A 288,358-nucleotide genomic window follows, 5' to 3' on the forward strand; every position below is an offset into this window, starting at 1 on the left:
GTCAATTAAGGCATGGACCGGAATCCCCTCTGGCTTGCCAGGAAGGATCAGACGTGCCTCCAAAATCAAATGCCGTGGAGGTTCACAGGCACCGTCGGAACGGCGTCGCTCGGTGTGGTCGTTGTGGGTCGCCCGATCTATCACACCGTCTAGATCGGGCTCGGGCCGTTTCCCGACAGCAAAGTAGGGGACTTTCTCGGGGCAGGCTTGGTCACTGATGCCCGCTGACGCTTCTTTGGGCAAGAAGCAGCCAAATGTCCAGGGTCCCCACAGTAAAAACACAACCCCCCCGATCGTCGTCTGTCCATTTCCGTCACCGATAGACGGGACCTGGCGGCACCCAGCTCCATTGGCTCCTCCCTCTGGACTGGGGGCTCACGCACAACAGGGGCGGCAGGGGTCTGTGGGGTGGCACGGCGACTCTTTCGCTGCTGCAGCCGGGCATCGATCCGCAGACAAAGATGGATCAGCCCATTCAGGTCTGAGGGAATGTCCACGCGGGCCAGCTCATCCAACATCTCCTCCGACAAGCCATCCTGGAAGGCATCCACGAGCGCAGCCTCATTCCAGGCGGAATCCTGGCTAAGCAGCCGGAAATCGCTGATATAGGCCTGTAGGGGGCGTTGACCCTGCCTCAGAGCTTTCAGGCGTCGGGTGGCAGTCTGCGCCTTAATTGGGTCCTCGTACATTAGGCGCATATGGTCACAAAACCCCACAAAGTTATCCAACAAGGGGCTAGGTTGTGCCAGCAGAGGCGTGCCCCAACGAGCTGCATCCCCCGACAGAAGGCTTAACACAAATCCCACCTTATCCCGGTCAGTGGGGAAATCAGCTGCTCTCACGCTGATAAAAAGCTGGCATTGTCCCAGGAAGGCAGGAAACAGTTCTGGATTGCCAGCAAATTTATCCGGCATTGCTATCTGACATTTCCTCCTGGGTGGGGGTGCAGCATGTACCTGAGCTTGCAGTTGAGCCACCTGAGCTGCCAGCAAAGTGAGTTGCTGGGTGAGCTGAGCATTCTTGGCACGAAGCTGCTCCATCGTAGTAATAAGGGGTGGGAGGCTGAAAGCAAACTGTTCTGAACCAGCCTGCTACCGGCCTTGCAATAAGGCAAACCCCTGTTCAAACAGTAGAGACTGGAGAGCGTCTGAGGCTGAAAAGCGTCTGCCAAGATTTATTACTCAAACACCAGAACAAGAAACAAAAACACTGGAACTTGAATCCTCAAACGGAAGGGTTGCTTTCAGCAACCAGCCCTTCCCCAAACACTCCTTTTATTTAGAGATCAGGGCGTGGCCTCCCTGTGCCTCCTCCCGAGGAGTCCCACAGCCTTTCTCTGTTTGGTCCTGCTCGACTGCCTCCTGCGTCGGGCGTCCTTGAACAGGGCCAGCTGTGGGTCATCATCCTCCGCACTATCGGGCTCACGCAGCTGAGAAGAGGGCCCCGGCTGGGGGCTCTGCGAAGCCTCCAAGCCATCATCAGCCGGTTCGTCTTCCACACACTCCTCCTCCCCCTCATCTGAGTCATCCGAGACATCTGAGCTGGCTGCCGGACCCACAGGCTGGCCCTGAGTCACAACAGGTTCCTCAAAGAGCGACGCCGCGGCCCATTCGCGCGGAGGTACGCGCGCACCTCTCCAAACGGGCGGTGCCACTCTCCATTTGGAGAGGTGCGCGCGCACCACTGCCCGTTCGAAGAGGTGCGCGCGCACCAGGCGGCTGGGAGCCGCATGAGACGGCTCAAAGAGCCGCATGCGGCTCCGGAGCCGCAGGTTGCCGACCCGTGATCTAGTGCTTGACTATATTATTTTACTTTCCCTTTCCTACTTGACTCAAGATTGAGTAATTTTTACACCTAATCTGTTGGCAGTGCAGTTTCCAGCTGTTTTGCTTTTAGCTCAGTTTATTTGTTGATGGTCACAGTCTCTATTCTAGCATGATCTTCTTCTGATTTCTTAAATTCTGCTTCACCCACCTCAGCTTTTCCAAGATCTTCATAGTCAGAATGAAGTAGCGGTTTTCTCTAGAAAACTCTTCAAAAGGGCAGCCTTTGCACTTATACCATTCTTTTGCGACTAATCATAGTCACTAATAAATTACCAATATAACAGATTAGATCATGGGTGTCAAACTTGCCACATCACGTGATGTGTCGCGATATACCGTGACTCTTTTTGCATTGCCGGCAATGGGGTGGGTGCGGCTTTGATATGATGAAACCGGCCCATGGGCCAGCTGTTTGACACCCCTGGGTTAGATGATTTGACTTTCCCTGAACATTCTTCTACATTCTCTCTCTCTCTCTCTCTCTCTCTCTCTCTCTCTCTCTCTCTCTGATATATCTATAAAAGGTAAAGGTAAAGGTTCCCCCGCACATGCGTGCTAGTCGTTTCCGACTCTAGGGGCCGGTGCTCATCTCCGTTTCAAAGCCGAAGAGCCAGCGCTTGTCCGAGGACGTCTCCGTGGTCATGTGGCCGGCATGACTAGACGCCAAAGGCGCACGGAACGCTGTTACCTTCCCACCGTGGTGGTCCCTATTTTTCTACTTGCATTTTTACGTGCTTTCGAACTGCTAGGTTAGCAGAAGCTGGGACGAGTAACAGGCGCTCACTCTGCTACGCGGCACTCGGGATTCGACCCGCCAAACTGCCGACCTTCTGATCGACAAGCTCAGCGTCCTAACCCACTGAGCCACCGCGTCCCTTCTGATATATCTATAAATATACCTAAAGTGATGATAGATAGATAGATAGATAGATAGATAGATAGATAGATAGATAGATAGATAGATAGATAGATATTGTGCCTTTGATTCATTGTTGACTCCTGGAAACTGTGGAATAAGCCATATGTGTGTTTGTGTGTGTACACATATACATATATATACATATACATATTAACAAACAAATGAACACTGGGATAGAATTAAAAACTAAAACAGTTTTTATTGCTGAAAAATCAAGCTTTCGTTGGCCAACTGCCAACGTCATCAGGATGGAGATGCTGGGGTGGGGAGATTCCGTTTATACTGTTGGTGTCTGCACTCTGCTCATGGAGCATGCTCAGATTTGTTTGTTGAGGTCTGCCGTATTTCTTTGAGTTGTCGCGCATCCGTTTTTGGGATGTATTTGTCTCTGGGTATCTGTTGTTAAAAGTGAATTGTTTATAGCTCCATGTGTTGTAGCCATAACCCTGGTCATTGTCCGTGTTCTCATGCCAGGGATCTTAAATGGTTGTTGCTCTTCTTCCTTGTGTTCGACATTGCAGAGTGGTTGTGTGCTGGTGCAATCTTGGATTTGATGCAATGAGGTAATTTGTGAATTCTTGCGCTGTTTGTCTTCATGTCGGGCACGTCGTTGCTCTTCCCAATTTCTTAGTGCCTGGTATGCAGGGGGGAGGTCTATATGCCAGTTGATGGAGGAATGGTTTGAAAACCAAGCTTCCTTAAACAAGTGGCCGCCTTTAGTGTTGTCACTGGCAATTGCCTCAGTCCCTGCTAGATTAAAGGCATGGTTGTGTGTTTCATTTGTTTGTTAATTTTAACATGCCTGGGATTCGTATTTTTAATCTTATCAAGGAATACATATACATATACATATACATATACATATACATATACATATACATATACATATACATATACATATACATATATATATATATATATATATATATATATATATATATATATATATATAAAGGTAAAGGTAAAGTTTCCCCCGCACATGCGTGCTAGTCGTTTCCGACTCTAGGGGCCGGTGCTCATCTCCGTTTCAAAGCCGAAGAGCCAGCGCTTGTCCGAGGACATCTCCGTGGTCATGTGGCCGGCATGACTAGACGCCAAAGGCACACGGAACGCTGTTACCTTCCCACCGTAGTGGTCCCTATTTTTCTACTTGCATTTTTACGTGCTTTCAAACTGCTAGGTTGGCAGAAGCTGGGACGAGTAACAGGCGCTCACTCTGTTACGTGGCACTCGGGATTCGACCCGCCAAACTGCCGACCTTCCGATCGACAAGCTCAGCGTCCTAACCCACTGAGCCGCCGCGCCCCTATATATATATATACACATATACATATACACACACACACACATACACACATACACATACACACACGCATACATATATATATAAATAAATAAATAAATAAAAATATATATACACACATACACACACACATATATATATACATACATATCTATATATACATATATCTATATATACATATATCTATATCTATCTATATATCTATATCTATATATCTATATCTATATCTATATCATCTATACCTATATCTATATCTATATCTATATCTATCTATATATCTATATATGTATATGTATATATTCAGCTCCCTGATGTGTATACGCTCACCAGGGGAGCAACGATGAATAAAAAAACAACTTCTGATCCTGCAAGCAGGTGAAGAAATGCAGGACATTTAGAAACACTACGGTCATTTGAAGTCAATAGACCAGTGACCCGCTCAATGAGCAGGGTACAAAAGCAGCCGGCTATATAGGTAAACTCCCAGATCTCCTATTCTTGCTCTGAGGACCTCAGCATTTTGGCTGACAAAAGCTAAGTGTTTTGCATATTAAACAGTTTATTTTTCTATCCTGGTGCTCGATTCTTTTCTTTCTAACATATATCTATATATACATATATCTATATCTATATATACATATACACACACATACACACATACACATACAAATTTCAGAAGAGATTTGCCATTGTCTTTTTCCTAGGATGAGAGTGTGAAAATGATCCAAGGTCACCCAGATGACTTCCTGCCTAAGGCACAGTTAGAACACATCACTCTCATGGTTTCTGGTACAGTGCCTTAATCATTACATCAAAGTGGCTCTCTAGTTGTATCTGTAGTGATCTGGCAGGACCCCACCTGCTAGATACCTTGCTTTTTACCCAGGCACTGGGATCAAATGCAGACACCTGGAATTGGTTGGCAAGTATCCCAAGAGGATGACTGAAGAATCGGACTTTTATTTTTACATTTTTAGGGTTTTATGGTTTCTGGTTTTATTGTTACTGGGTTTTATTGTTGTGAGCCACCCAGAATTCTGTTTAAGATGGGAGGCCATTCAAATCTTTTAAACAAATAAATTTGTACTTTAGTGTACTGTACTTGTATTTTAATCACAACCTGAAAAATAGATTTATGGAATAGATTTATGTTTAAATCTATTCCTAAATCCCAAAACTAAACTCCACATTTGGAAATAAACCTACATCATAACTATATGCTTTAAAAATACTTAGAGTTAATTAAGTTTTATTCTTGGGTATTTGGAAAGTATTTAAATAATTATTTCAAATATAAGACTGTCCTGTTTTCAGATTTTCTTCCACTAAGGTTTATTGATTATAAAAACTTAACTGAGGTGACTGATCTATGCTTACATTTATTTATTTATATTTCACATTTCTAGACCACTCTTCTCCCTCAACTTGTGATATTTGCTAGAATATCACACCCACAGTTTCCAGACACCATAATATTGGGAAATATACATTTATCTTTGACTTTGGGAAAATTACATTCCTTAGCATCCTTTACATTTGGTAAGCTGCAATGGCAGTTTTCAAGTATTGGGAAAGAGAAGTGAGGAGATAGCCTGCATTTGGAACAAGTAGAAGGAAGAGAATTCTTTCTCTTTGACAGAAACAGTATACTTGTTATAAAAGAAGGCACCTATATTCAAGGAAAGACTTCCCATAGAGAGCTTTGGGTCAGGTTTGTAAATTGTCAGCCTAATCGAAATGAAACTATAATTCTGTTCCTGAAGCAATAATAGCTTTCTTGTCTTGAGGAAATCTTCTGGAAGACTTGTAAGATATTTTCAGCTCTTGAAAGAAAAATAAAAGAACATATGAAAAGCACTGCTTAATTGAATCCAGTTTTATCTTTTCATGGCCTTTTGCTCCCCACATTCACTACGCAGAGGTTGCCCACTAGAGGTGAAATAAATGAAATAAATAAATATTTCAAGTGAGGGAACCCCCTTACAATAGTTCTTCCTGAAAAGACCTTTCTCCAGGTAATCCCATTTATATATAAGAACAATTAGCAAAAACAATTAGCAAAAATTAAAAGTCACTAGAAATGTGGGTTTAGCTCTGAAGTGATTTCTAATTTGCTACTTAGATATAAAACTTTATAACTTTGTCTTTCACTGGCAAAACTGCAGTTGGTTTCCTCAAGAAACTGACTTCTACTTCAAGTGCTTGAAGAACGGAAAAAAGCAAAGAATAAAAAGATCAAAGAAGGGCTCCCTGTGAATATCCAAACACAAAGTCCAAACGATGTATCTCCGAACATTTTCACGGAAATTAACATAAGCTGAAATACAGGACTTTGTTCAAGGAATGAATAATAGTAATGCTCACACATTAAAGATCACACAGACTGATTATAAACAATGACATAATGCAATTGCCAAAATAATTCACTGGAAGATCTGTAAAAATTACCATGTACCATTAATTAAAGATTGGTGGGAACATATTGTCGAAAAAATGAGCATATTGTGAGGTTTTTGAATACAAGTTGATAAAGTCTCATAACATACCTGATATGTAAAGAAACTTAACAATTGTTGATAAGAAGAGAAAAAAAAATCTGGATAGGGGATGTAGCAGTACCTGGAGACAGCAGAACAGAAGAACAGAAGACAAAGAACTGGAGAAAAACCGCAAAATGCAAAACCTGCAAATAGAAGTAGAATGAATGAGGCAAAAGAAAGCAAACATTTATTTATTTATTTATTTATTTATTTATTTATTTATTTATTTATTTATTTATTTATTTATTAGTTGAATTTATATACCGCCCTATTCCCGAAGGACTCAGGGTGATTCACAGGGCAAGTTAAAAACAATACAAAAGAGAGAATAAAATTAAATTAAATTAATACAGCCCACAATTAAGATAACATTAAAAATTAAAAATTAAAATTATTTTAATTTAATTTAATTTAATTTAATTTAATTTAATTTAATTTAATTTAATTAATATAATTTAAAATCCCTCAGTCCAGGCCAGACAATTCAAACAACCAGGTTTTTAAGTCCCGGCGAAACGAGCGAAGGTGCCAATAGTAATAGGCGCCTTGGGTGCAGTTTGAAATAGCAGCATTGAACACCATCAAAACACTAACAAAATCACTAGTAGTCAGTTGGAAAAGGCAGTTTTATTTGGAACAGCTTATATCCTGCAATGATACCTTTATTATTAATAAGCAACAACATCTGTCTATTCCAGGTCTTTGGGAATGAATTGATGGCTGGACAAAATGCCAAATTCAGTTTAAACAACTGGATCATTATGTAATCAACCATAATACTAAATGTTATTTGAATTTATGTGTGTCAAAGTTATGGAGGAGCTCCTAGATAGAAAGGAATGACAATTGCATTTTGAAAGGCTGATCAGAATTTTCATTAATTGTGGAAAGTTCTCTGTAAAAATGCTTGAGACCAATCCTGCAACAAATAAGTCACTGCTCAGATTCAAACCCAAGCTTTGACAGATGCATCTGCTGACAAGGTTTTCATGGACTGAAAGCTATTTACCACTCTGTGAATAATGTCAATATCTGTAGAAAATAAAACATGGTGGGAAAAGTATGAAAGTTCTTAAAGTCTCTAACTTATGAAACCATGCTGTTGGATTGCCTTGGACACAGAACACAAATAAATCCTTCATAATGTTTATGAGTGTAAAATACTTCATTAAAGCCTGAATGGTCTCTTTTCCTTTCTTTCTTTAATTGTGCATTTTCAATAGCAATAAAAGAGCATCCCCATTTCTTCATCTTTGGAAGCATTGCTTACTAAACTTTCCAGCGTTATGTTTTCCGAACAACAAGAAATGAAGACCAGTCTTGAAGGCTATATCTGCATCCAGTGTACACCTGACTTCTGCTATTTATATAGTGCAACTATTTTCTGGCTGTTTTCTAGTCCAACAGAAAATAAGTATGGAGTAAAAATGTAGTCAGTCGTGATAAATACCTTACATTATATTCACCTATCCATGTTATTTCAAAATAGAAAATGAACAATCAAAATAAAATAAGCCATAATTTAAAACTTCAGTTTAAAAACACAGCCATGTCTTTTAAAATTCTTAGCAAAATATCCATTTGGATGCCAAGAGTAGAAGTGGGTATCTGATAGTGGAAGCGGCTAGGTTGACTTCCTTTACTAGGTAGTTGGAAAACCTGGGAATACCCACAAAGGTGAGTCTTACTCAAATCTTTGAAGAATATACTCTGGTGAAAGAAGGATTGTTCCCCAAATATTTTAACAGCTGAGCAGACGTATATCAATAAATGTAGTTTTTTGAACAGTCTGAAAGCTGGTGTGATGTTTAAAGTTGGGCTTAGCCCAGAGGTCCCCAACCTTTTGGAAACCAGGGACTGATTCTGTGGAGAAAGGTTTTCCTGCAGACTGGAGGGTGTGTGGTTTTGTGTGCTGCCTGCATCCTGTGGATGGGGCTTTGCTTGTTTGTGCAGACCGGTTGCTGGCATGCCATAGATCGGTACTGGTCTGCGGACCCGGGGTTGGGGACCCCTGTTCTATCCCACTGTTAGCTATGGAAACTATTGGATGAATATGTACCAGTCATCTTTCTCAACACAAACTTTCTCACTAAGTTGCTATTGTTGTGGGGACAGGAAAGAAGGTAGTGCAATGTAAATTGCCTTGGAGGAAAAGTGGATATAAAGAAAAATTGCTGGAATTGTGTATAGAAAAAAACAACATAATTCACTGAGGTCTGAAATAGATCAATAATCCAGTGACATTCTGCAGAGTGTAAGGAAGACTATCTTGATGGAAATATGCAAGAATTGTTACCTTAGGCAAAGAGAATTTCTTTTTAAGTTCAGTATGTAAAGTATGAATTTCTAACTAAAGCGAAGAAGTCATCACAGCACATAACAAACCATGATCTTTCTAGTTTAAAATTTGAAATATTTCATATATCTTGATTTGCAGCTGCTCCCTTTCTTTGGGTAGAAAATATTCTGCAAAAGTACAGTACATGCAAAACATCTCATTTTGAAATATTAAAGCAGACAAATCTATTTTTTCCAGACTCCTACAGCTGCTTCTGGCTATCTCTACATATATCATGGGAGCTGTCTGGGAAAAGACACCATAGGTTTAACAATTCAAAAAAATGGGTCTTCCTTTGTGATTCCAAAGCTTGCTTTCAAGGGATTTGCATACCCTTAAAATACTTTTTTTAAAAATTTTAATTCCATTTATATCCCGCCCTTCTCTGAAGACTCAGGGCGGCTTACAAGCTTAGCAGTAGCCTTCATTCTATGTATATGCCTGCTTATTAGGGCTTTCACACACACCCCCAAGCAGCATTATTACAAAGTCAGCTTAATTGCCCCCAACAATCTGGGTCCTCAAACAGAGCAATGAATAACAACACTCTTCAGCAACATTTAATTCTACAGGTTTGCCCTCTAATAATCTGACAAACCTTAAAATATATGTAATCTAATTCTGCAGACTCTCATCCAAGTAAAAGTTAAGCTACATCCTTACTACTTTAGTTATTTATATATTTTAAGTGCTTAGTCTTTGCTCCCCTGTGCTTCACATTAGCAATACATGATGAATATGGACTAGTCTAATGAAGAAGCACTGAGGCAATTGTACTCAGTGGTGAATAAAACATAGGAGGTGATTAGAAAAAGTGAATAGCATAATCAACAAATATTCCCCTGAATTCTAAAACAAGTATTTCATGATATATTTTATTTGCAATTTTTAAAGCAACCACTTAGGCAAATAGTAATTGATTTTGCAGGTGTGAGAGTAAAAGGCTGCTTGAATTTTAAAGATTAACACTGAACTATTTACACAATACACTGGTGGCACCAGTGTGGATCTAAGGCACCAACCATTGAGAGTGAATCCCAAGCCATCTCCATTCATTCCAAATGAAAACAAGACTGACATGTTACTTCCCTTGTATCTGACATGGTAAAGGATTTGGGGTATATATCTGTCTCTGTTTGTGTGTATGTGTGTTTGTTTGTTTGTGTGTGTATACACATATATTTCTTTTTACAACCCTGTAATCTCTTGCTTGGAGGTGTTGGAAGAAAAGTCTTCATCATGGTTCCTCCAAGCAGAGAATAAACATGGCAACTGCTATGGGAAGAAGGTTGTAGTTTATTGCAGAGGAAAGCCAGACAGAAAGATGGATCCAACAGGAAAAGAAGGGCTGAGCACATGTGGGTAGTGGGTTTTTATGCCCCATGGACTCTATTGTCTGGAGTTATTTATTTCCTGTTTCAAGCTTTGTATTTCCTTTGTCACATATTCTGTCCTGAGTCTAGGTGTGCCCCTCTAGGATTCTTTCTGGTTGTATGTCCCAGCCCACCTCCCTGGGGCTGGGGTATGTAGATTTTAGATGTCTGAAGTCTTCTTAGCTTCAACCTTCCTGAATGGTTTACATCTGCATTTCTGTAGAGTTGGTTTCTGCTTGGGGGAGGGAGACTTGGGGCTATTAAGAAAAACTGGGCATGCTTTTCTGCCTCTTTAACTTCTTTTTAGGAAATGTATTTTCCTGCCCTTTTAATATTTCCTTCTCTGGGGAGCTGACTTCCCACAGAGGTGAGGTTGGGTGAGTCAGTGGAGCTGGGCATTTACTAAGCCATGGTAGTGCAGTGGTTAGATTGCAATTCTGCAGGGTAATTCACTGCTCAATCCAGTTCAATTTTCACCGGCTCAAGGTTGACTCAGCCTTCCATACTTCCGAGGTTGGTTAAATGAGGACCCAGATTGTTGGGGGGCAATATTCTGACTCTGTAAACTGCTTAGAGAGGGCTATAAAACACTGTGAAGCGATATATAAGTCTAGGTGCTATTGCTATTGGCTGGATGCCCTTCCTGATTATCTATGTGGAATTTGCAGCAGATATTTTCTCTGCAGATAGAAACATCTGTTGCTGCCTGGGATTGAACTCTCAACCTTCTGAATGGAGATGAGTGTCTTCACCCTAGGCCAGGGGTCTGTGTCCTTGACAACTTTAAGACTCATGGACTTCAGCTCCCAGAATTCCTCAGTCAGCTATGCTGGCTGAGGAATTCTGGGAGCTGAAGTCCACGAGTCTTAAAGTTGTCAAGGTTGCAAACCCCTGGCTTAGGCCATCATAGCACTCCTGGCAAAGAATAGAATAGTATGATCAATAACGAGACATTTCAGGAAAGGATACAGAGACAAAAATATGGAAAATGTCAAAAATTAAAAGTGGCACTTGAAGATGATTTTTTATGATTTTTTTTAAAATCTTATCTTTATTTTTTTTATAAACAACCCAAAATGGATGTCATAAATTTATTTGGATTTATTCCAAAGGAGTAAATGCAAAATGTCTTCGTGCTGCCTTTGTCCATTCAGTTACAATAATAAATTCTGAAGTTCAGGAGCAAACCATGAGTTTCTTTCCCCAAACTGAAAGAAATTCCCCCCAAAATGCATACAGTTGTATTGATCCGTCTTATTCTTTCTCTTATCTATTTCTCCCCTCCTTGCCCTTGTAAAGTATATTGAGGAGAGAGTCTAATTTTTTTTTTAATCCCATTTATATCCCGCCCTTCTCCGAAGACTCAGGGTGGCTTACAATCTAAGAAGCACAAACCAATGTGCTTAGCAATAGCCTTCATTCTATGTATATGCCTGCTTATTAGGGCTTTGCCTCCCTAATAATTATTCTGTTAGATATGTTGGCCCAAATAAAGTTAATTAATAACATTTATAGAGGTAATATATTTTAGTACAGTATAGGAGGTAACCATAATAGCATCTAAGGTTCAAAGTCAACAAGATAATTTATTTTATTTTATTTTATTTTAATTCCATTTATATCCTGCCCTTCTCCGAAGACTTAGGGCGGCTTACAAGCTTAGCAGTAGCCTTCATTCTATGTATATGCCTGCTTATTAGGGCTTTCACACACACCCCAAGCGGCATTATTACAAAGTCAGCTTATTGCCCCCAACAATCTGGGTCCTCATTACACAACTCTCCATCAGGGAGAAAGAACAAGAGTAAACATTTTCATTTAGAATTAACTTTTTTATTTCTTTTTACATGTTTGTGCATCATCTGCTGTTAGTTAGTTGATAGTATGGGTATCTTCTCCCATTTTTTTCCTTTTCCACTTTCTTCTTCTTTTTCTTTCATAATAAACTCACATAGCAATCTATAATTCTGACACCAAATATTTGCAATCTGTCATACCTTACAATCCTTTCTAAGCCAGATCATAGGGTTTAAGTGCTTGTCCTTGATAACAAGGCATCTTCCCGATACCTGAAGTTGATTTTTTGTGTGTGTATGCGCACACACGCATGCGTACAATTAAATTAACAATTCCTGGCAACTGCCTGGACAAATCCCTACACATTTCTTGGCAATCCTTCAGAAGTGGTCTTCTTTTTCTTCCTAGGGTTGAGAGAGAATGACTGGCTCAAGATCACTCCGATGGCTTTGTGTAAGGTGGGACTAAAACTTGCAGTTTTCTAAGCTGGTACCTGCAAGACACAACTACTTTTACAGACTGAGCTTGCACAAAACACAGAGATAAAATGTGATTGGGTAAATATTTGTGGCTCAGTCTATTGTGTGTAGAGGAAGTACGAGTGAAGCAGGAAGAAAATCTGGAAGAGAATGAGGAGTAGGAAGAAGAAGAAGAAGAAGAAGAAGAAGAAGAAGAAGAAGAAGAAGAAGAAGAAGAAGAAGAAGAAGAAGAAGAAGAAGAAGAAGAAGAAGAAGATGATCATCAAAAATTATGCCACATGTTTCAGCTACAAGGTCTTCAGTTCAAAGTTACTGTAGATATAGATAATTGCATTTTATCTTTCCTAGGGTTTTAGTCCTATTCTTTTTATTCAGTCTATCCATTCAGCTTCATTACTCATCATTCAGAGAGGCATCAGCATGGCAGTTTTCTTCAAGTGAATAGGTCTTAATTGCCCATTCAAGACCAAGCCATCTCAAATTGCTTTGCATTACAATAAGGCTAGCCTTGCTGGAAAAATTCTTCTTTTTCCAAAACTAGAGTGAGGATTTTCACTCTAAGATCAGGAAGTCAGGAAAACTTTGGTGGAGTAAATGATGACCCAGCGACATGAACAATACCCAGCATTTTGTCCCTAGCATCATTGCAACACTGATAAGCCAAATCTAACAACGGTATTATGGATGAAATGAACTTTCTTAAAATTATTTGAAGAGATGTCTAACAATGGGTTTGATCCTAGATAACAGCATTTATTTATTTATTTATTACATATTTCTTAATCATAAATTAAAAAAATAAGCTCTATTCTTAATTAAAAGAATCTTGCATTGAATGGTTATGGCTCCATTGATGCCCATGATATTGGCATACTGGGCCATTCTAAGTTGTTAGTTGCAAAGTCCTGTCCGACCAATTGTTACTGCACTTTAAAAGGACTAGAAGGTGGAGCAGATTCAAAGAAAAACAAGTGGGATGATAATATGTTTAAAAAAATCAAATCCTATGAAGTATGATGAAAATTGCTCGGCCTGTTTAACTTGCAAAAGGGAAGACTTGGGAGAGAGATGATTGTGTTCCATGAACATCTGAAAGGCAATCATGTGCAATCCCGAGTAATCCAGGGATAGGACTGGTTCACTAAAAACCAAATCAAAAATGAGCAGCAAAATGACTTTTAAAATATAAATATAAAATATTTTATATAAAATATTTTATAGTTTATATTAAAATATAAAAAAGGCTACATACTAGGAGGATTTGCCAGAAAACAAGAACTATTGAACAATACAAAAATCGTGGATCATTCTTCACTGGAAGCTTTCAAAAGGGGACTAGATTTGTTGGTAGGGACTCAATGGGTTTCTAACCTACTGGACTAGGCAGTTAATTTTCAGCAACAGTTCTCCATTGCCATTGCATGCATCAACTTTCAGGAATAAATAGAACTGTTCTTTGGCTAAAAGCAGAAACACAGCTTTTAAAAGGAACCATAGAATGCTATTTGTACTATATAAATAAGAACCTTTGTGGGAAGGCATTGACCAATTCACATACAGTTCCACTCTTTGGTATGATTATATGGGCTGTTATGTTTCATTCCTGACAATATATATATATATTTAAAAAAATAATAATCCCAAGAGTTAATTTTGAATCTTCTGATATACTTCTGTTTATTGTTCTCTGAGTTCTCTTGGTGAAAAAACAGTGTAAAATAAATTTTAAAAACCACTGACTTGGGATTTTCTGAGAAAAATTGAGAAGGTTTAGTAGAAAATATTTTGATTCCAAGCTCTCAGATTCTGAAAGATTCTACATGTAAACAAACTTTTAAGTAATAAAGCACAGTTTTTCAAATAATTTTGAGACAAGTGTGTTTTTTGTAAAAGAGATAAGATAATAAATCACTTCATCATCAGGTTAGCGAATCCATTATTTATGGGCCTTGGGAGTGCTATACGTGCAATCTCACAGGATCCTTCTTTATCCTTTCTAATAATCTGAATTTTTCAAAGCCCCAAATCACTTCATCTGACATTACATCCTATATAGCAAAACAGAAAGTGAATTCAACAAAACAGTGAGTTATTACATCAGGTGCCATACGAACACCATAAATCAAAATAGCAAAAAAAAGGTTCATTAGGTAAACACAGCAGGGAAAGAAGAGTTTAAGTGGGAATAATTATATAGCCATATCTACTGAGTCATTGGTGCACAGCCATACCTTGATAGGGTGATAAATTGATCAAAATTAATCTATGTTCTGCAGATAAAGATACAGAGAATCAATCACTGTTTATTTTTAGGGGTAAAATGGAATTATTTAAGCACTTGAAAAAGTTAATGACATCAGAAAATATTGACTAGACATCCTGCATAGCTTCTAATCAGTTCTTTGTTCTCCACCTCTTCATTCTACCCTGTAGTGATTTACCATCTTGCCTGGTGAAAAAGTAAATGAATTGCTTTTGTAGAGTTGGTTGAATGAACACATTGCCTTAACATGTTTTTTGGCTATTTACAATAGCTTCTTTGAGTGACCAAGCCAATGTTTTATGTGAATATTTAGATCTATGGATTGTTTGTTAAAAAACACCATATACTTTAATTATTGTTCTTGTCATTTTTGAATCAATTTACAATGACAGTGTTCCTTTAAAAAAACTCCTTCCATCAACCTTAAACATCATGCCTTGATGAAAGCTGTAGCAGAATCATTAACTGTCACGTCATAATTAAAAGGGTAAAAAAAAGCTTTAATTTGCATGACCTTTTCTGGATATTATGATAGATCACCAGACTAATTTAAGTGAATTATTCCAGCCCACGAACTATTTTAGTGGTAACCAACTGCTCCTTCATTGTGTCAGTTGTTGATGGCCAAGAAGAGAACTCTACCTTGATATGTTAAGTTTGACATCTTTTGGTCACCCAGTTAACCATAGGGATTTTGGAAAAACAAGCCTTTTTAAAAATATCTCAGGATAAAAGCTATAGCAAGATTAGGCTATTTTTTTGTCCCAGTCTTATTTCAAATTTTCTGAACTTCTGGGAATACACCCACAAAATAGTATGGTTGCTACTGACCAGAAAGTGATCTAATCTCCAGGAATGCTCTCTATTGTACTCTCCTGGTTGGGTACATAAGAGCCCCAAAGCAAATAAGTGACAAATAAGTGACTGTGTTTGTACATCACGTGAATCACGTGAAGTACTAATACCACTTTACAATGCCTTGGTAAGGCCACACCTGGAATACTGCATCCAGTTTTGGTCACCACGATGTAAAAAAAGATGTTGAGACTCTAGAAGGAGTACAGAGAAGGGCAACAAAGATGATTGGGGGACTGGAGGCTAAAACATATAGGGAACGGTTGCTGGAACTGGGTATGTGTAGCTTAACAAAGAGAAGGGTGATGGGTGACATGATAGTAGTGTTCCAATATCTCAGGGGCTGCCACAAAGAGGGAGTCAAGCTATTCTTCAAAGCACCTGAAAGCAGGACAAGAAGCAACAGATGGAAACTAGTCAAGGAGAGAAGCAACCTAGAACTAAGGAGAAACTTCCTGACAGAACAATTAACCAGTGGAACATCCTGCCTCCAGAAGTGGTGAATGCTCCAACACTGGAGGTTTTTAAGAGGAGACTGGACAGCCATTTGCCTGAAATGGTATAGGGTTTCCTGCCTGAGCAGGGGGTTGGACTAGATGTCCTCCAAGGTCCCTTCCAACTTACTTATTATCACACTTAATTTAGTTATATTAACCTGTTTTACACAACATACTGTACTGTGCTAACATGCAACTTACATCCTTACTGCCACCAGCTGCTTTAGTTGAATTTTCAATGTCCTATGCATATATTCATTAGTAGCAGCCCAATTTGGATGACTGGAATATGATTCTCTTATGCCAGTGTTTATAGCACTACTATAATTTATATCAGAGACATCACCCTGTCAACAAAAGTGCGTATAGTCAAGGCTATGGTCTTCCCAGTTGCAATGTATGGCAGTGAAAGCTGGACCATAAGAAAGGCTGAGCGCCAAAGAATTGAAGCCTTTGTACTATGGTGCTGGAGAAGACTCCTGCGAGTTCCTTGGACTGCAAGGCGATCAAACCGGTCAGTCCTAGAGGAGATCAACCCTGACTGCTCTTTAGAAGGCCAGATCCTGAAGCTAAAACTCAAATACTTTGGCCACCTAATGAGAAGGAAGGACTCACTGGAGAAGAGCCTAATGCTGGGAAAGATTGAGGGCAATAGAAGAAGGGGACGACAGAGAATGAGGTGGCTGGATGGAGTCACTGAAGCAGTAGGCGTGAGACTAGATGGACTCCAGAAGATGGTAGAGGACAGGAAGGCCTGGAGGAACATTGTCCATAGGGTCGCGATGGGTCGGACACGACTTCGCAACTAACAACAACAAATAATTTATATGATCTTTCTTAAACTTGCAGTCCAAGAACTTTGGTAATTATACATTCACTGGAGTGTCCTAAAAGACTTTTGACCCTTTTTTTCTGTTACATCCAACATAGTCACACCCTATGCTTCCTTCCTACTCTCCTAGATCTCCACAACTTCCTTTCAGCTTCCCTACTAAATTTTATCAGCCACTGGGAGACTCCGAATTAATAATACTTTTACTAAACCCTCAGCTGAGGTCAAAGAAATCTTGGCTTGAAGCCAAGCATAGAGCAAGTATGGAGAGCTGTCTACATATGCAGTTATGCAGTAATAAAAACATTCTTGTGAATGCCAGACTGCTTAGTTGGATCAGATCACAGTCCTGTGCTAGATCAATTTATCTCCAGCCAGATGCCTAGGCAAAGTCCCAAACCAACCACAGCAAGAATAGCTGCATTTTCCTGACATTAGCACTTAGAAGTACAAAATTAGGACTGGCTGGGAAGCATTAGGTGAAAAAATGTTATTCAAAATGCCTGGCTGTCACCTATGAGTTCTTTCAATTAATGCATTTTATTTCTTTCCACAATACCTAGACAACATTTCATATTTTATGCTTATTCCTAATTAAAATTGTCCATAGGGTCGCGATGGGTCGGACACGACTTCGCAACTAACAACAAATTAAAATTCTTTGGACACCACTTCTCCATATTAGAATTTCCCTCAAATATTTTTGCAATACTATAGATCAGGGATAGGGAACCTTGGCTCTTTTATGACTTGTGGACTTCAATACCCAGAATTCCTGAACCAGCCATGTTGAAGTCCACAACCCATAAAAAAGAGCCAAGGTTCCCTACCCCTGCTATAGATACTGGTGTTTGTATTTTAAAAGCCTAAGGTTTGCTTGGTGTTGGTGGTGACTGGTTAAAAAAACAAAACAAAAGGAGAGGGGCGGGGCGGGGCAGGGAGGACAACAGAGAGAGAGAGAGAGAGAGAGAGAGAGAGAGAGAGAGAGAGAGAGAGAGAGAGAAAGATATTGGAAGAAAGATAGAATTCAATGAAAATATCAATAGAATATATAGCAATGGAAAAGGTGGCCAATTCCATGTTTGGAAATCTATATGAATTTTAAAAATTGCCAATTCCTTCATGCTGTTTTACTAATATATGGTAAGATTACTCAGTTATCATTAATTTAAAGAATATCAGATAAAGTTCTGATCAACTACACCTGAAAAGTATGTACATTTGTAAAAGTTGTAAAAAGGGGCAATCAAATGGTCAAAAAGTTCCTTGATGAAGCTCTTTTTAACTTAAAGCAAAGGGGAAGATAAAAGCAATCATAGAAAGTGATAGCAAATTATGCGTAGGATCAATGAATTCACAGATTTTAGAGTTGAATGAGAACTTTAGAAATTAACATTGATTTTTGACCAAGTTTTTGAGTCATGGAAGTGTTTTTCAGGCCCTAGATAAGTTATCTTGAAAAGGGGAAAGGAAAAAAGAAAGAAAAGAAAGGACAATTAAAGTGTTGTAGCCTAGAGCAATTCACCCACCAACAACCACAAAAGCGATGGTGCTGGGAAATGACAAAATGTGTGTCATAATGTAATCATGCAAATGCTGCAACTTAAATACTGCAATTGCATCTAACATTGTGACATAAATACTACTGCAGCATTTACATGGGGTGTTGCCACATGTACAGCATCATTTGGACGTCTTTGCAATTTACTGCTGCTGAACTTCCCAGTGAGAAAACTGGTGTTTGGTATCCTTTGGCTTGGAATAAAAGCAGATGAGGGAAGACATGTGAAGATATAGAGTATGTAAACTCCTGCTTGTGCAGAAAATCTGCCTCTTATTTTCTCTTGCTCTCCCATAGATAAAATTTCAGCTGCTGAAGTTAAGGTTGTGTCAGGTTTCTATCCATGGCCTGCACTGTTGTGACATGTGGTTTTTGATGTCTGTTACCAATTCCCATGGTTTTTTAAAATGAATTGGCTCTCAGAGATGCTAGAGTTGATGCCATATGAAAGGCAGAACCCTTCTTACCTCCCGATTTATAGGCAGCATAGCTTAAATATCACAGGCTGGGGAACAACAGTGGAAGAGGGGCATCACCATCCTGTCCACGTATTAAATGCATGATAAACTATTGTATGACATGGAAGGTTGATCTAGAACGGCATCAGGAATCAGCATCAGGAATTGGAAAGGAATTAAGGCAGAACAGTGTTTGTAAAACGAAAACTTTGCTATATAATATTACTAGAGTGTAGTATTGTAAAAGTAATTGAATAGTAATAGAGTATTGTAATTGTTATACAAATATGTGTAGTAAAATAGAAATAGTAATATAGGATAGGGACAATAGAAATCACATAGACATTTGATTGTACATCTTGTACATTTCATATTTTACTCCATTTTAAATAAAACATTTTCCCAACCCTATTTCTAGGGAGATATATATATTAAAAAAAACATCTACAGGGACTTTTGGGTGTCTGTTTAGATTGGGTCAATCTAATTGGTATAATTTTAAAAAGATCCCACGACAGTGTATGATATTATTGCTGTGCCATTAATTGTACATTTTTTATACTTTTGTATTTTAAACGTAATTTTAGTAATTTAACATGTGGAGTACTTCAATTATTGCATGGACTATAAACAAACAAAATGTTTATATGAAATAGCAAAATAATTCATTAGTGCAAAGAAAAAAAAGTGTCCCTAGTGTTTTTATTAAACTTGTCTCTCATTTTTATTTCTACATTTTCCCCTTTTTGTTTCTCTAAGATCCAGCCATATCTATGTATTTGCTTATGTTCCTGGCAACACTGTTATGTACTAGAGAAACTGAAAGTTTACATTATAACCAGCTTCTTAAGTTTTCTGAAGTACTATGATATTTAATTTGGTATAAACCAGGGGTGTCCAACATTGGCAACTTTAGGACATGGCTAGCTGAGGAATGCTGGGAGTTGAAGTCCACAAGTCTTAAAAGTTGCCAAGATTGGACACACCTGGTATAAACTTTGGTAGTCTGAGTTTCTTTCCTCTGGGATTCTCAGCTATCATTCTCTATATATGGATTTAACAGGGAAAAGTAGGAGAGGAGAACAGTTAAGTATCCATCGATGCTCTGCCTGCCATAATATTGTAGTTGAAATGATTGGAAAAATAATAATCTCACTAGATGTATTAGAAACAAAACAATAAAATAGATTTACCTTTGTAGAGGGATAGGAAATTTATTTTTAATCAGACCCAGTCATTTTTTAAAAAAAAAAATAGAATTGAACTTTCTAAAAATGCAACTAAGCATGTTAGACTTTACTTTCAGTTCCTTTGTTCTAGAGGGTTACATCAGGTCTACTATGTTAATAATTAACAACCACAGATGAGTAAATTGTCTGTACAGTAGTCCTCCACTTACAACGGTAATTGGAACTGCCAAATACAGTGGTAAATTGTGAGAGTCGTAAAGCAGGTCATCACATGACCAGTCAGATTTTATCTTTTTTTGTAGTAGTCATTAAGTGAAGCAGTCACTGTTTGCTAAGGGGCATTTTTGCTAGAAACTGGAAGTAAATGCTGGTTTTCAGTAAAAAAAAATTGTCAGTCACATAATCATGACACATTACTGGGCAGTTTACAAACATTAATACAATGTATTCATACATTTCTAATCCTTTATATTCCGTTTGCCACTGAGTGACTTTTTGACTAGAAATGAACATTCTAATGGGACTCCTATTTTATAGACAGAGCCAGTGTAGCATGGTGGTAGATCAGGGGTGTCAAACTCAATTTCACTGAGGGCCGCATCAGCATTGCGGTTGCCCTCAAGGGGCCGGGTGGGTATGGCCAGGGTGGGCGTGGCCTACTGGGTGGGCGTGGCTAGAGTGCGTGTGGCCTACTGGGTGGGCGTGGCCAGCTCTACATCGTTCACATCAAGTGGGCCTATGGGGGCCTGGGCAGGAGTGGGACAGATCTGAGGGTCTTTGGTGGAAGGAGGGTCTCTGGGCCAGGGCCAAGGCAGTGGGGGCCGTTCCTTCACTGTTTCCAGGATGGCTTCGCGGGCCACATGAAACCACTTCGCGGGCCGTATCTGGCCCCCGGGCCTTGTGTTTGACATGTCTGTGTGGTAGATGCACTGAACACGAATCTGACATACACAGCATCAAGGTTTCATTCAGAATTCACTGGTGAGTTTCAGATGTTTACTGTTTTAGCCCAGATAGCATCAAAAACTTGTTATGGCAGAAAAATTGAGGGGAAACCTCCCTAAGTCAGTTACACTGACTTCTCAGAGGAAAGGTAAAATAAATGCTCTAAATCATGGGTGTCAAACCCAATCATGTCACGTGCCGTATTGTGACGTATTTCAACATTTTTTGCGGTGCTGGGATGGGCGTGGCCTGCGCATGACACATCCGGCCTGTGGGCCGCCAGTTTGAAACCCCTGCTCTACATTAAAAAAACAAAATGCTTGTAGAATTTGAATTTGAGCTGACCTGCCTGAAAGGGGAAAAACAGTTGGGGAGATTCTAGGCAGTATATTTAGCCCAGCTAAGAAATGGAAAATGTGTCAGGTCACAACTGAAAACAAATCATTTAGAGTTCTGCAAAACTTGAATTTACTTCCTTACCTTGCACTTTGCTGGCCCAACATTATTTTCATCTTTTCTGAGTATATTGTTCTTCCTCTTGTATTGTTTTACTTGCTGTGGGCCTCAGATTTCACTCTTTATACCTCTTTTGTATTAGTTTTGTATTTTTAAACACTATAGTGTGTTCAAAAATTATATATCAGTTACAAGTTGGAAAAAAAGAAACTTTCTTCCTGTTTCTCCTTGACTCTTAAAACTTTCTCACATGGTATCAATAGCCAGTAAGGTTTGCTGGACTTTCAGTTGTAGGTGAATGTCAGACATGTAAAGTTTAAAACACATCCATTCTTAAGCACTTTTATTATATAGAGAACATTTAATTCAGCGTTCTCCAACATTTCAGACTTGGTGGACCAGTGGAGATAGCGGTGGTGGTGGTGGGGGAAAAAGGGTATGGTTTCATGTGTACACATGAGCTGCTTTCACAAATGCAGCTGTGTGCGTGCATGCACACACACGGTTGTGCTGGCCCACTACTTCCATGGCCTGGTTCCGAATGGGCTGCAGCCCAGCACCAGGCCACAGACTGGGTGTTGGGGACCCCTGCTTTAGTTGATAAAATGTCATAATAAAAATACAACTACCACTGTTTTTTTGTGCATTTGTTTTATTACAGGTATTTCTATACTGGTCAGTTCAACCTAAGTCTGGATAGCAAAGAATAAAATCTTCAATGGAAAGCCATGTAATTAAACAATAAATCATAGAAAGTCCCCAAATCTAACTAATTACCTAGCCATGAATGCCCAATAGATGATTATTCTCTGCCTTGCAGGGTGCCAAGTGCACATCTAGGGGTGCAGAGGAGTATAGAGATAAACCTTGCAGAAGGAATGCAAGGAAGAAAATTAAGCTGAGGGTCCTCCTAAACTTGCAGTTCCTGTTAGAACCACAGGTATAAACCATGGGGAGGGGATGCCAATTCAGCAACAAAATAATTCAGTTCTGGGAGAGAAGGTGTGAGAAGGAAACTCAAATCTGCAGATTCTGTTTGGTGTAAGAGGAGAAGAGAATACTGAGGCAAGCTTCCAAGGGTTGTTTTTTAAAATAAAATAAAATAAAAAACACCTGTTACTGTATTTTATAACCATAGAGTTTCATTCATCCTTATGTTGTCTGTGCTACTTAAAAGAGCTGACAGAAGGCCATAACCAAGAAGATCAGGCCATTCAACATCTCCAGTGCAAGCACACATAGGCCGGCCAGATCCACCTGGACAGAACAGTTCCCAAGGTACAAACAGCCATATAGGTCTTTATAAATCAAAAACAGAACTGTAAATTTTACTTGGAAACTTCCTGAAAAGCAATTGCAGTTTGAGTATCACTTGAGCAAAACAATTCGAGTATCACCTGCTAAACACCTAGCCATTGCATTTTGTCCTAATTGCGGTTTTTGAATCATTTTCAAAGACAGACCATGTAGATCTCATTACAATAATTTAATCTCCTGGTGAAAGAGAATGAGTCACTGTTGCTAAGGCAACAGATAGGCCCACAATTGGCATCTCCTCCCCATGGTTCCCACCTGTGGTTCTAGCAGAAACTGCAAGTTCTGGAGGACCCACAACTTCTGGAGGACCCTCAAGTTGCAGGCTTGTTCCTTCAGAGGGACAGTGACCCCTTCAAAACCAACACTGGTATAATTTTGAAGCCAGAAGGGCAAATAATAACTCTAGCTGGAATTTGGTCAGGGCGTGTTTTAACTCATGTTGTCAGGCTTAGTACAAGGATGATACAAACAAAGTTCCTGCCAAAGTTTAGTTCTTTATTTGCTTACACAATATAGACAGAATCTTTTTACTTTTTACTTTTATTAAATTTGTATACCGCCCTTCTCCCGAAGGACTCAGGGCGGTGAATCTTGGCAGGTTAAAACTGTGCTACCCTCAACTAGATACTCTGGGAAATTCTAGAGAGTGATGATCCTAAATCCCTTCCTCTTCTCATGATTCAGCTCCAGATCCTGCTGTCTCTTGTCTCACCCCTCTCCTTGGGATATGCTTCCTCTTTCCTGGGAACCTGCTGAGTTACTGCAGTCCATCATATCACCTCCCTCTTAGTAGACACATTCCATCACACATCCAGACTCTCACAGCCTCCAGACATTTGACAAGAACTTCCACAGCATCTCCAGTTTAGCCTAGGGTGGTAACACACAATTAATTCCTCATGCTAAACTGACTGATAACCTCTTCCCACTTGGTATGTTTTAGCTTTTCCTGCACTGTGTGCATGTTGGTAATTGCAACAACAGCAATGCATAACTTATCTTTCCTTTTTCAGCCTAGAGCAATGTACTTAACGTACACAATGCAAATTACATAATAGGCAAGATTGTAAAACAAGAACTGGCCTAACCCAATGAGCTTCCTGGCTGAGCAGGAATTTGAAGCCTACTTTTCTTAGTCATAACCTAACATTCTTCCTTTTCTCTCCTCACATACATGCATAAAATTTTCTGATGAAAACCCATTCTGATTAGAATGTTTTTTATGGTCCTATCTTTTCCTAGTAAACTTCCTAAGAACGAGGACAATTAACTAGTGAAATAACTTGCCTTCAGAAGTTGTAGGTCAGACATGTCAAACACGCAACATCACGCAATGTATCGGGATGGTTTTGCCATTGCCGGCAATGCGGTGGGCGTGGCTTCCAGATGACAAGTCCGGCCCATGGGCTGGCAGTTTGACACCCCTATTATAGGTGCTTCATCACGGGAGGTTTTAAAGAAAATACTGGGTAGCTTGTCTGAAATGGTATAGGGCAGGGGTCGGCAACCTAAAAAAGAAAAAGAGCCACTGGGAACCGGTTCCATCACAAATTAAAAAAAGAGGGAGCCGCGTGCGTGTGTCCATGCACGCGCATGCGCAAAAAGGTTTTTTGCGCATGCGCGGACGCACGCGGCTGCCATTTTTTAAAAAATGAGATGGAACCGGTTCCCGGTTGCCCGACGGCGACGGCCCGTCTGCAAAGCTGCCACTTTCGGCAGCTTTGCAGACGGGCCGTGGCAGCTTCCTCAAAGAGCGGCGCCCCTGCCCATTCCGAGAGGTGCGCGCGCACCTCTCCGAACGACCGGAGGTGCGCGCGTACCTCCGCGCGAATGGGCAGCGGTGCCGCTCTTTGAGGAAGCTGCCGCGGCCTGTCTGCGAAGCTGCCGCTTTCGGCAGCTTCGCAGACGGGCCGTGGCAGCTTCCTCAAAAAGAGAAGCGCCCCTGCCCATTCCGAGAGGTGCGCGCGCACCTCTCCGAACGACCGGAGTTGCGCGCGCACCTCCCCAAACCTTTGGGGAGGTGCACGCGTACCTCCGTGCGAAGGGGCAGCGGCGCCGCTCTTTGAGGAAGCTGCCGAAAGCGGCAGCTTCCTCAAAGAGCGGCACCGCTGCCCGTTCGCGCGGAGGTACGCGTGCACCTCCCCAAAGGTTTGGGGAGGTGCGCGCGCAACTCCGGTCGTTCGGAGAGGTGCGCGCGCACCTCTCGGAATGGGCAGGGGCGCCGCTCTTTGAGGAAGCTGCCGCGGCCCGTCTGCTAAGCTGCCGCTTTCGGCAGCTTCACAGACGGGCCGCGGCAGCTTCCTGAAAGAGCGGCACCGCTGCCCATTCGCGCGGAGGTACGCGCGCACCTCCGGTCGTTCGGAGAGATGCGCGCGCACCTCTCGGAATGGGCAGGGGCGCCGCTCTTTGAGGAAGCTGCCGCGGCCCGTCTGCTAAGCTGCCGCTTTCGGCAGCTTCACAGACGGGCCGCGGCAGCTTCCTGAAAGAGCGGCACCGCTGCCCGTTCGCGCGGAGGTACGCGTGCACCTCCCCAAAGGTTTGGGGAGGTGCGCGCGCAACTCCGGTCGTTCGGAGAGGTGCGCGCGCACCTCTCGGAATGGGCAGGGGCGCCGCTCTTTGAGGAAGCTGCCGCGGCCCGTCTGCTAAGCTGCCGCTTTCGGCAGCTTCACAGACGGGCCGCGGCAGCTTCCTGAAAGAGCGGCACCGCTGCCCATTCGCGCGGAGGTACGCGCGCACCTCCGGTCGTTCGGAGAGATGCGCGCGCACCTCTCGGAATGGGCAGGGGCGCCGCTCTTTGAGGAAGCTGCCGCGGCCTGTCTGCTAAGCTGCCGCTTTCGGCAGCTTCACAGACGGGCCGCGGCAGCTTCCTGAAAGAGCGGCACCGCTGCCCATTCGCGCGGAGGTACGCGTGCACCTCTCCAAAGGTTTGGGGAGGTGCGCGCGCACCTCCGCCCATTCGGGGAGGTGCGTGTGCACCTCTCCAAACGGGCGGTGCCACTCTCCATTTGGAGAGGTGCGCGCGCACCACTGCCCGTTGGAAGAGGTGCGCGCGCACCGGGCGGCTGGGAGCCGCAGGTTGCCGACCTGTGGTATAGGGTCTCCTACTTGAGCAGGAGGTTGGAGTAGAAGACCTCCAAGGTCCTTTCCAACTCTATTCTGCTTTAAATAGTTAAATTTAGCAAGCCCCCCCCCAATTGGACCTAGAGGCAGAGTCCCACCTGCAGGTTCATAGTTTGCCAACTAGAAATCCAGAAATGAACATAACCCTGTATGAAAAATACATTGGGGAAAAAGGAAATGCAAATAGAAGAAATGTGTACTAAGATGTATAAAGTTTTGTGTGAATTGTTTCAAATCGTAAACTGATGCAAACATCAGAAGACAAGTTAAACTAGAAAAATGAGAAATTGAGGAAACCAAAGCTGCTTCATTTGTGCATTCATAGTGATAGTCTGAAACAGATGTAACTTCAGCTGCCAACCATAGGTTTGCTACATTAACCCTGCAACATATGGAAACATAACACATTTGCCACCTGGGTTGGTTTAGCTGTTTGTAGAATTATCAGAGCAAATAGTGACTCAGAGTGATGATTCTTACATGCAAACATGATGGGTGGGTGCATTTTATGGTCTTGAACTAGGGCTGGGAAGACCAAGGTTCAAATCCATGACTTCCGACCAGTCACTCTCAGTCCACCTTTCACAGCCATAGGGAAAAATCAGAGGAGTTCAAGGTGTGTTACCTTGAAGAGCTGAAAGAAAGGCAGGTTATAAGGGGAATAAAGTAAATATACCAAAGGCAAAGCACGCGGTAATCCTTCTATCTAAAATCCTATTAGTCACCGCAGAGGGCATTCACTCATTGGGTTTACTTGAGGCGCCCATTGTTATTTTAATTCTAAGATTCTGCTTACCTTGTGGTGTTTTGCAAATCTGTTTGCAGCATTCCCCTAAATTCCTTTCCCAACATTATTAGTTTTCCACGTGGAGTTATTAAGATGTAAATGTTATCCTACCGATTCCTTTGTAGCTTTATGTATTATACCGAAATACTCTCCATTTTATTAAAAGGTAATCCGATTTCTTTTGCTCATCAATCCTGCAAAGAAGGATTTTAGCCTTACGACAACCCTGCAGAGGTTGGACAGGCTGGGACCAAGGTAAGCCGAATGTTTTCCCGGCGGAGCTAAACTGCCCGCCTTCTCCCCACTCTCTGGCCTAGAATTTGTCACTAAGCAATCACATTAACCTAACCTCTACGACTCGGTCGCTCTCAGCGACACCCACCGACGGCCGGCGTGCCAAGTCTACACACAGAAGCAAGGGAAGAGGGCCAGCGTTGCCGCGAAGCGCCCGTCCACAACGTGGGGTAGCCGGCGGGAGGCAGAGGGCGCGCGGGGGCTGTGCGTGTGCGGCGCTTTCCCTGCAGCAGCTCGCGCCTCCAGTCCCCACGCAGGCCTAACCTCTCAGCCCGAAAGGGGCGCCAGCAGGGCAAGACCCGGCGCGTCTTTGGAAAGGGGACTCGAGAATCCCTCCGCCCTTCGCGCCAGAGGCCACGCAGCCTTATAAGCCGCTCCCCGCTGCCCGGGTGACCCTTCGGGAGAAGCCGTGGACGGAGAAGCCAAAGGCTCCGCGAAGCAAGAGGGAAGCGCCGCCCGGGCGTCCGCCTCCAGCTCCGCTCCTCAGCCCTGAGCTGAAAGCAACAGTACGCGTAGCAGGCGGAGTGTCTGGGCTGGGAGCGGCGGCGGCGGCTAGGGGAGGGGTTTGCGGCTTGGCGTCGCTGCAGAAGTGTCGGCCTCTCGGGGAGCTGCCCCTGTATGCGCGGGTGTGTGTGTGTGTGTGTGTGTGTGTGTTTGTGTTTGTGTGCGTGAGCGCGCGCGGCGGAGTGACTTGCTCGCTCGCTCGCTTTCTCTTTCTGCCGGGAGCTGCCGCTGTTGTAATACGCCGCCGCCGCCTCCTCCTCCTCTTCTCCTTTCTCCCCCCGTCACTCCAGCAGCCCAGCGGTGGCGGAGGGGGAGCAGGAGAGCCAAGAGTCGCTGGGCTCCATCTCAATCTCCGGGGTGCTCCCCTTCCCAAGCCAGCCAGCCAGCCCGCTCGCCAGCCAGCCAAGCCACTGCCGGCGCCGAAAGCACCCCGAACCCCTTCTCGGATCTACTGCCAAGCCCGAAGGGAAACTGTCATCCACATCTGGGCGAGCATAATCTGGGCATGCAACGCCGATTTTTCCCGGATTCCGCGCGCACCCAGGAAGGAAAGCTTTTCCCCTTTCCTTGTTAAGCCCTCGGTCTTCCTGGAAGGGTTCCATTTTTGAACCGCTTTTTCACCGAAAAGGAAGCAAGGAAACGAGCTAGAGGGAGACAGCGGAGGAATCCCAAGGCGGTTTTTCTTTTCTTTTTTTTTAAATTTATTCCTTCCCCCCAGGGATTCAGTTCATGGGGATGTGTTCAAGGCAAGAGAGGATTCAGAAGGATATTGACATAGTGATCCAAAAGTGCAAGGCGGAAAAGGACTGCCTGTTTGCAGGTGAGTTTCCCAGCTTGGGTCTTTTTTCTTCCCATCCCGACTCAGTTGCTTTCGGACGGTTTTTCTCCACGGAGGGCAGTGGCTGGAGTTGGCTCCAAACATGTTGATGGGAGGAGGGTGACTGAACTCATTTGGAGAGAATCCTTTGGCGTCTTCTTCTTGGGTCTTCTCAAAGCATGTGACGACCTCCCCCCCACTCATCATAGATAAAGTAGCTATTGTGGCACTTAATTTGGGGACAGTTGGATGCTTGCTCATTGATTTCCTAGTTAGATTGGATTTTGGTTTACCTGTAAAAAATAAGCCAGCATCCATCTCAGCCTTCTTTTTCATGCACCTACTTTCCCTCCATGTTTTTAAGCCATTGCCTGAACAATAAACTGGGGTCCATCCATCATATTTTTCATGCGTGGGAAGGTGATGATCAAAAGTATATCTTCCAGGGTGGACTTAGGGACATTTGTATACCATATCGCTATCTTTATTACCTTTTATCTCCCTCCCTCCCTCCCTCTCTCGCTCCTTATTTCAAATCTTCAATATTTCAGGTTGTTACTGTCCTCAGATAATTTCTGATAATGTTCGATTTGCCTTGAGCAGTTTGCCTTGTTACTGCCTGTTGCCTCCACTGATAATGGAAATCTTTGTTGTTGCCATAGCACTGGAGCACTTGTTGCAGGGAGGGGTAGACTGGGGTGGTCCTCCTCCTCCTATATTATGATGATAATGGTTGCTATTTTTATTTCCAGCTTGAATTAATCTCTGATGCTATATGTGTGTACACTACTGGGGAGAGAGCTGAGAGTGCTGGGAGGTCAACAGACTAGGCAAGACAGATGTGGCAAACAAGCAAGATTGACCCATAGCAATACATCTCTTTTGTATTTCAGATTTCAGATACGCAGATTCCACTTTTACCTTCACCTACATTGGAGGATCCAAAAGGTATGAATTCCCTTTAAAACAGATGGATTTCTTTTCACTGGCTGGTAATACAAAAGCTGTTAGTAAGCTGCTTGTGTGGAATAAGTTGAGACCTGTGCTCTCACTGTCCCTCCCTTGGAAGGTAGCCTATGTTTTGAAATAGTGATGCCTTGGGGCATTTTTTTCCAAAGATATATTGACCTGGAACAGGTGTTCTATAGGGTGATTATTAGTCATCAGAGATTCATTGATTCTTCACTTCCTCCTCTTTGTCTCCTTCCAGTCTGCAGACTTTAGGCATTATGTTTGATGTGTGCAAATGGTAAATGGTAGAGGAACAAGGGACATGAAAAAAAAATTCCTATAGGCTAGGTGTGATACAAAGCAGAAGCAGGAAAGACAATATTTGAATGTTACCAGTCATGGAATTTGATATCTATGTCAACAGTACAGCACAGTGGAAAAAGGAAATTGCAATATATGAACTTGTTTGTTTATTCTTCTTCAATAAAGCAACTGTTTGGCATTAAAAATAGAATCAGCAAAGTTTATAGCGCATATACAGGAACCAAACACCGAAACAATGAAATTTCATAGTTTTTTTTTTTAAATGGAAATGTTTTTGGAACTTTGCCCCATCATACAAATATTCATATGAGTTTATTCATTTTATAGTTGTTTTAAATGGCAATTTTAGAATTTTCTTTATTTAAATGGTTGCTCAAGTTTATGTTACTTTAAATTAATTACATGAAATATTAAGAACAGTTTTGGAAATTAGTTTAGTACTATTACAGTCCCTACAGTCTGTATCCATTGTGTTGAATGTGACAGGTAGGGTCCTGGTAGGTTTAAGAGAAATATTCTAGAAGAAGATTTTTGCAACCAAATAGCTGTCCTCAGCTGTTTTTCCAACAAAAATATTCACAGGTCTTTTATCTTTTACAGTTGGGACAAGAGCAGAGGAAAGTATTTATTGTGACAGTGGTCTGGCTGGAAAAAAGTTTATGGTGTCTTTTGATATATACTACCTCTTTGTTAAAATTTGCAGCTCTTCTCCTATAACATAGTTACATTTAAGCAATCAAAGGTATATTATCTTTATATCTTGCCATCTCATTGAGGGAATTCTTTATTGAATCAGCAGCTTAGAATTGACCAGACAGTGCCAGTAGATGAGTTTTGACTTTCTGATTATTTAAGACAGTGGGTATTTCCCCCCCCCCAAATGCATCAACTTCAAAATTTGACTTCCTATCTGTTTCATTTATTTTGTAGGTGACATGGGAACAGCTGGGGTTGTATTAAGAACGTGTTTATGGAGCCATTGCATGAAGTATACTTAGCAATACTGGTGTAACTAATATTGCTTTTCTCTTTAACAGTTCAGTCACTGAGCTGTTGAACTCCTGGTAATTGAGGAGTTATCAGCTCACTGCATGGGGTAGCCTGACAGAAGATATTTCTGCAATTTTCCTAGAGGCTATCTTATCTTTCAGATAAGTGATGATAACTCTTGTAGCATTGGCATGGCTGATGCAAATGAGTTTCCAATATTTGTCCAAGGCCAGCACTCCTGTGTTTTCTCTTTGGCTAGCCTTTAAAAGTGCTTTAGAACAAAATAAAACATTAAATAATTTGCTTATAAAACTTGTATCTACATAGGCTTTTGTTCAAAGATTTCTTGGTATGCTATGCATTTCATACTGCAAGGTAGTTCAAGTTGGACCTCAAGAGATCGCTTGACGGCTGCACCAAGAAATGAGAAATTGAGAAGACATAAAACATGAGATCTGTTTAGCTACACTAGTCACAAGGGATTGAAAATTACCCAGTTTCTCCTATTGAGCTTTAAGGAAGGCAATGAGCTTGAATTTTCTATATTCTATACCTTCTATAGAAGGTGTAGAATAGGTATACCTTCTATAACTAATTTTTTATTATTGTAGGTAAACCCATCATCTCATTTTCCATAAGTGCTTGATTAATTTGGTTTATTGCTTTTGTGTATAAGATATTGAAAGCTCTTTACTGTACCCATGAATGTACCTGTGGTTGTGTGTATACACACACACACACACATCCTCAAACAGCAAAATAAAAATATCAAAAAATTGTAGAGGAACTGCAGTGGGCAGCCTAATCAAAGCCATACAAAGTCGTACAAATTGGTAGAAAAACAATACTAAAGGGTCATCTGAATCAAATTTAACAAGAGAGGCACCTTAAGTCTCTTTTGGAATGAAAGTTTCACACTCTGGGGATACAAGGCTTTCTTTGTCCATGAATCATTATTTAAATAATGCTCTTTATTTCAGAGTTTCTCTCAGCAGCCTTATCTCCAGCTTTTCCTTTTTTGAAGTATAGTGGTTTGAACACAGAAAAATACAGTACTATATAAGAAATTGCTTTAGACATACCTGTTTGTCCATCTAGTTTATTCCTGACTGCTATTGAAATTGACTTCAGTTTTCCAGTCAGAATAATAGTTGTTATCAACTAGATAGGTAATGTCAGAGGACTCTTTTCCCTTTATTTCCTGCTACGTGTTTGTTTAAACTTTAAATGCCGAATTTTGAATGCAAGGTGGCTGATTTACCACTGAGATCTGGTTCTTTGGGCCAGTTATTGACCTGACTTCCATTAACATTTCCTTCAAAAACATCTATGTTGTATGTCAAGAAGGAGCATCAGCACAGGTCTTGTTCATTTAGCTCTGCTGTAATATTGTCTTCCTCAGAAAATGGAACAATTCTTGAGTTAAACCAAATCCAGATACATAGTGGAGGCCCAAACCTCAATTAACTCTCTTCAATATGGATGGGTGTTTAAAAGCCCAAATCAAATTTTGACTGTAGCTAGTCAGTATGGACGTGGTATAAGACTTAAAATTTGCAAACTTAAGGTCTGGATTAGAAGATGTCTATTCATTATGTTATGTCTGTATATGTAGCTGTGTCTGAGCTATGAGCTATATTTGGTGTTTGGGTAACACACTGATAGCCACATTTTAAAAACTGTTAGAGAAAAAAAACAAGACACTTTTTGTTTTCCTTTCTTTTCACTTGCATTTATTTAAATAATCACTTGTTTGATTATTTTCTCCTTCAGCAACAGAAATAATACCATTTAATAACTTCACATGTTTTAGTGAAAGTTGGGAGACAGCAGATAGCCCAGTGTGATTTTGGGTTGTTAAGTATGCCTCTTGTATATTCATTTAGTAAATAAAACTGAAACATTAATTCAAACATGTTGCTGGCTCATGCCTTCATTCAGTATCAGAAAGGAGTAAGTAGTGAGTTAATATGCTTAATTCAGGTGAAGGACTATATATTAGCCTGTGTGTGTATATCGATAGATGAATGAAAATGCAATACAGGATTAAAAAGTGTTTATTCAGTGCAAAATAAATTAGCTTTGGTGTTAAAAAGCTCCCTTTGGAAGTTTGATGTAGTAGCTAAGGTATTGTAGCTCTAAACAAAAAAACCCCAACAGAACCAATTTTAAGCCACACTTACAGCTAAATATTTTAAGTAGAGAAGTTAATTAATTTGCTTTCTCATCATTCATGCAAAGATGCTTCATAGAAATTCTCAAGACTAAGACTTAATGACCTTTTAATACTATATGATTATTAAAATCAAAAGTTTTCAAAAATTTCAATGGATCTATAGAATCTTCAGAATTTGGTTAGCTTTTTAGTGTTCTTTTTTACATATACAGAGTAATAGAATAACAAACAGTGTTGGAAGGGACCTTGGAGGTATTCTAGTCTAACCCTCTCTCAAGCAGGAAACCTTATACCATTTCAAGGGAAAAGTTGGTTCTTAGCTATGATAGTTAGAAATCAGAATTTCATTCCTTGCATCTTTAATTTGCAGTGACACTTGTCTATCAAATCAAAGAATCTTCAGTGTTGGTTCACATAGATAAATATGATAATTTAATGTTTATATGTGCACTTTTGGAGAATTTATAGTACTCCCTCTTTATCTGTATATCTGTCTACCTACCTTGATTAATTTTTAGTTTTGTAAAATAGTTTAACCTCATGGTGGAGATAGGAAACTAAACCCAAGAGGTTCTAACTTGACTATGAGTATGTAATTAATTCTTGACTCTAATGAGACTTGAGCGGAGAACTTTTTGCTTACATTCTTAGTCAATCACTATATTGCAATTGCATCACTTCTGTAATTTGCTCCCATGTGAGCAGTTTCCTAAGATGCGTTTGCATGGAGAATGATAATGTATGAACTGAATAAGTGCTGAGAATGCTGACAGTGGTTTATGATTGTAAAAACAGCATAAGTTCTACAAGTCTCTTACTAATATATTAGTAGGTTAAGAGTTCAGTAGACCATACCAGGGCTGAAACCTAGATGGGGGAGTGACAAAAATCACCATAAAAGAAAACAGTGGGAAACACTTTTGTATGGCTGCTGATAAAACTATGTGGCTGTCTCCATGAAGTTATCAGAAGTCAGGCTTGTCTTTTGTTAAAAAACGAAAAAAAGATATTTATAAAAGACTTAAAACCTTATATGGTTTTGTTGAAAGAAGAAAAAAATAGAACGGATGATTTATGGATTGGGATATTAAAAAGGATCAAAGAGAAAGAGGAAAGAATAAGATGGCAATAACTTGATAGAAAGAAGATGCATGCTTATCTCTTGGAGGGAAGGTCAGCATGTGTGCATAACCATCCAGTGATATTAAGAGTCATGGTTCATTCTTCTGCATAGAATTAGGATTTTGTTATCATTCTTATGGTGTATCATTCCAGGAAAAAGAAAGGAATTATTTGAAAAACATGCATTTTTATTATTGCAGGGGTAAGAGGTTGAATTGTTGGTGTGACAGAGCAAAACTACAAGCATTGCTTTGCTTAGGTGCAGGGTTTTTTAACCTCAGCAGCTTTAAGTGGACTTCAGCTCCAAGAATTCCTCAGCCAGCTGGATAGGGTTTGATGTCTAGACATCTTAAAGTTGCTGGGATTGAGAAACACTGGCCAATCAAATTAACACAAAAGTATATGGAAGCTTTTTGGTCTTCTCAAAGTCTATTATATCAATAGCAATAGCAGTTAGACTTATATACCGCTTCAGAGTGCTTTACAGCCCTCTCTAAGCAGTTTACAGAGTCAGCATATTGCCCCCAGCAATCTAGGTCAGTGGTGGCGAACTTATGGCACACGTTCCAGAGGTGGCATCTATAGCCTGCTCTGTTGGCATACGTGCTGCCACCACCACCAGCAGGTCCATCAGGCCTCCACTGCTGCCTGGAGCAGGAGCCCCGCCCAGCACAAAGGAGGGGAAGCGGCCAACTAGCAAGCTCAAGTAGAGATGGTAGAGCAGAGGTCAGCAACCATTGTCGATTGGTGGACTGGAAGAAAAGGGAGGGGGAAGCATTTTACATGCGTGTGCGCACGCACGAGGCCGCAAGCATGCACGTGCTGCAAATGGGGCGGGGCTAGTGCCTGCGTGATACTAGCTCTGCCCCATTCTTGCGTAGTGCAGCGCCTTGCAGCACAGTGGCCCATTTTTGTGCCCCTGGTTTTTGCGTGCCAGAGGCGGCTCTGCGCCCCGCCCCCTGCAATAAATAAGTGGGTTTTGGGTTGTGGTTTGGGCACTCGGTCTCTAAAAGGTTCGCCATCACTGATCTAGGTTCTCATTTTACTGACCTGGGAAGGATGGAAGGCTAAGCCAACCTTTAGCTGGTGAGAATCGAACTGCTGGTAGTCAGCTGAATTAGCCTCCAATACTGCATTCTAACCACTGCACCACCACAGTTCTTACTATAACACTTTCTGAAATGTTATAAAACCAGAAAACCATAGAGAAAATTGACCTGAGAAATAGGAGGGAAATTTGTAGTCTTTAGGAAGTATTAGGGATTTGGGGAGCCCCACCAATTGTCATCTAGTCTCCAGTTTGGTATATAGTAAGTTAGCCAGTTCAGTTTTCATTTCTGACTATTTTCCAAGAGGCAATCTTGTCAGGTGTGTGAAGGGGAACTATGGGGGAAAAAAGCTGAAATTATGTAGATTCTATTCCTACATGTAAGAAAAAGTTTGTGAACTTTGTTTTACTTTCACCTTTAGATCATCACCTTCCCCTGAAGGCAAACCTGGTGGAAGGACCTGCTTTTCTTCTCTTTAGTAGCTGTAACACCTGCCAGGTCTTGGGAAAAAAAACAAAAACAAAAAGAAACTCTTGAAAATTAGTTAGGTTTTTGATGTCAAAAGGAAGTTTGAGCCAATTAACAAATGATGTTTTTGCTATTATAGATGATGTTGACTCTGTAAAGATATGTATCTCATGTTGCCAAAACAAACAGGCTGGGCTTTCTGGTATGTGACTTTGATATGAATTCTTGGTTTGCAGTTAACTTTGGTTAGATTCATAGAAAGCAAGATGCTCAGCCTGACTAAATTTCTGTTCTCATCACAATTGATAGGAAAGTGGATTAATTCCTATTTACTGTCTTTTAGGTAGAAATCCATAACGTATCTGAAAAACAAAGGGCCAAAAGAACAAGGAGGTGAAGCTGCTGCATATAGATTTAAAAATATATGGTCTGGTGTCAAATGGATAAAAAGGATTTTTTTTCCCCACAAGAACTTAATGGTATTTGCATTACCTGTTTTCCTACAGCACTTTTTTGAATCTCAGGAACAGTCACAAGAACATCTTTCATTGTGCACTGCAATTTGGTGAAAGCAGCATAGGCTTGGGGTTCTTCTGGAACCAGTTGCACCCTTACCTACAGCAGGAGGACTTGGCAGTTGTAACTCATGCTCTTGTCATCACCCTTTTGGATTACTGTAATGAACTCTAATTGGGGTTGCCATTAAGGAATTTTCATAAATTGTAGTTGGTTCAAGAAGCAGCAGCCCACGTACGTTTGGTCTCATCTGGGCTCACATAATACTGGTTTTACAGAATCTGTAATTACATGTAGTCCTCGACATACAGCCATTCAATTTAGCAAAAAAAAAAAAATAGAACTCATCCTCACACTTACAACCAGCAGCATAACATGGTCATGTGATCAAAATTCTGGCTCTTGAAAACCAACATGTATTTATGACAGCTGCCAGTTTCCAGCAAGCAAAGTCAATAGGGGAAGCCAAATTTGCATAACAATTTCATGATTCACTTACCACCTGCAGTGATTTGCTTAACAATCATGGCAAAAAACAGTTGTAAAATTGGGTGTAACTCATTTAACAGCTGCCTTGCTTAGCATCAGAAATTCTGGTCCTGATTGTGGTTATAAGTTGAAGACCACCTGTAGTTGTCAATTAGTTTCCAGCTCCAGTTTAAGATGTTAGTTGGGACCTATTAGAGTCTTCATAGCTCGGCACCAGGATACCTTCAGAACCATATTTGGCTTCAGCCTGATTGATTAGCTATATCAAGGGAGAATCCATTGCAAATCCCACATTTTCAGGAAGTTGAGGGTCTGAGGCAAAAAGGCACTGCTTTCCCATTGCAGAATTGACGTGGTGGAACAGCCTTCCAAGTGAAGAGATGGCTTGTTCCTCCTCTTCACTTTGGTCTTTTTTCAGACAACCTTCCTTGATTGTATTTATTGTTAGTATATTTTATTTTCTAGGTGTTTTTGCTTTCTGTTGTATCTGTTGGCCCTTCCAAGAATAATGTCTATGTGTATGTATTCCAGATAGATAGATAGATAGATAGATAGATAGATAGATAGATAGATAGATAGATAGATAGATGTATTTTTATTTTTTGCGGGTTTTGTTTTCTATTGTACTTTTTTTCTGGGTGAGTCTTTAAGAAACACGTTGAAGCTAATTCTGCATACACACAATTCTTGAAGCCTCTCACAGAAAAAAAATACAGTAGAAAGCAAACCCTTAAGAAACCAAAAAATACAAGTCTCTCTTTTTCTGTCTACATGGTTGCATGTAGAATAATGGACTTTTGAAATCCTAATATTCTGATCACATTCTAGTCAATAATATGACAAAATGCATACATTATGGGCATCAACTCCTATGTTCAATGTAGGGCAGTGTTTCTCAACCTTGGCAACTTTAAGAAATGTTGACTGCATCTCCCAGAATTCTGGCTAGGAAATTCTGGTAATTGAAGTCCACATATCTTAAAAGTGGCCAAGATTGAGAAACACTGTCCTAGGACACTTGCAGTTAAAAATTTAATCATGTATCAGGTGCTGGATAAGGTTTCTGCATTAGATTTTGCTGGTCAGAGTAGAAAATATTGGGAGAGGCAGAGAGCAGTCCAACCTGCAGATAATCATGCTCTATCTCTGTCAAGAGAGATATTTTCCTCTCTGGGAAGAAGAAATAGAGAAAAAGAGAATGGTTTAGCTTTTTCCATTTTTGGCTTTGCCATCATCCCAGTTGCTTTGATCCCATTCACTGTTATTGTAAGTTGCCCTGAAGAGAGTGCAAATTTTGAAAGAATTTTAATTCTTTTAATCCTGAATTATTTGGCCGGAATTTGCTTATGGAGTAATATATTCTGAAAAGATTTCAACCACAATTCAACCAAGAATTATACTTCTGAGGTTTCCCTGTTAGACCTCTTATAGTGAAATTTTGGCATCAGATCTCGGAATGCTCATTTCTTCTCAAATGATATTGAGTATAATGTTCTGAAAATTGTGGCAGTATAGTGGTTAAGGCACCTTTTGGGCACCAGGGAGCGTTTCTGTGGAGAGAGGTTTTTCCGTGGACTGGAGGGGGCATGGTTTCATGTGCTGCCTACATCCTGCAAATGGGGTTTCACTTGGCCCGGTTTCTGGCATGCCACGGACCACTGCCGGTCCATGGATTGGGAATTGAGGAAACCCTGGATTAAGGTGCTGGCCTAGAAACTAGGAGAATGTGAATTCTAGTCCTGCCTTAGGCATGCAAAAAGGGCTGTGTGACTTTGAGCTAGTCACATTATTTCAGTCCACCCCACCCCACAGGTTGTTGTGGGGAAAATAGGAGAAAGAAGGTGTTTGGTATTAGATGTGTTTGCCACCTTGAGTATGAAAAAAGCAATAGAAAAAACTGGGATAAAGATATGAAAAAAATAAATACAAAGTAGGGAAAATGAAAAATATAATAAGTAGCTCAAGTGTGTGAATTGCATAGATTATATCATAAATAATACATGTGCTGTGAGGTTTGAAGGATCATTTTGAGTTGAGCTGATTGATCACTGTTTCATATTTTCCTTCTTGAAAATTATCTTTATATTTCTCAGAATTATTGGAACTCTTCGATTGCACTGCACTCTTTGTGGTTTAAGAAAACTAATTAAGAATGTACGGGTTAGGAATAACTTTATGGGTAAGTTGGGCACTAAACATGGAATAGATATAGGCATTTGAACCATTTTAATTAATTTAACCTTAGAAAATTGAGAGACATTTTTAAATAATGAGAAATGATGCTGTTTATCTTCATTTTTTTTACCTTTTTACCTCAGATATAAAAAGGGCATTAGAATATTAATAAGTACACACACACACACACACACACATATTACTATAAATTATTTTAAAATATGCTAGCTGTTCTTTTATGTACATCTGATTGTTCCAAAATATGGTAGAGTACAAAGAATGCTGATATGGCACTTTTTTCCCAAGCTTCTACTTTATTCTTTAGAATCCCCAGATATTTGACTTGGTTTATATAAAACACAGACTTAGCTTTCTTTCTTTAAAGAAAAATGATCAAGCTTTCCTTTCACTTAACAAATTGATATTTTTTTATCACTATATTGAAGTTTTTCCTTTGGTAGTATAAAAATGTCCAAAGCACAACTTCAAAAATAATTCTATTGTTATTATCTATTACTATAATTGTGTACTGTATGTTGCTGTGTGAGTATACAGTGTTTTCCCTAAAATAAGAGTTTTATATATATTTTTGCCTCCAAAAGAGGCAGTAGGTCTTATTTTCGGGGGATGTCTTTTTCCCCCCACACCTGCTTTATCTCGTGGCAGTGGCATCAACAGCCCCGTCAAGCAGGTGGCCATGTGGCCTGCCACGCTGTACCGCCGCCATGAGGCAAGGCAGGTGGAGGAGGGGGTGGAGCTACCCCAAGTGCCCTATAAGCACTCAAGCACTTTTCCCCTGAATGGAGATCTGATGGAGACTAGAAGCTCCATCTGCTTGCAAATGGGACACTTTGAAACAGAGTGATGAGCTCCATCTTCAAGCGCCCTGTTCGCAAGCAGATGGAGCTTTCAGTCTCCATTAGATCTCCTTTCAGGGGAAAAGTATTTGGGCACCTATGGCGCACTTGGAAACTGAACGAATCACTTGGTTTCCAAGCTCCTCATAGGCACCAAACACTTCCCCCTGCCTCTGCCTCCACACGCAGACTTACCTGCCCTGCGCCAAGGGGCCAGCAGGCTGCAGCTGCTACTGGACACTGTCATTCCCCGTGCACTCGCTGCCACTTGTGCTGTCCACCCCACACCCCTGGGCTTATTTTTGGGGTAGGGCTTATATTAGGCCCACCCCCAAAAAATCAGGCTAGGGCTTATTTTGGGGGTGGGTCTTATTTTTGGGGAAACACAGTTGTTGGCACTGTAATTCTTACCTATGTAGTTAGGCACAGTGATATACTGTTTGATGCAGAATTGTATTGTATTCTGAGTAATTTCTTAATAGGGAACTTGATCATGCTAGAGACTGTTTAGGTTGCAGGTGTCTGAACTGTATTTCTCCCTTCCTCAGAAACAGCATCGCATCTGCCCTTTTAATTACTTTTCTGGGAAAAGAAGTATAGTACAAGTAGTTTTCTACTTACAACCACAGTAGGAACAAGAATTTCCATTGCTAAACAAAGGGTTTAAAATGAATTGCACTCAATTTTATGTCCCATTTTGCTATGATTGTTAAGCAAATAATTGCTTTTAGTGACTCATTCAGTCATTAAATGAATCCAGCTTCCCCCACTGACTTGTTGGAAGCTAGTTGGGAAGAGCCCACATGACCCAAGTCCACTGTAGTTGTCATAAATACATGCTGGTTTGATCATGTGGTACAATGGCTTTAAGTGCTAAAATCATTGTAAGTCATTTTTTCAATGCTCTTGTAACTTCAAATAGTCATTAAATGAATGGTTGTAAGTTGAGGACTACCTGCATAGCAGCATCATATTTTTTGTCTGTGTGTTCCAGTAATCTGGACGTAATCCTATCTAAACAACAATGAAAAGTCCTGTTTAAACTGGGTATCTTTCTCTTGTGGCTGTAAATCAGAACTTAGAGATCTTCTTCTTCTTCTTCTTCTTCTTCTTCTTCTTCTTCTTCTTCTTCTTCTTCTTCTTCTTCTTCTTCTTCTTCTTCTTCTTCTTCTTCTTCTTCTTCTTCTTCTTCTTCTTCTCCTCCTCCTCCTCCTCCTCCTCCGCTTCTGCTTTGTCAGCAATTTTTTTTGTAGTGTTCTCTCTCTACACAAGAAGAATGATAAGAACAGTGGAAGTTTCAAACATGCTTGGAAAGCTGGATATCAGTCTGTATCAGATTTTTTTTCTTAACTATCTCTCATGCTCTGAAGAGAGAGCATACAGGACACATTTGAATATAAGTCTTATTAGACTTTTATTAATTGTGGAGAATTCTGGGAGTTGAAGTCACATCTTAAAGTTACCAAGTTTGAGAAACATTGCCTTAGAATGTCAAATCTTTCAATACTTTCTGATCTGATACTAACTACTTTTAGCAAAATGGTGTTTGTGTTTTTCATGGTAAGCCTCAACCCACAGTGTAGGAACCTGCTTTTAGCAGTGGTTGCTTCTTGTGACTCTCAGTAACTTGCTGCAAAACAATTTGCTCTGAAACCAACGTACTATGAGTTCTCTTCATCTCCACTATATGATCGGGTGAACAGGCAGTGTTATGAATACACTTGAACTTTTATCAGGACCCTGGACAGATCAATAACATCCATAGTGTCTTGGATGTCTTGGAGCAAGATTTTTTGCCACAGCAACTTCAGCATTAGTGGATTCTCATCTGCTAATTTTCTTGTCATCGGTGAGATACTGAGAGAATTTTTAAGGATCATCCATTACAACAGCTTAATTGAATTTGCCATGTGATCTTACGTGCAGCAGATCAAGTGCACTGGAACAGAGAAACCTATCGCCTGTGCTGTGGTTACCATGGTAAATTAAATATTTTCAGAGGCCTCATTAGTCAGGAGAGCTTGTATCCATTTTGCAGTATGTATAACAAATATACATGCCATCAGGTTGTGTTATTGTGGGAAGAAAAAAAGTGTTTCAGTTCTTCAGGAAAAGGTGGATTGCCATTTCCTTATGGGTGATATGCACGTCATCAACAATAACAAATTGGTGTGGCTAGGAAGAAGGAAATTAAGTATTATCTGGGAAAAATACTTGGGCTTGATTCAAATACGAGAGAGTTTTCATCTTTGCTGAACATCATGTAAAGAACTGAGTTCATCTTCATCATCAGAAATACATATATGTGCCTCTAAATAAGATCCAGGTCTTCTATTCCCTTTGCAAAAATTTGGAAACACATCATGGGGCTATGTGTCATTTACCTTTCAGCTCTTTATTTTTGTTAAGCGTATCTGGAATGGATTTTTTTTCTAAACTTTCGAGAGAACCAGACATTGTCACAATTGTTCGTGTTTTAGTAAAGGTGAAGGCTGAATTATTATGTTTTTGTGTGACACTGCCCATAAAAATATACAATGTTATAGTGGAAGGAAATCTAAATAAATCAAATACATACGCAGAGCGGAAAACAAGGCTGCATGAATCAGGAAGGATAACCTGTTGCTTTATTTTAGGAGTTTGCACAAAAATGTCTCAAATTTCATTCCAGGCTTCTCCAAGAAAAAGACCCAAGAAACATGGCTCACAGAAAAGTGGCCATTTAAGACTGAGCTTCTCATGTTCATATTCAGTAGTAGAGTCCAGCAGCCTTCCACAAACAAGTTTTTGTTTGGCACTGTATACTCCATTCATTTTAGACTTCAGTCCAGAAGTGATATGGCTGTGACCTAAATCCTAACCACAACTGGTAAGTTGGAGGGAACTGCCATATCTTTTGTATACTCAGTTAAGTTGAAATGGCTTCTTCTATTTTTTTTTAACTTGGAATTTAAAGGAAGTCTTCAGTGGGGCTTTTTTCCATAACAACAACCAAAAGAGTCTAGTATTTGGTCAATAGCCAGCAAGAGACCAGTTGGTGGAGTATCTACTTCTGGTCACTGTTCCCATTGCATTCCAGATACTCAACGAGTATTTATCAAATATTGATACATTGAAATGGTGAAAGAAAGAATAAGAAACACACACACACACACACACACACACACACACACACACACACACAAATGCAAATTACAGAAATGGAGTTTGTTAACTGCCTATATGATAAATGCTCATAATCAATTCTTATTTATAGCTTACAGTATAATACAAGTATGCAAAAAGTATTCTAGAGTCTCAACATCTCTTCTTGGCTGTTATCCTAGAAACTGAGGTACTAACTAAAGCAGTTACAAGAGCAAGACTTGTTTCAAAATGAAATTAAACAAATAAAACATTCAGGAAACTATAAAAGACCAAACGTGCATTTGTGAGGTGTTAGCATAATGTAATACAAATGATTTAAGCAAACTGAAAAAGAGCAAATGGAAAGAAAGTCAAGTTTTATCTGGAAAATGCAAGTATTTGCACACTGTACTCTTCATAGTTCTAGTGCTACTGCAAGGCTAATGTGTCATCTCTCTAGAAGTTTCTTTCCTCCGTGACAACCCCACCCCCACCCCTGAATCAGCACATTTGCTAAATCCATTAAACTCAACTCCTGTGTTGTAACAGCCTTAAAACAAAATCAATTTGCCAGCTCTGATAATCTGTTACCTTAAAAAATGTTCTTTGGTTGAAGAAATTGGTTTTTGCCAATTAAATCTATACATACTTGCATAAAAGTAAATGAATATTCAAGTTGAAGTCTACACATCTTAAAGTTGCTAAATTTGAGAAACACTGCTTTAGAAAATTATGTAGAAGAAAGTAGAAGAGTAAAATAGAAATTTCCCTCTGAAAGAGTTGCCTATCATGCAGTTTTTAAAAATATAAATACTATGACAAAATAATTTTCATAAAACCATTGCCATTTCCTCAATGACATAAAAACTACTGTCCATATTAGTAGGGGATGTCTTTCAGTTGATTTCCCAAAAGCTTTTAAATGAGTAAATAGATTCATTGATTAAATACTGTAGACCTGGTAATAATATGGTCATTAAAAATAATTTGGTAGTAAATACATACAGCTTACTTAACATCAGCTCATTTTACCTTTAGTATGATGATATTGAATATCAGATCTGCTCAGAGCTGAAAAGCATCAATTCCAGTTGGAGTTAAAAAGGACAGGCTAGAATAGCTGGATAATTGATTCAGGGTAAGGAAGCTTCTCATGTTAATTTATTTTATTTAATTAAACAGTATAAAAATAAAAAAAACATAAAAAAGAAAGTCAAATGAGTTATTTTGTTATATCTGAATATTTGCATATAAGGCTTTACACAAGTTTCAATAAAGCCTGAGCATCCATTTCTTCTAGACTTGACTAGTAACTAGAAATAAGAAAAAAAAATCAGAATTTTGGGTGGAACATTATAAGAGTTAATATACATTTAATATACATTAGAATGGAAATTAAACAATCAAAAGGTCAAGAGAAGAAATTGTTATGTTTTGGTCTTAACCCCCCCCCCCCCCGAAATACACAGGTGAAGTGTTGGAGACTCACAGGATTGCTCCACAACTCAAGTCCGAGCATAAATATATTGCAAGAACAAGCTTTTCATTTGAAATTTCCTTCATATGTATTTTTAGTTACACATTTCAAACCACATTTGGAAATTTTGTTTAGTGAGTCTGCCCATCTGAAGTAGAAAACTACTGTTTGAGAGTTTTTTTAAAAAAAATATTCCAATGTTTTTTTTAGAAATCACATATTAAATTACCATTGGAATCTGGAACCTCATTCTTGTTTAAATTTAAATTATCAGTCTTTTGCTTAGCTACTCTAACATGCAAGGTTGTTTTGTACCTCCCTTATTTGTGTTTTGGCATTATGTCACCTGTTAGTTATAGATGTAAAAAGGAAAGACTGAAAAGGAATAAAATTTGCTGCACATTTTTTTAGAACCTGCAATAGAACAAAAGTATACCAAAAATGCAGGTTTCCTGATTAAGGAAAAGAATTTCATGGATACTGTAAAATTGGAAGTATAATTTAGGCATGGATGTGGAGATAAAATTTCAGATAAGAAAATGGGGCTAAATATCATGAGGGAACTTGCAATGCCTCAGTTATTGTTGCACCCTATCACAAATTCCACTCTATCTGTAATGTATTGCTAGGTCCATCTTATCTCTTATTTGGACAAGGAGGGAAAGTGAACAGCTCATAAAATGGTGCCCACTGTTTCAAAAAGATATGAATAGTACAAAAGTATGCATTTTTGAATCCCACTCAGTTTCATTTTGTAACATGCATAAGATCTGGAAGCAAAAAGTGAAGTTAAAATGCGTCAAAATGTCAACTGGACAATAGTCTCCATTATTTTCTATGCAGATTGCTTCATTACTATGAATATTACCAATTTCTAAAATGAGAGAGTACAAATATGTACATTTATACTTTATTACTGTCAATCCTATTTTTCCATTAAGAGATTTAAGATAATTTAGGAAAATAGTTCACCACCTACCGTTTTATTTCCTCAAAGAAGTTACAAAGGTAAATTAGCTGAGAAGGAGTGATTGTTTTATTATTTTTAAGGCAATCTATTTTATATAGAAGGCATTTATTTGAATTGAATATTTTTGATAAAATTTCATAGGTAATAAAGAATAAGCAAACTAACTTTCTCAAGTGGGACAGCAAAGTCAATTTTGAATGGAAGCATCTATTCATGATATACTTGTTAAAGAACAAGCCTCAATTAGCTCTTGGAACTTGGGAGGGCTGAAAAATCTTTCAAGAAAGATGAAAGCCAGGGGAGAAAGAAAGAGAAAAAGGCTTGAAAAGTTAGGTAGAAGCAATTTTTTCCCAAAAATGTTGACCACTTTGCTGCAGGATACATGTCTGCCTTATTTTGTAGTTTGGGCAGAAATCTAGCTCTCATCTTTGGTGGGATAAAACAGAAATGTCAATGCAATGTCAAAATTTAAATTTAGTAGTACAATCTAGGGATATCTGAGAGGACAAAGTTTGGGCAATGTGTTTTGTTTACACAACCATCAAGAATTGCCTGATTAAGTTTAACCTATTGACTGTTCTTTTTAAGGGATGTGGTGGCTCAGTGGGTTAGGACGCTGAGCTTGTCGATCAGATGGTTGACAGTTTGGCGGGTTGAATCCCGAGTGCCGCATAACAGAGTGAGTGCCTGATACTCATCCCAGCTTCTGCCAACCTAGCAGTTCGAAAGCACGTAAAAATGCAAGTAGAAAAATAGGGACCACTATGGTGGGAAGATAACAGCGTTCCCTGCACCTTTGGCATCTAGTCATGCCGGCCACATGACCATGGAGTTGTCCTCGGACAAGTGCTGCTCTTCGGCTTTGAAACATAGATGAGCACCAGCCCCTAGAGTTGGAAACGACTAGCACACATGTGCGGGGGAACCTTTACCTTTACCTATTGACTATTCTTAGTTTTATTTTGGAAATAAATGGATCAAGATTATTAACTGAGATTTTTGGATGATGATTTTTGTAGTTTTATGTGAAAGGTCTGCCAGGAAACTTGCTTGAATGTGAACTGATTGTAGCCCATGGGTTTTTTCTAATAATAATTTTGTAAAGTTCATCTGGTCAAAAGCTTGTCTCTGAAAATTCAGACAATATATGGAGATTTATTATAACTAATTTTGTAGGCTAAATAGTTGGTATTTTGCTGTTATTTTTACAATGGCAATAACATCCCCCCTGAAGAAATAAGAATGCATCTTGGAAATTCTCTCGTGGAAGTCCAGGTCTTCTTAGTTACCAAGTTCATTTTAACAGACTTGGATGATTTGCCCACTGCATCCCTCAACAGAGGAAGCAGATCTTGTATAATCATAATTTTCAGATTATATCCCGGCAGAACTTGTATAGAGTTCTCTATAGAAGGCTAATTTTAAAGATGATTTAGAAGTTCAGCTGGTGCAAATTCCAGCCTCTGTCCACTTGCAGAGGAGATATATGGAGTTACAGTAGTTGCTAGCATATTATTAAGCCTAAATTAAAATGCTGGTAATAAATGCTGGTGTTTCACTGTGCTGAAACAGTTGGGACCATATGAACACCTGCTTTTGTGTGAATCTGCCTAGATCCTAAACTTAGTTTGGTAAACCTGGCAGAGAGAGGACTTGGGAACTATGGCTTATTCGTGGTGTTTATGTCCTTGGTGATAATTATGCTGACTGGAAATTTTTGATAATTGTCATTCCAAGCCATTAAAGGAGCATCAATTTGGAAACAGCTGTATCCAACATTTTGATAAGATTATCAGTAACTAGGATCAGATATCTGAGTGTGTGATGCCTTAAAAAGAAACTTTGAAAAGAGCTTTAAAAGAGATGAACAGGAAATGAAGCATGGATTTCCTGTCCACTTAAACTCTTCTTTGATAGCTTCAGCTAGGGCAATACTTTATCTTCATTATCTTGTGTCAATGGCACTTTGTTATTACAATGTACATTTTGAAATGTGAATTAAAAACAAACAAACCAAGCAAATTATTTTGACCTAGTAGAAACTAAACCAATTCCTCTGAAATGTCTAGTGTGTTATTTTTGCAAGACTGACCTAATTATTTGCTTCTGAATAAGGATGTTTTCTCTGCAGTTTTATTTGGACTGCATTGAAGGCAAAATGGAGCTAATATAGGAAATACTTGCATGGAAGCCTGAAAACCCTCTGCCAGAAAAAAAAAAGATAAAATCAATGGACAGTAATAATGCGGTTTGCAGTAGCTCTGTTTGGCATTATGTTTGTATATTCAGTCCAATATGGGAGGAACAATGAGCATTGTTCACCTTGTTGCGGTAAGTGAAAAGATTGTTACCATGCTTTTAGCATACTTGGTTTGCAGCAAGGAATCTAAATGTGTATGTACAATTTCTTCTGTGTAAGCTGGATTCAGGGTGGAGGTAGACAGCTAATATGAAAGCAATTATAGGTAGAGTTGGCTTCCCAGTAAAAATATCCATAGCAGAGCACCACACTGTTCCTATTGGTATAAACATACAAAGGCAACACTTTTTTCTTCCTATTTGGAAGGGAAGTTTGGAAGGGAAGTTCTACATCAGTTCTTCATCAGTTCTTCCCACCTCTTCCCCAGTTTTAAAAGTGCCCAATTCAGAGAGAGAGAAATCCTGTTTTGGGGAAGTCCCCAAATAAGAATTCCAGAACTGAGCCAAAGTGGGAAGCATTGAATCTTCATCATCCCTTTTTCAACATCTCAGTCTTGAAGAAAATTTAGGTTTTTTGCTTTGTACTTCAAATCAGTGTGTTTTTTTTAACATTGGCAACTTTAAGATTATAGGGTTCAAGTCCCAGAATTTGCCAGCCAGTCAGATCTCTGAGATTGGGAAACAATGCACTTTTACTTTCCTATTAAAAATAAGTAATTTTCTATAAAAATGTGGGTAGACCACCAAGAAGTAGGTGTTGTTGTTAGTTGCGAAGTCATGTCCGATCCATCGCGACCCTATGGACAACGTTCCTCCAGGCCTTCCTGTCCTCTACCATCTTCTGGAGTCCATTTAAGCTCACGCCTACTGCTTCAGTGACTCCATCCAGCCACCTCATCCTCTGTCGTCCCCTTCTTCTATTGCCCTCAATCTTTCCCAGCATTAGGCTCTTCTCCAGTGAGTCCTTCCTTCTCATTAGGTGGCCAAAGTATTTGAGTTTCAGCTTCAGGATCTGGCCTTCTAAAGAGCAGTCAGGGTTGATCTCCTCTAGGACTGACTGGTTTGATCGCCTTGCAGTCCAAGGGACTCGCAGGAGTCTTCAACAGAACCATAGTTCAAAGGCCTCAATTCTTTGGCGCTCAGCCTTTCTTACGGTCCAACTTTCACTGCCATACATTGCAACTGGGAAGACCATAGCCTTGACTATACGCACTTTTGTTGTCAGAGTGATGTCTCTGCTTTTTAGAAGAAGTAGGTAGACATTAACATTTTGATTTTTTTTCTTTGACTTTATTCCAGGAAAATATTTCTGTAAAAAAGGATTAAAAGAGAAACAGAAATTATTAGTCTCAGTACATTAATGTTATGTGGCTCTTTGGTTGCAGATATTTTGTTGTTGGTTGACTCAGATAACTTAAGGAATAGTTAAGGCATCCAGGATCATTGAGTTTTGTGGCAATGGAAAGATATTTGGCTTCCTCTTTCAGTTCTCATCTTTGTTCCTGCTTTCTGTCACATTGGTACTACGTGTGTGTTCATTTCAGTTATTATTATTATTATTATTTATTAAATTTTTATACCGCCCTTCTCCCGAAGGACTCAGGGCAGTGTACAGGGCAATAAATATCAGAATATAAATACAAAAGTTAAAAAAGAGGTTAAAAAGAATTAAATAATTATGCCCAATATAATACAATAATTAAAACTATGTTAAAATTATCAATGTTATCAATGTCTTTATTCATCCATGAAAGTACAATGTTAATTGAAATTGCTTTTGTACCATATCACAAGAAGCAAACTCAGTCTTGACAATACTGTAAGCCTAATGAAAGGGAAATTATTCTTTGGTCTGAAATTCTGCTGTTTTATTATATGAGGTTGTAGAGATGTGATAGATTTATTCTGTTACAATGGAATGGTGTATTTGACTCCCTCTCAAAGCTCAGATAATTTTTCCCAGTGGTATAACCAATATGGCTCCTGTTCTTTTTTTTTATAACTGCTGTATTTTGAGACAGGTTCTTATTTTTGAGTGCTTTCACAAAAAACGAGAGACCTGTAATTTATCTAAGGAAACAGATTCCCTTTCATGCATTCTTAGCAACTTTCTTCTATTTCAAAGGACAGAGCTAGTGGAGACACTTGTGAGAATTATATATATATATATTTAATTCCATTTATATCCCGCCCTTCTCCGAAGACTCAGGGCGACTTACAAGCTTAGCAGTAGCCTTCATTCTATGTATATGCCTGCTTATTAGGGCTTTCATACACCCCCCCAAGCGGCATTATTACAAAGTCAGCTTAATTGCCCCCAACAATCTGGGTCCTCATTTTACCTACCTTGGAAGGATGGAAGGCTGAGTCAACCTTGAGCCTGGTGGGATGCGAACCTGCACTAATTGCAGGCAGCTGGTGTTACTTAAGGAGGCATTAGCCCACTGCTCCACCAAGGCTCTTTTTCCTTTTAATAAAATTTTCTGTCTCAGTGCTTTAGGAATAGGATATCATAAAATTATTTTTCAGGAAATCAATTAGGTAAATGATTAAAAGAAAGTCAAATCATCCACTTGTATTTATTTGTTGCTTAGTAAGTTAGTCAGACCCATAGCAGGTACTGATTAATTTCTGTAAATGGATTCATGGTTCAAAATGAGTCTTAGAATTGGAAGAAGAATTTTTGTAGAAAATTTTATTTCATTTATCAAAATTTAAATTGCTGCCTATATTGCAAAACATGACTGGGCAACATACAAATATAATGGTAGTTTAAAAAAAATATAAAGCACTGAATCATAAATTAAAAAGTAAACATTAAATCCCACTATTGTGGGAGAAAAACAGTCACTTGACATCATGCAGATATCTTGCATACTCACCGTGAGATCCTCAAGGTTGATGGAAAAAGTGGTTTTTAAGGGCTTTCTGGAAGGCAAGCAGGGATGGAGGTCAAACTCGCCTCAGGGGGAATGATTTTCCAGCGAGTGGGAGCCACAGCAGAAATGTACACTGTCTGGGTCCCAGCAGATAGAAGTCCTTATGCAAAAGATATGACTGGTTCTTTTGGCTTCAGTTTGAAACAGAAGAGATGTCTGTTTTTATAAAATTTAATTTTGTTGAATAGAACTTTATAAATAAAAAATAAAATAAAAAGTATCCTTATGATACATAGAAAGATTATCTCAGTCAAGGAGATACCTGGGAAGGACATTGACATAAATGCATAAATGCATTAAGCTTAGCATATCTTGTTAAAGAGTTTGTTCTAAAATAAATGTCATCCATTCAAATGAGAGAATGTTGGTGAAACTTTTAAGGGGTGGTTGCTAATGAAAAACAAAAATACCAATACTTCAGGGATTGCTAAACTGGAAAATTCTTGTACTCTGTAGCCTAAGGGAAAACATTTCTTATATTAATCTGAAGTGTTATGGAATGGAGCCGAGTTAATGAAGCTCAGTTTAGCTGAAACAGCTTCAAGAGAGTTGACTGTGTAATATATTCAAAACTGCAGGATTATGTATTCACCTTGATGGAATTTTTTTTCCACCCTATCAGATCTGTTACATGGGAGAAATGGTTTTGCTTTTGTTAGTTATATTTCAAGTTACTCATATAATATATTCAAAGCCATTGAAAGTAACATTTTGGTAAAATTTCTCTGCATTCTTTGGGTAGATGGGACTTCAGAGTACTGCCTGTATATGTAACATATCAAAGTAGAGGTAGATCATGTTGGGGAGACATTGAAACCTAATAATACTGTATGTACATACAAGTCCAGTTCTAGCATGAGAGTTGAAGATAAGGGTGGCACTTTGTCAAGAAATATTGCAGTTTCAAAATTCAGAAGTTAATATTTTTTGTTTGGATTGCAAATTTCACAGGGGCTCAAAGTAGTTCAAAGTAACATTGTCATTTAACTTGTATCCTCTATTCCAACTTAAAACTATGTAATAAATTAAGGTAAATAGCTTATTAGCCTATTTTTATTACTGTTCACCTTGGGACATCATGCAGATTTATGTACTTTATTTAACTCAGCTTGAATAAGATTTTGACCATTGCTGCTGAAACCTTAATTGTCTACTGTTCTCCAAATACTTTCCCTATCATACTGCTTGTTTATTTGTTCCTAGTGAAGAGTGATTTATGATACCGCCAAAGGAAGAATTGTGAGAAATTAGGTTGCCTGAAGGGGTGCAAAATATGATAGACTTTGCAGTCATTAAGCTACAAGGTCTGTATTGTCAAAGCTGATGGCAGCAGATGAAGCTCAATGAAAAATTCATTAAGAAAAAAGACTTATGGCTAAAGCCATCCAAAGCATAAAGATAAGCAAAATTGAAAATACTATTTATTTCCATTTAATATGCTTAGGACTCTGAAATGTACTGTATTTTGTAATATTAGGTATCATACTGCCTAACATTAGGATTTCCCATTTTGGATTCAAATGCGGTTCTAAGTCAAGGGCTACCTGAATTATTTCATGTAAGTTGGGAGCAAATGGCCATCCTTCAACCGATTAGAGGGGGATGTGAGACTTGAACATGTGTTTTCTCTGTCTTTGTCAATTAGTTGTCTGTCATCACTATCAAACTCATTCTGTATTTAAATTGTACAGTCTCTCTGGACAGGCACACTTCTTATTATAGAAGCTGAGCTTTGAGCTCTGGAAATCTAAGGAACAGATTATCAGGTGGGATGAAATCACAAATACAACAGGATTGTTCCGAATTTTGTATTTGTTGGATAGACAAATTGACATTAAGTAGAATGCAAAACTAAATGAGGTCTGGATTAGCTGCCGCATATGGTTCTAAACTCTAAACGTGACATTTTGACATCATTGTTCTGCCATCCTTCTCTAAATATTTGAATTTGAAGTTTTTCATGTCATTCTTACCTCTTTTGAATACTAAAAAGTTTGATAATTTGTTGACAGAGGAACTCTTTTCACCTTTTGCATTTGTCAGTATTCAGCATGTAGTCACACAGGTTAATTGCAAGGCGTAACCCTGGCTGTAGTTTTGCAAAACATTATTATTATGCCCATATTGGTAATAGGGAATTGAGATTAAAAGATAATGATGAGATTTGAACCAGCTGCTTGCAAATTCACAATTCTAGTTTCTCATCTTTTCTGTAACCCTATGCACAGTTCTAAACATGTTTCTCCAGCATTAAAAAGCAAAACCTTGTTTTGGGACAGGAAGAATGAGATATTGAAGCCAATAAAACTTATATGGAGAAGGCATACTGTTTCAGCATTAACCAACTGAGTGAGTTAAAAATAGCAAATAATTTACTTATTTATGCAAAATAAGGTAACAGTGTATGTGCTCTTGTGCCATGTCTTCATACCTTGTTTTGGTTCAAAATGGGAAAATGCCAAGAATGATTTGTGAGACATTTTAATATTTTATTTCTTTGTTGGCTTGATATGTTAGACAACCCCAACATTTCAGATCCATTTACTGCATTTCTAATTTTCTTATTTGATTAATGGATTTCACATAGTTCTAGGGTTACAATACCACTGACAACGATCAGCTATTGCCATAGCAACAACTGTACCAACTAGAAAACATCAAGCTTATTACAGCTGGTAGCAATTACAATGCACTTGTGATTAATTACCCAGGACACAAATCAGAAAAAAGTAAGCACTGCTTAGATCCCGATGATATCAGTAAAAGATTTAAGCACCGTCTTAACAATGCAACCTTGTATTTTTTGCAAACAGATCCCGCTCTGTTCAGTGGACTTAAAATTGTGAGATTCTATGTTTATATAGTTGAAATACAGTCCAATAATTTGTGAATAAACATGCATAAAATTATGCTGTAAAACTTGTCTATTGAAAAAGCTTTCTGTAGGCAGTCTGAAAATAATTTTGCATTTTCCTTAGCTTTTCAGAAGATTTCAGAGTATATATTATCCCTTTCTTCTACAGAATACTTAACAATCTTTGACATTCTTGGACAGTCAAAATGCAAGAAGAAAAAGAGAATGAAAAATAGAAAGTGTGGAAAAGATAGAAAAATAGAAAAGGAAAAATAAGAATACGGTAAAGAAAAAGAAAAGAAATATATACAGAAATAACTTTTCTCTTTATAACAACATGCACAAACAATTTTAGTAATTTATTACTTTCTCTTAAAATATAACAAATGATCTCCTCTTCCCATAACTTGACTCTTATCTATAAATAATTCTTAAAATTGCAGCAAAAGTCCATTAAGGGTTACCAGAGATATCGTGATGTATTTTAACTTTAATCAAATAAACCAAGTATATTCTTTCCTTTTACTTTTAATAATCTTGATTTTTATTCCTTCAATACTATCTTAGAACTTGATTTCTTTTCATTTTTATCTTTATCTCATCTTACAAATTCTTTTAAAACTTTATCGACTCTTTTCTAAATCCAATATATGAAGATTATCCAGGCCACAACTTGGTTTGTTATTTTTATATCCATTGAAATTATTAATACTGGTTTCATTATATATCTAATCAGAAAAGCATCTTTTCCCATTTCGTTCTTGTAGCCTATCATTTGTAAAACACTTTCAAATCAGTCTCAGTTTTCTTTAGTAGAACTTGTTCTTTTCTGTAATGTCTTTTAACCACAACCTATTTATAATGGCAGTCTTAATTTTAATTTTTGTTTTGTTTATAACTATTGCATTTTTGTATCAGTTTTATATATTTGAAATGGTCAAATATATAAAATATGTCTAGAGTACAGGTGGGCAATTTCATGATTTCTCTTTTTTCTGGAGAAATTTTGCCAGGTAGAATTCACTATCTGTGCTATCTCTGCTTTTTGGAGATATCCAGTTTACAAAGAATCCCCTCCATAAATTCTAGAGTCTCTATTTTCAAGGTATTGGCAATAAATTATTTATTTTATATAACTTACTGTCTTGCAAATACGAGTCCAGATATAACTAAAATGATTGCAAAGTTCTTTTATATTGCTATTAAAAACCCAGTAATTTTGATGAAACTAGGTAAAGGTAAAGGTTCCCCCGCACATTTGTGCTAGTCGTTTCCGACTCTAGGGGCCGCTGCTCATCTCCGTTTCAAAGCCGAAGAGCCAGCGCTTGTCCGAGGACGTCTCTGTGGTCCCGTGGCCGGCATGACTGGACGCCAAAGGCGCACGGAACGCTGTTACCTTCCCACCGTAGTGGTCCCTATTTTTCTACTTGCATTTTTACGTGCTTTCAAACTGCTAGGTTGGCAGAAGCTGGGACGAGTAACAGGCGCTCACTCTGTTATGCGGCACTCGGAATTCGACCCGCCAAACTGCCGACCTTCTGATCGACAAGCTCAGCGTCCTAACCCACTGAGCCACTGCGTCCCTTGATGAAACTACACTATGTTAATTTCATGTATTGGAAATAAGATACTCCAGTTATTGTATCTGTTGATTTATTCAAGATCAATTCATTCATTCATTCATTCATTCATTCACTCATTCACTCATTCATTCTATTTATTTTTACATTGGTTATATTCTGCATTTCCTCTAAGAAGCTCAAGGTGATGTACATGACCCATCTTCAATTTTATCCTCAGAATAACCTTGTGAGAAAGGGAATATGACAACTGATCCAACCAATCCAGTAAACTTCATAAGTAAATGAGAATCATACCCCAGCTATTTTAAAAAAACCCTTTGTAAGCAACTAATTGGGGAATTGGGCAAGAGCTTGCAGGCAGTTAGGGTCAGGTAGTAAAAAGAAGGAAAGGAAACATGTAGCTTTAACCTTTCTAAACTATTGATGAGGCCTTCACTGGCATCAGCCTTACCCATTGACCAGCACAAATTTCCTTAGAATACTTCTTTTGGGATAATGTACTTGATTTTTTTTAAAAAAACACAAATGTGTTTCAGCCCTTGTTTTATCAGATTAAAGCTTTGGAAAAGTTCCAGTGTGGGAAAGCCACTTGCAATCAGTACAAATTATGTTGGAGTAGATAAAGCAATTGCACTCTGGAAAACATAAATGTGTATAAATCACTTTCTGTGAAATGGGTGGCCATATAAATTTGATAAACAAACAAACATTCCTTGCTCATACCCATATACTATGCTGAAGATAATTATGTCAGAACTATTTTAAAAACAGTTTGTGTACAGGTTCAAGAACCAAGATGACATGTGAAGTAATTTCTTCATTGTTGGTCATCTGCAGACATAATCTTGCCCAGAGTAAAGCAATTTATCTGCATAACTAATAGATATACTCTGTGAACTGCTATGTGGAGGCCATATTACCTCTCTTCCTGCCTACTATTACATCCTGCTGTTTCTTTGCCCTGTGAGAGGCAGTCCTGAGAGTCCAGTCTATATTTCACCACAATACTGTTGAAGACATTTGTTATTGAACCAGGCCTCTGTTATTGTTGCTGTTTCTTTCTCTCCTGTCCTCCCTCCTTTTCCTGTGACAATCCTGGTAGAAATTCCCAGTATTTCATTTTAGGATACACAGACATACATTCATGAATAATTCTGTCCTTTTGCCCCTTGTTCTTCCATGTAAATATTTAGGAGTATATCTGCAAAATGTGTTTGGCAAAAATAGGATTTAGACGTGCTGAAAGTCTCATTCATAATGTCCCTGCCTGCTTCAGAGATTTTCATGGTAAACTAGAAAAATCTGAAAGGCATGCACTGCCTGAAATCAGAATGATAAGAATAGACCTGCTGGGAGGTTGGATCATGCCTAGATGATACCTTTGGGGACTATTGCATTGTAAAAAACCAGCTAGGCAATTTTGATAATTCCCAGGGCTCTAAGCTATTTCCATCTAAGGATATGTGTACCTAAATATATAAAATGTATTTAAATTTATTTTAATTATTATTTGACATAGTCAATAGGGATACATGAGCCACATTTCAGCTGAGTTCTGGGAGAAAATTAATGCATCGCTTCTGAGATTTATTTGCTTTTTAATTTAAACAAGTTTAATATATCAGAGAAGATGATTTGAATTTAACAGGCATAAATCTGTAGCATAAGTCATTCCTTCTTTCTCTGGGTTTGAATATTTGTTTGGCTAATCAGAATGTCCTTGTGCAAGGACAAAAATCTCAGAACATCAGCCACATTTTATAAATTTGAAGATGATACATTCAAATAATTTTTATAAGCATGGAATTTCTACTTCCTACAATAACCTCTTGACTGTGATGCTTGCAATCTGCTGAATTAACTGAATGGGAGAATTCAGTTATTTTGATCAAGAATTCAGTATTTTGATCAAGAAATTCTTCTTATTCTTTCTTTGTACTTTATTGGCCAAGTGTGATTGGACACACAAGGACGTTGTCTCTGGTGCATAAGCTCTCAGCGTACATACAAGCAATAAGTGATAAATCATGATCATAATCATAAAATACAATAATCATAAATCATAAGATACAACACTCAGTAATAATGCTTCAATAATCAGTGAAAATGACTGTTTCTTAAGAGAGTGACATATGAAATGATATAATCATGTGCTAACATGGTTTCCCTTTAGATAAGAAATCCATACACTAATTTTGGTTTCAGAGATTTATTGGGCTTTTATAGCTGTCTGTGGTCTTTTGAAATATATACCAACACTCTAGAAATTAACAGGAGAATAATGGAACTCAATATTCCATGCCATTATAGTCATAAAGAGATTGATGCTACAAGGCTAGGAGATTTTCTTCAATTATAAAGTGGTCTGAAGAATTCAGGGACGCGGTGGCTCAGTAGGTTAGGACGCTGAGCTTGTCAATCAGAAGGTCAGCAGTTTGGCGGGTTGAATCCCAAGTGCTGCGTAACAGAGTGAGCACCTGTTACTCGTCCCAGCTTCTGCCAACCTAGCAGTTAGAAAGTACGTAAAAATGCAAGTAGAAAAATAGGGACCACTAAGGTGGGAAGGTAACAGTGTTCCATGTGCCTTTGGCATCTAGTCATGCTGGCCACATGACAACAGAGACGTCGTCAGACAAGCGCTGGCTCTTCGGCTTTGAAACAGAGATGAGCACCGGCCCCTAGAGTTGGAAACGAATAGCACGCATGTGCGGGGGAACCTTTATCTTTACCTTTACCTGAAGAATTCATTTCTCTTTCTGTATTTGAGCAAGATTTTTCTTGTTTGAAGGGAAATTTAGACATGTGGATTGCATGTATTAGTATAATTTCTCTCTTACTCCTATTGCTAAGTGAGTGGACTTAAAACTTAAATAACTTAAAATGAATAATATACCCTATGGCAGGGGTCAGCAACCTGAAACAGTGAAAGAGCCACTTGGAACCAGTTCCCTCACAAAAGGAAAAACTGGGAGCCGCAAAAAATGTGTGCGCATGTGCGTACATGCACACATGCACAGAACAGGGTTTGATTGAAGAGTGGAGCCAAGGCGAGATATGCACCTATCCTGCATATTTGAATTGATTGGTTGAAATTTTTTAGTCCCGCCTTTTTTTTTTTTTGGACTGCACATGGCAGAGGACTGGGAGCCGCGGGAGACGGCTGAAAGAGCCGCATGCAGCTCCGGAGCCGTGGGTTGCAGACCTGTGCCCTATGGGATGGTGTCTGTGGGTACAATTTTGCATAGGTTGTTCTTCTTATTCCACTTTGCAACTCTTATGGAATCCAGCTGCTGATTTTCCAGTAGCCAAGAAACCTATCTTTAAGAAGATCATAGCAGAGAAAAGAAGGAGGAATGGCACAATCTTTCCCATGAAGTCAACTCAATTTTGTTCCTTTGCCTCAATATTTTTGCGATACTATTTCTACTGCTGCTAGCAATAGCCACTGGTAGATCATTCGTCCTGGATTTAATTGCCTGAATACTTTTGAAACCAGGAATTCTGTAGATACCATGTCATGTTATAAAGCTCACTATACCTCTGTGTTTTCTGCATTAAAACAGTTTTTTTTTTTCATTTTGCTGGACAAATCATTAAAAAATATAGGTGATTAAAAGTCACATTAACTTCATGAGCAATGACATCTTTTTAAAGGATTGTGGAAAAACCTGAAAATGTTGAGCTGCTTGAATGAAGACAACAGAAGTGCTTTGATGACATGTAATCCAGAGCTGAATCAGGTTTGAAGCAGGCATAGTTAGATTGTGCATTTAGAAAGTGTTGTTTGCTTATTTAGTGTGTCTTCCTTTTATGGGACAAGGTGAGTGAGGAAGTGTATCATACTAAAGTTTGGTTGTAGAAAGCGTTCACATTCCTTTAACTACAAATAGTGTGAAATTTAAGTACAATCTAGGAAATTTGTAGACCATAGACTTATCAGTCTGTTTTAGTTGGCTAGGTGAATTACTTTTATGAGCAAATGACTATTATTACCTATAAGGCAACCTATTCAATAGGCTACAGTAAAAAAATACATTGTAAAAACAATAAAACAACCATCTGCAATCAGATTCATCTGCCTGCTTCTTCTTGATGGTTATTTAGCAACCCTTTAAACTCCAGAAACCTGGACATTGCTGCACTTTTGGATTTATTTTCCCTAATATTCCCAAATTGTTGAGGGATTTGGAGATTTTGAGGTTTGACATTTTTTGTAACTGCTCAACTAAGAGATTTTGATACATTTTTTTTATCAGAACTCTTTGTTCATCCAACATGGGATTCTCCTTCAAGTACAGGTAGTCCTTGACTTACAACCTCAATAACCAATATGTTTGTTAAGCGAGTCAAGGCGACCATTGTAAATATATGCCTGCTACCATGGAATTTGATCATGTGTCTACAAGGATATTGCAAATGTCATAAGTTTGGGGACCATTCCTAAGTCACATTTTTCAGTGCCTTCATAACTGAATGGTTGTTAAATGTTTAGGAGTATTTTAGAATCATGATCTCATTTTGCTTAAATTCTAATTTTCAGGAAGGTACTTGCAGTGAGAGTAGTTAATGACAGCATTGATTATGATTTGGAAAACAGTTTTTTAATGCATAGAAATAACCTGCTAAAGCCTCTTGACAAGGAATTCAGAGTTTCTTTGTTTTGACCCTTGGAAGTTAATAAGATAGAAGGAAACAGCAAATCAGATTTAACTTCATTTCCATTTACTCTCATCTGATTGGAATATTATTGACAATTTTCTGCCTTGTCTCATAATATTTGTGCAAATTTTCTTTTATTATTAAGATTTTATGTAGTGTTCTTCTTCCTACTTCCCTGGTCTGAAAATTATATTCATTATTTCATTAACAGCAGCAAATTAAGTAAAACAAAAGCCAATAACTCCCCCCTTCAGCTTAGCATGCTGTGTTAATGTTTCCTATATTCACACAAGCTTTAGGAGGTTAGGTATTTAGTTAAGATCACTTTCCTTAACAGATTATTCATTTAAACAGGTATATCTGCTATGGTAACTTAATTCAACTTTTACCTCTACCTTTGAACTGTATGACTGTCAGTAATTGAGGATTGCTGACATCTAATGCCAAGATTGTCCAGGTAATGACTATTAAACTGTGCTCCGTGGACAATGGTCCACTGCATCCTTTCTGTATATTGTACCAATCAAGTGAGCAAAGCCTGCCTCAACTTTTGCCCTCCCTGCCTTCATCACCCATCAGTTTTTCCCCCCAAGTGTGTATGTGGTCAGTGTTGAAAACTGGCTTACTGAAGCATACATACAAGTAGTATTGTAAGTAGCAATATGAGTACTAATATTCAGAAAATTGACAGTCGTGAACTGGTTTCAAATGCACATAATAAAAAGTGATCTTTCATATTATAACTAGTCAGCTGCCTTCAAACACCATCCATATAAATGCAAAGAAACTTAATATCCACTCAGTTCCTAGGGAGGGAACATGATTCTATTCCTGGGTACATTACCCCAGTTGTGAGGTCCTTTAGTCCGACCAAGGGTCCTCAATCCACTGTTTGTGATAGCCAACTTGTGCTATGGAAGCTGTTGCTAGATAAGAGTTTCTCTACTACGCATGTGGTAGTTCCATTTTTTTTCTTTGATAATAAGCTAAGAGTCCATGACAGTTTTTCACAACCCTTCTTCAAACACTTTACCATTGGGCACAGCACATAAAGATTGGTGTTGCATTCACAGCAGGTACAGAAATGAAGTGCCTTGTAGATTTCTTGAAACCCTAGCCAAACATTTGGATTTTATGGGGTATCCTCTACAATTTACAAATATAAAGAACCTCAACCCTATTAGTAACATCACCATGTCTTCAGAAGAAGGGAGACCATGACTTACAACAGTTCATTTAGCGACCGTTCAAAGTTGCAATGCCACTGAAAAAAGGGACTTGTAACTGGTCTTCACAGTTATGATTGTTGCTGCATTCCCATGGTCATGTGATCAAAATTCAGATGTTTGCAACTGATTCATATTTATGACAGTTGCAGTGTCTGGGATCATGTGTTCACCCTTTGCAACCTCCTGACAAGCAAAGTCAATGGGCAAGCCAGATTCACATAACAGCCATGTTACTAACTTTTAACAGCTGCAGTGATTAACAACTGTGACAAGAAATGTTGTGAAATGGGGCAAAACGTGCTTAACAAATGTCTCACTTAACAGAAATTTTGGGCTCAACGGTGGTTGTAAGTTGAGGACTACCTGTATTAACTATGGAGTATTTGGTGCTTCCTGAGGTTGGTTGCTCACTTGCAGACATTTTGTTACCAGAGTTGGGCATCTGTGTAGATAGTTATCAGACACAGTTATTAGACTAAGGATACCATGAAGACTAACATTTCAATTGCTTCACTGTCAGGTTTATTCAGTCAACTAATTTGACCAGACACTATTATTACTATTTTTTTTAGTAAAGGACTATTGTAACTGCTGTAATATTCTGAGGGAGATATATTTCTAATCTTAAACTGTATCAAAATTAATACAACATATTGAAATCAAAAGATTTTCATAATATCATTGCTACTGTATTGTAATACACTACAATTAAATATTTAAAAGATGTCCAGATTTACTGGATAGCACCTTTCTGATCAGTGACCATGATAATTTTTTTGATTTGCCTGAATAGCTGTTTTTCTCAAAATAAGATTATGACATTTTTTTAAAAAAAATATCTTACTCCTTTCTGAGACAAATATGAATATTTATTTGAAGTTAATTCTATTATCATCTTGACATCTTAGAATAAGTAGAAGAGTAAATTAAACTAGCCTATTTCTTCATAAACTGAAGGGAGGAAGCAGAGTTGAGTTTTGAAGATTTTTCTCAGTAAAATGATGGCATATAAGTCGCGTTTATAGACATGTTGAAATATGGCAACGTATTATTTTTGAAGGATAGAGTAAAATACATTTGTGTTCCCTCCTCAATTCATTATTGCATATACCAATTCACATTTTGTGTTGTATGAATTTAGAATGCTGGCAAATATATTACCTTTCATAAAATGAAAGGAATAGTGTTACAATATACAGTATACAACCTGAAATTTAGATTGTGCTGCCTGCTCCTTTAATAATACTACTTTATTCATAATATATTATGTTCCACATGCACTGACATTCTCATTACTGAAATTCAAATGCAGAAAGACATTTTTATATTACCTGCTAAGCTGTACATAAAAGTGTATGTAAAAATTCCTGAAATCTTGAAATTATATTTAAAAAATACTTATGCCCTTGTAATGTTCAGATGTGAACAGGGACTTTTAAGAAATGCTTTATAATGTTGTCCTGATCTGCTGTTTCTTCATTCTAAGGATGCTACTTAAGATTTTCCATATTATAAAGTTCAGATTTTGAAACAATATTTTAACAGTCCTAATTTGTATCTTTGTAGTGATACTATCATCATCTCATTTTTTTTGTCTCTGTGTTATGTGTGTATTACTTTATACATACTTATTAATGCTCATTTCCTCTATTATTGTTGTACTGGTCAGCATGGTTTTAAATTAATTCAATGAAGACCTACAGGGATATTTAGACTTCTTTTGCTAAATCTCATAATATTAAAGCTTATATTAACTCAGGAGAGTCCCAACTAATGGGACCAGTTTAATTAAAATTATTCATTTTCTAGTTAGTTAATCAGTTATTTCACTAGATTTTAAGAATACAATGGAGTCCTTGCATTTCCCAAGGAGCTACAGAGGAGTGCAACCCAATCAAAGCCAAAGATGAAGTCTCAATCCAGGCAATTGTCTATGGTCAGGGAAGATGATGCTTGGTGAATAGTTATATTCCTTGGAAAACAAAGATCCCTCACAGACCAGAATCTTTTCTTTCTCAGTACTGAAATTTTGCTTACTTTTCTATGAACTTTTCCACCACGCTCTCGACCTTTATTTGTTCTTCAGCCTAAAAACAGAAAACTATCTACCTTATTCCTTTACTGTTATTATTTGTAAGTTCACTATGCTGGTTAATTGAACAGCATAGTCTATATGTATATGTGTATGTATATATGTACTCTACAAATTGCTCTACAAATTAAATTAATATGGGGACAGTATACATTCTCTAATTTTGGATCATTCTGTGCCTCCAAATTCAAGTTCCACAGTAGCTTCTGATTTAATGTGAAAGTTCTTTAGAAAAATAATCATAATTAATAATAATTCTGCATAATCATTACCCTTTATATGTTCCACCTTGTGGCACCCCAAACCCACTTGTAGCAAATGAAGCATCATTATTGCTATCTTCAATAGCTATCTTATGTTAACTTTATGATCTCATGTCCCTTTGCCTTTTCTGAAACCTCATTTCTTTTTCCATGTATAGCTCAATAAAATTGTAAGCAATAAATGCAATGCTTTGGTCATTTGCATTATCATCCTTTCCAATATAGATATATGCACTGATCTTTCCATGCAGTCTTGTTCTTGATGACCTAGAAGTGTTAGTGCTTTAATTGTTCTTCTCCTGCAGCACTTCAGTGATTATTACCGGTATATCAAGATCTGGTGCTGGCTTAATTGTTATACCTAACTTTCTAGTGGAGTCTATTCCTGAATGTTGGTTCTCTCTGCAAATTTTATTTATTTTTATTTTTATTTTTATTACATTTATATCCCGCCCTTCTCCGAAGACTCAGGGCGGCTTACAAGCTTAGCAGTAGCCTTCATTCTATGTATATGCCTGCTTGTTAGGGCTTTCACACACCCCCAAGCGGCATTATTACAAAGTCAGCTTAATTGCCCCCAACAATCTGGGTCCTCATGGTTCCATCAGCCTGAAATCCCATTTGTAAAAAAAGTGATATTTCTGTTTTCCATTCATTATAATAGCCTCTATTAGGTCAGGTTAGGTTAATCTTGCCTTTTCCTATTTCTGATCTTCATAAAAACATCTATTTTTTAATTCTTGTTATGTTCATCCATTTGATAGTGCTCTTTAGTTGAAATATGTTTTCTTGTCCTTTCTTGCATCATGTTGAAAGTCAGCATTCAATTTTCCAATGTTGCCTAAGGCTTTCATTGTCCATTTTTCTTCATGTCCGCCTTCCTTCATGTTGAAAGTCAGCATTCAATTTTCCTATGTCATTCTTGTTGCCCAAGGCTTTCATCCTCCATCTTTCCCTAGCTATCATGATAGCTTTTTTTGAAAACCATTTGAAACTATTCCTTATTTAAATTTTGTACCCTCTGGAGGATATTAAAGACAGGACCTCAAAATTGTAGAACGTATCCTTAAAAGGTTCTCTTTTAAGAGTGACACTCTTGGTCTAATCCAGGGGTCTTCAAACCTGGCCCTTTTATGACTTGTGGACTTCAACTCCCAGAATTCCTCAGCCAGCATGCTGGCTGAGGAATTCTGGGAGTTGAAGTCCACAAGTCATAAAAGGGCCAAGTTTGAAGACCCCTGGTCTAATCTTTCAAAGAACAATCAAAAGAAGAATGCTTGGTCATGGATACAGTGGAAGTTGCATGGATATTTTTAAAAGAAAATTTGATATACATTTCAGAATACACATGCTTACTGGTTCATATGATTATTCATATCACTTGATTTCCTTGGATTCTGCTTATTTCTCCAAAATTTTATAAGCTTTTATTCAAATCACATTCTGTTCCTTTTGGATTTGAAACAAACAAAGGAGAACCATGTAAAATCCATCTGCCCATTCAAATTTCATTTAGTTCCATCTGTACTGATATTTGTTCTATGCCATCAGTTGTTTGGGGAAGATTCCTGCTGTAGGTTTAGTTTCTGCTGTAGAAGTCACATTATTAGAAATCTCATAATACTACTACAGATATGCTACAATTCTCATATACAATTTGGGGAAAAATTAAGAAGTAGCAAGTATGCAAGTTATTTGATACAAACATGTTTAAACCTAAAGTGAATACTTATTTCATATCCTGATGTAAGCCTAGAAAGAATATATAGAAGGAGATAAGAAGAATGCTTATGAATTCTCCAATACCTCCATATTTAATTTTGTAGCTATTTGATATGGCCTCTACAGTTTTTGAAGAAGAATTTCAATACCATTTCCATTGCTGCCTTCAGCCAGAAGTGAAGCTAAGTGGAAAAATGTGTGCAAAGACAGTTTTAGAAAAGAACAAGGACGAAGTAAATGACATTGACAACTAGAGGAAGCATCTGGGGTGAGGGTTAGTTCTTTGGATAGGTCAGAAGGAGCTTAAATGACTTGTGAGGAGTTGAGCAAAGAATAGGCTGTCTGAGTGGAGTGATTTATTTGCAGAAAAGGAAAGAACTCTTTAGAAGTCAATCATACCTTAGTAACATCTGTTACCAAGCGTTTGCAAAGAATGAAAGGCAATACTTTGGAATATTGCTTTGCTTGTTTCTGCTTCCATTCTGAAGTTCTATTGAGATATAAACATTCACCTTAAAATGTAGCTTCATCTATTAAACAAAATGTTTATTATCCTGTCCCTAGCCTAACATATTCAGTGACCAGTGTAGAATATACCACAATAAAATTTGCCAGAATTAGCCTCCAAACGTTTTTAAATTTAAATTTATTTATCTTTTTTCTCAGACATAGCTCATAAATTGTTAGAAGTAAGCAGTAGAGTAAAAGATAAAGATTATATTTCACAGATGGACAACTGCATTAATTGAGTGGTGTAATTCTATCATGAATTTAGGGAACTCAAAAACATATGATACAAATGCAGTCACTTATGTTTAAGATCTGTGAATCATTCTGAGGATGTTGATTATTTCTGGTGCACAATAAAATGTCATTGTATTGTATCAGCATGGACATCTGGGCCTCTCAACAGTGAATAGCATCATTTGATCATTTTCTGCTGCACATCTTTAAAACTCAATTTGGTTATGCAAATGTTGATACAATTTTCATTGCTCTCTGGTGTGTGGTGGAAATACACAGTAACATTGCTAGATTTTAGAAGTAGCCTAACAACATCTTTTCAAACTTCTTGAAAATGTGATTTCAGATAATTTCTTCTAATTTTTGACAACCATAAACTACCATGGCTTTCCTCCTACATTGCTGTATCTGCCATTGCTATGGGTTTACAGTAAACCAACATTTCACTGTTTGGATGTCTTCTAGGAGCTAAATATAAACTGAAAACCAAATCTGGAGCTACCTATAACTCTGGTCAAATACAAGAAATTGCAGTTTTGTATGTAGATGCTTGAACAGAACCAGTGCAAAAGAATGATGTGTGGAGTCTGCTAAATCAATTTTCACGTCTTACTCACCCCAGCCTTTCATATGGAAATAAAGGGAATATCTGTCTTCTTGAAAAATGCATGACACTTTTCAATATGAAAATACAATATTGGCCAGATTTGGAATTACTGCTTTGTTTGTAATAATCTTTTCCCTCTTCTATGTACCATATCCACATTGGGCTCCAGGAGGGAGGATAAATAAAGAGCAGCACAAGAAATAAGGGTGGGTAAGGCTACATAAGGGATGCGGTGGCTTAGTAGGTTAGGATGCTGAGCTTGTCAATCAGAAGGTCAGCAGTTTGGCGGGTTGAATCCTGAGTGCCGCGTAACAGAGTGAGTGCCGGTTACTCGTCCCAGCTTCTGCCAACCTAGCAGTTCTAAAGCACGTAAAAATGCAAGTAGAAAAATAGGGACCACTACGGTGGGAAGGTAACAGCGTTCTGTGCGCCTTTGGCGTCTAGCCATGCCGGCCACATGACCACGTAGATGTCCTCGGACAGGCGCTGGCTCTTCGGCTTTGAAACGGAGATGAGCACCAGCCCCTAGAGTTGGAAACGACTAGCATGCATGTGCGGGGGAAGCTTTACCTTTACCTTTTTAAGGCTACATAAAAAGTGGACAACCTAGCATAATATATGCAAAACTCCCTGGTTATTTTACATTGAACAAAATATTTGGTACTAGGTAGCTATTATCTTTGAAGTCATTATGATAATGTTGCAATACAAAAAAAAATTTTTGATGAAGTTTCCAAGGAATCCAGGGTTCTCTGGCCTACACTGTACTTACTGTCACTCTCCTAGAGGTAGATTACATGGTAGACTTTTCCAAATGTCAAAAAAGAGTGTTTAATTTTCTTTAGACAGCCTCCTTTGATTAATTGAATCACATTGATACATAAATCACTGCAGGAATTGGCTCCAGCTTTTTTATTTCTGTCCTACTGCAACTCTTGCAGTCAGTAGCGAATTCTAACAGGACAACCTGATTAAATCTTGGCAGCAGCTCAAAGCACTTTTATTTCAGGTAAAGAAATTAAAATCCGAACTTATTAAGAACTAGACTTGCAGATTTGAACTTGTTCTCATTCTTGGCTGATCAAACAGACTATCAGTCTATTGTCACTCCCATTATTGGCAATTAGTGAATATTAATTATGTGATTGAAAGAAGGAGTGGGAGGAACTGGCAGGTCTTATGCCATTGAACACTGTTAGAAAGCAAGAAAGAGATCACCAGCTCTGAGGCTTTGCAGACTCCTTCCTTGAGCTCAAGAAAGATACTGTCACTTAGCATTTAGAAGAGTTCTAAAGTGCAAATAGATCACTGGGAGGTGAACTGATTGGAACCTAATGAACTAGGCTTATGAGCATAATCTCTGCCCACCCAGAAAAAGAATTATTAGATATATTCTGTGCTTATTATATATTGACAATCTAAGAATGAGGAAACAACTAGTACAGCAATAGGGTGCAGTACATCTCTGTCCATTCCTAATAGCATTCACTGTCTCTCGTCTAAATAAATGGTTAGTGGCTGAAATCTAGCAATTTCTTGCACCTTCTTTGTTGCAGGCCTGGAAAATTGGACAGGTGCCAATCTATCTTCTTGGCTTTATTAACATTTTTGAACGTTAGAAAGTATTTCCCCCTTCCCTGATTAGTGTACTGTCATTCATGTTGCCTTTTAGAGTTTTTGAATGCAATGCCATTATTTTCCTGGTTATACATATAGTTGGCAGAGTTGCCCAAATGCACTGTTTTGTCACAGTGATTGTTGTCGTCATGCTTCAGTTTAACAATCTGTGTTTCAGAAATTTTTTACGTGGCTGTGTCTCTGAACTGATATTGCAAAGAAAAGAAGCTTTTGTCTAGCAATAATAGCCTGAGTAGAGATGCTGAAAACACTGGGAAAATTAGCTCAGCAGAGAAGAGCTTGTCATTATTGCTTGACTGAGGTTTCAGATTATCTCAAACTCAGATCCTTACGCTTGACCATGAATATTAAACCAGTCTTTTGTAGTTCATTGTCATACAGAATGGAAGATGGATAAAACTTTTCAGTTGCATATTATGGAGATCCTTTTTTTTCCCCAAAAAGAAAAGTGGCAGACAATGCATAGAATGTAATATTTTTGAAAGTCTGAATGGAAGGAGGTCACTATTAAGTCCAGTATATTGATTAATATATTTTAAGAATATTAACTGGAATTTTTGATAGTTAAGAGTCTCAGTGCCTGACTTCTGCAACTGGGCAAAAAAGAGAAAAGATGTTAAAGTATTTCACTAATATTTGTTTTGGCTATGAGAACTTGAAATTCTGTGACTAGATTCAATGCAAAGGCTCAGAAATTGGGGATATTGCGACTAATAAAACCCTTCCAGATCTATTGGTCTGCTACTTCCATATTCCTCAGCAGGTACAGTTGGCATGGGACTTCTTGACATTTGAACTACTGCAGAATTAGGAGTTGAACATTTACAGGATTATGTGTCATGAATACAGAAGTCAGGTGGGGGTCCTTTATTGGATCAGCTTTACTAGCTGTCGAGATTTCTCTCTTGGTTACCTTTAGTGTCCTGAATGACTTCTTGGATTATTTGAAGGATAATTCCCTTCCATCTGAATCTGGCCATCATTAGCGATCGGAATGCATCACCAAGGTTCCTCGGTCATATGGACCTCCAATTTCTTAGGTGTTGCCTCTTGAAAAGGTGCTACCAATGATACTTTTTATTGAAGTATCATTGCAAAGAGAAGGGGGCAGTTGCATGTAATGTGAAGAGTAAAAATAATTCCAATTATTTTCAAATAATCAAATAAGATTATTTTTGCAACAATACCAGTCAGTATTTGGAGTTGTGGCAACTAATATGCTTTTTAAAGACCAATTGACCCTCATTCTGAAAAAAAGGATACACAACTCTGTTGCAAGATAAGATGATGGGGTTTCTCTTGTTTATTAAATTATATTCAGAGGTGTTGTTGATGGCAGTGCACAAGTAAAAAAGGTACCTGTCCTGACATAGATTACCTTCCTCTTTGTTTTGTCAATATTTTTATAGTTGATGTTGCTTCATTTTTTAAAAAAAATATTGGCTAATGCTTTACTATTTGTGTATTTATATTGCATAGACATTTGTGGGGGTGCTTGGACGAATGATGAAATATGTGTTGTGACACAGTTTCTGCCACTAACTACTTGTGTGTATGTTAGGGATTAGGGATATTTGCAGATGCCTAATTAGAAGGGCATAAGTATGATATAGTTTTTAGTTTACTGAATATGCTTTTGTTCTTTTTGTTTTATATTTCATAAGCTGCTTTTAGTGGCTTATTTTGAAGCAAAAGGTTGGGCTAGGTTTTTCTTAAATATATTTACAGCTACAATAAATTAATAATTTCCCATCTTTCTAGCATAATGTCTAAAATAACTATTATATGTAAGCAGTTGCATTATTGATGGTAATATTGATAGTAACTTACTTGAAAGTAACTTGGGGAACTAGAGCTTTCCAAATGTTGCTGAACTACATTTCCCAACCATTGACACTGCTGCTGAGAGTTGTAATTCAGCAGCATCCCTGAAGAGAGAAACTGCTATAGTGACATGTTAGCAGTGTTCCAATACTTAAGAAGAGTATAATGAAATTTCTTGACAGAACAATTAATCAGTGAAGTGGCTTGCCTTCAGAAGTTGTGGGTGCTCCAACTACTGTAGGTTTTTTTAAAAAAAGATAAGCAACCACTTGTCTGAAATAATATAGGGTCTCCTGCGTGAGGAGAAGGTTGGGTTAGAAGACCTCCAAGGTCTTATTCTGTTATGGTTTCCTACTCATATAAGAATGGAATTGTATGTGTGTGTATAATGTATTTACTATATGTGGTGACACCACGTCAATTACTTTTATGTAAATGATATACAACATAAGGTGGAAAGTCTTCATAGACCATTATTTTGAATTATTTATGAAAAAAATTATTCTGCATTTCACAATAAGAAGAGTATATTGCAGTATTAATGTAGTGATACATACTCTAATGAAACAGTGTGAATTGCTCAGTTACATTATTTCTTTTCTTCTCTGCAGTTCAGCCTCAATTTTTCCAGGCAGTCTGGGTATTTGTCCAATGAGGAAATATTCCTTTTTCATTTTTCTTGCTACTTTAAACCTCAAAATATTCAAGCAAATTCCCCACAAGTATCCATTAATGTGGTGGCTTATTGCTTGTTTGTTATATCCTTTCATGCCTGAGCATTTGCAGTTGGATTCACACATTCAGTTACATGTTTGTGATTTGTTGATACATGGCATCTGTGGACAATTTTATTGATGGGATCATGCATAATTTAATTTGAGGGTTTAGAAAAAGTGAACAAATAGGTGACACAAAGTAAGTTGTATTAAATCATATTAATTGATAAGTTATATAAATGGAGCATGGTTTTCTTTTCCATCCCCTGAATTTTGAAGTCGAGCTTAGCAGTCATATTCAAGACTATGGGCCCCAAATATTGCAGGTGTCAAGTCCTACATTCAACCCTGGGAACCTCAGTTTGTCCACTTCTGATTGATGGCCTAGCATGCCATTCAGCTAAACAGACCATATCTCAATATGAAGTATGAAATAGGTCATTCCTTTCTTAATAATGTTGAAAAGGCACCCACCAGCATAATGAGTGCTTGCTCAGGTACAAAATCTAATTTCTCCCACTCCCACACACTTTTGCAAACCTGTTGGGAGTCTTCTCAACCCCACTTGGGACACATTTTAAAGAAGTTGAAACCATAAATAAAGTATTAGGGAGGCAAGCCACTTTAAATTTAAGAGTGATTTGTTTCTAAGCAAATATGCTTAAAATTAAAAACAAATTTCTTGTTTGTTCTTATTAGACACCAGTTGAAAGGAACTTTCCATTTTCTTTTTTATTGCTTGTTTATGCTGAAAGTTTCAACTACTCTTTCAACTCAGAGGCATTCAAGCCTTCTTTCATTAAGAGAAACATGGTACCAAAGAAACACATGGGATGCAGGAAAGAGGAATGCCAAGGGCTACTCTTTGGTTTGAGGAGTAGGATAGTTGCATCACTACACTAAGTAAATTCAGCTTTCAACCAAAGTTCTGGCTACTGTGAAAAGATAAGGTTGAAAGGCATGAGAATAATTCTTGAGTACCATCAATATTTCCATTCCAAATCAGTACCTGATTTGATCCCAAGAGTCTGGTCCTACTTTTGAAGAAACAGTTGGAAATGTGTAAATAATACATATTGCTATATTCAAAGCTCAATACAATTAAGATAAAAAAAATAAGATAAATCAATGCCCAGTCTACCCACTAGCAGCCTATTAGAAAAAGGGCCCTAAATTATGGGCAAGGGATGACTCAGTATTTACCTTTAGTTCATTATTCTTTGAATGTCCCCAGAAAGTCAAATTTCCAACTTTGGAATTTTCATTTCAGTATCCTATAATTCATCACAAATGATATCCATCATTATGACATTCCAAAATAGTATAGCAGTTTACTAAAATGTATTATTTATATTAAACACTCCCCAAATATCTCCAGAATTGCTGGTGTCATTTTAATATTGTGGGGAAGCAATAATCTGTCCTTGGATAATCTTTTCTGCTTGATCAAAGGAATGAGCAGCTCTCCAGAAAGAAAGTACTTATCAGGTGAAGAAATTTAAGTTCACCAACTTGTCCCTGGTGCCCAAAAGTTTGGAGACCTGTGAAGTATGGTATCCCACCCCCATCTCCCCCACACACACATTCCTTGCTCATGTCCAATATTCTCTTCATCTTGCTAATTTTTACCTATGTTACATGTTCTCAAGATCCTTTGGAACTTTGATACTGTGCTATAATTGTTTTGCCATCTTTCTGCAAATTGAGCAATCATGTTTTATAATGGCAAATCCAAATAATTATAAATATATTAAATAATGCAAGGCCTAGAATTGAGCCCCCTTCACCTACTCAGATTAGCATTACCTATTAGTTTGGCTTCAAGTATATTGGTACCTTGGTACTTGATTGCTTCAAAATTCATTGAATTTGGTACTCGATGCATTGCCCTGGTACTCGTTGTTTGTTTGCTATTCAATGTGCTACCATAGGAAAAGGGGGACATACATGGACAATGGACAGAAACTCCTTCATTCTGGAAAGACCAAATATTTAGCTCCTTCCCCCTCTGTAGATAACAATGTTTCACCTCTATATTTCTGTTTCAGAAAATACAGTATGGATTCTGCCTAAGAAAAGTCCTACTTCAAATTCATTCCATTTTGTGGTGCTCAGAACTAGACAAATATTCTAGATGATGCCTGACTAAATGGGGGGAGGGGGTACTCTTGCAATCTAGCCACTTTCTGATGCAATAACTAAAACTGAATGAATAAATCAAGAGTTCTTAATCTTTAATATGGAGCTGAAGATGATAAGGTTGGAATGACAGCTATTGCAACCATAAAAATGTTATGTTGGTAGATGGTCTGATATTGACATGATGAATTGCTTCTAATCTAGACTTGTTCAATTGATTTTCAAATGACCTCCAGGGATGTGTAAAAAAAGCCACTATAGTAGCCCTGATGGTGGCCTGTGGGTACCTCTGTCTTCTCCCTCTGTTCCCCCTCCTTCTTTGCAAGCTTGAATTGCCTAAACTGCATAAAATAGCTGGCATAAACTTAGCTTCTTTCTAAACTGTAGATTGTAAGCAAAACTTCTCAACTGCTCTTATAGCTACCTCTTAGCCACTCTTTAACCACCTTAGGTTTGCTGACATTTTAGGATTTTCAGTCAATACCAGTCTGTCTGCCCTAAACTGCTGCAAACATGTTAGAATCTCACAGTCTTTCAGTTTTTGCAAGTAGGAGAAAAAATTGTTGCCAGCTGGTGGCTGACTAGCAATTTTGGAAGAGTTAGTGTGGATGCTTCTTCATCTGAATCTCACAAACATTTTGCCCACATTGCTGGTGACTGGTTTTGACCTGTTCTCCTGTCTGATCTGCAATCTCTTCTTCTCTCCTCTCCCATACAACTACATCTCTTTCCTCCACCCCCACCCCACTAACCATAACCCTCCTTAGGCTGGGGCAGGGAAGAAGGGCTGTCCACTGTATGTCTCTTCTTCCACAGAAACCAAAGTAGGCTACCTCTTTTATTCTCCCCACAAATAAGGTAATAATATTTCATTGTATAGATACATCAATTCAATTTTACCTTACCTCTAACTTCAAAGTTTTTTGAAGACATCTGGCTGTCTGCAGGGTCAAACAGGTTGGTGGGCTAGCTAGATCCGTGGAGAGATTTAGGAGGAGTCTGTTGTTCTTATGTTTGTATCATATCAGACCCAATGTGAGATGAAAGCAACCATTATCAAAAGCATTGTATACGGAGGGTCCTTGCCCCTCACAAACTACATCATTCTCTGCAAAGGATATATTGTTAGGAAACAGGAAGCCTCATATTCTACGTCAAGCAAGCTTGTGTACAGTGACCCTGTGAACATCTAGTTGGCAGTACGTGGGTTACTGTGTTGGCTTGAAGTACCAATTCATGCCTCAACAAGCAAATTTGCCTCTGAGCTGCAACAAGAACATTTTGTTTCTCTTTCTTTTTAATTGCTATATACTAGAGTCTAATAAGGGTTCCCTTTGTAATCTGGCTTTCTGAGATAATGCATCCGCAGTATGTATTTACATTTCTGCATAGTACCAGCATTTCTGAAGTGGTAATTAGCAAGCTGTCATAATTTTTCATGACTGGTCAGACCCAGAGATTACCAAAGGTATAATATTTATTTAATAAATAAGTGGGGATATTTTAGTTTTGTACTGATAAATTCTTGGAAGTATAGCTACTGGTGGATAAAAACTGCACCTATGAGCTTGTTTGTTTGTATTCGTATTCTCTTCATTGTCCTCAGTGTTAATATGTTTAAGTGAATTTTGGATGATATGTACATTGAAGATATATATGTTGGAAATTTGACACAGTTTAATGTGGAAAAGGTTGTCACACCTCAAGTTTGTTTTACTTGCTTACGCAAACATCTCATTTTATTACAGAACATCATATATTTTTAGTTACTTTGTTCATCTGGCAGTTTTGTCACCATTAAAGGTAGACAAAGCTTTCTTCTTCTTTTGCATCAAGTGTTATATTTGTGGTTATAAAAACTTTTGGAATTTGCCTAACTATAAGTAAGTGCAGGAATAGGTGATAGATAAAGTAAATGAGGTTGCTAGGGGATTCGTGCACTCCTAAAAACTGCAAAAAAGTCACCTATGATCTTAAGTGTTGGATTATGAACCTTTTCAGGTCTCCCAGGGAATTAAAAACTTGGAATCTTTATTATAAAAAAGTATATTTTTATTCCAATGAATTTGGTCTTTTCCCATTTTCTCTACATATGCAGATAAAATATTATACAGTACTTCAGATTTTTACAATGTACCTATTCATGTGGCATTTGTATTTTGGGTGAACATAATGTTTAAAGTTATTATTGGAGTTGGAGTATATGAATTAAGCGTTGGTTTTAATTTCCTTCAGTTTATTTGCATGTTTAGTTCTGTGCTGCTGATATATGCACCTGCATTTATAACTTAGTAAATAAAGCCAACAAATACATATAGCAGTCTTGCTGTGAACATCATTATAACTGTATCAGGGTTATGTAGATTTTTTTTCTCTGCAATATTTTACTGATACAGCTTTCTTTGGATTCTTACAAACAATTTTGTTGAGTTTCAAAAGAAAAATAAAATACAAAATAACACAAACGTAAAAATTTAGACAGGAGAAAAAGGGGGAAATTTAAAAGGTGACAAATGATATAAAACAAATATATAAAAAGAGTAATTTCCAGTACAGATACCAATGTACTGTACATCATAAGAACTTCTTACTCTAAATTTAAGTAAATACATAAAAATCTATACTGAACTGTCATTTTATATTTAAATCAATATATAGGTAAAGGTAAAGGTAAAGGTTCCCCCGCACATGCGTGCTAGTCGTTTCCGACTCTAGGGGCCGGTGCTCATCTCCGTTTCAAAGCCGAAGAGCCAGCGCTTGTCCGAGGACGTCTCCGTGGTCATGTGGCCGGCATGACTAGACGCCAAAGGCGCACGGAACGCTGTTACCTTCCCACCGTAGTGGTCCCTATTTTTCTACTTGCATTTTGACGTACTTTCGAACTGCTAGGTTGGCAGAAGCTGGGGCGAGTAACAGGTGCTCACTCTGTTACGCGGCACTCGGGATTCGACCCGCCAAACTGCCGACCTTCCGATCGACAAGCTCAGCATCCTAACCCACTGAGCCACCGCGTCCCCTATCAAAATCAATATATAAAAGACTGTAATTAAATAAAAAAAATAAAACATACACATTACAATAGTAACACTTCACAGTATTTCAATATTTCATGATCAGAGCAAATCTAAAATCAAATTTTCATTTTTAACTTTCTCTAAACCTTCTGTTTGATAAAAAGACAGCACTGAAAGAAATCTAAATATTGCAGTGTGCCCAGGCTTGGCTCTTCTCTCCTTTCCTCTCCTGTTCTGGGTTTCTCTCTCAAAAAGTGCTCCATAAGTAGTCGAATTGCACACCTGTATTAGTAAAACAGGAGCCCTACTTGGGTGTATCTTATGCATCCTGTCAAAACAAGATGGATGACTTTTAGTCACCTTCTCCACTGATGGGAACCTGCAGTTCATGTATAGTTCATATGTCTCCAGGAGACAAGTTGTACTCGTTGTGCTTTGAATCTGGGAGACAGTTTTACCTATATAGCAAAATAATTGAAGCTTCCTTCTGTGTTGACAGCTTAATGTTTTATGGTTATGGAACAAATCAATCCAGAATTCTCACTCAAGACACAAATGACCAGGCTCAGATTATCTATCATATTTGGAAGCATTATGTGAGGACCTAGCTTTCTAGAGAAGTCAGTAATACTGGGAAAAGTGAAAATAGGAAGAAAAAGAGGATGACCATCAGCAAGATGGGTGGGTCCAGTGGAAGATATGAAGGATCCAGTTGAGAGATTCCATTAAGTGGAATGGCACTGATCCCAAGGAATAGCTGAATTTCACATTAATGTTTAAAAGCATGTCTTTTTAACTGGTGTTGGGCTTCCATAAATGCCATTGTAGAGGTGTTAAAGTCACAGTGGCATCTGCAGATGCGAGGGTGATGATCCCTGCCATGTGATTTTGGTAGATTTTTGGAACATTCATTTAGTGAATACAAAACAAAACAAAAATGTTGTATTCTATTGCAGAGAACAAATTAAAGACATTCAGGTGCAACCCATTGCTTGCTGCTCTGGTTTTCTAACAGTTTCAGGAATACCTGCAATTTGAAGTGGACCAGTTTATAACTAGCAGTTCAGGAAGAATTTTGCAATAATATTCTGAGGGCTGACTTAAAATGGCCAAAGTTTATTAAGAGATAAGAATATTTCTAAGGAATTGGAATAGGGGTAAAGAGATGGAGAGGAAGAATAAAGCACCGCCTTGCAAATACATCTTTCCCTAGGGCTGTTATGCAGCATACCAGGTTTGACGAAATCAGCCATTGAAAATCTGCAGTTTACCTTTGCTGAGTATTTGCAACATGAAAAAATAAAATCCATATCATATTGGGTGCAAAGTTGCATAGATTTTCTAATAAATCAACATGTTTTTTTACCCCCCCCCATCATCATGTAGACTGGTTTATGATTTGCAAGTCATCAATGGATGTTTTGATGGCTGCAAATAGGCAGAAACCTTTGGGTGACCTCACCTGAACTTATTCTGAGGTTGAAAAAATGTCTTCAGTTATAATGTTGCCTCATTGTGCAAGCAGGATTGTGCAAGCAGGATGAATTCATCATTTATTAAAAGTTTGTCTATGTTTGTGAACAATAACGGATAATTATAAATTGGAATTCATTTATGTAGTAGTAGCAATAGCACTTACAGCTTTACAGCCCTCTCTAAGCGGTTTACAGAGTCAGCATATTGCCCCCAATAATTTGGGTCCTCAGTTTACCGACCTGGAAAGGATGGAAAGCTGAGTCAACCTTGAGCCATTGAGAATCGAACCCCTGCAGAATTAACCTGTATTCTATCCATTGCGCCACCACAGCTCCTGTAGTTATATGAAGTTGTAGAACAGATCTGGAGGAGTGCCAATTGTACCTTAAGATACAACATTTATTACAACCAGGGTCACATGAGACATCTTTCATTGGACTTTTATCATTTCAAATTCCAGATTGGATCAGTAATCTTAAGAAAAGATAATAAGTAGTAAGAAAAATAGCTTTTTTGAATCCACAGAAAGTTAGTACAGTTTGGAGCAGATGATGCTGAGCTATATTGCAATAATCTAATATGGTTAGGAAGGCAATTTCTACTACTCAGGTAGGGATAGTTTTTATAAGGTTTTTATAAGCTCACTTATTGAAGGAGTTATTGTGGTGCTGGGGATTTAAACATTCTGTGTTCTGCCCATGGACTGAAGAGGTATAGACAGCATAGTGAAGACCGAGATAGATCTCTTTTCCCTTGGGGACTGTATAAATGTCCGTTTGTCATTAGAAAATTTCAATATTTTATTTTTACAACTCTTTGAACAAAGTTTTGTGTGTGACTTCCTTCTCTTCCTTCTCTACCCTCCCTTCCCTTCCCTGGGGGAATAACTAAATTGTACAGCATGACACAGAGGAGTATAGCTATTATATACTTTTTATGGCAATGCCAAATTTTTAATTCATAGAGGTCAAGAGTATTTCTTTCAGGACAATAATTCAGCCCTCTCTAGCTCTTTAGGAGCTTTGCACAATGATTAATGTGCCCACAATCCTTTCAGATGTAAGTGAACTCTCCTAGTCCTCCAGTCTTTTGTTTTATCTATTGCATGATAGAAGGGCAAAGCAATTTAGGCAAATTGTTACCCTCCCTCCCTTCACTGTCACATTATTTCTGTAAAAAGGTTGTCATAAATCCTCAAAGTTGATTATTTTTGTCTTAATATCTCAGCAGTAAAGGCAATGCCGAGTCCAAACCATAATAATGTTTGCAAATATCTGTGCTGTCTTATTCATAAGTGAGACTATTTGTAGATATGATGTTTCTGAAAACTAGTATTGTGAGATACCTGATACCCAATTCAAATTCCTGGTAGTCTGAGCTTTCTTTAAAAAAAGAAAGTGGAAGATTCTAAATTTTACTAGATGGGACTACAGGTAGTTCTCAACTTATGACGACAATTGAACCCAAAATTTATGTTGCTAAGTGAGAAATTTGTTAAGGGAGTTTTATCCCATTTTATGACTTTTCTTGTTTGTTAAGTGAATCATTTCAGTTGTCAAATTAGTAACACAGTTGTTAAGTGAATCGGTTTGTCGGAAGGTCACAAAAAGGGGATCACATTATCCTGGGACACTGCAGTTGTCATAAATATAAATCATTTGTCAAGCATCCAAATGTAAATCACGTGGCCATGGGGATGCTGCAACGATCATAAGTGTGAAAAATGGTCATAAGTCACTTTTTTCACTGCCATTGTAGCTTTGAACGGTCACTAAATGAACTGTTGTAAGTTGAGGACTACCTGTGTTAGACACTACAGAGATAGGTGGGCAAGATTTCCAGTATTTAAATGTACAGGTAACTTAATTTATTTAACTTAGAACTAATCATTTATCATTAAAAAAACTGATAATGCAAAAAACAAAATAATGCATGAAAATATTGTATCATAGAGTTGAATGAGATTTTAATAGACATCTCTTCATCACTGTAGTTGAAGGCAGGGATTTTCAACCTTTGCACTGATTGTACCACTTTTAGGATATGGCAACATCCGAGCACCACCAGTTGCCTAGCAAGGTGTCAAAAACCTGATGACCAAAAAAAAAAAAAAAAGAAAAAAAAAGAAAAAAGAGATGAAGTACAGGTAGTCCTCAACTTACAACAGTTCGCTTAGTGACTGTTTGAAGTTACAATGGCACTGAAAAAAGTGCCCCCAAAGCCATAGCCGAGCAAGACACCTGCCTGCCGGCCCAGCGGTGCTCTTCCTCCTGTCCGAGGTTTTCATTGGCATGAGCATTTCTGTGGAGGATTGGCAGCAGGGGTGGGGTGGGTGGGTGTTTGGTTTTTATTCCACCCATCTGCTGGGTGGTTGCAGCAGGTTTTGGTTACTTCACATGACCCTGGGACACTGTGACCGTCATAAATATGAATCAGTTGCCAAGCATCTGAATGTAAATCACAAGACCCTGGAGATGCTGCAACATTCCAGCTGATCAGCACTTCTTCTGGGCTCAGCAGAAGCACCAGGATCAGTGTGGAGCTCCAGCTGGAGCCTGGCGCTGATCCTGGCTCTTCCGCTGAGCCCTGACAGCCCTGCAGCTCCAGCCATCTCTCGCTCAGGCTTGTGCGGTGCTGCCACCGGTTCAGCTCATTCCCCTCCCCCCGCTACCACTTTTCTAGGATGGTCGTGTACCACCTGCCAGGTGCCAACGTACCACAGGTGGTACCCACACCACTGGTTGAAAAGCCCTGGTTAAGGGTATGCTTTATTACAAAATTTCTTATATGTAATTCTTCACTGTTTAGGCCATTTTAATGATAGAGAGTACCCAGTTTTGAGTTAAATCAAGCATCATGAAAAACCGTTTGCTAAATTTTTGTATAATTTGAACAGAATGGTCCCAGACCTATTGCCACAGAAACTACTGGAAAGGAAGCTACATCATCTGTGTGATATCAGCTGTGTTTTGATCCTTCAAAAAGTTTTACAGGCTAATCCTATCCAGTTTTTCATCTTTAGTACTTCGTAAACTTTTTTCATTCTCCTCTAGGCATAGGCAAACACATGCATTTGTATAAATTGGTCTGAGTTTGCAGTGTTGTGCCTTAATCCTTTTATCTGTATTCAAGATACATTACATGTGTTTCTTATCTGTCTGAATGTTTACCCTTCCATCCCCCTAATCTTCTGTATAATACCTAAATGCTGTTCTTTTCCTTCAAATGACTCTTCTCTATCTTTATCAGTTTACTATAGACTTAATACTGCCTCCCAGAGTAACTGAGTTATGCCATCTTTTATGTTTTTCAAAACTCCTATGGCATGCTATACAATAATTTTCTAATTATTATAGTTTTTTGAATTTCAGTCTTCCCCAATTTACCTTCCTCCTGTAATGTTGAACTGCAGCTTTCAAAATTTTTACCAAACGTGGGTTCTTAAAAGATGTAGTCCTAGCATATCTGGAAGATATCAACTGGTAAAAAGTAACCTAACTCATTCTACATCTCAGCATAACCACAGGGTCACTTCCTTCCTCTTTCTGTATGTTGAATTTTTAGATCTGTCTTTCTTCACTCTACATGTGATTGGTACAATATAAATAAAAAGAACAACTCAACCATAGGTATGATAGTGAACTTCACTTTTAACATTTGTTTAAAGAACCAAGCTTTTTAATGTTATTTCAAATCAAATGGCTATGATTTTTAGGTGTCATAGACAGTTCTGTATAGTAATAGTGTGTAACAATGTTAGATAGTAGTATCAAACTTAAGAATACTATCTTGGATTTTTAAATTGACATTCTTGTTAAAAAGTTGAAGTACATTACCTTTTGTCATGCATAGGATACTGTACAAAATGTATACTTTGCTACATATTTAAATTATGTTAGTGTTTTGTGTTCAGAAGTTGCAGGTGCATAATTTAGTAGAAAGTACAACAGGATTTTTGGAGACATTAGGAATTGTTTCTGTGATTCTAAATTGCTTTGCAAAGTGTTGCTGATGTGAATAAATTGTATTGCCTTTCTACATTTGCATTTTTGCTGTGCAGACATTTTGGTACATCCAAATAAATATTTAGATTGTGTACAGACTATTAATTTCAATTGTTTACCAATTGCTGGATAAGAAAGTGTTGGTGTTTTCCTCTCTTTTGCATGTCAAAACAACAATCAGTATCTTTAATGTCCTCTTTATTTATATACATATTGCTTTTGAATTATGACCTACTTAAATTGCTGATCAGGTCCACAGTTGCTCAGTTTAAATATTGTCAAACTTCTTCATGTTTCCCAATCATCCACTAGATTTCCGTCAACATTTATAAACTTATAATTTATTATAGTGACTCAGATATTGAAAAACATCCTGAAGAAAGGAGTGGCAAACCACTTCCTTATTGTTGCTAGGCTCTCTGCCCAGACATGTTTATTAAGACATCAAAAGTCAAGCTAACTAGAGTATTTACCTTTCACCTTAATCAGACAATGGTCCCGTTAATATAGGAAGGCATTCTTGTTTACCTTAATTTCTACCTGTTAGTTTGAAAGTACAGGCAAGAATAGTAGTCCTGTTTTAAAATGTAGGATGCTGCCAAAAGAGGATTCTTCCTCTTTTAATGTTAATGTTAATTCAGGGAAATATTTAGTGGTATCCATTCAGGAAGGACCTTTTCCTAGGGCAGGGCAGAGCACACTTAATGGGTCCTGCGGTACCTGAAGATTTTGCGGTACAGTGAAATTTGATATACAACTGAATTCCAGGAGAAAGATATGGGGCTATAATTTGTGAAAATAATATGGAAATGTATCTGCAATTTAATTTTGTGAAGTAATATATAGTAGTTCCCTTCATAAGGTCAAAAGCAGTCCTGCTCAATTCATCAAGCAATTCTACATTTTCTGGAAATCTCCTTTGGCACTTTTATATGTCCAGAAGCCACTTATAGCAATTCTAGTAGTTCATTTAGCAATACAAGAAAATGTTTTTGCACATACATTGTAAAAGCCGTTTTTATGCTAAGTACTGGAGAAGGCCTTGCAATGTGAAACTTTATAGTGAATTTGCTGTACTCTTTAAAAGGTGGGAGGAAGACATATCTCAGGAACATGAAATTTTCATATTCCCATCCATAAGCATTCCGATTCTCTACCCCACCCCACCCCCAAATTTGATCCCAGGCCTTCAGAAAAACAGAAGGCTATCAATGGTCTGGCTCAGAGGAAACCAAGTTGCAACACTCATGCTGATATTTTTTTTATCACAAGCCAGACTTCAGGTTATGAGATGTAGGGTTTTTTAAAATTTATAAAAGAAAGGAGAAAAAAAGAACCTTTCTTATAGTGAATTAGGAGATTAGCTTGCTCTTCTAGCTGGAATGGGTGCAGAAAGGACCATATAATTGGGAATCTTGCTTTTGGGGGGCTGATCATACAAAGGGTTCTTTTTTACATTTAGATCAGTAGAACAACCTGCCTCCATAAGCGGTGAATGCTCCAACACTGGAAGTTTTTAAGAGACTGGACAGCCATTTGTCTGAAATGGTATAGGGTTTCCTGCCTGAGCAGGGGGTTGGACTAGATGACCTCCAAGGTCCCTTCCAACTTTTATGATGATGATGATACTTCCCCATTCAACAGAGGAAGAAGGTCAGGAGCCATCCGGAGCTCAACCGGTAATTGATTCCAAAGGGCTGGCGCGCCCACAGAGAATGCTCTCCCCCTGGGGGCCGCCAGCCGGCACTCTCTGACCGGCAGCACCCTGAGGAGGCCCTCTCTGTGGGAGCGCACGGGGCGATGGGAAGTTGACGCCGGCAGCAGGTGCTCCCGTAAGTAATCCGGACCCATGCCTATGTGGCCTTTGAAGGATGTACAGAAGTGAGAGTTAACCTTTTTGGGCTCAGAGTGTCAAAACTTCAGAAAATGCCTAGCTTGACTATGCTGGTATCTTACACCTGCCACCCTGAACAAACAAAAAAAAGAAACATTTCTCTATCTCTCCCACCCCAATCTAGGCCATCCTGAACAGTGGCACTTGGCAGTGCCAAGACTGGGCTCAACTCCTGTTCCCGGTTACTTGTGTTTGACACAACTCCTTCTTTCCTTGTTTTGTGTATTTTTTTCTTTTCTTTTGTACAGTACAGGAACATCCTGACAGTTAGAACAATTAACCAGTGGAACAACCTGCCTCCAGAGGTGGTGAATGCTCCAACACTGGAAGTTTTTAAGAAGAGACTGGACAGCCATTTGCCTGAAATGGTATAGGGTTTCCTGCCTGAGCAAGGGGTTGGACTAGATGACCTCCAAGGTCCCTTCCAACTTTATACTATTATTATTATTATTATTGTTATGCTGAAAGGTGGGAGTTGGCCCATAATAACCCAAAAAGATTTCCATGGCTTGGGTTGGACTTAAAACCTCATTCTCTAAGGTTCTAGTAGTTTAACAAAGTAGTCATGTTTGTCCTGTATACAACAGATCAATGGATATTAATTTTATGAATTGATTCTGAACTTTTTATGGATTAGCAACTGTTTATAGTCTGTCTGATTAACTTCAATCACATTCAGTGAAGCACTGAGCTATCACAGTATATGTTAACCATAATAAATATTGAGAGCATGAAGCATAATTGAAAATATGTGGATTATTGCATTTGATGTAGAAAAAGTATTTGATGAATATGTAAGTAAATAATGAATCATATTTTAAGTTGAAAAAAGTATCAATCCTTCTGAAATCTAGCTGTTTGGATTCTGGCTAAGCAATCATTATGTATTTGAGTAGAAAATGTCACTATGAGATTTTTTTTAAGAAAGCAAAATACTTTTATTTTGTCTTTTGCTAGCCATAAGATTGCATGGAAAAGGTGTATTTCTCACCTTAATTTTCCCTGTGCAAACAGTGAGTACTATTTTACTGTTTCATTTTACCCTGGGCAGCAATTCCAGCCACTTTATTTCTTTCTCTCCTGAGTTTAATGATACTATTGGATGATGAGAGGTTAGTGACCTTTTGAAAGCAGAGTGCCAAAGAGGGAGCTTTGATTTTTCTCCAGTCAGAATGAAAAGCCAACCCTGAGATAATCCCAAGTGTTAACTGGACAAGAAAAAAGATTATCGAGCAATTCAATAATGTTTTGGAAACTTTTAACTCCAAAATCACCCCATTGTTGTCATCTTTAAAGTGTCACTTCAGTTTTAATAGTGTTTTTCCAATAGGTTATCATACCCAGGACTTTTTTTGTCATAGAACGCTCAGAACGGAGTTCCGGCACCTTTTTTGGATGGAACCTTGTAGGATAGGCAAGGCGGGTTGTATGACATGTGTGAGTTCTGGCACCTTTTTCTTTTACAAAAAAAGCACTGATCATACCCAATGTACAGTATTATAAAGCAGCAGCAGCTGTATTCCTCTTCAGTGCTGGTTAAGCAGGGTAGATAATCCAATGCTCAAAGGCCCAATTCAGCCCCTATTTTATTCTGTAGAATTCATCCACCTGCAGTTATTCATCAGAAATCTGCCTTACTAGAAGTTGGAAACAAATGAAACCTACTATCTATTATTTAAATTTTAAAATAAACTGCAGTAATTTAAACTAAGCAATCCAAGGTTCTAAAGTAGGAACCCTTCTCCAGGAAAAAAAAAATCACAATTCTTTGATCCCAATATTCTTTTATTTTTCCTAGATCTGCTTGTGAATTCCCCTTGTATTGATGCTGGATCGATTACTGAAAACCATTGAACCATTATTTCACTTTCTTTATTAACTCCATGGATAGCAATAAAATACCTTTGTATGTAGCATATGCCTCTCCTATGTATATATGGGATTTGAGACATAGTTTTGGATCCTGTATTTTGCTTCTTAACTTTTTAATCCTCGGCACTGTTGTCAGATATTTGCCACCTCAAAGAAATGTTCCTGGATTTGGATATACTAAAGAGGTGTGGTTTTCTCAAATGCAAAAAAGGTAGTTGCTTTCACATTTAGCCCCATCCAGAATCTTCCTTAGATAAGTAACAAACATCTGGGTAAAAAATTCGTTCCCAGCCTTCAGAATAATGACTTACAGTTATCCTCCTTTTATCCCATTACCCATATGCCAATCAACAAATGCTAAGCTATAAAATTTTCATTGATATAAATTTGTTATGTCAAGTTCCTATCAGACATGCTAGATTGAAAAAGAAACAGTTACAATTGTTTTGGGAATACATCTTATCAGAACAAAACTTGAGGCTGAATGCCAACAAATACTCAGTGCTTTTCTATCATCCCCCCATGTAGCCCTGTTTCGTGTTGTGCAATTAGGATGACTAAAAAGAATCAATACAGCATTTCTGGGACAGATTCTGCATGTTTTCCAGTGCAAACTTGACATTAGCTGTCCAAACTATTGACACTTGTATAAAGAACCATTTCCTGTAAGTACGGGTAGCATCACCATTAGAATTGGAGGCTTTAGACCTCTATATTACCCACACACACACTCCCTTCCTCTCAAAAGTTGCCCACCAGGTAAAGAAGTACCCAGAGATGTTATCAGAATATTGTTTTGTTTTTTTAAAGTGAAGATTGAACCACAATGTGTGATGGAACCTACACCTATTTTTCATGTGCATTAAAATGGGTCTGGCTTCAGTTGCTCTCTTACAGCCACCCTCTTGCCCAATGTTTAAGCCATACACTGAGAACAGACTGGGAAATGAGGCTGGAGGTTCGTTCTCTGAGCTTGTGGGTTGGTTTCTGAAGGTTTCGTTAGGTAACATCTTCAACAGAGTTTAGGGGATGTCAGTGTTGGCGTTCTCCTCATAAGGGCTTCATGTGATCAGTAGGTCTTGTGATGGGAAAGTCACGTCAGCCAAGGGTCTTGTGATGGGTCTGGGAAATTATGAAAATGATTGGGAGCAAAGAATATATGTGGAAAACTTTGGGGGAAAGCCCCAGTTCTCCAGTGAGCAAAATGCTTAGTCATTTGATGCTGATTGTGTTATGGATATGTGTGACCCTAATGGAAATGCAGCTGGGAAACCAATTTAAAAGCTGCATTCCTTCAAGTGAACTGCTACAATGGCAATGCTGTTATTTGATCCAGCAAATGGATTGTTTATGGTGTAGGTGTGTATGTATTTGTATATGTGTGTAATGATATTTATACAGAGTTCTGATAGCTAGATCCCTGTTTAACACCAATATCATGAAATACCTTCTCCCATTAATTCCACACATATGCATATTTACACATATCCAACTCAGATTTCTGGCCAAGCTTCATTTCAGGTTCACAAAGGTTGAGTAGAAAGCATCAACCAAAATTGGGTATTTTTTTCTTTCAAGTGGAAGTAGAAAGGTAAAGAAAAAAGAAACAGAAAGCTCCAAACACTGAAAATCCATATATTTTATGACCAAGTAAAACACATGTGTACTCATGTATTCTCAAGTATACGCAGGCTTAGCTGTATCACTGCTCACAAGCCAAAATGCCGGATGCTACTTTAGGACTAGAGGGGGATAGGCAGAAATTCTACTAGAACAATCAATGCAGCAAAGGAATCTCTTAGACAGCCAGGGTCATTTTTCAAAAAGAAAATGCAGGTTTCCCTGCTGAGAAAATGAAAACGCTCAACAATAGTAATAGCACTTAGACTTATATACTGGGTTTCCAGTGCTTTACAGCCCTCTCTAAGTGGTTTATAGAGGCAGCATATTGCCTCCCAACAATCTGGGTCCTCATTTTACTGACCACAGAAGAATGGAAAGCAGAGTCAACTTTGAGCCTGGCAGTGGGCAGAGGTTAGCACACAATATTGCATTCTAACTATTGTGCCACCACAGCTCAATCAAAGAACATGGTTTTAGGACTCCTGTTTTGTTTAACTTTTTCTAATATTTCTTTGTCCAAAATGATATTAATACATGAGACAACAAATAACCTCCACTGGTTTATGTCATTGATTATTTCCCTTTATTGCTGAACTATAATTTTTCACTGGACTGTTTGGTCCAGCTAAGGCAAGAATTAAAGTTTTATTTGTATGGGGGGAAAGCTTGAAAAATCAGATTTGGAGCTTATGTTTCTGTGGTTTCTTGTCTTTATTTCTTTACTTAGAAATAAATTTTAGTTTTTATTTAGAATATTTTATGTATCCTTTTTAGGGAAGAATAGTTGACAAACAATAACACCAAGAACAACAAATTGCAACTCAACCTCTAGCAATAAAAGGAGTGTAAATATTAAAGAACCAGAACAACAACTAATCAACAGGAATGAATGATCATGCAAATGATCATTATACATTATAGGATAAAGGTTGAAATTTTTCCACCTGGTTTTTATCACTTTAAAGAATGATGGAATTGTTAGTTTGTTCATGCAGGCTTATTGTGTCCTTAACATCAACATAATGAGCAAAAGCTAAATAAATAAACTTTGGTACTGAGATATAGTGATTACAGAAAGAATGGGATTTTTTAAAAACAAAAAACAAAAACCCAGGTGCCATAAATCAAGTGCTGTACTCCTTTTGAAAGCTTGGTAATATGGCTTTTTGTAGTATAGGAATGGTAACAGTAATTGGTGGGCAGGATCTGAGCTGGTATTGAATAGAGTCAGCTTTAAATGTGACTATAATTATTTGCCATCACAATTGACTGTTAGCAATCACCCAGATATTCTGCAGATGTGTCCCTAACCTGATTCTTCAGGTCTTCCAATATACAGTATATTGGCTGGGTATGATATTCTCTGGTCTTTTCTCCAACATCAGAGTTGATAAGCATCAATAGTCTTTCTAACCTGCTTCTTCAAAGTCCAAGTTTTGCTTTTGTAATCTGAAAGTGAGAATGTAGTTACCACTATTATGGGATAAAAATATGTGAATTCCACTTCTTAAATGAAAGAAAATAGAATTGGAGAGCATCCCATGAATAAGCAAGCATCTTAATTTATGTTTTTAATCATTTCTTGAGTCCGAGGTGTGGTCATCAAGAACAGGAGAGCATCCCATGAATAAGCAAGCATCTTAATTTATGTTTTTAATCATTTCTTGAGTCTGAGGTGTGGTCATCAAGAACAGTGCATAATGGATAGAGAGTTATAGGTTAAGCTACACTCTACTACTTTCAATCTCAGAAAACCTAAGCTATATAATCTATTTATTACCTTTATATCTTACAGAGCTAAAAGCTTGTAAACCTGGAAGGTCTTTACTCTAGCTCTTTGTACTTCAGAAGAAAACTGTAGAAAGATCCTCTTCCCAGAATGTGCTGATGCAATACTATGTAAATTAAAACTATTGAGTATGTCTTCTTTGAGTTCTTCCTGAAGAGACACTGCAATAGTCATGTTCTCTAAATAATTTACCAAACAACCAGGCCATAGGGACTATAGGTGATCCTTATCTAATGATAATTGGAACCAGAAACTTAATTGTTAAGCAACATGGTCATGGGTTTGTTTGTTTTTTTAAATCATATGACCATGCCGCTTAGTAATGGCAGTTCCAGCAGTCCCAATTTTTGTCATTAAAGCAAGGATCTCAATGTGACCACAGTCTCCGACTTGCTGCAACTTCCCCATTGACTTTGCTTATAAGAAGCCAGCAGGGGAGATCATAAATGCTGTGATGGTCTTAAGTGTGAGGTCCAGTTGTACCTCTCACTCATTCAATGCCATCATAAATTCAAGCAATTGTTGAATGAATGGTCATTAACTGAGAACCACCTGTAATTTTCTTCTCCTGCCACTCACTATATCTACTAGCATCCATACCATATAATGGTGCTAGGTTCTGAGCAGCAGCATGCAAAATCTTCTGGTTACTGACTGCCAGCAAGAGCCAATGAGGTTTAACCCAATTAATGCCTGTTACACTCTTATTATTAACCTCCATTTATTTAACTTTTCAATTTTTATTGCTGTAGCTGGTTCTTTTAATTTTTTAGATTGACACAGTACAAATCTCAGTTTTATAGCAGTCTGATGGCCTTTACTTCTCCATATTTTAGCTTTATAGTTACTGTCCTTAACATCTTTCAGGCACAGGCTGTTTTTATGTTATAGTTGTTCATTTCATTGCCTTTTTTTACTTTCTGTTGGTCAAATATTGAAATAAAGATATATTGCAAATGGTACTGGATGAGAAGGATCTACTTTCCCCACTTCTCCCCTTTGTTTTGCCCCAATTGATTAGAAAGTAAAAGATCCTTGAAACAACATGTATGACAAGATTGAAGAATATAATCATTTAGATTATCGCATATGGGCCTCCATCACCATACCTGAAGCTTTTGAAGTCTTTTAAGAAAAAGTATGCTACCAAAACCTGGCATTATTGGCAGTTCCCTCCCTTCCATCCAGGACAAAGCATATACGTGTTGCCCGAGCAGGGTCCACAAGATTGTCTGGGACACTACACATCCTCTTCATGACCTGTTTTCCTTGTTACCTTCTGGGAGGAGGAGGCTTCGTGGTATCCAAAGCAGAACATCCAGAGTCAGTCACTGCTTTGTTCCATACAGTATTAACCTTGCGAACTCTAAAGCTTCCTCCTTCCCTTATGTATTCAAGATGGACAGTGGTTAATATTTATATGTTAATATGTATAGGTGTAGGTTTATACATATGTTTTATATATAGCATGTTTAAATGTGTATTATGTATGTTTACACTTAGAAAGCAAACAACTACATTTGGTTTTTAATGTGTGCCATTGTGCCCACAGTAAAAAATGACAATAAAGGTGTTTCTCTCTCTCTCTCTCCCTCTCTCTCTCTCTCTCTCTCTCTCCTCTCTCCCCTCTCTCTCTCATCTTTAAAAAATATAAAACAAATAGCCATCTCTAAAAGGTTATTAATATGCTTATATTGAGGTGATCAAATTCTGTAAAGGGTGAATTTATGCTTTTGTCACTGCATAACCCCCATTTTTTTTGCAATGTTCAAAGGCTAAAAATTTTCTTTGAAAACTGTTTACCTCCTGCTGTGTTCCTGCTCCCTTAGCTCTTATGTATAAAGCACGAAAGACCAGGACCATGTTCCAATTACACTGATTTATCATTTCTCATGCTTATACACAGGAATATACACAACTAACAGTTAGCACTATTTTGGTGCTAGATAAGGGTCAATGGACTCAAAAGAGTTTGGACCTAGTCCATTTGTGGGTCAATGCAGTGATTCTAGGCTGATTCCTTCTTTGACTCTGCCTCCAGGTTCTGCCACTCATCCTCCTACATCTGCCAAGTATTATTAATAATATTATCAGTGCCCCAGTGATTATCTGTTGCTGAGGTATTGCTGAAAGGTCTGCTTTCATTCTCCTTTTAAGATTTTTGATCCGGAAGAATTAAGTTGGCACTTTTTGTCTCTTAATTTCTTGCTATGTTTCCAAAAGGAACATCCTAAGAATTAGTGATGGGAATCATCCTGGTTCATGGACTCTTGTGCTGAGTTTGTTCACTAATTATACTGAAGAACAATTTTCATTTGCAGTTTTAATGTGATTGAATGATGCCACTTCTACCTTTTCTCTTGAGAAGACTTATTTTCCATCCCGATTGCTCCCATCAGATCTATTATCCTTATCTTTAATATACCCTTTGGGACATCTGGTAAATATGCTTAGTCTTTCCTGATATTCATATCAAGGTTGGCAAATTTGTTCATCACTTAATCTCACATAACAAATAGACCATAAGCCAAACAGCTGTAATTGATTTGCTTATTTCATTAGCAAGTTTTATACCAGGAGATGCCAAAGTATCAGGTGTACATATAGTTATTGTAAAATGCTTACTCTTAGTAAGAATAGGGAAATAATTATCACTTGTTTCCCTCTCCACCCTTAATTATTGTATGCATGCCAAATGAAGTAGGGAGCAGGATTCTTGAACTGTACTCTTCAGATTGTGGTAACAAGTCTGAATTTTGAATGTTCCTTTAACAATAAATTAGTAATAGGCAGGGCTTTTTTTCTCATAGAATGCCCAGAACGGAGTTCCGGCACCTTTTTGGGATGGTACCTTGTAGGGTAGGCAAGGTGGGTTGTATGACATGTGTGAGTTCCGGCACCTTTTTCTTTTACAAAAAAAGCACTGGTAATAGGAGATAACAGCAATTGATATGTACACAGACATATACATCTCCCTGTTTCATACATATATAATCTATGAATTTATCTTACACAGGTAGATTTTATATGGGGAAGCATTTGAAATTAGTTTATGTATGTTATGTAATTATTTATTTCCCTCCTTTATTATTTTGATAAATAACTCAAAACAGTGAACATACCTAATATTTTTTCCTTCTCTTAATTTCCCCCCACAACAACAACCTTGTGAGGTGGGTTGGGCTGAGAAAGAGTGACTTGCTCAAACTCGACCAACCCGCTTTCATGTCTAAGCAGGAGTAGAGCTCAAACACTCCTGGTTTCTAGCCTGGTGCTTTAACCACTACACCAAACCGTCTCTCTCTGAACACCTATATATAATTATACCTAGAATACGGGCACATATCAATACCCAGTTTGCAAGAGAAAGAATTATACAATTTTATGTAGAAATTTATGTAAAATGATTTTAACAAAGACCATCAAACAAAATGATCAGCTAAGGCAATATTTGCAGCCCAGTTCTCTCCAGAGTTGTTGGACTATAATCTCCATCATTCCCACAGGCATGCCCATTTTGGACAAAGCATTTTTCTCTGCAAAAGGAAGTAAGCTTGAAATAAATATTCTCCTAAAGTAACTCCTAAGATTGGGTGGAATGATTTCAGTTTAAACCTATCAATCCACATGGGGTCAAATTTCAGGGTGAATACAAAATAGTGTAGCAGAACTGCTCTAAAGAACACTAACTGTGTAGCACTCCCTCCCCCCACCCTCTCCAAGCCACGGAATGACAATGCCTTGATACCACATATGCACACCACATTTTCAGAGGGCAAAAAGAGAAAAGTTAGATTTCTATTATTGTGAGCATCTCTGTTTTCATCTCAGCATAGTCAACCACTTGACCTATGGTAGCTGCCCACAGGACCCATATTTGTCTTCTAGATTTATTTCCTTCTACACCTAATTATTTCTCTCCTTCTCTGATGTTCCCATTGTCCATCCTATAGCCTGATAAACATTTCCCTTTCTTCTTTCTGAATCTTGTGTCAATGTCTTTGTCACATTGTGTTTGTTAGTGGGGTATCTGGAATTTCCTTGAAACTTTTTAGACAATATATTTCTTTATTCTTGCACCTGGATTGTCTTTATAATTTTGTTGTTGTTGTTAGCTGTGAAGTTGTGTCTGACCCATTGCGACCCTAAGGACAATGTTCCTCCAGGCCTTCCTGTCCTCTACCATCTTCTGGAGTCCATTTAAGCTCATGCCTACTGCTTCAGTGACTCCATCCAGCCACCTCATTCTCTATCGTCCCATTCTTCTCTTGCCCTCAATCTTTCCCAGCATTAGGCTCTTCTCCAGTGGCAGTGAGTCCTTCCTTCTTATTAGGTGGCCAAAGGATTTGAGTTGTAGCTTCAGGATCTGGCCTTCTAAAGAGCAGTCAGGGTTGATCTCTTCTAGGACTGACGGGTTTGATCGCCTTGCAGTCCAAGGGACTCGCAGGAGTCTTCTCCAGCACCATAGTTCAAAGGCCTCAATTCTTTGGCGCTCAGCCTTTTTATGGTCCAGCTTTCACTGCCATACATTGCAACTGGGAAGACCATAGCCTTGACTATACACACTTTTGTTGACAGGGTGATGTCTCTGCTTTTTAGTGTGCTGTCTAGATTTGTCATGGCTTTCCTCCCGAGGAGCAAGCGTCTTTTAATTTCTTGGCTACAGTCCCCATCTGCAGTGATCTTGGAGCCCAGGAAAATAAAATCTGTCACTACCTCCATTTCTTCCCCATCTATTTGCCAGGAATTGAGAGGGCAGATGCCATCATCTTGGTTTTCTTAATGTTAAGTTTCTTAATGTTAAGATAATTTATCTAACAATATAAGGCAGAGTTCCGGTTTAAATACTGCTGCTGGGCCTTTTGATTGTAGCATAAAAATAATGCCACTCCTATTTCTTCCTGAAGTGAAAAACTTGGAGACTTTGTGCTGCAGCCAGAATCTTTAAATAGAGACTTCAAAAGTAGTTTGCCATTGCCTGCTCCTTAGGGATGAGGGAGAGTAACTGGTCCAAGGTCACCCAGCTGGCTTTATGTTTGAGATAGTAGAACTCACGGTCTCCTAATTTCTAGCTCAACGCGTTAACCACTACACCAAACAGGCTTTCTTATTTCACTTCCCTTTATATATTTTTGTTGGTGGATAGTAAAAGTTTTTTTTTTCTTCTTCTAGTGAGGCTAATGGGCTGGACTGATTCAGGGTGAAGCAGGCGGTCCTGTAGGTGGTATTCAGGTACCAACAAAAGGACTTTATAAGTCAAGATCAGAACTTTAAATCTGCAACCAGAAGCTAATTAATAGCCACTGCAGGAACCACACTATAAATGTAATAGGTTCCCAACAATAGGAACTAGTTAGCACACAGGCACTAACTGCAGCGTTCAAGTCATTTTTAAAGGCAGTTTACATAAAGGGCATTGCAGAAGAGTAAATTGAGTGGTAATATAAGTATCTGTTATTGTAGTAAAAGCCTCCTGTTCCAGGTAAGGCTGCAGCTGGTGCACCAGCTGAAGTTGGACAACTGCTGGTCTAGTTAGAGTTTTTGCCAGCTGAACCAGCAACAGTTGTTGACTCCAAACCCAAACTTGAACACAACTATAGAACCAAGTTTGTTAACCTGAGGTTTAGAAAAAATATTTTTCTATAAATAAAGTTCATCTCTCGACTTGTACAACTTATTTATAGTTTGTCATAATAAGAGAATAGTATCATTTGGAACAATAGCTCTATCCTGTCACTACAGGAAGTTATTTTATCCAATGACCTCCATTATGCCATTTATGTCCACCCTAATCTGCATTAGTCTAATGCAGAAGTACTCCTTCCTTTCTTCCCCGAGTGATTTTTTTTCTTGCCTTAGAGTGGTAGGCTTGAAATTATTATGCAGGAAATTATGTACAACAGTATTACAATATTATCCCTTTTGACACGAGCAACACTGTGCAGAGTGCCATATAGGAGTGAGAAATACTAAGCAAAAGAAAATAAAACTATAATTTAACTTCTCACCTTTTTTTTACTTTTCCAACAATCTAATCCTGGCTTTTTCAGTCTACCATGTTCTTCTCAACTCACTTCCCATTTTTGTCCTAGGATTTGATCCTCATTCTTGATAGATGCCCAAACCACACTAGCATAACTTATTTTGTGCTGGATACCCACTTTTGTCTTCAATCCATATATTTTCAGTGCTTATACATTCTTGATTCAAATACTTCTAACTTTATCATATACATGTCTTTAATAACACATTTCTGCTGCATTCAAATTTTATCTTGGGTACCCAGCTCTCATTTCCATATAACAAAGTGGCAGAAACAAGTTCTTGTGTGTAGGACTTTTGCTTATTTTGACTAATGTTTGTTTATTCCTAATAATTATTGTGTATCAACATTTTTATGTGAAGCTTGAGTTCCTTAATATTTAGTAAATTAATTTTTATATCCCTACTTTGCTGCATGACACAATCTGCATTTCCCAAATTTTACTAATATCTGCCTCATTTATTTTTTTCAGTTAGAATTCTGCCAAACATCCTCCCAGGCACACATACAGGTGAAACTCAAAAAATTAGAATATCGTGCAAAAGTTCATTTATTTCAGTAATGCAACTTAAAAGGGGAAACTAATATATGAGATAGACTCATTACATGCAAAGCAAGATAGTTCAAGCCGTGATTTGTCATAATTGTGATGATTATGGCGTACAGTTCATGAAAACCCCAAATCCACAATCTCAGAAAATTAGAATATTACATGCAATCAATAAAACAAGGAGTGTACATAGAACAATATCGGACCTCTGAAAAGTATAAGCATGCATATGTACTCAGTACTTGCCTTGGGTCCCTTTTGCAACAATTACTTCCTCAATGCGGCGTGGCATGGAAGCTATCAGCCTGTGGCACTGCTGAGGTGTTATGGAAGACCAGGATGCTTCAATAGCGGCCTTCAGCTCTTCTGCATTGTTCAGTCTCATGTCTCTTATCTTTCTCTTGGCAATGCCCCATAGATTCTCTATGGGGTTCAGGTCAGGCGAGTTTGCTGGCCAGTCAAGCACAGTAATCCCACGGTCACTGAACCAGGTTTTGGTGCTTTGGGCAGTGTGGGCAGGTGCCAAGTCCTGCTGGAAAATGAAGTCAGCATCCCCATAAAGCTCGTCTGCGGAAGGAAGCATGAAGTGCTCCAAAATCTCCTGGTAGACGTCTGCATTGACCCAGGACTTAATGAAGCACAGTGGACCAACACCAGCAGATGACATGGCTCCCCAAATCAACACAGACTGTGGAAACCTCACACCGGACTTCAAGCATCTTGCAGTGTGTGGCTCTCCATTCTTCCTCCAGACTCTGGGTCCTTGGTTTCCAAATGAGATGCAGAGCCTTGGTGGAGCAGTGGGCTAATGCCTCCTTAAGTAACACCAGCTGCCTGCAATTAGTGCAGGTTCGCATCCCACCAGGCTCAAGGTTGACTCAGCCTTCCATCCTTCCGAGGTAGGTAAAATGAGGACCCAGATTGTTGGGGGCAATTAAGCTGACTTTGTAATAATGCCGCTTGGGGGTGTGTGAAAGCCCTAATAAGCAGGCATATACATAGAATGAAGGCTACTGCTAAGCTTGTAAGCCGCCCTGAGTCTTCGGAGAAGGGCGGGATATAAATGGAATTTAAAAAAAAAAAAAAAAAAAAAAGTTGCTCTCATCAGAAAAGAGGACTTTGGACCACTGAGCAACAGACCAGGTCTGTTTTTCTTTAGCCCAGGTAAGACACTTCTGACGTTGTTTGTTGTTCAGGAGCGGCTTGACAAGAGGAATACGACAGTTGAAACCCATGTCCAGGATCTGTCTCTGTGTGGTGGCTCTTAATGCACTGACTCCAGCCTCAGTCCACTCCTTGTGAAAGTCCCCAACACTTTTGAATGGCCTTTTCCTGACAATCCTCTCCAGGCTGCGGTCATCCCTGCTGCTTGTGCACCTCTTTCTTCCACACTTTTCCCTTCCACATAACTTTCTATTAATGTGCTTTGATACAGCACTTTGGGAACATCCAACTTCTTTTACAATTACCTTTTGAGGCTTTCCCTCCTTATGGAGGGTGTCAGTGATGGTTTTCTGCACAATTGTCAGGTCAGCAGTCTTCCCCATGATTGTGATTCCTACTGAACCAGACTGAGAGACCATTTAAAGGCTCAGGAAACCTTTGCAGGTGTTATGGCTTAATTAGCTGATTAGAGTGGGATACTTTGAGCCTAGAATATTGCACCTTTTCACAATATTCTAATTTTCTGAGATTGTGGATTTGGGGTTTTCATGAGCTCTATGCCATAATCATCACAATTATGACAAATCACAGCTTGAACTATCTTGCTTTGCATGTAATGAGTCTATCTCATATATTAGTTTCCCCTTTTAAGTTGCATTACTGAAATAAATGAACTTTTGCACGATATTCTAATTTTTCGAGTTTTACCTGTACTAGACTGTGATTTTGCTTTCTGGTTTTGCTTTTATTCTTATTAACTTTCTCATTATATAAGGAAACAGTGATATTTCAATCATCAGTCTTCACACATGCATTGAAAAAAAAATGCAGACACTCTACAACAGGGTTGTCAAACTGGCAGCCCCCAGGCTGGATGCGTCACGTGCAGGCCATGCTCACCCCAGCAAAAAACATTGTGATACATCACGATATGTCACATGACGTGATCAAATTTGACACCTGTGCTTAACAAGCAAGCCATACCCACATTATATTATTTTACAGTTACTCCAGCTACACATGTAGTCTGACCTTTTATCAACAACACACCTGTATTTATTGCTTTTTAAGCCAACATATGGATAGTCCTTGTTTAGTGACCACATTTAGCACTGACAACTCATTTGTTAAATGAAACAATCACTAAGTGAAACTATTTCTGTGTTTATAATTTTACTTGATCTTTTCTTTGCTTTACAGATCTGCAAAGGTAATAATGCAAAGATAGTTGCAAAATTACTTTTTTCATCCCGTTTGTAATTGCAAATGATCACTAAGAGAATTACTAAAAAAGGACTACCTGTTCTGTTGTTTATATCCTACCAGATACAGCAAGAATTATATTCATCATAATTACACAATGCTCAAAATATATGAAAGGAATAATATAGTACTAAATATCTGATCATATTCAATATGTATGTGCATAAGCATATAGGTTCTGGTTATTTCTGCATGTGCAAAATGTTTTCTGAATAATAGAACTGTAAAGTCTCTATATGTTCATACCAGCATTTCTAAGCCCTTCTGGGTACATTTTCATAGAAACCCTCATTAGCACAGCTCATTAGTGTGAAGAAGATTCTGCATAATTGTCCTTGTGCTTTTGTGTATTAAGTTTTAATGGATCAAAGTTTGGGCAAACTGGGGCAATTCTATTTTCAAAAGATCCAACTGGTTTTCTTGTCCATGGCATTTTGAAAGCCTATCTTTAGAACCAAGTGCTAAATAATGCTGAGATTCTTAAGTTGCTTCCTTTTGTACAGTGTTGTTTGTATTCTACAATTCTGTGCCGCAGTTGCAGAATTCATATGCTCCTGCTGCAGATTGACCTATTTATGCTTTAACTGTTAGCTGTGAGATATATATATATATATATATATATATATATATATATATATATATATATGTGTGTGTGTGTGTGTGTGTGTGTGTGTGTGTGTGTGTGTGTGTGTGTGTGTGTCCGTGTGTGTCCAGGGGTAAGATACATGACCTTCCAAGAGAATTAGTTTAATATGCCTCTCAAAGGCTCTAACAGTGGTTGTGTCACAGCTTTAGGAAGTTAATCATTCCAGAGTGGTGATCCTCAGTGTGTATTACCAATAAGACTGAGTTTATTCAAGTGTATAAAAATTATTAAAGAGACATATCAGGATTCTTTTCACACTAGCCCCACCCATGCTTAGTATGAGAAATTCTTTGATTCTAGCTCTATAGTGTAGTGAATTGGGCTCTCAAATGACTTATCTCAGATTGGCAACCACATATAGTCCTAGCATCAATATATGAAGAAAATGGATATATTGGGCCCAACAATATTGACCTTGTGAAATAATATGTAGAAAAAATTTGGGAGACAGTAGACAGTGGCCTTATAAAAGAAATTAGTATCCAAAGGAGGGGAGAAAGAAAAAGTGTGTCAGAAGGGACACTTCCTAGTTTTCAGGAGAGTAAAAGTAAGGGATGGAAAAAGATACTTTCACACTTGCAAAACTGTTAGCTCTTCAAGATAATCCAGAATAGAAGTAGGAAAAATGAATGCTAGTCCTACCTCTCTTGTAAGGTTATATTAACAGAATCTTGCAAGTATTTAAGTATATACATTTAAAGATGATTACCAATCATTTTTATGTTGTAGCAGTAGTCCAACGTGGGTAAATCCATAACTACCTGGGCTGGCTGCTTGCTGAACTAATGAAGCTTATGAACTTCCAAGCTGATCTCTACGTAGAATACATTGCAGTAATCCAGAGGCAAATTGACAGGACATGAGTGATCTCCTATTGGAGAAATACTTGCAGCTGGATCACAAAATGTAATTGCACAAACACTCCTCTGGCCACAATCTCTGTTCAATAGGAGCTGCAGCTCCACATTGTTAAAGTTGAAATATTTTCAGAAACAATTGGCTTTCAAGTCCACACTGAGATTGTCAGAGCCTCACATCAGCCATGTATTAGGTCTGTGTTAAGTATATATGAGCTATCAGGAGATCTCAGTTTTAATTCTTCGCTTTTCTACAAAAGACTAATACTTTGGAGAACTGATGTCTGTCAGGGTAGACTTCTGAACTAAGATAACAAATGATCTAAGTAGGAAACTGCTTTCTATTTTCCAATGATGCCACTATGGTTGTTCCCTTTCTTCTTCCCCCTCCCCTTCTGTTTTAATGTCTTTTTTTAGTATTGGCATTTAGTAGTGGCAGCCTTTTAGATTCAAAGGGGAGAAGTTGCAACAAATCCTTAGGAGAGCACTCCCATAACAAGGGTCTGCAATTCTTTAAAACAGCAGTGTGTTTTCCTCAGATTTCATAGTTCCATGTGATCCTGGGAAAGTATGCATTTAGTTTAAGGAGTTGCAACAGCTGCTGTATGAATATTACAAAGTACCTTTTCCCTTTAAAGACACAGGATTGCATAAACTATATTAAAGTTGGTTACACAGTCATCCAGATGTTTAGACTGGATTTGGCATTTTTATCCAGCAGTCTAGTCATTCCCAAAACCTGGGTTAGGCAGATGATGTTGTTTGATTGTGTTAAGGTATTATTGCATAATGTTCCAAGTAAAGCTACCTTTTGAAATTGACTGATGGTGATTTTGTCAATGCTGATGCTTTTCAAGTGGTGCTCTAGTTGTTTTGGGATTGCATGCAAGGCTTCTAATACTATTGGTATTACCTTTACTCTCTTTTGCCACAGTCATTCTATTACTATTTCTAAGTCTTTGTATTTTGTGATTTATCTCCAGTTCTTTCTCTTCTCTTTTTTGCTGTCTCCAGGCACTGCCACATCCATTTATCCAGACTTTTTTTTGTCCTTCTTATTGACAGTTGTTAAGTTTGTAGTGTTGTGTGGCAGGTTCCTGTCTGTTTGAATTCTAAAGTCCTAGAGCACTTTAGCATCTTCATTTTTTATTACTTACTTTGTGTTCTCACCAGTTCTTGCTTGCAAGTAAATGGTATTTCTTGCAGAAATTCCAATGCTCCATTGCTGCTCTTTTGTCATGACATCATTTGTAGATAGCTACTGCAAGAAGCTTGCACAGACTAATTAAGTGGTCCTTTAGTTAGGACTGCCTTCAGTTTCTTTGCACAGATAGCATTTGCAGTCTGTTCTTTATCTTTATCATATTTATATACCGCCCTTCTCCCGAGGGACTCAGGGCGGTGAACAGGGCACATAAAAATACAAAATACAAAAATTAAAAAAGAATTAAATAAGAGCCCGAGCTAAAAAACAGTAGAATAATAAAAATCCCCAATAAAAACCCCAGCACATCCCCCATCAGGCCAGGCCGGCTTGCTCAAATAGGTAGGTCTTCAGGCTGCTGTGTTGCTGTGTTCTAACTTCAGTGCATCTTCTTAAGTGTCCTTCAAACATTTTTTCCAATGCCATTTTTTCTTCTTTTACTGTTTGGTACACTTGCAGCATTTCATGCCCAACTATTTGTCTTGGTAAGTAGACTCTATCAACATTGCTGTTTTTCTGGTTTTCCTATTCAGGACTTTTAGTTCTGTTTAAGTCCAGTCCATTATTCCAGCTGCATATTCAATGACTGGAATTGCCCAGGTATTAGTTGCCAGTGTATTTCTTCCATTTAGTTTGGACTTTTATTTCTTTACTCTCATAATGTATTCACTTCTAAGCTTGGAAGTTGTCAGCTTGAAGGATATTGAGGAATTTGTAGTGATTTTCTCCCATCTAGACTGTTGATGTTATTTCCACAGGGCACCTTGATTCATTCAATTTTCAGTCTTTTTCCTCTGTTGATGCTAAGGGTGTTATGTTTGACCAATACAAATTCCATTGCGATATTTTGCTTTTATATATGGACAGTGTTAAGCATGGATTATATTTCATATGGTGTTTTTCCACATAGCTTCAGAGTCCATGAAAAGGAGGTACAGAAGCCTGGCAGATGTTTTTGATGTTTGATAACAATGACCTAAGCCATTCAGGATTGTTGACAGAGGACTCTGCAATGACAAATAGTAGTGGTGATAATGAGTCTTCTGGAAAGATTCCTCTTTTGATATTAATCTCTCCCAGTTTACTACCATTAACCAGCAACTCTGTCTTCCATTGTGCCATTGAGCTTTGCACAAAGCTCCTGATGTTTCTACTAACTCCTGTTATTTCTGGGCACTTGATTATCCAATCATATGACCAGAGTTGAATGCCTTATTGTTATATACACAACAAAGTGAATTCACAGCTACCAGTTATTTAGCCCATATTTGCCTTTGAGCTCTTCCCAAGAACCTAGGATGTTTTAAGGTATTGTACTATATGTATGGATCCAAGCAGTATGGCCTTTTGTAATTGACAATTGGAAATTTTGCCAATGCACAGATTGCAATGCACAGACTGTCCAATATTTTTTTAGTATGACACCAAGTGTGCCAGTAAACACTGGGACCACTACGTCTGATTTATGCCATAATCTTTCAATTTTGATTTTCAGATTTTCTGGTATTGTATCTCAATTATTCATACTTTCTTCTGTTCAATCATATATACTTTTATCAGTCTGTATTTGGAAATCCCACAATATTTTAACCTACTCATTTTTCAATTATATATTCCTACCACATTTTTTATTACAGTTCTAGCACAGGATAATTTTTACAGATGTTAAGTGAATCATTTTGGAGGCTATGTTATGTCATTTGTAACCAGTTTGTGTGATCATCTTGCACAAACTAAACATATGATCTGTTTCTTCTGCTTCTTTGTACAATCTGTATTTTGAATCATTTGATATTTTTTCCCCCAGTTCTGGCTTTGATTGCATTAATTCAAATAGTTTGGTTTTATCTTTATCTATTTTGTCCTGGATCTTTTGTAGAAATTGACCATGTAATGCTTTTCCTTGTCAGCATTTTGTTCATGTTTTTATTTCATTATTTCAATATTCATGCTTCGTTTCCAATACATTCAGTAAGTCCAGTTTTGTATCAGTGCTTCTTAGCTGACTTTGACATAAACATACAAGGCATGATTTCCTTCTTTTGACAGTTTGACTTGAAGTAAACCTCTGCTTACATTTCTGTGGGGCAGGTATCAATATCACTACTGGGATGTAATGTCTAGTGAATAGCCATCAGCTTTCTTCTTTTTTGGTCCAAATTGTCCAGTTGAACTTGACTCTTGTATCAGCAGTGTATCTTGTCACAGGAATAGTCCAGGCGCTGGTGACTTCAGTGGCGTTTCCACCATTCTATTTTGTCTTTCTTATTTATTTCTGGAACTTTCTTGTTAATTGTATTGTGGTTATACTGTAATACACAGTATAAATACAGCTAAGAGAAAAGCAAGTTACAAATGACACTTAAATATTTTACTAATGAAGTATATATTTAGGTTTAGAGCCATCCAACCATATCTGACCTGCCACTAACTTCTGAACAATTTTTTTTGAAGATCACTTGCAGGGTAGGATATGCTTTTCTACCACTGTAGCCAACTCTTTCAAGTGCATTCATAAGGCTTTTTGATTTAATTCAAGATACAAATATCCTGAACAAGTGGCTTAGGAATATGATGTAATATGTACATTAGGATGGTAAAAGAAAATCTACTGTGAGAGAGTTTTGCAATGGAAACTTTGCAAAGCCATAGGTGATAGTATTGCAAAGTCTTGCCACCACTTTGTTTGCATAGCAAGCTAATTCAAGCATCAATTTACAAATGATATTTTCTACTTAGCTCATTTGTGGTCAAGTCACATGGATGAGCTAGCTGTGAGAATTATTCTTGCTGAAAAAATGCAAATATTTATTGCCTTTGATTCAGCACTCAAGCATCTCTCAGAAATCTGTAAGAAAGATGAAGACGTGCAATCTTCAGTCCATGACTGATTGCTCATATATTTTATACCATCTTTCTTCAGTTCATCATTCAATCAGTCAAGCCGAAGTATTTCTTTCGAATAGCATAATATGCTATATTTTCCACTCTGTGCCATCTCAAAATAAGGACTTAATCAACTCTTTGTACTAGAGCTGTGACGTCAGATTTGCGAGACCTCATGCTGTTGATATGCTTTCACTATGAAGTAAGTTGAACTATAAATAAACTGTACGGTATCTCAGGAGAGATTCTACTGACTCAACCAGTAACTGTAGATAATACTAGTTACAAAGATATATTTTTTTTCTGATTAGGAAAATTTCCATACAGCAAATGTTTACTGATGCTGATTTCTTTATCAAGGAAAGAAATACAAGTAGCCCTCAACTTACAACAGTTCATTTAATGAATATTCAGTTACAATAGCCCTGAAAAAAGTAACTCATGACCATTTTTCACACTTATGACTGCTGCAGCATCCCCATGGTCATGTGATCAAAATCCAGACACTTAGCAACCAACTCATATTTATGATGGTTGCAGTGTCCCGCGGTCATGTGGTTCTCACCTTTTGCTAATTTCTGATGTAAAATGTTGTAAAATGGGGCAAAGTTCACTTAACAAATGTCTCACTTTGCAACAGAGTTTTGGGGCTCAATTGTGGTCATAAGTCGAGGACTACCTGTAGAATCATCCCATATAAAGCCTGATCATCTAGTCTGGCTCTTTGCACTAAATTGGAATCCTTTGCAAGCAACATAGCTTATCTGTTTAGCTGATGTCCAAGTGTGTCTAAAAGTATTTTGAAAATTGTTTCAAGCATTATTCACATAGGGCAGAATAAGCAATGAATTACTTTCTAGAAAATGAAGGGATTTCCCAAAATTATATCTGAATGAATTGGTTAGATGGACTGATGGAAAATAAAACGACCAGTGCTTTCTAGTCCTGATGGCTTTATATTACTTTTAATATTTGAGGCAATATGACTTTCGCTGGACAACCCAGCCAGAAAGATGCTTATGTTCTGCTTTGATGCTTCTGTATTTCATTATTGAATCAGAATATTATTAATAGAATAAGAAGAAAAACCCATCCTTTTTTAAAGTGATTAATGCATGTAAGTTTCATTCTTGTAAGCATAGGTGAGATTAAGGTACTGAAATAGCAAAGATAACTTGATGAGAAGGGGAACACAAATGCACTTTCTTGATATTTAACATAGAGAATTCTGAGGGATTTCTATAAGCAGACACAGTGTTCCAATTAAGCAATTACAAGTTTGAACAACAGCAAAAACAGGAAACAGTGGCACCCAGCAGCTGTATAAGTACCCATGCAGAAAGAGTCAGCAGTTTTAAGCCAAACACAGTGGGTATCATCAATTTTACAGTCCATATAATTTGTATTATTTAGAAAAGCTGTTGCAAATTTTAGCAGATTTTAGCAATTCTTGATTTAACATAGTAAGTATCTTTGAAAATTCTCCCTGAGCAAAATACATTTTAATAAATCAGGAATATATATTTTTAATTACTGTTGAGTGTCAACTAGGGAGTAATTTTTTTTTCCATAAGCCATTTGCAATGCACCTCTTTTCACTGTTACACTCTTGAAACTAAGACCTATGAATGGAGATCGGGAGAACTAGATTGTCTATTTGCTCTTGAGAAAAGAGGATGAACGTGAGATACAGTCTTCACTTACCTAAAGATATGTCACATTAAAGAGAGCCAGGCCCTATTTCTACCATCTTAGAGGGCAGAAGGAGAATTTTTAAGAAACAGGAAAGCAAATGCTAGTTAAATCTATGGGAAAATGGCCTAACTGTAAGAATACTTCGATAGCATACTAATTACCTAGCAAATTGATGGGCTCCCTTTCACTAACTATCTTCAAACAAAAGCTGGATAAACATTGGCTGTGAAGGCTTTAAATGGGATTCCTGCAGCGAGTGTAATGACCTCAATGGCCTTTTCCAACTTTTTAATAAGGCTGCACTGAACATACTGATTTAGATCAAGACTATGTAGTCTGTGAACTCTGTGGTCATTTTGACAAAATTTGGCTACCAAATGATCAGTTTTCAAAACCACCATTTAAAAATAAATTATAAGTGGCAATGGAACCAAGTGTTCTGGTAAGTAAATAACCTCCATTCCCATCCATATAAGTCCCATCCCCTCGCACCTGATTTGTGGTTATTGTTTGAGTGCAGGGAAGAAGGGTTATGGTTATCAGTGGATAGTGGTTTGCATCCCAGAGGCCTCCCACTTCCATTACCACCTTAGCCTCACTAAATGCAAAAAGAAGCTAGAAGAAAGTAGAATTGGCCCTTCAGGCCCGTCCAACCTTCTTTTAAATCATAAAGGTATTTGGAACAGCTACAACCTTCTAGTTGTCTTAAAGAAGTCTGGAAGTATCTATTTATACATTCAGAAATTTGATTGTGCTGGGTGAAACAGGAATAGATTGATAGGCCCTGCTTATTTCTTTATGCATCTTCATTTTCTTCTCTTTGATAGCTTAAAAAAAAGAGTAGTTTTTTTTCCTAGGATTTGGACCTAGCTTGGCCACTGGCTGGTTCTCTCAAGGATGGGCATCAGTGTAGTCACATTGACTGCTAACCTGAACACTTATAGGCACCATAAAGAGTACTTTGCCACAGACAGGAGGGTATTGTTACCCATGGGCAGGGGGAACAGCGTAATATTAGTTTCCCAAATCAACCTACACATAAGAATTCTTAATGGAAAGTTCATTTATGGCATTGAGAAAGTTAAGGAATGAAAGCCTGATAAATATAGACACAAAAGTATACAGTTTATACTTTTGCAAATACTAATAGTCCTTGACTTACTGGTAATTACCATAATTAAGCCTGGAATTGTGGTTGTTAAGTCATGATAGTCATAAATCCAGGTACTGATGTGACTGCACCAGATTTTATTGCTGTTTTTATGGTGGTCATTAAGTGAATCACATGCTTATAAAATCCTGAATGGATTTTTGTGTTTGTGTGCAAACTAGCAAAAAACATCACAGATCATGGTCCCCAGACTGCAGGCCGTTGCAGCCAGTCGTAAATATGAGCCAGTTGGCAAATGTCTGAAATGTGATCATGTGACCATGAGGACATAACATCTGGATGAGTGGTAATGCACCCTTTCCAAGACTGTTGTAACTGGTCCAAAGTTGAGGAGGTTCTTTGTTTTTTCTCTAATCCTGAAACGATTAGAGAAGGCTAAGATCATAGACAAATTCTTTTTACATAAAGAACTGGTGTGAATCTTTTTTTTTAAAGTGATCCCATGAACATTTCAAAATAGCTACTTCATTTGGTCAAAATAATAATAATAATAATACCCTGAAGGTGCTAGGCAACTGATATTAGAACAAATTATTCTCGCATAAAATAGATTGCAGTCTTTCTACCAAAGTCTGCAATAGGCAAACCCCATCTTCTAAATTGCAGCAGTGTAACCCTAAAGGACTTCTTAAAAATAAGCTTAGAGAAAATTTGGTAAGTGATGTGTACATTGCAGATGTATTATGTTTTCATTTCAGAATAGAAATCGGGACAGATAACGGGAAGCAATGCTAAAGAAATTAGACATTTGAGCAGTGTTCATTCTCATTTTTCCCGTTTCTCTCCAAAATGCAATTTTTTAAATTGCAGAAGCATATCTTTGAGGAGGAGGAGAAATCTGGAAAAGCTTTCCTGCTATGCTGGGTTATTTATTTTTTTGTACTAGACCCTTTGAAATCTGGTAAAGTAACTGCTTTGTTGGATTGTCAAAAATCTATAAATAAATGTGGGCAGTGCAATTATTCTTCTGCTTCTCTTATGTTATTCTTTATCCTTTTCTTCTTTTTAACAGCATATCCTATTCGGTGCACGTGTCTGAGGATTACCCAGGTAAAGTGTGACTTTCTATGCTGCTGACAGTAAAAGACTTTTCATGTTCCATTACTGTGCCCTAGGATCACCTTCATGATAATCACATTTCATTAGCCACCTCATTTGCACCCTTTATTTTCTCTTTTTCAGCCTTCCTTTTTTTTTAAGTAGGGTGAGAATGTAAGAATTCAGTGCATCTGGGAAAGAATGTGGTTTGCCTGTTTTTTTTTAAAGGCTTTTATATAAATAGCTGATGGGAATCAGGATTTTATATGTATATATAAAACCACACAGAGGCGAAAGGGGGAAGGTGGAAAACCAACCCCCAAAGATGTTTTTGGCTTTCAGCTTTTGCTGATGGGATAATGTGCTAACTGTAACTAAAGCATGTGGTCTTTGAAGAAAAGGGAATTTCTTGTCTTCATGGATTGTTAAAACTAAAACTGCCTTGTAATTTCTTAGTCGTTTTCTTGCCTTTCAAAAGAGGCATCTCTGCCTTCTATCTCAGAGTGATCCCTTAACCCCCATTTGCTTTTGTTTTTGAGATTCCTTCCTTGCTGGAGATGGTAAAACATGCTCTTCCTTGCAACACTTTTTGTTGTTGTTGTTGGAGACGTTTCCCTCACTCTGTCCCATGTTTTCTGGGCTGAAATAGCTCAGTGGGAGAAATTTCCTTGAAATAATTTTCCTTGAGATTGAATGGGTGAATGGGTTATCCAGGGGAGTCTAGGACAACTCCCCACAGCCAACTCGTCATGGGACAATTGATCACAGCCAACTCGCCAGGGTACAACTTGACGTGTGACAGAAGTTACATACTATTGAAGAAATGATGGAAGTAAAGAAAGGATGCAAAAGAAGGGATGAAATGTGAATGACAGAAACCAACATAATTTAGTTATTTTTAAAGAATTAAACAATCCTATTCTGTCTCCAAGGAAAAATAAAGGACTTAATGTAGTTGAGGACTTAACCTGGGCTTCGGTAAAAAAAACACAAGAACATCACACTCTTCCCATCAGAATATTATTCAAAGTCTTTTTTTTTGAGAGAGAGAAGGGGGGGGGGAGAAATGTATGTAGCAATTTCCATCTAATTGAATGAGAATGGGTGGGGAAACAATGCAGGAGAATTGTTCTGCCCAGCACTATCTGAAGGTTCATGGGCCAAAGGCTTGACATCAAGAAAGGAAGCCTTTGCATGTCAAGTCTTTTGTGCAGATCCCTCCCTCCATGGATACATATGTGTTTGTGTTATTGTCACTAGGATATTAGCCCTAAATATATCAGTTTCATCATAATCAGCTCTCTCTTCCATACTGATTGGAAAACACCTCTAAAGTTAGAGGAGATAGGCCCACCTGGAGATAGGATAATTGTAACCAGTAATTAAATATAGCCGTCCCTGGTTTCGGGTCTGCTTTTACCATAAAAATTTCAAAATACAAGAAAGCATTTCTAATACTGCATGGAACCTAGAATCTCCTCTTAAAAATGTGGCCTAGTTCTACTAGATGAAAATCAACAACAGGATCTAATTTATAGGCTGCTGTAATTGCTAATGGTTATTGTGTTGCGCTGCTTTTCTTTTTCTTTTCAATCTTCTTACTGAAAGAGGGAACTATAAACCCTTCAAAGTCCTTCTGTATTAGAGCAGAGCAGTGGGCTAATGCCTCCTTAAGTAACACCAGCTGCCTGCAATTAGTGCAGGTTCGCATCCCACCAGGCTCAAGGTTGACTCAGCCTTCCATCCTTCCGAGGTAGGTAAAATGAGGACCCAGATTGTTGGGGGCAATAAGCTGACTTTGTAATAATGCCGCTTGGCGGGGGCCGAAAGCCCTAATAAGCAGGCATATACATAGAATGAAGGCTATTGCTAAGCACATTGGTTTGTGCTTAAATTGTAAGCCGCCCTGAGTCTTTGGAGAAGGGCGGGATATAAATGGGATTAAAATAAAAAATAAAAAAAATATACACACCAGCAAAACAAGTTCATATCCAAACAAACAAGCACATAACTTGGCGAGTATATGGGAATTTTTCTACATGAAAAATCTGTAATTACAATCTTTGGTTCATAAAAAACATGAGATCAGAGAAGGTGGTGGGCATTATGAACACAGTATATAGTATACATTGACTTGCTGCCAGATGACTGAAACATTTGTTTTTCATCCTTCCTCCCTTTAGGAAAGAGAAAGTTCAGATTGTTTAAGTAGTTTACCAAATTGTTGAAGTGATGATTAAATAACAGTGGGACTAAGAGGTCATTGTGTTTGGTTTTCTTTTGAAGAGTACAGGAAAAAGTATAGTTAAATAGAGATTAAATGTCAGATATTATGGCACCAAAAACAGATCTGTGGTAATGTGAGCCTTCCTACATACAACATCCTCTGTCAAATGATTCTCCTGTTCAATCTAGTCCCTCAATAAATATTTAGTCAAAAGCTACCGGTAACTGATCATATTAAACAGGTCAATAGATGAATAATTCTTCCCAAAATGACATCTTTACTAAACAGAGAAAGGTGAGGTATTTAGAGTTATCCCAAGTATCCCAAATCAGCTGAAAATTATACCTAGGAAGAATAAATGAGTGAACAACAAGCAAATGCATTAAATTAATAGGCACCAAATTTGGATTTTCTTAATGCTGCAGATGGGCAAATGATAACCAATAATTTTGTGATGGACAGCTCTATAAATCATTCAAATAAGCATACAGCTAAAATAACCATACCCTCAGAGCACATACCATCTATATCAGGGGTGTCAAACTGCTGGCCTGTGGGCCGGAGCATCACGGAGAAACCGCGCCCATCCCATTTTCGGCAATGGAAAAAAGTTCCGATATGTCGTGCGACGTCATGTGACATCACGAGTTTGACATGCCTGATCTATATCATTATCACTGCAAGTAAAAATAGGGAGACACACATGTGTTTCTATACATGTATGTAAAATGCACATGTGTTGTATATTGTCCTGTGAATATAGTCAGGGTAGATTGCAAAATGATGGTGCTCTCTGCCTCTGCTAAAAACTGAGGCACAGTGATTCCATATCACTGTTTGATGAGAGTGAGTTCTGCAGAATGGTGGTCACTTTGCTTTACCCCCATTGAAGGGATTTCTGGCAAAGCTTGCATGGAAATGGCCTCTCAGTCATTTCCTTTCAGTCTTCCAACACACTGCAGGCATATTCTAGAATTCTTATTGCATCTCTTGCCTGAATATATGCTTGATAAAGAAGCCAATGTTCAAAACAAAATTTAAAAAGCTTTCCAATACACAGTGCAAGGATTCAATACAATATACAACACAATGAATCCTTTAGGAGACATTATAGTTTAAGGAGTATGTTCCAATGAGTAACAGCATGAAGTAATGGCTAGCCAATGAATAGTCTGTGTGAGCTTACTGAATTACAAAGAAGAATTGTTCAGTACTTCTCAAATTTGAGAACTTTAAGATGTGTGTACTTCAATTCCCAGAATTCCCCAGCCAGCATTCTGAGAATTGAAGTCCACCCATATTAAAAGTTGCCAAGTTTGAGACACTGAGCTATAACAAAGCCTACTCAGCTTTCTACCTCCCACAATGTAGCCCTGATTGATTGGTCCCTGGTTGGGGTGGAAGTGGATACAACTTTCTTCTTTAACAACCAGGTTCAAATGACTAATAATGGCCACTTGCCCACCACTGGTCATGACCTCATGGAGATGAGATAAAGTAAAAAAAAGGTAATCAGCATCTATCATCTATCTATCTATCTATCTATCTATCTATCTATCTATCTATCTATCTATCTATCTATCTATCTATCTATCTATCTATCTATCTATCTATCTATCTATCTATCTATCTATCTATCTATCTAGCCTGCTGAAGGGTTAAGCAAATTAATGGTTGCCAACTGAAAGAGAAATAGGCTAGGGAAAAGCATGTTCAGGTTTCTAAATGGGACTGAAAATCAATGAGCAGTTAAAAAAATAGTTTAAGGCCTTGACTAAATGGGTTATGGATTACAGCCTAGACCCATAAAACAGACTATTGAGTACATTTTTATCATTAATTCATCAGAGGCAAGGCAACACTTGCCCTTTTGACTCTGGCTTATTAATGCTGTGCCTCGGTCTGGTCTCCATGAAACCTGTGAATATTGATATTTTTTTGTTGCTTGCATTTTGCATCTTGTCACTCCAAGATTTAGAGGCTTCTGTGTAAGTTAAATATAGTGTTTTCTTTGTCTTATTGCAGATAACACCTATGTGTCCAGCTCAGATAATGATGAAGATGTACTAGTTACAACAGAGCCAATTCCAGTAATTTTCCACCGAATTTCCACAGGTGATATCTTATATCATCTAATTTATTACACTGGGCAGAATGTGGCATGTTTCTCCTACACCTGGCCTACACCCGACTTTACCAGCAGATGTTTCTAAAGCCAAGGAAATTATGTTCAATATTCTTAAGGCCAATCAAGGCAGAAGAGATAACACCTAATGCCACAGTAAAAATGAATTGTTAAACTACAAAACTATCAACAATCTTTTATTTCCCTTGCATATCAGCTCTCAGTCAATGCTAAGAGACCTCAGAGTTGTAATCTTAATACTGTAGATCTAGAGGACACCAGCCTGGGGAAAGCATGTTAACTATTCTTTGTGCCCATTGTTTTGTATGATTTACAAAAAGACTAAATTTATGTATTCCTATGCTGTAGCAAGGCACATGCTAGCTATTGGCAGATGTGGCTTAGAAAAAGTTTAAGAATAAATAGAAGAACTGGAAACAGTGAGTTATTACCCCCTGTAGATAGGGCTCGCAACTTGGGAGTCCTCCTAGATTCACAGCTTTCTTTAGAAGACCATATAGCAAATGTGACTAGGGGGGCCTTCGCCCAGGTTCGCCTGGTGCGCCAGTTGCGGCCCTATCTAGACCGGGAGGCCTTGCGCATGGTCACTCATGCGCTCATGACCTCTCGTTTGGACTACTGCAACGCTCTCTACATGGGGCTGCCCTTGAGGACCACTCGGAGGCTCCAACTGGTACAGAATGCAGCCGCGAGAGTTGTGTTGGGAGTTTCCCGATACTCCCATGTTACACCCTTGCTCCGTGAGCTGCATTGGCTCCCAGTTGTCTTCCGTGTGAGATTCAAGGTGCTGGTAATGACCTACAAAGCCCTTCATGGCATGGGTCCAGAATACCTCAGGGAGCACCTGCGCCCGGCATCAACTTCCCTCCGCCCAGTGCGCTCCCACAGAGAGGGCCTCAGGGTGCCACCAGTCAAAGAATGTTGACTGGTGGCCCCCAGGGGGAGGGCGTTCTCTGTGGGCGCGCCGGATTTATGGAACCATCTTCCGGTTGAGCTCCGGATGGCACCTGACCTTCGCTCCTTCCGGCGCGATCTAAAGACCTACCTGTTTGAACAAGCCGGCCTGGCCTGATGAGTGATGGGTTTGGGTTTTATTGCTTTTTATGTATTTTAACTTATTGTTATAGTTTTTGGGCATCTTATTTAATCTCTTTTAATTTTTGTATTCTTGTCTTTTAACATGTATTGCCCTGTTCACCGCCCTGAGTCCTTCAGGAGAAGGGCGGTATACAAATAAATATTATTATTATTATTATTATTATTATTATTATTATTATTATTATTATTATTATTATTATTATTATTATTATTATTATTATTATTATTATTATTATTATTATTATTATCATTAGGACCTCACATTCTGCTAAATTCTTAGAACATTTTATGATCTGCATGGAATGGACTACCTGAAAAGATGACTAATATATTGATGGCTAAAATCACTTATCTTAAATTTTTACAGGCAACGACATTAAGTATGTTACCAAACATGGTTGGATTGAGGATGGAAATGTGGGCTAATTTTCCATCCTCAATCTGACCATGTTTGGTAACATATTTAATGATGTAGCCTGTAAAAATTTAAAATATGTAATTTTATCCATCAAAATATTAGTGATCTATCTACTTGGCCAGGATGTAGGCATAGCTTTTCACTTTTTTTTCTTTTCTAAGGTTGCCTAACTTAGCACTTAATTTTTTGTTGTTGTTGTTGGGGGTGTTGTTCCCCCCTCCCCTTTTAAAGTACCACTGTTATTTGGTAATTTCCAAGGGGTGGCTCTATGGGCTGTAATCAGAGGCAGCAGCAATATGCAGTAGAAGCAGAGACCTCAGAGGCTCTGAAGGTTTCACCAGAGACCATACCTGGACACTCTTTTTGTCTTTTCACATCTTCCTTTTAGCTTGTGGAGGAATGAGGGGTCGAGAAGAGGCACATCATACCCAAGCTGAAAAGTCCAGATGATTATTATATGAGCTAGAGTTGTTTTTTCCTTCTTCTGCTGCTAAGAACCTGGACTTTTTCTGAGGAAGGTGGATGGGTGCAGAAGCTCAAACTGGAGTGGGAAAGAAAATGCTTTCAGTGCCCAAGGAGAGGAGGGGGACACCTTCATGGGATGTAGGACTGCCGCAGTGGGGAAAACAAATGATGGCATGATTCTCCTCATTTTCTCTGCCCTCAACTAAGCCATACTTATGCCCCTGCCTCCTCCCTCCAAAAATATAGCAAATTTAATAATGTAAGTCACTAAAACATAAAAACTTGACTGGATTGTTGAGGAGTACCTTTTTTGGTTATCCATATATAAGCATATATTTAGACTTGATCTTCCTCTTTCAAGTTAATGGCTTCAGAGAAATGCAGCATCCTTATAATAGAGCAGTCCTTTGATCACTTACTTCCAGATGCTAAATGATGCTAAATGAAGCTAAATTATTTCAGACAACCCAGTCTATCCCCAGTAAACATAGACTGTGCTCTTTATACATACAAGCTTATTTATTTTATTTGGACATCTTATCAAGGATAATCTAGTGGTTACAGCATTATGCTAGAAAACAAGAGTTGATGAGTTCAAGACCAGCTTTGGCATGAAAGCCAGCTGGGTGACTTTACGTCATTCACTTTGTCTCAGCCCAGCTCACCTTACAAGGTTATTGTGGGGAAAATAGGAGGAGGAAGGTGTGTTCAATATGTTCTCTGCCTTGAGGTATTTGTAAAAATAATGGGATACAAGTATATAAATAACCGGTATTTTGCTCATAAATAAAAGGTCATGTTGCATTTCTTTAATTTAACTCTTACGTGAATGGGAGATAAAATATGCATCTCAGATGAGATTGCAACTTTTCTTAGAAGTATTATTTTTTTAATAGCACTGTTAAGCAGAAACTGGTGGGCAAACAAAAGGAGAGATTTGCAAAAATACAAGATGAAAATTTTTGTTAGGACAACTGACGTGCACTTCTAATGAAAATGCTTCTGAAAACGTTATCTAGCTAGATCATTGGAACCTTCTTTGTTGTTACATTTTGAATACGCTGCCACACAGATCATCATTAGACCCAATACGTATCTAATGTCCCAAATTTCTGACAGCTCCAGGGCAAGAATGTAAAGCTGCTCATGAATAACAACTATCTAATAACAAGTATACGTTTAAAAAAATGTTTTAAGCTGCCAATTTTAATCAGGTTTTCATCCTTTTCTTTAGAATTGCGAAAAACCAATGATGTCAACTGTTGTTTATTTATAAAGTCAAAGTTACAAAGAGAAAATGGAGAGGTACAGTATATTCTTAAAAAAATGATAACACTTGTTTCCAAGTGCCAGGCCAAAAAAGAAAATAACTCTGGGGAAATGTTCTTCCAAGATACAGGTGGTCCTCAATTTACGATCAGTCACTTAGTGACCATTTAAAGTTCTGGCAGACCCCCACCCACAAAAGATACTTCCTTAAAGGAACTTAGATCTGGTTCCAAAGCTCCAGTGTCTGCCCCTTCCATGCCCCCGTAGTCACATGACCACAACCATCCTGCATTTAGGACTGTTTGCATCATGCCACGGTCATGTGACCACAATTTACAATTATTTTTTTTGCTGAAAACTGTCAGTTAAATCTGGTTTTTGGTAACCCCCCAATTGCAAACAATGGGTTTGTTTATAAAGCATGTATTCATTTAATGACGATGGTGAATTGCTTAATGACTGCCACAAAATAAAGGTAGTAAAATCAGTTTGGTCACATGAGTGATCCACTTTATGACAATCATGACTTAAGGCAAGCTCTATTACCTTCATCAGTCAGGGACTATATGTATGTCCTACTTTAATCATATTAAAGCTACGTCCGTGATGTGAACAGTCTACTATTATGCTCATTGGAATCTGTATGTGCCCTAATACATATGACTAAGAAATCCTGGTAGTGTCATTTGTAGTAAGCTACAATGATCCCATAATTCCAGTATGAGTTTTTTATGTAATGATGGACAGACATCTCCTACATAAGTCTCATTTGCATGATGATGTGATGCCACATAAGTCATCATTTAACTCTTTCTAAGTATGTCCATACTTGACAGTTTTGTTGTAAGTAAGGCTGCATGATCCAAAAATAGATGAAAATGGTGTTACGAAATCATTGAAATTGTACATCAAAGACCTAGGTGCCTGTAAAAGATCTGTCAGCTAGAGACAAGTTCATATTTCTTGTTCCCTATCAACTGGTAATGAAAGGCATCTGTGATCTTGAGTGAAAAAAAAAGTCCTTGTGACCAACAGTCATTTTTTGCTTAAATCTTTCTGCACAAATTCATAAATTTATTTCTGATAGTGGTGGCCATCACCAACCTCTGCCAACAAATTTCATTGCCTTACGTATTATTTGGTAGGGTGTAACAGTCATTTTATCTGGAAGTATCTAAAACAGGCTAATTAGTAATATTTCAATAGAAATGAATAGAAACATATTTTCCTTCCAAGATTTTACCATTAAGTATGCAAAATATGTTACTTGGCTATTTTAATTTTATAAGTTTTAATTTATTAAAATTAAGCCATCTTTTCTGATGGAAAAAAAGCCTTCAAAAGATAAAAACTCTGCAAATAGGGCCTCCTCAGGGTGCCTCCGATCAAAGAATGTCAATTGGTGGCCCCCAGGGGGAGAGCGTTCTCTGTGGGCGCACCAGACCTATGGAACCGCTTGCCGGTTGAGCTCCGGATGGCCCCCGACCTTCGCTCCTTCCGGCGCGATCTAAAAACGTATCTATTTGAGCAATCTGACCTGGTCTGATGGGTTAGGGTTGGGGTTTTAATACGTCTTAATTATTGTTTTAACCTTGGGCATTTATTTAATCGCTTTTAACTTTTGTATCCTGTTTTGTATTTATTGCCCTGTGCACCGCCCTGAGTCCTTCAGGAGAAGGGCGGTATAAAAATATAATAATAAAAAAACATAATAATAATATGAAGATTAGAGTTAATAAAAATACAGATGTAACAAGAAAACAAACTTGTCATGCCTAAAATATTTTAAGAATCCAAAATGTTGCAGTCACAATCATTAACAATTCTATAAAAAGCACAACTCAGCAGAAGGCCATGGAAAATAAATGAGCCTTAAAGCTTTTCTTCCTGTGGTTACAGTCATTGTATTTTATTCTTACCGAAGAATTTCAGAAGAAATGAGATTGCTCATATTTTTGCAATTCAATCTTTTTATACCTGTCTCATGTTAGTTGTGTTCATGGACACCAGCCAATAAGCACTCCCTTTACATATTCAGTAATGGAAGGAACATTGTAGACCCAGAAAATGTTCTTTCTAATTTAATAGCTAGTAGTATAAAGAATGTTTTCCTAAAACCTTTGAATAGGTTGCTAATGTTCCTTTCTGGAAAAAGAAGTGTGCAAACAGGATAATTAAATTTAAATTTAATTAAAGGCAAATATAGTTAAAATCAAGGGTGTTTACCTTGATGAAACTTCTACAAGGAAACAACCAAGCTTGGAGTACAGTAAGGACTCCACAGTTCAACCCTGACCTACAGATTTTTTTTCATCTATCTTGGTAAAAAAATTACTTGGGAGCCTTTAGTCTTTGTGTAGCAGGCTGATCACAGTATTCAAGAAAGTTGGCAGAGTCTGGACAAATATTAAATTAATTCAAATTGAATTGTATGACTTTATATATTTAATGATCTTATGCTTCTTAACATTAAAATGTACAATTTGGGAACAACGTTTGAAAGGGATCCAGGAACTACAGCAAAATGTTTTAGATGACTGTGTTCCTTAGTACATTCAGACAATTCCTGCAAGTCAAACTCTTTAGTTTGTAAGAAGTATTAGTTTATTCTGGATTTCATAGCCATTCATTTTAGTCTTTGGATCCAAACTACCCTATCAAGTCATGGCTATGAAGATATTTGATTTTATTCAACATAAATGTTTCTCCTTAGTTCTCCTACATTAAAATACAATTTGTGTTGTTGTGGAGTGGTAATCCAGACAAGTTTTTGATAGGACATACTGCTTAATCTCAACTGCTTAACAGGTGGGATCATTTAAACAAGGGGTGGGTAATCCACAGGACATATACTGTATAGCTGCAAGCACCACTCAAATTATCCTAAGATTGCTTCGTTAAAAGTGGCAAATGACCAATTTTGGCAGCATAACTGGTCCAAATGAATGTGTTGGCCTTACAGTATCTATTATTACTTTTATAAAGTGCAGCCCCTCAATTCTGTACCTGATAAGCTTCTTATTCAATGACATCATCTCATAACCGAGCCACTGCTCAATTGTTCTTGCATTAAACAGTTTACAACTCCTGATCTAAACAGTTCAAAGAATTGACACATAAGTAACAACAGGTAAAGCAGCCCTCCAGGTAAAGCAGATAAGAAACACAAGCAGATGAGCCAATTCTGCTTTGATGTAGGACTACATTAAAAGAATCTTGCAAGTCATCTCCTTTTACAGCCTGATTAAATAGGGTGGGTCCTTCTTATGTTTTTTTTTTCTGTGACCATTGAGCAACTGCAGACTCTTCCCCTTCTTGTCTGTTTGATCCCTAGGAAGTATCTTCTTCCCCTCATTCCTCAAAGACATTCCTACATACTATCACACATTGTCATCTGAATGGCTGGATTATTGCTGATCAAGTATAGCTCATGAACAAACTTTGATTAGAGTTATGTACCTCTGTCTTTGTTTTTGATTCTGTCTCTACCTACCTCTTAGATTATAGAATGTGAAAATTACTAGAAAAATGGAAGTAATTTATAGATAGAGCAGCTGCCATGCAATTCTGGAGGAAAATATGTTTGATTTAAGGGCTACAGCTATAGTGCTGCATACTTTGAATTTTATTTTATTTTTTTGAATCTGGAGTATTGTGTAGATTTTTTCAAACAGAAAAATCCTCTGAGTTCTTCTTCTTTTTTTTCTCTAATCAGGAATCAAGACACAGTAATGTGGTTGAAGAAGATTCAGAAGGAGACAATGATTCAGAAGAGTTTTACTATGGAGGGCAGGTAAACGGGTCATCAGTCACCCAGATGGAATTTAAATACAATATCAAATCTATACATTATAAGATAGATAGTCTTCATATCCTACTCTGCAGTTCTCTTTTTTCCCTCTTACTATTACACAATAACAGATAATCTTTCCAATGAAGGTGGACTCTAACTTCCATAATAGCTCACGTTATTCTGCCACTTCAGAACTGTTAGATTTGTAGTCCAAATGAATGTACATTGCTTATTCTTGCTTTAGGAAAATACATTTATATTAGAAAGTGTTTCTGAAAACAGCTAGCAATTTAGTAGAATTTCCAGCTGTTAGAAATTGTCTTCAAATACTAAAAGCAACAGTAGTTCTGTGGCCATAAGAAAAATTCCCAGAATCTGCTATATGGTAAAGATGAACTTAAGAGGGAATCCAAACTGGATTTCAATTATCATTTAAAATTAATTGCATCACTGCCATACTCAGATTGTCATTGTTCATGACTAATGAGGCTTATGCAGTTTGTGCAAAAACCTGTAGTCTTGGTTTTGTTCTGAACTAGCTTCTTAATTCCTATTTATATTTTTATTCTGTATTACAGAATTGCACTTTTGTGTTTGTTTGCTTATAGTGGTGAAAGAAAATCTATTTCCAACCAAAGATTTTATACTACAACTTCAGCCAGCTACCATCCTAGACACTTGCTGGTCCTCATGTTGCTTTCTAAAGGGTAGAGCAGACATGTCAAACTTGACGTCGTGCAACATATTGGAACTTTCCCCCCCATTGCCGGCAATGGGGTGGGCGTGGTTTTCTTGTGACACATCCAGCCTACAGGCTGGCAGTTTGACACCCCTGGGGTAGAGTGTTGATAATATGAATTGGATTACTGTTGTGATATTTACACTTTTGAGTGCTTTTGATTTTTACTGTTAAAATATGTGCATGTTAGGAATGTGATCAAAAATTAGGGAAGCCTACTTTCCATTTAAATAACATTTATTAATCAAAAATCAGCCAAAGGTGATTTTGAAGGTGATGTGAATCTTAAAATGTCAATATACATTTCTAATAATTCATATATTGACCATCACATTTCAGCTTAGGAACAAATTCCAACACTTTTTGTAGATGTTAACAAGTGGCATACAAAGAACCACAGGATGACAAAATAATATTTAGAGAAGCATTATTCAGAGTCTCTTGTTCCATGATTGTAGGGATCTGGACATCATTAGGAGTACCCCCCCTACAAATTCCTGAATATATTTATTTTATTTTGTAGAAGAAAATCTGTTGTGTCTTGTACTTTGCACGTACATGTTTGTAAAGATACTTTTCAGTAGAGGCATCAGATAGTGAAGGCTTTGTCCATTTCAAGAGATTCAACATACCCCAAATCTTCAGAAGTCAATTGAAACAATATTTTTATAGATTTTTTTTCTTAGTAGGCTGCTGTTTGAGCCTACCTTTCTGCTATTTCTAAGAATTTCCTTTGGGGCTACTTACTTTTTGGAAAGTTGTGGTATACATAGTTTAGTAATGAACTTACCCACCAAGGTTATTCAATGCTTAAAAAAATAAGATTAAAAGAAGAAAACAATTGCCAAAAGAAAGAAGGGAAATTAAATGTATGCTTATCTCCAACAATGCTTGAGGAATTTTTTATGAATTAATTGGGTTTAATTCTATCAGGATTGTATGTAAACGGAATATAATAAAATAAAAACATACATAATTGTCCTTTGGGCTCCTCAGCTTTCCCAAAATTTTGATGTCATGTGTGCATTTTATAGGCATGTAACTTAGAAGTGTCTATTTTAAAACAGTGTCTATCATAGAAATCATACCCCATTATATTATTAAATAAATATTATAATATTATTAACAGACACTTACAGGATAGTAATATTTATTTATGTGGAAGTTAATTCCATTAAATTCAGTGAGATTCTTGATTAGACAGATACTTGCCTGCATATTCATGGTATTCTTTTTCAGGGTGAGCAATGTTATATAAAACTCAGAAAAACCATATGGAGTAATGAGCAAAATAAATTAAATATAAGAGATAAAAGGAAAGGAAATCTGATTAAATCTAGTTTATACCAACATCATTCATTATAGCACTCCTTATACCTTTCTATCCTTGAAAATCATCCTGAGATTTTCCTTATCCTTAAATTGCTCACAGTACCACAACTTAATGAAACCACAATTTTCTTAGTCCTCTTATGTTATTTTCATGCCATTCAGTGTTTTAAAACCTGATCATAATTCATTTTGCCTATGTGACCAAACCACCTCAGAGTACTTCTTTCAAACTGATCACTTATTTTTGTATTCAATCCACCTTCATTTATCATCCTATTCATTCTTGACCCTACCTCTCCTTGCTCTCTCTCGCTCTCTCTCTCTCTCTCTCTCTCTCTCTCTCTCTCTCTCTCTCTCTCACACACACACACACACACACACACACACACACATACTTCTTAAATAACCACTTCCTGCTGCATTTAAATTTCTCCTGGCACACCAAATTTCACTTCCATTTAATAAAGTACATTCTTACACATAGCTATAATTCTTCACAAGACAGTCTAGTAGCCTATTCTATTATCTATTTTCTCACCTTTGTAAATATTTTTTTACAACACATAAAACTTACCTACTTGATCTCATTTTCCTCCCATAATATTCACTCCATTTTCACTTGCAAACACAACTACCTTGCTATTTGATATATTCATTTTTAGATCCATATTGCTCATACTGTAGTGTCATGTAGTCTTAACACTCAGTACAAAACGTTCATATTTTCATGCAGCAACATGTCATGATTTGTATATAAAAGTACATGCTCAACCAACCAAAACTACAAGTCCCCAACCAACATATGTCCAACATCATTGTAAACATTCCTTGCACATTTACCCATTAATAAATGACTAAAGGGAGATCAGACAAAGAAATCAATCAGAAATCAATAGAATATAGCTTCAAGGGAACTTGGAGGTCTTCTAGTCCAGCCCTTTGTTCAAGCAGGAGACCCTATATCATAATCATATCATAATAGTAAAGTTGGAAGGGACCTTGGAGGTCATCTAGTCCAACCTCCTGCTCAGGCAGGAAACCCTATACCATTTCAAACAAATGGCTGTCCAGTCTCTTCTTAAAAACGTCCAGTGTTGGAGCATTCACAGCTTCTGGAGGCAGGTTTTACTACTGGATAATTGTTCTAACTGTCAGGAAGTTTCTCCTTAGTTCTAGGTTGCTTCTTTCCTTGATTAGTTTCCATTCGTTGCTTCTTGTCCTGCCTTCGGGCGCTTTGGAGAATAGCTTGACTTCCTTTTCTTTGTGGAAGCCCCTGAGATATTGGAACACTGCTATCATGTCACCTCTAGTCCTTCTCTTCATTAAACTAGACATACCCAATTCCAGCAGACAATCCTTATATGTTTTAGCCTCCAGTCCCCTAATCATCTTTATTGCTCTTCTCTGTACTCTTTTCAGAGTCTCAACATCTTTTTTACATCGTGGTGACCAAAACTGGATGCAGTATTCCAAGTGTGGCCTTACCAAGGCATTGTAAAGTGGTATTAATATTTCACATGATCTTGATTCTATCCCTCTGTTAATGCAGCCTAGCACTGTATTGGCTTTTTTGGCAGCTGCAGCACACTGCTGCCTCATATTTAAGTGATTGTCTATGAGGACAACTATTCAGTCTCTTCTTAAAAACCACCAGTGATGAAGCACCCACAATTTCTGTTGGCAACCTATTCTACTGGTCCTCACTGTTAGGACGTTTCTCCTTAATTCCAGGTTGCTTCTTTCCTTGATTAGTTTCCATCTATTGTTTCTTGTCTTGCCCTCTGGTGCTTTGGAAAATAGGTTGACCCCCTCCTCCTTGTGGCAGCCTCTTAAATACTGGAATACTACTATCATGCCTCCCCTAGTTCTTCGTTTCTCTAGACTAGCCAATCCTAAATCCTGTAGCTGTTTTTCATATGTTTTAGTCTCCAGGCCTTTAATCATCTTAGTTAATAGCTTTGGTTTATTTTATGTTCTGTGTGAAACATTTGCTAAGCATTTAATTTGTAAACACACACCCTCTATTGTTCTTATTGAATTCAGCATTGAACTTTCAATTCTTTATTCACACCAAGCATTCAATACGCCAAGGCGTTTACCATTCATTTTTTTTCCTATTCAGCAAATTTTCAGTATATTTTTTCATAGTCATACATTTCTCCGTGACCCACTAAAATGCAAAAATGCAAAATTTTTGTCTGCATCTCACAATATGAAGCCTGATCATGTTTCCAATATTCTGCTATCACTATTTTACTCTTGTGCCCTGTCACTCAGAATTCTGCCAAAATAACTTTCCAGGCCCACTTTTCAAATTAATTCCTGTAATATAATTTTTATCATCATTTATACCTTTATAACTGCTATAGTATTGCATCCTGTGAAATGAATAGAATTGTCAGAATAGAAGGGACCTTGGAAGGTCTTCTAGTCCAGCCCCCTGCTCAAGCAGGACAACCTATACCATTTCAGGCAAGAAGTCTCTTCTTAAAAACCTCAAGTGATTTCTGAAGGCAAGCTGTTTCACTGGTTAATTGTCCTCATTGTTAGGAAGTTTCTCCTTAATTCCAGGTTGCTTCTCTCTTTGATCAGTTTCCAACCATTGTTTCTTGTCCTGCCCTCTGGTGCTTTGGAGAATAATTTGACCCACTCTTCTTTGTGGCAGCCCCTCAAATACTAAAATACTGCTATTATGTCACGCCTATTTCTTTTCTTTAGAGTAGCCAAATCCTGGTCCCGCAGCCGTTCTTCGTATGTTTTAGTTTCATGCCTTTGATCATCTTAGTTACTCTTCTCTGATTTTATTTCAAAGTCTCAACATTTTTTTTTGTAGTATGATGACCAAAATTGGTTGCAGTATTCCAGATGTGGTGTCACTAGCATTTTATAAAGCGGTACTAATACTTGGCGTGATCTTGATTCTATGCTTCTGTTTATACAACCCAGGATTGTATTAGCTGTTTTGGCTGCTGCTGTACACTGCTGGCTCATAGTCAAGTGATCATCCACTAGGACTCCAAGGTTCCTCTCACAGTTACTGTTTTTGAGTCAGGTCTCACCTAATCTGTACTTAAACTTTTGATTTTTCCTGCCTAAATGTAAAACTTTTGCTTTTCTTCACATTAAAATTCATTTTGTTGGATAGGGCCCATTGTTCAAGTTCTTTTTGGATTCTGAGCTTGTCTTCTGGGGTGTTGGCTATTTCTGCGAGTTTAGTGTAATCTGTAAAAATGTATTGACCAATGGACATAAATAATCATCAATTTAAATGTATACTAAAAATTATAATTAATGCAGAAATGGCTTTGAATGGATCTAAGAACAAAGCCAAATAAAAGTGATAAGGAATAGAAATAGATGGATCCATTAATCTTTCTCACTAAATAAGTGTTGTGCTTTTAGTTAATGGAACTGGATAATCAGAGATGAATGGTTGCGATCAGTTCAAAGATTAGAAGGTAGAGATGGTAAGAAAGAAAACAGCTTTGAGCTTTGATAGTTTTGTTTCTTCTGCTAGACACCTGTACAGCTTTACAGAGAAAAATGCTTTGTTCTTCACAAACGAGAACCAGAAATCTATATCACGTCTCAATTTAATGGCTCATTACTTTTAAGTACAATCTTTTCAGGCATATCTTTTATCTTTCTGAGTACTTCACTTTTCATTATGATAATGTTTCTGGAAATGAAAGCAAAACTGCATTTGCCTAGACCCCCCCCCCCAAAAAAAAAAATGTTAACATTATTGTTGTGCCTCTCTTTAGATCTACCTAAGAATACATGTAGGAATCCATCATTCAAAGTTGCTGCTACTGTATTCCCTATGTCTCCGTACACATGGAGAGAGACTGTATTTGTTTCTTTTTTGCATTTGCCACCATTGAACTGGTCCTGCTGTACTTTTACACAATTGAATTGTTATGTCAGAAAGTCTCTGACATGGCTTTGATATGAAACCATGCATTTTTCTTCATGTTTTGAATGCTCAACTGGGCATTCTTAAATGCAACAGATCTTTTCTTTCAGTTCCACACTACAGAGATGTGCAGTAGGTAAGGTGTGGAATTAGAACCAGGGAGACCCAGATTCAGTTTCATTTTAGCCATAGCAATCTATTAGATGTCTTTGGGACTGTCAGAATCCATTCATATCACATTCATAAATGTATCTTTAAAACATTATCCCCCCCCCCATTTGGATTCTGCCATCTCCCGAGGAAGGAGGAGCATATGTGGATTCAGCCTGCCTTAGGTTATTTCAAAGGTTAAGGAAACCTTTTGAACTGGGGGGATCAAAAGGGAGGGTTAGAGAAGAAGGTATCTGGCTTGTGTTTTCTTTTAATTCTGGAGAGGAAGAAGGCAATAACCATAAAGATTCGAAGTTCCTTTTTTCCCCACGAAAGGGATGACACGAAGTAGAAGGATGGGGGCTGACCAAATGGGGTTGAGGGAAGCGGGGTTGAACCGGGTACCCTTTATAAAATTTCAATTTGTAAAACAATACTAAGTCCTGTCTTGTATTCCCACAACCAAGCATGTCCTAGTAAAGATTTTCTTTTGGACTAGAACTGACTCCAAGAGTTTTTGTCTTCCTAAGATGTGGTTTGGGGTGGGTCCTGACAGTAGACAGGACTTGCACTGAAAGTCAACCTGGAAGGGAGAAACCTTACCGGGGGACTTTGCAACAAATACAATGTCTGGCGACGAAGCAAGAGAGGAGGGAAGCCCCATGGAGAGGGAGTCTTCCCCCCCGAATGGAATCCCAGAGACGATGGGAAGCTGAAGCGGCATATTTTCCCGAGGAAGAAGTGGTGGAGCAGCACGACCAAAAACCCTGGTGGTTGATGGGCGTTGGAAGGAAAAGTGAGTGGGAAAAGGCATCGGGAGAAGTGACCCTGAGACAGAGCGACCACCAACCGGAATGGAGGCAAGAGATGGAGAGCTCCCTGCACGCCAGTGAGGAGGAGTGGATCCTGGAAAAAGCCATTGATCTGATGAAAGCAACCCTGAGCTCACTAGGAGAGAGCTGAAAACCACAACCGAGGCAGCGCCTGGGGCCGCAACTGGAGAGGTAACGGAGGGGATCCAGCACCTGAAACCCCGGGGCCATCCAACAGAATGGGAGTCGCTGCCTCAGCAGTACCCCCCCGAACCACAGACAGGGAGCAGGATGAGGAGAGAGACCGTCCGCGGCGCAGACAACGCTGCAGTCAAAGACTCCTGCCCCTGGAAACAAAATTCAAGGGAGAGCCATCACAATTGGGGTTTTTCTTAACCCAAGTCCTTAGCTATATGGAAGAATACGGACGGGAGATCCCCAGTGACAAAACCCGCATCCGAATTGTGCAATCCGCCCTGGACGGACCGGCTGCAGACTGGGTGGTGAACCTACATGACTCCAACGCCCCAGAACTCAATGATTTCAACTGGTTCATGGCATCCTTGAGGCGGCATTTCGAAGATCCCTTGGCTGATCATAAAGCCCAGGAGAGAATCAAAACAGTCAGGCAGGGTAGACGGCCGGTGGCTGAATACACCCAAGAATTCCGAGCCATTGCCAGCAAGCTGAACTGGCCAGAAGACATCCTCCTTAGCCATTTCAAAGACGGGCTAAACTATGACCTGTATGATGCTTGCCTGCCTCGAGGAGACCCACACCATCTCGACGACTGGTATGTCCTGGCAGAGGAGAGGGAGATAGACCTACTGAAGAGACACCTCAGGGGAAACCATGGGGCCGCCCACCAACCGAGCCAACACGCGAGGGAGAACCCACCGCCCACAGCTAAAAAATCAACAGGCTGTTTCAAATGCGGGAGAGAGGGTCACCACGCGGCAGACTGCCGCTCAAAAACCCCCCAGCTTAAAACAGAGTCATCACACCCCAGGAAACTAGGGAAACCCCATGACAACCCAAAAGAATCTTCCATGAAGGGGACAGGGGCTGTAGAGTCCACAATTCCTGCCAGGAACTGGGATTGGACTCCGGCCTACACCGCAGGGGCAGTGGACACTTCAGAAGACAGCTCAGAGGGAGAACCATTGGTAAGTGGACCCCTTCCACCTACTGTATACTTAAGACAGTGACTATATTAGCTTCCTCTATGCCTAAAGCCTTCAAAATAAAAGCTCTGATAGACTCTGGCTGCATCCACTGCCTCATCAGCCCAACGCTGGTGGAGAGACTGAGCATCCCAGTGAGGAGGCTAAAACAACCAATCTCCTTTAGTCAATTAGATGGATCAATAGCAGGGGGGGACCAGTACCCTAGCCACCTTACCAATTCACCTGTCCCTGGGGTCTCATGAGGAAGACATAACGTTTATAGTGGCTCCATGCATGGAATGCCCAAGGATTTTAGGACTGGAATGGCTGAAGCAATGGAACCCCGGGATAAACTGGAGGACAGCAGAACTCAACTTCCCAAAAGGGGAGCAGGAAAACGTAACCCCCAAAGCACCCCCCAACCCAAAGTGAGGAGACAGCAGCAGTGGGGAAAGAGAAGGGGTTACCAGAGATACTGGAGGAATATAGGGACCTTGCTGAGGTTTTCAGTGAGGAGCGGGCAGATGAGCTTCCCCCCACTGCCCCACAGACTGCGCCATAGAATTCAAACCCGGGGCAAAACTCCCAAAACCCAGGATGTATGCCATGAGCTCAAGGGAAATGGCAGAAATGGAAAGATTCATAAAGAAAAACTTAGAAAGAAGGTTCATCGAGCCTGCCAAACCCAAAGTGGCAGCCCCAGTCCTGTTCAGGGAGAAGAAAGATGGTTCTTTCCATTTGTGTGTAGATTATAGAAATCTGAACACAATTAGTGAATGTAATCTGTACCCTCTACCCCTAATGAAGGATATGCTATCCCACCTATCAAAAGGAGGGATTTTTACTAAACTAGATCTGAGGGAAGCATATTACTGTATTAGGATTAAGGAAGGAGATGAATGGAAGACTGCATTCAACTGCCCAGTGGGGTGCTACCAATTCAAAGTATTGCCATTTGGACTGCAAGGGGCCCCTGCAGTCTTTATGCAATTAATTAATGACGTGCTAAGGGAGCACCTATATAAGGGGGGTCCTGGTTTACCTGGACGACATTCTTATCTTCACGGAGACCAAAGAGGAACATATCAAACTAGTCAGAGCAATCCTGAAAAAGTTGTGAGTTGCCCACTTATATGCTAAATTATCGAAGTGTGAATTCCATCAGGAAAAAATCAACTACCTGGGATATCGCATATCTCCAGAAGGCATCGAAATGGACCCTGAGAGGGTCAGGGCAGTATTAGAGTGGGCACCCCCCTGCACACAGAAGCAATTGCAAAGTTTCCTGGGGTTTGCAAATTTCTACTGCCAATTCATCCCCGCATTTGGCCAAATAGCCATACCCCTCACAAACTTGTTAAAAACAAAGGGGGGGGGGCTGTGAAATCCAGCCAGCCTCTAAAAAGGACAATGGAATGTCAAGCAGCATTTGAGAGGCTAAAGAGACTCTTTTCTGCTGAACCTGTACTAAAACACCCTGATCCCGACAAACCTTTTGTAATACAGGCAGTGTTGTGATTCAGGGTCAGCCTGTGGGTTCGGCAGTTGGGTCGGACGACTCAGAGGAGGAGGAGGAGGGGGGTGTTGAAGAGCTTGCTGAGGGGGTTGGACAGCTTGATGAGAGCCCTCAGCCAGGCCCCTCTCACCTGGTCACGATGCAGACCCAGCTGTGTGAGCCTGACAGCGTGGATGAAGATGACCCACAGCTGGCCCTGTTCAAGGATGCCCGACGCAGGAGGCAGTCAATCAGGAGTAAACAGAGAAAGGCAATGGGGCTCCTCGGAAGGAGGCAGAGAGAAGCCACGCCCTGAACTGTATTTAAGGGGGAATGCGTGGGAGGGCTGGTTTGCTGAAGGCAACCGCTTGAAAAGCTCCTGTTTCTTGGTTCGTGTCTTGTTCTATTTGTTTTTGTAGCAATAAATTTGGCAGGCGTAATTCCAGCCTCTTGCCTTCTTGTAAAAGGGGTTGTCCCTGCCTTTTCTGCAGGGCCGGTAGCAGGCTGGTACAGAACAGGCAGATGCGAGCGATGTAGCAGTCGGGGCTGTATTATTACAGGAAAATGATGAGGGGACGTTGCAACCTTGCGCATATACATCCCTACAGATGGACATATCTTTCTTTTAAGGAGAGTGGGATGTCAGAATCCATTCATATCACATTCATAAATGTATTTTTAAAACATTATCCCCCCCATATGGATTCTACCATCTCCCAAGGAAGGAGGAGTCTATGTGGATTCAGCCTGCCTTAGATTATTTCAAGACAAAGGAAACCTTTTGAACTGGGGGGATCAAAAGGGAGGGTTAGAGAAGAAGGTATCTGGCTTGTGTTTTCTTTTAATTCTGGAGAGGAAGAAGGCAATAACCATAAAGATTCGAAGTTCCTCCTTTTTTCCCCACGAAAGGGATGACACGAAGCAGAAGGATGGGGGCTGACCAAATGGGGTTGAGGGAAGCGGGGTTGAACCGGGTACCCTTTATAAAATTTCAATTTGTAAAACAATACTAAGTCCTGTCTTGTATTCCCACAACCAAGCATGTCCTAGTAAAGATTCCTTTTGGACTAGAACTGACTCCAAGAGTTTTTGTCTTCCTAAGACGTGGTTTGGGGTGGGTCCTGACAGGGACAGTTTTCCCTAAGGTGCTTTTGCATAAGGCAACTGGAGATTTTTAGTTTTTTTCCTTTGAAAATGTTTCACTTCTCATCCAAGAAGCTTCAGCTGACAATCTTTGGGACAACCATAACCAAGAATCTCCATAGACACTTTGGGCTAATTGTTTTCTCTCAGCCCCACCTACTCTCATGGTTATTACTGTTGCGGAGGGTAGAGGTAACGTGCAGGTTGTTAGATATAGCATCTTGAACTCCTGGAGAGGCAAGATATAAAGATTAGAAACACTCAACAGAAACAAGGATTCAAGCATGCATAGGGAGGAAAATATATTAAAAGCTGGTGATGTATCCTTCTGTGTAGGTGTCCTTGGGAATCAAAATTCAGTGTGAATAAAACCAGATACACTATACTTATAGAGAAATCTTTTACTTGGACAGATGCATTCTATTGAGTTCCATGGCCGACAGTAAATCAAGTCGCTTTGTAAAATAGGATACTGCAGAGTTGTTGACAGCTGTCAGTTGTTCACAACTGTTTAATTCTTCAAATAACTTCCTAGTCCCCCCCATTGCAGTCTGGAGTTTTGCAATTTACCATTCAACTGTATAGATCTTTCATTATACCTAGTGCTTCAACAAAGCCTAAAGGAATGTGCAAATCTAAAAGGTAAACATTCAGACTCCAATAAAATCAATGCACATTTTTAATGTTGCTATAGAGTAAGTGCGAAGAAATGGTCTCTAGCTAAGGAAAAAGTGCACCAGCACAGTGATGATGCTTAATTCTATCATTAGATAACAACTTCAGCATTTGATAGTCTTTGCCTTCAGTCAGAATTATTTATACCATATAAGTCTCCTACTCATGCCAATAGATTGGTATTTAAAGAAATCTTATTCAAGGTTTTCTTGGCATACATTCATCCTGAACATCAACTATAAGATGAAATCATGAATGGCAATTTGGCACTGGCTAACAGCATATTTATGAAATAAATTTATTAGGTATAAGTAATATTACACAAAGTAGAAGTATGAACGACTGCCTGGGATATTGTTGATGTATGACAGTTAGTTGTAGATTATGCAATTTGTTAACACTAAGCATTTTCTAAATATAAGTTTTATTAAGAATTTTGATTCTAATAGTAAAATTAATACAAACTAAACTTAAGAGACAAAAAGAGAAAAAAGAAAAAGTGCAGAAAAAAGAAAAAGAGAATATAATAAAGAAATGCATAAAGAAGTGATTCTTCACAACAAGCATAAACAAATTTAGTAACATAGATGTAGTAATTTAATAAATACAAATTAAAAGAAACTGGAATCCATGTGGTATACTGTGCTGTAACTGAACAACAAATTATATCAATGTTATGCATTCTCAGTACTAATCTTTTCTGTTCTGGCCTTTTAATGAAGAAATACAATAATTTTTGAAACATTTATATAACATCTCCATGTAGGATTATTTTTTTTAACAATGAGTACTTAAATGCTATCTTGGTTTATACCTATTACATGAAGATAGTCAAAGATTAGATGTCCTTGTTTGTTATGAGAACTAAATGCAATGACCATGTTGACAGATTGCATAAGTCTGAATAACAATTTTGCCAGGAGCAGCAATAGTAAAGATATGTTTTTTTTATACTCTTCCTGCTGAGTGCTGATGGAAACAGAATTAACATTTTGGCTTCATCTACTAAGAAATCCAGTAGGGGTTTCTCAGGGCAGGACTTAGGAGAGAATTCTAAGACACCATATAGCAAAAATGAGTTCTCAATGGGAAGAGCACATTCAGCAGAATTAGGTGTCTTCCCTTTTTACCAGTAGGCAATTTTATGTTTGGACAAGGCCCTGAAAAGGAAAGTGAGACATTGGGGAAGAAAAACCTCCCTTTGGTACTCAATTTGTGATACCTTAAAAGAAAATCTTTCTTACTCCCCATTCCTCTGCAGGTTAGTTATGATGGAGAACTTCACAAACACCCACAGCTGGAAGCTGACTTGGCAGCAGTAAGAGAAATCTATGGGCCAAATGCAGTATCTCTCAGGTTGGTGTGTCTATTTCTCTATTCAATTACCTATCCATTGAATTACCCACATTCCTATCAGGGGTGTCCAAATTGGTTTGTTCAAATTGATTCAAAAGAATTCCCAATTTTTTTCTGACTCAGAAATCTGAATCAATTCTGTCTGAGTCTCCAAACCTGATTCAATTTGAGCTAGTTTAAATCATTAATATATTGATACATGCATTGTGTTGTCCCAATAAATCACAATACATTCAAGTATGATTAGTTTGACTAATGAGTCCACTCAACCCCTTGGTTTCCTTTATTAAATGACTTCATCCTTTCAATGTTCAGGTGTTAAGTGTTAGCTCTTTTTCATTTTTTTCTTTCAATATTAAGAATATCTATGTAAGAAAGGAAAAGTATGGATAAACACTTATATTTTGACAAAAAAAGAGAAAGTATGTCATCAGAAATCTGATAAAAACTAAAGAATGAACATACAAATCTAGCTATGAGATGGACAGCCATTTGCATTAAACAAGTAAAAAAGAGAAATGTAATTATAATTAAATAGCAATGTAATTCTCTTTTCTTCGTAAGGAAAATTCTAACTAGGTGATGTAGATGTTATCTTGAAACACATTGCAAAGCCCTGATTTTCTTTTAAGTTACACTGAAATTGAACCAGGCAGTCATTCAAACAGAATGTTTTCTATTTGGCCATTCTAATGGAAAATAGTCAAATCAATATAGGCAGAACTGGTTGCAGGCCTGGAGAGATTCTGGGCAAAAGTCAGAACTTTTCTAAAATCCATTTAAATGTCCCACAATGCCTCAAACTGTTTGTGCATTAAAGCATTATGGGAAGCAGTTATAGTAACAAGATTTAGATATTCATTGCTGCTTAGAACATTGGTGTTTTTCTTCATTTTTTTTTTTAAAAAATAGGTGATTAAATTTGAAAGTAACTACACAAAAGTCCTAATTGCTGGCTCTAGGCTTCTATGATAAATCTGTTTTTCAGAGGCATACCTTGGATTATTTACTGGAATAATGAGATTATTTAAAGAGCAAAATTTGAATTAGGTGATGAGTGTTATAAACGCTTTTAATTCTTATTTTTAACAATTAAACATACTTAAAACGTTCTTTTTAACTTCACTGCCAACTTAGGTGAGTCAGTTCATTATTTCTAAACATATTAATCGCAGTTAAATTATTTTCTTAAAGCCACAATCCTAAATAGATTTAGATAGAAAGGGAAATTGTGTTCCTGTAAGTGATGCTGACTAACATTTCATGAAATTGGCAGTACTTCCTGAACCTATTAGAGGCTGTAGTTCAACTGTCATGAATGTAAAGTTTAACAGTGATTTTTTTCCTCCCTGTAATATGCATCCCTAGGATTCTACCTTCAGTTCCGATTCCTGCCTAACGTCTTCAGCATACTATCATAGGCTGATATATTACTGGCTTTCTTCCTTTAACCAAGTGTTATTTCATATGATTGCAGCAACTGGTAACTCTTATGTATAGACTGGCCCAGAATCTTGATAGTACAGTACATTCATTTATTCATGAACTGAATTGCATACTTGTATTCCACATGAATCAATCAAAATAAATCATTGCCAGGGAAAAAGTGGTCATTGTAATTGCCAAAACTCCCTTGAATAATGACCATCCCACTTTTTGCACTTGCTTTATGTGGCATTTAATCTTTATGGATCAGTTTATAGTTTATGGACCAGTCTTCACTAGGATTCTAGGTATAATGTTATTGCAGATTACAGCCTTGTCTTTCTCTTAATTTGAATGCTTTGTCAGTTTTTGAATATAACCTTCTGGGGCTATTTCATTTGCACTCTCTACAGTTATCCAGACCCACAGTGAAGCAAAAGATACTTTAACATTCATTTGTTTCATTTGCTCAGTGACATGTAAATTGAAGTGTACATTCCAGTTCCTTTGACAATATGTACAGGGAAAAAATATTTTCCTTAAATGCTGTTTGAATTAAGTGGAAATTCATTGAGTATGCAGAATGTTGGAGATTAAAGTCCAAGGAGGAAATGAATAAGATAATCATTTAATTGCATATCCGGATAACAGCTATGGTTGAAAAGCTCTACATAGCTTCATAATAAGCTCCCTTTGGGTTTGCAGTTATGAAAGTAAATTTAACTATCATCTATCTATCTATCTATCTATCTATCTATCTATCTATCTATCTATCTATCTATCTATCTATCTATCTATCTATCTATCATCTATTCATTAGAAAGATGGCTGCTTCTGGCTTGGAACAAATAAATGAGGAAGCATTACTTTCTTTTTAAAAAAAAGAAAAACCCTCTCTTGTGTGCAAACTGTTGAGTGTGTTTTAACTTCCTTGGTGGACAAAAAAATGCTCCCTTGAATACTGATTGATTTTTACTCTCAGCTTTATGGCTAGTCTCCAACTTCCATAACCTAGTCTGGCAACTGGGACATCACTGTAAATTAAACCAGGGTCACCTTCATAGGAGGCCTCATTCCCACTTTCCATTCCAACTCATCAATCAATAACATGCAGTGCTTTTTCAACTGCCATAACATAGCCCCATAACATAATATATTTATATTTAGACAAGAGATGGGCAAGGAACTGCTTTTTCTTGGGGCTTATCAGACTCTCTGCACTACTGGGCTTTTTTATTATTACAAGAAATAAATGAGAAGCTGAAATGTTGCAAAATAAAAGGCCAGTTTCTAGCCACATCTGTATTTACAAGAATGAGTCTGGACTCCACATGGCCTATACACGTCTTTTTTGACAGCCAGTGATTGATTTGGAAGCATGTTTAGAAAACCAAAGTAATCTGGAGTAATAAAACAAAATTCTGGGGAGGAGAAGATAGTCTATACTCTCTGCTTAATCACTTTTGGTTCATGAGTGTTTTACAACTAGGGCAGATATTTGGGAATAGGCGAGCCATTTTTTTATTGGAAATTTTTTTGGATATTCCTAAATTAAGAAGATTCAAAATTAATGCTGTGCCAAAAACTGCCCTGCAACTACTCAAAATTTTATGAAGGAGGTGTTTTTCTACCTTATTTGGGGGGAGTTTGAGAATTTCTTTTGAATATTCCCTATCTATCAACATATCATAATTTCCCTTCACACACACACACACACACACACACACACACACACACACACACACAGTCAGAGTCAGAGTCAGAGTCAGAGTCTGCTTATGGTGTCTTCTCTTGGCTATGAGTGAACGAGAGGAAACCAGGAAGGCTACAGCTTGCCAGAGGGATCATTGCACAAAGATGAACTGGATACTTACACACACACACAAACACACACACACACACACACACACACACACACACACACACACACACACAAACTTTGGCCTTGTATTTAGAATAAGTGCAAGAAGACCATCCATGAAATTTTTATCAAAGTTCCTTCTTTAAATGAAATTTCAAAAGCATTGTCTCTTTCATAAGATGTAGATGGAAAAGGAATGTGTTTGCTGCACATTGTTATTCTAAATGAATTTAGCAATTTAAGAAGTTTGCAGCCTAGTTAAGAGAAAGCCTGTGCTTTCTCTTACATATAAAAGAAAGGTATTATAGCAATTGTCGAATACTGGACAGTGTCCATGGGAGAATATAGGTAAAGGTTCCCTCGCACGTGTGTGCTAGTCGTTTCCGACTCTAGGGGCCAGTGCTCATCTCTGTTTCAAAGCCGAAAAGCCAGCGCTTGTCCAAGGACATCTCCGTGGTCATGTGGCCGGCATGACTAGACGCCAAAGGCGCACAGAACGCTGTTACCTTCCCACCGTAGTGGTCCCTATTTTTCTACTTGCATTTTTACGTGCTTTCGAACTGCTAGGTTGGCAGAAGCTGGGACGAGTAACGGGCGCTCACTCTGTTACACAGCACTCAGGATTTGACCCACCAAACTGCCGACCTGATCAACAAGCTCAGCGTCCTAACCCACTGAGCCACTGTGTCCCTTATGGGAGAACAACTTTATAGAAAATTATAGATAAAATTGTTGTCAGGGAAGTTAGAAAACCTAATCTTTCTTTCTTTTGACAGAATAACAAAACTGTTGGTTCCACCCAGATTCATTTTAGAGGATAAATTCTTTGCCATCATTAAGCATGCATTAGAACCAAAATATTTTTATTCTTTTTTCTGTAAGATTTCTCATAATTTCTGAAGTACAGTTTTCTTATATATGAAAAGTCTGTGGGAATACAACGTTGGTTCTTCAGATGAGCTTAAACAATATTTATAATTGATGACCTTGAAAAAGTAATTACATTTGCTTGATATCTATTAACCTTTCATTACCAAACTAGATAACATCATAACTGCACTAATGATGTCACCTAGTTTGATAATGAAATGTCTGTAGGAAAACAACTAAGCTTACAGAGCACCAAGGACCCTACAGTTCACCCTGAACTACAAATATTCTCTTATATCATTTTATTATTAAGCAAATATTGAATTCAATGAAATCACATTTCCATATACTATACATCAGACATGTCAAACACAAGGCCCGGGGGCCAGATCCGGCCCGCGAAGTGGTTTCATGTGGCCCGCGAAGCCATCCTGGAAACAGTGAGGGAACGGCCCCCACTGCCTTGGCCCTGGCCCAGAGACCCTCCTTCTGCCAGAGACCCTCAGATCTGTCCCACTCCTGCCCGGGCCCCCATAGTCACCCATGATGCCAGCGATGTAGAGCTGGCCATGCCCACCCAGTAGGCCATACGCACTCTAGCCACGCCCACCCAGTAGGCCAGTGTTGTGATTCAGGGTCAGCCTGTGGGTTCGGCAGTTGGGTCGGATGACTCGGATGACTCAGATGAGGGGGAGGAGGGGGGTGTTGAAGAAGAACTTGCTGATGATGGCTTGGAGGCTCCGCAGAGCCCTCAGCCAGGCCCCTCTTACTTGGTGGAGACCCAGCTGCGTGAGCTCGACAGTGTGGATGAAGATGACCCACAGCTGGCCCTGTTCAAGGACGCCCGACGCAGGAGGTAGTCAAGTAGGAGCAAGCAGAGAAAGGCTGTGGGACTTCTCGGAAGGAGGCAAAGAGAGGCCACGCCCTGAACTCTTATAAAGGGAGTGTTTGGGGGAGGGCTGGTTTGCTGAAAGCAACCGCTCCGATAGAGGATCAAAGCTCCGGTATCTTGTTTCATGTTTTGTTTGTTTGTGTAATAAATTTGGCAGACGTATTCCAGCCTCTGCCGTTTGTACAGGGGTTGCCTTTCTGCAAGGCCGGTAGCAGGCTGGTACAGAACAGTTTGCTTTCAGCCTCCCACCCCTTACTAATATTATGGAGCAGCTATGTGCTGAGAATGCCCAGCTCACCCAGCAACTCACTTTGCTGGCAGCTCAGGTGGCTCAACTGCAAGCACAGGTTCATGCTGCACCCCCACCCAGGAGAAAATGCCAAGTTGCAATGCCGGATAAATTTACAGGTACTCCAGAACTGTTTCCTGCTTTCCTGGGACAATGCCAGCTCTTTATCAGCGTGAGAGCAGCTGATTTCCCCACTGACCGGGATAAGGTGGGGTTTGTGTTAAGCCTTCTTTCGGGTGATGCAGCTCGTTGGGGCACGCCTCTGCTGGCTCAACCTAGCCCATTGTTGGACAACTTTGTGGGGTTTTGTGATCATATGCGTCTGATGTATGAGGACCCTATTAAGACGCAGACTGCCACTCGACGTCTGAAAGCTCTGAGGCAGGGTCAACGCCCCCTACAGGGCTATATCAGCGATTTCCGGCTGCTTAGCCAGGATTCCGCCTGGAATGAGGCTGCGCTCGTGGATGCCTTCCAGGATGGATTGTCGGAGGAGATGTTGGATGAGCTGGCCCGTGTGGATATTCCCTCAGACCTGAATGGGCTGATCCATCTCTGCCTGCGGATCGATGCTCAGTTGCAGCAGCGAAGGAGTCGCCGTGCCACCCCACAGACCCCTGCCGCCCCTGTTGTGCGTGAGCCCCCAGTTCAAAGGGAGGAGCCAATGGAGCTGGGTGCCGCCAGGTCTCGTCTATCGGTGACTGAAATGAACAGACGACGATCGGGGGGGTTGTGTTTTTACTGTGGGGACCCTGGACATTTGGCTGCTTGTTGCCCAAAGAAGCGACAGCGGGCATCAGTGACCGAGCCTGCCCCGAGAAAGTCCCCTACTTTTCTGTCGGGAAACGCCCCGAGCCCGATCTAGACGGTGTGATAGATCGGGCGTCCCACAACAACACTGAGCGACGTCTTTCCGATGCTGCCTGTGGACCTCCACGGCATTTGATTTTGGAGGCACGTCTGATCCTTCCTGGCAAGCCAGAGGGGATTCCAGTCCATGCCTTAATTGACTCTGGGGCCACCACAAATTTTATGGACTCAGCGTTTGTGGCCAAATGGGCTGTACCCCAGTGCCCGGTGGATCCGCCCATGTTAGTGGAGACTATCGATGGTCGAGTGCTCCTGTCTGGGCCTATTACGGCCGCCACGCAACCATTATGTATGGCCATCAGTTCCCATGTGGAGGCCATCCAGTTCTATATCACCTCAGATCTGCACTTCCCCGTGGTCTTGGGACTGGCGTGGCTCCGGGCGCATGACCCACAGATCTATTGGTCACAGAACTTGGTCACCTTCCCAAGCTTGCAGTGCGTGGACCACTCCCGCCATATCTGTGCCGGCCAGGTGGAGGGTTCCCCAGGGGTTTCCTTGCCTCCCGAACTGTCCGACTTTGCTGATGTGTTCAGCGAGTCAGAGGCGGATCAATTACCCCCGCACAGGCCCTATGACTGCCCCATTGATTTAGTCCCTGATGCGCCTCTCCCAGTGGGGCGTTTGTACTCCATGTCGGACCCCGAGTTGGCTGCATTGCGGGACTTTCTGGAGAAGAATTTGGCTCGCGGTTTCATCCGGCCCTCGTCCTCGCCAGTGTCTGCACCCGTGCTCTTCGTCAAAAAGAAGTCGGGCGAATTACGGCTTTGCTGCGATTACCGAAAACTCAACGCCATCACGGTGCGCAACCGTTACCCGCTGCCCCTCATCCCCGAACTCTTGGACCGACTCCGGGAAGCTAAGATCTTCACGAAACTGGACCTGCGTGGAGCTTACAACCTCGTCAGGGTTCGGCCGGGTGATGAGTGGAAGACGGCGTTTGGTACTCGCTATGGACATTTTGAGTACACGGTGATGCCGTTTGGCCTGACCAACGCCCCCGCTGTGTTTCAGCATTTCATGAATGACATTTTCCGGGATTTGTTGGACCAGTTTGTCGTGATCTACTTGGACGACATCCTGATCTACTCCCCGTCGCGTGAGGTGCACCATCAGCATCTCCATCAGGTCCTGCAGCGACTCCGAGAACATCGGCTGTTTGCCAAGTTGGAGAAGTGCCAGTTCTACCGGGTGACCATCGATTTCCTGGGTCACCGCATTTCTCCTGAGGGCATCGCCATGGAGCCGAGTAAGGTTGAGTCTTTGCAGAGTTGGCAACCCCCGCGTCACGTGAAGGATGTTCAGCGACTTCTTGGATTTGCCAACTATTACCGAACTTTCATCCCTGGGTTTGCTGCCTTGACAGCCCCCCTCACCCGGCTCCTGCAGAAGAAGACTCGGTTCCAGTGGAACGCACCAGAACAACAGGCTTTCCAGACTTTGAAGGAAGCCTTCATGAAGGAGCCCATCTTGAAGCATCCTGACCCGCAGTGGCCGTTTGTCGTGGAGGCGGACGCCTCCGACATTGCCATTGGGGCAGTGTTACTCCAGGCCACGACGCCCAGCGGTACCCTTTTCCCTTGCGCGTATCATTCACGAAAACTGAACCCTTCGGAGCGCAATTATACAATCTGGGAGAAGGAGCTGCTGGCCATCAAAGCGGCGTTCGAGGCCTGGAGACATCATCTGGAGGGAGCGCGGCATCAAATCGAGGTCCGGACGGACCATAAGAATCTGGAAAGCCTGCAGACCGCTCGGAATTTGAACCAGCGCCAGATCCGGTGGTCTCTTTTCTTTGCGAGGTTTGACTTCCGGGTTCGGTACATACCAAGCGGGCACAATCAAAGAGCGGATGCTCTGTCCAGGAAGCCCGAATATACCCGAGTGGAAGACAAGCTTCTGCCCAGGACAGTGATCCCCGTCGAGTCTTTTGCTGCGGTACGGGAGCCGGTTGATATACGGGCTCGGATCCGGGAGGCACAGCAGCAGGAGGTGTGGGTGGCTCAGCGGAAGGAGGAGGTGGGGCCAGATTCTCCTTGGACGGTCACGGATGGACTCTTGTATTATCGTGACCGGCTCTATGTTCCGGGAGGGCCACTCAGGGGACTCATCCTCAGCCAGTGTCACGATAACCCGGCAGCGGGGCATTTTGGCCTGTTCAAGACCCTGAACCTGGTCTCCCGTACCTTCTGGTGGCCCCGAGTCCGACACGACGTCCAGTCCTATGTCACCTCCTGCATCCCATGCAGGCAGGCCAAGTCAGCGACAGGGGCCCCGCCTGGATTATTGCAGCCCTTGCCAACACCCAAAAGACCCTGGGGGGCTGTGTCCATGGACTTTCTGACGGATTTACCCCCATCCTCTGGTTTTACGACAGTGTTTGTGGTGGTGGACATGCTGACCAAGATGGCGCACTTCATCCCCTGTCGCGGTTTACCATCAGCCCGCGCCACTAGTCGTATGTTCATTCAGCAGGTGTATCAGCTGCACGGCCTCCCTGATAGAGTCGTCTCCGATAGGCGGGCCCAGTTTACAGCCCGCTTCTGGCAGGAGTTGATGCATGCGTTGGATATCAAGATTTGCCTCTCGTCCGCGCATCATCCTCAAACTGACGGGGGAACCGAGAAGGTCATCGGTATCCTGGAACAATATCTGAGCTGCTACGTCAATCTGCAGCAGAACAATTGGGTGGACTATCTGGCCATAGCTGAGTTTGCATTTAACAATTCGCAGCACACCTCCACACAGATGACACCGTTCTTGGCCAATGTGGGTTATCACCCCCGGTTTTTCCCCCTTTCTCCCGTGTACTCACCGGAGCCGGCAGCGAACGACTTCATGGCAGAGTTACAGGCGATCCATCGATTGGTGTGACGTCAGTTGGAGAAGGCCAAGGCCGATTACAAAAGGTTTGCTGATCGGTCAAGACGGGATACGCCTCCACTATCGGTGGGGGATCGGGTCTGGTTGTCCACCAGGAATCTACCGTCAACACGGCCGGTGAGAAAGTTAGATCACCGATATTTAGGACCGTTCCCAGTCGAGGCTGTCATCAATCCGGTCGCCTATCGCTTAACTCTGCCACGTTCCCTGCGCGTGCACCCAGTCTTTCATCGGTCTCTGTTGGTCCCCGAGCAACCGGCTTGTCCACTCCGCCGGGCGGAACCTCCCCCATCAGGACCTCGTGATGGAGGCAGCACCCCCGAGTACGAGGTCGCCAGCATCAGGGATTCCCATTGGCTGAAAGGTCGTTTCCAGTACCTGATCGAATGGAAAGGTTACGGACCAGAGGACTTCACCTGGGAAGACGCGACCGCCGTTCATGCCCCTGCGTTGGTGACTGCTTTTCATGAACAATTCCCATCCCGACCGCATCCAGATCGGCAGCCCCGGGGGAAGGGCCCTGCGGTGCGGGATAGTGTTGTGATTCAGGGTCAGCCTGTGGGTTCGGCAGTTGGGTCGGATGACTCGGATGACTCAGATGAGGGGGAGGAGGGGGGTGTTGAAGAAGAACTTGCTGATGATGGCTTGGAGGCTCCGCAGAGCCCTCAGCCAGGCCCCTCTTACTTGGTGGAGACCCAGCTGCGTGAGCTCGACAGTGTGGATGAAGATGACCCACAGCTGGCCCTGTTCAAGGACGCCCGACGCAGGAGGCAGTCAAGTAGGAGCAAGCAGAGAAAGGCTGTGGGACTTCTCGGAAGGAGGCAAAGAGAGGCCACGCCCTGAACTCTTATAAAGGGAGTGTTTGGGGGAGGGCTGGTTTGCTGAAAGCAACCGCTCCGATAGAGGATCAAAGCTCCGGTATCTTGTTTCATGTTTTGTTTGTTTGTGTAATAAATTTGGCAGACGTATTCCAGCCTCTGCCGTTTGTACAGGGGTTGCCTTTCTGCAAGGCCGGTAGCAGGCTGGTACAGAACAGCCATGCCCACCCTGGCCATACCCACCCAGCCCCCTGAGGGCAACCGCAATGCTGATGCGGCCCTCAATGAAATTGAGTTTGACACCCCTGCTATACATTCACTATAATTTTTTCAAAGCTTCTTTATTGGGAGAGATGCTTGACTGTGCTATTTGCTTATTTATTCTTTGTGTACTTTAGGGTCGACTGTTTGTTTATCTAGTCAAATCCTGTCTATTTTCACTAGCATGCACTCTTCAAGGTTTTGCTAAACTGAATAGGGAACCTGTAGCATACATAACATTCATTCTATCACTAAAAAAATATTTATCCTAATCCATTGGCAAATCAAAATTCTTTCACTATTATAAGAGCAGTTTCTTCTGCTCAAACTGCTCTTCAGATAGCCAATTAGCTTGGGAAGGATGATTAAAAGTATCAAGACTTAGATATAATGTAAGTTGTTTTTTTTCCTTTCAGGGAATATGGAGCCATTGATGATGTAGATATTGATCTGCATATTGATGTTAGCTTTCTTGATGTAAGTAAACTAATAACAAGGTTTATAATGAAGGTTGATAAGCGACTGTCTCTGTCTTTCAGCTGGATAGTCAACTGTTTACAGGCAGTTACCCCTTTTTTTAACTTCATAAATTTTTCTTGCATTGGGAAGAATGTCTTTCTGTTTTCAGTGGAAATATTTGCAGACTGATTTCCAAAGGTAAATTCCTATAAAAGCAATATGCCCTAGATTTCTTTGGAAACACATTTGTGAGATCTGCCTCAACTAAGCCCAATGTGACACACCTTGAATTACGATCAGCTAATTTCATTGGATAAAAACATTTTCCCAGTTGTGCCTGAAAAAGAAAGCATCTCTGAAGGTTTGTAAAAGTTCTGTACAAAAACAGGATAGTTGTGTTCTTGAGAATAAAAGATTACATGGAGAATGTATGTAATAAAGAATAATAGTTCTGCATTATCCTTATTAAGAAGGTGTAGTAGAGAATTGATTTTAAAAATACTACTTTATGAAAACATGGATTGCAAAATAGATTGGATTTATACTGATTTACACATTCCTGATGGAAGTTATGTTATCTATTATCACATGCTTATACCTCAGATGACCAATCTCTAGTGCAGCTCCTGAGCCCATATTTTGTGGCCCTCAGACCCACCTCTGAAGGTGATGAGTAAAAACCTGTGATAGGATCCTGTACTGTCAACATAGCCAGGTGGAAATTATACACAAAGTGTATCAATGCCTTCAGATAGACTAAACATAACATTTTTTTTTTAAAAAAAATATCTTTTCTCAGAGGAAAATGGAATCCCTGCCAACAAGTGTGGTTGTATCTTTCTCCTATTTACCTGCCAAGCATTAAGTTACCTGTTCAAGAAGGTTGCACACTGTCACTTTTCAGTGATTTCTAATGTCACAAGCATGGTGTTTTTTTTTCAATCCAATTTGGGGATACCTAAAAAAAGAACTTGGAACCTATTACATACAAAGGATGTATGTACCAATGAATATATGTACAGATGGTGTAAAAGATGGTGGTTGAATTTTGGTTTCATTTCTGGAAGCTTAGAAAACCAAATCTTCCAGAACAAAGTTTATATGTTATTACGACCATGCAAATTTGGCATTTCTTTCCACTTGCAGAGCTAATTCTTGTACAAGTCCCAATTTAGTTCTACTACTGACCTTTTGTATATTAGATAACAGCTGATATCAAACATGCCTTAGCCCAGACATGTCAAACACAAGGCCCGGGGGCCAGATCCGGCCCGCAAAGTGGTTTCATGTGGCCCGCGAAGCCACCCTGGAAACAGTGAGGGAACGGCCCCCACTGCCTTGGCCCTGGCCCAGAGACCCTCCTTCTGCCAGAGACCCTCAGATCTGTCCCACTCCTGCCCAGGCCCCCATAGGCACCCTTGATGCGAACGATGTGGAGTTGGCCATGCCCACCCAGTAGGCCATACGCACTCTAGCCATGCCCACCCAGTAGGCCACGCCCACCCAGGCCATACCCACCCAGCCCCCTGAGGGCAACTGCAATGCTGATGCGGCCCTCAATGAAATTGAGTTTGACACCCCTGCCTTAGCCAATCAGTTTAGGTGAACACTTTCATTTCCTTTGCCAACTGCCAAAAAAACTATGTCCAGTGTAAATTTGCTGATAATGGCTAACAGGTTCTGTTGTGCTCTTCATTCAGGAAGAGATTGCAGTGGCCTGGGACGTAATCCGCACAGAGCCTATAATTGTGCGTTTGCACTGTTCACTCACACAATACTTAAATGGACCTGGTAAGTTACATTTGTCTTTCTCCTGTATAATATCTTCATAAGGACATCTATTTATTTAGAATGATCTTTCGTAGGTGGTACATAATTCTGCTCTTTGAAAACCAAACAGGTTGGGTTGTTAACGATAAGAATAGATTGTTAATAAAGAAAACTGGGAACTTCATTATTTTGTGTGGTCTTCTAGTTAAATTTCAATAGTCGTCTCTTTGTTATTTGAAGTCCCTTGTAGAGAAGGAAGTCTGGAGCTGGCTTGTTAGTGAAAGAAAACAAACAGAGGACTCTACAAAGATGTAGAAAACCTGCTATAGTTTATTCTCCCGAGAGCCTTAAGAATTCAGTGTTGGGATTGAAAACAAGACAGACTCTTTGGAGTGTCAGCAGTCCTAACCAAGAACTCAAAAATAAACTCACTTTTTAAAAAAAAGAAAGAAAGCAAAGCAGAAGAAAATGTGTCAGGCTGCAGCAGTTTGAGGCTTGTTATCCTCCTTTTATGCCAACAGACTTAACGGGCATTCAGACTTTGGCATAAAGGCATTTCTCTTCCTTGGGAGTCTCTGGTCCAGGGCTTCTCAACCAGGATTCCATAGATCCATCCTGGGTTTCTGTGAGAGGTCACTAATAGTTCCCTGGAAGAAGATGATTTATTTTAAAAAAGTAGAAGCCAAACAAAACCCCTCCAGCTTCCAACACTGGGATGGCCCGCCAAAATGTGCATGAGCTAAGGAGTGAGACAAGAGGGAAGGAGGGTTGAGTAGCAGGTGGTGAGAGACCACAATGCAAGAGAGACACCACCAGGGCCTCCATGCTAGAGCTCTCCTTAACAGTGTATGCCTACCTTTCTGCAGGCGCAGCAGCTTAGGCGCTTCATTTATATTATTTATTTATTTATTTATTTTATTATATTTGTATACCACCCTTCTCCCGAAGGACTCAGGGTGGTGAACAGGGCACAGGAAATATGGGGCTTGCCAGCTTGGGCACCAGTGGTGGCTGGAGCCACCACAAAGGCCAGGGAGCAGGGTGTAAGGAGTGAGGGAAAGGAAAAAGTTATTCTTTACTTTTACTTTAAGAACTCTGTTAATGCCTATATATGAGCCTACACATGAAATGAATATAATGATGTATAATTCTTCCCCTGGAGATGAAGCACGCCTCCACTGTCCTGGACTTCTGAAAAGAAGTTAAAACATGGCTCTGCAGCTTTAAGGGGGGAGCCCAGAGGAGCATGCAGCCAAGGGGCTGTTTAGTCCCCTGAAAGCCCTCCCCTCACCTTTTAACTAATTTTAATAGTATTCAATCTCTCTTGCCTCCTCCTAAATTTTTAACATTTATAGGTACTGTTTCAAATTTTAACATTTTTATACCGCTCTTTTAGAGAGATAGGCCAATCATAAATGTGAAAAATAAGTAAATAATTTTGTAATTCCTGGCCTATATTTGAGCCTGAAGCTACAGGGGTTCCTTGAGGCCTAAAAAATATTTCAGTAGTTCCTCCAGCCTCAAAAACCCATCTGGCTCCTTCCTCTTAACGCTTTCCAATATGAGGAACCAGTTCTATTTTGTGCCCGCGAAATGAGCTGGATCTCAGCCAGACAGCATAGAAATGTAGGCGAGTCTGTTTATACAGGCCTTGATAGCTATAATTCCAGCTGGTGCTTCCTCCACAGGCTTCTCCTTGTTGTGGTGGTTGTTGTTTTCTGGTATCTGCTGTTTCTTCTACCTTTTTCTCCAACCCACACACATGCCCTTTTTACAGAGCAGCCTTTGCACTTACTGTAGCTATCCATGAATCTGCAGGGACTTAGACTCAGGAGTTGTAGCTTACTTACAGGAAGCTGGCGTTTTCCCTTCATCACACTCTCTTCCTATAAAATAATGAGACAAACAATTTCTAACTTCTGACCCTCCAGAAGGCCTTTTCTATTTTAATTTGTCTTCTTGGGAATGGTTGAGTCACGCAGGGGACTTTTAAGAACTTAGCGTATATTCTAACACTGCTGTTGGTTGCATATATATCTCAGAATAACAGAGTTGGAAGGGACATTGCCCCCTGTTTGGCTTTCTGCCTGACAAGAGTGGTTAATAAAAGCTTAAAAGCTCCACTGGTGTTTGTTTGTTTTGCTTCAAACATTACAAGCTAGCGTGTTTTTCTAAGGCCAGTGGAGCCATGAATTGTGGACAATAGCATGTTCCCCATTCGCAGTAAGAATTCTAAATTGATATTCCAAATTTTAGAATTTTCGTCTCCCAGAGTCACCCAGGCTGAGATGGGTGGCTAGAGAAATGAACTAAATAAGAATCAGGAAAGGGTTTTCTTCATTATTGTCCCTGAAGATGGCCTAACAGCTCTAGGGATCCTGGGAATATTATTTGAATGTTTTTGTGTAACGCTATCAGATAGAAAATAAGTAGGTCCTGGAGCTGAAGAGCTTTTGGAAAAACGTTAATGCATTTATTTGCCTTGATGATATCAGCTGTCTAAATTATTGTTTCTTTGTTTAAAAAAAACTTTCAGCTTTTCTCTTTTTTGAGCATTACAAGTCCTTGACTTACAACCACAATTGACCCCAAAATTTCTGTTGCTAAGCAACACAGTTGTTAAAAGAGTTTTGCCTCATTTTATCACCTTTCTTGCCACAGTTTTTAAGTGAATCACTCTAATTGCTAAGTTAGAAAAACAGTTGTTAAATTAATCTGGCTTCCCCATTGACTTTCTTTATCAGAAGGTCGCAAAAGGTGATCACGTGACCCGGGGACATTGCAATTGTCATAAATATGAATCAGTTTCCAAGTGTCTGAATTTTGATCACATGGCCATGGGGATGCTGCAGTGGTCGTAAGTGTGAAAAACAGCCATAAGTCCCTTTTTTCAGTGCCATAACTTTGAATGGTTACTAAACCAACGGTTGTAAGTAGAGGACTATCTTATTTGATGCAGGAGTGCCTTCCTGATCTTTACAGTTTTGCTTGCTTTTAAAGTGAATATTGGTATGAATGTATAGCCAGTACACAAATATTTTATTGATATCCCTCCATTCCAATAAGAGCCTAAGGAGATTTCCATAGGTTCTCTCCATATATTAACCCCACAATGATAGCCTGTGAAATAGTTTGGCTAAGAGAGAAAGTGGTCTAGGAGTCACATAAATCAAACCTATGTCTCTCTCCCACCCATGTCCTTTTCTTTAAACTTTACACCATCCTAGAAGAGAAGATGAAAAACAAAATAATAATCAGGGTGCTTATGTGAATGCAAGCTGTACTTTCCATTATACATAACTTTAGCTTGTTGTTAAATAGCGGGTTCTTTAGCGCAGGAATGAAGAGGTAGCTGAGTACAGGGAAACTCTTATTTTATTTCGTGCAGAATCTGTACTGAGCAAATGGCTGCAACTAGCCCCAATATATAGTCTAGCCCCTAGGCGGCAGCCAATAGGTTTGAAACAACCATTGCCACCTAGGGATAGCCAATTGTAGCTCTGGAGACTTGTAGTCTGGGTTGCTGGAGAGCCGTTAGCTGCTCCAGCAACCCACGTGGTATTACTTTGAGCCCAGTACATAACACCCCTCCCCTCTTAGATCAAACAATATTAACATAAGTTAGTCTCAATGCAATTATCAAGAGCCATACACTAAAATAAAAGTAATAGAACAAAAAAAAACCATGTAGGTTACAACGTGATTAAACAACGTCTGAATGAATAGGCTTCATGGATAGCATACTTACACAGTTAAAACATAGCACTAGTTTCTGTAGTATAGTGGCATACAGCAATACACAATATTAGAGTTCTTTATTTTACGACATAGTCAGCAAGATATGAAGGAGGCTTGTGTGCCCTAGGGGAACGACTCGGAGTCCCAGTGACTTTGTAGTCTACCAGCTTACCCAGTGGGCTGGGTAGACTTGTGTCCCTTTGTGCTCCTAAGTCAAAGGGATTAGATGCTCTCTGGCTGGCCTGTCCTTGTTGGTCCACCCGAGTCAGACTGATCAGCAGAGTAGGCGCAGCAGTTGCTGAAGTTCAGATTAGATGCTCTCTGGCTGACCTCTCCAGATTTGCCAACCCCAGAGTCAGACTGATCAGCCGAGTAGGCGCAGCGGTTACTGAAGTTCGGATGGCTTGCTCCATCAGGGGATCCATGTTGCATTCCAGGACTCCCCACTTCTCCCTCTGTTTCCACCTCAGTTATGAAGGAAAAGTCCTGAGAGTCCATGTGAGGACTGGCTTGGCCGCAGGTTTGAGGCCCTTGGGAAGGACTTATGATACAGTCCTCAATTAGTGGCTGTTCTGGAAACCATTTCCTGAGCTGATCAATGTGTCGTCTGACAACTCACCCTCCCTCCAACCCTACTTCATAAGACAGGGATCTGGATGCCTTGATAATTTGAGCAGGAACCCACAGATTCCCATGACCATAGTTCCTGGCCCAAACCCAATCACCCATTTGCAGCCCCCTTGGGGGTTTTGGTCGAGAGGCTTCTGCTGCCACTCTATCTGGATGCAACCTGTCCAGTTTAGTGATCAAACGCCTCCCCCAACATAGTTCTGCAGGTGTTGTGGCCCCGACCCCCGAGCCTGTCCTACCCGAGGAAGAGGACTCTGAGGATGATGGGGAGGAACTGGCAAGGCCTCCCTCTCCAGGACCCTCCCCTCTGGCAAGGCCTTCTTCTCCGGGGCCTTCCTCTCTGGCAAGGCCTCCTTCTCCGGGGCCCTCCTCTCTGGCAAGGCCTCTGTCTCCATCTGAAGGCCAACAGGAGCAGCCTGGGAGTAGCCAGGCTGGGAGCCAGGCTGGGACGGAGCTCGAGCAGCTGCAGCAGATACAGTCTAGCGAAGATGACTCATGTCTAGACCCCCGAGAAAGACGCAGGGCCAAGCGTTTACAGCAGTGTAGGAAGAATAGGAGGGCCAGGGATTAGCTGAGTCATTGAGCCACACCCCACTAGGTACAAAAGGGGGTATGACTGCTCTCAGAACTTTGTGACAAACAATAGTTTAAACTACTTCTGGTGACATCTTTGGAACTCTGCTTCTTGTTTGAAACCCTGGTTTGAATTCTTGGCAACACTTCTGTACATCTGCTTCTGAACTCTTTGTTTGGACGTTATCTCATTCCAGCAGACGCTTGAGGTAACGAGCCTATTTTGCTGCCAAGGCCTTATCTGAAGGCAATTAACTACAGCCTGTAGAATTAACCCTTGCTAGTCGTGCCTGCTTGTCTGTTTGTTTGTACTCCGGAGGGGGGAACAGAACAGCAGGACTTTTGCCTGTAGCAGTGCAGGGCGTAGAATGCTGGCAGAGTAGAAAATCTGACAATCTGTGATGCCAGTCACCTGTGACAATGCACTTGAATGATTCCTTCATTGTCCTCACCATGCGTTCAGCTTGACCATTAGAAGATGGATGAAAAGGTGCAGACATTGCATGTCTGATGAGATTAGCTCTAAGGAAGGCCTGAAATTCAGCAGCAGTGAATTGGGCCCCATTGTCTGAAACTAAGACATCTGGCAACCCATGTGTGGCAAAGAGTTTTCTCAGCACCTGGATGGTCCTAGCAGTAGTCATGTTAGGAACTGGAATTACTTCCAGCCATTTGGAGTGGCTATAGGGCGGTATATAAAAACGAATAAATAAAATAAATAAATAAATAAGGAAGAGCTGTCCCTGAAAGGGCCCAATGTAGTCTATGTGAATCCTAGACCATGGAGTGTGCATTTCCTCCCACCTGTGAATTGGAGCCTGTGGTATTTCAGGCCTAGACTGCTGACATGTATAACAACCATGGACTTGTGCCTCAATGTCCTTATCAAGGCCAGGCCACCAAAGGTAGCTTCTAGCTAACGCTTTCATTCTGACAATGCCTGGATGGCCTTCATGTAATGACTGTAAGACCCTGTCCCTTAGGGAAGTGGGAATTATGACTCTTATTTCCCTATAAAATGCACCCCTTGTGGGCAGATAACTCATGCCTTCTGACAAAATAATTTTGAAATTCAGAACCTGGGATTTTATCCAACCAGCCCATGTATACCCATGACAATACTCTACTAAGTATTTTATCTGTGGCAGTTTCAGCAGCAATGTCCCCCTGCATGGAGGAGAAATTCAGTTATGTCCTGTATGGACAGTATTCTAGCAGCTGGAGCGGATCTGGTTCCATTAGTGGCAGTGGTAGTCTGCTGAGGCCATCAGCATGGCCCATTTCTTTGCCCAGTTTGTGAATCAATTTAAAAGTGTATGCAGATAGAAAAATAGACCATCTCAGCATTCTTGGAGAAAGTATGTGGAGGTTTTTTTTGTCTGTTGTGAAAAGTCCCAACAGGGGTTTGTGATCTGTAAAGACCGTGAAGTCCCTGCCATATAAATAGTCATGGAATTTTTTTATTCCAGCAATGATTGCTAGGGCCTCTTTGTCAATCTCAGCATAGTTGCGCTCAGCAGAGGACAATGTCCTTGAGTAAAATACTATAGGAACCTGTGTTCCATTTTTTTCTATGTGGCTTAAAACTGTCCCCACCCCATAGGGAGATGCATCACATGCAAGACATACTGGTTTAGACTCTTTGTAGTGAGTTACAGTGGACTTTTCTGACAATAGTGCTTTTAATTCCTGGAAACTTTTGTCATGTAAGTTAGTCCATTTCCATGGAGCTTTCTTATCTAGAAGCCTGTTGAGGGGCCCTGCTAGTGCGGCCTTATGAGGTAGAAATGTGTGGTAGAATTTTAGGAGGCCCAAGAATGCCTGTAGCTCTCCTTTGGATTTGGGCCTAGGGGCCATTTTAATGGCTTTCACTTTAGAATCAGCAGCGTGAATGCCGTTAGCATCAATTTGGAAACCCAGGAATTATGTTGAAGAAACCCCAATACTACACTTGCTTTTTTTAATTTGAGCCCTACTTTGCGAAACCTCTGCAAAACATCCCTGAGCCTACTGGCTAACACTTCTGGGGATTCCCCTGCAATGAGAACATCATCAAAATAAGGGCGGATGCCCTGAATACCCTTAAGTGTATGCTCCATGATTCCCTGGAAAATGCCTGATGCAACACTGACTCCAAACTGTAAGTGTTTAACTTTGAAAGCCCCCCTGTGAGTCACAATTGTCTGAGCTGCCGCTGTGGCCTCATCAACCGGCAAATGCTGATAGGCCTGTGCTAAATCAAGTTTAGCAAAAATAGTACCCCCTTGCAAGGAGGCTAAAATGTGGTTGACCACTGGGACTGGGTAAGCGTGTTGCTTGAGGGCTTTATTTAGAGTGCATTTATAGTCAGCACAAATGTGAATTTCCCCATTGGCTTTAAATAGAGTGATGATAGGAGTTTCCCACTCCCCACCATCAACAGGCTGTAATACGCCCTGTTCTGCAAGCGTATCAATTTCTGAATCAATTTTATGTTTTAAGGCAAAGGGGACCCTACGAGGCTTAACCATGATTGGAACTACGTTGGGATCTAGCTTAAATGAGATAGGCGGGCCTGTGTATGTTCCTAGGGTTGAATCAAAAACATCTGCATAGTCCTCGCATACTGATGCGAGGTCTGCAGTTTGTGTCCAGTTTATACCAGTAATCTGAATACCTAAGGCATCAAACCAATCGAGTCCAATGAGACTCGTTCTCTGGCCCCCTACTACTAATACATCCAGGTGCCACAAAAACCCTTTAAATTTTACCATCAAAGTGGCTTCTCCCTTAACTTTACCGTAAGCATTTTGAAAATCAGTTAGGATTATATCTGAAGGTCTTAGTTTGGCCCAAATTTTACTGTGCCTACACACAAAGTTAAAAGTATCTTGAGACATAATTGAGACTGCAGAGCCAGAGTCCAATTCCATCTTACATGGAACTCCTTGTAGCAATGCCATGAGCTTAAGTTTGGGTTTGAGGGGGCATCGAGCCCCGGTGTGGCACACACCTCTATGGCTTCTGAAAAACCCCACACTAACTGGACCCTGGGCCCCAGTACCTCTCCTAGTTGGTTCTTCCGACTGGTGTTTGGGTGGCCGGTCTCTCTGTCGGGCTCTGCAAACCACTGCAATGTGGCCTGTCCTTCCGCAAGTTCTGCACGTGGCTGATCAGAATCTGCAATTGGTGCGAAAATGGTTGCCACCGCACCCCTTACATCTCGGTAAGAGAAGTGCCTTGTAACTGTCCTCTTGCTGCTGGCTGTTGCAGTGTTGCACGTTGGGTTGCTTCTGGAGTCTGTTGATTTCAGGTTCTTCTTCCTCGGAAGATTCGTTGGTGTGTTTGGCATCCTCAAGGTGGACCGTTTCTACAAACTTTGTCGTTTTGGTGTGCTGTACTGTTTGAACTGTGCCCCTGGTGGCTTTGTCGGCCATCACTTCATCTTGTGCTTCAGAAAACGTTAAGTTTGGTCTAGCAAAGAGTGTCTGCTGAAGCATTTGGTCCCGTAGGCTGCTGATGAGTCGGTCTCATAGTCGCTCTTCTAAATTCGAAAATTTGCAAAGGCATGTAGCCTGCCTCAGGCCTGCTATGAATTCCGAAGCCAATTCACCTGGTTGCTGCACACTTTGGTCGAACTTGAACCACCAAGCCATTTCCGGCATCTTGGGCTGGAAATGTCCATTTAGCCTCTTTTTGAGGTGTACGTAGGAGACCGCTTCAATCGGTGTCGGCGCAAAAAGGTTCTCGGCCAAATCAAAGGTTGCTGGGCCACATGCACAGAGTAGAGTTGCGTCCTTCAGCCCTTCTTCTGTGATCTGATTTGCCCTGAAGTAGTTCTCTACTTGGGACAAATAGGATGTCCATTCTTCTGGGTGCTTCACATTGAATTCTCAAAGTTTCCCAACCTTCGGTGTTCTTTCTTCGCTGGTTTCTGCGTTTCTTTCCGAATCCTGCTTTCTAGGCTCAGGGAATGAGTCCACTGAGCATGAGGTCGCTAGCATAGCTTGCTAGCCAACCTTGAGAGAGGGGGGGGGGGAGAAAATGCCTTTTCCCTCCAGCGTGCACTGCCTTCCCCTCGTAGACTTCAACTCTTTTTTAGTGAAGCAGGATCCCAACTTCGTCGCCAGTGTTAAATAGCGGGTTCTTTCGTGCAGGAATGAAGACGAGGTAGCTGAGTACAGGGAAACTCTTATTTTGTGCAGAATCTGTACTGAACAAATGGCTGCAACTAGCCCCAATATATAGTCTAGCCCCTAGGTGGCAGCCAATAGGTTTGAAACAACCATTGCCGCCTAAGGATAGCCAATTGTAGTGCTGGAGACTTGTAGTCTTGGTTGCTGGAGAGCCCTTAGCTGCTCCAGCAACCCACGTGGTATTACTTTGAGCCCAGTACATAACACTTGTGATGTCCAATATTTCTTACAAATCAGTAATACAATGATGTTGAAATATAGTGGGTACCTAAAAGTAAAATATTCTTTGAGCTCAATCGTAAGGAGCGTTGGAAGAGGAAGCTAGACAAAAACAGAACAGTGAAAATTATTGAAAGGGAAATATTGAAAGTGCAGTAAAAGTTACTGGATAACACTGGATGCAATTGGAAATGAAGACAATATAACATAGGGATTTTGCGGGCTTGGTATATTGGATGGCAGAAGAAGAGAAGAGAAGAGAGAAAAGAGGAGAATATTGATTGAGATCTAGGCCATGTGAAGTGTGGAAAATGCTTGAAGCCATGGACTGGATGGGTGATGGTGTCAGGTGTTCCTGAGAGAAGACGTTGTTCAGAGTTTGGGCAACATGAGAAGCAGCCTGAGTTAGCAGCAGGGCCTGGGCCATCTAGCTTAGATGAAGGCTTTCCAGGAACCAGCAACAGAGCTTTGCAAGAGATTTGCAGCAGTCAGAGAACATTAGAGATTTGCAAAAATGGACAGGGTGGCTTTATGCCAGATGGTATCAGGTCTTAGAATATCTTTGGCAGCAGGTTATACCCAAGAGATTTAAGTTTCCCAGTTTGTCTGAGCCCTGCTGCTTCCACCATTAGATATATCTGCCGGCACATGTGCTATTTTAGAGGCTAGAGATTTTGAAATTGGGAGCTGGGCAAACTGCTACATAGGAACATTAACATACAAGGCTAAAGAGTTTGTTTGATGCTTGGTCCATTGGTACAGTTCCAAGTTTCAAATGTAAATTGCTTTGTTTGTTTACTCTGATTTTTGGCCTTCTTATTGTAAAAGGGAAATGTATACCATTCAGAGTCCTTTTGGATTATAGTGGCCTATAAATCAAAGTAAGTAAATAAACTAAGTAACTACGTTCTGGAGATTTCAAGGCATGCACACATAGTTTTCCCAACAAAAACATGACTGCCTTTTTCCAAGACATATTCAGTTTCTCAGTCTAATCTGATATTCTCTGGTAGTCCATCTAAGTAAGATCTTTATAGACCTTCACTGAACTTGGAAGTTAATAAAGATTGACCCTGGTTAGTGCTTGGATGAAAATTCTATTGCAGTGAACTAGATCTGAAAACTAAAACAAGAATAAACTGTCCTTGAAGACAGCAACAGCAAATGGATGCTGTCAAGAAAACTACATGGATACAGTAATTAGAGAAGTCAAGCTTTTTCCAAGGATGTCTATTAGTGTATTGCCATGAGTCAGTTTGGAAATTGGTGATATAGATTTGACTAATCATTTTCATTTTTACTAAATAATTCACTTATGATGGTATATATTAAATTACTGCAAGTTAATGTATAACATTAGATCATCTGAGGCTGCAAGTAATTTGTGCAATTAGTACAGTATGATTACTTGAGGCAGAAATTAGGGTTAATCACTAGATATTCCAGCAAAAATTACTGTTTTCTTTGATACTGCTCCTTAACAACAACAACAAAACTTCAAAAAGGCTGCATATTATCATCTAGTATTTTCTTCTTATATGATTATTCCAGTTGCTGTTGTGGTGATTTGGATTGTAGCCAAGCAATTAAGAATGCAAATAATGCTTGTATACAAATATATTTATAAATATTAATACTGCAAGGGGGGAAAAGAATAGAGAAAGCTATAGTTCTCTATTAATAGCAACACATGGCATTAGAGATTCAGTAAACTGGGTCCAATTAAGGAACACTTTAAATATTTGCTGAGATAAAAGTCATTATAAGCCTTTTATAGGGGACTGTTCTTCACTCAGTTTTACATTTTGATAGGCTATTATTTTAATTTTAATAAACCAAATTTCAGTATCATAATTGGTTCTGTCACTTGATAAAATGATTCCTTCTGCTTTTAATAATTGTCATGCTTTAAAATTTTCTAAACCAGCTGTTGTAATTTACAGTAGCTAATTATACTAATACAAGTATTTTGAAATGTAACCCTGAAGGTTGTTTTTGTTTACATCAAGTGCTGCTTCAATGCTGAGCTTCTCTAAAAGTATCTAGCTATGATTTCCAAACAAAACCCCCTTGTATTAAAGACATCAGCTGTGTTATTTTGATAAATCCAACCTGTCTCTTGTTTTCATAATTTGGTGACTTTTTTCAAGGGATAAGAGTTCATTGTATTCACCATGGGCATGCATGTAGTTATATAAGATATATATGCCATCATTATATAACATTACTGCACAAAGATAGAAATTTGAAAAATACAATACTATTCAATGAGAGGTCTTCCATAACACCAGCTCTTTTAACCTTTTTCCTTTTAGAAACTTTATACTTTTCTAAAGCTTTATAATTTTCCCTAGCAGTATTAATACTTCATCACCACCAAAGGAAGACTCTTTTTCCCCCTTAAAAACAAACCAGGGGCTCTTTTTTTCTTACAGGCACACACCATAAATGGGGAATGAAATACTCATAAATGGGTAGCAAAATGTTTCTGCTTCAGATGGCCTGTTTTATAAATTATGCATTGCCTTTATGCATTGTTATCTCTCTTTCTGTATTCTCTGTTCTCTTTGCATTCATTTCTCCAACAGCTACATTAACTTTTCAGGCAATGTCCCTGCAAGTCAAACTCATTTATTGCCAAGTAAGGCTTGAATAAAATTCTACAAGGTCCATTGTCAGATATATCGGCTAGGCAGAAAAAGTGCAAACCTGCCAACTACTAAAAATGGCAGTCACCACATGTACCACCTTCCTGTTTTGTTTATTCAGTGAAAGAACATGAAATTGTTCCATTGTATAGAACCTGCATAATTTACATAACTAGCAGATGTTTTCATTTACCCCATAACTGTGGATTTTGGATTGTATCCAGTAACAAGGTTGAAATACAAAATTGTAAGATGTATAGATTATCCAGTCTGAGTTGGTCACCAGGCCTAGTGGTTTAGTCTTCTGAATGATGCATTCTAGTGAGAGGAGAGGTTCCCTGAGGGTGGGCTCCAGCATGAACCTAAAAGCTCAGAAGATTAAACCTCTGGTCCCGACGACTGACCCAGATTGTTTCCTACAACACTGTCCTAGGATACGTACATTTGCCCTCATTTGTACAAATCATTCCTGCCTAACTTGCCTTCACTGAATAGGCTGATTCACCTATCAAGCTGCTTTCTTTTTCTCAGTTGGTATTATATCATTTTTATCTCCAAGGGAATAAATACCCCCACCTCTCTTCCAAGCCCTATGATTCCCTGAAAACATGAAATAGTTTCTATCTTACAGAAATGTTCAGAGGATGGCAAGAAAAATGCAAAAAGGCCTAACCATTTCTTTCCTTCTCCACATCTTGCCAGGTCCAAAAAGCAAATTCCCTGTCCCCAGTTCCATGTTGGTAAAAAAGGAATTGTCTTGAAAAAGACTTTGGAGAAATACAAGCAGAAGTCTGCTTTATTCTGTATCAAACAAGATGCAGAATAAATGTTTTGTCCAAGTATGACGAGAATGGTATAATCAGCAAGACAAATAAAACTGTTTAGTGAAAAGAGGATCTGATACCAGTGAGAGAAGACAACAGCCAGTAAGGTGAATTGACAAATGAGCAGATTGGACAGTCCCATATGAAGTTCAGGTTAAAACATTACTGAAAAGCTTCTGTGCTTAATAGTGTTAGCAGCCATTAAAATCAGATAGAGGTAACAAGTTCTTCTACGTCATCATTTCTGCCTCTATTGAGCAAGACTTCCATAATTGGTGAGAATTGTCAACTACAGGTACTGCTCAACTTATGACCATTTGTTTAATAATCATTCAAAGTTACAACCATTGCAGTGTTCCTTTGGTCAAAATTTGGCTGTTTAGCAACTTTCATGTATTTTCGAAGGTTGTAGTATCCCGGAATCACTTAATTGCCATTTACAGTTTTTCCTGGGGCTTCTGACAAGCAAAAACAAGAGGAAAAGTTGGATTTGCTTAATGGTTATGCAAAAAAAAAATGTAAAATTTGGCACAGCTTACTTCATGATTGTGTCACTTAACGACAGAAGTACTGGCAGTTGTACTCCAGTTGTAAAGAGAGCATTACGTGTAGAGCAATTTCTAACAGGAGAACCATGGACCAGATTGGCTTCTGGTCCATGTAGGATAAATGTATCAGGACATTTCTATGGGCCATTCTTTCTTGTCCTTTGAACATATAACCTTGCCCTACCAAGATGGGAATCTGAACCTGGGTTAATGACATAATTAAGGAATTCAGTATTGTGATAGGACCAGTAATTCTCCTCCACAATAATGTAGTCAGATTTGAGGATATTGTGGACCACAAATTTCCTATTCATCTGAATTCCAGTTATGACTACAGTTTCAAACTACAACAATTTGCTTGGTTTGAATTGGACATATCATTGCAAATTATTCTCATCACTTGTTCTTAAGCTTATCCTACTTATAGAAACAGTGGTAAGAAGAGGAGGTATTGTTTTGTGAGCACTAAGATTGTGGGAATTGTAGTTTTCTCATGTAATTGAAATAGGTATGAAATTCAGCACCTGTCTGAATGGAGTCCAATTAAGCAACTCTATTCCAAATTAGTTCCAGAGGTTATTCATAGCCATCTAGAAGTATTGTGTTTATCACTGGAAAACATTGCTAGCATGGATGCTACAGATCTTTTTTATCCATTGTTATGACAATTCTAAGTGTTTTTCCCAATACATGATTTACCTTAATTGTAACTAGTACTTCATTCTGCTCATATAACAGCAGTGGGATAAGTTTAGAGGGCTTTATTTTATTTTATTTATTTATTTAGTTATATTTATATACCGCCCTTTCCCTGAGGACTCAGGGCGGTTTACAGGGAATTAAAAAATCCAACATACAAAAGTTAAAACCGGATTAAAAAATATTAAATTGACCCTGTACACAATTAAAACCCCAATTAAAATTTCTCCTCAGCCTTGGCCCGAGAGCTCAAAGAGCCAGGTCTTCAGGCCCCGGCGGAATGATCGGAGGTCGGGGGCAGTTCTCAGCTCCACCGGCAGCTGGTTCCAGAGGGCGGGCGCTCCCACTGAGAAGGCCCTATCCCTGGGTGTCACCCGCCGGCAATCTCTCACTGGCGGAACCCTGAGCAGACCCTCCCTGTGGGAGCGCACTGGACGAAGGGCATTTCATGCCGGCAGCAGGTGTTCCCTCAAGTAACCCGGACCCAGGCCATGTAGGGCTTTATAGGTAATAACCAGCACCTTGAATTTCACCCGGAGGGCAACCGGAAGCCAATGCAGCTCGCGGAGTAGAGGTGTTACATGGGAGTATCGGGAGACTCCCATTACAACTCGCGCGGCCGCATTCTGCACCAGTTGAAGCCTCCGTGTGGTCTTCAAGGGCAGCCCCATGTAGAGAGCGTTACAGTAGTCCAAGCGGGAGGTCACAAGCGCATGAGTAACTGTGCGTAGGGCGTCTCGGTCCAGATAGGGACGCAACTGGCGCACCAGGCGAACCTGTGCAAAAGCCCCCCTGGTCACGGCTCCTATATGGTCTTCAAAATTGAGCCGTGAATCCAGGAGAACGCCCAGGTTGCGAGCCCTATCAACGGGGGGTAACACCTCACCCCCCATCATTAAGGATGGAATAACTTGGTTAACCCGAGATGCCGATATGCACAGCCACTCAGTCTTGGCGGGATTGAGACGAAGCCTGTTTCTCCCCATCCAGACCCGAACCGCCTCCAGGCACCGGGACATCACGGAGAGGGCATCACTGGGTTGGTCCGGGGTGGAAAGAAAAAGTTGGGTATCATCAGCGTACTGGTGATACCCCACCCCAAAACCACGAATGATCTCGCCCAGCGGCTTCATATAGATGTTGAACAGGAGGGGCGAGAGAACCGACCCCTGAGGAACTCCACAAATGAGAGACCTCGGGGCGGATCTCTGCCCTCCTGTCAACACCGACTGCGAGCGGCCCTGGAGGTAGGAGGAGAACCACCGTAAAACGGTGCCTCCCACTCCCAGCCCCCTGAGACGCCGCAGTAGGATACCATGGTCGATGGTATCGAACGCCGCTGAGAGATCTAATAGGACCAGGACAGAGGAGCAACCCCTGTCCCTGGCCCTCCAGAGATCATTCACCAGCACGACCAATGCCGTCTCCGTACTGTATCCGGGCCTGAAGCCCGATTGGTACGGGTCCAGATAATCAGTTTCCTCCAGGAACAGAGGGAGCTGATGCGCCACCACACTCTCAACAACCTTCGCCAGAAAGCGAAGGTTGGAGACTGGACGATAGTTGTTTAAAACAGCTGGGTCCAAAGCAGGCTTCTTGAGAAGGGGTCTCACCACCGCCTCCTTCAAGGCGGCAGGAAAGACACCCTCCTTCAAAGAAGCAGTTATTACTGCATGGAACCAGCCTCGTGTTCCCTCCCGAGCCGCATAAGCTAGCCAGGAGGGGCACGGATCCAACAAACAGGTGGTGGTGCTCAGTCTCCCCATGATCCTGTCCACATCATCAGGGGAAACAGGGTCGAACTCAGTCCAGATAACGTGCTCAAGACTGCCTGATTCCTCCACCTCAGACTCTGCCCAGTCAGAGTCCAAGCCGGTCCGGATCCGAGCAATTTTGTCCGCCAGATGATGACTAAACTCCTCGGCTCGTCCCTGCAAGGGATCCTCTCTCACCTCCTGGTTAAGGAGGGAGCGAGTCACCCTAAACAGGGCGGCCGGGCGATTATCTGCGGACGCGATAAGGGCGGCAAAGTAGTTAGACTTCGCCGTCCTTATCGCCGCAAGATAAGACCTTATAAAGGTTCTTAACTGCAATCGGTCGGATTCGGATCGGCTGGACCTCCAACCGCTCTATAGACCTCGTCTCCGACGCTTCATCTCCCGGAGCTCCACAGAGAACCATGGGGCCCAGCGGGATCTGCGACGGGTCAGAGGTCGCATGGGTACAACGCAGTCGAGTGCCCTGGCGGCAGCCGTTTCCCAGGCCTCCACCAGAGCATCGACTGGGCTGTGGGTAAGGGTGATAGGTATAGGCCCAAGCGCCCTCTGGAACCGGTCCGGGTCCATTAGGCGCCTGGGACGGAACTACCTGGTCGGTTCCGCCGCCCAGCGGCGGGGGGTGGCATGACGGAAAACCAGCCTCAGGAGGTGATGATCTGTCCATGACAGAGGGGTGATGGACGGAGAGCCCCCTCCCAGATCATCCAACCACTGTCCAGACAGGAACACCAGGTCGAGAGTATGATCCCCCTCATGAGTCGGGCCCTCAATAACCTGGGTCAGGCCCATGGCTGTCATGGAGGCCATGAACTCCCGAGCTAACTCCGACGACCCTCCCAGTGATGGCAGGTTGAAGTCACCCAGGACTATAAGCCTGGGAAACTCCACCGCCAACCCTGAGAGGGTGTCGAGCAGCTCAGGCAGGGCTGTTGCCACACAGCTGGGCGCCAGGTATGTAAGCAACAAGCCCAACTGAACCCGAGGACCACACCTCAAGAGGAGGGATTCACTCCCGGCCATCTGGACAATGGTGGCCTCCCGGGGACACAAAGTCTCCCGAATAACCACTGCCACCCCACCACCCCTGCCCTGAGCCCGTGGCTGGTGCAGCACCCGGAAACCCGGCGGGCATAACTCGGAGAGAGGCACCCCTCCCTCCGAGCCCAGCCAAGTCTCCGTGATGCACGCTAGATCCGCACATTCCTCCTCGATCAGATCACGGATGAGGGGAGCTTTGTTAACTACGGATCTAGCGTTAAAATAGACCAACCTGAGCTCAGGGACCTGATCACCCTCATCCCCGGGTAAGAGGGTGCTAACCGGAGGGTCGGAGTGCGCCACCGCTCAGAGATAGCGGGGGCGCGATCCCAGATGTTGATATGGCCCTCCGCGCAAACACCTGCTGCCATACCCTATCGCCGTGGGGATTCGATGCCCCACCCCCACATTCCCAGCGCCAGCAGACACCTCCCCCGACCCCGTCCCGTCGGGACCTCTAACAGGTCCAGACTGAGTGCCGGTTACAGATTCCTTCCCCACCCTCCCCTTCCTCCCCCTCCCTAACCTCTTAAAATAACCGGCTAAGAATCTTATCAGGGGCCTCTTAGCGCGTCTTAACTCGAGGCCCCTGTCCAAGCCCAACCACCTCTCGGAGTCCCAAAGCTTGGACCCGTCATTAAGGGGAGTATGGAAACAGGCAACAGGTCGCGCCCATGAGGCAGGAACCGCCTTAAGGGCATACAAGTCCGCTTCGGAATAACGAAGGGTTTTTTTTGTTTTTTCAACAGCTTCTGGGAGCAATGAGGGTATGTCTCTAATGATATAGCAATATCATCAGAAGGGCAAGTAGAAAGGTTTTCAGTATTTGGAGATGGCTCAGCAGGAGTTTAGAGTGGAAAAAGAATGTTTTGCCTTGCAGAGACTTAATTTATACTTCCTCTTTTCTCTCTTTCTCCCCCCCCCCAAAAGAGCAAAGAGTGCCACTGAAAATATATAATTTTTCTCCCAAAGTTAAAACTATAATTGTGGAGTGTTCTGGGTATCTTTGAATGAGAAATGAAGCACTTTATGTTTCTTAGAGCCATGGATTGCCCAACTGTACCATACAATACAATTAATAATGACTTTTAAACAATATGTTTGCCCCTGTTTTTTCAACAATATCTTTTATTCTACAGTGCCCACCATTGATGTATTTCAGATCTCTACAAAGGAAAGATTTGGACTGGGGCATCAGCTAAAGAAGTAAGTTTTCCCAAAGAGAGACATAAATGTGTTATGCATAAGTATTTGTTTCTCATTGTGAGGTATTGTTTTTGGCTCCAGTATTTTATAGTGAATGCACTTTGAATTATTAACAACTCTAGCAATGTTTCTGATGACCCCAAAATGCATCAAAATTTACCATTTCATTTTTATAATGTATGTAAAAACGTTAACATTTTTTTTGCAGTTTCCTCACTTAAACAATAATTATATTTGAATATTACAATGCCTTGCATGACTGTAACAAATTGAAATAATTTGCTTTTTTATTTTCTCAGAATTTATGAATGAATATTTAAGGTCAATCTTATATATAAATGTTTTGGACATGAACAAACCCAAAAGCTAAATCAGCAATTCCTGAATTGCACAGTTGTATTTTTTAGAGTTGGTCTCTTGAAAAATTCAAGAAGCCAAGACTTTTAGGCCACTTTGAGATAAATTTATGAATTTTATGCTTTTGACAGAAAAAGAAAATCTGATGAATCCTGCCTTATTTATATATCTAATACAGGAACCCTGTTGCTTTTTGGAATGGAGATTTCAGATATTGTAACTGGGAGGATTTGAATAGAAATCTCTAGGGAATATCAGTATACTGATATTCTGCAGAATAGATGAGAAAGTGAAAAATCCATTCCTTATCATTTGTAAGAATGCTACCCATAGATTGCATTTAACAGCATGGAGGGTAAATTAAGGGTGATTAAATGGACTAAAATGCATGTTGCATCTTCCTTTCTGTATTTTTTTTTCAACTGTTGAGAGTTGCAGACAGTTTTGAGCATATAGTACATGTGTTAAAAGACATTCTGATATACTAGATGTTTATACTTGCTTCTATTATAAAAGCTAAAGATAGCAGTTACTAGGAAAGTATGAGTGAGAGCATTTCAGTTCAATCAACCAAATCCAGTTTGAAACAGAACATAGATTTCCAGGACTTGCGTTGTCAGTTTAGACTTAAATTTTCATTCTGGGTAAAGTATGCATGCACTAGATTGATTGATTGATTGATTGATTGTTCTGCACTGCCAGACTTCCCAGAGTAGTTGTTTGTTTCATATTTTGCAGAATTATGCAAACGTTTGTTACACAGCAATGGAAAAATGGCAAAGAAAAATCAAACAGTACGCACAACAAAAAATTCTCAGAAAAGAAAGTGAAATCTCCCCTGCACATCTTTTCTACATTGCGCAGGTAGGAGGAAGTGATAAAATACATACCTTATTGCTTTGATAAAAAAAAGAGAGAGTTTTGCTATAGGTTTTTGGTCAAATCTTGTCACATACTTTCAGCACAGGCTTCATGACTAACTTCATTTTTTTTCAACAAATGTGCAATTTTAAAAAATGGCCATGGGTCCTGCTAGTAATTAATTTTTTTGTTTTTCTTTTTGTTTTGCTCCCAAGGCATCCCTGGTGAAGAAAAGGAATATAGTCCAATTAGTCTATTGAATTTCTTGGGGGGGGAAAAACCATAACATAAATATGTGTTCATTTATGTCTGTGTGTCCCTGAATAGTTCACACTATCTAGAGATGTGACACATCAACTAAGGAGAAACATAGGTTTTGTCAGTTTATTTTTCATGGAATAAGTTCTGCAGATCCACATCATGCAATTTCCTTTTCTGGCCTTCAACCCACTGCCTTGCAGAGATCTATTAGTAGCACAATAAATATAGTAAGACACTTCAAAAAATACACTTATAATTTTTCAGTTACATCTTGTAAGATCTCACTGCTAGGGAGGTTGCTGATCTGCTTCGTTTCTTGATGGAGAAAATTCACAGAACCATGAAATAACTATTAAGCTGTGTTCCTGACATAGATTATTTGCATAATTGGTGAAGTACCTTGTCTTTGCTCTTTTGTTTGTTCTATTTAACAAATTATCATTTTAAAAAAAGACAGCTGTGTAATTTAATTGTTTAATGAACGGAATACCATCCAACTGAAATGCTGTTTTCAATTAATCAGGCAACCTATTCTTTTTTTTAAAAAAAAGATTTTTTTTTATAAAAAAAAGATAAACATTACTGCAGATAGAAAGTGTTCTTTTTAGAAGTTGCATCACTTCTGTTTTACAGAATTGAGAAAATTCTTTTCTGAGATCCTGCCTGCTACAAAGTAAATGTGTTTTTAGAACTACTATATTATCCATATGCTAATTTATAAGCATTTTTCCACTCATAAATTGATAGTCAGACAATGGGGAGGTGGCTGCTGGCGCTGGGAATGTGGGGGTGGGGCATCGAATCCCCACGGCGATAGGGTATGGCAGCAGGTGTTTGCGCGGAGGGTCATATCAACACCTGGGATCGCGCCCCCGCTATCTTCGAGCGGTGGCGCGCTCCGACCCCCCGGTTAGCACCCTCTTACCCGGGGATGAGGGTGATCAGGCCCCTGAGCTCAGGCTGGTCTATTTTAAAGCTAGATCCGTAGTTAATAAAGCTCCCCTCATCCGTGATCGGATCGAGGAGGAATGTGCGGATCTAGCGTGCATCACGGAAACTTGGCTGGGCTCGGAGGGAGGGGTGCCTCTCACCGAGTTATGCCCGCCGGGTTTCCAGGTGCTGCACCAGCCACGGGCTCAGGGCAGGGGTGGTGGGGTGGCAGTGGTTATTTGGGAGACATTGTGTCCCCGGGAGGCCACCATTGTCCAGATGGCCGGGAGTGAAACCCTCCCCTTGAGGTGTGGTCCTCGGGTTCAGTTGGGCTTGTTGCTTACATACCTGGCGCCCAGCTGTGTGGCAACAGCCCTGCCTGAGCTGCTCGACACCCTCGCAGGGTTGGCGGTGGAGTTCCCCAGGCTTGTAGTCCTGGGTGACTTCAACCTGCCATCACTGGGAGGGTCGTCGGAGTTAGCTCGGGAGTTCATGGCTTCCATGACAGCCATGGGCCTGACCCAGGTTATTGAGGGCCCGACTCATGAGGGGGGTCACACTCTCGACCTGGTGTTCCTGTCTGGACAGTGGTTGGATGATCTGGGAGGGGGTTCTCCGTCCATCACCCCTCTGTCATGGTCAGATCATTACCTCCTGAGGCTGGTTTTCCGTCATGCCATCCCCCGCCGCTGGGCGGCGGAGCCGACCAGGTGGTTCCGCCCCAGGCGCCTAATGAACCCAGATCGGTTCCAGAGGGCGCTTGGGCCTATACCTATCACCCTTACCCACAGCCCAGTCGATGCCCTGGTGGAGGCCTGGGAAACGGCAGCCACCAGGGCACTCGACTGCGTTGTACCCATGCGACCTCTGACCCGTCGCAGATCCCGTTGGGCCCCATAGTTCTCTGTGGAGCTCCGGGAGATGAAGCGGAGGAGACGAGGTCTAGAGAGCGGTTGGAGATCCAGCCGATCCGAATCCGACCGATTGCAGTTAAGAACCTTTATAAGGTCTTATCTTGCGGCGATAAGGACGGCGAAGTCTAACTACTTTGCCGCCCTTATCGCGTCCGCAGATAATCGCCCGGCCGCCCTGTTTAGGGTGACTCGCTCCCTCCTTAATCAGGAGGTGAGAGAGGATCCCTTGCAGGGACGAGCCGAGGAGTTTAGCCATCATCTGGCGGACAAATTCGCTCGGATCCGGACCGGCTTGGACTCTGACTGGGCAGAGTCTAATGTGGAGGAATCAGGCGGTCTTGAGCACGTTATCTGGAATGAGTTCGACCCTGTTTCCCCTGATGATGTGGACAGGATCATGGGGAGACTGAGCACCACCACTTGTTTGTTGGATCCATGCCCCTCCTGGCTAGCTTATGCGGCTCGGGAAGGTACACGAGGCTGGTTCCATGCAGTAATAACTGCTTCCTTGAAGGAGGGCGTCTTTCCTGCCGCCTTGAAGGAGGCGGTGGTGAGACCCCTTCTCAAGAAGCCTGCTTTGGACCCGGCTGTTTTAAACAACTACCGTCCAGTCTCCAACATTCGCTTTCTGGCGAAGGTTGTTGAGAGCGTGGTGGCGCATCAGCTCCCTCTGTTCCTGGAGGAAACTGATTATCTGGACCCGTACCAATCGGGCTTCAGGCCCGGACACAGCACGGAGACGGCATTGGTCGCGCTGGTGAATGATCTCTGGAGGGCTAGGGACAGGGGTTGCTCCTCTGTCCTGGTCCTATTAGATCTCTCAGCGGCGTTCGATACCATCGACCATGGTATCCTACTGCGGCGTCTCAGGGGGCTGGGAGTGGGAGGCACCGTTCTACGGTGGTTCTCCTCCTACCTCCAGGGCCGCTCGCAGTCGGTGTTGACAGGAGGGCAGAGATCCGCCCCGAGGTCTCTCATTTGTGGAGTTCCTCAGGGGTCGGTTCTCTCGCCTCTCCTGTTCAACATCTATATGAAGCCGCTGGGCGAGATCATTCGTGGTTTTGGGGTGGGGTATCATCAGTACGCTGATGATACCCAACTTTTTCTTTCCACCCCGAACCAACCCAGTGATGCCCTCTCCGTGATGTCCCGGTGCCTGGAGGCGGTTCGGGTCTGGATGGGGAGAAACAGGCTCCGTCTCAATCCCGCCAAGACTGAGTGGCTGTGCATATCGGCATCTCGGGTTAACCAAGTTATTCCATCCTTAATGATGGGGGGTGAGGTGTTACCCCCCATCGATAGGGCTCGCAACTTGGGCGTCCTCCTGGATTCACGGCTCAATTTCAAAGACCATATTGGAGCCGTGACCAGGGGGGCTTTTGCTCAGGTTCGCCTGGTGCGCCAGTTGCGTCCCTATCTGGACCGAGACGCCCTACGCACAGTTACTCACGCGCTTGTGACCTCCCGTTTGGACTACTGTAACGCTCTCTACATGGGGCTGCCCTTGAAGACCACTCGGAGGCTTCAACTGGTGCAGAATGCGGCCGCGCGAGTTGTAATGGGGGTTTCCCGATACTCCCATGTAACACCTCTACTCCGTGAGCTGCATTGGCTTCCGGTTGCCCTCCGGGTGAAATTCAAGGTGCTGGTTATCACCTATAAAGCCCTACATGGCCTGGGTCCGGGATATCTGAGGGAACACCTGCTGCCGGCATCAAACGCCCTTCGCCCAGTGCGCTCCCACAGGGAGGGTCTGCTCAGGGTCCCGCCGGTAAGAGATTGCCGGCGGGTGACACCCAGGGATAGGGCCTTCTCGGTGGGAGCGCCTGCCCTCTGGAACCAGCTGCCGGTGGAGCTGAGAACTGCCCCCGACCTCCGATCATTCCGCCGGGGCCTGAAGACCTGGCTCTTCGAGCTCTCGGGCCCAGACTGAGGAGAAATTTTTAATTTGGGGTTCTTTTTAACTGACTACAGGGTCAATTTAATATTTTTAATTTGGTTCTTAATTTTTGTATTTTGGATTTTTAATTCCCTGTAAACCGCCCTGAGTCCTCAGGGAATAGGGCGGTATATAAATATAACTAAATAAATAAAGAAATAAAATAATGTTATTTGGAATCCTCAGTGACTCTTCTTCCCACAACAGAATCACTAAAATGGTCAAATTAACCTATCAGTGGTTCTACAACACACAGACATATTGATGCAGTTTAAAAAGGCTTACTACTTTGAGACTATAGAGCCGTACATACTTTCTCTAGGACTTTGATTTCCTATGAGTCTTTGTGTTACCAAATTATTGACAAAAAATCACACTATCATTAGCTTCTTCTCTGCTGGCTAGAAAAGCAGCCACTGCAGTCAATCACTATTTGAGAGATATGTTTCAGTGGTAGCAATCCCTGACAGCAAGAATGTGTCAATCTCCCAACTGCAATATATAACCCATAAAAGTAGAGTTTCATAGTCTTATACAGTAGAGCCAATGTTTCAATAGCAATTTTAGAAAACAGGCATTGAACAAAATAATCAATATAACTTAAAAAAAGAGATTTGAGCAGATAGAACTTTTTTCTGTTGTCTGTTCTACTATCATTGATTTTTAAAAAAAGAGATGAGTTATTGGTTTGACTTAGGAGGACTACATCATTTCTATTATTTAATAAATTAGTTTAAGTAATAAATTGTAGTTGGAGACTTGGCAAGTACTCACTATCAAATATTTGAGAGCTAATTTGGTGTAGTGGTTAAGGTACTAAACTAGAAACTGGGAGACCATGAGTTCTAATCATACCTTTGGTTTGAAGTCAACTGAGTGACTTCGGGCCAGTTACTGTCTTGTCAGTTCAAGGAATAAGGTAATGACAAACCACTTCCAAATATCTTGCCAAGAAAACTGCAGGGAATACTCCAGGTGGCCATTGAAAGTTAACACTGACTTGAAGACTCATACACATGTGTATGCACACACATGTGCACACAAAGACACACACAAATATTTAAACAATTGCAAGTTATATACCGTATTTTTCGGACCATAAGACACACTTTTCCCCCCCCCAAAAGTGGGGGGGAAACGAGGGTGCGTCTAATGGTCCGAAGGTGATCCCTATGGCCAGCCCCAACCTCCGCAAGTGGAAAGCAAGGGAGATTGCCAGGAGCACGAATCGGCATGTGCTGAGAAACGCCGATCTCAAGCTCCTGCAATCTCCCTCGCTCCGTTTCAGCTTCTCTTGCTACAAGAGAAAGCAGGCTGAAACAGAGCGAGGGAGATTGCCAGGAATGCGAATCGGCCGATCTCGTGCTGCTGCAATCTCCCTCACTCCGTTTCAGCTTGTTTTCTGCAAGAGAAAGCCAGGTCGCAGGGCCACCTCCGCGGGTACTGCTCTAACGCGGAGAGGGAGAGGCCAGTCCCCAAGTATCATTGATAGGTCTTCTCCAACTTTCCTCCGGTGCTTCATGAAGAGTTAAGTGGGCGTCAGGTTTCTTGGTAAAAATGGATTTGGAAGGAAGGAAGGAAAGAAATGACAATGGGAAGGAGGGAATGAGGAAAGAACAAAGAGGGAGGGAAGGAAGAAAGAAAGGAAGGAAAGAAGGAAGGGACAATGGAAGAGGGAGGGAGAGAGAGAAATAGAGAGAGAGAGAGAGGGAGAGAGAGAAGGAGAAAGGGAGGGAGGGAGAGAAAGAGGGAGAGAGAGAGAAGGAGAAAGAATGGGAGGGAAATAGAGGGAGAGGGAGAAAGGGAGAAAGAGGGAAAGAGAAAAATAGGGAGAGGGAGAGGGAGAGAAAGGGAGAGAGAGAGAGGGAGAGAGAGGAGAGAGAAAGAGGGAGGGGGGGAGAGGGAGAGAAAGAGAAGGTGAGAGAGAAATTAAATTCGTAACATGATTGTTAAGTGAATCTGGTTTCCCCACTAACTTTGCTTGTCAGAAGGTTGCAAAAGGCGATCACATGACCCTGGAACAGTGTGACCATCATAAATATGAATCGATTGCCAAGCATCCAAATGTAAATCACATGACCCTGGGGATGCTGCAACGGTCATAAGTGTGAAAATGGTCATAAGTCACTTTTTTCAGTGCCGTCGTAACTTTGAACAGTCACTAAGTGAATTGTTGTAAGTCGAGGACTACCTGTACTTTATCATTTTTTTTCCTTTTTTGGGGGGGGCAAGTTTTTGACACCTTGCTGGGCGACTGGTGGTACTCGGACATTGCCTTGTCCTAAAAGTGGTACAATGGATGAAAAGGTTGAAAAGCCCTGTTTTAGTATACCACAGGTCGGCAACCTGCGGCTCCGGAGCCGCATGCGGCTCTTTGAGCCGTCTCTTGCGGCTCCCAGCCGCCCGGTGCGCGCGCACCTCTTCCAACGGGCAGTGGTGCGCGCGCACCTCTCCAAATGGAGAGTGGCACCGCCCGTTTGGAGAGGTGCACGCGCACCTCCCCGAATGGGCGGAGGTGCGCGCGCACCTCCCCAAACCTTTGGAGAGGTGCGCGCGTACCTCCGCGCGAATGGGCAGCGGTGCCGCTCTTTGAGGAAGCTGCTGCGGCCCGTCTACGAAGCTGCCGCTTTCGGCAGCTTCGCAGACGGGGCGCGGCAGCTTCCTCAAAGAGCGGCGCCCCTGCCCATTCCGAGAGGTGCGCGCGCACCTCTCCGAATGACCGGAGGTGCGCGCGTACCTCCGCGCGAATGGGCAGCGGTGCCGCTCTTTCAGGAAGCTGCCGTGGCCCGTCTGTGAAGCTGCCGAAAGCGGCAGCTTAGCAGACGGGCCGCGGCAGCTTCCTCAAAGAGCGGCGCCCCTGCCCATTCCGAGAGGTGCGCGCGCACCTCTCCGAACGACCGGAGGTGCGCGCGTACCTCCGCGCGAATGGGCAGCGGTGCCGCTCTTTGAGGAAGCTGCCGCTTTCGGCAGCTTCCTCAAAGAGCGGCGCCGCTGCCCCTTCGCACGGAGGTACGCGCGCACCTCCCCAAAGGTTTGGGGAGGTGCGCGCACAACTCCGGTCGTTCGGAGAGGTGCGCGTGCACCTCTCGGAATGGGCAGCGGTGCCGCTCTTTCAGGAAGCTGCCGTGGCCCGTCTGTGAAGCTGCCGAAAGCGGCAGCTTTGCAGACGGGCCGTCGCCGTCGGGCAACCGGGAACCGGTTCCATCTCATTTTTAAAAAAATGGCAGCCGCGTGCGTCCGCGCATGCGCAAAAAACCTTTTTGCGCATGCGCGTGCATGGACACACGCACGCGGCTCCCTCTTTTTTTAATTTGTGATGGAACCGGTTCCCAGTGGCTCTTTTTCTTTTTTAGGTTGCCGACCCCTGTAGTATACCGATACTATTTGGTTCAGAATATTTTTTTTCTTGTTTTCCTGCTCTAAAAACTGGGTGTGTCTTATGGTCAGGTGCGTCTTATGGTCCGAAAAATACAGTAGTTAGTCTGCTGCCTGGCTTTCTTCAGTTTGACACCTATTATATTTTTGGGACTGCCAACTTATTTGCTGTTCATAGAATGATTTTAATTGATTTCATTGTCACTGCAACCAATCATAAGCCAATTGGAAGACCTTCCATCTACTTTACATGCAGCAAGTTACAACCTCAATCTCTTCAAATAATTCAAGAAAGACTCCTATCTTAAATTTGGGAGAATATTTTCCCTTCAGTGCAAGAAACTGAATGAATTACAGGTTCTGATGTTCCTACATTTGTATTCTTGGCAAATCTGATAACAGAAAGTTCCACACATTTGTCAAAAATAAAGGATGTGTGGGTGTATATGTGTGCATCGCTGTTTCTGTTATACCACACATATATTGAAAACCAGCAAAACATTTACTGGTTATATGGAAGATCTACAATTTGAAGCTGAAGAAAAACACGTTCATGTTGATGTGTCTCATACTAATGTAGGGTCTACATGTACTCTAATTAATTCTTCTCTCTGATTGTCTTTAAGGTCGCCGAGTTATCCTCCACCAGGCTGTGGAAAAAACAAATCAAAACTGAAACCTGAACAAGATGGTATCTCAAAAACCCACAAGTTATTGAGGAGGACTTGTTCTAGCACAGTTAAAGCTGAGGACTCATGTGTGGCAAAATCTCACAGAACCTTTGGTCGCTCGCTGTCCAGCGATCCTAGGGCTGAACATGCAATGACCATTAAGTCACACAAACTGTTGAACCACTCTTGCTCTGCAACCATTAAGCAGGATGAAGGCATCACGTTAAAGTCCCACAAACTGCTAAATAGACCGTGCTCTGGGGATATGCGATGTGAGCACAACAGTACTTTGAAGCCCCACAAACTTTTAAGCAGGTCTTATTCCAGTAATCTTAGGATGGATGAATTAGATGGGTTGAAGAACCACAAGTTACTCAGCAAGAGTTATTCCAGTGCCCCCAAATCATCTAAAATGGAACTTTTCAAAGAACCCACAATAACAGAGGGCAGGAGACTCTCTCTTACCTCAGGGCTTATTGGTATCCTAACACCATCCACATCTTCGCCATCGCCATCTGCTGTGCGTAAACTGTTTTCTTCTGTGAGCTTTTTTCCTTCCCACATACTTTTAGAATGGTTAAATGAACAGGCATCTTAGGAAGCCAGAATATCTTTGTTTATAAATTTGGAACCACATTAAAAAAAGTTGAAACTTTAGGAAAAAAAATATTCCTTCTACATATCCAAACTTGGTACACATTGCAAGCCTTAAGCATCACTGTGCAATTCAGTATGATGGCCCAGTTACCTTTGTCAATGAATGACCTGCGATTTTATGGCTGGTTTATGAGTTTTGTGCACATTTTATATTAATTTCATTTGAAATTATTTGAATATTATTTTCAGAATTGGCAGGTAACTTGATCTGAATTACCAGTTCTTGATCTATACTGCTAAATGTTGCTGAATTAAACTATAATTCTTAGGAAATATTGGCTAAGAAGTAAATGCTATAGGGTTTAGAGGAGATAAAATGAAAGGATATGCTACTATACAGGTTAGACATTTATTGCTTTACTGTGTATAAATTCTGGATGGATGGATTTTTTTCAGCAAGTTGTGTTTGTATGCTGTGGGTGGGTGCACATGTCTGTATCTAATGTCTGTAAGTTATGATTGTTGTGCACTAATTCATACATCCAGAAGATTTTTGGCATTTTCTCATTATAGCGATATTTAATGGAGTTATTATAACCAATCTTCCTTCAGACATTACATTGTTTCATACACAATGTACTCTAGGAAGTAGCTCTCACAGATATACTAAATAATGCCACAAGGTATAATGGGAAATTCTTAGTACTAAGAATAGAATGGTCCACTTTCTTTCCTACAGTAAAAGCAGAAATGATTACTGAATAACCTGTATCATGTCTTGCACTAAACCAGGGGTCAGCAACCTGAAACAGTGAAAGAGCCACTCAGAACCGGTTCCCTCACAAAAGGAAAAACTAGGAGCCGCAAAAAATGTGTGCGCACACGCGTACATGCGTGCATGCGCAGAACAGGGTTTGACTGAAGAGTGGAGCCAAGGCGAGATATGCACCTACCCTGCATATTTGAATTGATTGAACTTTTTTACTCCCACTTTTTTTTTGGGGGGGACTGCACATGGCAGAGGACTGGGAGCCGCAGGAGACGGCTGAAAGAGCCGCATGCGGTCCAGAGCCGCGGGTTGCAGACCTGTGCACTAAACAATCCAATTTTATTTTCTCATGCTATGAACTATTATGTCTTTGTGGCAGTTAGTATGTACAGGAAATAATATGTGTGTATAGATGATATTAGCATACATAAAGCAATATAATCCCAATCTGTAACAATTGAGGAAAAAGATGGCCTGCAGTTTCCAGCACTCCCAGACAGCATAACCCTGGTCACATTGACTGGGATTCATAGTCCCAGTGCTTCTGGAGCAATGCTTCTCAACCATGGCAACTTTAAGACATCTGGACTTCAACTCCCAGGATTCTGGGAACTGAAATCAAGACCACTTAAAGTTGCTAAGGTTGAGAATTAATGCTCCGCAGGAGAGAAAGTGATTTAGCCTGGAGGGAACTTCAGTAGTGTGCATTCAAGTATGATGGAAGGATCTCTCTAGAGGTACACTATTGCTGGGTGATCCATACTAGAATTACTACTAATTACTACTAAGATGCTGATGCATCGTGAATAGTTGTCATTGCATCACTGCTAGAATCTTTGCAGCTTCTAACCAGCTGTGACCCAAGAATATATATGTTTATTATTCCATGAAGTCAGAATAATAATGTAAGGGCAAGCTTGAGATAGTTCATTAGTTTGAAGAGCTGAAATAAGAGAATACCACAAGAAAGTGTTCCACTTCCTAACAGGAATTTTCTTATCCCATAATGTTTTCCATAAACTATTTTGTGGTTCCCCACCCCACTCCCAAGTGATTTTATAGACCATGTTCAGGTGATTGGGATACACCTCCTGATATTTCATCTTTTCTGCATTTGAACATATTGATATTTCCTTCTTTTTCTCAGCTTTGGCTACTTATCTGTCGACACTCCCTAACTGAGTTATTGTAGGGAGCAATGATGCATATCGATAGTATTTTTAAAAAGGTTTCTATAGTATGTATTTATTTATATTTATAAATCCAAGTTATTATTTTTCTTACACAAGAAGGTTTTTCAGCAAAACCTCCACTTTCAAGGAAGAAAACATTTTTTGGACAAACAGTTAAGGAAGACGCACAAAAATATATAGTCTTCTTTCTCTTCCATCTCCTGCTTCTTTTTTGTCTGAGACCTCTACTGCTCACAGCTCACATAGAGCTATGCAAAACTACTCCGGAGCTTTGATTTCCAGAATTAATCCACAGATCAAAGCTAAGGGTGCTTCTGTCCTTTGGGAGCAGAGGAACAGGCTTCATAAAGTTTCCTAGTCTCATTTGATAAAGTCTCTTTGAGAAGTCTTTGGAAATCTGTTTCAGACAAATAAATGAATATAACTTGTGCAAGATTTTGAACTTCCTTGCACACTAGGGCTGACTTTGGTTTCAGGCTTTCTGGATCTGGACTCACCTCTGCTGAAGAAATAAGCTTCTTTAGGCCAAGGTGACACTTTGTTAAGCAAATCTTAGACAAAATCAAATTTGTGCTTTAACTTCCTAAGTTAATTGAGTTACATGCAGTTAATAGGATTACTTTTCAAATATTTAACTTTATACCCCTTCCATCATGTTAAAATTAGAAATAAAGAACTAAAGGAATTTTTTTCAGCCATAGGTAACCAACCTGACATTTCAGGTTGTGTTCTTCCAGTATAAAAAAAAGAAAGAAGGAGGGAGGGAGGGAGGAAGGAAGGAACTTATTACATATTAGAACACTAGTTCTTGTCACCAAATATGGTCTGGATCGGAGGAACAAACTCCAAACTCTCAATAATTAACAGTGATGGTAATGGAATGGGATCTTATGTATTCAAAGCATGTGCCTAACCAGTATTGGTCTTAAGTTTCTCTTGGGGTTTTATTATTGATGAATATTGAAGTAGCATTTTGAAAAGGACAGATTGTTTTCACTTTTTTGCCCCTTGGAAATGAATTATTTTCAACTTTTTCCCCTAGTGCATTGATAAATGAATGCACTGGGCACAGAACTACTTAGAAAGATCCAACTAAATTCCAGAGAAATAGCAAATGGTTCTGGATGCCCTCTGGGAACTGAATACTGTTTAGTTTGCATGGTTATATTATAAGTAATACTAAATTATATCAAGGCTTATACATATTCAAACTTACAGCATGATGTTACTTTTTCTTTGTTTTTAAACAGCCAAATTATGGTGCAAAATCTGTTCCTATAAGAGACCACGGCTTTCTTGTGCAGGTAGGTGAGAATGCCTGATGAGTTTCACAAACTTGGAGGAGGCTGAGCTGCTTATTAATTATTTTAAGCAGATTGTATTATTCTCTTTTCTGTTGTTCTCAGACAATTGAGTTTGCTGAGCAGAGGATACCTGTACTAAATGAATATTGTGTAGTTTGTGATGAACCACATGTATTCCAGAACGGACCCATGCTCAGGGTAAGCTCAATAAACTTCACAATAAACTTTGTAATATGGTTTGATATGGGTGCTTGTGCTTCTTTAAGAAATTTGCAGGGGAGGATAGAGTAGAATTATAATTCACATCATCTGCCACAGATTTAAAGATTGATTTATCAAGCTTGTCATGTTCTTCATTTGGATTCTGTGACTCTTAATTTGAGGCAATGGAGATAATGCATATTTGAAACTGAAATAAAATTATGGTTTGAACAGATAAGATCAGTTCTTTTGTACCAGTGTAATATTAGCTACAGGAGCATAGGACAGTGAAGTAAGCAGATACACATGCCCCTACGTGCAGGCTATAGTCTTTTTTTATTGTGGATTTGATGGAATAAGCCTGGAACTTTTATGTGTGAGGTTAATGGTCACTTCTAATTCTCAACTAGTTGGTTCATTCTATTGTGGTAGTAATTCATTATAAGTTGAGAATCTAGGTTGATAGTTTAGCAACTTTGCAGATCTGTGTGTGTGAGGACAGAGAGAATTAAGCATGTTTCTATTCAGTTAATACTTGGATTGAAGACCCAATGGACAGTTCACATCATTCCCAGGATCTTCTCATAGTAGTGCGGATAAGAGAGCCTATGCATATTAGGTGGCTGTTTTGTATGATGGACTGTTTGACATTTGTCTTAGTCCATCCTTTAAAGTGACTGCTTCACTGAATCTCAGTATATGGCCCATCTTCCTGAAACGTAATTTCATGCGCATACACCATAGGTAGACAGCCTTGGATCAGCCTTGATAAATGCTGCAAAGTTCCCCCTTCTCAGCTTGTATCTTTAGTACATGTTATGAAGAAGAAGAATGATGCATTTCTATGTGCATTGGAAAAAACCTGAGAGGACAAAAAGTCCTGTCCATTGGTTCACGTCCTTGAAGAATATTAAGTGATGAGAAGGAAAAAATAATGATGGACAGGGCTAGCTACATTATGTCAGAATTCTCACATGTAGTCAGTGAATGCATTATGAATGAATGTCTCAAAATCTTATATTAGTAGCATAATATTAATATTACAATATTTCAGCACTAACGCTTTGTTGAAAATGTATTCTGCCATTTTTCTTCCTTCACTTAAATGGGGGAAAATGCTTTCAAGTTTTCTTCCAGAGGAAAAGAAAGATTTGGTGAAATCATAAGGCATCATAAGGTCTTCTTAAATACCCTGCCACAAATCTGACTTCTATTCCAAACAAAAGCTATCTAGACTTACAACAGTTGGGTTCTCAACTTTCTCTTGCCATTTTCCATCTCTGTTCAAGCATACCTTTCTGAGCTATAGTCATTTCATTTCTGCCTATTGGGAATAGTTTTTTGAGTGAAACCTGAGGGAGACCAGACCCTCATTTCAGCTTCTTAGCACATCACAGAAAGAGTGAGCTAGCTGTTGCCTTCTCTTAGGATAAATAGCTTCAAAAGAATCTCAGAATAACAATGAAGGCGATTAGGAATTGAAGAACTGAGAGTTTACAGCTGAACCTAAGCAAGGAAACAAACAAACAAACAAGGATTATTGGGGGGAATAGTGTTCTTATTCCCACCTCTTACATTATTGGAAATAATGGAAATAATAGGACAGTTTTTCTGTAATGCATGGTGTAATTTGGAATCCAGCATTGATGCCTTGCATAATTTCATTGAAGCATAGGGTTGCAAGATTCCCCTCTCTATTCTGCACAATGTAAAATAACCCTTAAAGGAGAATATCTGTAACTCACAGTTGAAATCGGGGTTCAAATTCTCTTATGTTTGTAGGATTACTTTACATGGGGTCCTTGGTGCTCTCTAAGTTTATTTTTTTGCAGATGTTTCATTACCAAAACTAGGTAACATCATCAGTGCAATGATGATGTCTAATTTGGGCAATGAAACGTCTGCAAGAAAACTACCAAGCTTAGAGAGCACCAAGGATCCCTCGTAAAATAATCCTACAAGCATAAGAGAATTTGAAGATTAGACCTTAATTGTAAATACTTGACTATTTGCAATAAATCTATATTAAATAAAAATGAATCCCTTTATTATTTTCCACTGTCCTTATGGATTAAATGAATGCATACCCTTAATTCCCATCTGCTGAATTGCTGTATCCCAAAGAGAAGCTTGGCAAGATTTGGCATCTGGATGCTTGTGGGACCAACCATATCGATGATGATGATGATGATGATGATAATAGACATATGATTTGATGATCAAGTACCTAGAAATAACAGGAGTCAGTAGAAACATGAACAGTTTTGTGCAAAGATCAATAGCACAATGGAAAATGGTGTTCCTGGTGAATGGTGATAGACTAGGAGAGGTTGATACAAAGAAAGGAATCTTTCAGGGAGACTCATTATCACCACTACTGTTTATTATTGCACTAATTCCTTTGACAACCATACTGAACAAGTCAGGCCATGACTATCAAACATCAAAGACATTGCCATCAAGCCAATTAATACTTGAGCAATTCCAGTCATTAGATACACAACTAGAGTAGTAGACTAGGCTCAAGCAGAATTAAAAGCTGTGGATATGTAGACTAGAAAAATAATGACAATGAATCTTGCCTTTCATTGATGAAAAAATGTTGACAGACTTCTTAACAAAGAGCACAGGTCAGTGTGGAATTTTGCAAGTACACCAGACAATTGAAGAAAAGAAAAGGTCATTGGAAGAGTACCTGAAGGAATTGAATACTTGTACAGTACTACTATTGAAACTAGTATATCTTTTAACATCAAATACAACAAACATCTGTCTATTCCAAGTCCTTGGGAAGGGCTTGAGAGCTAGATAAAAATGTCAAATCCAGTCTAAACATCTGACTCACCATGCAGTGAATCATAATAATATTCAGATTGTACAAGTAGATCACACAGACTGATTATAAACAATGATATAAGACAGCTGCCCAAATGATTTACTGGAACATCTGTAAAGATTATCAAGTGCTAGCAATGAAAAAAAAATAGTGGGAACATAATAGAAATTGTTCTAATTTAGCATTAAACTCTCTAAGTAAAATAATTATAATTTGCGTATGCAAAGTAATTATTTCTAAACATACCTAATAGAATTATAATAAAATGATATATTTAGTGAAATAAAAACTTTTACCAGTCCAAGTTCAAAATCTTTGTATCTGAATTTCATGGCCAGTATACAAGTAGTTCATGATTTATGACCATAATCGGACTGGAGTTTCTGTTGTAAGTCATTATGATGGTAAATTGAGTTCGATGTGATTTTATGACAATTTTTATGGTGGTTGTTCCAAGAGAATCACAACAGTCATTAAGTAAATCCAGTTTTCCCAGTAGGCTTTTTTGCCTTTTTTACTGGAAATTTGGAAAAAGAAATCAGTAGAAAGAGTCACAAATCGTGATCACAAGATGCAGCAACTGGTTGTAAATGCAAGCCAATTTACAAGTGCCAGAATTGCAGTCACATAATTACGGGAATGGAGCAACAATCATAAGTGCAAGTACAGGCCATAAGTCATTTTTTTCTGTTATAACTTTGAGCCATTGTTAAACTAACAGTCATAAGTCAGGGACTGCCAGTATGAGGAAGATTATCCCCAATATATAATTTCTCACCTTGCCATTGCAGTTCTTCCTTAGTAAGATTGCTCACTCTTTATTCTTTAACTTTAGGGTAGAGATATACCATCATTGAAAACTAGAGAGAATAGAATAGAATAGAATAGAATAGAATAGAATAGAATAGAATAGAATAGAATAGAATAGAATAGAATAGAATAGAATAGAATAGAATAGAATAGAATGGAATGGAATGGAATGGAATGGAATGGAATAGAATAGAATAGAATAGAATAGAATAGAATAACAAGAGTTGGAAGGGACCTCAGAGATCTTCTAGTGCAGGGGTGTCAAACTCAATTTCATTGAGGGCCACATCAGCACTGCGGTTGCCCTCAAGGGGCCGGGTGAGTGTGGCCTGGGTGGGCGTGGCCTACTGGGTGGGCGTGGCTAGAGTGTGTATGGCCTACTGGGTGGGCATGGCCAGCTCTACATCGTTCGCATCAAGGGTGCCTATGGGGGCCCAGGCAGGAGTGGCAGAAGGAGGGTCTCTGGGCCAGGGCCAAGGCAGTGGGGGCCGTTCCCTCACTGTTTCCAGGATGGCTTCGCAGGCCACATGAAACCACTTCGTAGGCTGGATCCAGCCCCCGGGCCTTGTGTTTGACATGTCTGTTCTAGTGTAATCCCCTGCTCAGGCAGGAAACCCTATAACATTTCAGACCAATGATTGTCCAATCTCTTCTTAAAAACTTCCATTCACAACTCCTGGAGGCAAGTTATTCCACTGATTAATTGTTCTGTCAGGAAACTTCTTAGTTCTAGATGGCTTCTCTCCTTGTTTATTTTAGACAGTTTAGAGACAGTTTGTTTTTTGAATTGGAACCACATTGTCAATGCTTCCAATATAGACAGCTATTATAAAATTCTTCTTTCCTCTGTTTAAATAGTGACTGTTGCTCTTCTTAATTTAAAAAATAGTGTTTAACAAACTCCAATCTGGTACTGGAGAGTCTATACCTGGATGCCAGGCAGCTAAACTCAGTCCCTCCCTCTCATTTTCTAATTGCTGGGCTTGAGAAAAAATAGGGTTAAGTTGAGGGCTGATAAAAGAACATTGCCCCAATTCAAGGTTCCTGAGGGTAGAAATAATTTGTGATAATGAATGGCAAGTTGTGGGTAGAATATGGAGTGGAGCCAGGGTTAGGGTTTATGCTGGGGGCAACTGATGAAAATGTTTCTTTAGCTTGTTCAGACTGATCCTAGGAAGCCAACTGTAATAAATCATCTTATTCTCTGAAATAAATCTTATTCTCCAACTAATTATATAACATCTGCACTACATTGACCAGTTGGACAGTTTTTAAATTTATATTTTTTTTGTATGGTTTGGACTAGAACACTTTTGTATTTATTTATTTATTTATGGGAAATGTTGTGGTCTCAGAGATTGGTTTTAGCAACATTTCCATGGAGGAACAACTAGGGGGAAGATGTTAAGAGACTCCATTGCAGCAGTGGCTGACTGCAAGATAGATTTATCTGTTTCAAGCTTGTTTTAAGATCAATTGTCATTCCTTGGGGAGAAGTGTCAAACAACTGAGATAAATCTTCCTCAGCTTCCAAAAACTCATTTGAAGCCTGTATCTTTTCTTTAATTGCATAAGATATTTTTTCCCTCTATTCTTCCTATTCTGACCTTGAAGTTGAAGAAGTTCTCCCTTTTTACAGATAGTGGCTAGTTATGTTTAGGAGCTCTAGAGCTTGTAGCATCCTCCGTGGCTTGGCTGTCCTCCCAGAAATTAGCAAGGACTGGATACAGCTGTTGTTAAATTACACATATTGGCAGAATGTAAAGCCTCCTTAGAAAGTTAGCATTATCCTTTTAGATAGATGGCTGCTAGGAAGCTGGGAGATTTCTTTAAGCTCATTAGAGTATACTTGCAAAACAAAGAAGCTTTTTCAGAGAATTTTTGTACAGTCTGTACATTTTATGGCTTAGAGGTAGTTTTGGAAACATATGAATCGCTATTTAGTTCCATAACTGATTGGGAAATGTAGTTTTCCATTGAAGACTTTTAATACATCTCTTTTTTTATTGGCACTCAGAAATTGATCAAATGTTAGCAACCAATTCTTAACAACCAAATCCAAGTCTCCCATTTAAATTACTCCTAATATAAATGGCATCCTCTCTTGCCTATTAGATCCTCACCTTCAGAGAAAGGGCAATCATCCCAGTCTAATGATGGATAATAATTATTAACCAAGGTTACAAGGAGAGAAGGAAAAGGAGGGAGAGACTTTCATGTAGCATGCTTAAAACTGGAATTAGTCTTTTATCTTTGGTTGCCTAAAAGTCATTGTAACCTTATATTGTTTGGAATTTTCTCTCTGTTGCATCCCAGACTTGCTTTTTCCTTTTTGATCTTTTCATCTTATTTCTTACTCCTGCTTTAAATTTTTATCATCTTCTGTTAGCAATTGAAATTGTGTACAAAACTCTACTATATCCTCAGATTTTAAATCTACTTGATTAAAACTAAGATTTGCCTGAGTCCCTCTCTATTCCATTTCTTAATCTTTGGAATGAAGAAAAAAAAATGAAAGAAGTCAAAAAGCAGTTTCATAATTTCCCTTCCCATTTCTCTTTCAAAATCTCTGCCATGTACCGGTATCTGCTTTTCCTTAATTAGGAACGTGCATATACATTTTCCTTCATGGGCAGAGATGAAGACGAAACAAGAAATTTTGAAATCAGAATCCAACCAAATGAGTTAATTGCTCCTTTCCCATGTTTCTGTTATGTCAGTTCACTTTTTTTAAGAAAAAGAGAGATGAAAAGAAAGAATGGGTGCAAGTAGTTAATATTTAATCCAACTTCGTTCAAAATATTACTGGTAAGACTAGAAAACAAGTGCTTGGTAATGTGAAGTCTGGAATTATGACATGCTAAATAGGAATTGGGGAAAAAAGAGGAAGAGACATTTAGGTGCTGTGTTCCTTAACTTGTAGCCTTTTTGTGGCTCTTTTGAAGGTGAAGCTAGGGAATTGAGTTGTGTTCCTTCTCTTTTAGTTATGGATATTCTCAATACATAAAGCTATGTTTACATAATAAATCATACTGTGGTCAGTTATGAGTCAACACTATCCTGATTCACACAACCTGTTTAGATAACAGTTGTGGAATGTAGTCCAGACTTCCAGGAGGCAGGGAGTGCATTCTACAGAATCAAAAGGCCGCAAAATTTGTGTGGGAAGAAGAGAGTCAAAACAGCCCATCCTAGGAGTACTCAGAGTATATTTTAATGGTTTAAGTAGTCTGCTTTAATTTGGCATGATTTCTACCTGTAAGTGAGGAACAATGAAAGAAACTGCTTAGAAGAACCTCATCATGTCCTTCTTGGTTTTAGAGCCTGACATCAGTACACAGTGCAGTATATTCTCACCACACAGTGATTCACAAACATTCCTATTAGCCTAGCATAGTAGATTGTATGAATGCAGCCATAGAGAGGAGGGTTTGTACTCCATTGAATCCATGGTGACAGTGCTCTGGTGAAACGCCTTTTTCTTTGCCAATCTCTCTTTATGATCCCTTAGGATCATCCAAATCCTACATCAAGATAAAATCTTGACCGCTACATTTTCTTTCTTTCTTTTTCCTATTCTTCTCCCCTTCTGGCTATTGGCATTTGCAAGCCAATTGGTTTGTTTGTTTATACTATTTACATGGCTGCCTGTCTCGATACAGTGACCGCCAAAAACATAAGTACTAAACCTATCAGTGGCATTTGTGGAGATTGGGAAAGAGATGATCAAAATAAGCAAGAAGGCAGTTAACTTAAATGCCCATTCAGAACCACATTTAACCAATGATTCAGACTAACTCAGTTCAGTTGATATATCTAAACCATTTTGATAATCCAAATCAAGTTAAATCAGTCTGGATGCATTCATAAACATTAAAAACACTTGTGCCTGTGAATGAAATGTATTCAAACTTGTCCAAACTAAATCATTTGACAAAGTCAAATATTCACATAAGCCAGAACTCATTTTCAGTCATTTATGTAGCGGAATAAGACTCCTTTAAAATGATTGATTCCTGAATCTGTGAAGCCTGCCACAATTATTTTTCTTCCATTTGTGACATGTCCTCTACAGTGCCATCTTGTGTTGAAATGTCAGGCCACTTTTCTTCTTTCATGTTAAAATAAATTAACAGCGAAACTCACAAAAAATGCCACAGAGCCAAGTAGTTCTGAGATAAGGATATGTCTGATAAAGGGTCAGATATAATTAATTGACTAATTAAAACATGGTCTATAAGGTAGAAGGGGTAAAGCGGTAGCTCAGCAGTTAAGACATTGGCTTGTTGACTGCAAAGCCAGCAGCCCAGGTTCAAGACCCAAGTGCCATGCTCCTGTGCTCTTGCCAACCTAGCAGTTCGAAAGCATGTAGATGCAAGTAGATAAATAGGTACAATTACGCTGAGGAGGTAATAGCATGATGTCACGCTGGCCACATGACCATGGAAATGTCTTCAGACAGCTCTGGCTCAACAGCCCTTGAAACGGAGATGAACATCACCCCCTTGAGTCAGAAATGAGTAGCAGAGTAAAGTCCACAGGCACTGCTTTACCTTTTTATTACAAGATCATACTAGCTCTAAATTACTGTTTCATTAAGTGTTGTTGCCTCTGACAAAAAATATGATTTATTTTGCTGACAGTAATCACTGTTTTCAATTGGCACAAACTGTTGTTTGGTTTTCCAAATGGTGGTTGTCTCTTTCTTTATACTTTTTTCATACTTCAGGAATTTTTTTTAATTAATTCTCCAGTCATCTTTGCTGCTCTCCAATGAACTAGTACTATTTTAGCCATATCCTTCTTAAAAGCTCAGTTTTTCCAACTCTTCCTCAACAAGAGTGAATTGGGTCTGATCTTTTTACCCTTAAAAATTCTGCTTACTGCAGACAGCACCTCTGGGGGACAAATAGCACTCATGGGCAGGGAGACTTGAGAAGGATATTTACCAAATAATAGATGCAGGAGAACCAATCTTATTTTTATTTGGTCCCACGGCTCTCTTTTCTCAAGATGCGTGACTTGCTTTTTTAAACTGTGTAATACAAAAGCATGCAGCTTCACTGATCCTTTGCACAGTCTTTCATGGGATGAAATATAATACATACAAAGAGAAGACTAATGTAAAGCGTTTCAGAGCTGAGTGAACTCTCTTTTGCTTCAGTTTCCTACTTCCCAAATATGTATCTGGGCTGTGTTCTGTTTTGCTTAAACTGTCCCCATTCCTAAGGGTTCTTTGAAGGCCAAAGAGAAGGTAAATTTCAGTGTTCATGCTTTTATGCACTCAGGTTGTTTTATGGTGTTTTCGGCATAATGATAGTATAGATTGGAACTGTAGCTTTCTTATAGGATTCATATGTGCCTTACCCTTCTGTATCACAGCAATTTGTCCAGACAGACATAGGGTATAATTTTCATTTTGTTTGATTTGGCTTTCTGCTTTTATTTAAAGGGTACTAAGATGCACAGCATCACTCTGGGATCTGTTTAACTTTGTCTGAATCTCCTAGAAGGAAGAACTTTCGAAATTCTAGACTATCGTAAATATTATATTTCTTGCCTGCCTTTAAAAATATACATATATAAATCCAAAGCACAGTGCTTTAGTGATGCAGTTTTCAGACTGAGAGATAAATTATTATCTCCTAAATAAGGCATGCTGAATTGTAACTTCCATTGTCTCTGGGTATGGTTGATCTGTAAAGGGTCCACCGAGTAAGTCAAATTCCTTTCTGACAGCCTGTCCCAGGAAAAGACAAAATAAAAGTAGCTCAAATATTGTTTCATTAACAGAATCCTTACATAAACATTTCTATCCAACTAAGAAAAACTGAAAAGGAAAAATAACTCAGAAGAGACATTCTAGTTTGGTAGTAGAGCAAGCAAAATGAATTACTTTTTATACAAACTATTGCATTATTTAGTTATGGACATATCTTGTGGTATAGTATATGTAATGTTTACCATGCAAATACTCTTATATACATATATATGTCTGTGTCGCCCATCTCTGCCACTTTCTCTTCAACCTTTGGTCATTCACTGGCATAAATGCCTGAAATAAGATTTCAAGTTTGTTCACCTGAATGTACTTAGAAAATTCCTTACAATCAGGAACTTTCATTATTAGGATTTCCAATTGCAGAAAGATTTCTAACCAAATTCAGCTGAACACATGTCAAAACTCTCTTCAAGCATTCATATTTTATCCTTAAATGTCACCAGGGAGAATTGAGATGCTTCATATTTTTCACATCTTTACAACAAATGTGTTAAAAATGCAGTACCTGAGAGATGCAGAACATCAAACCAATGTGCTCCTCCTACCAGTGACCTATTTACAGCCACACAAATGAAGGGGGCTGAATATTATAATTGCTATTGCTTTCCTTTTCCATACTGAATATTTGGAGTTGTTAAGTCAACATTTTTTATCCTTAAACACCCTCTCTAAATCGCCTCTCCAAAAGGGGTTGGGGGAGGCAAAAATGTAATTCTTGATGATATTATAGCAATCTATTTACAACCCCCAGCTAGAGTTTGATTCCACAGTGCAGGCTCCAGTTTGCTCACCTTTGAGAGCAATAATATCAGCCATCACTAAAAATATACCTTCCCTGCTTCATCGTGTGAAATTGTAGTCCTGTATTTTAACTATTTTCCTGGTCACCAAAAATAATAAGGACTTTAAGGCAGGTAAAACTGCGTACTGAGGAAGGTACAGAGTAGTGGAAAAGAAACCTGCTTTCTGCCTTGGCAAGATAGGTAGCAAATAAACTTAATAAATAATCAAACATGGCTGTTTCGGTAGTGTTCTGTTCCAGCCTACGACCTGCCCTGTTGGAATGTCAGGGACAACCCCTTTTTATATTCAGTAGGCTGGAACTAATCCAACCAAATTTATTTGCAAAAGCTAAACAAAAAAGTTCAAACAAAAGTTAAACAAATACAGACCAAGACTTTATCAGAAGCTCTTCAAATGGTTGCCTTCAGCAACCAGCATCTCCCACACATTCCCCTTTTAAACAGCAGTCTGAAGGCGTGGCTTCTCATTGCCTTCTCCCGAGTTGCCTCATTGCTTTCCTTTGCTCAGTTCTGCTAGATTGCCTCCTGCTCCTAGCGTCCCTGAACAGAGCCAGCTGTGCACAGCTCCAATATGCTCTTCCAAAGAGAGCTGTGAGTCTAGAAGGACCCCCAAGTTGCGGGCCCTATCTACGGGGGGTAATAGCTCACCCCCCCATGGCCAATGATGGAATAATCGGAATTTCCCGGGATGCCGGCACGAACAGCCACTCAGTCTTGTCAGGGTTGAGTCGAAGCCTGTTCCTCCCCATCCAGACCCGGACCGCCTCCAGGCAATGGGACATCACGTTGAGGGCATCACTGGGGTGGTTTGGGGTCGAAATAAAAAGCTGGGTATCATCAGCATATTGGTGATACCCAACTCCAAAACCACGAATGATCTCACCCAGCAGCTTCATATAGATGTTGAACAGGAGAGGCGAGAGAACCGATCCCTGAGGAACTCCACAAATGAGAGGTCTCAGGGTCGATCTCTGCCCCCCTGCCAACACCGACTGCGAACGTCCCAGAAGGTAAGAGGAGAAAAATAGACCAGAGAACCATATTTGTGTAGTGTTCAAGGCATCAGACTAAAAAAATGGGAGACTGTGAGTATCTTTCTTAGGTAAATCAAACTTGTATTATTTTGTCCAACTATGTGGTAGTCCACATAGGAGCATAAGAATTTGGTTAATGAAAAAATAATTTGGAGTAGTGGCTTGTGTACACACAGTATCTGTCTTAAAGGAAAGTCTCCATAGGTTAAGTATGTCCCACAGGCTGCAGGCTAATTGCAGGTGGTATTGTCCTATGAGAACCAGTTCTGCCTATCTAGCAAGGCAGCTATCTATAACTGTTCTTTAGTATGTTGTGCAAAATTGGTCCTAGAATTGGGAATAGGATCTTCAGTTTGCAAATAATATGTTCTACATCTCATTGTAACCTTTCCCTAAAATGTTGTGAATCTCAGTGCCTGGATTCATTTCCCTATTAAGCAGACAGTTCTCTAGATGACAACTTCAAGACTGAGTCACTGAAGGTGAAAAGATGGCCAACTGACGACATGCAGAGGGAAGGATCTCTGAAGGGATTTTCCCTGGACTGTAGCTTTTTCAACCAACAGAAGGAACCAGCATTCCTTCAGTTTATATGAGTCTCCTGGGTTAGAAAGAGTCCTAGAATGATCCCACAAGATCTTCCGATATAGAAAAGGTCTGCAAGTAGCTTCAGGAGCTGTGCTTTGAAGCAGCCTATATGCTGAAAGCTGCGGGGCGGGGATGTAATCAGTTCATTGTTAAAGTATCAGCCATTTTGGAATTTATTTTTCAAATGGACAATAAGTTGTGCCTTTCATTTCTTAATCATTTTTAAGGACTATTAATCTTTATTAAGCTAAAAGAAGCTCTCTTTAGTCACAGTCTGTTATTCCTTTTTGAAGATCCGCACCATTTGGGGGATTTCTTCATTGTTAAACAACAAGGAAGAAGGCTGATGAATGCAAGTTAAATAAGAAAATGTGGAGTATCTTTTTAAAAAATGATGGAGAAATATACGGGCAGAAAGTTGTAATTCTAGTTTATTATTTTTAGTAATTTGTAGCTTGGTTTGCTTTGCTGCGGGTGGCTAAAACGTTCTGATTTTTATGATTCCTGATTGGCCAGCAATTCTTAAGTGACTTACAAAAAAGCTATTCTTTGACTAAAGAGGGAATTAAGAAGATGGAGGAGCAAATTATTAGAGATGTATTTGAAAAATCTTTAAAGAAAATCCATCAGTTCATAGATCAGGTATGCTCCAACGATCTTAAAAACTACTCAAACTCCTTCAGAAATGCAGATGTGCGTAGAAAGTTACCAAACCACTGAGGCAATTTCACAAGTTGCAGAGGACTCAATTGCAATTTTGGAATATAAACCTGACACCAATTGTTATTATAATGGTTTAAATATAAACCTCCCAACACAATTGAAAAAAGAGCTCCAAGCAAATCTGCAACTTTTAAAGAACAAGTTTGGATTTTTTTTCCTCATGGACATTAACAAAGTTGAGAAATCCTTGAGAAAAAAAGCTTATAACTACTTGACAAACATTCCAGAGAAGAAAAAGATGGAAGGAGAAGACAGAAAACAAGCTGAAGGAGTGGCTTAGACTTAATGAGTCAATGGGAATTAGGATAGATTTTTATTGGTCTGATATTTGTAATTGAAAGTCTTGATCTAAAGCAGACATGTCAAACACAAGGCCCGGGGGCCAGATCCGGCCCGCGGAGTGGTTTCATGTGGCCCGCGAAGCCATCCTGGAAACAGTGAGGGAACAGCCCCCACTGCCTTGACCCAGAGACCCTCCTTCTGCCAGAGACCCTCAGATCTGTCCCACTCCTGCCCAGGCCCCCATAGGCACCCTTGATGCGAACGATGTAGAGCTGGCCATGCTCACCCAGTAGGCCATACGCACTTTAGCCACGCCCACCCAGTAGACCACGCCCACACTGGCCATGCCCACTCGGCCCCCTGAGGTCAACTGCAATGCTGATGCGGCCCTCAATGAAATTGAGTTTGACACCCCTGATCTAAAGTTTTAAAATGTATTTTTTTTCTTTTATATATAATGCTTAAGTAATTCCTAAAGTTTGCAAAATATTATTGAAAGTGTATTTGAAAGTATCTATGTTAAGAGAAAGTTAAAGAAAAACATGTATTAGCTTAAAGAAAAGTTTAGAGATTTAAAAAGGCTGTATACAACAAGAAAAAAATTATTTTATGAGGGGGTAACTTGGAGGGAGTGTTGTACATTTAATGAGTTAATTGGAGTTGAAATTTTATGGGCCTGAAAGTCACCTTTAAAGTATGTTAAGAAGTTAAAAAAGATGTATTATAACGTTTTATGTTAAAAAGTTTTTTTTTAAAAAAAGTGTTTTAAAATGGATGGAAAAAAAGTATTTTTCCCTTTAAGGTTAAAGAATATAATCTTAATATAAATATAAATATAAATGATAATAGTTTATAAATATTATTAAATACAAATAGAAATACATATTATTTCCACACCAGGGAAGGTAAAGCAGAAATGGTTAAATTGATTGTTTTATTCAAAGAAGAGAATATATTTATTTATGTTTTTTATTTGGATATCACTTCTGGATTTTGTGCTTCTGATGAAAAAATGAAAATTTTACTCTGATTTTGCTGATTAGATAGATTTGTTGTTATAGAAGTGGCTAGTTGTATACTAATGCAGAGTTCTCCAACATTTACGGCTTTGCAGACCGGTGGGGGAAAGGGGGATGGTTCACACAAGTAGCCAGCAAGCACACGCAACTCCATTTGCAACTCCATTTTCATGGCCCAGTTGCAAACCTCTTATAGCCCACAGGTTGGGGACCTCTGTACTAATGTGTAAAAGTAAAAAGTTGAGGCTGTAATCTTGTTATTTTGTACTAACATAACTAAAATGCTAAAAAGAGTTGGAAGTCAACACTTTTTTCTTTGTTCCCTTACACCTCATATCTCTTTTTCCTTCTCTTAATTTCCTGTATTTTATACATCGATAAAACAATAAAAGTCACGAGATAAAAAAACTGAGCCACTGAGGTGCATCAGTCAAACTTTCCTAAAATGTGCCCCAAAGACAGCCAGTGAAGTTAATATAGATTATTTCATTTGGTCTAGACTGCCATGGTACAGTGAATTAGATGGTGTTAGGCTTCATCTGCTGCCTAATTCAATGTAACATAGCAGATGAGATATATCAAATGAGCAATGCTGTATTGGACTTGAAAGATAATGGATCTTCTAAAACCATCACTGCAAAAATATTTCAAGACTTGAAATATTTTCAAGTGATCATATAATCACTGGGACTGCAAGTAGAGGAAGAGGAGGAGGATAATGTTTTAAACAAAATTGGAAAAGTTATTGATGCAAGTACATGCCCAGTGAAGCATTTATTTTAAGAAAAAAAGCAAATTCATTTTGTATTTTTTGTATTTCTGATGGTGCTAAACACAATCTGTTGTTTAGCTTCATTTCTTTACAAAAAATGACTCAAAGAGCAAAGTAAGATTAATTTCACTGGTTATCTTTGTAACGTGAAAAACAGAAAACATCGTGATGATAGACTATTCAGTAGTTCACTGTAAGTTATAGTCCTTTTTAAAAAAATGGCAGATAAATGATATCAGTAGCAGTAATCCATCCTGAGCTCAGCAGGATTATCTATGTCCCTGTTTTACTTTGCAGATAAAGCAAAGTGCAAGAACGAAATACTTATTTTGTGTGTGTGTGTTTGTGTGTGTGTGTGTGTGTGTGTGTGTAAGATTCTTAAAATGGCATCTTTTTGAAAATCACACAGGCTTACCTGAAATTCATTTTGATTTGAAAAATATTGGTACAGATGATGGGCAATGCTCTTCCAGTATCACAAGGAACGTCTTCCAACTCAAAATGGGAGGACTATCTGTTACTGACAGTACTTTCATATGCAAACTGTAGAATTGTGTCCTGCTTAGACTTTATTTTATTGGATACTAGCAGTCTTTCTTGCTGTGATCATGTCTTTTTGACTAGTTTTATGCAGCAACAACAATGAAAGTTGTAGATGTAGTCTACATTTATTCTAAACTTCAGCTGAAGGTGGTCTTTGCTGACAATGGGAACCCTGACCAGGTTCTGCATTTCCCAATGTTTCTGATGCCAAGAATATATTGCTCAAAAAAGTATTTGTGCCTGTTGGAGTCTTATATATTCACAGTGGTCTTCATTTCAGCATGAGCTTGGAAGCAAATAATCTGAGAAGTAGTAACTTCATTTATTTATAAGATTACACTTCCATTTCTTTTGTCATTAGTCTTTACTAATGAGTCAAAGAAGATAGACGTGTGTGTTTAATCTTTCCCATAATTATTTGCCATCCTAATCACAGTTTTCTTCTCCCCATAATTATGGCAGAAAAATGAGATCTCCCCAATAATTATGGGGAGAAGGAAACTGTGGTTAGGATGGCAAATATCTAAAACAGAGAGCCTGCACTATATATTTAGGGTTCCTAGACATTAATTTAAATGTTACCAGAAGCACCAACTGAAATAATAAACTGCTTACTCAGTCTTCCATCCTCTAGGTTTTAGAAAACATCAATGAGATCCCAAGAAAGCAAGGTATGGGTAAGGCCATCTGATGCAAGCCTTTATCCCTTACTCACATGAATGAAATAAAGAGGGAGAAGCACAAAGAGAGACAGAGATTTAGTTTATTAATACTCTACTGAGATCTGCCTTACAATTTTGCAAACATTTTTGCAAGCCTATTTGAAAAAACGGCTTTGAATTTTATATATCTTATTCTCAAAAGTTTTCTTGAAAGTCTTTTTGAGTTTACCTTGTTGCTGATGTAGGAGTAGGGATAGTATTCCTAGTAGTTGCAGAGGGAAGAATTACACATTTTCCCAACATTTTGGGGCTGCCTTGACTGTCCATATTTCCCATTTCTAACAGCCTCACTGGAAGACATACCCTCATGATTTCTTCTCTTGGGATTGGATTGAAATAGAGAGAACCAGGGAACTTGCCGACCACTGCAAAGATGATTATCCAATAAGCGATGGGACATTCAGAAACAGCTCTTAGCTATCTAATCGGCAAATAAATGCCAAAATACAAGAATAACACCAAACTTTTATTCACCTTTGAAATATATGATGAAAGCTAATTTTCTTGAATGAAACTGAATGAGAATTCATAGGCAAAAAAAACCACCCTGAATACTTTTTCACATGAAATTAACACACACACACACACACACACACACACACACACACACACACACACACACACAAGGCAATTCTACACACGTACAATATATCAGTCCCTTGGGTGGAATTACATCTCCCAGAGTCCCAACTAGACTTTGGACAAGTCACGTACGGTAGATGTTCTAGGAACTGTACTCTCTGCGTGTGTAGAATGTTAGGTTGATAAAAATGGTTAAATATAAGAATAACCATTTTCTTCCCTTTGCTTTTAGCCAACAGTCTGTGAACGGGAACTGTGTGTATTTGCTTTCCAAACGCTAGGCGTGATGAATGAAGCCGCAGATGAAATTGCAACAGGGGCTCAGGTAAAATTCAGATAATTTATTTGTACAAAAATGAATTGCTTTTATGTAGCAAATTTAGTTGTTTATTTTTGTATATCATTTTGCTTCATTTTATTGTCTCTTGATTAGTAGAAAATATTCATTGTACTTTGGTTTTATAAGATAGTGGATTTTATGATGTAGTGGATGAAAATTAGAGTAAAGCAACTTTTCATGTTTTTATTATGGAACTGTATTTTGTCAATATTAGGTAATCCGTATTAGAGTCATGATTACAGGTTGTAAGTTGTGATGATCATAAAGCAGGTCATCAAGTAATTGGACCCTATTTTACAATCCGATTTTGTGAATGTTGTTAAGCAATCACCATAGTTGTTAATTGAACCCATTGTCTGTAATGGGGCATTTTGCTGAAAAACAGAAGTAAATGCCAGTTTTCTGCAAAAATGGCATAAATCACGGTCATGTGACCAAGGGATGCTGCCAATGGTTGTAAATGTGGAGCAGTTGTTGAGTGCATTATAGGGAAGTCCTGGCTATCAGGACTTTGGAACGGGGTTGAAAGTACCTTTTGCAGGGGCCTTTGTCTGATGTAACTTTGACTGGTTGTAATACAACATACAAATACATTAGGACTGTGCAGCAATTCAACCTCCAAAAGATGCCTCAAAGGGCATATAGCAATGAACATAGCACTTGCCTGCACTGCCTTAAAGTAGCTGTGCTTTTCCTGAACTGCTGAATGATCCTGGGAAATGACCCAGCTACTATAAGGTGTCACAACCAGGCTTTCCGTTCATATTCCTGCTGCTCGGCAAAGCGTTTTCTGGAGATCAAAATACTGCACACTTTTAGTATGTCGGAACTATGTTCCAAAACTGTCCCATACAAGTTTCCTTTTACAACACCACACAGAAACTTCTTCATTCCTCCCTGTGCTAGTTCTGCCATATCTTTATTCTCCAAAATCAATTGTGTCAAGGAATCAAAAGTATATAGATAGGTAGCCTTCAGATAAATAAGTTTTACGACAACCTTAACCTATGCTGATAGCAGGAATGAGTAGTCAGTTTCTTTCTGGGGCTGCTTTACCATAAGCCCCACCAATGGGAATTAGACCCTGGCAAGGGCTACAGTTCCACTCCGCTACCTTCTAGCAATGATATTATGGCTAGGCAGATACTTGTGTATCCTTACCTTGTGGGTAGGAGGAGCAATTAATGCAATATTCATTCATGCCAAGTGTGAGAAAAGGAGAGAAGGGAAGACAGCCTAAATATATTTTGCTCTCTGATGTTTCTTTCTCACTGCACTTTTTGAAAGAATCCTCTTTTTTATTTCCCTCCAGAGGACTGAATATAAAGATTTCAGAACTAACCTTGGTATGAGTCAGAGCCCATCTGGGGCTGTAGGAGGAATCAGAGGGTTGCATTAATCAAATCCCTTTTTTAATATTCTCCCTGAATGAATCATTTTAAATCAAATAAGTGTTTATCGGAAAGATGGAAGGGCTGTTCATTTCATAGCACTCCATTAAGTAAAAATATGTTTACTTCTTCAAGTGTTTGAATAGTTGTTGAATGGTCCTTTTAAGTATTTCTGTGCTACAGTAAATATCATGATGAAGTCAAATAATTTTTAAATATAATCTTGGTTCATAGATTGTTGCTAGTTTTCTTAATTATTTCAGAAATAAATAACTTTCAATTGCACTCTGAAATATTCAAAGTTGTTTGTTCAGCATTTTATCATAGACTCCAGCAAGAGGGACTATTAATAATAATGGGAATACTTTTACATTGTTCTTTTAAAAGACAGTGTGAATATCAGAAACATGGCTATAGTCTGAAAATTTGTAAAGTAAATCAGATGCTTTTTCAGTGGAATGTTGTTGTTTTTTCCAATCCATTATCAAATGATGCATTAGGTGTTCTTCTCATAGGCAGTTGACAGATGTGAAGCTGAAGGTCAGGCACTAGTTTGTTTCATGAAATGAAATCAAATGAATAACAAAACACCAGAAAATTGTCAATCAGGCAAAACAAAGGCAGCCTACTACTAATAAGGGGTTAGAAACCAGGAGAGCAGCCAATACTTTTGAAGATCAGGAGTTTGGAGAACAGAAACAAAGACGTGGATTTCTACTGCACTGTTCTTCACAGGACTAATCCAGTTCTATCAGGCTCCTTATGTCCAATCATCATGGGGAAAATCCATGTGTTTCTGGGTCATGCTTTTTCTGGAAGTGGTTTGTTCAGAACTAGAAATGATTAGTATTCTTGTTACATTCTGGCCCCCATTTTGAACACACAATATATTTAGAACTGCTCAGTTAACTTGCACTAAAAGAAATTAGAAAAGCTCAAACCAACTCCTAAACCCCCAATCCAGTTCACCCACTCTACAGTATAGGAAAAGTGTCATATCACAATATCTGGCATGTGGTTTGTTGCTTCAACCCTTTTCAAGTAAAGACTAACACTGCAACCTTGCTTAGAGCTTTTACCCGCATCCCAGGTAATGTGGTTTCATCCTCTTCATCCTTTGGTGATCCAACAATGGTTTGCCATTGTCTTTTGAAAACCCATCTGAATGCTTGGGAGAAAAGTCATAACTTATTTTAAACTCTATGTACTGTAGCTCTTAAATCTTAATTAGTATTATCATTTTTTTAATGAAAAGGGAAGGCATAAGAACAAGCCTCCCCTTATGAAAATATCAAAGCCTCCCCTTATAAAAATGTCAAAAAAGCAATCTTCAGTGGATAACTATGAGAACTTATATGTACTAATGTCATCTTTTCATCAGGAAAGACCTATGTCTTTTTTATGAGCTTCAGATTTCCTCGCTAAGCAATGTATGACAAAAAGCAAAGTTGAAAGAGAATAATATTAGGAAAAATGCACCCTTTTTATCTCTAAAACCCAAAGGTTGAAATTGCCTAATTAATTTTAGAGTTTTCTGTGTTTCTGTGGGACTAAAAACCCTATTTTACCCTTTAACACTGTTCCCCACCAAAGCCTGCTAAGAACAAAAGGGGGGAAATCCCTTGTTTAAAACACTTTGAGGGACACATGTAGAAAGCAGGGGAGAAGATAAAAAGCCCGGCTGTCACAGATTACCCATTCTTGCCCAGGCTATCTGGAAACCACCCAACTGAAGATGGTTGATTAGTTAATTTTGTTAATACCTGCATCATAGAAACAGCTAGCATCACTGCTTTCTGGAAATCATTCATTCCATCAATAAGCATGCATCTGGGAGGCCAGTATCCTCTACCATTTTCACATGAAAATATTTGTTGAATGTATAATGGTGCATATCAGATAAAATCTAAACCTACATGACGATGTGAGCCTTTCTTCTCTTAGCCTTTACGAAGCTGAAGGACTTATCTGTTTCTCTAAAAGCACAGCAGCCAGAGAGAGAATTAAAACAGTCTTTACATAAAATACCAGGTTGTGAGGATAGATAGTTCTTGTCTCCAATCAGTATTATTATTTATCAGCCCAGTCAGAATGCCCTGGGTAAAGAATGATGGCATCTGAATAAGAGGAAAGAGATGGATCATTTAGTCATTTGTTTCATCTCATTGCTCAGTCTCTTACCCTGAACAATTGTATGATTGGGCTTTGCAAGATGCGTTGGCAGCTGACCTGGTATAGCAAATTAATTTCTTATGGCTGTAGTTTATCCACTAAATAAATTCCATTAATATGTACAGCAACATTTATTATAATGAAAGGGAAAAGACAGATTCATCTTTTCTCTCCTTTATTTCTGTTGGCTTTAGAAATATTACAAAAAAAAAGATGAGAATAAAATTGGCAAATCAAAAATAAAACATAAATTATATGCTGATGGTATTGTTTGTAAGAGTTAACCATCCAAATATTCTTTAGAATCAATAATGGAGCATATACAGAAATATGGATTGATATTGGGACATCGACAAAAACAAGGGATAAATTGTAACATGGAGTTAACTGACGAAGAAAAACAACATCTGCAGAAAATAACAAGATTCACTATCTTTGTTAAACAATTAAATACCTGGGAAATTATTTAACAAAATATAGTGATAACTAATTCAAGAAAAAATATTAACAGACTTGGAAAAATATAATGGCAGATATTTTAAGACAGAAGTTAAAACTAGAAAGAATACGATTAGTGAAAATGAATATTTTTTCAAAGATCAAGTTCCAGATGATTTCAGTAAAAATTGAAAAAAAGATGTTAAATGAATGGCAAGGACAACTAACTTTATTTGATGAAACTGAAGACTAAGGATTAAATTTAAGGTTTTGCAAGATGTGAAAGTACAAGGTGAACTAGCTGTATCACACATTTCAAATTATATTATTAAGCCAGTTTAATTTGGAATACATATTGGATTGGATTGAATTGCTAAAAAGCTAGTTTACCATTGTTGAAGGAGCATGCAGGATGCAAAATAATTTTGGTGGGATATAAACAAAAGTGTTTAATATATAAGAGATGACTTCATCATAAATAATATAGCAAAAGTATGTGATAAAAGTAAAAGATTAAGTCCAATTTATGGCCCCTTGCTTAAATGCTGTAGAATTTGATCAGTGAAGTGATAATAATTTGTATACAGAGCAAGATTGAAGCTAAGGTGAAATATTTAAAGACAGTTTCTGTAGGACATTCAGAAATGGCTCATTGGTTTCAGTATCTTCAAATAAGTAGTGTAGTTTTAAAAAAATCACAGAAACAAGGTGAAATGCTCAGGAAGTTGGCTAAATTTGAAAAACATGTAACACAAAATTCTAAGCATCTGTTGTGACTTATTTTAAGTTGTTTTGAAATATGATTCAGAAACTGATCAAATCAAAGACTAAATTATTAAATTGATGCAGAATGATTAAATTGATGCAGAATGTAAACAGGGCAATTGATATGCAACAGTGGGAATACCAATGGAAAATAAATACCAAATTCACAGTGATATTACAATCAGAAGAAAACTGGCACAAACTGTTTTGATTTGGCATATTAATCCTTCGGTGATTCCAAAAATAAATAACTCATATTAAAAAATGCAATTATTTTTTCACACATGTGACTACTTGTAGTAGACGGGAACTGCTATAGAGAACATCCAATATTAGCCCCTCTCCTATCATACCTCCTTGTATGAGAGAATGCTAAGCAAGTGCTCCCTGGTCATCTCAATAGGATGGGCAAAATACACTGGGAAAGGTGGCCCCCAAGATTTCAGGGCTCCAGCCACAGGGGACTTAGCAACTAGCAAGCAGCATCTTGAATTGCACTTGGAAACGTACTACTAATCTGTACAGCTCATGCAGCAGAGGTTTAACCTAGTAGTACTATAACTGACCTCTGAGTGCACATGCATTGCATTCCAAACCAGCTGAAATTTGCAGATAATCTTCAAAGGCAACCTCATGTAGTCTGAGATTGCAAATGTATTAGCATCTGTTAAGATTAAAAAAAATAGAAATTTTTGTTAAGGTCTGGAACAATGACTTTATGAGAAGTTTTTTTAAAAAAAATCTGCATTATAAAAAGCATATCTCTTTCACTTATACCTATTAATTTTATCCTAATTAATTTTTCACACATTATGGATTTCATGAAGTTTCCCTCCATTTTGACTGGAGAAAAATATTTTAGTCATCTACATATTTCCTATGCTTGACTATGGGAGAACTGAACATTTTTCTCAATCTCACTTCAGTTCTGGGTATTGAGCTGGAATATTTCTGGTGGACTCAGTCAGTCCATTACTGGGCTCCAAATCCTGCCTCAGATCAGGTGGCCTTTCAACATTCACAGAGACTTTGTATCCAATGCCATTCTCTGAGTCACAATTTCATAAATAGAGGCTCCCATACTTTTAACCATATACATGTGGACTCCACCAAAACTTGTCATATGCGTACATGGAAGGAAGGAAAACCTGTTAGTATACACCTTGTACGTTTATGGAATGAATAATCTGAATCCTTGAATGAATGTTCTGAACCATGTCTTTAATAATTTAAAGAAGTAAATATGGTGCTCCCAGAAGATAATTTGCTCAAATAAAGGAGCCAAAGCAAATTCTACAAAATCAGATACTGTCCTGTTGCCCCTGTACATCATTTGACACTCCTATTAAATTACTGTCAAAGTGGGGACATTGCAGCACAATGGAGAACAGACTCAGAGCTTCTTTCTTATATAAATTCTTTCAGTCTTGTTGGTACAATTGTATCTGAAATCCTGTTAAATCTTAACAAGGTTCTGGTCCAGATCTGTTGGGGATCATGTATGAATTTATTTGGGAGGAGGGGAAAGTCTTTTTTTTTTAACTTTCTTTTGCCTTTTCTTTTTTCTAGGTTGTAGACTTACTAGTATCTATGTGCCGTTCTGCATTAGAATCCCCAAGAAAAGTTGTCATTTTTGAGCCATATCCTTCAGTAGTAGATCCTAATGACTCTCAGATGCTAGCCTTTAATCCCAGGGTATGTATCATTTGCATTTGGAGGGGAAGGTTGTCAATATGGGTGTTATGATTCAGTGTCAGCCTGTGGGTTCGGCAGTTGGGTCGGACGATTCAGAGGAGGAGGAGGAGGAGGGGTTTGGAGAGCCTGCAGAGGACAGTTCTGAGGCTTCGCAGAGCTCTCAGCCAGGCCCCTCCCATCTGGTTACTACTCAGACCCAGCTGTGTGAGCCTGACAGTGTGGATGAAGATGACCCTGTCCAAGGATGCCCGACGCAGGAGGCAGTCAATCAGGAGTAAACAGAGGAAGGCAATGGGGCAGATAGAAGCCACGCCTTGAACTGTTTAAAAGGGGAATGTGTGGGAGGGCTGGTTGCTGAAGGCAACCATTTGAGCAGCTTCTGTTTTAGTGGTTCGTATTTTGTTTTGCTCAGTATTGCTCTGTTTTAGATCTGTTTTGTGTAAATAAATTTGGTGGGTGTACTTCCAGCCTGTTGCCTTTTGCAAAGGGGTTGTCCCTGGCTTTTATGCAGGGCCGGTAGTAGGCTGGAACAGAACAATGGGCAAAAAACACTGCTTCCTTCCTTTTCCACATTCTTGGAAGATGACTGAGATCAAGGCTCAGATAAAAATATGTACTGTGTGGTTACTTATAATAGCATAACTCCTTATGAAAACCAGTAGATTTAGGTGGTATCAATTTATTAATCAAATTACATAAACATTTGGTTCACACATTGTGGCAAAGCTATAAAGTGGTTTGTTGCTTAAACTAGATATTTTCTGATTCGTATTAAGCCATAGTTTACAGAACTGGGTTCATACAATACAGTAAACCAAAACCAAGCCAACCACACATTATGGCTTGCTTCATTCTTACATCTACTCTTTAAAATATCAAGCAAAAGCATAGCATCTTTCTAACTAAAATTTCAGAGCAAAAATGTGCCTTATGTCTGAGATTTGGTTGTTTTCAAACATATGCCTATGGTAATCTAGTTCTGAATAACTACAATAATTAATTACTGAAATAATTACCTTAAGATACAGTTGGATACAGGAAAAAATGACTTTATATATACTCACATTCATTTTTATTTCTAAAAACAAACGTGTTATTAGTTGCCACTCGTTTTAGTTCTCAACTGCTTTTTTCAGTCTGGTTTTAGATGTTTCACCCTAGGATTTCCATCAGTCCAAGTTCACAATACCAATTGTTAGGGATAGTGTGAGATTCAGTTCAAAACATCTGAATATTATCTGTTTGGGAGAGGAAGATAATTTCCAGATGTTTTGGACAACAACAATTGGTTGATAGGCACACTGTGTGGATAACAATTTCAGCTAGGTTTTTGATATACAATCTGTAATGGATTTTAAAGCATTAGAAAGTAGCAGTATCTACGCATGTGGTTTCAAACTGTATCTTACTGTTGTGACTCAGGGCCAGCCTGTGGGTCCGACAGCCGGGTCCGATGTATCGGAGGACTCAGATGTGGGGGAGGAGGGAAACGAACCGGCTGATGATGATTTGGAGGCTTTGCAGAGTCCTCAGCCGGGGACCTCTTCTCAGCTGTGTGAGCCCGAGAGTGCGGAGGATGATGACCCACAGCTGGCCCTGTTCAAGGACGCCCGACGCAGGAGGCAGACGAGCAGGGACAAACAAAGAAAGACTATGGGACTCCTCGGGAGGAGGCACAGGGAGACCACGCCCTGAGCTCTCTATAAAAGAAGTGTTTGGGGAGGGGCTGGTTGCTGAAAGCAACTTTTCCGCTTGAGAAGACAAGCTCTTGTGTTTTTGTTAACTGCGTAATTAAATCTTGGCAGAAGCCTTTTAGCCTTGGACGCTTTCCAGACTCTTCTCTTAATTAGGGGTTGCGAGAAGAGGGCTGGTTCAGAACACTTACTGTTTGTAGGGAGAGCAAGGGTGGGGAAATGTATCATCATTTGTCTTTGTGTAAATGACGCAATTGATGTTCTTGTTTCAGATATCATGACAACAGTTGACACGAGTATGTCAGTTGCATCATTTGCATGATGATGTCATGTGTACAACATTTTGATATAATTAGGGCTTGTAATGATGTAGGGATTGTAAATTTCATATTCTGTATAAAATTATAGGAAATGGTTATGATAGCTATAATAACAGTGAAATCCTTTCACAAGATATATTCAAGCAGGAAGTTTTGATAGCCGTCTGCTATGGATTTCTTTATTTGAATGCCTGCATACAGCAGAGTCTTGGATTCAGGAACTAAATCGATCTTTCCAATTCTATGATTATATGAGATACATCTGAAAGTTAATATACTTTTAAAACATACAATGCTGAAAAGTAATCTTTCATTTCTTTCACCATAGAAGAAGAATTATGACCGGGTCATGAAAGCACTGGATAGCATTACTTCCATAAGAGAAATGACGCAGGTAGACAAATTAAATAAATAAATGAATTGTTGTGCTCTAAATTGTTATTATATGATACATGTGTTATGAGTTTTAGTACTGTGTGGTACCATTGCTGTTTTCTTAGATCCATGTAAGGAAAGCCTATCAAAATAATCTTAGTGTAGATAACAAGTTGCAAGATAAAATCAATGAACCAGAACATTGACAGATCAAGCTTGAATGTTGACATTGATATCATATGCCATTACAAGGAACTTTTCATTCAGTCCTAGGGGCAGGACTGCCTGCAAGTAAATAGATTGTTTCAATATCCTAGAAATACAGCACTGAACTGTAGCCCCTTGCTGCATTTTTGTGTGTTTATTTCTTTATTCATGTGCATTCTTAGGAACAAGCCAAGCAAATTGCCGAGGGAAAAATACAGATTTGTGACAATCTGCTGCAATGACACTGATGGTTTTGCAAGCAAAAGCTTGTTCGCTTAAGTGAAACAGGAGAGCATTTGGAGATGGAAGAGGGTTCTATTGTGACTGTGCTGAAAGTTCTGCCGAAGCTAAATTTGATGTGTCTCTTCAGATTGGAGAGTCAAAATGATGTACTAAAATGTGGTGACATTCACTCAAGGTTTAAAATTGGGTCACAGTACTTATCTGTGAATGTGCAGATTTATCGGCCCTTCTTGCCATGGTAAACCCCAATTCCCTAAAAATGCACCCTTCTGAATACAGTAGCTTATATCTCAGGAGCTGCAAGGAGATGGACAATATTTTGAAAATTAGGAAGAGGCACGTTCTTTGAACAGAATATATGAGTTGGAACAAGAAGAAAGAAGTGTCGATATTACAGAAGCTATGCAGAAAATTGTTCTTCTCAGTGTGATAGAAATTTCTCTCACTGTTTCCTCATCCCCCAGTTTACCCTTTTCAGGGACACTCTAGTCTAAATAGCATTTTAGAGGATTTTGAGATAGCATTATAGAAAGATGTATAGAACCTACCATATTTCGTTCGTCCTTGTGTTTTGGCACCAGTTTTTAAGAAGTCTATATTAGATGCCTGGAAAGCATTCCAAATAAAATTGCTCTGAATAATCTCCATAGTGCACCAATTTATCTTAAAGTTAGTTCGTGGTTTTAGTTCATGAGCAACATCAGGTATCTCTTTCTAGTTTCAGCACAGATAGGACAAAGAGATAATCAACTTTTGATCTTAAACTAACCAAGGGTTTTCATCATCTGAGGATATTTTGTCAGATTTTAACTGAGGAATAAGGATACTACTTTGCAAACAAGCAAGGATCAAAAAAGCTACATTAACCATTGCTTACGCAAACAGTTATTCTTCTCAGTTTGTATCTAACAAGTCTTTTTACTACAAAATAGAAAGCAAAAAGCTCTGATCTCATGGCCACCTAGGACAGACATGTCAAACACAAGGCTCGGGGGCCGGATGCGGCCCGCGAAGTGGTTTCATGTGGCCCGCGAAGCCATCCTGGAAACAGTGAGGGAACGGCCCCCACTGCCTTGGCCCTCGCCCAGAGACCCTCCTCCTGCCAGAGACCCTCAGATCTGTCCCACTCCTGCCCAGGCCCCCATAGGCACCCTTGATGCGAACGATGTAGAGCTGGCCACGCCCACCCAGTAGGCCATATGCACTCTAGCCATGCCCACCCAGTAGGCCACGCCCACCCTGGCCATACCCACCCGGCCCCCTGAGGGCAACCGCAATGCTGATGCGGCCCTCAATGAAATTGAGCTTGACACCCCTGACCTAGGAGGAAGAGCAGACTTGAGGACATGCAACGTTGTGTTCATGAAAACATTATAAGGCAGTGGTCCTCAACCTTTGTGGCTTTGTGACCCATTGGGGGAAAGAGGGGAACCGGGCTGCACAAGTGTTGGGCTGGCACTCATGCATGTGCATGCAGCTCCACTCATGCAAGAAAGAAGACTTTGGGGTACGCATTCTTTCAGGCTTGTCCACGCAAAAAGGGACAGAGGGTCTGAAGCAGCATGAGATCACTCCCCAAAAGTCTTTTGGCCATTTGCAAAAGCTTTTGGCACAGAGAAGAAAAGCCTTTGGTGTGTGGTCTCGTGTTCCTCCAGACTCACCAAGGCTGCCCAGTGCTCTAAAAGTGGATCAGGTGTTTTGTGCAAGCAGCCTTGGTGAGTCAGCCAAGTTGAGCAGGGCACACCCATCCCACTCAGCCTATACTCTCACCACTCCGTTTTTGGAGCATTGGGAGCAGGCGGCTTGGTGGAGGAGAGAGGAGAACGGCTGCATGAGCAATGGACCGGCATACATGCATGTGCGTGCAGCTCTACTGACACAAGATAAAAGAGAAGCCTTTGGGGTATCACTGAGTGAATCACTATGATGGGCTTCTCAAGGAAGGTTTCCAATAATTATTACATTCAATAATGTAATTTTTAAAATGAAGTAATATTTCACTAACTGTTGTGGGTAAGTGTGAATTATATTTATAAGAAGCACAGTGAAGATCAAATTTTAATTCAAAAGGTAGTGAAGATATGTATTAGTGCTGTTCCGCTCCTAATAGGAAATGTAGAAAGGATGGATGGATGGATGGATGGATGGATGGATGGATGGATGGATGGATGGACAGATGGACAAGTGGACAAACAGAGACAGATGAATATGGGATTACTTCAGGGGAATTAGTGAGCTGCCAAAATTCTACATAGAATTTTGTAAGTAGAATACTACTTATAAAATAGAATGTCAAAACCTTACATAGGCAAACTACATACAGATTTAGAGATTAATTTCTTTTACAAAATCTATACTGATTTAGAAATGGAATGACTGAGAAAAAAAAAGATGGCCAGAAGTCCCCAACCTTTTTAGTTTGGCGGCCTGGCCAGGGGAGTGGGCATATGAGGGACAGGCGCTCAAACAAAGTTTACTCGCACAAGTGGAGGGCAGTTGTGCTCATGCAGGTGGAGGTTGTGCTTGCCTGAGCAGAGGGCACTAGCACACAAAGATCCACTTGTGCAAGCCGCAGGTACTTGCGATCATGCGAGCGGAGGCCCCTTAAGCAGAAGGCGCTTGTGCTTGTGCGTGAAGCTCCACTCATGCGAGTGGAGGGTGCTAGCACATGAAGCTCCATTCTGATAAATGAAACTTCATGCATGAGCACAAATGAAGCTTTGTGTATGAGTGCAAAGTGTAGTGGACCGCAGTCCAGGAGTTGGGGACCCCTGGCTTAGGGGAGCACTGGAAAATAAGGATAGCATAAGCAGTTTCAAGGAAATTTCTTAAAAAACCTACAGAGAACTAGCCACACTGTGTGGCAAATATCTTTTAAGAGATAATTGGGAAAGAATCCCAGAAACTAGTGATAGGATGCAGTTTTATAAGAATACATGTTACTATTGCTAATTTTAAACTATAGTTCATCCAAAGCCTATCAATCACAAAAAATTCAGTTGAATCAGACCTACTTAGCATTTGAGTGGGAAATTACCAGAAAATCCCTAAGAAGCCAGAAGAAATCCATGAAGGTGACAGTGGCAATCCATTCTTTTTGTTGTTATTGTTGTTACCAAAGAAACTACATAAATATGCCCATGGGGTCACTAGAAACTAAGCTTGACCCAAAGGAGACTTTACTTAAAGTGATAGCTTTTTCTTTAGGTGACTTGCTAAACTGATCCACAGTTTCTTGGATTAGTAGAATTACCACAATCAACACTAGCTTGTATCTAGTTCCAGCATATCTCTTAATTGATAATTATACTGTTATTATTTCATAGGCACCTTATTTAGAAATAAAGAAGCAGATGGACAAACAAGACTCACTTGCGCATCCTCTACTACAGTGGTAAGGCTCTTACATAGATTTATATGCTGTTTAATTCAAAGAATTTTGAAATATTATGATAAGCCCCTAGTTATCTTATATCTTGTTAACGTGATGTGCAATTTCCTTAAAATGAAGAAGAAAGACCCAAATTTGTTCTTCCTATGTAAGATAGTAAGTAACAGCCCAGTGCATTATGGCATTATCTAGTGTAATAGGGAAATCATGTACAACTTCTAAAAACTCATTTAACATTCTTGCCTGCATGAGGGACTGGGGCATTAAATGGTCACGTGGGCGTTGTAACACAAAATAAAGTTTCAGAATTCATAACATTATATCTTGGAGGGGGATGGGCAAAAAGGATCAAATTTACACTGAGCTAATTGAAGATGGTTTGTGCTCTTCCTTTGTAAATATTGATTAAAAAAATAAAATGACATAGATTCCTTGAATTCAACAGAGTACAGAGTATATTTTCTTTTGAACTGAAAGATTGATTCCTTGAATTCAACAGGATACATTTTATTTTGTGACTTACTAGTTTTGGTAAACTGTCCATTTTTACTTGATTGATACAAATAATCAGGCTTACCATGGGAGACAAAATATACCTTGCAATAGTTGAGCTTCTCTATATAATATGCAAGGAAAATGGAATAAAGATTCCCAACCGTACTTCTTTGGCATTCAGGGCTAGCTTGAAAAACTGTGATTTATTTTGTTTCCCATAATCTCTATTTCAGGGTTATTTCCAGTAATAGATCACATATTGTGAAGCTACCTGTGAACAGGGTAAGTTTAATGTTAAGAGCAAGTTGGATTTTGGAAGAAAATGAGTTTCAGTTTATCAACCAGTAGATTTTGCTTTTTTGTGCCTTTACCTTTGAAAAATTGCAACTATTCAGTGGTGGTTATGTTCATAAGCTGGAGGTAATGGGTGTATATGGAGATCATCACGCTGTGAAAGATCATCAAAATTAGGATAGTATTCTTTTTCAAAGGAAGCAGAGTGCAATAATGACAAATTTCTCTACAAACAATTATAAGGATTTACATTCTTAACTTTTTCTGTGTTTTAGTTCTGCTGGATTATCTAACATATGATTGGCCAGTCTTTAATTATATATAAAATAATATTGGCTGAATATATAGATCAAGGGTGTCAAACTGCCAGCCCACAGGCCGGATGCGTCACAAGGAGACCACGCCCACCCCATTGCCGGCAATGGAGAAAATGTTCTGATACGTTGCGCAATGTCACATGACATCGCGAGTTTGACATGTCTGATATAGATGATAACAGATTTTAAGAATGAACTGTTTGGCATAGGAAATCCTTTAAGTCTAGAAAAACATGCCTTATCATCCCAACCCGAATGAGTTTTGCCATTACAGTCTTCTATGTCACATCCTCAGATCTTCCAGAAAAATCTTGCTTTTACAAAGGTACTAACACTGGAAAAAGTTCTAATAGCCAAATAGAAATATCCAAAGTTATTTCTAGAAAACAATGAGAAAAGTTTAGAAAACTATGGAATACTTGATAAGTTCCAAGGAAGTCCTTTATGTACCTTATCAGCCATAATCATTTTATTATTTGTCAACAATCTTTCAGTATGATTTACAACACAGGATATATCCAGATGGTACAAAGTAATAAAACCAGTATAAAGTATACATTGTAAACTAAGACCAAAAAAAGCATAATTATTGACCATCAATGAAACTGTGACTATTAATTTTTCTCAATGTTGAAGCATTTATTTCCCCCAATATGCATCTAAACTACAATAGTATTAGTGCTGATTTATTTCTGGAGAGACATTATTCCAGAGAAAAGGAGATAGCAACAGGAAAGTCTCTTCTCTGGTGGATTCCTCAAAAACATCCTTAAATTTTAGGTCAACCAGTTGGATTCATTGTTCTTTAAGCTTGTGGTTTTCTTGTGGATGTTTTGTCACCAGATTCTGTACCGTTATTCATTCATGCATGCATACATGCATTCTCTACTTTTGGAACAATCAGGTTAGAATGATCACATATAGGAAAAAAACTTTCTCTGATTTTTAATTGCAGTCTTTTTTTTTTGAAACATTAGCATCTCTTATTGGTTTGAAAACAATTTCCATTTTTAATCCCATACTTAAAATATGCATTTTAATAGTACAGTATGTACTGTATAAATTTGATCCTTTGGAGGAAACAATATCTGTACAGAGTAAGAGTTCAGTCTAGATAAATGTGTGGACTGGAAAGGATTAACTACTTTTTCAAGATCAATTTCAGATTGTGTAGTTTTCAAAAATAATTTTTACAGAGTTTGGCCTTGGCATATCAAAGTCTGTGGCTAATGGCAAAGTCTGTAGCTATCATAGATTTAGAGTTGGAAGGAGCTACTTAAGCAAAAGGGATGCAGTGGCTCAGTGGGTTAGGATGCTGAGCTTGTCGATCAGAAGGTCGGCAGTTTGGCGGGTCGAATCCCGACTGCCGTGTAACAGAGTGAGCACCTGTCACTCGTCCCAGCTTCTGCCAACCTAGCAGTTCAAAAGCACGTAAAAATGCAAGTAGAAAAATAGGGACCACTACTGTGGGAAGGTAACAGTGTTCCGTGTGCCTTTGGCGTCTAGTCATGCCGGCCACATGACCACGGAGACGTCCTCGGACAAGCGCTGGCTGTTCGGCTTTGAAACAGAGATGAGCACCGGCCCCTAGAGTTGGAAACAACTAGCACGCATGTGCGGGGGAACCTTTACCTTACTTAAGCAAAGCCTCCTTGTCTCAGTGTAGGATTCAAATTAAATGTTCAAGAGAGATGCCTTTTTTGAACATGCTTAGGGAAAGGGAGTTTATAACCTGTTTCTCTGTGATTGGTTCCAATGTCAAAGTTTTTCTAAAAACTGAAATGCAATCTGCCTACCTTTGATCTAAATCCATTATTCTGCATCCTGAACCACAGAAGAACGGGAAAAATAACAAATTCATGAGAATGTCAAACTGTTATAGATATAATATTCTCCTCTTCTGCTTTTGTTCTTGTACAGCAATTGAAATTTATGCACACCCCACACCAGTTTCTTCTGCTCAGCAGCCCACCAGCCAAAGAGTCCAATTTCAGAGCTGCTAAAACTCTTTATGGAAGTACCTTTGCATTTCAGTAAGTATTAAAAAATAGAAATAAAGATATCACTGAATCCTTGTCTCACCAAATAACAGAGATAGCAATACATACACATTCTAATTTCATTGGTAGTGCTTTTTGATTATACTTGCTTTCCTTACTTTATTTTATTTATTTTTATTTTTTTTATTTTTATTTATTTTTGATTTCTGCTTGTCTTTTGTATTTAAGTGGATCGCACATTGAAAACTGGCACTCGATCCTGAGGAATGGCTTAGTGGTTGCTTCCAATACAAGGCTGCAGGTAAAGAAGTGAGAAGTAGCAGAGAAATGTGAATATTATTTTGAAAGCCATAGAGGCCTAGCCTGTCAAGCTCCAGGAAAATCTGGAAATCCAGGCAGTTCAAATGGGTTTAAAGATTTATTGTAAACTTAAGCTCTCTACAAGAATCTGAACTATTAGTGTAGATAAGAGTAGAAGGAATTCAAGTTGAGCTGGACTTAGATCTCTTGTGAACACAACGAGACTCATGACTGATGACACATTTGATCCCTCCTTTGTGCTCAGCCTGATCATCTCCTACATACTCTACAATTTCATAGAATATCATAGAATGAAAAGATGACTATCAAGTTGGCTTAATCATCACTGTTATTATTACCTGGAATCCTTGAATTTGCTTATACTACAAGGAGCTGAATTTGCTTATACTACGAGGAGCAGAACTTGCCAGGAACCAAAATGATACCCTTTTCACCCTCTTGAGTTTTGTTATGGATTAGAGAACCATCTGGAAAAATTACAGAAGATGAAGTAAAAATTGCCTCCCCGTTCCTCTATTATTTATTTATTATTTCTTCAGTATTTTATAGGCAATTCAGTGTAATCAACTAAAAGCACAGAGTCACTAAAACATAAAAACTTAACATGTCAGCATAATAATCCTAAAGTAAAAACATGTTCAACAAGTAACATATAGAGTAGCCATCATTTCCAGCAATTTGTGCTATAAAAGTTGAGGAGATAAAGAGTCTTTGTGTGTGTGTGTGTGTGTGTGTGTGTGTGTGTGCGTGTGCATGTGTGTGTGAGAGAGAAAAACAACTCATCATGCTTGCTTTCTGATAAATGGAGGCTTTGTGATTGGCTGTAGCCACCACAGCAAGCCTTTTGTAAATTCAAATATATCCACTAGCCAAAACTGGCTTAGATTAGCATAAGAAAAACATTCCAAGTTTATCTTTGATAAAATGCCACAAATGAAGAATTTACTAGTTTTTTGTTTATTTCAACTTTCAGCTCCATGGTGCAATGTTTGGAAGTGGTATTTACCTTAGTCCATTGTCAAGCATATCTTTTGGTTACTCAGGTGATGTATATTAATCCCTTTGTCCATGTGGGGGGATACCAAAGAGAGTGGAAAAATAAATAATAGTCACCCCTAGGAAAGATGGGAGGCATATAAATTTAGTAAATAAAAATAAATTTAAAAAGCGTCTACAGTTCTAAATTTTATCTGTTGAATAAGGCCAGCTTTATTCTACATATGCAACATGATAGACTTCAGAAGGAAAACATCCATAGGGAAGAAGAAAGATGGTCAAGTAGCTCAGTGTCTCTCAGCTTCAGCAACTTTAAATGTGGACTTCAATTCCCAGAATTTAGCATATTGCTGGCTGGAGAATTCTGGAAGTTGATGTCTACTCATCTTAAAGTTGCTGAGATTGAGAAAAACTAAAGTAGTTGAATTCCAAAGTGGAATACAGAAACTACTTTTTGTTGAGTCGGAGGTACCTTGTACTGAAATAAATACACTAGGTAAAATATAAACTGATATAAGGCTGTTCTTTATTAATCTAACAGGAGTCTGAAGCTAACAGAAGGCAGTAGCTAAACTCTCAGTTTTGATGAACCATGTCATTTATCTACTTGCACCATTTGTTATTCTGCTCTATATCCCCATGAGCTGCTTGGATAAATTAAGATCAAGATTCCTCAAGGGATCTGCTCATACCAGTTTTACTTCCTTACTAATTACATTTAACCTTCCAGATCTAACTAAGAAATATCAAATTGCTTTCTACTCTCCCAAGAATGTCAATAGAAATGAAGTATTTTTGACATTCCCAATGTTTGCTGGACTACAATTCCCAGCATCCCTCATTATGGACCATTTTAGCTAGAAACTGTAGTTCTCAACTGTAATTCCCGAGAACCCTGACACATCTGCCACAAAAGACAAGATACAGAAATATCCCCCTCTCTAAAAATTATATATTTAGCTCCAACAGAAGATCCAGCCAGGTGCCAAATCTTGGGGGGGAGGGGTGCTGGGCTTTCTGATGCAGTGGGCAGTAATAGTATTTGTCCTTTAAGGCCTAGGTAGTAAATTTCATCCAGGTTCCAACAAAAAATATTAGCTAGGCTAACATTGTATGGTATTTTGCAGTTTATACATAAACTTAAGATTGGCTCAGCTGATGTGAAACCCAGTTTTGACTGGTTTTTAACCTGAGCTTAGCATGCAACTTCCCATTATTTATGAGAAACAGAAGTGGGTTTTAGAATGCTGTATGATTGGGTCATCATTGTTGCCTGTGTAAATATACTTAACTACTAAACTATAGGCTGCTGGAAATGAGAATCAGCAATGGCATTAATACTTGTCTGCAGTCTCTATGTGAAGTGGAACATACAGGATTTTATGCACCACTAGGTCTGATGTAAATCCAATGTCTTTAGGGATGAACAAGAAACAGCAGAAGGTATCAGCTAAGGACGAGCCTGCTTCAAGCAGTAAAAGCAGCAGTGTATTACAGGTAAAGAAATATATGAAACACTTCAAAAAAGCACTTTCTTTTTTTATGGTTCTCCTTGCTCAAGGCAGGTGCCAGATGCAGTGGTAATCTACCCCCAGAGCATCTTTGTTCACATTGGGTGACTCACACAGGGAAGGACAGATCCAGAAAGCTAATGCATTAATATTTGACAAGGACATATAATAATTTTCATGTGTGTGCTGTCCTTCTATTCTTATTCTACCTGTTAATTAATATATTTTGATTTAGAAAGACATTTGGAAGCTAGTGATGCAGCTGACACATCCATTCATACAATTCCATAGATAATTAGAGTTCACTTATCCTGTGTTTGGGTGACAGGAGATAGATAGATAGATAGATAGATAGATAGATAGATAGATAGATAGATAGATAGATAGATAGATAGACAGACAGACAGACAGACAGACAGACAGACAGACAGACAGACAGACAGACAGACAAGGGAGAGAGGGAGGAAGAGAGAGAATACTGTAGATCTTGAAGAGCTAGCTCAATGGGAAGAACAGAATCCATACCATCAAATATATGCCCTCCCAATCATCAGATTTCCTGTTGCTGTAGTGAGAGATGGCCAAAGGAGGACATGGAAGCTGTCTTGCAACACACATAGGTTCCCACCCCAACTCCAATACCCAAAGAGGGTAGCTGGTGCAGTCTGCTAAGTATCACAACCAGTGTCCTGGAGAAAACCCAGAGCATCCTGGAGTACATCAGTGAGACAGCACCCAAAGATGAGAATATCCCTGAGGTAGCAGCAGACATGGGACGAAGATCAGGCAAAAGTAGTACAATGGCAAGACAAGATCCTTCGTGGAACGAACCATCAATAGATAGCTAAGGAGGCAGACATTGGGGAATCCAATGTCCTCGGACAAGCGCTGGCTCTTCGGCTTTGAACCGGAGATGAGCACCGGCCCCTAGAGTCGGAAACGACTAGCATGCATGTGCGGGGGAACCTTTACCTTTTACCTAACAGATAAAATCTCATTTCAGAAGCTTTCACTGGCCCATCAAATGAAAAAAAAACATTCTTTAAAGGAAAATATTCAGACTTCATAATGTCTGCAGAAATTATCTGTATTATTAGAGAAAGGTCTTGAATGGACAGTTATGACTAATATAAAAAAATGATTGTGGTTTTGACTGCAGAGATTATATCAGTAATACCAGCAAGAATAATTCATGAACAAAAGCATTTTTAAAATATTTGATATTATACTTCCAATATTTCTTTTCTTTCACAGTTACAAAAAAAGGGGCAGCAGTCCCAATTTTTGCAAAGCCGAAACTTAAAATGCATAGCCTTATGTGAAGGTAAGCACTTCTAAAATATCTAATAATAAATAGCTGAATTATATTTGATTTCCTTGCAGTTATCTTGTGTTACATAAAAAGTAATCTGCTGATTATGCTGATTTAAACTGACTTGTTTTAAAACACAGATATTTTTACTTTATTTTAGTTGACTGTGTTTTTATGTGTAACTATTCTAGGTTTACCAATCTTTTATTTATTTTTGTATTTCTGTATATCTGCTACATCCTACATACCATGAAAAGAAGAAGGGGAAATGCAGGACAGAAAGTAGAGGTGGAATCAGGGAAATGTTTACAGCAATGTTTGATGTAAACCAGGATCGTATCAAAGAGGTGCTCCTAAGCACATTATTAATGTACTTTTTAACAAGTTGTTCCTTTCTTTTAATACAGTGCCTCAATATTCTGTCCAGTTCTGAGCACCACACTTTTAAGGATTCGTAGAAATTGATAATACAGATAGTTCTCATGTCACAACTGCAATTGAGCCCAGAATCACGGTCATCAGTTGTTGCAGTCATTAAACAGGTCCCTGTGTAACTGGATCTGACTGCTGCCTCGTATTTAAGTGATTGTCCAGTAAGACTCCCAAGATCCCTCTCACAGTTATTACTATTGAGCAAGGTACCACCTATACTGTACCTGTGCATTTGGATTTTCTTGCCTAAATGTAGAACCTTATGTGGCCATTGAATTTCATTTTGTCAAAACTCGATGTCAAAATACCAAACTCATTCCAGAAGGCATTCAATTCCAGAATGCAGGACATGGAATAAAGTATTTAAATACAAGAAAGCAGATGCTAATTGAAAATCTTTTTTAAAAAAAAAGAAAAAAATCTTCATAGCAACAACTTGTGGAATCTTTTCCTGAGTCTTGACTCAATTTGTTCAAGCAGAATTCTGGGAAGCTTTTATTTCATTTCTTGCACTGAGCTGATGATTGGACTCTGTGGCCCTTGCAGCTCTGATTCTACAGCCGATCCTTCCAGATCTATGATTTTGTAGCAGATTAATTTTAATGACTATCTTTGTGCTATTTAAATCATTAGCTAAGCCTTACATTAAAGGTTTTATTATTTCACAGGAAGTACTGTGTTCAGTAACCTATCTAGTTGTTACTTTTGAGGTCTCCAGCATCTGAACATTAATGGAAACATTAATCCTTGATTTCTTCCATACCATCTGCCTGTCCTCATTTGTTGCAGTTTATTTAATTAAAAATAATAACTGGATGGCTAGCATTCTGCAAAATATCTTACCAGTTTTTAATTCCAATGGTTTACTTTGAACCTATGTAGACCCACTGATATTCAGACACAATAAAAATAGCAGCCATTTAGAATTAGGTCCTTTTTGTCATCTGAATATTTTCATTCTGATATGTAGCATTAAAAATAACAATAGAAAGTTCCTCAAATCAACTCCTGTGGATTATCTAAATATTTCTTTATAGTTGTTTTTAATCAATAGTGGTTTATCACTCACTTCTTTTTTCAACTTCTAAGCCTAGCCTTTTGCTGTGGCATTTCCTAGTGCAGGGGTAGGCAACCTTGGCTCTTTTATGATTCATGGACTTCAACTCCCAGAATTCCTGAGCCAGCATAGGAGTTGAATTCCACGAGTCATAAAAGAGCAAGGTTGCCTATCCCTGTCCTAGTGGCTTCTTAACTGAGCAATAACCAATTCTGATCCTGTTTAGATTTTTTTGACATTAATTCAGTTCTGCTAGGTGTTGCCATATGGTATACATTGTTGCTATTATTATTATTACTATTGAATCAGTGTAGAGTCCTTGCAACTGCCTGGACAATACCCTGCAAGATTTTGGCAAGATTTCATAAGTGGTTTGTGACCCAGCTAGCTTTGTTCCTCAAATGGGCTTAAAATGTATTGTGTTCTAGTTTTTAGTCTGGTGCCTTAACATAAGACAGGCTTTTTACATGATGTAATTAAGCTAGTGACAAATTACATTGGCCTTTAATGTTGATGTTTACAAAGTTGACATTCACCCATAAGAGTCTTGGCTGCAACTAATAATGTCAATGAATGTCAGATTCTGATAATCAGCCCATTTATTAGAATTTAAAATATATTTTATTTTAAGGGCATCAGATTATCAAATATTAACCGTTCCCCAAATCTCTTTCTTTTAGTGATAACTTCACCAGATCTGCACAAACATGGGGAGATATGGGTAGTTCCCAACACGGATCATGTGTGTACGAGATTCTTCTTTGTGTACGTACTGTGGTCTTTCAGTTGAATTATTTTTACTACACTGAACTTTATTTTTTATGCTAAAATATACAAAATGCTATCTGCTTTTCAGCCTAACATCTAGCCACAGTGCCTTCCATTTAAAAACTTTTTGCCTATGAAAAAAACCACTAGCCAATTTTTCATTGAACCAATTGTGTATCTAGAAAAAATAACCTAAAGAGATGCTCCTGATCTGAATGAGCAAAAGTCCAATTTGAAATTTGAGTCCCCCCCACACCCGGGAAAACACCAAATAACTATAACTACAAAATAAGATAAATTTCCATGTATTGAACTGAAATCCAATTGAATGGAAAATGGTACAAAAATGTTAGTTAGGTTTTCCTTTATATTTTGATTCTTTAAAAGGATGAAACTATTCGTAACTTTTACTGATTAAAATACTAAGTTGGATCATGGGGTTCCCTGTTCAGATTCTCATTTAAATATGAACCTCAGTTGCTCTGTCATTCTGTCTCTCTCTGCTAACATATTTTACAAGGTTACTGTGCTGAGGATATGCTTGTGCAAGCTGCTTTGAGCTCTCAGATTTATGGTAGGATAAAAAAGTTAATGGTGATACAAGATCTCCAGAGTGCATCTAAATTTGATGTATACCTCCACTAGGAATCTTCCCAAAAGTTAAAATCCATATATATACGGTATTGTACAATAATGTCAGTTAGTAGTGATTAGTCCAGTCGTTTGCTTGTGTTCATCCCAGAAGCAACTAAGGTGCTTCCAGGTTTAAAGGATTAGCCAGCAACATCACTATTGTCTGGGGAATGCCCAGTTGGGGGCTCCTTTCATGTCCCCATTAATGTGGCCACAGAAGAGGTACCTATCAATCTACTTTCAATTCCACACTTTCAAACTGCTAGATCAGCAGAAGCTGGAATGAATGATGGAAGCTCACCCCACTATACAACAGCACTTGGGTCTTGAACGCGGCCTTGCTGATTGTCAACCCAGTATCCTAACCTACCCCTATTAGTCCAGTAATTCACATTTGATTAAAATATCAAGCAGATAGATTAATATTTTTCTTTAAGGAGATAAAACACTGTTCCTCTAATCTTCTATCTTCCTGGTTAAGACCAAGGGCAATCAGAAATCTCAGAGGCAAGCAAATTATAGTAGAATCATACTGGCCAAGAAGCACAGACAGAAACATGGGAAATATCCCCAGTAACATTGACCAGAATGACAGAAAACTTAAGGGTATAAAGGTACTCCATTCATACTAGAATTGTTACTCCAGCATTGCTTCATTGTCAAGGCAAGAATAATTGGAACAGTCTTTGGGATAACTGCTGTTAGTTTTTCTCTCTAATCAGCGTCTTCATGGTGTCCTGATAAAACCCACAGACACTATTTTAATATTCTTTAGCAAAGTGATGAGTGAAGGCATTTGTGATGTAATAACACTTCACTTCTCTGTTTTCTAGTTTCATCAATAGTTAAAGTAGAAATCCAATAGTACATCTTCTCTTTTCTTCCCTAATAATATAAGATAACAAAAATAAAAGCTACATACAGAAAGGATGAAATTTGAAATTGTCTATAATAATACAGAAGTGTTCAAAATATTAAACAATTTTTTTCTGTACACTTTCTGTTTTTGTTTAGCTATGAAGATGGCCAAGTAGGCGATACAAGTATAAACACTCAAGAGCCAAACATCCATAAAGAGATCCTCCGAGTCATTGGTAATCAAACTGCTACTGGTTGAAAGGACCTCTGAAATAGTTCTTGTGTTTTGGGAGCCTTTTTCAGTCTCAAAGCTGGATTTTGAACTGAAGAAGACATAGTGTAAAATATATTTCTTTTTTTCCTGAACAAGTTAACCCTTTGAATACTTTTTTCTTACTTAGTATTTCTTATCACAAAAGTTTATGAATATATATATATATATATATATATATATATATATATATATATATATATATATATATATTGTACAACAGTAGGGAGACATGTTGATACAATGCAGGTGATAATTGAACAAAAATTTTGATTATTCACAATAAACATACTTTGAACAGGAGTTTTGTGCTGCTATTTTTATATTAAAGATTTGAATTGGATTATTTTACTATTGTATATATTTTTAAATGTATGATAACTACAGAAAGGCATCTACTTCTTTTAAAAAAGTGGAATCCTATATAAATGGATTACTGAGATATTCACATTTTAATACAGCATAGGAATTAGTTGCTTGAAATTTAATAAATAAGATGGAAAGGCTAGTTGTAATATATTTCCTCTTTATGCAAAAGATGTATGGGATCCAAAATGTTACAGAAAAAAACACCTTTCTGTTCTGTTAACATAATATATATGTATCCTAGCTTAAAATTATTTTATTAATTATCAGTATAACAGCAAGTATTTATTCCATTAGATGAAGGAGCTGTTAGAGAAAACATTCCTGGTGGATTCAATCAATACATCTCTGTCAAATTCTTGGAAAGACGTTTTTTGCGCCCTGTAAGTGCATAAGAGTTTAGTTAATGTCTGATTGTATCCATGCTACCTTTATGAAAATGTCAAATTATTATAGGCAAAGTGTTATGGAATTTATTGTGCAGGGTCTCCTTGTGCTACCAAAGAGTTGCACAGACAAGGAAGGGCACTGAGAGCAGTAAAAGTCACACAAGAATACACTGAGTTATAAAAACAAAAAGTAGTTTACTTTTGAGGTGGTGTAAGAACAAAAATGCACAGTCAAAAAGTAAACAGTCCAGGTCATAAAAAATAGGAACAGTCCAAGCTACAAAGTCTTCTTACCGGTCCAGAGGTCAATACACAGTTCAGGTTACAACAGTAGTAAACCAACAGCAGAGCAAAAACAGTAACAATAGAGAGCAGTGAATTCAGAAAGAGAAAGAAGCTACGTTCCTAGCTTCCTCTTATGGCCATGAGAACACTTACACACCCATTGGCCAATTAACAACTTAAAGACATAGCATTATGGTTAATATATTTTCAACCCAACATTGTAGGCTAGCACCATATGCCTAACATTCTCCCCTTTGGGTAGAATAATATATAACTCTTACAATCTTATGCACATTCTTTCACAATTAGCATTGTGTTTCACAGCACTTTGTACCTTCGTAAAATGGTCTGCAATATTTACATCAGATGGACAATACTCTAACTGTATTAATTTATCTTTGATACATTGTCTGACATTCAAATAACGAAGATCAGTATGTTTAGATCTTGTTCTTACTGCAGCATTATTAGCCATCTTTATCGCAGCTTGATTGTCCTCATACACAATAAATGGATCATTTACATTTAAACCCATATCTAACAATAATTGTTTGTACACTAGCAGTTCTGTACATAACACTGATAGACATGAAAATTCAGCCTCCATTGTAGATAAGCTTATGTGTTTTTGTCTAATAGACTTCCATCCAATTAAAGAATCACCCAACATTATAGCCAACCCTGAGGTAGATTTACGAGTGTTTGAATCAGAGGCAAAACTCGCATCTGCATATGCAGTAAGGATTAACTCACGATTTGGCTCTAGATATAACGAGTAGTGAATAGTCTGCTTCAAATACCTTAATACTCGTTTAGCTGATTGCCAGTGTCTAACAGTAGGATTATTGTTGTACCTAGCTAATTGGTTTACACAGTAAGAAATATCAGGTCTAGACCAATTACTCAGATACATAAGACTTCCTATCAAAGATTGGTACATAGTCTTATCAAATACAGGACTCTCCACATTAGTGTCCTTAAAATCCATAGCCATCGGAGTTTTTGCTGGTTTACACATTTCCATATTGTATCTCTTTAATAACTGAGATATCTTACTGGCTTGCAACACCTTAAAACCCCTATTTGTTTTCACAATATCTAACCCCAAATAGTGGCTAATTTCTCCAAGATTTCTAATTGTGAATTTAGTTTGCAATCTTGAAATGATAGTTTGTGCTTCTAACTCAGTTTTTGTTATTATTGCAATATCATCTGTGAATAATAAGAGAAAAGATAATGCTCCGTTGTGTTCCCTTCTAAACAAACAAGGATCAGCATTACTGGCTACAAAACCTATTGCACTTAACTCATTTACTATACATTTGTTCCACTCATAGCCTGATTGTTTCAATCCATAGAGGCTTTTCTTTAACTCCCAACAATCATGGTCTCTATCACTGGTCAATCCTGGTGGTATTCTTAAATAAATAGTATGTTGCAATGGAGCATGTAGATATGCAGTTTCAACATCTACATGGTTAACCATATATTGGTTTTTAGCCGCCCATACTAAAGCTGCTCTTAAAGTAGTTGCCCTTAGACTGGGTGCAAACACTTCGTCATAATCCTCAGTAGTTTGGGCAAAACCTTGTGCAACCAAACGTGCCTTATGGGTTATAGTTCCGTCTACACCCTTCTTTATTTTATATATCCATTTACAACCTATAGCTTGCTCACCAGGTGGCAGTTTTGCTTTCTGATAAACCTTAAGATTCTGCAAAGACTTCAACTCCCTGTTCATTGCAGCTTTCCATGATGCCTGTTCCTTTTCAGGATACATCCTGATCTCATCATAGTTAGAAGGCTCTACACTAACTTGACATATTATACTAGCTTCATAGCGATCAGGTGGATGTCTGATACGCATTGAACGCCAAGGAATTACAGGGCTTTGAATTTCTGTCTCCTTTCCTTCCTCTGATTCCTCTTTTATCTCCCCTATCTCCTCTTCATCTTTTATATTTACAGGAGATGTATTATCATTACTAGTTACGTTATCAGAGGAGTCCTCAAACACTAGAGGATCAGTATTAACAGTTACTTGCTCTAACCTATCCCAACCAACGTGCTCAAGGAATTTTGCACTAGCACTGTTATATACATTAGTTGTGCCTCGTTCCCAGAAACGATAGGATCTGTGATTAGCTTCGTAACCTACGAAGTATAATTGCCTAGCCCTATGTTGGCCTTTACTCCTGAGTTGTGCAGGAATGTGGACCCAAGCTGGGGTGCCAAATGTGTGCAGGTAATCAAGGTTTGGCCTTCTACCATGCCATATTGTATATGGTATTTTACCAGTAGAAGTATTAACAACTAAATTCAGAACATGGTTTGCACATTTTGCTGCCTCCCCCCACAGTCTATCTGTTAAGCCAGAATCTCTTAACATGGTTCTCATCATGGCTTGTAACGTTTGCCCACGTCTCTCAACAAATGCATTATGTTGAGGTCTATAAGGGGCTGAATGTTTATGCTCAATGCCAGCTGATTCTAGCATATCAACAAAACACTTATTTGTAAATTCAGTACCATTATCAGTAATTATGCACTGAACCTTTCTCTTTGTTTTTCTCTCCACGAACTTCAGCCAGTTTGCAAATTGTTGGAAAGTGTCTGCCTTTGACTTAAGCAGATAACAAAATCCATAACGAGAGTAGTGGTCCAATATACTTAAAATATAACAGGATCCTCCTAAACTTGGTTTCATGGGTCCAATTAAATCAGCAAACACAACTTCCAAAGGTACAGTTGTTTTGAAGCTGTTTATCCTGTTTGCAGGAGTTGCCTTACTCTTTTCCTGATTACAGGCATTGCAATTCAAATACTTACTACATGGCTTCAGTTTAACTCCCTCTACTAATTCCACTGTTTTACGTAGTGAGTTAAAGTTTACATGCCCTAACCGCCTATGCAATAAATGTATACACTCATCATGTGGCTTCTTGTTCTCACATATCGAGTTAGCTTTAACTGTACTAACCTGGTTACTTGTGAGAATGAATAAACCATCTTTCAAATTAGCAGTTACACAGGTTCCATTCCTCTCAATAGTGCATTGCTCCCCTCTGAATGTTACCACAAACCCAACCTTAACCAATTCCCTTACAGATAACAGGTTGAATCTTAGCTTAGGTATATATAACATAGGTAACTGTTCATCAATGCATGGACAATAGGAATTACCTTCACCAGAGGCCTTCATCCTCCAACCATTGGCCAGTGAAACATATTGGTTGCTGTTTTTCATATTAACAAACCTCTTTTTCACTTTAGTAATGCATTGTGAAGCCCCACTATCAACAACCCACAATTCATTGTTTCTGGATGTTGGTTCACCAGAAATAGCCAAACCAATGCCCTTCTTAGCCTTCCCACTGCTATTCACATTCTGTTTTTTACCCTTTCTACAGAATTTGGCTATATGCCCTGTAGCCCCACAAGAATAACATTTCTTGATGTTGTAAGCAGTGGAGAATGGCTGCTCCTCTTGTGGCTGTGTCTCTCTCAGCTGGTCTCTGTCACGCCTCCTTCTGGACTCTTCCAGCAGTCTCCCAGTAATGTTTGTCAATGTCAGTTCCTCTCTGGTCAGGACTTCCAAAGAAGAAACATACCCATCATAACTCTCATCCAAAGATGACAGAATAATGTAGACCTGATGCAACTCTGAAAAAATCAGCTCCTTTTCATGAAGCTCTTGAAAAATTGCTTTCATGTAATTTAAATGGGTCAGCATATCTCCATTCTTCTGCAGACGAGCCCTAAACAGCTTACGTGTAAGGTGTATATGTGCACCCACACTGTCACGAACATAAAGCCTTCGCAAAACATCCCAACACCTAGCAGCAGACTCCTCACCACGAATATGGACAAGCTGCTGGTCATTCAGTGTTAGTCCAATAATGCAAAGAGCTTTCTCATTGCTACGTTTAAAGTCGTCTAACTTCTTTGCATCCTCTTCGTCATCTGGATCCCAAGCAGTAGTATCTGGTGGGTTATTTACAACAGCCCATAGTCCTTCCTTGCGCAAAAGCAAGCAGCATTTTGTGGACCAGGAAACATAGTTTGTCCCATCCAACCGGGTTATCCAGGAGATGCCTGACATCAGTTCCTGTGCCATTTTACACCAAATACAAACTCAGCTAGGAATACTGTGTGTACTTACTCTCAGTACAGGCCTGGGCCCATAACCAGTGTTATGGAATTTATTGTGCAGGGTCTCCTTGTGCTACCAAAGAGTTGCACAGACAAGGAAGGGCACTGAGAGCAGTAAAAGTCACACAAGAATACACTGAGTTATAAAAACAAAAAGTAGTTTACTTTTGAGGTGGTGTAAGAACAAAAATGCACAGTCAAAAAGTAAACAGTCCAGGTCATAAAAAATAGGAACAGTCCAAGCTACAAAGTCTTCTTACCGGTCCAGAGGTCAATACACAGTTCAGGTTACAACAGTAGTAAACCAACAGCAGAGCAAAAACAGTAACAATAGAGAGCAGTGAATTCAGAAAGAGAAAGAAGCTACGTTCCTAGCTTCCTCTTATGGCCATGAGAACACTTACACACCCATTGGCCAATTAACAACTTAAAGACATAGCATTATGGTTAATATATTTTCAACCCAACATTGTAGGCTAGCACCATATGCCTAACACAAAGCACTGAGTTTTTTACAGCTCAAAAAATATGTTTTCTTTGAATTTCTGCAACAAGCATATAGCAATATTCATGTGACCAAAAAAAAAACCACAAAAGAAACCATGAGCAGAAGTTCTAGAAACATAATTGCAAAACGTTTACCATTTTCCCCCCCAATGAAAACATGCTTTTGGATGTACAATCTTTTCCATTTCACTGTGCACACATAAATGGTAAAAATCACATTGATCCTATTTGCAGAGCTGTTTCACATGGAACATGTAATTTGTGCATATATTTGCATAGTGGGATAACTAATGAGCCTTGGATATGTGCCCCCCTTTTCACCATTTTTTTAATCTCTGTGAACTAGACTCACACATATACAGAGTAGTTTGTACTGATTCATTGTTTTTCTCAGGATACAAAACATTTTTGGCTACTTACAATTATCTTGATATACAAAGAAGAATCTATGCCCAAGAAAGGCCTAAGTCTACCACTCATTACATGTACTGGAGATTGTGAGAAACAGTAAACAACTTCCATCACATTAGGAGCTGAGTTTGCTGTCTTGTTGTCACTGAAATGGGTAAAACAATCACACCTTAAAGGGAAACCAAACAAGATGGTAAGCATCTTCCTCCTGAGGGTTGTTCTTATTATTATCTATTGTGTTTTGACACCCAGGAAACCTTCAGTGATTCTTGTCTACAATTTTAGCTTAATGGGAAACAAAATGAAAGTTTTCCTAATGCAAATAACAAACCCAGTGGCTGATAGCAGTATTGATGTTGCCTAATGAAACAGTTCTTGCCTAATCAAGCATCTTTCATCTGATAAGTCCTGTAATAATTAGTTGGGAAATCTGTAATGAGAAATTCTCTTTGAAGTGTTATTGCCTTTCATCTTCTTCTTCTTTTTTTTTAAAAAAGGTTAATTTAACATATTTAAACATTAAGTAACTTCATTCAGGCAGGAAAATAGCAAGTTTGCTGATTGGTTGATGTTTACAGTAATTGTTGAAGAAACAAGATGAATGTAACTATTGCAGCAGAAACTATCCAAGTACAGGCAGTCCTTGTTTAACATCCATTCCCTCAGTGAGCATCCAAACTTGTGATGATACTGAACAAATTGGTACTTATGACAAGTCCTCAAAGTTTCAGCTGTTGCAACACCCCTATGAGCACATGATTATGATCTAGGTGCTTGGCAATTGGCCACAATTTCTGACCATTTCAGGGTCCCACAATCACATGATCTGTGATTTTCCCTGCAAGCTCCCCAGAAACAGTCAGTGGAGAAGCCAACAAAGACTCTGAAGTAACAATTGTGAGGTCCTTGCTTAATGACCTATGGTTATTTGCTTAGTGATATAGAACAGATATAAAATATTATTTATAGGCTAAATGTGATTGGACACATAAGGAATTTGTCTCTGGTGCACAAGCTCTCAGTGTAACATACAAACAACAAAATGATATAATAATCATGAAATAATAATGAGAAAAGATAATAGAAAAGATGAGAAGGATAATATGGTAACTGGGACTGGCATTTTAAGTGGTGCTGTCACACAATGTATAAAGCAATGGAAATTCTGATCCCAATGGCCATCAATAAGTAAGGACTACTTGTAGAAACAATTGGTCGCAATTGGTCACAATATGTATGTGTACAGTGTAGACATATTCAGCTAAAATGGCTTATAGTTGTATCTGGGTTGCAAATATGGCCATAGCATATTAGGACACATTTCAAATTCTACACATTCAGTGCTAAAGTATCTTTATAAGCAGTTGAGATTCATGAATAGGTCTATATGTCCATTGATGACCGTCATCCTAATTTAGTTCTGTTTTAGCAAATATCTGTATAACCTTTTAAGCATAATTAATAAACTCTAATCATGCCATCTGAATTAGAAATTGCAGGAGTGAATAAAGGGAAAATCTATATTAGGTAATGAACAAGCAGGTTTTCATTCTAGGCACACTGCCATTGCTTATGTGCTGGCTTTATGACATTTAACCAAGAAATACATCCATAGAGGAAAGATCTCATATGCAGCTTTGTAGATTTTAAATCAGCATTTGATTCCATTTCAAGAGCAAATATTGTGGAGAAAGAAGGACAACACTGATATAGACAGATGCTTACTTTTTCTCATTCAGTGCTTGTATGAAAATTCTACCAAGGACTTACCCAGAGTCCTTTTTTAGTTGTACTCTTAGCATTCTCCCTCTGGTATAGTCTAATGTCCAAACATTATACAGTATATAAGAGACACAACCATACCTGGCATAATCTCATAGACTACAGATATGATGGAAGAAATTAGCAGGGCAACACATTATTTATTTAATTGTTTAGCCATTATTACTTTCAATAGTGGTGGACTATTGGCAAAAGTTTCATAACAGAGATTATTTTTTATTTTTGTTTATTTTAATTCCATTTATATCCCGCCCTTCTCCGAAGACTCAGGGCGGCTTACAAGCTTAGCAGTAGCCTTCATTCTATGTATATGCCTGCTTATTAGGGCTTTCACACACACCCCCAAGCGGCATTATTACAAAGTCAGCTTAATTGCCCCCAACAATCTGGGTCCTCATTTTACCTACCTCAGAAGGATGGAAGGCTGAGTCAACCTTGAGCCTGGTGGGATGCGAACCTGCACTAATTGCAGGCAGCTGGTGTTACTTAAGGAGGCATTAGCCCACTGCTCCACCAAGGCTTTGTGGATTAAAACAATACAAAATATAAATAGTAATACATATTGATGCACCACATAAACTATCAGTCATATAAACACTGAAGGGGAGCCATCTTCCTTCAATCTGCAAGGACTTTCTGGAACATACAAATCTTGATGGCATTTCAAAAGTGAGAACCTTACTCAGTTGTGTACTGTACATCATCTCAGTTGATCTGTCTAAGACGCCATTCTAGTTTATTGTTAAAATGTGCCTTCTATACATAACTTGTCCCTCCAGGGCAAACATAATATGCCTCTTTATGCCTGTGCTATACATTTTATACCATCATAATATTTTTATGCTGTAGACCAAGAATCAGACAAGATTCCAGCCTGCATTCTATTTATGGACACCCCCAAAGCATATGCTTTGTGGTAGGAAAAAGATGGCCAGTAGATTTGATGATCCAGCAGGACTCTGCTTCTGTTCCTATCACCAGGAGCTAAAATTTTCTTTGACCTGTGCCAGTGCTGTATTACATTTTGCAGCTTGAGTGTCCCAGTTTCCAGTTTTGTACAACATGGCCAAGTTTGAAAACTAATAGAAAAACTGCAATTATTCTTTCCCATAGTTACACATACACAAATAATATATATGTCTGTATATAAGACAAATAGAAATTGAAATCTGGAGCAAATTTGCAAAGGGATTTTAAAATATCCAGGGAATTTTTTGCTGGAAATAAGAAGGATTGCAAGTATCCTTCAGGCTTAAATGCTTTCTGCAATTTCATGTCAGGCATAAATTCAAGACAGGCAGTACCTCCACTGGGAAGGAAATTTTATTGAATTTGCACTTGTCATTCAGCATATTTAAACTACAGAAGCCATGGGAATTATGACAAATATGGCATTTTTAGAATGTTATAGAGCTTTTATCATTTACCATACATTAATGTTTCTCAACCGTGGGAACTTTAAGCTGGTGAATTCTGAGAGTTGAAGTTTGTATAGCTTAAAATTGGTAAGGCTGAGAAACACTGCTATAGATTCTATCTCAAAATGTTCAGCTTAAGAGAAATTCAGTACTTGGAGGAGGGTGAAAGCCCTAATAAGCTTGGGGGGGTGAAAGCCCTAATAAGCAGGCATATACATAGAATGAAGGCTACTGCTAAGCTTGTAAGCCGCCTTGAGTCTTCGGAGAAGGGCGGGATATAAATGGAATTAAAATAAAATAAAATAAAAATTATAAGGTTTTTGATGCTTCTATGTTGTCACTAGCCAAGTAAACTCAGCATTTAATTGTAAATTATTCCTCATTTGGAATTCTTATTACTGGGTTTGCTATGCTTATATACAAAAATGTAAACATTTTTTTCCTCCCATTCTAACTCAACTGCCACTTGTTTCAATAAAGATTACAACTGAGAAGTCCTTCAAACATTTGTTTGACCATTCCATAATCTGCTGGTGCATTTATTGATCTAATACACTTCTCTTTCCATATCTGTAAAAATATCACTTCATAATGCACAACATGAAATTGCTTTTTCTGCATGTGGAAAATTATTCTTTACTAACAAGGCCATGCTCAGTCAGCTGTGTCCCTGCTGAGATGATACACTCTCATGAGATGACTGAAATACATATAGTATATTACAAATGGATTGAAGCATTCTTCTAGCAGCTTTGTCTGGCCTTCAGGTGCTTTTGAAAATAGGTTGTGCCCCTCGTCTCTGTGAAAGGAAAACTGCTATATGTCTCCCGGTCCTTCTCTTCACTAGACTAGTCATGGCCAGTTCTTGAAACCGTTCTTCATATGTTCTAGCCTCCAAGCCCCTAATCATCTTTGTTGCTCTTCTTTGCACTCTTTCTAGAGTCTCAACATTGTTTTATAGGTGGTGACCAGAATTGGATGCAGTATTCTAGGTGTGACCTTATAAAGGCTTTATAAAGTGGTATTAATATCTCATGTGATCTTGATTGAATCCCTCTGTTAATGCAGCTTAAGATTAAATTGGCTTTTTTGGCTGCTGCTGGATATACAAACAGCTCAAGTTGTTGATCCTATGCAATCTGGAACATACCAGAGGAAACAAAAGTCAGATTTTTGCCTCCCTTGTTCTAGATGAAAAACAGCCTGATCTTTGGACTGCCATCCTGCACTTGGTACAACTTACCAGTGAAGCGATCTAGGCCCAAATCTAAGCAGACAGAGAAAGTTGCTTAGATCTGAAGAATACACAGTTGGAGGGGTAGGTTGCCTTACAATGATCTGTTTGAGTAAACAAATAGTCTAGTAGTCCTAGTTGAATGTTTTTAACAGGCCTTTTAAACAGTGTATTTGAATTGACTTTCTGGTCGTGAAGTACTTGCAGAGACATCTGAAAATAGTACTGAATTATATAGTGCTATTTTTGGACGTTTATCCTTTCTTAGCTGGTATCTCTGACCTTTCTTGAATTAGGAGTTATTCCAGTGCTTATTGCTATGAAATAAACTAGACCTACTGAATTTGTATTGCAAAAATCTGAAGAGCCACTACATGAAAGCAAATAATTAAGAGAGTTTTCCACATTCTTTTGCTGCCAGGTCATTGCGAATTTCAGATTTTCTTCAGCCTAGATTTGGTAGACCTAATTTCAGAAGTAAGCATTTTTATTCATCACTTTTCAAAAAGTCTGTAATGTAATTTTTACAATAAATGGCAAGTAACTATATTAGTAGTATCTCACTAACTATATTAAAACCAAGTTTGTCTTCAGTTTACATTTGGAGTGCAGTTTTCAACATGTAATTTTAAGGTCAATTGCGGCCTTTAGCAAGGCAAAAATGTCAGTCCCTGCTCTAAATAGATTTCCTTAAAATAATATATTAATTGCAGAACTTTTCCAAGGTTGGTGGTTTCTGCACATTGAAATGGTTTGTAAACATTCTAGATTATGACTGCAATACCTGCAGAGTTTACACTGGCTAGACTCAATAATTAAGAGCCATAAAATAGATTTGACTTACAGTGGCTTACAGTGGAGATTGTAGCTAATTTCTGCTACAATTCCTTTCTGTGTATTTCCTAAAAAAGAAAAAGAAACAATAAGAAACTTGTATTGAATTTTGTGCTTAAAATATATTGCAGTTTCCAATTTTAGCCTATGGTGCCTTCAAATTATTACAGATATTTAACAGTTTATACAAACTATAACTATTTCCAAAGAAAGGAAATAGGCCAAATATTTTCTATATTCACTTTCTGCTGCCCTAGCTTTCTATAACTATTTAAGCTCTTTTATTCAGCTATCTAGCAGTTATAGTGTTGTAGTCAAGGCAGATTTCACTTTCAATAAATCATGACTTCGTTCTAATGTGCTGTTTATCTGGTGCTACTGTATATGATAAACATAGTAGCCAAGCCTGATTTTAGACCATCATTTCTCATCCTTGCCAACTTTAAGATGAGATGAACTTCAACTCCCAGAATACTTCAGTTAGCAAGTAAAATCCACACATCTTAAACTTGCCAAGGTTGAGAAACTGTTTTAGACATTCTGAATTCTAAAGAAGAACATAAAAATGGTTTCACTCACAGCAAGAAAAAGAAATTGAAGGAATTAAATGAGTTGTGCTATGTCAAACTGGATCTCTGGATTAGGAACAGGTTCAAATTATTCTCATGGACCTTTCAGGATTATTTTGAGACAGTTGCTCACCCCAACCAATTCCCACTCCAATATATGCCAGCTCCTGAGAAAACACACACATAAACGGGCTGGATACTCAAAGCACGTGGTCCACAGCATGCTATGCTAGGTTAATTTTAACCTTAATTAGTTTGAGTGTGCATGCATGCATTAGCATACTGTAGAACACAACCCATTTCATTAGCTTAACTTCTACCCTGCTGGTCCCAAATGTTTTATTTTTATGCTTGAGATATCAGTCTCAAGCCTTGAAACATCACTCAACTAAAGTTCTGAATGTATGTACCATTATTTCCTATTTTTTATACCTTTGTATTACTACTGCCATTATTCTTAATATAGGAAGTTGCCTCATTTCAAAGGAAATGGTTAGTCTGTCTGGCTCAGTATAATCTCAAAGGAGTAAATGTCTCTTCAGGTTTTCATAAAGAGATCTTTTCCCCATCCCACTAAGACGGAAGTAGGGAACTATGGACCCTTTCAACTCCCAGAATTGGAATTCTGGGAGATGAAGTCCACAAGTCATAAAAAGGCCATAGTTCCTCACCCCTGCTGTCATGGTTCCGATGAATGAGACAAATCAAACAAGTTGCAGGCATATTATTTATCTAAAAGTCTTTGTAATGAAACTGGAACATCGGCACTCATGGAGGGATGCCAGAATCTGAAATCTCCCCCCAAACCCATCGTAACACACACACAATCCCCACCCTTATCTACAAATCATAAATCACATTATCCAATTAGTTTTACATATGAGGTGTCTCCTCCCATTCTGTACACGGGCTTTCCTTATCTTCTCAAAATAGTTGTTAGAAAATTCCCTCCCTTCAAGATTCAAAGTGAAGCAGTTTTAACAAAAGGCTGTCTCTTACATTGTCAGTGCAAAAACATGTCAATGTTTGCAGCATTGACATCTGCACTATGAGATATTTCAACATTAAAAACTACATGGTTTATTAGATGCGAGGATGAAAGGAATGTTTTGGCCCCTTTTTACATTTTAGGATACTTTAGACACTTCAGTCTAAAAAGCTATAATAATTTTTTTCTAGGAAAGGAAAAATTCATGGGACAATATGAATATTCATAGATAAACTTATTGCCAATCAATTTTTAAAGAAAATTGAATTATTGCCAGAGGAACTTGGATTGTCTTGTCTCTAAGTGTAATATGATAATATATCTAATAACACATCTTTTGATTCTGTTACATCTAGAAATATTAGCAGCACCTAAAACTCCTAATAGCTTTACAGAAATTTACTTTGTGTGTGTGTGTGTGTGTGTGTGTGTATTTTCAGTGTGTAGAGTCTATAAGCTCACATGCATATGGACACACAAAACAAAAGAATTATTAAGGTGGATATTGGTTATATATAAGAATTGTGGAATAAAGAATTAGAATACCTCATATTACCTCATAATAGTCTTAAAAGACTATATTTTTAATGTTTTTAGGACAAAATCATTTTTTTCATATTGAACACTATAGAAAATGTTTAGAAAGGGTTAGTTATAAGCTTCTTGGAGGAAGTGTGAAATCATGGAGGAAATAGTTAATCATGTGATATGGGCTTATCTTACTATTGATGCATTTTGCTTTAATATTCATGTGCTTGTTAACACAGTTTTGATGAAAGTAGAATGAATGTAAATGTGATTCTCTACCAATGTAATGAAAAAACTGATCAGTATTACTCCATGTGATCAAAGATGAATGTTCTGCTTTTCCCTTCCTTTTTGTTCCTTTTTTTAAAAATCATTTTAAAGACACCCCTACTGGGAGAAGTTGGAGATAGAACTTAGGATATTTTTCATACAAGCTGTGTGCTTTGCTACTGCAATACAGTACAGCTCCATTCCTATTAAACAGCCAATTAATCCGTTCCCATGACATACCTGAAGATTTGAATGCATGGGGCGTGAGATTGAATCTTCTGGTGTTCTGCTTCTAGTGGGATTGAATCTCCTGGCCATCATCAAACTCTATGAATATATTCTGCAAAGGTAGACTCACCATGCACAGTTGGGGAGAAGCCAATATCTATTGTAATAACTATGTTGATCATTTTACTTACTCATTTATCTGAAAACTTCTTTATACACCATTGACAGCAGAAAAAGGTGGTAAAAATAGTTTCCTTGAGCCAACTTGAAATGGTCAGACTGAAAGGTACTTAATCTAGCACTTTTGCAATCGCACTAGAAAATATAATCATAGAGCCACTGATAGGAGAAATATTTCATAATCGGCAGGAATAGCACAAAAAGCGCTTAAATGCATTTAAATCTGTTTCTTCTCTAAAAAGCATATGCAAATTTTCATCATAAAATTGAAGTTTTATGATGTTCTTCTGAGGTCATCTAGTAAACGTCATGTCATTTAAATCTAGTCCTTCTAAATTGAATCAGTCCAGAATGGTGAGCAGATATGCGATCATGTAACATTCACAAATTTGAAATCATTAAACACATTGTGTTTAAAAGGATGGAAAGGAAGTGGATAGCCAATGCTCTGAAACATTTTCATTATATACAGGTAGTCCTCAATTTATGACCATAACTGAGCCCAAAATTTCTGTTGCTAAGCGAGACAACCGTTAAAAGATTTTTTCCCCATTTTATGACCTTTCTTGCAGTTTTTAAGTGAACTACTGCAGTTGTTAAGTTAGTAACATGGTTGTTCAATGAATCTGGCTTCCCCATTGACTTTGCTTGCCAGAAGATTGTAAAAGGTTGATCACATGACTCTGGGACATTGCAATCATCGTAAATGCATGCCAGTTGCCAAGTGTTCGCGTTTTGATCATGTGACCACAGGGATGCTACAATGTTCGTAAGTTTGAAAAACAGTCACAAGTCACTTTTCTCAATGCCATTGTAAGTTCAAATGGTCACTAAATGAACTATTACAAATTGAGGACTACCTGTACTTAAACAAGGCATATGTCTGAAATGGTATAAGGCAGGGGTAGGCAACCTTGGCTCTTTTATGACTTGTGGACTTCAACTCCCAGAATTCCTGTGTCAGCATGGTTGGTTCAGGAATTCTGGGTATTGAAGTCCATAAGACATAAAAGAGCTAAGGTTGCCTACCCCTGGTATAGGGTTTCCTGCCTGAGCAGGGAGTTGGTCTAGATGACCTCCAAGATCCCTTCCAACATTATATTATTGTTGTTGTTGTTGTTGTTGATGATGATGTTATTGTCTATGAAGAATTTTGGTCATTCAGGTAGAGTTGACTGGCAGTTGAATCATGGGAACTGGACCAAAAAGTAAAAAAGTCCAGTTGTCATGACTCAATTTTGATACATGATATTAGAAACGATGCTCATCCAATTTTCAGACAACACAATTAAGCTGGGAAAGAGACAATATGAGGGCGGAGGAAAAGAGACTTCCAAAAAGAATCACGGTTAAGACAGATTTTGAAATATTTGAGCATTGGGAACTAGCCATCAATATGCAGATAAATAGTAACCAATGTAAGATTTTGCATTTAGGTAGAAACAGAAATTAGGGAAAATACTACTAGTAGAAATCTTATGCACAATTTATAGCTTGCACCACTGTCTGCCTATTTGTCTGCAACATCTACCTGTATAAATTTGGATCAATTACAGTCCAATCTGGTTTTTCTTTTGCAGAGATAAAATATTTATTCCGTACACTGAAGTCCTTTATTGGACATATAGGTTAATTGCTGGAACACACTAATCATGTTAATTAAATTTAAGCCTTAGGAAGAAATTATGACTGAAAATAATATGTGCTTTACAACATCATAATTAATGCTGTACAATGTGTCTAGTCGTTGTATTTAAAACTAACTGTGACCAAACAGTTATTTGTGCTCTTGACAGGAGATGGGGCCCTAGGGAATTCTAAACATTCCCTTTCCCAAGTTTTATTTTTATTTATTTATTTATTTTTAAAATCAGCCTTCCGCAGACTAGTATATTATGATCAGATGTCTTGTAAGGTCCAGCTCTCAGGAATTTAAATTTCTGTCCATGAGTATCCTTTAACTTTGCTGCTTATCCTGGATATGCCTTTCCCAGTCAGTAGAAACCACTTCCCTTAGAATCCACTTTGTTACCATTCTGTGTGACGTTTTTAGTCGACTAAGGCATCTCAAGTTTGTTTCTACAAGCTTCCTTTTTTATTGAGCTGTTCATTTTATCATGTCGCTAAGACTTATTTTTCTGCTTCAGAAGCTCTCATTAATTTTTTAACCTATTGAGCTTTTATGTTCTGTGGCTTTTTGAAGTTCCATTACACTTTCAGTTTTCACTTTTTTCATTTACTGGAGAAAATAGGCAAATTTCCAAAGATTAGAGATATATCTATGAGATACACCTGCTATGAGCTTCTTCCAGTCTATTTCTAATAGTCTCTTGTGATTCCCATACTGTATCTTCTGCTCTATTTTTTTTAAGTTCCTTTGCAATGTCAGTTTTTTTCTGTGGATAAAGGACTATGACAACTAAATTACAGTAGCAAAAAAGAGAAGTATTTATATATGCAATGCATTGTAATTAATAATAATAATAATAATAATAATAATAATAATAATAATAATAATAATAATAATAATAATAATAATAATAATAAGTTGGAAGGGACCTTGGAGGTCATCTAGTCCAACCCCCTGCTCAGGCAGGAAACCCTATACCATTTCAGGCAAATGGCTGTCCAGTCTCTTCTTAAAAACTTCCAGTGTTGGAGCATTCACAACTCCTGGAGGCAGGTTGTTCCACTGGTTAATTGTTCTAACTGTCAGGAAGTTTCTCCTTAGTTCTAGGTTGCTTCTCTCCTTGACTAGTTTCCATCCATTCTTGTCCTGCTTTCAGGTGCTTTGGAGAATAGCTTGACTCCCTCTTCTTTGTGGCAGCTCCTGAGATATTGGAACACTGCTATCATGTCACCCCTCACTCTTCTCTTCGTTAAACTACACATACCCAATTCCAGCAACCGTTCCCTATATGTTTTAGCCTCCAGTCCCCCAATCATCTTTGTTGCTCTTCTTGTACCCTTTCTAGAGTCTCAACATCTTTTTTACATCGTGGTGACCAAAACTGGATGCAGTATTCCAGGTGTGGCCTTACCAAAGCATTGTAAAGTGGTATTAGTACTGCACGTGATCTTGATTCTATCCCTCTGTTAATGCAGCCTAGCACTGTGTTGGCTTTTTTAGCAGCTGCAGCACACTGCTGGCTCATATTTAAGTGATTGTCTACTAGGACTCCGAGATCCCTCTCACAGTTACTACTATTGAGCAAGGTACTACCTATACTATACCTGTGCATTTGATTTTTCCTGCCTAAATGTAGAACCTTACTTTTTTCACCAGTGAATTTCATTTTGTTAGATAGCGCCCAGTGTTCGAGTCTGTCCAGATCCTCCTGTATCTTAAGCCTATCTTCTGGAGTATTGGCTATTCCTGCCAGCTTGGTGTCATCTGCAAATTTGATGAGTTCCCCATCTATCCCCTCATCCAAATTGTTGATGAAGATGTTGAAGAGCACTGGGCCCAGAACAGAGCCCTGGGGCACCCCACTACACGCTTCCTTCCATGTAGATGCAGTTCCGTTGAGGACTACACACTGAGTACGGCCTGTCAGCCAGCTATGAATCCATCTGGTGGTGATGCTATCTAACCCACATTTTTCTATCTTATCAAGTAGTAGGTTGTGATCTACTTTATCAAATACCTTACTGAAGTCCAAGTAAATATCTACAGCATTCCTCTGGTCCACTAATTTTTTCACTTGGTCAAAGAATGTAATAAGATTTGTCTGGCATGATCTGTTTTTGACAAGTTTATCTGACTAGTTTTCCTGATTTTGCCACTTATTCAATTACTGCTGCTTCCTCGTTTGTTTGATTTTAATTTTGACATCTAGTTATATTACTTGAATCTCTTGTAAGCCAGATTTTGCTTGTATTTTATTATTAAGGGGGCCAATGTACAAGGGATGAGAAGCACCAAATTCTATTACAACCATGTGTTTTGCTGGATGCAAGATCACTGAAGAATTTAGGGGAATTTTAATATTGGTACTATATGGACATCTACAAACAGAATGTAAGGAAAAACAAAGATCCTTTTTATCCTTTGCAAAATAAAAAAAATATTGGCATAAGGTGTAGTCACAAGTTAAACTTTTAATGGCTTTGAAATAAGACCAAATATATTCATGGAGGATGCATTAAAACTACTATCAGTAATTAGGGATTCATTAAAACTCCATAGTTACATTTGGGTGGATTCCCATATTTAGTCCCTTCACAACCATTGGAAGCTGAATATGTTCAGCAACAAGCAGTGACATCCCCAAGACAGGTAAAAAAACTCAAGATGGCAGCTTCAGTCATACAGTCATGGTTGTCAACTTGATGTTTTGGACCACCCTCACCCCGCCCCACTCACCCAGTAAATATTCAGAGAACAAGCAAAATCCACAAACTATGGGCTGACTTTACATGTCATATTTACTAGTCACACAGACTGAATTATAACCAAACAAATTTGCACAGTTGGCTAAAACACAAACTGATTAGCTAAATACTGTGCAAAAGCAGCATAATGGTGATTGTTCATTCTGGAAGTTTTCAGCTGTCATACTCATACAATAAATTACACAACCTTAGAGTGGTTTCAGCTCATTAAATGTATGTTTTGTTCTTATAAGAGTACAGAGAAGAGCAACAAAGATGATCAGGGGACTGGAGGCTAAAACATATAAGGAACGGTTGCTGGAATTGGGTATGTCTAGTTTAATGAAAAGAAGGACCGGGAGGGGGGGGTGACATGATAGCAGTGTTCCAATATCTCCAGGGCTGCCACAAAGAAGAAGGAGTCAAGCTATTCTCCAAAGCACCTGAAGGCAAGACAAGAAGCAACAGATGGAAACTAATCAGGAGAGAAACAGTAATTAGAACTAAGGAGAAACTTCCTGACAGTTAGAACAATTAATCAGTGGAACAACCTGCCTCCAGAAGCTGTGAATGCTCCAACACTGGAAGTTTTTTTAAAAAAAGACTGGACAGCCATTTGTCTGAAATGGTATAGGGCAGGGGTGTCAAACTCAATTTCATTGAGGGCCGCATCAGCATTGCGGTTGCCCTCAAGGGGCCGGGTGGGTATGGCCAGGGTGGGCGTGGCTAGAGTGCGTGTGGCCTACTGGGTGGGCATGGCCAGCTCTACATCGTTCGCATCAAGGGTGCCTATGGGGGCCTGGGCAGGAGTGGGACAGATCTGAGGGTCTCTGGCAGAAGGAGGGTCTCTGGGCCAGGGCCAAGGCAGTGGGGGCCGTTCCCTCACTGTTTCCAGGATGGCTTCGTGGGCCATATGAAACCACTTTGTGGGCCGGATCCGGCCCCCGGGCCTTGTGTTTGACATGTCTGGTATAGGGTTTCCTGCCTGAGCAGGAAATAGAGGTGGTTAGTATAGGGTTGGACTAGAAGACCTCCAAGGTCCATTCCAACTCTGTTATTCTATTCTATTTTATCAGTAAGCCATATCTTTGCCCTGATTTTTCCCCAAGCCTCACATTCCTCATCCTCCTCCCCGCAGTTCATGGCAGTCTGTCACCGTATAAGAGCAAAGTACAGCAAGCATAAGGTGACAGCTGACATACTGTTACTTTTTAGGTATTTTTTGAACCCAGACGAATGATGGGAAGAAGTTATAGAGGGGAAGGATCCATCCATCAACATAATCCTCTGTTACAGTTTTTACTCAGATTGTTACCCAAAGTGAACAGACCATGACCATGTTTGGTGTGATGAAGCCAGGAAAAAAAAGGAAAAAAATATCCCACAAAAGCAAAATCTTTGTGGGAGATTTTTTCCAAGAGTTTGGTCCTGAAAAGGCTTCTCTTTGGTTCAAGGTATAACTTTGCCAAAAATGCAGTCATTCTGATCTCATAGTACTCCAACTAGAGCAGGTGTTTGAAACTGTCGCACGGTTGGTTGCATTATGCGGAGGCCACGCCCAGCCCAGCTCCGGCATTGCAAAAAAAAGTTGTGATACATCGCGACACATCATGTGACACGGCAAATTTGACACCCGTGAACTACAGCAACAACAAAGCTGAGGAACCGTTATCCAGTGACCTTCCTAATGTATTTGATACAACTGTAACTCCACGCTAGCACACCAGTAACTGCATAATGTAATGCAACTTTGAGTGTGCAAACTCCATCTTGCAGAATTCCCCAGCAGCATGATGGATAGCTGAGGAATTTTAGGAATTGAAGTCCACACATTTTAAAGTTGCCTAAATTAAGAACTAATGAAGTAATGCTTGGGGCTATAATGCAATTACCGGTAATCTAAAAACAACCCCAGCAGACTGGTGAAAATTGAGTGGTGGATTGTACTATGAACGATTCTGGAATTGCCTCCAAAATTATTATATATTCCAGAAATGCAATGAAAGGCATCCTGCTTGTTCTATATTCTCCATTCACTCACAAAACTAAATTGAAACCAAACAAAAATTAGTTATTTAAGTATTCAACAAATAAAAATTTCACAGGTGTACACACGTCAGAATTATTCATAAGCAATGTTTTGGATCCTGTACATGCAAAGTATCTCTCAGATAGTTATTACATGAGACATCTCTTTTTTCAAGAAAATTAATTTGTTTCCAGAGTTGGTGATTGTTTAAGAGCCACTTTAAGGAGCAACTTCTTAAAGTAGCAACATCTCTTTCTTTTTCCAGAATCACCCAGAAGCCTGAAAAAAAACATAGTTGATTTAAACATCAGCAAAGTGAGAGTGTGCTTATGTGTGTCCAAAGTATTTTTTCTATACAATTTTCAAACTTTGCTCCAGTTATCTGTAAGAAATACCTAGTTTCATTCAATTAAATGTCCACAAGAGGTCACTATAGTCCACACATTTCTTATTTTTTGACCAAACTAAATCTGACTTTCTATTAACAATCTCAAAAACAGTACAGTAATATGTACACATAACTCTATCTCTTTGCTGCCATTTACTGGCTGTGCAATTTTTGAGGCCCACATACCTTTAAATTACAAAGAAATATAATCAAGGTCAGACACATCTGCAAAGAAGGAAAAACACAGAAGCAGCCGTTAGGAGAACATCAAGAGCCCTATAGACTTGTAATCTGCTCTGGGCAGGAATTACAGGTGTAGGGTGTAAGAAATGGCCATATAGCCACCAACAATAAAGGCAGAAAATATCACTTCCCAGAGTGGATTCTTCTGTTGCTGAATGACTTTTACCATCAATAAGTTTTTTCCTAATTCTTAATTTAAGCTTGATCTGTTATTTCCCAACTTGATTCTTGTCGTGACTTTTGGAAGAACAAGGTCATCTACTATGTTGCTTATGACTTTTCTTTCTTAAGTCCCTAAATCCAGAAAATATTTCTGCAGAACAATTTGCTTCAAATAATTGCTTATTAAAATTTGAGTTTAATATGTGTTAAAAATACATGAGTACAGAGAAATAAACTAAGCAGAGTAAAATGGCGTGCCTGAAATTGCTTGATTGAATATATGCTGTCAAGTTGGCATCAACTTGTATCAACTACATAGATTTTAACCTAACCTGGTCCTTCAGCAATTCCATCTGTGCACCCATCGCCATTGTAACTCAGTCCATCCACCGTTTTGCTGGCCATCCTCTTCTTCCCTTTCCTTCTCCCTTTCCCGGCACTAAAGTCTTCTTCAGAGAACTGAGTTTGAATATGTGTCCAAAGTAAGATAATTACAGCCTGGTCCTTTGTGCCTTGAGTGAGAACTCTGATTTGTTTGATGATCCATCGGTTTGTCTTCTTGGATGCCCACAGCATTTTCAAGAGTCTATTGCAATGCCAACATTTATGGGCACCGATATTCTTTCTATCCTGATTCCCCAAACCCCAGCTTTTGCTTTCACAAGAGTCACTGAGAATCCTGTTATTCTAATTTTTTGTAAATATGGACACATCACAGAATCTGAATTTCAAGGCCTTCACAACTTTTCCAAATGCTAACCTGTGGCATATTTCTTGGCAGCTTATTTGCTTATTGTTAATGTTTGATCCTAAAAGGCAGAACCTATATAGCATATCTTCAATATCTTCATTGTTAATTCTAAGAATGGTTGTTGTTCTTAGTTTGATCTTTATATATAATTTTAGTCCTATTCTTTTCACTGTGCTCCTTCAATTTTATTGCTGAAGCTGAAGTATTGTATTCTCTTCTACACTTCTTGGAAGTACAGGAGTGTCCTGACTGATTGATTTATTCTTACTTAATAATGTAAATGTGCACTGCTCCCACTGAAACATATTTTGGATCAGTTGATTTATCATGTGGTGGCTGTTGACATAATTACAAATGTGACTTAATAGGTAGTAGTTTAATGGCAAAGGGAAAAGAACAGGAAAATCTGTTCTATTCCAGCCTACGACTGGCCCTGTTTGTGTGTCAGGGACAACCCCTTTTTCCTTTTTACAGTCAATAGGCTGCAAAAACCCAACCCAAATTTATTTACAGTTCAAACAAAAAAGCAACAGAATATTTCCTTCAATAAATGAATCAAAATATTAAACAATAGTCAACAAACAAGAGTTAAACAGGAGTATCAAGAACAGACCAGGATTCCCTTAGAATGTCTCCAAACGGTTGCCTTCAGCAACCAGCCCCGCCCACACCTTCCCTTTTTATTATCAGTCCCAAGGCATGGCTTCTCACTGCCTTCTCCTCTCACTGAGTTGCCTCATTGATTTTCTCTGCTCTGCTCTGCTGGATTGCCTTCTGCTTCTAGCATCTCTGAACAGATTCAGCTTTGACTCTTCTGAGTCTGACACCTCATACTCACACAGCTGAGTCTCATGAGGAACATGACTGGAGGGGCCAGGCTGAGAGTCCTGTAGTGCATCAGAGCTTCCCTCTGACACCAAAGGCTCTCCAAACCCCGACTCTTCTTCCTCAGATTCATCGGACTCAGCTGCTGGGAGCACAGGCTGAAACTGAATCACAACAAAATCCCAGGGGCAGAGGTTAAGATGGCAGTTTAAACCATTTGGTCAAAGTCTGCCCCTTTTTAAAGGTGTTAACAAGAGGTGGGCTTTTGATCACACGGTCACAATGCCATTTTTACTTCTTCTTTTTAACTTCCTGGCATGGACACCCCTGAATAAGAACAGAATTTAAATAAAATCTTGGCAGAATAAGATACATTATGAATATATTAGTGTCAATGCTGCTAACATCGGATGTTTTTGCTTTGACAACTTATGGAGATGCAACAATTTTTCTTCTTATCTTTTACTCTTAGAATTAGAGTTAGAATTAGATGATACTGGGAGGGAAGGAGAGGAATGTGCATGGAAGTTTAGCTAGACATAACAATACTGAACCTAGTGTGTGAACCAAGGTTATTGAAATAAGAGAGGATAAGAACTGGTGGGTTGGAATGACTTGGTTGTGACAGTATCCCAACCGTTACAGTCGGTTATAGACTTGATGGAAATTATAACTCAGTATGGTAAGGTTTCTGGGTTTAAGGTGAATAGTAATAAGACTAAGATATTATCCAAGAATTTATCTATGAGTGAAAGGGATATGTTATCTAAATTAACAGGTTTTGAAATAGTGAAGAAGGTTAAATATCTAGGAGTATATATTGCAGCCTCAAATGTAAAATTGTATAAGAATAATTATGAAACACTATGGTTGAAGGTACAAAGGGACTTAAATAATTGGAAAAAATTACAATTATCATTACTGGGAAGAATTGCAGTTGTTAAAATGAATGTTCTACCAAAGTTTCTCTTTTTGTTTCAGATGATACCTATATTGAAAAAGGATGCCAACCTTGATCAATGGCAGAAGGGTATTAACAAATTTATCTGGGCGGGGGAAAAACCAAGAGTTAAATTTAAGATTTTACAAGATGCCAGAGAAAGAGGGGGACTCAAGGCGCCGAATTTGAAATTGTACTATGATGCGGTTGCCTTGACCTGGGTTAGTGATTGGCTTAATTTAACTAACAAGAGAATACTTCATCTTGAGGGATGGGATTTGGTATATGGATGGCATGCATACTTGCTTTATGATAAGAAGGTAGATAGGGCTTTTAAATCCCATATTCTTAGAAGTGCTTTATTGCGTGTCTGGAAAAAGTATTATTATAAGTTAAATTATAAAATACCAATTTGGGGAATTCCTGGACACGTGATAGAGGGCGTATCTATGGGAGTGAGTATGGATATGGTTTCTTATAAGGAACTACTTAGATTGCAAGGGAATGATTGGCAACTTAAACCAGTAGAGGAGTTAAGACAAGAAAACATAAGTTACTCTTGGTTTCAATATACCCAATTGAAAGCTAGGTGGAAGTCAGATCAAAAGGTTGGCATCACAATTACAGATCAAAATTTAGTAAAGCAAATTAGAGATTCAAATTGTGCACATATAAAGAGGATATATAATGCTTTAATTGAATTGGATTCAGAAACGGAACTGGTTAAAGACTGCATGATAAAGTGGGCACAAAATATTCAGGAACCAATTTCGTTGGACACCTGGGAGATAATTTGGGTTAGAAATGTTAAATTTACCCAGGCTCAAAATTTAAGAGAAAATTTTTATAAAATGTTTTATAGATGGCATCTGGATCCCAAGAAGTTGTCCAACATGTATCCTAATTTACAGTCTAAATGTTGGAGGTGTGGTAGTTTAGAAGCTACTTATTTTCACATGTGGTGGACTTGTACAAATATAAAAGCTTTTTGGATTAAAATTTGGTGGAACATTCAAAAGATTTTAAAGAGAAAGATAAAGTTTTCCCCGCAATTGTTTTTATTGGGTATTGTTGTAGATTGTGATGTTAAAGAAACTAACTTGATGTTGAATATGATAACGGCAGCACGGTTACTGGTGGGACAATATTGGAAGAAGGATAGTTTGCCCACTGTAGAAGAATGGGTGTTTAAAGTTTCGAATCTTGCAGAAATGTCTAAGATTTCTGCTTATTTGAAGGATCATTCACAGGAAAGATATATTTCAGTTTGGAGGAGATGGATAATGTATTGTATATGTAAACATTCTTCAATGGAAGTGTACATATGTTAACAAGTATAAATATTAGGGCATCGTCAAGGTATTTAAGTAAAGCCGCTTGACAGGAATACACGCGGGAACTTTGACAGCTGTCAAAGTTCCCCGCACTGCGCAGGCGCCACCACTGACAGCTCGCGGCTGTCAAACTCCGGACCGTGAAGAAGCCTGAGCTGTCAAAGCGTCCACCGCACTGCGCAGGCGCAACCACTGACAGCTCGCGGCTGTCAAAACACCACACCACGCGGAAGCCGGAGCTGTCAGAAGAAGACGACGCTGATTGGTCCCCGTCTGACACGGCGCCAAAACAAACACTGCTGATTGGTCCTCGCGACCAGCTGTCGGCTATAAAAGCCGAACAAGCCATTCAATGTTGTCTTGCTCTAAATAAACTTGTTGTTAACTAGCCTGTCGTCCCGAGCGGTCCTTTGGCTACTTCACTGGCGACGAAGGTGGGATCGCTCCGGAGCTGAAGTCACGGCCGAGGAAGAGAGTTCCCGGCAAGAGCTGACACGGAAGTTTTAACTTCCATCGGAGCAACCCAGGACCGGACGACATGGCAAACTTCGGCCGTGTGAGGGAGTTTGATACCCGCCATCCCGAGAGATGGCAATCACACCTCGGCCAAGTTGAAGGATTTCTCCTCGTCAGTAAAATTACTGACGACCGAGCAAAGGCCGCCGCCCTGCTGTACATCAGCGGGCCCCCGGTGTACGACGCAGCCGTCGGGCTGTTCAGCCCAGTGCCCATCACGGACGTCTCCTACGCGGACCTGGTGGACCAGCTGAACAAGTACTACATGCCGGCTCGCTCGGAACTGTACTGGCGGGTGCAATTCGCACAAAAGAAACAACGGCAGGACGAGCCCGCCAACGAGTTCATCGCCGGGGTCAGACACGCCGCGCGGAACTGCTGCTTCCCCGACCTGGAAGACCGCATCAGGGACCAGGTGGTGATCGGTCTGAGGGACGAGAAGCTACAAAAAAAACTGACGTCCAAACCTGACATGAATCTGGCTGAGCTGACCAGGGAGATCATGGCATACGAACACAGCCACAAAAAGAAGCCGACGAACACGACCCCAGAGACCCCGGCGACCGTCTACCAGGAAAGCGCAACCTTCAGCGACAGCGGAGAGTCGGTAGATTTCACCGATGGAGAAGCCCTACAGCGCAGGATGGAGCACCGACAGCCGAGGAGGGGAAAAACGTCGGACCGCCGAGGATTCAGGGACCCTCCACCGCCACCCCCGCGTTACGTGCAACGAGCCGCCTGTGCCAGCTGCGGGGGCAACCATGCCCGTGGAAGCTGCCGCTTTAGGAACGCAAAATGCCACAACTGCGGGAAGACTGGCCACATCAAGCCGGTGTGCCGCAGCAAGGGCCGGGACAACGTCAATGAGGTGGAGGCAAACCCCCCAGGTAGGCCAGCTGCCCAGGCCAACAGGGAAACCCCACCAGGCAACCGGGTTGAGACAATCGATAGGGTAAACTGCATAAGTTCCAAGGTTAAGGTCTGGGTCAGAATTCAGGGGGTGCCTTGCCACATGGAGGTGGATTCAGGGTCAGCGGTCTCCTTAATTTCGCTAACTACCTATCAGGAGATCTGTCAGAAAGGCCGAAGACAAATTCCCCTGAAACAAACTCAGGTTCACCTTGCAGACTTCCAGAAAACCCCTATTCCGTTGGAAGGGAAAGCCAAGGTCCTTGTACAGTATAAGGGGTTCAAAGGCACCCTGGAGGTTTTAGTTACGCCAGGGAACCGTACCAACTTGATAGGGCTTAACTGGTTCACTCCACTAGGCATCGCCTTATCAGGGGTTAATACCATTCAAACACCCAGCCTGGAAGCCGTTTGCGAAAAGTACGCCGACGTTTTCGAGGGCACTTTAGGGAAATATACAGGTCCCCCCATCTCCCTGCAATTAAATCCAGCAATCCAACCAATTAAAATAAGAGCTAGGAGGGTACCCTTTGCCCTCAAAGAAAAAATTGAAAACGAGCTTGACCGACTCGTGAGTCTAGGGGTGCTTGAGCCAACAGATGGGGGAACCTGGGAGACCCCTATTGTCACCCCAATCAAACCTAATGGCGAAGTGAGAGTATGCGCTGACTATAAGGCGACAGTCAACCTAGCCCTCAGCCCCCATGCTTACCCGGTGCCAGCGGTAAGGGACGTATTTGCTTCCATCCGCTCTGGCACCATTTTCGCCAAGCTTGACCTCTCGCAGGCGTATTTACAACTGCCTGTCACAGACGACACCGCGGAAGCGCAAACTATTGTCACCCACCGCGGTGCTTTTAAAGTTAAGAGGCTTCAGTTCGGCATATCTGCAGCCCCGGGTATCTTCCAGGGTATCATGGAAAAGACCCTGAAAGGAATACCCGGGGTCTGCCCCTATTTCGACGATGTTCTCATCGCCGGAGAAAATGAAGCTAGTTTAGCTGACAGGCTGTCAGCTGTGCTGAGCCGGCTCAGAGAAGCCGGTCTCAAACTTAAGCGGGAAAAGTGCTCCATTGGAGTCACTTCTACAGAATTCCTAGGGTATAAAATCGATAGCCAGGGCATCCACCCCACCTCTGAGAAACTAAGGGCTATTCAAACCGCACCCAGCCCTAGGAATAAGCAAGAGCTTCAATCCTTTTTGGGACTGTTAAACTTTTACCATGCTTTCATTCCCCACAAAGCCACTATTGCAGAGCCTCTCCATAGGCTCCTCGACAAGGGTACAACTTGGTCCTGGACCAAGGAACATGAAAATAGTTTCCAATCGTTAAAAAAGATTATCTGTCAAAGCTCAACCATCACCCTTTTCAGAGAAGACACCCCAATATGCATCGCTTGCGATGCCTCTCCCTACGGAATTGGGGCAGTCTTAAGTCACCTATTCAAGGACGGCACACAAAGACCCATAGCCTTCTATTCTCGCACTCTGACCAAAGCTGAAAGAAACTATGCACAAATTGACAGGGAAGCCCTAGCGATAGTAGCAGGGGTCAAAAAATTTCATGATTATCTGTATGGAAGACCATTTACGATATTTACAGATCACAAACCCCTGCTAGGCATATTTACTTGGAATAAAATTACACCACAAATTCTCTCTCCGAGAATCTTAAGATGGTCAACGTTCTTAGCAGCCTATTCTTATCAACTAATACATAAACCAGGTAAGGAATTGGGACATGCTGACTGTCTCAGCAGACTGCCCATACAAACCAGGGACTCAGATCCAGCCCCAGCCAGCCAAATTTTAGCAATCTCTCAACTTCCTGAATGCCCCCTGACTGCAAACATAATAGCTAATAATTCAGCAAAAGATAAAATACTTGCCAGAGTCCTCAAATGGGCCACAACTGGGTGGCCAGCTCAAAACCCACAACCCAAATTCCAACCTTATTATAATAGGAAAAACGAGATTTCAACACATAGAGGATGCCTGCTATGGGGAAATAGGGTCATCATACCAGAGGAAAACATAGACCAAACATTACACATTTTACATGAAGGGCACCCTGGAATTGTAAAAATGAAAGCAATGGCTAGAAGTTACGTGTGGTGGCCTAGCATAGATAAACAAATTGAAAAGTATGTGGGTGGGTGTTATACCTGTCAGGAGACCAGGAAGGAACCCCCCCAGGCCCCGATCCATAAATGGGAGACTACAAGGAACCCCTGGTCACGTATACATATAGATTTTGCAGGGCCTATCCAGGGCCAAAGTTTCTTAATAGCAGTGGACAGCTATTCCAAGTGGCTGGAAGTCACGCCCCTTAGGAAAACAACGTCCGCAGCCACTATTCAAGCCTTACGGAAAATATTCGCAACTCACGGCCTACCTGACACCATAGTTTCCGACAATGGACCTCAATTCACCTCTCGTGAATTTCAGATCTTCGCTACGAGGAATTGTATTAGGCTGGTCACGTCGGCGCCGTTCCACCCATCGTCAAACGGGATGGCTGAAATTATGGTACGATCCACAAAAGAAGCATTAAAAAAATTCGTTAAAGGGAACTGGCAGAGGCGCATCAGCCAGTTCCTCTTAGCACAACACACAACGCCATGCTCCACAACCGGCAAATCACCAGCGGAATTAAGATGGGGAAGGAGGCTAATAACACGTCTCGACAGACTGCACCCCGACACATACCCAGAAGAACCACAACACCCCCACCCCGGCCGCACACTTAACCCTGGTCAACTAATATGGGCAAGATCATACACAGATAAAAACAAGTGGGTCCAAGGGACTGTAATAAAACAAACAGGGCCCATCTCATACCTTATAGCTACGCAGGCACAGGGCAACATACGCCGCCATATTGACCAGCTCAGACCCAGACAACCGCCACACAATGATGAGCAACCAACCAGTGCCGACGTACAACCCCCACCGGAAATGCTGCCTATCCCAAACCAGGAAGTTGAACATCAAAATGAAGAACTAGACCCAGACCACCCACCGCCCCTTCGCCGATCAACCAGGAATCGGAAACCACCCACCTATCTAAAAGACTATCAATGGGCTGGTTCAAACATCCAAGAGGAAAGAAACGCACCAGGGGAGGGGTAAGGGGTGTATTGTATATGTAAACATTCTTCAATGGAAGTGTACATATGTTAACAAGTATAAATATTAGGGCATCGTCAAGGTATTTAAGTAAAGCCGCTTGACAGGAATACACGCGGGAACTTTGACAGCTGTCAAAGTTCCCCGCACTGCGCAGGCGCCACCACTGACAGCTCGCGGCTGTCAAACTCCGGACCGTGAAGAAGCCTGAGCTGTCAAAGCGTCCACCGCACTGCGCAGGCGCAACCACTGACAGCTCGCGGCTGTCAAAACACCACACCACGCGGAAGCCGGAGCTGTCAGAAGAAGACGACGCTGATTGGTCCCCGTCTGACACGGCGCCAAAACAAACACTGCTGATTGGTCCTCGCGACCAGCTGTCGGCTATAAAAGCCGAACAAGCCATTCAATGTTGTCTTGCTCTAAATAAACTTGTTGTTAACTAGCCTGTCGTCCCGAGCGGTCCTTTGGCTACTTCAGATAAATTATATTCAAAACAAATATGGGACTAAAAAGTTCCATTTAGCTTATGAGTAGATTTTAGTGGGATATTGTTATTGGTACGTTGTTTGTAGTTATGTTAAAAGAGAGTTAAAGCGCATTATGAATTTGGTTAATTGTATATTATGCATAATTTTTATTTAGAATATGATTATTGTAACTATAATCCTGTATTTAGCTCTGGGAAGTGGGGGGGGGGAAGTGGGTGGGTTTGGGGTGGGAGGGATTTGGGGATATATTGTAAAATTTTGTTTTTGTAAAACTCATAAAAAAAAAGAACTGGTGGGTTGGAGAACTGGAGGGAAAGCCTGCATTTCCAACTAATTGGAGAATGTGATTTATGACTGTTAATCAGAGGAGGGAACTGTGCTTTGATAGTATGTGCTCAGGGGAGGGGAATTCAGATTTTGGCTTCGACTATGTAAGTGCCAATGCTATGCTATTCGAATAAAGATTCTTTAAGGTAAACAATGCCTCGAAGTTCTTTGAAGAGTTTCATCTGTCAGAACCATGACAATTAGTTAGCTGATAGTCCCTTGGCTTTACAAGTATTCCTTGACATATGACCATTCATTCTAATGACCATTCAAAGTTAAAATGACACTGAAAAAGGAGACTTATGATCAGTCCTCACGTTTATAACTGTCACAATGTCCCTGTAATCACATGTTCAGAATTTGGGTGTTTGGCAACCCAGATGTATTTACAATAGTTGGAGCTCCCTTAAGGTCATGTGACTGCCATTGATAACCTTCACAAGGGTCTTCTGACAAACAAAAATCAATAGGAGAATCCAGATTCATTTAACGACTGCATGATTCACTTAACAGCCATGGTGATTCACTTAACTCTCATGGCAAAATAGCCGTACAATCAAGGACAACTCAGTTAATAAGCACATTGCTTAGCAATGGAAATTCCAATCACAATTGTGGTTGTCAGCCAAGAACTGCCTATATAGTCACTGAATGATAAAAGCATTCTAGTTAAAAATTCATCTATTTTAACTGATTAATCTATTGCAGTCATAAAATATCAAGTTCAATTGGTACAAACAACTGTGAAAATATTTCTACAAAAGCCAGATGTGGTATATCTATTTATTTATGCATTTGTGTTAGTCAACACAAAATTACTTAAAGATTTTTGCATAGAAAATCATAATCAGGAAGCAGCATCAATATTTTTTTTCACAAGGGAGTTATACAAAGAATGTACCAAGTCCCACCCTAAATTCTGACCCTGGTACTTTAGAGAACATGTTGTTTTCCAAATTACAAAGCCTAATTTAACAGTCATTTCACAAACAAATACCTGAAAAGAATAGCCATACATCCCCAAATAATTATTTATTTTCCCCCATTGATTACATTGTTTCCATTAACTACAAAGGTTTTATGGGAAGGATCTGTTGGAAAAAACCTCCTTGAACAGAAAGGCAAGTTGAAAAGAGGGAATTATAAATAGTGTTGCGTTAACTCAGTTCATGGATGAATGAGCCTAGGTTATTTTCCACAGTAGTTATAACTGTGATGGTTTTGTTCTCCCTCCCTCCCTCCCTCCCTCCCCACCTCCTTCTTTTATTTATCTAGGTGTCCAAGTGGGGGAAGGGGGACTTTGACAAGAATAGGGAGGTGATGAAGTTGAAAAGAACTGCTTAGTGATTGACCAGAGCAGTGGTCAAAATTCAGAGTGCCAAATCAACTAACTGTGGCGAGGATTAGCACCCTGCAAAACCGTTGATTGATGAGCACCCTCCTTATTCTTCAAATCCAACACAACATGACACTTTCTTCAGCTGGTGAATTTGAAACATGAGATTGTTGAATGATCTTGACCCGAAGCACAAGGGGCTCTTCTGAGGAAAAGGAAAAAAATTAGAAACAAAAGAGCTTGATGATAAGCACCATGATTAGGGGTCATGAGAATGATAGCACCCAATGAAAGGTTAATCACTGGTTTTCTTTTCTACACAGCCATCATGGAGCACACTGTTACTTTAGGATTTCTCTCTTTCTTCCTATTTTAATCCTTCCTTCCTTCCTTCCTTCCTTCCTTCCTTCCTTCCTTCCTTCCTTCCTTCCTATATTAATAGTTTGACACCATTTGGATTCTACCAATGTAAACTAAAGGTAGAGGAAAATAGTATATTTTGCTAAGTTGGATATCATTTAAATGCATCGCTTAGATATTTATAAGGTTTTCTAAGCTGAAAACAAATCCCTCAGGGGAAATGAAATTGCAGTCAGAAGAGAATGATGAGGCCAAAAAAGGTTCTTTCCATATATAGCAGTAATATAATAAAACATAAGGTCCCAGGTTTGACCTCTGGTGATTTCATAGACACACCATGCAGGCAGTCATATGGAAATGGTTTGCACTGTCTTATTCTGGGATGCTTTCTCATTTCTGACTCTAGCCTGCCATCTTGGTATTGTTTGTATTATCCTGGCCTGATCCTGCTTAGTTTTTCAACCCAGGCAAAGTTAGCCAGCTGCACGTAAGACCACAGAGTGATCTGATTGCAAATTAAACCCCATCTTGAGCTGCTTGCTATGTGTGCCTTAAATTTATCCAGTTCCTGATTCCCGGCTGAATGAGAGCATCCCAGACTGAAAGTCCTTTCATATTGCCCATTTCTGTTTCCTTAAAAAGCAGTTTGAAAACAACTTGCGATCACATTCACTTTACTGAATTAAAATTCAACACACCGGAAGCATTTTCAAGCCCTTCTGGAAATTTAGCACATGGTTCCTGCTTCTCTAGTCTATTAACCTCCCCCCACCCGCCCACCCATTTCTGGGTTGTCTTTCCAGAATAGTTTATTTTCTTCGCATTGTCTAGTTCTTTCACAAGTCACTTGCACGTATATCATGTAGTCACTTCTTACATATGGCAGATCACCAAGAAAAAACTCTGAGCTTGGCTCATGGAAGTTTGTCAAACACTGGAAATGTGGTCACCTGACAATGATGACCAGAGGAGCTTTGGAGAATATAGTAGAACACCTGTTCCAGACCTGACTTAATTTTGATAAGTTATTAAGCCACTCTCTTAGGCTTAATAGACTTCCAGTCCAATTTGAGGCATCTGCTCTTACCTATAAAACCCTTAATGGCTGTTTCTTCATTACCTTCAGGACCATTTAAACCAGGCAAAATCACATATCTATTCTACATAGGCCAAGGAGGTAAGCTAAACATCTTTTACCCAAAGAAGGTCAAGGGAAAGGAAGCTTGCTTGGTGATATCCCCATTTCTGTCCCCTTGGACACCTCCAAAATATAAAGTTAAATATAAAGAAGTTGTGGGTGCTCCAAGCACTGGAAGTTTTTAAGAGATTGGACAACCATTTGTCTGAAATGTTATGGGGTTTCCTGATAGAGCAGGTGGTTAGACTAGAAGACCTCCAAGGTCTCTTCCAAGTATGTTATTCTGTGAAATGTAGCCTCTTGAATTAGGAAGATATCTCATTCCTTGTATATTGTATCAAGGCCTGGTGAAGTATGTAAAGGTAAAGGTAAAGGTTTCCCCGCACATGCATGCTAGTCGTTTCTGACTCTAGGGGCCAGTGCTCATCTCCGTTTCAAAGCCGAAGAGCCAGCGCTTGTCCGAGGATGTCTCCGTGGTCATGTGGCCGGCATGACTAGATGCCAAAGGCGCACGGAACACTATTACCTTCCCCACCAGAGTGGTCCCTATTTTTCTACTTGCATTTTTACATGCTTTTGAACTGCTAGGTTGGCAGAAGCTGGGACGAGTAACAGGTGCTCACTCTGCTACACGGCACTCGGGATTCGACCCGCCAAACTGCCAACCTTCTGATCGACAAGCTCAGCGTCCTAACCCACTGAGCCACCGTATGAGCAGGTCTCAAATCATGGGACTTATGATTCACAGAGTCCAAGAGTCACAGTAGCTCCACCTGAAGCTTTATGGCCATCTTTAACCTCTCCAGTGAATTTCAGTTGCCAGTGTAAGGTTTCTTTGCTTTCTAGGGACTTGACACACCACAGCGTAGCAAATCTTTACAAAATGCTTTATTGCAGCACATGCCTTCTCAACAACAAGCTATTGCTCTGCGTCGACATCATCCTTCTAGGACTTGCAAGTTGCTTGTGCCACATAAATATACCTTTAATACTCAGTCCTTTGAAGTCAATATTTTAATACTCAATTTAGATAAAGTGTAAAAATTTATAAGGTAGCATACAACCTTTGCCCTTTTCCAAAAGTTCTTTCAATAGTTGTAATGAAGTACTACCTCCATCTGGTCTTTCCTTTTCTAGTTGCTACCCAGGTCCAAGTTAAGCAACAAGCTCTTCTCTTAAGTAGTGTTGGTTTCAGCCCCCCAGCTGAGCTCCCAAACCAAGTTCCAGGCAGGAATCCTACCACTTGACTGATAGTCCTCTTGCTTGCCTATAATACTTGTCAATATCCAAGTCTCATCCATTTCCTATCTCCTTTTATTCTACACGTTTTATTCTACACATATTCTGTCTTAGCTTTGCTTTGATCAGCTGGCTGGAGTGAGGCTGCCTCTGGACATCAGCATATCCTTGAAAACACCAAGGTGTGACTCAATTAGCCAGGCAGTTAGAACATCTGGCATGGATGTTTGTGGATGAAGTTGTGAATGAATGACTGAAGGAAATAGAGTGGGAAGCATTTCTCCCTGAATGACTGCAGTTGCCATTCCCATGTGCAGACCACCAATTCACTTTACTTGCTCACAGCCACATAGTCTGAAAATACATGGCAATTATTGAATAACTCTAGGATAGAATTAATACAGTGAAATAGACAAACTAGACAAGAACCTCAAAAGAAATCCAGGGGGAAAAATCATAAACAAGCACAAACCAATATATTATCATGGTACAACTTCATACACACCTTCCACCCATTTTGGCCCTTGTTTGCAAATCTCTCTCTCTCTCTCTCCCTCCCTCCCTCCCTCCCTCCCTCCCCCCCCTCTCTCTCTCTCTCTCTCTCTCTCTCATTTTCTAAAGTCTAGCAGACCTTGCAAATACAGAAGAGAAATTAGGATTGTTGTAGAAAAGATTTAGAGGTTGGAGTGGGAAGACAAGTGAGAGAAAGACTCAGGGTAATTCTGCTTTAATTTTGCTAGGTATAAGTTGATCTGTAAAATGGCTTTGGCAGACTTTCAAGATTTGGGGCATTACCTTATTCATAATAAAGATAATTCTGGAAATGGAAAGTAGCTTTTTGAGTCTGCCAACTTCTAGAGCTTGAACTTTAAAAAAAATCATCCGAGAAATGCCCATCAATAAATAATTTAAGAGCTTCCATACCCTAAATTAAAATTTTTACAAGTCTGTCAGAAGAAAAAATATTGGTTCTCTGCTATAGGAGAGACAAGATTCCCAAGCCAGGAAACAGCCATCTACAACAGTTTGCTTTAAATCATTTTTGTATGTTTATTGACCACTACAAAAAAAAATCAACAAAATCTACACCTCAGCAGGTTTATCAGTGAGTGGTGGATAGCTGTGCCTGGCAATGTAAAAATATATTTATTGATGGCATTATTACTTTGCTTGTTGGAGTAAATTTGTTTTATTGATTTTATTAGACTGTAAAATGATATGAAATGATATGAAATATAAATATTTAGAAATTAAAAGATTGGAAACTATAATTTAGTTTTCTGGGAAATAGTTCAAAGTCTGAAAATCAAAGGAAGGAAGAAATTCTTTGATTTCTTCTCTGGCGTTTACTTGCAATGAGGGAGTCTAGAGGCTGCAAATTGCTAGATGAAAATGCCCAAATAAGCCTCCGCAAACTCCAGTAGGTTCCAAAATCCTGCATCCCAAACTCCACTAGTACATATTGGTAATTTTCCCCCGACCTCTATTAACTTCTATCAGATGGATTTGGGGGTTTTCTTAAATATTAGCATTTCTTTATCACTGTACCCCCTTTTTTTCCCTTTAGCTTCCCACATTCAACAAGAGGGGAGTAAAATCACAAATTTGTTCATTGATCAAATTTGTCTGCAAATCCTGTTTTGAAATGGCTAGCATTAGCAGACTCCTGAAAGATGGGCACCCAGTTCTTGGTGTGCCGTAATACTCAGCTCACTGTCTAGAAGACTTTTTTTTTAACTTTAGGGAAGTTTCCCATTGCTAAATAGGTCATAGGGCTCTGTTTTAAAAATCTGCTACTACTAGGCCATCCATCAGCAACCACAATAGTGCTGTTTTCATACGTTTTAGATCAAAGTCTCATTAACAAGAAGGAGAACAAAGAGATAAAATAAGACAAAATGAAAAAGCAAACCACTTTAGGCAGAGGCATTTTCCATTATTTGAATACAAAATTGCAGCTTCTTATTAACTTACTCAGATAACCTTCCTCCCTTTCAAAAAAAAGGAAAGGAAATAAGAGAACAATTAGGTATATAGCTTTAAATTAATTCCTTTTGGAAAGAAAAAGGTCTAGAGCTAGATACCATTACAATCTTGGTTAGGACTCTTAAGTAAAACTGAACTGCTTTTTCGCTTATTTTCAATACAAAGCATAACTATGGTAAGGAATGGAACCTTGCTTCTGCATTTAGATAGAATTTGCAAAAAAAGAATATTGCATTTTATTAAACAGCCTCTGTATAAGCTTGCATGTATGTATGTATGTATGTGTAAGTGTGTCTATGAGTGCATATATATAATAATTTATATAAAGATATATAAATGTGCTTATGAGTGCAGAGAGGTACACTGTTCAATAAATACTCATACAGGTAGTCCTTGACTTATGACCTCAATTGGGACTGTAAAATTCATGGTTAAGCAGTGTGATCATTATGCAAGACATCATGTGATATAACTTGCAACTTTCTATGCCAGCTTCCCCCTTGTTAGAAGCTGGCTGGGAAGGTCACAAACGGTGATCATTTGACCCTGGGATGCATGCCACTGTCATGCTGGCTGCCAAATACCCCAACTGTGATTGTGTGACCATGGGATGCTGTGATGATCATAAATCCAAGGACTGGTTGTAAATTACTCTTCTCAGCGTAGCTGTAACTTTGATAAGTGATGAAACAAATACTTGTAAATCAAGAACTACCTGTATACAGTATAATAGCAATAGCACTTAGACTTATATTCCACTTTACAGTGCTTTATAGCTCTCTCTTAGCAGTTTCCAGAGTCAACAATCTGGCTCCTCATTTTACTGACCTTGGAAGGATGGAAGGCTGAGTCAACCTTGAACTGGTCAGGATCAAACTCCTGTAAGTCAACGGTGAATTAGCCCACAATGCTGCATTCTAACCACTGCGTCACCACCGCGCCACTAGGCCATCACAGCACAGAGAGCAAGGAGAGAGAACATATGTAAAGATGTCCTCGAAGTGAACTGAAATCCATGTAATTGCATTCATACAGTTTCTTAGTCGTGCTATCTAAGTGATTGGCCATTGCCTATTTTCCAGGATTTTTTAGCCTCCACGTTTAAGTCAACAATGCTAGAATTCACAGGCAAGCTCCAAACTACTAACCACAGTTTGACCCTGCTTAACTCCTAGGATTTAATACAGGGGTCTTCAAGCTTGGCCCTTTTATGACAGTGTCTGGCTGAGGAATTCTGGGAGTTGAAGTCCACAAGTCATAAAAGAGCCAGGTTTGAAGACCCCAGGTTTAATACATGTGTTTTGAGTGGATGCAGGATGAATCCAATGCTTGTCATGGATGTAAGTCCTTCAAAGGCCTCATGGCTTCAGGGAATATCTCTTCCTGTTTTGACATGTGGCTGTATTACTATTCTCAGGATGTTCCTAACAGGCTTTTTAGTAGCCACTTTCACCCCAGGGCTAAAATAGCTTTCCCCCAATCCCTTTTTTGTAGCATAACTAATTCTTTGCTATTTATCTGTACACATGAAAACACACACAATAAATAATTCTGCTAGCATGAAAACAAACTTCATATCATTATTTATATATTGAGTACACTCACTAAAGACAGCCACATTTCACATGTTGATTATTCCTGGGCAGTTTTGCAAATATTTATGAGTCAGTACAGATAATCATCAAAAGCCTAGTTTTTATGCCGGCACATGGCGAATTGCATACTCTCGAAATCAGATTGAAAATCTCACAAGTTTTCCATTTTCCTATCTCCTTTTCTGTCTAACATAACAAGTAACAAACGTAATTACAAGTACACATATGCTAGCAAATGTAACCAGAGGGAATTAAGTTGAACATAATCCCAGCCATATGGTCTACACTGACTTTGGCTCACACTTTTTAACATCTGCACCAATACCCACTTCATACAAATCTTTTCATTTTTCTTTTCACTAAATGAATCCTGGGGAAAAGCAATGCAATTGTCTTTTTCAGACACCAAATGTTGTTTGTTGGACATATGGAGAAGAAGGCAATATTGGGGCTTTTATAATTCATAACTGCCACCCATCCTCACCTGTTCTTATAATCTTCTGCTCAAAGATTCCATATGTACAAATAATATGTACACAAGTACTTTTCAAAAAAGGGATACTAACAGGAATGATGAGCACAAGTCATTGGGGCTCCTGTCTCTATTCAAGTATTAATTAAACCCATATTTTGGTCAACTGCCTAGATTTAATGCATACACAACGAAAATTAAAACTGGTGATCTCATTTTGCATTTCTTTTCCCAAGGATTGAAACAAACATCTGATCTGTGGACTCTTGACATTCATACTGCATATTATTGTTTTATTTTGATTCTGCTTTCTATTTTCAAAATTCAAATCTGAAAGACTGTGGCTTTTGAAACCAAACTGTATAGTCTCATTGACAAGAAGCAAACTTTAAAACCTCCAGAACTATCAAAATAAAATAAAACAAGACAAAATCTTTGAGGTTGTACTGCTAAAGAAAGGAACTTCTCAAAAAATAGCCCATTGAGGCATGTGTGTCTTCTGGAAGGGATCAAAAATGTAAATATGGCAGCTATGACCTCATGATCAAAACCACACTTCTTTTGATAGACATTGCACATACATAGACATTGCATGTAAAAAAGAAGTTAGGCTTAATTATGCAATCATGATTAGCATCCTGATTTCTTGACCCTCCCACCTCAGCCAACGGATGCTCCTGCATTGAAGATTGAGTCTATTACAGGGGTCTTCAAACTTGGCCCTTTTATGACTCAGCATACCTGGCTGAGGAATTCTGGAAGTTGAAGTCCACAAGTCATAAAAGGACCAAGTTTGAAGACCCCTGGTCTATAACATAACTATCCATTGATTGGATAGTTAAAATATATATCTAATGTAATAAATATCAAAGAGTTGGTTTTTAATCAGCAAATTAGCAATCACTCTCTTCTCAACAGTTATATATGCTTAGGTCTTTGTGAGAACATCCAAGGTTAGATAGATACCGCTATCTGCTGTGACTTTAAAGGTCCAGAAAGTGGACTTAATCTGCCATGGCCAAACAGATAAACAAGTGATGATAACTGAGTTCAAGTGGAATAATAGCTGACAGACTGAAGCTAAAGGCGTTGTGTAAAGCACTGATGGGTGAACTTATAAACTAGCCTCCATTTTCCTCAATTTGTTTTTCAGCATGCAAAAATATATATCTCACAATGGGATTTTCAACTTTTATCTTAAAATCAATTAATTAGTAGTTCACTTGCTGAATCTTCTAATTAAGGCATTTATGGGAACACTTTTTCTTCTTAATTATTGCACAGTTGTTGCAACCATTCCTCTCTTTGATTTATAGAGTTATTTTAATGCTTTAGTTTTGCTTATAGGTCATCTTTGAAAATCATTCAGGAAAAAAAGTGACAAATAAGTTTTAGGATAAAGAAGCAAGTAAACGAACTGCCTTTCCAATGTCACAGAAGACCTCGCAGGAGGACACACCTTTCAGACTGCACATTACTTCCTTGGCAACAATGCAATTGTTGTGACAGCTTGAATTGTTTGTTCATTCAGTCTGGCCTTGGCAGGGTGCTTTAATTGCCACTCAGCACTGATGACAGAGACTACAGCAGGAGATGGTAATATATATGGTATCTTGTCCTTTTCAAGGTTTTATGTTGATTCAACAGGCTGCAAGGTGAACTTGAGCTGCTGTAGCTCTTGGTAACAGGAAAACTGCTGCAGTATTATTAGTTTTAAAAGCAGGAAGATTGATTGAATGTATTATGGACAGGAAATAATTCTAGACCCTACTTGTGTGCATTACTTACCGTCAGCTTCAGATCAGAGGTGGGTGACTTTTCTTGGAGTTGAAATTTTCATCCAGTCTTGGGTAGAATGTTAAAGGCTCCACTCACCCCCACAATGTTGATAGGGACCAATAGAAAAATGGGTGAGACAATTTGTGCAAATATTTTAATTTTTTTCCATGCACTATGTAACATTAGTCATTCTGAACTTATCTTCGTCGTTCAAAGGAGGTCCATAATACTAATCGCATATAAGATATGAGTCAAGGGATGGCATGCAGAACTCTTTTAATAAATCTCTTGGAATTCTAGATCATGTAGCATTACACATCTCAGCTCACACTAGCTGGGACAGTTTCCTCTGTTTGCTACACAGTTTGCTGCCAAAACCTGATAGCAAATGGTATGGTTGTCCAAAATAGCTAACAAATGAGCAAAGCTGAAGGAACCGATCCAAAGTTTCTGTCAGATTTGCCAACTACCCAGCAAGATTTCTTCTTTTGGATAGGACATTTATTTATTTGTTAAATTTATTGGCTGCCTATCTCTCCATGGGGCTATTCTAGGCAGCTTATATCAATGACATGAGATCAATTAGAAGCCATCTTTAATTTGGACAGACTATTCATCTGGTTCAGCTAGTCTCCTCTAGCTAGCTATAGTTCTTCAGGGTCATTTTCACATCATATGATCTATTGATTTGGAATTGAAATGCCTCTGTTGCTCTGTACTACAGGCTTACACCCTTACATAAAGTTGCATAGAATGCCCGTCAGGCTCCAGTTCTTGAACACTCTCAAGCCAGATACTCAAGGCTCATCCATCCCATGTCCATATAAACCTGGGGAAAACCTACATGCATTTTGTGGGGACAGATGTCAATTCTTCCTCTTATGTACTAGGATATATGTAGCTGGAAGCTTGGCCTTTTGTCCTCTTGTAGATCTCAATCCTTTCCATCCATCATACATTCATATTTTGTGGCTGAAGCCCTTCTGCAAGAGGAGTGAATAATGCATGGCCTTCTCCCTGCCTGGCCATGTGACATTGACCCAATGCCAGCAATTTTGATGGATCAGTCTATTAATCAGGCTGCCCTCGGAGTGATTTCTGAAGGATAACGACCTAACTTCACAACAGGCAATCAGGGGAAGGCATCTCTTCCTTTGAGCATGTTACAATCTGGAGAATCAAAGATTTTCTTTAACTCTCAATCATAAAAAGACCCTTGAAAACACAATTGTGTTTGAGAAGTTCAAAAACCTTAATTTTAAAAAGTGTAGAGCTGCATATGTTACAATAAACTGAAATTTTCTTCAGATAAGTTCTGTCTTCCTTTCTTTCCTTTTCCTATTATTCTTATAGCCCTTCAGTTAGAGTCCACAATGGTACAGTTCAAGAAGCTATTGTGACAGTCTATTGTGCCTCTAATAACACATAAGGCAGGCTGAAATTTAACAGGTAAGGCTTTTCTTCCATGGAGGACTTGTGAGTTCCATCTGTCTCTGGGGTACTAAGGTATAAGAGCTTTGCCAGGAAAAACTAAGTTTTGGATTCTACCACTTCAATAAGTATCACACTTATTGGCTGTATTTACATAATATAGTTAGTTTGCTTACCAAAGCAACTCACTTTCAGAGTTTACACAATGCAGTGAATCCTGAACTAATTTCTTTGGATTCAACCACACACTAATCAAGATTAAAACAAGCCAAGATTGACATTCTTTAAATGTAGCTAAGTTGTCTAACTGAGCTGATTATGTATTTTGTGTGCAACAAACCAGATGCCATTCACTACCTTCCCACTAGCACCTTAAAATGTCTCCTTCTTTTGCCTATACTTAGTAGGCAAGGTACACAAATTTATGCACTTTTATGTTCTTTTAAGCATTTGTATATAACATGCAATCATTACATCAGTTTTTCCCATTGAACAAAATTTTGCTGCATTAATATCTATTGTATCAATTATTGCAGTATATAATCCATGTAAAACTGGTGGCATCATTTGGATGGTCAGCAAATAAGGTGTCATCATCTCCTTACAGAAGTGTTTATTCATGTACCCAGCTGACAGATCACTAACATCACCATAAAGATTCCTTATGTGTTTGTCCATAAAGAAGAGGAAGGAGTATTAAGTATGTTCACCACTTTGAGTTACGTATAAAGCAATACAGGTAGAGTTAAAAATTAATTAAATAAATAAATAAATATATAAATAAATGGACCAAGAGGTCTTTATAGAGCCTCATTTTTCTCCTTGCTCAATGTTAACCCTTTACAAAGCATTCTGTTTATTCTCACACATGCATGTTTTTATTATATACCAGTAGCAATCTTACAACATTCATCAAAAATTTCAGTAAGACATTTCTTACTGTACATTTCAGCTTCATATTTCTGCAAAACATTTCACAATTGAAGCCTTTTCATTTTATTATATGTTTCCACTAAATCAACCAGCATAATTATTTTTTCTTTATCTTTTTATATTTAATAGTTTTTGACCTGAGGAAAACCAAAAATTTAGTCTGAGCATCCTTTCTCTGCATAAAATGTATTGCTCTTTGCAAATTTTATTTCTTCTCCTTCCTGTACCCTTTCATTAAGAAGTCTGATAAGTATCTTCCCAAACACTCTTAACAAAGTTGTTCTTCTGTGTTTGTGCATTCACTTTGTTACCTTTCCTTTTGTTTGGTGGAGCAATATCAACAATTTTCCAGCCAAAAGCCTGAGATGCAGGTTTTATTCACATATTAAGCGAGTCACAGTCATTCCTAATCAGCCAGATCTGTGTTTCAACATTTCCCCAGTCATATCAACTACCTCTCCAACCTTACTATTTTTCAATATTGTCATAACACTCATGACTTACTTTTCCTCAACGTTTTTTTCTTGGGGATTAACATTTGCGGCCTTTTAAAAATTTCCACTTTTTGACATCTACCTCTCAAATCTTTTGCACACTTTTAAAATACTCCTTCCAACATTCCATTTCATTTTCACCCCAAATAACTTGATTATTTTCCTTTTAAATCCCAGTTCCTCTCCTTGATTTGCCCTCTTCACTTCCAAAACTTTCATTTTGATCAACCTGGCTTAGATTTTTCTCAGATCATTTAAGTGTTGCTTGCTCTGTTGGACAATCTTTTTTACTTTTTTCTTTATACACATCATACAATCTATTCTCTTTTTTCCTCCACAATTGTTTATTCCCAGCTTCTTTCACTTTATCATTCCACACTCAAACATTTGCATACTTCCCTAGTATGCTGAAACATAATTTTTTAAAAAATATTTTTAATTTAATATTTTGTTGTTGTTGAGTGGATTTTGCCCCATTTCGTCACCTTTCATGCCAATGTTGTTAAGGGAATCACTGCACTTGTTAAGTTAGTAACATAGTTGTTAAGTGTATCTGGGTTCCCCACTGACTTGGCTTCTCAGAAGGTTGCAAAACATGATCACATGATCCCAGCAGGCAAATTATTGTAAGTCAAGGACTATATCTGTACAAGGGAGCTCTCTCCTTCTTGTTCTTTGAAACTGGAAAATGTGGATCACCAAGGATGGAAGCCCCAGTTTGATGGGAAAAGATATCACTGAAATTGGAATCAGCAGCAGCAGAATTGCTTCTCCCCCCCCCCAACAATCAAGTCAGCTAAAAAAATCCCATGAAGACTCTAAAAGAATCTAAAAGAAATTATCCAGCCATCAGAGAAGACAGAAAACCAGAACTTTCTTTTGATTGTCTCCAAGGCCCCTTCCAACCCTATTCTTTGAATCTGGACAAGCTCCAGTTTATCACTGCCTGTTCTAAAAGAATTGAATGCAGTAGAGATATTTTGACTACTATTGATCTTGATATTTTTGCAGCTGTATCAAATTACTGGCCTATCTTATGATCTGCCAAAGCACTCAAATCCTTTTCACACGCTTTGCTGACCAGTATGGTCCTACTGGATTCCGTCCCTGATTAAATTCCTCTTTCTGATTTTTGCCTATTGTTCCAGCTAATTGAGTTCCTCCTGAATCACAATGCTGTCAGTTGAATCAATCCTATCTTTGTGATGTCAACAAATTTGTTAACTGGATAATTTCTTTTTTTATTGAACTTATTTGGGCAGTTTCCAAGATTATATTAGATAAAATCTTCGAACTATCCTTCCAAGTCATTTATAAATATTTTGAACAGTACAAGATCCAAATAGATAAATATCACCAGGCAACATTCTTCTTTGACTTCTCATTAAGCAATCAATATCCATTGGTTGGGTATGGTTGCTCAACCAGCTTTGTATCCATCTAAAGCTAGCCCAATTGAGCCCAGGTGTTTGCATTTTATTTTATTTATTTTTATTTATTTTATTTGTTTTATATACCGCCCTTCTCCCGGAGGACTCAGGGCGGTGTACAGAGCAATAAAGTAAGATACAATAAAACAATAAAACAGTAGAGTGAGAAAAATTTAAAACCCAAATCCATCAGGCAAGGCCGGCTTGTTGGAATAGATAAGTTTTTAGATCACGCCGGAAGGAGCGAAGGTCGGGGGCCATCCGGATTTCAGCTGGTAAGTGGTTCCAAAGGATTGGCGCACCCACCGAGAATGCTCTCCCCCTGGGGGTCACCAGCCGACATTCTCTGACCGGTGGCACCCTGAGGAGGCCCTCTCTGTGGGAGCGCACAGGACGGAGGGGTGTTGACGCTGGCAGCAGGTGCTCCCGTAGGTAATCCGGACCCACGCCATGTAGGGCTTTGTATGTCATCACTAGCACCTTGAATTTCACCCGGAAGGCAACTGGAAGCCAGTGCAGCTCACGGAGCAGAGGTGTAATATGGGAGTATCGGGAGACCCCCAAAAGCATTCGTGCAGCTGCACTCTGCACCAGCTGAAGCTTCCGAGTGGTTCTCAAGGGCAGCCCCATGTAAAGAGCGTTGCAGTAGTCAAGACGAGAGGTGACAAGTGCATGGGTGACTGTACGCAAGGCATCCAGGTCCAGATAGGGTCGCAGCTGGCGCACCAGACGAACCTGAGCGAAGGCCCCTCTGTTTTCTCTGTTGAAATCTCATGGAGGAGCTCGTTAGTACTTTGCTGAAGACTATCCCATCCCATCTCATGACCAGCTGATAACTTTATCAGGTTATCAGTTTAATAGTTTACCAAGAAACAATGGATGGAAACTAATCAAGGAGAGAAGCAACCTGAAATTAAAAAGAAACTTCCTAACAGTGAGAACAATGAACCAGTGGAACAGCTTGCCTCAGAAATTGTGAGTGCCCCATGACGGGAAGATTTTTAAGAAACATTGGACAGCCATCTGTCTGAAATGGTATAGGGACTCCTGCTTGAGCAGGGGTTTGGACTAAAAGACCTCCAAGGTCCTTTCAGCTCTATTCTAATTGATATTTTTTTTCTGTAAAACAAGATCAAATTGATTTAGTGTGATTTATTAATGATAAACTCATGCTGATTCTTATGAAGCAATGCATATTAAATGCTCACAAGTTTCCCCTGAATTTTCAGCTCAGCTTCAGTCAGTCAGCTTCAGTCCAATCAGAAGAAACAGATGGACTCTTTGCCAACCAGTTAACAAATGTATGTAGGAAGCATACCACAATAGTAATGGGAGACTTCAACTATCCAGATATCAACTGGGAGACAAACTCTGCAGCAAGTGAGAGATCAAACAGTTTCCTAACCAACCTAACTGATAACTTTGTCATCCAAAAGGTGGAAGAGGGAACTAGACATAAAGCCATAGTAGACTTAATTCTTACTAATAGAGAAGAAGTGATAGAGGGAGTTGAAGTTACCAGGACCTTGGGTGAAAGTGACCATGTCATACTGGAATTTAACATAATGCAAACACTAGCAACAGAAAAACAAATCCAACCAGGGTCTTAAACTTCAAAAGAGCTGACCTTAATTAACTCAGAGAGAACCTAGGAAAGATCCCATGAATGAAAATCCTAAAGGGAAAAACAACCCAAGAAGCATGGGAAACTCTGAAAAATGCTATCATAACCCTAACCCTAACCCAGGCCAGCACAATACCACTGAAAAAGAAAAACAAGAAACTCAAGAAGAAACCAGCATGGCTGCATAAAGATCTCTCTGACAAATTAAAAGACAAAAAAAGACAAATACAAAGAGGGTCACATAACTAAGATTGATTATCAGCAGACAGCCAGAACATGCAAAGATGAAGTCAGGAAAGCAAAGGCTCAGAACAAACAAAGACTTGCAACAAAATCCAGGATAATAGAAAAAAGTTTCTTCCAATATATTAACTACAAGGAAAAAGTCAAGGAAACTGCAGGTCCACTAAAGAGAAAAGATGGCAAGGTAATTACAGGCAAAAGGGAGAAAGCAGAGCTGCTTAACTCACACTTTGCATCAGTCTTCACATAAAAAGAAACTATAGCCCAACATATAAAAAACCACTGCAAAAGACAAACTAGAAACAAAAATTAAAATAAGCAAGAAAATAGTAAGAGAACACCTATCCGACCTTGACGAATATAAATCACCAGGACCCGACAGACTACATCCCAGAGTTCTGAAGGAGCTGGCAGATGTTATCTCAGAAACATTGCACCATATCTTTCAAAAATCCTGGAGCACTGGGGAAGTACCGGAGGATTGGAAAGGGGCTGATGTGGTTCCCATCTTCAAGAAAGGGAAAAAAACCAGACCCAGGAAACTACAGACCAATCAGTCTAACATCAATACCTGGGAATATCCTCGAAAAGATAATCAAAAAACAGATCTGAGAACAACTAGAAACAAACAAAGTTATAAATAATAGCTGGCATGGGTTTGTCAAAAACAGATCATGCCAAACCAATCTAATTTCATTCTTCATAAAGTGACTGAACTAATAGACCAGCGAAATATTGTGGACGTAGTATACTTAGACTTCAATAAGACAATTAATAAGGTAGACTACAACCTACTCCTTGGTAAGCTAGAAAAATGGTGGAATAGACAACATCACTACCAGATGGATCTGTAGTATCATACTCAATGAGTAGTCCTCAACGGCACTACATCCACATGGAGAGAAATAAGCAGTGGGGTACCACAAGGTTCCGTCTTAGGCCCAGTACTCTTCAATATCTTCATAAATGACTTAGATGAGGGAATTGAAGGAGAACTCATCAAATTTGCAGATGACACCAAACTGGCAGGAGTAGCCAACATTCCACGATCCAAAAAGATCTTGACAAACTTGAACAATGGGCCCTATCCAACAAAATGAGTTTCAATATGAAGAAAAGCAAAGTTTTACATTTAGGCAGGGAAAATCAAAGGTACAAGTACAGACTGGGTGAGACCTGGCTTAAAAACAGTAACTGTGAGAGGGAACTTGGAGTCCTTGTGGATGAACAATTAACCATGAGCCAGCAGTGTGCAGCACCAGCCAAAAAAGCTAATACAATCCTGAGTTGTATAAACAAAGGCATAAAATCAAGATCACATGAAATATTAGTACCGCTTTATAAAATCCTAGTAAGACCACACCTGGAATACTGCAGCCAATTTTGGTCACCATATCACAAAAAAGATATTGAGAGTTTGGAATAAAAAATCAGAGAAGAGCAACTAAGATTATCAAAGGACTGGAGATTAAAACATACAAAGAACGGCTGAAGGACTTGGGTCTGGCTAGTCTAAAGAAAAGAAGAAACAGGAGAGACATGATAGCAGTATTCCAGTATTTGAGGGGCTGCCACAAAGAAGAAGGGTCATGTTATTCACCAGAGCACCAGAGGGCAGGACAAGAAACAATGGTTGGAAACTGAACAAAGAGTGAAGCAACCTAGAATTAAGGAGAAACTTCCTGACAATGAGGACAATTAACCAGTGGAACAGCTTGCCTCCAGAAATCGTGCTCCATCACTGGAGATTTTTAAGGAGAGGCTTAAGTGGGGGGCTGAACTAGAAGACCTCCAAGGTTCGGTTCTATTCTATTCTATTCTATTCTATTCTATTCTATTCTATTCTATTCTATTCTATTCTATTCTATTCTATTCTATTCTATTCTATTCTATTCCACAATCTGACTCCCCACATCTTCTCTTTGCCACAGAGAATGGTTCGTTTTCTTCTCTGTCCACTAAGGGGCAGCAGAGTCCCGCGCTAAGATTGCTTCTCCAAAGTATCCGCTGAATCTCTGAAATACCTATTCCAGCCGCTGAGGGGCACTGTCACACAAGTTTGTAACAACCACCAATACCCGTCTAATCTAAAACAAGGTTAAGACGTCCTGTGCCTGTTGGAGTGGGTGGGAGAAGGTCGCTTCTTTTAGTGCTAGAAGCCCATTTTAAACACCTGTCCCATAAAATGGCTCTTTTAATACGAACGTGAGAGCTATTATGGCAGAAAGAGTTCCTCCCTATCACCCTCATCTGGGGTTTTACAACTTGGGGTCGTTCTCCCATTCCTTCCCCCCCCCCACACACGCACGCACATACACACCCACACAGAGAGCCATTTGAAAAAAAAAATCCTAGAAATCCGTGGACTACAATAGTCCCATTGATCTTGCGCAATTAGCGTTATAACCCTTGGCAGCTCTACAGGCGCCCCAAAGACAAAGCTTTATGCAAATCAACCCTCTCGTCTTTTTTAAAGTCCCCCCCCCCTTCACTTCCCCTCTGTGTATTCCACCCACCTAACCCCACACCCATCCCCTCCTCCTTGGGTCTCTGACTCTTGTTTTGCCAGCCCCGTTTTTAATGATACGGTACCTTGGCTAACTTAAAATTAATTGTGAGGTTCTTGACCAAAAGAAAGGAAGGAGGGGCGGGGGCGGGGGGGGGAGCAGGTGGAGCGGGGGGCCGGCTGGGCTTTTCAGCGGGCTGGGCATTCAGAGGCTGAGCCACCTGCATTTCGCGCGGCTGCTGCCTAGCCAAACGCAGGGGAACCGCTGGCTTTGTGCTGCCGCCCGGAGGGCTGGGGATGAAAGCGGGGTGTGTGTGTGTGTGTGTGTGACTGACGGCGCCCGCGTGGGGGTCCGGCTGCAGCCCCTCGCCTAGGCTCCTCTCGTCTTCGCCTGCTGCTCCAGAAGAGCTGCGCATGGAGGCTGCCTAGAGAACTGACTCGGGTGGAGAGGGTCGTTGGGGAGGGGAGAAGGGAGCAGAGACGTATTCCCTCCGCCACACCGGGCTTAACTTAACTACGGAGAATTGGCGGCGGGGGGGGGGAAGAGAGAGTGGAGGTTGCTTTTTAAGCGGCTAGGATTGTTGGCGCTGTTGTAAGGGGATGGTGATCGGAGGCGGGGGTGGGGGGGTGGGAGAGAAGGGGGGTGTTCTCTGGCCAAACTGAGCTGGGGTCAGATTCCGAACCAGATCGGGCGGACCCCGTCCACAAAAGTGAGCAGGAAGAAGTCCGTGCCTTTTCACCCCATCAGCCGCGGCCTCACAAATCGGATGTAGACGCCGGAGTGGGGGGTGGGGGGTAGGGGTGTGTGGCCGGGAAGGGAGACGGAAGGATGGGGAGAGGGGCGTCTAACGGAGAGAGTGGTGGTTTTGCTTCTTAAAGGAAAAGGGATCTGTCTGTCAAATGTAGTTTAAGGGAAAGCAGGATTGGGACGGAGAGGAGGCGAATTGTAAGAAGCAGGGACAACGCGACAAGCAGATTGAATCCTTTCCTCTCCCTTTTCCTTCCCATTGGTTTCCTGGTTCTCCCCCCCCCTCCTAGAAAATGCTTCTTCTCTCCCCTCTCCTTTCACGGTGATTTTTAGCCGCGCAACTGGTACAGGTATTCTTCGGCGGCGGCGACGATGATGGTGCGAATAAGGGCGGCTTTTCAGCTGGCGGTCCTTCATCCCTCAGAGAGAGAGAGAGAGAATCAGTAGTTCTCGCTTCTGGGGGGGGGTGTTGGAAAAGTGGGGAGGGCAAAGTGAGTTTGTAAATTTGGAGCAGGGCTTTTGATTCATTCTCTTTCTACCCGTGATTAAGGCACCTTAATTAGCTAATCTCGAAACCCTTATTTACAACTGGTGCGGACAAAGAGAAACGCGGATGAACCAGCATTTAAGTCAATTTGACATTATTGGGGGAAGGAGTCGAGCGGGAAGAGCTGGCGCTTGACTGTCGGCGAATGGGCATCTATTGTAGATTTTGTGCCACCTTCCCAAATGTCTCCCCCCCCCAAAAAAAATATACAAAAAAATAAATCATCGCCAGAAGATCTCTGCCCCTTCCCCACCCCTCTCCGCAAAACACAATTTCCTTCTAGGGTTGCGGGCGGGAATTGGGCAGCCTTATCTGGATTTCTGTTAAAAGGGGAGGAGGGGGGGGGAAAGCAAAATCTAAGGGAGACGGAGAATATTGCGAGCCCAGCTAGAGCCGCGGCGACCGTATTCCTCCTGATTCCCGGAAGGTGAAATCTTGAGAAAGCCGTTCGGGTTTCTTCCGGAACGAAAACGGCGTCTGACCGTTACTTCTCTGGTGTTCTTTGGAGTAAGTCCCTCTGGTTTCCAGATTGTTAACTTCGCGATTCACCAAACGTGGGGCTGCGTCTCAAAGGCTCAGTCAAGAGCGTGGGCGTTGGGGGGTGTTTCTTCCAGGCGCGGGGATTACCAGAGGATGGGAGGCAAAGATTCCGGGTTAAAGTCATAACACAAAAGTCACAGACTAATGAAATTAGCTTAGGTCTCGCTGGGAGCTCCTTTCAGATCTTCTTTGCCAAAAGCCCTGGTTATCACGCTTTGTTACGGAGGCAGTCTGAAGGTAAAAGGCCCTTTGCGGGTCTAAGATTTTTCAGCTTGACCACGGCGTTTATTTCAATTTGCTCTCCTCCCCCCCCCTTTTTTTTTCTTTTTAACATACGACGATTTGTGTTAAAATTTTGTTTCAGGTTCTTCACGTTCGCCTCTATTATTATTGTTGTTCTACTTAAAGGAAGACGGAACAGTGATGGAGGCCAACGGTGATCGCTCATTTCCATTGCCTTGTGCCGTCTTAATTCGGGGATTCAACCCTGCCAGAAAAGTCCAACTCTCGGACTCAACTCTCGGACTCCAATTGTGTCCTCCGTCTTGTATTCCCCTTCTCTCGGCGTCCCAAATCACGCGCTCTGAATGGATTCTATTGAGGAAACGAAAGAAAGAAAAGTCGACATTTTATTTCGCTCAATCCAAGTCGAGCCGACTTCTCCTTAACAGGAGCCCACTTCAAGAAAGAAATCCCAGCCTTTAGTTATTGAAATAGCAGTGACGATGGTGGCAACCACGAAAAATACTTGGGGAAGGGAAGTTGGTTAGAAAAAACGGCGACGACTCCCTAATATATTCTTTTATCTTTTTTTTTAATAAGACGTGAATTGAGAAGCAGGCTTCCTCCATCCCGCCTAAGTGTAGACACGCGTAGGCATGTACACACAGGTGGCTATATACATACAACAAATGACTGCGGGTCTTTTAACAAAAGAGGGGGGAAAAAACCCCAGTCATTTGAAAGGGAGAGTGGACGTTTTTGCCTGTTCCAAGTGAAAGGGATTCTTGGAGGCGGGGCGGGAGAGAGAAAAGGGTTTTTCCGCAGGGAAAGGAGGCACTCCAATCTCCGAGCCACGAATTCTTGGCAGCCGGCAACCAGGCTTGGAGGCACGCTAAGGGACTCTCGGTCCTATGCCTAAAGCATCCTTTGCCGCCTCGGCTCCTTCTGTCCTGGGAAAGCCGGCGGCGTGGCAAAAACAACTTCAGGACAACGAGACCGAAAGCGGGCGGACTCCACACTAGATAGCAAGAAGAAAGCCGTTTATTAAGTCAACCGACTCGGAGATGACGCTCCCAGACCGCTGGGACTGAATCTTCCATCCCACACACATGCCCAGGCGATGGGAGATGTAGTCCACGGATATAGACCGGTCGGAATAAACGTCTCTTGCCCAGTCGAGGTTTCCGTTCTCGCTCTTAGAATGATCTGGTGCTTCCAAGTCTAACATAGTAAAAATAGCTGAAGGGAACTGTCGATTTCCTTTTTTAAAATTTATTTTCCTTTACAAAACAATCTGCAGGGAGCGGCAAGGGGGTACGGAAAGGGCAGCTGTTTAAAGCGAAGCAATCTTTATTTTTTATTTTTTTTTTTAAAGAAAGGGAGGCTGCGGCAGAACAGGAGCCTTGTTTGAGGAGTATTAAAAAATTTTTTTCCCCCTCCAGGCTTAGTTTCCCTGGAAAAAAATGAGGGAGGGGGAGAAAGAAAATGGATTAAGGCTTGAACCAACCGAGATTGAGATGCAGACGGAGCCATACGTGGTAACTGGGAACAAAGGAGAAGCTTTTGTTTCATTATTATTATTACTATAATTATTAAGGACTTATTCAGAGGTATTTGTAAATAAGCAAGGCACGAGGTTGTACGTAGGATGCCGAAAAGAATCACACCCGAACTGGTTCCCATGGCTGATTTGTGTGTGTGTGCTGTGCAAGCACAACTAAAGCCATAGGCGCCCCCCCCCTTCCACAGAGATAAGAGAACAATTCGGAATTAAAAATTAAGAGGTGACCTCAAGAGGAGTCTCGCTCTTTCCAGTTCTCAAGCTTAAACCACATATCCCGATTTCTCGCTTGCGGTGGGAGGGCTGGATAGGCGTAGGAGGAGGAAGATCCATTGATCAATTAGTGACCTCCAAACGCACCTGCCGTTCGGATACAAAGACCGGGAATGGTATGGAATTAAGAGGCAGACCCCCCCCACACACACACACACACCATTCTCAGAAGGCGACCTGACGTGGTTAAAGGGGAAGCCACCTTCTTGTTCACCAAAGCCAAGCCTTACAACTTTCTTTACTCCGACTTCTCGCTAGCTAAAACTAAGAAAGTGTGGGATACAAATGGACATGCAAATACACGTGTGTGTGACTTTATATGTGTGTGCGTGGGTGGGTAGATAGATGATAGACAGACAGACAGTCGACTACTTAAATCAGTGCCCCCCCCCAAATCTAGTTTCCCTTAGAATCTGGGCTATCCAACTTCCAAATGTCCCGAAAGTTTCCTTGCCGTCGCCAAACACGAATAGTCCGAGGGGATAAAATCATTGGGGGCTTTATAATCCTTTATTGGCGGATACAAAACAAGGCGTTGTTTGCAGCTGTTCCGAGTCTGATTCGGAACCTCTGCCGTCGTTGGGCAAGGGCGATCAGCGGGACTGCGGAAGAGGGAAAAAGTCCCATCTGCCTTACCACCCGCCCACCCACTATTTCTTCTCTCCTCATCTGATGTGCAGAATAAAAAGGGATTTTTATTTTTATTTTTTTTTATATTTTTTGAATGATTTTTACCCTGCCGCTCTGCCTCCCGCAGCCCCCCGCTTTAGTGGTAAATCACCCCAATTCATCCCTTCACCCTCCCCCCCCCTTTTCTCTGCCCCTCCTTTCAAAGAGCCTGTTTTCAGTGTGCGCCGAGGCTGGGGACAATTGCGCTCGGAGCTGGGACAGAAGCAACTCCAAACGCTGAGGGCTTAGGAGTCCTTTGGCTCCATCTTTGGTTGCGTTGGCGGAACGGGTACAGCTCCGCAGGGAAGGCAACCTTCTCACCGCGAGGGGGCTGCCTTGGCTTCCGGTGAGACGCGGGAGCTCCCGAAGGCCGTGGGGGGGGCAGAGGGGGGGGAAAGCTGGTCGAGGTGGATACGAAAGAGAGTGGTTGAGCAACTGGTGAGAAGTGAGGAGTGGATTCCTCTAGAATAGACCTATTCGTTCCATGAAGTGGAGCAGATCAAGTAATGTAGGTTCCAGCCTCTTCGGATCTGATGCCTTCTGGATGGTTTGAAGGAGAGTCTTCATGGTCCTCTAGCATTATTGCACTGGCATAATGAGAGCCTCTCTGGCTGGCTGGGAAGGGTGGAAATTTTAGCACAAGCCATCAGGAGACCGTAGAGTTGGGGACGGCTGCTTCTCCTTTTCCCCTGCCCAGCTCTGATGGTGGTGTGTGTGTGTGGGGGGGACTTTGTCCAACTCCTCTGACATAGGAACAGTGCTCTAAAAGGTGAAATTCAAATAACCTCCTTTCAGAATCGCTTTTAAAAATAAGCGGAAGGAGAGACGGTACCTAACTTTGGGTTTAATCTTGCACCGAAATGGTGACCCTTCACAAAAAAAAAAAAAAAGCAGAAGGCCTCCTCGTATCCAGTCGTTGCGCCTTTGAAAGTGTTCTCTCAAATATCAACAGATGGAGCCAAAGGGGTGGTGGAGGGGAGGTGGGGAGGGGAGGGGAGGGGAGTGGGAGGAAATCCCATTGTTTTTCCAGCAGATCTCCTCCTGCCCTGGAAAAGACGATCTAACCTTTCCCAGGTCCATTTGGGAATTTAATAAACAGGGCGGGGAAGTAGAGAGCAAGCTTGCGGCTTTAATAGCAGTGAAAGTAGTACAGAGAGATCAGATTTAGCCGAAGACAGAGTTTTCAAACATCTGTCTAATGCAGCCAATAGAGAAGGCATTAGTGATATTGGAGAGAGGGGAAGAGAAAGCCGAGTGCAGGGGATAGAGCGGGATTAGAAGAAACCTCCGAATCCGATTAGCCATTGCCTTTCTTCTGCCAGCCTGATTTGCAGCCCTGAAAAGGCTAGAGGTGGAAAAACATGCTGAGGAAGGCAGAAAGGATGGCAGCTGAAGCTAAAGAGGGAGAGAGAGAAGGTGGCAGTGATGCTGCAATCTAGCATGTGCTGGAGGACAGTTTTGACCCATTCAGAATAGAAGCTGGAAGGGACCTTGGAGGTCATCTAGTCCAACCCCCTGCTCAAGCAGGAGAACTTACACCATTTCAGACAAGTGGCTGTCCAGTCTCTTCTTAAAAACCTCCAGTGATGGTGTGCCCACGATTTCTGGAGGCAAACTGTTCCACTGGTTAATTGTCCTCACTGTTAGGAAGTTTCTCCTTCATTCCAGGTTGCTTCTCTCCTTGATTAGTTTACACATCCGTAGTTTCTTGTCTTGCCTTCTGGTGCTTTGGAAAACAAGTCCCCCCCTCTTCTCTGTGGCAACCCCCCAAAGTACTCAAATACACTTTTCACTAGACCAGGGATGTCAAACTGCCGGGCCCCGCGGGGCCGGTTGCATCACGTGGAGACCACGCCCACCCCAGCTCCAGCAATGCGGGAAAAAGTTGTGACACGTTACCACGTTACAAAGAAGAGCAACGAAGATGATTAGGGGGCTGGAGGCTAAAACATATAAGGAACGGCTGCTGGAATTGGGTATGTGTAGTTTAATGAAGAGAAGGGTGAGGGGTGACATGATAGCAGTGTTCCAATATCTCAGGGGCTGCCACAAAGAAGAGGGAGCCAAGCTATTCTCCAAAGCACCTGAAAGCAGGACAAGAAGCAACGGATGGAAACTAGTCAAGGAGAGAAGCAGCCTAGAACTAAGGAGAAACTTCCTGACAGTTAGAACAATTAATCAGTGGAACAACCTGCCTCCAGAAGTGGTGAATGCTTCAACACTGGAGGTTTTTAAGAAGAGACTGGACAGCCATTTGCCTGAAATGGTATAAGGTTTCCTGCCTGAGCAGGGGGTTGGACTAGATGACCTCCAAGGTCCCTTCCAACATTATTATTATTATTATTATTATTATTATTATTATTATTATTATTATTATTATTATTATTATTATTATTATTATTATTATTATTATTATTATTATTATTATACATCACGTGATGTGGTGAGTTTGACACCTGTGCACTAGACCATTTGAAAAGATATAACACTCAGCAGGATCTAGTAGTTATAGGGGGGGGTTGAATTGGTATCAGGGAGGGCAGGTCCACACTCAGCTATGGAAACTCATTTAATGATGTTGGGTGAGTCAAAGGTAGTAGTAAATCAATCTAACAAAAATAACAAGGGGTCTAGTTAGAAAAAAAACACCCTACAACTTCTTGTGATGATGGTTTTTATATTAATAGTTTACGGTTGTTCTGAAGACTTGTTACATTAGAACAGCTAGCTCATTGTTTTGCTACCTGCTGGTTGGTCAGCTGAACAACTGGTAGAAAGCTCTAAAAGCAAATTGCAGCCTTCCTCAACCCTGTGCTCCCAGATGTGCTGAACCCCTTGAAATCCCAGCCAACATGTAGTTTGCAAGCGTGGAATTTGGGGAAAGCTGCTAATTGTGGTCTTTCCCAGTTCTTTTTCCCCATACCTCTTTAACCTCCCTGGAAATCTGTTTTTTTAATGCAAGGAATAAGTTCTATTTACAGACTTTACACAGTGGGTAGAACTGGCAGATGGAAATGATTCCATCCCAGCCTCAAGGACATTCTCTATTGTTTGACATTTATTTTGTTCTCCTATGGAGTTTTCAACTCTGCTTTGTTTCCAGGTTGTTTATCTAGCTACTGTAGATTGATAATGGGTAATTTTTAGATCATAAAAGGTGGAAAAGATCATGGATGACTAGTCTCCTCTTGAATATATTCAATGAAGAAGATTCCAAACTTTTGTAGCTGATTCCACTGTCAACTGTTTTTACCATCATAGTCCATTTGTAGTCAAATGCTAATCCAAGATCTTAAGTATTGCCACCCTATTCCCTTAATGTGAATTTGATCCCCCTTCTGATTTTGTTGCCCAAACAAATAAATTAATATTTATCTGTATTAAATATGAACCTGTTACTTTCATCTAATTTTTGTTTTTTACCAACATATTTCAAATTTGAAAGATTTGATTATGCTTCCTTTCACTTATTCATTAATACAAATGTTGAAGAGTGGAAAACTTGAACTCCTAACTTGATATTTTTTTCTTTCTTAGGACTGTCTAGGCAGGTTCTTAGCAAATCCATGACTTTGATCATAACTGCACTGATTTTCAAATACTTGCAAAAATCTCATACAATAAATAAAATCCTGTTTTTTCATATGGAGCTTGTTTTATATTGTATAAAAAACTGATATTTTTTTTAAATTGTAGTGGCATGTTGACTTGTTTAATCAAAAAATAAATATTCAATTTGCAATTTTTTTCCAAGGCTGAGCCATTTTAAGCTCTTAAGGCCAATTGTCTCACACACTTTGTCTGATCTAACAACAACCCAACTCTGATTGGCCACAGCATTGGCATTGCCCCCCACCCCCCAAGAGCTGGTTGCTGCTCCACATAGCCCTTTCAATTGGGGATGCTGGCTTATATTTTCTACTGAGCAGCAGTTGCCTTTTAAATAATGTTGCATTTCATCCAACAATGGCCCATTAAATCAAATAAGCTTGTGCTTTATTCAACTCTTACCTCTCCCAGTGGGCATCCCTCTGATTTCTATTCTGACTGGCGAATCGTTACCCACTCACAGGACTGCGAAGCTTCTCTTCTCTTCTCTTCTCTTCTCTTCTCTTCTCTTCTCTTCTCTTCTCTTCTCTTCTCTTCTCTTCTCTTCTCTTCTCTTCTCTTCTCTTCTCCTCCCTCCCCTCCCCTCCCTAGATAGCATCAGAAACTATAAACTTCTGTCTGAATCACGTACAGGTTTGAAAAGTGGATTTTTGACATATTAACAGACATAATGTTACAAATTCATTCCTAACCATCTTTTAATTGATCTTCTAATGTGGCTCAGTGGGTTAGGATGCTGAGCTTGTCGATCAGATGGTCGGCAGTTTGGCGGGTCGAATCCTGAGTGCTGCATAACAGAGTGAGTGCCTGTTACTCGTCCCAGCTTCTGCCAACCTAGCAGTTTGAAAGCACGTAAAAATGCAAGTAGAAAAATAGGGACCACTACGGTGGGAAGGTCACAGCGTTCTGTGCGCCTTTGGCGTCCAGTCATGCCAGCCACATGACCATAGAGACGTCCTCGGACAAGCGCTGGCTCTTTGGCTTTGAAACAGAGATAAGCACCGACCCCTAGAGTTGGAAACGACTAGCACGCATGTGCGGGGGAACCTTTACCTTTACCTAATGTTCTGTAAGCTGCCCAGAATCACAGGTGAGCAGGCAGACTTAGAAATGAATATTGGATATTTTGTGTGCCAGGAGAAAGAAACTGAAGATGGTTTCCGACAAATAGCACTGCTAAATGGAAAACTGTACCATGAATGTATGTGTACTCAGGGACACACATATTTTGTGGAATCCTAGTTGACTGCAGATGGCAAGCTTGTATATTTAGCAACATTAATTTATCATGCAATGTATTTACTTAAGGAAGTTCCCCAAGAAAAGGTGTATCAAATGTTTGCCTTTTTTTGGCACCTGAGGCAGAAAACTTCAGTCACCTGTCACATCCCTTGGCAGGAAAAACAACACCCCACCTCTACAATTAGCTACCTTTTCCTGTATTTCTAAATCAGTGACCTGGGACAATTGTCTCATTCTGCTTAAAGTTAGCACATCTTAGAAGAGAAGAAACAAATAAGTTAGCTAAAGGTTTTATTACAGAGTGGGAATGACTCTTAGGAAAGTTTTAATTTTATTCTGATACTATCATTTCACGGCGAGCCTCAGTCTTATTGCTAATATCCGATAAGTGGGTTTTCATGTTTCAGAGAGGTGTGGACTGAGCAGTGTCTGGAGTCTGTTAGTCTAGATCAGGGGTAGGCAACCTCGGCACTTTTATGACTCATGGACTTCAACTCCCAGAATTAGCATAGCTGACTCAGGAGGAATTCTGGGAGTTGAAGTCCATGAGTCATAAAAGAGCCGAGGTTGCCTACCCCTGGTCTAGATGGATCCTTGCTGAGTGGATGGGCAGAATGAGTGAGGAGGAATTTTCAGACATCACTTTGGATTTCTGCAGATCATACAAAAAAGTCTCACAAGTCAGATTTGACTTACAGGCCAGGCCTTTCTTACCCTTTCATTCACATAAGATTAGCACCTGTGAAAGGGCAGCAGAAGCAGGTTTTACATTTATTAGAAGCCTCCACATGTATCTCTGAATGGGTATAGGATTCTTCACACATATTTGAAAATCCTGCCTTTTTAATGCTAATAGCCCATCTTCATGTGCAGGGCTGCATGCTAGGGACTCCATTGAAATTTTTGATAACTCCAACTCAGGTCTTTCCTATCCTTTCAGCCATATATTTTTACTCTATCACAGAGCTGAACAATGTGAGAAATCTATGTGCTCTCAAAAGCCTGCAAGGGCATTTGAACAATCGGGGCTGCATTAAAAAAAAGGTGGCAGCTGTGAGTGTGTGATCAAAATCCCCACCCACCCCCTGCAAACGAAGTTAGCATCAAGGCACAGTATAATTCTTTAATGTCACCAAAGGAGAGAGAGAGAGAGAGAGAGAGAAAGCTGTGAAATAGGCAAAGAATAATCCAAACAGCAGCAATTGATACACTACCTTTAGTATATGTTTAAGCGTAAATACAAGAAAACAAATCCAATTTTTTGTCTTGCTCCTGCCTACCTCCTTGCACTGGACTCATTCACTTTTGGAATGTGACTTTCTCCAGTTTTCACACAGGTGAAAATTGGTGGAAAACTGAAAACTTTGTGCATCAATTTACCATATAACAGAAGAGCGCTGGGTGGCAGAAGCTTGGTCAGTTGGCTTTCTATCGCTGCTCTTGATACTGCATTGCAGATCTGGAATGATTTCCAGATTGTTATCCTAAGAGTCAGTTAAGGATACTGTACTGCAGTTCTGCATGGGGAGGAAAAGAAGTAAATCATTACTTCCTGGGACAATGCAGACACGTCCAGTAGAAAGAGCATCACCACATTTGGCAGTCCCCTCAGTATCTTTCCAGTAAGCTTTATATCAGGAATCATTTATCCCAAGTATGATTCAAAGAGTGATTAGCACCTAGCTCATGGATGAAAAAAAAGTCTTTATTAAAATTCACGGAAATAATTCACCTCCCTCCCAATCTTCTTTGGTAAAAGTGGCAAGCATTATTGCTTTATCTTTAAGCAGAGTGAAGATGAAAGACAGGACATAACTGAAGGAAAGGAATAACAAGTTTCCTCAAAGATGTTTGTTGTAGGAAAAGGAGAAAGGCCCCAATCTTACACATGTCCTATGTATAAAATGCAACTTTGAAGGCTCATATCTAGAAAGCATCTTGCATTGGTTTCATGTTTGTTGCATCACAATATGCAGATTGCATCTCTACGGAGATATTGTCCTTGTGTAGCAGCTGCTTTTGTGCACCAAATCACATGATCTTATTAGCTTTCCAGTTTATGCACTTTGTACTGACAAGAGGACAGAACACAGAACAGCACAAAATTATTTGGTTGCCCAATCTGGACATTCATGATTTCCAGCAGAACTAGTTTGAGCACAAAGCCCCAGGCCAGTTGCAAAAAAGACGCAGTGGGATGACCTGAGTGTAAGATGAGTACAAGATGAGTGGGAGTGAGTGGAGATACAAGAACAAAACCTAAAGGCAAATATTGCAATGTATTGCAAAATGTTTAGCATTGAATAATTCATATAAATCACACTCAATTGTTAATTTTTTAAAAGGAAGAGATTCTATTCTATTCTATTCTATTCTATTCTGTTCTGTTCTGTTCTGTTCTGTTCTTTTTCTGTTCTGTTCTTTCTGTTCTTAATTCTATTCTATTCTTAATTCTATTCTATTCATTTATTTAATTCTGTATCTATTAACCACATTTATATGGCAGCCCATTGACTCTAGAGGGCTTTCAACAATCAATAACACAGGGATATAAAAAATGTTATATATGTTTAAAATCATTATCAAAAATGAAAAACACATGATAAAAATTTAAATATACAAACTACATAGACAGAGTAAAAAGAAAGACCACAGAGGAGCTCCCTAAGAATATCTGGAACCCTTAGGCCTGGTGACATTAAGGATTAAAAAAGCATAAAGGGTAAAGGAAGAGCGCCTTCTCTGTCACTGGCCTCATGCTGTGGAACATTCTCCCTCCAAAGGTGATGTGGGCCCCCACTCTCCTGACCTTCCAGAAAGGTGTAAAAACATGGCTCTGTGATCTTGTATGGGGCAGAGACAGAAGCAGGCATCCTGGGGCCTACTTAGCAGCCTGAAAGCCCTCCCCTCCCCTTTTAAATAATTTTTAACATTGTTTTTAACTATCCTTGACTTTTTTAATTTTTAACTTTTGTATATTGTTTCTATGTTTTAACATTCAGCCAGAGTCCTTTGAGATGAGTTATTCCAAAATATGACAGATAGGTAGATGATAAATAGATAGATAGATGATAGATAGATAGATAGATAGATAGATAGATAGATAGATAGATAGATAGATAGATATTATCACCTTATTATCATCCATGCCAATGGCTAGTAGTCTAATGTATACATTAGACAGCTGATCTACCTATGCCTGATTACTTTGTTGATTTCTTAAATATTTTTAAAATAAAACTTCATTGTAATTCAATGATAAATAATACAATGCAATTAACTAAAACTGTGTACTTACAGGTTTCAATTTGGAAGGATTTTTTTTTCCTCCATCCCAGAAAATTTTGTCTGCCATTTGTCAGACAAAAATCCAGAGCAAAAAAACAAATTCTTTCTAGGGCTGAGAGAAGTTGACAGTTGGTTTTGTGCCTTAGGTAGGAGCAGAATCAATCCATCCATCAATCGGAATAAAGCTTGAAAGGACTTCTAGTCCAACCCCTTCTCAAAGAGGAGACCCTATACCATTTCAGACAAGTGACTGTCCAGTCTCTTCTTTAAAAACCCCAGTGATGAAGCATCTGCAACTTCTGAAGGCAAGCTGTTCCACTGGTTAATTGTCCTCACTGTTAGGAAGTTTCTCCTTAATTCCAGGTTGCTTCTCTGCTTGATTAGCTTCCATCCATTATTTCTTGTCCTGCCTTTGGTGCTTTGGAAAATAAGTTTATCTCCTCCTCCTTATAGCAACCTCTCAAATACTGGAATATTGTTGTCATGACTTCGCTAGTCCTTCTTTTCTCTAGACTAGCCAAAACCAAATCCTGCAACCATTTTTCATATGTTTTTTATCTACAGGCCTTTAATCATCTTAGTTGCTCTTCTTTGCACTTTTTCCAAAGTCTCAACATCTTTTTTTATAATGTGGTGACCAAAATTGGATGTGTGGCCTTACTAAGGCTTTATAAAGCAGTACTAATACATCATGTGACTTTGATTCTGTGCCTCTGTAGAGCTTACATTTAAGTGAGGACTCCAAGGTTCTTCTCACAGTTACAGTTTTTGAGCCAGGTTTCATTTAATTTGTACTTGTACCTTTGATTTTTTCCAGCCTAAATGTAACACTTTGCTTTTCTCCACATTAAATTTCATTTTCTTGATTAGGGCCCTTTGTTAAAGTCTGTCAAGATCTTTTTGGATCCTGAGCTTGTCTTCTGGGGTGTTGGCTATTTCTGTCAGCTTAGTGTCATCTGCAAATTTGATGAGTTCCTTGTTTATTCCCTCATCTAAGTCATTTATGAAGAGTACTGAGAACTCACGATCTCCTGAGTTTTAGCCTGTTGCTTTAACTACTACACCAAGCAAACAACAATAAAACCAAGCACACATCCAAATCAATCCAAGGTTGTGCAACTCAGGCAAGACTGTTAGTGGTCCATTTTTTATTTCCATATACCTTCAAAGATTTCAAAGTCCGTAAAAGAACTAGGGAAGAATAGGAAAAAGAAAGGTGGAGGGGAGAGAGAGAGAGAGCAAGAGAGAGAGAGAGAGAGAGAGAGAGAGAGAGAGAGAGAGAGAGAGAGAGAGAGAGAGAGAGAGCTAGCACCAGAGGTTAACATTGTCTATATTAGATTTTGACCCTTCTTAATACTGGCATATTTGATTCACTGATGACATACAATCCTGGTCCTTTTCGTCATGGAACAACTCCACCATTGCTGGGTCCTGGAAAGAAGAAATGAAAACTTGTTATCTCGCTTCGGCGATCAAGCAACAAAGCATAATTTCTTGAAAAAGAAATATATACACTCTTCAATGGAAGAAGTTGAAATCCACACCAAATACCAGCAGTATCAGCGTTCCTTTCCTCTATCTCTTCACTAACTGGCCTTCTCAGCCATTAAGATTCTGCATAGCTTGACTAAGTCACTGTCTGTTGGCCTCAATCCTCCATCTGTAAATTGGGGCTATTAAGGCTGTATGTTGATGGATGAGATTAAAATGATCAAAGTGCCCTGTGAATTTAGATGTACTATGTTCTATTATCAAGAAAATAGCAGTGGTAATAATAACTATTAATAATAGCACCACTATCTCTTATTCTAAAATTATTTTTCTCTGCTGGCTTGCCGTAGTGAAAATATTTAATTCATTTATAATTTTTGAATGTCAGCCCCAAAGTCCATTTGATAACATAAATTTTGTGTTATTTATGTGGCAGACACTTAAAGATTTAAATAATTCTTTAAAATATTTACATTTTTGTCTTCTGACATCTTGTTTTACACTGTGTTTTATAGGTCTTGGATTCTATTTGATGTAGGCTTCAAGCTGGAGATTTATAGTTCGACACCTCGCAACAAATTTTGTAAATATTCCATGGGGCTTGATCCTTCAACATAAACACTCCTTCTTATTGGGGCCCTGAAGAAAACCAGACTTCTCATTTATTATGTGATCTCCTGAAGTCTAAAGGGAAGTTGATCTTGTTTTCCAGGAACATCTTCAATATGAAAAATGGAATGTCATCAGGCCAAGGTGAATCATAATAAATGCTCTACTTTGGCTGACACCGAGAAATAAATCAAACAGAGTGTGAGAAATATTGGCAACTTTTTCCCCCCTCCAAGGTTTGTATCAGTTTTATAAATTAAACACTACACGATGACAGCATAGGAGCTGGTAAGCAAAACTGTTGAGTAGATAATCTCCATAGTAACAAGGGAGGAAACCTTAGCCATCCAAGACCAAAAATAGCACATCTGGGTATAGCTATGGTAGGAGCAATGAAATATGGTAGGAGCAATGGGGGCTGCTTTTAGCTGATTAAAAAATACTGGGAATAATTAGAGCGTACATGCATTAGATAGAATTAGTCTGAGGGAGACAGAAGCTAAAGAAAAACAATTAATGGGTTTTATTTTAGAACTTGTTGGTGTGGCTAGGTTTCCTTCCTTTCTTCCAGAGAATGCAGTATCTGAACTTTGGATTCAGACAGGCTGAATTTCTAAGAAAATATAAAGATACTCTTTCCATTAGCATGAGATCAACATGAAATAATCTGGAGCAGAGAGCCCCTTCAGTTGTCCCAGATATATTCAAAGCTTATAAACATTAGTCTGATTTTTCTCATCTTCAAAATATTTCAGTTTCCTTCCATCAGTGGAGTAGCTGAAATGTTCAATTCTGCATTTATTGAAGAAAGAATTTTTTTTAAAGTGAAATGTATTACTTTGCTTACCTCATAACACTGTAAGCCAGTCCTTCATTTTGTGGCACGGTATCTAGACTTCTACTTCAAAGACTTCTGCTCTAGCCACAATTTGCCATCCAAGATTTTTTCATACATACATTTTTCTCCATGCTTAGTTTCATTGTTGGTTTATGGAAGTTGTTATTTTCATTTTCTCAGAGACCACTAGCTAAATAAATAGATTAAAAAATGTAGAATAATTGCCCAAAACGTGACTCACAAAGAACCAATTTGGGAAGATCTTAGAATCGCAGTATCAATGTAATATTTTATAACAGTTATCTACTGTGGAGGAACTGAATATAGGATTAGATAGTAATTTAGCTCCTGATGCCATGATCTCTTTCTTTTCCCTTTCCACTATGGGGAATCCCTGAAGAGATGTGTGTGTGTGTGTGTGTGTGTGTGTGTATACATATTTTATTTTTATTTATTTTTATTTTAATTCTATTTATATTCCGCCCTTCTCTGAAGACTCAGGGCAGCTTACAAGCTTAGCAGTAGCCTTCATTCTATGTATATGCCTGCTTATTAGGGCTTTCATACACCCCTCAAGCGGCATTATTACAAAGTCAGCTTAATTGCCCCCAACAATCTGGGTCCTCATTTTACCTACCTATATATAGGTAAAGGTAAAGGTTCCCCCACACGTGCGTGCCAGTCGTTTCCGACTCTAAGGGCCGGTGCTCATCTCCGTTTCAAAGCCGAAGAGCCAGCGCTTGTCCGAGGATGTCTCCGTGGTCATGTGGCCGGCATGACTAGACGCCAAAGGCGCACGGAATGCTGTTACCTTCCCACCGTACTGGTCCCTATTTTTCTACTTGCATTTTTACGTGCTTTCAAACTGCTAGGTTGGCAGAAGCTGGGACGAGTAACAGGCGCTCACTCTGTTACGCGGCACTCGGGATTCGACCCGCCAAACTGCCGACCTTCTGATCGACAAGCTCAGCGTCCTAACCCACTGAGCCACCGCGTCCCTTACCTATATATACATATATACATATACATACACACATATACATACATACACATATACATACATACATACATACATATGCATATATATACATACACACACACACACACACATTCTGTCTCATACACATATTACCACCTGATAGTTCTTTCTATTTGGATTAACTGATTGACATTTTCTGTGTGATGTTATAGCTTCTCCATATGGATATTGAACTGAGATTCCTATTTTTGACATAGAATTCAATATAGGATGTTACAATGATCCAGTAATGATGATTATGTATATGTGGGCCCTTCCTGAATTTAAGATAATGTCTTCCTGTGAAGAATTAGCAATGGGATGTTTCTCAATATTACTTACCTGCACCCATAATGTTATATGCATTTTTTAAGTGTCACATTTTTTAAAAAAAGATAGAAGAGGACAGTTAGATTATTGATAGGTCTTGATACTGAGTTCTATGCAAATCAGAGTGAAGCAATAATTTAAGATAGCAGTTACTAGTTGGTTTGGAAGGATTAATGCATAGACAATTAACTGCATGTTTCTATATGAGCCCTCCACATTTGCCTACTGCCTTCCAGCAATGAGGATTAATTTGGCTTATCAACACTGCTGAAATAAGATTCACCAAGTGAATTATTATAAGTGACCAAATGAATTATTATAAGTGATATGGTGGTGTGCTATCTACCATTCCAAGAGAAAAATGTCCTGGGCCAGCTGTGACTTTGTGAATAATAATTTAGAGGTCTGGGTATATTTAGTCTTGAGCAAAGAAGTGTATATTAGTAGCTGTCTTCAAAGATCTGAGAAATTGTCATGGAAGAAGATGAAGCCAGCTTGTATAATTGGAAACACTGCCAGAACGTTCAACAGTGGGACTGAATGTAATGGAGAGAATGGCCTCAACTTTGCTGAAAATAATTGAGCAGAGCCTAGATAGCATTTTCTTGAGATGCTATATTTTGAAAATTCCTGGACTGAGCCTGGGAGTCATATGAGGTTGTTCTAGTTCCCTTCAATTTTATTATTCTAGGGTTGTGATGATTCCATAATTCTGCCTGATGTGATATTCAGATGGGCCTTGAGATGAAAATGAGATCATCAAGATTCATCTAGCATTGGAAATTGTTGCTTGAACATGGAGACAACTTTTTTTAGGGTTTCCTTGAACCATTAGGGAAGGAGTTAAATTATATTTATACATTATATTTCTGGACCCTGCAGAATTTCATTTGCACCTGCCAATGGCTTACTGATAAATATACACTAGTAGAAGTTCAACAGCAGAGGGCCAGAGGGTTAGATAAATACCACATGACAAGCGAAGCGCAGAAAGGTTAGTACTTTCCCAGCTCTCGTCCTGACACGTTAACCATCATAAACACTCTGACAGCTAGCACAGCACAGTGACTAAAAAAACTGAATAGCGAACCAGGAAGTCTCTATTTTAAATCTTGCCTGAGCTACAAACACAGTAGGTGGCCTTAGTCACACCACCTCAACCCTCACATATGAAAGGTGGGGATAATAAGTGGCACCAGAAACAAATGTCACCGTGCAGAATGATGCTGTCCAGGATATGAGGCTATCAATTCTGTTATTCTCTCTTGTTTTCTGTTTTTTTCTCTAAAAGTCCATTACTCTTCCGCCCAATACCTGTTGGATTTTTCTGGTTCTCATCTTTTGATTTCTTTCGTTTGTTTACCAACTTTGTAATTTCTGTCTGGTTTCTCTCTCTCTCTTGTGATTGTGCTTGCTTAGTGCCATCTGATACACACATACACATATATTTATGTATCTTCTGCTTTTAGTATTTTTATAAATAACTCAAGGGGGCAAACACACACAGCCATCCTTCCTCCTTCTATATTCCGTACCTATCAGGTGAGTTGGGCTGAAAGAGAATGACATTTATGAGCAATGGACTTTATAGCCTGAAACTGAAAGGGTGAGAACTCTACTACTATTTAGAAAGCATTGTAATTCAGAGGCAGCATACATACAATGGAGTTCAAAAGCACAAGACTCCAGATAACAATCCATAACTGTTCTTCTTCAGATAGCAGAATTGAGTAGGATGATTCTTAAGACCTTGGAGAGCTGCTTCTCTTAACCAGTAGTTAAGATAGAGTTAAATGGACTAGTATTTTTGCAGTACAAGCCAACTTCACATGAAAATCTGTAAAACTTAGGATATAATATGTATATACTGGCTTGGACACCTGAAGATGCTCTTTAAATGCAAAGTGGCACATTATTCTTCTTATTTAAAACAGGCTGTAAATTAGGTGGCCCTTGTAAGGAAGAAATGTTTAATAATGGATTAGAAAGCATAAAATGAATGGACTCTGTTCATTTCAGCTGCATTTCTCTGATAGGTTCACCTACATCTTAGACAGAGAATTTGTCATGCTCCTATTCTGTGGTCAATTTTTAAGTAGAAAAGCATCTTGTTATGTCTGGTTGACAATTCTCAAGTCTAAATACCTCAACTGATATTGCTGTGGTAGAAAATATAATCAAAAATGACCTTCAGATATAAACAAAGATTTTGCTTACTTTACCATAGAAACGGATGTGATCCATCACAGTAGCTCATAAATAATGTGTCAAACTGTTGCACTGATCAATGACGATAAGTAATTGAAATATAATGTGATCTTAAGGCCTTTATGTAAATGTTTGCAGCACTCTTTCAGTTCTTCCAAGGGATGGGGGGGAGGTTTGGTATGAGCGTATATGTTGATGAATTGTTCCTTAACTGCAAAACTTGTGGAATTGAAATAAATGTGTTCAGACTTTATCCATTCCATTATCCAAAATACTCACAAACAATACAGAGAAACCTTGGAGATTTGCCGGGGTCCAATTCCCACTCTAGCAAAGAACTCAGTGGGTGGCCTTGGGCAACTGTTAAATAGCTTAAGAAAATCAGGGCTACAAGATATTGTGATGGCTATTATCTTAGAGAACTTTTAAAAACATTTGGAAAAACTGTACAGCACACTTGGTCACGATAACTAGGTAGGACCTCCATGCTCAAAGACAGTAACCATTTTATATTTTGGAGAAAAGTCAGGAAAGACTGCTGCCTTTATGTTCTTTGATTATTCTGTATTTATTAAGATTTATGAATTAGATGAAACTTTGGCCTCATTTGATTTCTTGCTGGATTGAGTTACTTGAAAACAATCATGGGAAACACTTACCATTAATTCCAAATCTAAAGCAATGGCTGGGTTCTCAGGATATGTTAGATTACACTAAAAAAGTATTGATACTTATGGATTTGATGCAGTGTGAATTTAGCCATTGTTTTAATGTGTTCTTTGAATCATGATACTAAATCTCAATAATTCTAATTCTATAAATCTGGAGAAATTGGGTAAAGAAATCAGCAACATTCTTTCCAGCTATGGCATAGCATCATCAGAAAGCCTCCTACTTTCTGACATTTCTAGCCCTCAAATGTTGTCTATGCTTGTGCTAGATTTTCCTTTCCTTTCCTTTCCTTTCCTTTCCTTTCCTTTCCTTTCCTTTCCTTTCCTTTCCTTTCCTTTCCTTTCCTTTCCTTTCCTTTCCTTTCCTTTCCTTTCCTTTCCTTTCCTTTCCTTTCCTTTCCTTTCCTTTCTTCTCCTCTTCTCCCCTCTTCTCCCCTCCCCTCCCCTCCCCTTCTCTTCTCTTTCTTACTATAAGGTAATTATTTCCTTGAGGAAGTGGGGTACTGGCTCTTCCAGATGAGGATCTATTTTCTCATTACTGTCCAACCCACCTGAAAGATACCAGTAAGGGAGTGTTGTATTATTATAACTTCCAATTTTCCTTCTTCCAATGAAGATTTTGCTTGCTGCTCAGGAGAAAAAAATAGTTTTTCCTGTCTTTCTGCCTCTTGCAAAGAGTAAACATATGCCCCACTTTCTGCTTCCATTATAGCAGCATTTTATCTCACAAGTTCCTCACAAGACTTGAAAAGCAATGTAGAGAGATAATAGCAGTGGGAAAAATGATGCACAGATATAGCAAGGGAGAATGTGAGAGGCAGATGGTAGTTTGTGGACATAGAGTATCTCCATCTGGCTGGATTTCTGGCTGAATGCAGGCCAGCTTGCTACAGCTGGAATTTTGGAATGGATTCCTTAAAACATTTGTAATAGCAAAGGAAAAAACAAAGCAAAAACAATGAAAACAAATACAAATATAAAATATAAAAACCTTTCTGAATTCAAGACTCAGTCAAATAAACGTACTTATTTAGGAAACAGTCCAGCTAACATCAAGTGTCGAACTTTCATGGTGTTTAGTAAGTGATGGTTAAGCATGTGCTTGATATCCTCCTTGAAACAGGAAGCCCTGCAACATGTTTTATTCAGACTGGAGTGCAGGGAATTGGGTTTGTCTATTCCAGGGGTAGGCAACCTTGGCTCTTTTATGATTAGTGGACGTCTGGAAGCTGAAGTCCACAAGTCATAAAAGAGCCAAGGTTGCCTACCCCTGGTCTAGTCTGATGAAAAGAAGGACTAGGGGAGATATGATAGGAGTGTTCCAATATTTGAGGGGATCCTTCAAAGACTGGGGGAGGGGTGTCAAACTATTTTCCAAAGGACCAAAAAGCAAGACAAGAAACAATGGATGGAAACTAACCAAGGAGAGAAGCAACCTAGAAAATCAAGGAGAACTTTCCTAATGGTGAGAGCAATCAACCAAAGGAACAGCTTGCCTTCAGAAGTTGTGGGTGCTCTATCAATGGAGGCTTTCAAAAAGAGATTGAACAACCATTTATCTAAAATGATATAGGGTCTCCTGCTCAAGCAGGGGGTTGGACTAGAACACCTCTAAGTCTCTTCCAACTCTATTATTCTATGTTTTATGGAGTGTGCCTTTGTCCTACCTAGGCAGTCACAAACTTTGTTTTGAGCAGAGAGGTTTGCTGGTCTTTGAACAGTGTACCACATGCCATACCTAAGTAGCTGGTTTAAGGGCAGTGTTTCATTTTGCTTCATTTCATGGTAACCTTGATGAAAATAAAAAAAAATATGAATGAAATGCAGCTATGGTCATTATCATCCCCATGTGTTTAATAATTTTGCCCTCAAATTTAATAATTTGGGGGGCAACATTGCAGTAGCTCTCAGGACTGGCTCTCAGGATTTGGGAAGAGGTCTGAGTGTACTTGTCAAGGCTAGAGAATCCAATAATCATTTTTCTGTTTATTGTAGATGCTGTTTGGAGAACAAGAGATTACGTATGTCGTATTAGATGTTTCAATTCAATTCAGAGTCTGCTGTTTGGACTGGAAAGCAAAGAAACCTTCTTTCTCTTTCCTGTACTAATGATTCCCAATTGGTTGTCCATGGGGCAGAAAGTAACAGAAGGTGGTCCATTAGAGCAGAGGAAGGGAATAATGCAACAATAATATAGCCCTGTTTATATAGTTTATATAATATAGTCCTCCTATTTACAATATAATTTGCTTCATAAGTTGTAATATAGCATTTGCTGAATGTTGCAGGACATCTTCGAGTGCTAACACTCTTGGCATGTTTAGTGATTAAGCTATAGACATACAAAAAGGGGTGAATAGCTTTTATCCGGCCTAGTTAGGAGAAAATGTTTTTAAAATGGCTTGCTTATGTGATGGTCCATGTTTCCTTCCATTCCTTTTCTCACAGTTCATATAAAAGAAGAAGTTGAAAATTGTTGGCCTGTGTTTTCTTCTGAAACTGCTCTTGATCTGCAAGAAATCCATTTTGGGGCTCATCCTGAAGGAAGGATGGTTGGTTTACTTCAAACCTTCTTTTAGAGCATCATATTGATTTTCCTTTAATAGAAAACAGCACAGGTCCAAAGCTGGTAGCTTTTTATTTCAAAGTAGAAGCAGCAGCCAGTTAAAAGGGCACTATTTTTGCAGGCAGTCCCTGGGTTAACAATAACCATCTTAAAAACAATAAATCCATAGATATGAATAGGGCTGCCTGTTATAAAATGGTGGATGGCTGATTGGCAATGTCATTGGACACAAAATGGCAATGAGGTTCTCCTTCCTTGAGCTGACGAATCGCTGAAACTGCACAATGGTTTCATGAGTGTCACAAAGTAATGCACATGTTTTTAATGTAGTATACAGCCTGTTTTCAGTGGTTCATGAAACATCGTGGTTTGTCAATTCAAGGAAGGAGTGCACTGACTGTCATTTTGAGCTGGGTCCCTTTGCCTTCAGGACGGTGAGAGATTGAATTCCAGTGGTTTCTCCTTGAGTTGGGTTCTGCTTGCTAGAAATATGTCCTAGCGTAACTTGGTTTTAAGGTATAAAATGTAAAGTTGTAAGTTTAAGCTTTACAAAAAATGTAAACTTTGTTTTTGTTGCTTACCCTGACATGCAGAGGTTATTGCACCTGTCCTGACATGAATACAAATTTGGGTTAAAGACAGAATTAAGGAATGGAACTTGTTTTTAACCACAGGACTCTCTGTACTTTTAGAAATGTTCACCACTAGTTGTTGTTTATCCAGAGGTTTGTTAAACAGTATGTCTTTTTTTAGCTGCCATGAAAGTTTCAACAGCTTACCACTTGCTAGCCACAAGTTCTTGAGTTATGACAGAGAGAAAAATAAAACCATCTGAATATATTTTTCTTAATACAGTATAATTCTCTCAACATTTAGTGTTCTATCTCAGAGGAAATCCTATACTTTGCATTAACATCATATCAAATTAAATAATACTATGCCTATTTTCCTGCTAAAAACCCCTCCTTTGAATCCAGGATATTTATTTCTGAGGAAACATGTGTTATATATGTAAACAATCCCTTGATATGATGAATATATGTTAACTGTTCAATCAAGCGGCAGCAGCAAGCGTATAGACTAAAAGCAGCCTGACAGGAAAACACGCGGGAACTTTGACAGCTGTCAAAGTTCCCCGCACCGCGCAGGCGCCACCACTGACAGCTCGCGGCTGTCAAACGCCGGACTACGAAGAAGCCTGAGCTGTCAAAGCGCCCACCGTACAGCGCAGGCGCAACCACTGACAGCTCGCGGCTGTCAAAACACTAAGACACGCGGAAGCCGGAGCTGTCAACAAAAGACGACGCGGATTGGTCCCTGCCTGACAGGGCGCCAAAATGGACACCGCTGATTGGTCCTCGCTACCAGCTGCCGGCTATAAAAGCCGGACAAGTTATTCTATGTTT

At 39.6% G+C, this 288,358-nt stretch overlaps 1 protein-coding gene across 2 annotated transcripts; it reads left to right on the forward strand.

Annotated features, from left to right (window-relative positions):
• The first annotated feature begins 27,723 nt into the window (after nucleotides 1–27,723).
• PARP8 (poly(ADP-ribose) polymerase family member 8) lies at nucleotides 27,724–215,526 on the forward strand. Of its 2 annotated transcripts, XM_081320533.1 has the most exons (26): nucleotides 27,724–28,474; nucleotides 29,365–29,419; nucleotides 106,533–106,570; nucleotides 110,811–110,900; nucleotides 114,147–114,217; nucleotides 117,897–117,974; nucleotides 130,664–130,758; nucleotides 141,344–141,404; nucleotides 143,087–143,177; nucleotides 161,166–161,232; nucleotides 162,328–162,453; nucleotides 170,496–171,060; nucleotides 174,350–174,403; nucleotides 174,506–174,601; nucleotides 191,333–191,425; nucleotides 197,776–197,901; nucleotides 200,244–200,309; nucleotides 204,067–204,134; nucleotides 204,860–204,908; nucleotides 207,158–207,270; nucleotides 207,466–207,538; nucleotides 208,532–208,601; nucleotides 209,975–210,051; nucleotides 211,320–211,389; nucleotides 213,547–213,631; nucleotides 215,282–215,526. In XM_081320533.1, exons 1-26 carry the CDS (start codon nucleotides 28,384–28,386, stop codon nucleotides 215,382–215,384), a joined length of 2,571 nt encoding a protein of 856 aa, XP_081176659.1. In that variant the 5' UTR covers nucleotides 27,724–28,383; the 3' UTR covers nucleotides 215,385–215,526. The 2 variants fall into 2 exon arrangements, with proteins under 2 accessions (XP_081176659.1, XP_081176660.1); XM_081320534.1 differs by lacking the exon at nucleotides 197,776–197,901.
• Nucleotides 215,527–288,358: the final 72,832 nt, after the last annotated feature.

This window comes from Vipera berus, assembly GCF_964194415.1.
Source record: "Vipera berus genome assembly, chromosome: 2".
Taxonomy (NCBI): domain Eukaryota; kingdom Metazoa; phylum Chordata; class Lepidosauria; order Squamata; family Viperidae; genus Vipera; species Vipera berus.

Coding starts and splice junctions, on each gene's coding strand:
- PARP8 (XM_081320533.1), top strand. CDS start 28,384: ATGGGGATGTGTTCAAGGCAAGAGAGGATTCAGAAGGATATTGACATA. Junction 106,571..110,810: donor CGTGTCTGAGGATTACCCAG/GTAAAGTGTGAC, acceptor GTCTTATTGCAG/ATAACACCTATGTGTCCAGC. Junction 174,602..191,332: donor AGAACGGACCCATGCTCAGG/GTAAGCTCAATA, acceptor CTTTGCTTTTAG/CCAACAGTCTGTGAACGGGA.